The sequence below is a fragment of the Coloeus monedula genome (genome assembly GCF_965178545.1).
Source record: "Coloeus monedula genome assembly, chromosome: W".
Classification (NCBI taxonomy): Eukaryota; Metazoa; Chordata; class Aves; order Passeriformes; family Corvidae; genus Coloeus; species Coloeus monedula.
The window spans coordinates 24,907,838-25,196,195 of NC_138821.1; the positions used below are offsets into that span (position 1 = coordinate 24,907,838).

Here is a 288,358-nt window from a genome sequence, read left to right on the forward strand (position 1 = left end):
GGGGAATAGATTTGGCGTTTGACACTTCATGCAATGAGTGTCATTTTAGTGAACTACAATATTTTTTATAGTCTAGACATTTACATTTAACCCAGCTAGCATATCCAGTATTGGGATGAATCAGACAGGGTATATGGTATGACACTGTTGGAAGTGGAAATTCCTTCTCCTTTTTAAATAAGTCACAGGCTAAGGCCAGAATATGAGAACTCTCAGACCGAAATAGTCCTGATCCTCCTGTTTGGAGTGGAAGTATTCCTCCCCAGGGGAGGTATTGGAGGTGTCTCAGGACTTGTCCAGGCAACACTTGAAACCACTGATATAAACTTGGCTTTATTTCCCAATCAGGTGTGATTCTTGGTGTATCTCTTGGATCATTTGGGTCTTCCCAGTGCATTACCACCCAGTTCCCACTTAAGAGTTAACTTGGTATCATCAGGCTTAGATGTTATAGTTCACTCCTTAGGTTCTTCCACGGGTCCTTTGATTCTGCTGGCATGGATCCACCCTCGCTCCTTGGTCCGGATCACTGCCTCAGTCATCAGTAGCACCTGAAAAGGACCTTCCCCTTGTGGAGTTCAGATTCCTTTGAAAGTTACTTTCTCTCATAGTGGCTACCATAATTTTTGCTTCTACTTTGGCTTTTTCTTCATCTCTCCTGATATAAACTTTTTGAGCCTCTTTTAATAAATCATTTAATGATCTTTCGTGCCAGTCTTCCAATTTTTCTAGTTTCTTCCTAATATCTGGCCAAGCATGAGTTGAATCACGCTGCAACCGGGCCAGGAGACACTTCAGAGACAGAGTCAGAGAAGTGGGTATTTGCTTTATTCGGCGCGCCGGGTGTGTGGGGATCGCTCCTCCAAGCACACACACCTGGTGCTCTCTACAACACAGTATTAAGGGTTAAATTATGAATATTCATCACATTCCTTGGGACAGGTGTGGTTATACAAATTATTTCTCGGAAGTCATTAGCATATGGGTCATGCACGCGCTGTGTGTCCTGGTGGTCGTGCTGAGGAAGACCTCTCCTCTTCCTCGGGGGTCTTTTCTGATGAAGACCAGTAGTCATCCTCTCAGTGAACTTTTCACCTTTCTCCCTGGGCATGCGTAGTCCTTTGAGGAATGATTCAGCAGTCTCTGAGATGATCCTTGTCCCCTCTATCTTGACAAGATTAGGATGAATTCGGCTTCTCAGGCTTTGTAATTAACATCTTCTGTCTGAACTAACATTTGCTGTCTCCGAATAGTTAACTTGTGCTTACATGAGTTAGTTATTGACTGCCCCTTCTTCAATCCCCCCTTTTCTTTGGTTATTTGTAATTCTTTACAAATCTTGCATGTCTTTAATTAAGAACCCTTCTCTATTTTATTTCTAAGTTTATGCTTGTGTCATTGAGCATAAGCATCATGATTCCAAGTACATAATATCATACAACAGTAACTACTAATATAAACAGTAAGTAAGAATGCGATAACACAAATAGCTATTACAAACAATTGTTTAAGCCAGGATAAGTTGGGTAACCATGATGTAAGTTTGTCTCATACCTCTTTAAACTCCCAAGAAGTGTCATCTAAGGTGATTTGATGCAATGTTCACTTTGGATGAATAATTTTAGCAGTTTTCTGGGTATCACAATGAGATCTTTTATTTTAGCCCACCCATCAGATCCTATTTGTCCCTTTTCTTCTTGTATCCAATTTAAATCATCAGTGTCGTATGGTGGGGGTTTTTCACCCATAAGGATGTTAGAAGGGATTAGAGCTAGGGCTCGAATTTGATCCCCGCCAACCACTGCCTTTGCTGTTTTGTCTGCCATAGCATTTCCCAGTTCAGGGATAGTGTTGCCCTGGGAGTGTCCCTTACAATGCATTATAGCCACTTGTGAAGGTTTTACCACTGCTTCCAGTAACTGCATGATTTCAGTAGCATGCTTGATTTCTTTCTTCTGTGAGGTTAATAAACCTCTTTCTTTCCAGATAGCCCCGTGAGCGTGTACCACCCCAAAAGCATACCTTGAATCAGTCTAAATGTTGATAGGTTTTCCTTCGGCCAACGCCAAGGCTCAAGTTAGGGCTATTATTTCAGCCTTATGAGCTGATGTCCCCACAGGTAACAGTTTTGCCTCAATGACAGCATCTGTGGTTGTAACTGCATACCCAGCGAGCCACTTACCATCCTTGACATAACTGCTCCCATTGGTGAACCAGTTTTCTACATTTTCTAGTGGAGAGTCCTTTAGGTCCGGGCGATTGGAGTAAAAACTGCCTCCATGGTTTCAATGCAGTCATGCTGTACAGGCTCCTCAGCGGCCTTGCCCTGGAGGTAAGCTGCTGGGTTTAAAATGTTAGTTACTTGGATACTCACATCCTCTGATTCTGCTAGGACAGCCTGGTGTTTGAGAAAGCGAGATGGGGTTAACCAGTGATTTCCTTTCTGTGTGAGCACTGCTGACACTGTGTGAGAGACAAAAACAGTTATCTGCTGGCCCAGTGTGAACTTGCGAGCTTCTTCTATATTCAGGATCACAGCTGCCACTGCACACAGGCAGGTGGGCCATCCTTGGCTAACCATGTCCAGTTGCTTGGAGAAATAAGCCACTGGCCTTTTGTACGGTCCTAGCTTCTGTGCCAAAAGTCCCAGTGCCAGTCCTTGTCTCTCATGTGAGAACAACAGAAAAGGTTTAGTGACATCCGGTATGCCCAATGCTGGAGCTCGCATCAACTCACGTTTCAGAGTTATAAATGCATTATTAGTCTCTGGTGTCCAGCATAGGTGAGTTCCCCCAATCTCTTTTAGGACTTGGTATAAAGGTTTCACAATGAGTCCATAGTTGTAGATCCATAATCTACACCATCCTGTCATTCCCAGAAAGGTTTTCAGTTCTTTGGTTGTGGTTGGCCTGGGCATTTGACAAATTGCCTCTTTCCTGTTGTCTCCCAAGGCTCTCTCCCCTCTTGCCAGTTCACACCTTAGATATGTAACTTTCTGGAGGACTAGCTAGCCTTTTCAGGGGAGACTCTATGTTGGGGTCCCTCCCCTGCCATGTAGCCCTGGGAGAGGGGCCCTGAGGGGACAGACACGGGGTTTCCCTGCCCCTGCTCAGCCTCGTTCCCCATTGGTTGGTTTGTGTTCCCTGTGCGGACAGAAGGACCCTTGGTCCCGTGACTGTAACAGTTCCTCGGCAGAGCCCCGGCCATGCGGCTGGAGAAATAAACATCTCTGAAACAGCCATCAAGAATCTGTCTGTCCGTATATATTTCCTTTCCACGGGACTCCTGGTTTGATATATGCATGTTGCAGTATCCCCACTGCGACAATCCACCAGGTGCAACCTGGTCCCTGAGCAAAGACAACCCAATGGAGGGGTTTGTCTTTGCTTGAGGCAGAATTAACCAAAACAGTTGTTCCAAGCATACCTCTCATGTGTACCACTGGAACCTTATCCCCGTCTGTTGTTTGTAGGGGTACAGATTGGGCAGGGCCTGCACAGCTGGTGGAGCCTCGGGTGTTAACTATCCAGGTGCTTCTACCATTGTGAGCACATAACGCTTACCTTGGCGGGTTTGAGGCAGTGTGATGTAATCAATCTGCCAGTCCTCTCCATACTTCTATTTGGACCATCGCCCACCATACCACAGGGGCTTCACCCACTTGGCCTGCTTGATCGCAGCGCATGTCTCATAATCATGGATCACCTGGGAGATACTGTCCATGGTTAGATCCATCCCTCGGTCTCATGCCCACTTACAGGTGGCATCTCTGCCCTGATGGCCTGAGGCATCATGGGCCCATCAAGCTAGGAACAACTCTCCTTTATGTTGCCAAACCAAGTCTACCTGTGACACCTCTATTTTCGCAGCCTGATCTACCTGTTTGTTGTTACGATGTTGTTCTGGTTTGGCCAAATTTAGAAATATATCCCCTGAGAGAAGGCACAACCACCTCTCCCCCACCAGGTTCGGGAAAAAATAAATTTTTCTCGAAGTAAAGTGAAGGAGATAAAACTATTTATTTACCAAACACACGGGAAAAGGAAAATAATGCTAAATAATAAAATCTCTCGCTGTGGAGACAAAACCTGGGAAAAAGTGTTAGAGTCCTCCCTTTGGTCTCCTCGGAGCTGGGACTTGGCCCAGGGCCAGGCCCTCTGTGCTCGGTGGAAAGTCCTCCTGCTGTGCTCTGAGGTTGAAAGCAGTCCAGTAGAAAAGGGAGAAAATCCAAAATTCCAGGGAAGGAAAAGCAAAGTTCAACTCTCAGTCTCTCTCCGGAGAAAAGGAAACTGAAAAAAACTGGCCAAAAGCTGACTGGAAAGCAGCAAACTGGGTGCCTCCTCGCTCCCCTGCGGCAGCTGGGAAAAACTGCTATCTCTGTGTGACCTTGAACAAGCTGCAAACTGCTTTGAAAAAGTTTTGCTCAGTTTTTCCTTCCCCCTCTCAGGCTCAGTTTAGAGGCATAGAAAGGCACAAAGCTAATTTCTGGGCATAGAGCAGCGACATGGGATACACATCATAAAGTCACCCCAGGACAGATGTTCTTCATTAGCCCTACTCCTGGGGACATGAGCATCTAAGTGACGGACTTTCACAGGTAGCTTCTCTACCCGAGTGGCAATGGCTTTCCACTCAGCAGCAGCCCTGATTGGTTTTCCTCTACGCTGCCCGTTGGCCTTCTTCCACCTTTCCAGACAACCCCACAGAGCATTGGCAACAATCCATGAATCAGTGTAGAGGAAGAGCTTTGGCCACTTCTCTCTTTCAGCTATGTCCATAGCTAATTGGATAGCTTTGAGTTCAGCAAGTTGGCTTGATCCGCCTTCTCCTTTGGTAGCTTGTGCAACTTGTCATGTGGGACTCCATACAGCGGCTTTCCATTTCCAGCTAGTGCCTACAATTTGGCAGGAACCATCAGTGAAGAGGGCGTATCGTCTTTCACTCTCCGATAGCTCGTTATATGGTGGAGCTTCTTCGACACGTGTCACCTCCTCCTCTTCTTCTTCAGAAGATAACCCAAAAGTCTCACCTTCCAGCCAATTCTTAATTATTTCCAAGATCCCAGGGCGACTTAGGTTTACAATTTGGGCACACTACGTGATGAGGGCGATCCATTTGCTCCAAGTAGCGTCGGTGGCGTGATGCGTGGAAGGAACCTTTCCCTTGAACATCCACTGCAGCACCGGTAGTCGGGGTGCCAGGAGGAGTTGTGCCGCTGTGCCGATTACTTCTGAGGCAGCTTGGATTCCTTCATAAGCTGCCAAGATTTCTTTCTCTGTGGGAGTGTAGTTGGCTTTGGACTCTCTGTAGCTTCGGCTCCAGAATCCCAGTGGTCAGCCTCGAGTCTCACCAGACACCTTCTGCCAAAGGCTCCAGGACAGACCATTGTTCCCGGCTGCAGAGTAGAGCATGTTCTTCACTTCTGGTCCTGTCCTGACTGTGCCCAGGGCTACGGCATGAGTGATTTCCTGCTTGATCTGGGCGAAGGCTTGTTGCTGTTCAGAGCCCCAGTGGAAATCGTTCTTGCAGGTAACTAGGTAGAGAGGGCTCACGATCTGGCTGTACTCGGGAACGTGCATTCTCCAGAAACCTATGGCGCCTAGGAAAGCTTGTGTTTCCTTCTTGTTGGTCGGTGGAGACATCGCAGTGATCTTGTTGATGACCTCAGTGGGAATCTGACGCCGTCCATCTTGCCACTTTACTCCCAGGAACTGGATCTCCTGGGCAGGTCCCTTGACTTTGCTCTTTTTGATGGCAAAACCAGCTTCCAGGAGAATTTGGATGATTTTCTCTCCTTTCTCAAATACCTCTGTTGCCGTGTTCCCCCACACAATGATGTCATCAATGTACTGCAGATGTTCTGGAGCCTCACCCTTTTCCAGTGCAGCCTGGATCAGTCCATGGCAGATGGTGGGACTATGCTTCCACCCCTGGGGCAGTCGGTTCCAGGTGTACTGCACGCCCCTCCAGGTGAAGGCAAACTGAGGCTTGCACTCTGGTGCCAGAGGAATGGAGAAAAATGCATTGGCAATGTCAATAGTGGCATACCACTTTGCTGCTTTGGACTCCAGCTCATACTGGAGCGCCAACATGTCTGGCACAGCAGCGCTCAGCGGTGGAGTCACTTCATTCAAGCCACAGTAGTCCATAGTCAATCTCCATTCCCCGTCAGACTTGTGCACAGGCCAAATGGGGCTGTTGAAGGGTGAGTTGGCGTTGCTGACCATCCCTTGGCTCTCTAGCTCGCGGATCATCTTGTGGATGGGGATCACAGCATCTCGATTTGTCCAATACTGCCGGCGGTGCACTGTCGAGGTGGCAATTGGCACTTGTTGCTCTTCCACTTTCAGGAGCCCAACTGCAGAAGGATTCTCTGATAGTCCAGGCAGAGTGCTCAATTGCCTAATGCCTTCTGCCTCCACAGCAGAGATGTTGGGGTTCCTCCCCCCTGCCATGGAGTCCTGAGAGAGGGGACCCCGGGGTAGGGGCATGATCTACAGGGTCTCCCTGCTCCCTGGTCACATGTGTCCTAATCCTGTTCCCCATTGGTTGTTTTGTGTTCCCCTGCCTGGCAAAGATCCGGGTGGTCCCGTGATTGCTGAGTTCTTCGGGAGTCCCCCGGCCATGCAGCTGGAGAATTGTAGTGGTTTGGTCTAAAATACTCATTACTGTTTATCTTCTGTGAGATAAGAATTAGGAGAAATGCAAAGCAGGCACCAAACTTGAAAGAATATAAAGAAGTTTATTAACAGACCTAAAAGAGGGAAAAAAAAAAATTATACCACCTTCAGAACTCTCCTCCTCCCCCCACTTTCCTCCCTTCTCCCACTGACAATGTAAAAAGACAACCCTTAAGATGTTCGGTCTGTTTACCACTTCCATAATAACCTTGTTCAGTCCACTTAGAAAGAGAAGTCTCTTCTTGCTCATGCTATGAACACATTATCACAACGAGACAGCCGCCCACTTCCAAATATTGTTCAGTCCATTTAGGAAGAGGTCTCTCTGCCTGCATGTGAGTCCCATCCCCCGACTTGTAGCTTTTCCCGCGACTGCTTTCGAGGGTCCACTCTTGAAGTTTTTGGGGTACAATTTTAAGGTTGAGCCGTTCAGAAACAAAAACAGAGGCCCTTCTCCTTCCCTGGGAGCAAAGGATCTTCCTCATTTTCATCATTAGGACTATCTCTGGGAGCATCTCTAGGAACTGAGGTTTTCTCCTTTCCCATTTGGAGCAAAAGTCCTCATCTGGTCCATCTCTCCCTGTCCAAACTTCTCATGAAATTACAGCTGCATCAGCATCTGCCTATCTCAGCACAGGTGCTTTTGCTCACGAGTTGAACGCTCCACCCCCCATATCTTCATGAAATTACAACGGGATACTCTGATATATCATAGCTTCACAACAGAATTTCAGCTTTAAGCATCTCCTCTCTCTCTTCCCTCAGGTTTTTAGCTCTTCACAGCAATAAAAGGGTTAATCTCACCTCGGCCTTTCAGCTTTGCAGCTGGAATGTTGAATTTTTCTTATCGCAGTGGAGAGGGGGGAGAGCTGAGCCGCTCCGGCTGCCCACGGCAAGGCAGTGGGGGGGGTTCCACGGCTGGGACAGGTCCATCGACTCCAGGATGGCCGTGGCCCGGCCCGGCCTGGCCCAAGCAGGGCCTGGCTGGGCCCGCTGGCCCCTACACGGGGCCCGCAGCCACCTGTCCCAGCGCCGGAAATGAGAGAGAGCTTGGAGGGGGAGTTTGCCTCTTCTTAAATGTGGATCACAGAGGCGGTCACAACTTTAAGTGGCTTAGAGAATTGTCCATATTCAAACTGGCCAGCTGATAGGTTCTATCAGGTCCCAGAGGAAGCTGTAAGCACCCCTTAGCAAGGACATCCCTTCCGGGACTATGCTTGCTAATCTATGACAGGAATAAAGATCTCTGAAACATCTATCAAGAATCGGTCCCTATTTCTTTCCATGGGCCTCGCTGTCTATACATGTTGCAGAAATCCCCGCTGCAACACAGCAGCTATTCCAAACGCCCATCTGAGTCATTTTGGGTCTTTGTAATAGCTGCTTCGGAGGAAGTCTATGCCCAGAATACATGGGGCCTCTGGGCCGGTCACAATCGGATGCTTTTGTCACTCATTTCCAGTCAGGCTCACCTCAGCTTCCAAAAAGGTCAACTGCTGTGATCCCCCGGTCACCCCAGCGATAGAAACAGGTTCTGCCCCCACATGTCCTGATGGCATTAAAGTACACTGTGCACCAGTATCAACCAACGCATCATATTTTTGTGGCTCTGATGTGCCAGGCCATCGAATCCACACCATCCAGAAAACCCGGTTCTCCCGTGGGTCTTCCTGGCTAGAGACAGGGCCCCTCTAGCCCTGGTTATCATTCCTTCCCTGGGCGTACATGCTAGAGGTCCCTTCAAGGGGATCCGACATATCATCCTCCCTTCTGTAATACCTGGCAGCTCGATCACGGGAGGCTGAGGCTACTTTCACCTTAGCAGAACCCCTCGGTTAGTGTCTTTCCCTTTGAGTTCACGCACCTGTGCTGCCAGGACAGAAGTGGGTTTCCCATCCCACCTTCTCATGTCTTCCCCATGCTCGCACAGGAAAAACCACAGCTCAGCTCATGGGGTGTACCCTCTCTCTCTATCCGGGGGACGATGGGCTCTGACTTGGGGGCCTGTGACTCGCACTGGTGAAACACTGATCTTCCTCATCTCCTCCCTCATCCCCCTAATCTCTTCTTTAAATTCCTCTTTGAGGTCCTTAACCACGGCAGAGACATGAGCTTTCAACGGGCCCTTGATCATACTCTCATATTTTCTGAGCTTGTTGGCAACGGAACCCACTGTTTCTCGGTTGTCCTGGGCATTAATTGTTGCAATGAAGGTGGTGTATTGCTGTGGCCCTAGCTTTGCCAGGTTCCACAACATCTGCCCTGTGCACTTGACCTTGTCGGGGTCATTATCATGCTGTCCATCCCTCCCAAAAAGTGCCTCTAATACCACCACTTCTCTTAGCTGCTGGATCCCTTCAAGTGTCTTCCATTGCATTCTATGATGGTACTCCTGCATTCTCTCTTTGTGAACAAACCTCTCTCTCACACTCATTAAAAGCCACTCCCAGAGAGAAAGGGGCCATGGCTCCCTCACAAATATCTGATCCATACCTGGGTCCTGGGTCAACGATCCCAGATACCTTGCCTCGCCACTATCCAGTTGCACGCCTGTACCCATACAGTCCCAAACCCAAAGTAACCAGGTTGTATAAGCCTCACGCCCCCACCATACAATGTCTTTTCGCATATTATGGAGACTGTCGTATGACAGGGACTCAGTGATGATTTCAGGTTCTGACTCCCCTGCTGGTTGCAAGGGCCCTGGTTCCCCATCATTAACTGGTCGTACTGATTTGGTCTTATACTTCCTCCTCTGCACAGGGGCGACTGCTGATGGCTGTGATTGCCCTTGTGGTTCAGCTGGAGCCTGGACGGTTGTAACAACCGTGGGTTCCGCTGCTGCACCATCAGACTCTCCTGCTTCGGGGCAGGGAGAAGGTTTCTCACTAGCTGGGGAGGTGTATTCCCGCAGCACCTGGCAAATCTTTAGCACCTCCTCCACCAGTGCCCCCACTAAATCTGGGTGGTTCATTTCTGAGGTGGGCTGTTGGACAGTATCATGCTGTGGAGCAGGGTCAGGCTGTGGGGCAGGATCTCTAGTCTCTGGGGCCGTGTCAGTCTCTGGGGCTGGATCTCTAGTCTCTGGGGCCGGTGTCTGGGTAGTTATCCAAGTCAATCTCAACTTATCTCTGAGTGCTAAATAGAGTAGGCCTATCAGCACCCCTTGGTTAGTATCCAGAGGAAATCTAAACCCTTCGAAAGTTGGTGGGGTGGGCCCAAAGAACTGGTTGAGGGGTTGGGAGAAAACTTCTCCTAGTGTCATTTCCTCACAGAAGGCACCATTTTTAACATAACCCCAAAAACATGCACTTAGTGTGTGATAGCCGTTTATCCATGTGCCCGCATTCCGGAAGAAGTTAAAAGCCCATGAATTCCTCACCTTCTCGACCCATAGCACAAACTGGATAACAGCAATGGTAGTCATAGTCAGAGGACCAATGTTTAGGTAAGGAGCTGCAAATTGGAAGAATATAGCCACGACCACGTGCCACCTGAACCAGGGTAAACTAAACCACATAGTGCTGCCTAACAAGGTTCCTATATCCAGCACACAAAATTAAGTTACCCAGGAACTGTTATTCCTTTTTCACCCCTTTCTCTTAATGCCCTCAGGTCCCACATTGGGCACCAAGATCTGTCTTGGTTTGAAAGACAGGTGTCTGCTAAGGAAGGCAGGAGTCTCCCTTGAAATGGAAGAAAAAAAAATGCAACCCCCTTCCCTCCAAGTTATTATAATTTTGAAATTAAGGGGCTTTCAGGAAAAGATATGAGGAACAGGAATAACAGTTATTTGCTATTATAGATCTATATGTGTATAACAAGGCAAACAAACAACAATAACTATGGCAGTAACAACAAACAGAACCACAAACCCAGTGCCAGCCTTCTCAGCTGTCAGGCCCTTTCCCCTTTGGTGCAGTTATGGTCGCAGCCAGCAGGGGCGCTAGCAGCTCCCGGTGAGCAGGGCAGGTGTGATGGCTCCCCCGCGGCTGCTCTGGAGCAAGCTTGGGGAGCACGCGGTAATGGCGGCTTGAGATCCCGGGAAGGGATGGAACAAAGGCTTCACAAACCCCCTGGGCAGCTGATCCCAGTGTCTGGCCAGACCCTCGGGAACAGCAGGCTGGAACAGCAGGGATGAGCACAAATCCCGGGTGGCAGACGAGATGTATCAAACTCCGGAGCTGCAGTGGGAACCCCCAGAGGTCTCGGCAGGCAGGACGTGCAGGGCTACAAAGTAGCGAAGTTTCGAAGCAATGGCGGGGGCAGGGCAGCCACAGCCCAGCTCCCAGCGGGGCAGGGAAAGGCAGGCTTGGGAATCCCGGGGTTTCTCCGGTAGAAGGAAGGCAGCCGAAAAAGCAGAAATCTCCAGTGCTGACGAATTCCTTCCAGCCTCTCTCTCCATCCAAATGCCAGGAACTAACAGCCCACAAGCCCAGGTGAAAGAGAGTAGCCTGATGTGTGGGATATGCCCAGCCCCTGCCCTGGAGAGAGGCCTGCTGATAAGGAGGTTGCATAACCTCCCAGCAAAATCGCCCTGGAAAAGGCAGCACCTTTTCAGTTACGGCGAGAGAGGACACAGAACCATGATCCTCTGGGAGACCCTATGTAGAGCCTTTGTAACCCATTGGCTTTTACCCTCTCACACCCACCTCCATATCCCCATAAAAGAAGCCCGGCTAGCTCAGTAGAGAGAGTGAGCCTGTCACTGGTCCCCTTTCGCGGGTGCATTACAATAAAGCCACCTATGCGGGAATGCCACACGGGCCTCTCATCTCTCTTTCCTGGTCTGGCCTGGACATTGCCTTGCAGAGCAGGAGCTGAAATCACTAGCTGAAAACCACTAAAAGAGCTGTTAGCTTGCTCTCTGCAAAGGCACTCCAGTGGCTGAGGGAAAGCTTCACAGGCCCCGGGAAGACGGTTCCTCGTAGGACCATCTCTCCGAACCGGTTACAGCTTCCTGGGTCTGAGCTACAGACCCCACACCAGCTGCCACACAGATGGACCCCTCTGCTGTGGACAGGTCTTTTGTTTTTCTTAAGCACCCAGTAATTTGTCCCCCTGGCAACATGTATGGGGAAAATTCTTTAAGAGAAAAAGAAAACAGAAGGAGAACTCCTAAAACCCCAACAAGAGTCCACCATAGTTTCTACCATCTCATACTGGTCAGGTTCTTCCAGTCAGTATGTGATTATCTTCTTTTTCCTCATATTCAATAGTGGGAATATTTCATAGCTGCTAGCTTCTGCTAAAGACACAAATTCTCTCAAAAACAGAGAATCATGGAATAGCTAAGATTGGAAAGGCCTTTGGTGATCATCTGATCCAACTCCCCTGCTCAGAGCCACCTAGAGACAGTTGTCCAAGGCCATGTCCAGATAGGTTTTAAATCTCTCCAAGGATGGAGGCTCCACAACCTCTCTGGGCAACCTGTTCCAGTCTTCAAACACCTTCACAGTCAAGAAGAGTTTGCTTATGTTCAGAGGGAGCCTCTTGTGTTTCCATTTGTGTCTGTTGCCTCTTGTCCTCTCACTGGGCATCACTGAAAAGAGCCTGTCTCCCTCTCCTCAGGTATTTGTAGATATTGATGAGATCCCCCTGAGCCTTCTTATTTCCAGACTAAACAGTCCCAGCTCTCTCAGCCTCTCCTTGTATCAAAGATGCTTCAGTCCCTGAATCATCTTTGTGGCCCCTTTCTGGACTCTTTCCATCATATTCATGTCTCTCTTGTACTGGGGAGCCCAGAACTGGACACAGGACTCCAGATGTGGACTCACCAGTGCTGAGTAGAGGGGAAGGACCACATTCCTCAACCTGCTGGCAACATTCTTCCTTATGGAACCCAGAATGCTGTTGGCATTCTTTAGCACAAGAAAGTTCAGCTTGGTATCCACCAACACCAAAATATGGTCTCACCACTTCTATTAAGTTGGTATTTTCACAGACGGTGAATATAATTGAAAAGTACTCTTCTAGCTCAACTTCTGGGAGGAGCGGGGGAAAGGCAGGGGGTTTGCTTTCCAAAAGGTTTTCATAGCACCATGTGTTCATGTGTGGAAATACACGTTCAAGACCTGGCACACTGGCAGTCTGGTTTTTCAAGAATTACTGCAAACTTTCATGATGATAAAATGCAAACATTGGAAAGGAAGACTGTCTTAACCCCATTCTTGAAAATATAATGCTTGAAATTCAAACCAGGTTAGTTCTTATTTGTGAAGAAGAAATAATGAATAATGAATTGTAAATGAGTTGTTCATCATTATTTATTGCTATTCATTAATAAGTTTTTCTTTACAGGGAATGACTGCATAAAAAAGCAGCAGAAGACAGACTTGCTAGTACAGGCTCAGGAAAGTTCTTCCTAGCTAGACAAAGGCAAGCTGCAAGCACAAGGAGATCTTACCCTGGTGTGCTAGTTTGAAAGCAAACCAGCGGGAAGAATTAACTCCACACAAATATCTTGCAAGAGATTCCAAGTCAGAACTACAATTTAATAGGAAAATTACAATAAAGGCAATAGTATAGAAACACTGGCTTAAACTGACAAAGTCAGAATACGACCTGACACCCTGTTGGTCAGGGTGGTGGTAGCAGTCTGATTAAATGGTGGTTGCAGGCCCATTGGAGTGATGGATGTAGTCTTGTCAAAGCGGTGATCCTGTAGAAAGGTCTGGTCCTTCTCTGGAGGTCCAGTGGTGGTTATTGAGAGCTCCTGTCCTCTGGGAATCCAGTGGTGGTATCGTGGTGTCCCAAGCCCCAGATTATATAAGGGTAGAAATGTTCGGTACCTCCCTCAGGGCAGGGCATTTCACATTAGGATGATGTAATTCTATGAGTCATTCTGGGGAGTCCTTTGTTGCTGCCTGCTCCAAGGTCGCCCTTCCCCCTCCCAGAGACTGGTCAAACGGCCATGTGCTCTGAATCTCCTTTGTTCTAAAGCGTGGGCAAAACCGAAAGTAACTCAGACTCTGGAGCAGTGTCTGATTGGCCAGTTACCCCAGGTCCGCCCCTAGCTCTCCCCTTCCCCCTCTCGTGAATAAAAGAGAGAGCTCAGAGTGGGCCCGCCCTCTTTGGCTCAGCTCCCTTCTGCGAACAACTCCTGTGTATCTCTGTCTCTGAAAGCATCTGATTGCAGGACTAAGGCATAAGCCAAGGGCTATATTTCTACCTCTTTGCTTCTACTAGTGGTATTAGCTTTGCAGCTACCATTTGCCACCTTTTAGAGCTACTGAAATGCTAGATCGCCTGTGCAACCTCTCTAGGCTGCTTGAGGCTTTCTAAGGCATTGAACTACGAGCCTAGCTGGTAAAAGCTGTGAGTATTTCCACAGTCCTTGATGGCCCATTAGCAGAGATGGCTCCCTCAGGGTGGCTGCTGCTTCCCCAGAAGGAGTGATCACAGCTGAGTCATGGCAAAGATTAAGAAATGCTGCTCCACCCATTTTAACAGCTCATGTAGATGTTAGTAGAATACATACTTTTGGTTACACCTTACAGTGTAACCCAAGACACCTGGTTATGTCCAGTCAGCAATAGCAAGGTAAAGAAGCCTTGCTTATAGAAAGAAAATTGCCCTGTGATCCAGGCCACTGTGGATGCTAAAAGGCAGGAGCAGAGGAATTTTCCAGCTGCTGAAGCATTTTGTGAACTTTTTCTTTCTCATGCTTTAGCTGAGAAACAGTGAAAGACGGTTTTGTAAACTAACTCTATATCTTGCACCTGGGTTTGTTTCCCAATCTTGTGTTTCTACTCTGGGAAAAAATATTTTGAATGGGTGTTAGAGAACCTCAGCCAATCCCTCTAGGGGGTGGCTGGTCAAGCAACCAATCATATCATGCTCTCTCACGTACAAAGATATAGAACCTAGCATGTAAATAATAAAATAATTCCTTTTCTCCTTGGATTTGGATTGTGTCATTTCTCGCCGGTTCCTGGTAAAACAGCGACATCTGGTGACCCGTGATGTGTACTACAACTGCAACCGAACTTAAAAGAGACGAACTGAGCTTTGCAGCGCTTCGAAGGTACGCAAAAACCCTCCCTTCCCCCCCGCCCCGGGGTACGGGGACAGAACTTTAAAATTGAAATGAGGACGCATAAAGATTTAATGGACAGCACGGTCCTTGCTGCCTGGAAAGCTGTTTTAGATGCACATAATGCTGAAATTTCGGATCAGAATATATGCAAGGTCTTGAGCTGGGCAGCAGAGCATGGTTTCTCGGCAGGACCTGATGTCATGTTTAGCTTGGAAACTTGGAGACAGTTGGGGGATAAATTACTTCATGAATTCACATACGGAGCTATTGAGGTGTCTGAACTGGTTCGTGCTTGGCGCTTCTTATTTGATGCCTTGAAAGGTTTTTATGCGAAATACGGCGGAAAGGAACAGCCCATGTTGGAGAACTCTGACGGGGAAACGGTTTCTGAAGGGTTAGACACTCAGAGCAGAGTGGGTACTGAGTCCACGGTCCCATCCCTGGAGCCATCGCCAGCCCCATCGCTGGGGCGGTCGCCCGCGCCATCCCCGGTGCCACAGCCGGAACCTGCGGTGGCTTCCGCAGCTCCGGTAGCAGAGAAACCGGATAACAGAGCGGAGGAAAGCGTGGAGACGGCACAGGGGTAGTACCTTTCACCCCGGAACTATGTTCCGCCTAAATATCCATCCCCGCGTGACTTTGTGAAGCCGAAATACCCCTCGCCTGCAGAACAGCTAGCAGAATTAACTGAGAAATGCAAAAAACCGGAGCATCCCCCACTTTTTGCCCCAGGAGTTGCTCCTCCCTCTTCCGCACCGCAGACAATCGCGCAGCCACCTATTTCAGCTGCTATAGAAAGATCTGTAATACCTACAGCTCCACCGTTGCCACAGCCAGGCACGGCGGCTGAGATTCCGCCACAGGCGGCGGCGGGAGGCGCACCGGCGACCGCCACGCATTCGGCTCCGGCACTGCCCTTTCTACCCCCGCTGCCAGCCCAGGCAGCGCTGCCCGGCATGCCCGCAACGTCTCTGCCACAGCCACTTTTAAGAACCACGACAGCAGCATGGCCGCCCACCACTGGCGCTTATGTGATATATTCCATAAGTGCGCCCCCAAGCGCCTGGATATTCTGCGCATGCGCCTGGGATGTCCTAGCACTGCGCAGGCATTAGCGGCGCCTGGCGTTTCTGCGCAGGCGCCGTTACCCGGGCAACCCCTTGCGCAGGCGCAGACGGGGCAGCTGCCGATGGCTGAACTTACCGCGGCTATAGAAAACATGTCGCAACAGCTGGCAGCGCTGCCGGCTCTGTTACGGGAGGCAGTTGCTGCCTGGCCTGCGCCAGGACGACCCGATCTGGCTACACAAACCAGCGCGGTGGCCGCGGCCCCGGCAGAGAAAACGGAGGCGGCGAACACGGAAGTGCCGAACCCGGAAGTGGCAAACGCGGAAGCCGCGGTGGCTCCAGCAGCGGCTCCGGCGGCGGCAGTGCCCCAACACACACCGGTACCGCTACAAACATGTGCCGGTTTGGCCAAAGGCAGGCTACAACCAGCCCTCCCCCACCACGTTCGGGAAAAAATAAATTTTCCTCGAAGGAAAGTGAAAGAGATAAAAACTATTTATTTAACAAACACGCGGGGAAAGGATAATAATGCTAAATAATAAAATCTCTCGCTGTGGAGACAAAACCTGGGAAAGTGTTAGAGTCCTCCCTTTCCTCCTCGGAGCTGGGGCTTGGCCCAGGGCCAGGCCCTCTGTGCTCAGTGGAAAGTCCTCCCGATGTGTTCTGATATTGAAGCAGTCCAGCAGAAAAGGGAGAAAATCCGAAATTCCAGGGTGTTACAGCGGGGATTCTGTAACACAATGTATCAAACCAGGAGGCCCGTAGAAAGAAGTATATAAGGACAGATTCTTGGTAGATGTTTCAGAGATATTTATTTCTCCAGCCGCATGGCCGGGCTCTGCCGAGGAACTCTCCCAGTCCCGGGACCGAGGGTCCTTGCCTGCGCAGGGAAACACAAAACAACCAATGGGGACGAGGCTGACCAGGGGCTAGGAAACCCCGTGCCTCCCCTCAGGGCCCCTCTCCCAGGGCTACATTGCAGGGGGGGGAGGGACCCCGACATTTCACCTGTTTATTTTTAACAAAAAGAGATTTAAAACTTAACATTGAAAACAACTGGATAAATGTAGGTACAAAAATGCTGCTAGCGAGGATTTTCTTGTTATTTTCTAAGTCCGTGAGAGATTTTTCTCTCTCACAGAAGAGGTAGCAGGGAATGTAAACAACCAAGCCACCTGCAACCTTGGAAAGTCTTGTTTATGGTATAGTAGAAAATATTTTGACAATGGATGTTTTAGGATTTTGGCCAATCACCCCCAAGGGGTGGCTGATCCTTTGTCCAATTAGACTATGAAGAAAAAAGTCTATAAAGAGTTTGTAAAATAATTAAATCAATCTTGCTGCACAATTCCTGCCTGTTGGATCTTCTCTCCTCCTCCTCCCTATGGCTGCGGGACACGGTGATATACCGTAGGAACCAGGCCTGCGGTAATATTTGGTGCTTCCCGACGTGATCTGCACTCTCTGACGTGTCCTGCACGCTGCGAGCCAAGCCGAATTTTTCTAGAGGTACACTGTTCCCCTTCCCCCCTGGGACCGGGAGGTCCAACAGGACTGAGAAATGGCAGACAGCGGCTCACAAACCGACGCTGTGGTAATGGTCTGGAAAGGTGTGTTTAGCATATTGCACACCTCCATTCCTGAAAACTCAGTTAGGGAATTATTAGACTGGGCTACCTTAAAAGGGATTTCCATGGACAGAGATACTGCCCTGGACTTTGCCTTATGGCAGGAACTCGGCTGTGCTGTCCGACACGAGTTCCCGACTGGGGACCCAGCAGCGTTAGAATTATACCGAACCTGGCGTTCGTTATTTATTCTGCTGACAGACCTTGACTGTAGCAGTAGAGCTGGCTCGACTATTTCGGTGATGAGTTACAGAGGAATGTCCGAGGGGGACCCCAGTGACTGGGCTTCTGGGGCAAATGATGGTGGATTCGGAAAACCCCCCCCGGCTCCACAGGCAGAGCCTGCGCCGGCTCACCCTGCACAATTGCAGGACTCCACAGCCCCCAGGAACCCCGTGCCGCCAGAGGTGGGGGGGTCGGGGCAGCGGGAGGGCGCACAGCCTGCCTTGCCGTTCGGCTGGGCGGCGGCCACGACTTATCCAGGGCCGCAAATCAGCGGCTTAGCCAACTGGACCTCCAGAGCGGCTCCTAGCTCGGTTCTGTATGCACCTGGATCTAACTTCTTAGCCGTTGTAGTGCCGGGCATGCCTGCCCCTAGACTGCCTGGGTGTGGTCCGCTGCCCTCCTTGGCGCTGGACTGTTCTGCGCAGTCGCAGAACCGAGCCATCGACCTTTTAATGCAGCATCTGCCTTTTCTGACAGAGTTACCGAACCTATCCCGAAGGATGGAGGACCTACTCAGCCTGCTAGAGCAGCGGATGCTCGAGGCACCCTGCCGTGCGGGGCGTGCCGAGCCCGCACCGCCCGCGCCACCCGCGGGAGACGCGGCTCTGAGCCAGGAAACAGTGCGGCCAGCGGCGAAACCGGAAGCAGCGCTGCCGCGGGAAAACCCGGAAGCAGCGGCGGCTGCGGAGACGCGGCCAGCGACGGCGGCGCCGGGCACGGCCAGGGAGCACGAAACAGCCGCGGGGACAGCGGCACCAAGCGCGGCCAGGGAGCGAGAAACAGCAGCGGAAGCGGCGACCGCGCCGAACGCAGCCACTGTGCAAGAGACAAGCGCGGCGCCGAGCACGGCCGTAGCCCCAGAGACGGCGGCAGCAGTTCCAGTACCGGTTCGGTCGGGACTGGCCGAGAGGGCCTCCCGTAAAGAAACTGCTGTCCAAACTGCAGCACAGTCAACTGCAGTCTGTGCTGTCTGTTCTGCCTCTAGCGAACTTAGTCAAAGTGCCCCTCTCCGTCCATTTCTGCTCACTCCCAGCGGCTCTGAGTTGCCTTTGCCTGATGATTCATCGTCAGGCAGTGAGGCAGATGAGGTTCTGGCCCCAGGTCATCAGACGGCTGTAGCCGCGCGGCGAAGAAAAAGGCTGAGCCGGTCTTGCCCCTGGACCTTTCAGGACTGCACGGTAACAGTGCGTCCGACCCACTACAATCGCTTCTTAGAGTCAGTTAAGATACGAGCATTGGAGGAGGGTGACTGGAGGTTATTAGAAACCCTTGGAATGCCAAATAGATCTGAGGATTCTGGGGGTAACCGGGGAGCTGTTACACTCCATCCTCAGGCTGTGCCAGAAGTTCAGGATGGTACTGGTTCCCCAAAAGAGATCCAAGCTTTCCCAGTGTATAAGGCTCTCCCAGATTCAGGGGAGCATGACAAGCATGAGGTAATTGCTTGGAAAGTTGCCCAGGACCTCCAATCCAAGGTGGCACAATATGGGCTAGGTTCTGCTGAGGTTATGCAGATAATAAGGGTGATAAATACAGATTTGCTTTCTCCATTTGATATCAGACACTTAGGTCAAATTCTATTTCAACCTGTACAATTTACAGTTTTGGAGAAAACCTGGAGAAAGCTGGCTGGCAAGGCTGCGTTAGGGAATATACAGCTCCCTGCTGCTGATCCTAGACAGACAGCAGGAGTGGATGCTTTGATGGGGACTGGTCCCTTCTCTGATCCCAGTCTACAGGGTACCTTGTCCTCTAGCATCCTGCAGCAAGCTCAACAGGTCGGCATGGCTGCCCTGTTGAAAACCATAGAGTTGTCAGCACCCAGAAAGCGATATACTGAAATAGTTCAAGGCAAATTAGAGTCATTCCTTTCTTTTGTAGAGAAAGTCGCTGCTTCTCTCGAGAAGCAGGTTGAGGATGACGGGTTAAGACAGTTGTTGTTAAGGCAGTTAGTGAGAGAAAACGCAAATGAAGAGTGCAGAAAAATCATAGATGCCTTACCAGGGGATCCTGAGGTAACAGACATGGTCGAAGCCTGCGCTCAGGTGGGATCTGGGAACCAGAAAAGGTCTGCTTTGGCTGCGTTCCTGCAGCCTGTTCACACATCTTCTGGTCGTGAACCAAAGCAACCAAAACAGGTGAAGAAACGGAAGCGGCCTAAGCCGAGACAAAAAAAGAACACACCGATCCCCCAGTGCAAGAGGTGTGGCAGGCCAGGGCATTGCACGGGCTACTGTAGATCCCGGACTCATGCCGATGGTCGGCCGTTGCCGGGAAACTTCTGCCGGGGTGCAAGGAGGGGGAATTGCTCTCCGATGCAGTCGCTCCTCCAGAGAGTGGCACAGGTACAGGCACAGGCCTACGCAGCCACCCTAGAGACAGCACCCAGGGATCAGACAGCACCCACGGATCAGACGGGTTTGACATCCACACCGCAGCCGCAGTCGTCTTAGACTCTAGCGGTATTTATAAGGTTCCCTTGGATGCATATGGACCCATAGCCCAGGGATCCAGTGCAATGTTGGTGGGAAAATCTGACGTTGCCCATCAAGGAATCTTAGTGCACTCAGGAGTTATTGATGCTGACTTTAAAGGTCAGATTTGCGCAATGGTCTCCATGCAAAAACCCCCTGTAACTATTCCTGAAAAGACCTGCCTTGCTAAATTAGTGCCTTTTAAGTCTTGTGTCCCCAGGATAGAGCAACAAACTCACAAAGATAGCGGCAGTGGATCTACGGGACTTCCGCAGGCCTTCTGGACTGCAGACATCTCTGACCAAAGGCCACAGATGACATGTACCCTGATCCTGCCAAACGCCCGTCCACCCCGGATTCAGCTTCGAGGTTTGATTGATACGGGTGCTGATGTAACTATCATCTCCTTCTCTGCATGGCCTCCCTCATGGCCTTTAGCCCCGGTGGGATCAGCCATCGCAGGATTAGGAGGAACCACACAGATCTATTTAAGTGAACGGCCTGTGATGGTGAAGGACTCAGAGGGGCACACAGCTGCAATTAGGCCTTATGTTGCTACCGCTCAACCTTTGGGGACGGGACGTGTTGGCAGCTTGGGGCGTACGGATTGGGACAAATTTTTAGCAGGGGTCACTGTGCGTGAGGGCGCACAGTATCCTACACTGCCTTTGTGGTGGTTCATTAACACACCAATCTGAGTGAGACTGCTCAGTTAGTTGAATTAAGGGCTGTTACCATGGCTTTTCAGCGATTCTCACGGGAACCTTTGAATTTGGTTACTGACTCTGCTTATGTAGCAGATATAACCCAATGCTTAGATTGTTCACTTCTGAAGGAGGTGAACAATGCGGCTCTGTTTTCGCTGTTGCAAACCTTGTGGTCTGCAATTCAGGCTCGAGTGCATCCGTATTACATTCTGCACATTCGAAGCCACACCAATTTACCAGGGTTTCTAACAGAAGGCAATGCCAGGGCTGACATGCTGGCCAACCCTGCGTGGGTAGGGCTTCAGCCTGAAAAAATTGCACAAGCCAAGGCATCGCACGGTTTCTTCCATCAAAGTGCACATACCCTGCAGAAGCAGTTTCATTTAACGCCAACTGAGGCGCGCGACATTGTCAGTGCTTGTGCTGACTGTCACAGACTCGCTGCACCTTTGCCAGTGGGGGTAAACCCCAGAGGGTTAAAAGCCTTGCAGATTTGGCAAACGGATGTAACTCACATCCCAGATATTGGTCAGCTGAAATATGTGCACGTGTCTATTGACACTTTCTCCTCGGCTATGTGGGCTACTGCTCACACTGGAGAGAAGGGCCGTGATGTCATTGCCCATTGGAAATTGGCTTTCTCAGTCCTGGGCGTGCCAGCTTCTGTGAAAACCGGTAATGGTCCTGCCTACGCCTCGGAGAAGACACGGCAGTTTTTGCACCTATGGGGTGTAGACCATACCTTTGGTATCCCACATTCTCCTACTGGCCAAGCCATTGTCGAACGCGCTCATGGTACCTTGAAGCGTGTTTTGGACAAAGAGAAAAGGGGAATGCATGGAGAAACCCCACAGAGCCGACTAGCAAAAGCTTTGTATACAATTAATCACCTTACAGTGCCACAAAATTCAAATAATCCTGTTATTCTGAATCATTTTCTCTCATTGCAGTCTGCAGGCGACACACAACTGCCCTGGGCAAAAGTCTGGGTACGGAATTTACTTACTAACCAGTGGGAAGGCCCTCATGAGCTTATTGTTTGGGGTCGTGGGTATGCTTGCGTTTCCACAGATACTGGGGTACGGTGGCTACCTTCAAAATGCATTCGCCCTGACCTACGGCACCAGAGGCAGAACAGGCAACCTCCAAATGATGACCAGAACGCCAACCATCCAAATGGCGACCAGAATGTAGATCATCAGCCTAATGACTCTTCTGAGGACGACCAGGATGTCAACCATCAGGCAGATGGTCCTTCTACAAGCAGAGACTGGGATGGTCCTTCTATAAGCAGAGACTGGGATGGTCCTTCCACAAGCAGAGACTGAACTTTGAATTTCTTGTTATGGAGTCAGATAGTTAAAGCCTTAAGGACATATTTAGAATTAATAACTGATGTAGATTTCTATTTATGATTAATAGTAGAGTTGTTATCTTATAAAACAAAAAGGGGGAATTGTAGGTACAAAAATGCTGCTAGAGAAGATTTTCTTGTTATTTTCTAAGTCTGTGAGAGATTTTTCTCTCTCACAGAAGAGGTAGCAGGGAATGTAAACAACCAAGCCACCTGCAACCTTGAAAAGTCTTGTTTATGGTATAGTAGAAAATATTTTGACAATGGATGTTTTAGGATTTTGGCCAATCACCCCCAAGGGGTGGCTGGTCCTTTGTCCAATTAGACTATGAAGAAAAAAGTCTATAAAGAGTTTGTAAAATAATTAAATCAATCTTGCTGCACAATTCCTGCCTGTTGGATCTTCTCTCCTCCTCCTCCCTATGGCTGTGGGACACGGTGATATACCGTAGGAACCAGGCCTGCGGTAATAGATAAACATAACAAGAACAGTTTTAAAACAATACAAGCCACCCTCCTGAGTCTTTAAATGTCCAAACAGATTCTCTGGAACATCTTAAGGCTGACAGAAGGGAGACAGAACTCTCTGAGCATGCTTTGTGGGGAAACTGGGGCAGGAGAGCGTTTAATTTCTTCCCTCCCCCTTTTCATCCCCCACTCGGCACTGGAAAGGGATTTTTGGGGAAACAATTGGCAAAAGGTATGGTTTTGTGAGGGAAACCATGGATGAAAAAATGGATTAGGAATACACTGGGGGTAATAGGACATAGGGTAAAAGGGAAAGGTGGGATTAGGAAAGGGAGACTGTAGGGGGGGCTTACAATGGAGATACTGTCTAACACGACTACGATTTTTTGCATATATACTGCCTTTTACAGGAACACCATCAGGCCCAGTGACCTGCGATGCTTGTAACCTTTTTCTACCTTGTATAATTTTGAATTCCACCACCTCTCCATCTCCCAAGCTTGGGATGCATTTTTCAGGGTTATTCTTTTTAATAGCAGTTCTATGCACGAATATGTCTTGCTGGTTGTCACACCTTGTTATAAAACCATAATTTTGTTTAACATTATACCATTTTACTATCCCTAAGATCTTAGTTACTATGATCTTTTCCTTTTTCCGAGTGGCTACTGTTTTCTGTCTCGCTGCGTTCTTGCTTTCTCTTTAGCTCGCTCCCGTGTTGGAATTGCTGGAGCTGCTGGGGCTGCCGGTGCCGATGGAGCTGCTCATGCCTGCGCGGTCTTCTAGGGGTCACGTTTGGGGCTGCGCGGGCCGGGCCGGGCCGTGCCGCTCAGTTCTCTGTGCGTCGCGTCCTCTGGTAGCAGCTTCGCTGCCAATGCCAGGCGCTGCATCTCGGCTGGGCCCCCGAGCGATGACCCCCCCGCGCCCTGTTTCAGCGTGTGTTTTGGCTGGGTGCGGCTCCGCTCCCCCGGCGCTAGCTGCCAGCTGCCGCCTGTGCGCTGCCCCTCTCGGTCAGGCGTTCACGGGGCTCACTCCACCACGCGCTGCGCGGGGCCAGGCAGGCACTGCTGGGTCGCACCGCTCCCGCCGCGCCTCGCTCCACCGCCAACACTGCGGCTCGCGTGGCTCTGCCCTCGCGCGGGAACTGCCTCGCTGCTGCTCTCAGAGCGCTCGGTCCACATGGCCTGGTTCGCACGGTCCCTGCGCCAGGCTTCCCTTCGCCAGGACACAGCTGACATTGCTCAACAGTCTCGGTAATTAAATAATATTCACAAAAATATTCTTCCATTGGCATATATTTTGACTCAAAAATTAATTGTGTCCAAACGGTGTTCCAAAAGTCTTTGGTAAGGATTAAATCCCAAGAAACATAGAAAAAGTTCTTAAACAACCATGAAAGGAAATGTTTCAGTTCCTTTTGAGCTTTAATTAAGCTAAAATTTACAAATCGTTTTTCAAGAATCATTTCAAGTTTAAGATAAATGTCCATATGCGGCTCTGACAGCCAAGAGTCTTCCCACGGTTCTTCCATAGTTTAGATATGGAATAGAAAAACAAAACCAAGAAGAGGAATCCACAGTTTCTAGGGTTTACTCACACAAATCAGTCGCTATGGGATCGGGGATCATTCTGCTCGCAATTCTGCTCGCAGCGGGGATTCTGTAACACAATGTATCAAACCAGGAGGCCCGTAGAAAGAAGTATATAAGGACAGATTCTTGGTAGATGTTTCAGAGATATTTATTTCTCCAGCCGCATGGCCGGGCTCTGCCGAGGAACTCTCCCAGTCCTGGGACCGAGGGTCCTTGCCCGCGCAGGGAAACACAAAACAACCAATGGGGACGAGGCTGACCAGGGGCTCAGGAAACCCCGTGCCTCCCCTCAGGGCCCCTCTCCCAGGGCTACATTGCAGGGGGAGGAGACCCCGACACCAGGGGAAAAAAAAGTTCAACTCTCAGTGTCTCTCCAGAGAAAAAGAAGCTGAAAAACTGGCCAAAAGCTGACTGGAAAGCATCAAGCCAGGTGCTTCCTTGCTCCCCTGACACAGCTGAAAAAAAAGTATCTCTGTGTTACCTTGAACAAGCTGCAAACTGCCTTGAAGAAGTTTTGCTTAGGGTTTCCTCCCCCCTCTCAGGGTCAGTTTAAAGGCATAGAAAGGCAGAAAATTAATTTCTGGGCATAGGGCAGCGATATGGGATACACTTCATAAAGTCACCCCAAGACAAAACAAGAACATCTCAAGCTGCAGGGCCGCAGCTAGCCACACCATTATGGTTCACACAATCGTCGACATCCTCCGCTGCTACGCCTGTGACTGGAAGCAGGCAATCAGGAATGTAGCTGTCACAAAGCCGTCCTTGGACACTCTTGGACTGCAAGGTAACTGTCCGGCTGAGAAATCCGAAGCACTTTTGGGAGGCGGTTAAACTGCCTGTCCTGGAGGAAGGATACTGGGATCTAATAGAGAAAGTAGGCATGCCTGGGGAAAACGAGGTGGTAGAGCCGATACCTCAGATGGAATCTGTGCAGGTTGCTGCAGCACCCCAGGAAGGTGCAACGGCAACACAAGATGATAATGCACCTTCAGAGGGAATTATTCAGGCATTTCCTCTACAGAAAACTGTCCCCAACTCAGGCCAGCCTGACAAACATTATATCATTGCTTGGAAAGTAGTCCAGGACCTGCAAGCCAAAGTAGCACAATACGGTCTTGGGTCTCCTGAAGTCATGCACGTTATTAGAGTGCTGAATACTGAGCTCCTTTCTCCGCTTGACATTAAGCATTTAGCTCAGGTGTTATTTCAACCTGTGCAATATACAGTTTTTGAAAACCACTGGAGAAGGCTGGCTGACGAGGCTGCAGCTCAGAATATGTTGCCTCCAAATCATCCCAGATTGGGAGTTGGAGTGGATGCTCTTATGGGACGGTGCCTTTTCTAATCCTGATCTCCAAGCTAGATGGGATCCTCTGGTCCTTGAACAGGCTCAAAGTATTGGCATGGGAGCTTTATTAAAAGGCATAGACATGGCTGCTCGTAAAACAAGATATGTAAAAATTTCTCAGGGACAGAAAGAACATTTCTTATCTTTCGTGGAAAAGATTGCTGCAGCCCTTGAGAAGAAAGTCGAAGATGAGACCTTGAGGCAGATGCTGTGCAGGCAACTGGCCAGAGATAATGCCAATGATGAGTGCAGAAGGATTATTGATGCTTTGCCAGGGGAGCCCTCACTAACAGCCATGGTTGAAGCCTGCTCTAAGGTGGGATCGGGAGAGCATAAATCTGCTCTGGCTGCAGTTCTACGGCCTCTTCAATTAAATTCTGGTAGATGGAACAGGCAACTTAAGGTTGAGAGCAAACAGAACCAGATTAGCAAAAAGCAGAGAAATAAGGAGAACAGGGGAGCTGTTCAATGCAGGAGATGCAGTAGGCCAGGTCATTCTGCAGAATACTGTGAATCTATGTACCATGCCAACGGTCGACTTCTGACACGCTTGGGAAACTTGAACAGGAGCGCAAAGGGGATGTGCACTCAGACACAAATGTTTCCCCAGGGCGTGCCTCCGCCGACACAGGCCTACTCAACCAGCTTAGAGCCAGCACCCAGGGATCAGCCGGGGTGGATGTGCACACCTCAGCAACAGTAGTCTTAGAATCCTGTCGTGTTTATAAGGTTCCCTTGGATGCATTTGGACCCCTAGGTCAAGGTTTCAGCGCATTGCTTGTGGGCAGATCTAGTGTCACCCTTCAAGGGATCTTTGTACACCCAGGAGTTATTGATGCTGATTTTACAGGCCAGATTTGTGCTATGGTTTCCACACCCACCTCCCCGTTACTATTCCTGAAAAGATGCGTATTGTTCAACTTGTGCCTTTTAAGTCATGTGTCCCCAGAACAGAACAACGAAGTTGTGGAGATGGTGGTTTTGGATCTACGGGACTTCCGCAGATCTTCTTGACCACAAACATCTCCAGCCAAAAGCCACAGATGACGTGTACCCTAATCCTGCCAGATGCCCATCCGCCCCAGATTCAGCTCCGAGGTTTGATCGACACGGGCTCTGATGTGACAATCATCTCCTTCTCTGCGTGGCCTCCTGCGTGGCCTTTAGCTCCTGTGGGATCAGCCATCGCAGGGTTGGGAGGAACCACAAAGAGCTATTTAAGTGAACGGCCTGTGGTGATAAAAAATGCAGAGGGACAAACAGCTACAGTTTGGCCCTATGTCACTGCAGCTCCTCTTAACCTCTGGGGGCGGGATGTGTTGGCAGCCTGGGAGGTACGGATTGGGACAAATTTTTGATGGGGGCCACTGTGCTGAAGAGAGCAGAGTATATACGCTGCCTTTGCGGTGGCTAGTGAACGGACCCATCTGGATACCCCAGTGGCCCCTACCAGAAGAGAAATTGGTCTCCCTTCACCAGTTATTTTGGGAACAATTGCAACAGGGACATCTTGAGCCTTCTACTAGTCCCTGGAACACTCCTGTTTTTGTAATTAAGAAAAAATCAGGGAAATGGAGATAGTGACAGGATCTCTGACAAATCAATGCAGTGATGGAAAGTATGGGGTCATTACATCCTGGTATGCCCTCACCCACCATGATCCCAGCAGGGTGGGAAACCCTGATCATTGATTTGAAGGATTGCTTTTTGACTATTCCTCTGCATCTGGATGACAATCCAAAATTTGCTTTTACTGTGCCTGCAGTTAACAATGCTGAACTTGTGCAGAGATATCAATGGAAGGTTCTACCTCAGGGCATGAAGAACAGCCCGACTATCTGCCAATGGTATGTTGCTCAGGCTTTGTCTGGAGTTTGTGAGCAGTTTCCTGAGGCATACTGCTACCATTACATGGATGATATCCTGGTGGCAGCATCCACTCGGGACGAGCTGCTGAGGATACAGCCTCTGCTGCTCGATGCTCTGCATTCTTATGGATTGCAAGTGGCTCTGGAGAAAGTTCAACATCATCCTCCTTGGAAATATTTAGGAGTCACAATTCTGGATCAAACCATACAACACCGAGGTGCAATTCTCCGATTCTATTAAGACCTTGAATGATGCTCAGAAATTGCTGGGTGTCATCAATTGGTTACGTCCTTATTTAGGGCTAATCACAGCACAACTTTCCCTGCTCTTTAATATTTTAAAGGGGGACCCCAAGTTGAATTCACCTCGAAAATTGACTCCTGAAGGGCGACAAGCGCTGGAGGAGCTACAACAGACTGTTTCTGCTCGCCAGGTTTATTGAGTGGATCCCTCCATTGTTATCACTGTTTTCATTACTGTTCCGGTTTGGCCAAATTTAGAAATATATATCCTCTGAGAGAAAGCACAACCACCCCTCCCCCACCAGGTTCAGGAAAAAAAAATTTTCCTCGAAGGAAAGTGAAGAAGATAAAACTATTTATTTAACAAACACACGGGAAAGGAAAGGTTAAATGGTAAAATCTTTCGCTGTAGAGGAAAAACCTGGGAAAGGGTTCGAGTCCTCCCTTTGGTCTCCTTGGAGCTGGGGCTTGGGCCAGGGCCAGGCCCTCTGTGCCCAGTGGAAAGTCCTCCCGATGTGCTCTGATGTTACAGCAATCAAGCAGTCCAGTAGAAAAGGGAGAAAATCCGAAATTCCAGAGAAGGAAAAGTTCAACTCTCAGCCTCTCTCCGGAGAACAAGAAACTGGAAAAACTGGCCAAAAGCTGACTGGAAAAGCCGCAAGCCGGGTGCTTCCTCGCTCCCCTGCCCCAGCTGAGAAAAAAAAACCTGCTATCTTTATGTGACCTTGAACAAGTTGCAAACTGCTTTGAGAAAGTTTTGCTCAGTTTTTTTCTTCCCCCTCTCAGGCTCAGTTCAGAGGCATAGAAAGGCCAATAATTAATTTCTGGGCATAGGCAGCGATATGGGATACACATCATAAGGTCACCCCAAGACAATTACCACTCCAGATCCTCATCCTACAGGTATCATTGGCCAATGGAATAAACAGTGACCCAACCCTTTGCATATTCTGGAATGGGTCTTTTTGCCACATCAGCCAAAAAAGACAGCGCCCACATTGTTTGAATTGATCGCTTGTCTGATAATCAAATGCCGCCAACGGTGTTTGCAATTAATGGCAGCGGATCCTGCAACAATTGGTCTTCCAGTACAGCAGGAACACTTTGAGTGGAGCTTTACTAACAGTGCTCCTTTGCAAAGTGCACTGTGGAATTTTTCGGGACAGATTGCTTATCATCTGCCCAGCCACAAATTACTGCAATTGGCAAAATCAACAAGCTTCACCTTGCGGCCAAAAAATAGTTGGGTGCCAGTGCAAGGACCCACTGTCTTCACAGATGGGTCCGGAAAAACCGGGAAAACTATTGTTACCTGGAAGGAGGAATCTGAGTAGCAGGTGCTGGAAGGCCACGAGTCAGGCTCAGCCCAACTGGTTGAACTGAGGGCTGTTGCCATGGCTTTTCAGCAGTTCTCTCAAGTACCTGTGAATTTGGTCACTGATTCTGCTTACATAGCAGATATAACTCAACACTTAGATTTTTCACTTCTGAAGGAAGTCAATAATGCGGCTCTGTTTTCATTATTGAAAACTTTGTGGTGTGCAATTCAAGCTCGAGTTCACCCATATTACATTCTGCATATTTGGAGTCACACCAATTTGCCAGGTTTCATACCAGAAGGTAATGCCAGGGGTGATATGCTAGCTAACCCTGCGTGGGTAGTGCCTTAGCCTGGCAAAATTGCACAAGCCAAGGCATCGCACAGTTTTTTCCATCAAAGTGCACATACCTTGCAAAAGCAGTTCCATTTGACGCCAACTGAGGCTCGAGGCATTGTCAGCGCTTGTGCTGACTGTCACGGGCTCGCTGCACCTCTGTCAGTGGGGGTAAACCCCAGAGGCCTAAAAGCCTTGCAGGTTTGGCAGACTGATGTAACACACATTTCTGAATTTGGCAGATTTAAGTATGTGCATGTGTCTATTGATACTTTCTCCTCAGCTATGTGGGCATCTGCTCATACTGGAGAGAATGGTCACAATGTCATTGCCCATTGGGAATTGGGTTTATCGATTTTGGGTGTGCCTTCTTCTGTGAGGACCGATAATGGCCCTGCCTATGTCTCTCAGAAGACGCAGCAGTTTTTGCACCTATGGGGTGAGAACCATACTTTGGGTATTCCGCATTCTCCTACTGGCCAAGCCATTGTTGAACACGTTCAAGGCACTTTGAAGAGTTTTTTAGAGAAACAAAAAGGGGGAATGCATGGAGAAACCCCACAGAGCCGATTAGAAAAAGCTTTTTATACAATTAATCATCTTACAGTGCCACCAAATTCAAATAATCCTGTTATTTTGAATCATTTTCTCTCATCACAGTCTTCAGGCAAGACGCACCTGCCTTGAGCAAAAGTCTGGGTATGGGGCCTGCTCACTAACAAGTGGGAAGGCCCGTATCAGCTTATTGCTTGGGGTATGCTTGCGTTTCCACAGATACCTGGGTACGATGGCTACCTGAAAGATGCATTCGCCCTGACCTGTGGCACCAGAAGCAGAACAGGCAACGTCCAAGGCAACCTCCAAATGATGACCAGAATGTAGATCATCAATCGAATGATCTTTCTGATGATGACCAGTGTCTTGGTTTGAAAAACAGGTGTCTGCTAAGGAAGGCAGAAGCCTCCCTTGGAACGGCAGATGTTACCCCTTTCCCTCCGAGTTATTATAATTTTGAAATCAAGGGCTTTTAGGCAAAGATGTGGGAAAATAGGAATAACAGTTCTTTACTATTATATATATTACCAGTCAAACAAAACAACAATAACTATGGCAGTAACAGCAAACAATCACAAACCCAGTCCCAGCCTTCTCGGCTGTCAGGCCCTTTCCCCTTGGGTGCAGTTCTACTTGCAGCCGGCAGGGGCGCTGGCGGCTCCCGGTGAGCAGGGCAGGTGCGATGGTTTCCCCGCGGCTGCAGGGGGCGCTCCGGAGCGAGCTCAGGGAGCACATGGCACCGGTGGCCTGGGATCCTGGGGAAGGATGGAACAAAGGCTTCACAAACCCCTGGGCAGCCGATCCCGGTGTCTGGCCGGACTCTCGGGAACAGCAGGCTGGAACGGCAGGCTGGAACGGCGGGCTGGAGCGGCAGGCTGGAGTGGCAGGGACGAGCACAGATCCCAGAGGACAGACAAGATGTATCCAAACGAGGAACCCCCCGGAGGTCGGGCAGGCAGGGCAAGCACGACTACAGCGTAGCGAAGGCTCGAAGCAGCAGCAGGGCAGGGCGGACACAGCCCAGCCTCCAGCAGGGCAGGGAAAACAGCTTTGGGATCCCAGCGTTGTTTCCAGCAGAAAAGAAAAACGGCCGAAGAAAAAGAACCAGCAGCTCCTTTCTCTGCAGCTTCTCTCTCCGAACGCCGAGAGCGAACTGACCCCACACCCAGGTGAAACAAAGGAGTAGCCAGGCCCACCCCACCCCCAATGGGCAGCTCTTTTTGTCTTTCTTAAGTACAGCCATTTGTCCCCGAGCAACATGCATATGGGAAAAAATTACTTTAACAGGAAAAAAACTAGGACTAAACTAAAACCCCAACAACCAGGATGTCGACCATCAGTCGGACGGTCCTTCTACTAGCAGAGACTGGGACGGTCCTTCTACTAGTAAAGACTGAACTTTCTTTGTTATGGAGTCAGAATGTTAGAGCCCTTAAGGATATCTGTCTAGAGTCAGTAACTGATGTAAAGCTCTTAAGGTTATGTAGAATTAAGCTGATGTAGTGAGGGGGTATACTTTCAGCTTTTTACCGGCTAGAGCTAGTAGTTCAATGCCTTAGAAAGCTTCGAGCAACCCAGTGAGGTAGCACAAGCAATCTAGTATTTTAGTAGCTCAAAAATCGGTACCTGTATCAGCTGCAAAGCAACTACTTCTAGCAGAAGCAAAGAGGGAGAAATATAGCTCTGGACTCGCTCAATTTCCCACAGTTAGAAGCTTTCAAAGAAACAGACGACAAGAGATGTTCGCAGAAAGGGTAGCAGAGCCAAAAGAGGGTGGGGCCTCCCTTGATCTTCTCTTTTATTCAGAGAAGGGGAAAGGGGAGGGCTGGGGGCGGACCCAGGGTGACCGGCCAATCAGACACTGCTAAAGAGTTTGAGTTACATTTGGTTTTGCCCACGCTTAGAACAAAGGGGTTCAGAGCACATGGCAGAGGCAAGTGTCTTTGGGAGGGGGAGGGGAAGCTCAGAACAGGCAGCAACAATGTAGAACTGTAATTGTTGATATAGAGTTGGGTTTGCTTGATGTATTTCCCTTGGCGCTACTGGAAAATCTCTCTGCCTGTTTTAAATTGGCATCTGATTTGAATTCTGTTTGGTAACTGGCGGCTACCAAATGGACCCCTTATGCTGTGTTTGTTCTCCTTGCTGCAAGGGATCCAGCAGAGGATTACAAATGTGACCTTTTTGGTCTTAAACAAAAAGGGGGAATTGTAGATGCTAAAAGGCAGGAGCAGAGGAATTTTCCAGCTGCTGAAGCATTTTGTGAAGTTTTTCTTTCTCATGCTTTAGCTGAGAAACAGTGAAAGACGGTTTTGTAAACTAACTCTATATCTTGCACCTGGGTTTGTTTTCCAGTCTTGTGTTTCTACTCTGGGAAAAAATATTTTGAATGGGTGTTAGAGAACCTCCGCCAGTTCCTCTAGGGGGTGGCTGGTCAAGCGACCATTCATACCATGCTCTCTCACATACAAAGATAGATAACCTAGCATGTAAATAATAAAATAATTCCTTTTCTCCTTGGATTTGGATTGTGTAGTTTCTTGACGGTTCTCGGCAAAACACTGTCAGGCCACTTCTGTTGCAGATGACATTTCTGGTAACTCAATCAGTGTCCTATCTTTTTGTCCCTTTGTGTTGGTTTTGCATGGCCTGGTTGTTGTTGGGGGGGGGGGGGGGCAGCGGCACAGAGGTGGCTTCTGTGAGAAGCTACTAGAAGCTTCCACCATGTCTGGCAGAGCCAATCCCTGATGGCTCTGAAGATGGACATGCTGCTGGCCAAGTCTGGGCCAATTTGAGAGGTTGGTAATGCCTCTGTGATAACATATTTAAGAAGAAAACAAAACAAAGTGGGCACAGGTTTTTTTCTAGTCAGAGAAGAGGAGGAGGTGAGAACATGTGAGGGAAACAACATGGAGACACCAAGGTCAGTGAAGAAGGAGGGGGAGAAGGTGCTCCAGGCACCAGAGCAGAGATTCCTCTGCAGGCCATGGTGATGACCATGGTGAAGCGGATTGTCCCCCTGCAGACCATGGGGATCCACAGGGGATGCAGAGATCCATCCGCAGCCTGTGGGGGAGGAGCCCACTCAGGAGCAGGTGGATGCCTGGAGGAGGCTGTGATCCAGTGGGAGACCCGGTGGAGAGGGGCCCCTGCTTCCAGGCTGGAGCAGCCTGTCCTTGGAGGACTGCACCCTGTGGAAGTGACCCACACTGCAGCAGCTTTGGGACAACTGTTTGCCCGTGGGAGGAATTCACGTTGCAGCAGTTTTGGGAGGACTGCTGCTCCTGAGAGTGGACCCATGTTGTAGAGGTTCACGGAGAACTGTCTCCCATGGGAGGGACCCCAGAGTCTCACGGGCAAGGACTTCTCTCCCTGAGCAGTGGAAGATGAACTGGCCAAAAGCCCCCAGTCCCGTCCCCCTGCACTGTCGGTGGGAAGAAGGGAGGGGTTGGGGGAAGAAAAGGTGTTTTAAGGACATTTTACTTCTCATTATCCTCCTCTGACTCTGTTAGCAATAAATTCACTTTGTACCTCTAAGCTGAGCCTGTTTTGCTCTTGGAGTGTTTTTTCCTGGTCCTTAACTCATGAACCCTTCATTAATTTTTTTCTCTCCTCTGCCCAGCTGTGGCAGGGAAGGGTGGGTGAGAGTATTTCATGGGTGCCTGGTGTTTGGCCAGTGTCAAACCACAACACCCTTGTAAACAGTTTTTTCTCAGTTCAAAAAGGGATTTTATCATGGTTTCTGATTGTGCTAGAGTACTTTGTTCATGTTTTTTTTTAGTATCTTTTATGTACTCTTTGCCTTTTTGATTGTGCAAATTTTTTAAAAAAAATCTGGGAAAATATATAATAACAGAGTCTTTAAAATTTCTATGAAGCCTTATCATATGAAAAGCCTGACAGGCTGTATATCAAATTTGTCACAGTTAATATATTTGCATCTACATGTACCATTATCCTATGATATCATTGTGAAATGTATTTGCAGCCAAAAAACTTAATATTGGTAATAAGAGTAGCCTAGCTTCATTCTTTGCTATCTCTTTTAGGATGTTGATGATTAAAAAAAAAAAAAAAAGTAGAAAACAAACAACACTCCCCCCCAACAAAACCCTAAAAGAAACAACAAAATCCTAACTCCAACCCCAACCCCCTATCCATCTTCTCCTACGTACAAAGACTGCTCCTATTCTTGATGCTTGGCATTCAGGAGGGAAATGGAATTTTTGCAGGCTTTCTTTTATTCTTTCTTAAAAATTATTCCTATCTGCTTTTTTTTTTATCAGCTGCTGTTATGTTTGCTGACTGGTGAGTGTTTTAAAATGGTTTGTTCCACTCATGTTGAAGTTTGTGTGTATGTGTATGCACATATAAATAAATAAATATAAAAGAAAGTGTTTTCCTGGGTTCTCTCCAAGAAAAAAAAATCCTATTCAGCTTTGCAAGACTGTATATGTAGAAGCAGAAAGGAGTTATTTTGAATCTATGCTTCACTGCTGTTCATAACAATTGTGAGGTAAGACCAAATAAATATTTTGTTCTCTGAGAACTTCCAAATTTGTAGAAATTCTGTATTCTCCTGAATTTGTGGTACATTTAAACCTCTAAAATTATGCTAAGACATTTAAGAAAATTCTCTAAATACATTCTGGTTTTATTTCCAGGAGTTCATTTATTCTATGTTGTAATGGTAACATATAGGATTTCGTTCTTTGTTCTTCACTCCTAATATTTGTTGCACCCATCAGTTACTGTATGTAGATGGTTCTCTTCAATGCAGGTGATGAGCATCAGGGAAGGAAGGAAGGAAGGAAGGAAGGAAGGAAGGAAGGAAGGAAGGAAGGAAGGAAGGAAGGAAGGAAGGAAGGAAGGAAGGGAGGGAAGGAAGGACGGACTATTCCTGGTTCCAGCATTGATCCAGCTGATGGGATGTCCAAGGTCTTGGGGATGCTGCCTATACTTTGTGGGGGTACCTTTTTATAGATAGGTTTTCCCCAGCCTGGAGATAAGCTTCTCACTTTCTATGCAAATTAGTTATCATGCACAGTCCGTTCTTTCAGACCTTTCAGAAAATGTGTTGGAGGGCTTTGGAGGTCTTGGGTGGTATTTATTCCCCCCCCTATGTTCCATGCCCACTTCTCAGCCTTATTCCTGTGCTTGCGCTGTGCTGTGTTGTGCCTATCTCCAGGAACTAGAACAAGTACATTTGTCCAGGAAAAGTGCTGCCCTACCTCCGTATGGCCCCTTCTCCAGCCACATCCTGTTCTTTCTCACAGTGTGTTATTACCAACAATCCTTGGTTGGCTCCACAGTCATCCAGCGATTGGTGTTTGAGACATACACATTAGCCCCTTGTCTTCTGGGCTTCTACAATTGGGATGGCTATTAGCTACCGGTCTTAGAGCTCTCAACCGTGAGGTTATAGCATTGCAGAGCAAAGTAAGAGAGTTGGAAAAAGAAAGTCGGGACTTTACAGGATTCAAAGACGATTGCACAAGAAGTAATTACTGCTCAATCAGAGCGGCACTATGAGCAGCAGTGCACTGCAGAACAGCTGGCAGCTTGTATTGCTAACAAATGAAGGCACAGAGATGGGAAAAGAAAGGTTTCAATTTCTCAAGTTCGTGTTCTCACTATGAAATCTTGATGGGATTGCAAGGAGTCAGATAGAAATATCTGGAGTAAGTCCTCCGACTCTGAGATTGAGTTCGAGCCAGATTTAGCAGATAGGGACATGGTAGAAGCATGACCCCTCATATAAGTGGAGGGGCAGAGGGATCTGCCAGACAAAGGGGTACAGATCACATGCACTTATAGTCCGAAAGAGTTAAGGGAATTTTTAGAGGTCTACCAGCAGAAGAGTGGGCAAGGCATACTGGCATGGATTTTGTGAGCTTTGGATAGTGGCACTGTGTCTTTCCACTTATTAATATGTGAAAAAGATCTATTAAGCCCTACATGCAGTCAGGACCAGATACAATGGGGATATGCTCAATTACAAAATATCAGGGGTCCTGATGGGCAGGATGCTGCTGGACCTACGCTATACAAAAGGTTGGATGCAGCAGTTTTAACAGCATATGCAGATGCTGCCGAATTAGTGCTGTTCTTTGGAAATTGGTGTACAATGGAAGGAGGTATTAGTTTCTTGTGGCAGATAGGGATGGATCATGTTCTTATTACAGGATCTAGTCTGGATGGGGTAGCAGTAATGAAAAGTATAAAAATGCAGCTTTTGAGAGGGACGCCTGTTTCAGAGAAACCCTTGATTCTAGCAGCAGTCATGAGTGATACTGGTAATATAGGTACCCTAGCAAATACCTTGAGGGAAATCTGGGCTCTAATTTTGGAACCAGCTGTGTGGGTGGTGAATGAAAATAAGTCAACAAAACCAAAGACTTACCTCACAGGTGACAAGTAAACAAATATGGAATGATCTTGTGCAAGCTGGTGTTCCATCATCAGAAATAAATGGGATCACAGCATCAGAAATATTTTGTCCTTGGCAAATTTAGAGCCTATGCAAAAAAATTCTTCCTCCTCCACCCCACCTGCCACCTCACATCAAGGCACTGCCTGGCAAATGCAAAACCACCAGAAATGGACTAGGAAGAAAGTTGTTTGGCAATGGACCAAGCAACAACAAGAAGCCTCCAATGCCTGCCAAAATGCTTTGATTGAACATGCTCAATTACACACTCGTAGGCAAGGATATTCTTTTGAATTAGAAGTAACAATTCTGGATGATATAGCCTTGTGGGGATTGCGGCAGATGACTGGGATGAAAAGTTGAAAAAAATCTGTAGTATTTTGGACCAAGGGAGTACAAGACTGCTATACATTATACTCTGATGGAAAAATGAATTTAAGCTGTAGTTTGGGCACTGCAAGAAAATGGAAGAATCACAGGCCAAAATAGCATGACTGTACACCACCAGTACAAAACACAGTGAAGACTGAAATTCTTTCAGATGGTGTCTCTCCCAAAATATTAGCCACAGGGAAAATGGAATTGTTTATACCAATGGATTCTGTGGTGGGACCGCAACCTATTAATCTAGATGTGAACATTCATGTAATAACCCCTGAAAATGCAGTGTGGTTCTGTACTCTGTCTTTTCCCTTTATTCTATATACTATGTCAATATCATATTGTTGAGTTATTGAAGAGACAATGAGCACAAGTTGTAACATAGGAGGTTCCATCTGAGAATCAGGAAACACTTTTTCACTGTGAGGGTGACTGAGCTCTGGAACAGGCTGCCCAGTGGAGTTGTGGAATCTCCCTCCTCGGAGATGTTCAAAAGCCTCCTGGACATGATCCTGGGTAACCAGCTCTAGGAGGCACTGCTTGATCAGGGAGGTTGGACCAGGGGACCTTCAGATGCCCCTTCCAACCTCAGCCATTCCACAATTCTGTGAACAGACAGGGGCCCCAAGACAGAAATGCATGCACATGTAGACACTTGGCTTTTGAGGGAAGCTACAGTGTCCATAAGTAATCTGTAACAGTCCATACCCTTAATATATCCAAGACAGGTTAAAAAAAGGCTCTCATTTCTTTTAAAGACAGAGGGAGATAGACAAGTTAGAGGTACTGTCAAAGCTCACAGTTCTTCCAGCCTCATTGCATGTCAAATGAGCAATCATGCTGGTACTTTCTCTGTAGAATCACTATTAAAATATTACCTTTGTGTGCTAAGGCCAGACTGCTGAGCCCATCCCATGCTTAGTTTGCAACCCATTGTGTTTCTATTCAAAACCCAAATCTCATCCAGACCAAGTGTCATGTTTCTTTCACCAAGGTTGATAGGCAGTTAGCATTAAGAATCCAAATTGTAATATATGGAGATATCTGGGAAGTCAAATCCTCAATCTCTCCTAATACTAAGGAGTCTCTGTAAACTATGAAGAAAATACATAACTCAAAATTATAAGGACTATGAAATCTTAAAACTAAAACAACATAATCCAGGTTAGCACACACCCCCCACCAGTGAATATATGAATAATTTATACCTAAATAAGGTATATTTAACACAAAAAGGAAAACTTTAAAGAAAATTGAACAAAATTTGGTGTTAGGGCACACAGAAGCCCTTTGTAGTAGATTCCAGTAGTGGCTCTTGTTTTTTGTCTCCTACAGATGACTACAAAGTTCAATTCCACTTGGATATGATGTCTTACAGGGCAACATGGTGGTCACAATACAGCAAAACGTTACACTATGTAAGCAAAAATATAGCCCATTGCAGAGTTTTCATTAATATGCAGGGAGAGCACATAAAATCATGTGTTACTCAAAGACTATTTCATGGCTGCAAACTGCTAGTGAGCATTAATCTTTTTTTTTTGGTCACATTACCTTTGAATAATGGGAAAGCTTTGGTGTTTTATAGTTTTACTCCTTGTACTTAGGCTTTTTAAAATGACAAGGTCACTAAAACTCATGCACACTGTAATAAAAATCATGCAGTAGTTAAGGTAAACCATCCAAGCAAGTTTTATTCATTAATATTCATAAATACACACAGCAGCTTCATTAGAGACTTTTTCATTTTTTCCTCTTCAGTTTGAATGTGGAGTATTAGGAGAGCTTTCTTGCACGTCAAGCTACAGGACACAGAGCTTTTTTTCTCTGCACTGCAACCTATATTTATCTGCTAAAAGTAAAAATTGGTTAAGTGGAAATGATTATCGTATATATCTTTTCTCTTTTCCTTTGAATGTACACAATGTAACAAGAGTGACAGACCTGAAATTACAATCACCAAAACAAACCCAAGATAGTTGTTGTCCACTTTCATTGGCAAATACAGCACAGAGGACATTGTCTGCAAAGTGGGATGCCATCAAAGAGGAGGCTCATTTCCTTTATTATTCTCTTTTAAATTTAGGTTTTCTAAAGCAACATCTAGAGGCATAATATCTACACAGCCCATAGCACCAAAATCAGCAATCTCTCCCCGTTCATCCTCATCTGAGGAGGAACTTTCTTCCTGCATCAAAGTGGACAATAGAAGCTCTTGAACAAACAAGCTGCGATCTGCCTGTTCGCTTTCTTTTGATTGACGCTCTGCTTCTGACATCTTAGGATCATTCAACCTGTAGAGAAACACAGAAAAATAAGACAGGCTTAGTAGTATCAGCAACAAAATGGGCTTTCACTAATTGCCTAAACAGTTGGACTGATGCATGTTGAATAACATCTGAAAGCCATTCCTTTGAGAAACAACCTAGGTACTGCTGCACTTCTTTTGACATGTACAAATCTGACAATATCTGGCACTCCTGATGTAAGAATACAAACATTTAACAAACTTGTTCCTAGATGCTTCCAAAAAATCCTTCATAGAAGTAGATTCTAAGGCTGAAGGAAAAAAAAAACATCTATTTCTGAAGTTTGTTTCCCCTCAGAGGGATTTTGTTTTAAGGGGCATTAAAATTTTCTAGTCATCTCTTAAGTGCTCATTTTGTCCCCAGGACAACTTCTAAATGCAAGCATGACACAAAATACATTACTACACACATAATGCCCAGAGATTCCAAAAGCACAGTGCATCATTCCCTTCACTTATCAGTCCATGCACCATCACCTATTAGAAGCAAGAGAATTGCTTGTTTCAGTTTTATCCTAGCTCACAAGATCAGTGACTGACATTTGCAGATACTTTCCTTAAAGTTATGATTTTCAAAAAGCTTTGGATTGAGATATTATCACAAGTTTTGATAGAAATCAGCATGACAGCAATAACTTGTCCCAAGCCCAGTTTCTAGACACAGAAACTGTTTAAATGCTTTTGTTCTTTCTCAACGTGCAACTGAAAAACATCCTCCCCCTTGAATCCAGAAAATCAATATTCTAAACCTCCAAAAAGAGCTGGAATGAGTGGGCAATTCTTCTATAGTAGAATGGACTAGATGATCATTATAGGTCTCTTCCAACTGAACTATTCTGTTCTATAGAACTGTAGGATCTAACTATACTTTCTGAAACAGATATGCATGCTGGTTATTAATAGCACAATCCTTGTTTTTTTCATCCAAAATAAACCTTTATTCAACCTTCAGCCTTCATTAAAGATTCATTTCCTATTACATAAAACTTTAAAGTTCTCTCCCCTCACATTATCAGCATAAAAGTTTGAAACATATTGTAAAGGCTCTTGTCTTATCAGAAGTAGTAGGGTAAACAAACACAGGTTAACAAGGCAATATCCCATATGTTTCTCTTCAAATTGAGAAACAACAAGTAATATTTATTCATTGCCTAGGAACAAACAGCAGGGTTGAAAAGATGATGTCACAAATGCAAACAAAAGCATAGTATCTCAACTACAAACTTCATTAGTGATCTGGCAGTAGTTTTACTGAACTCTATGTCCATAACAAGACCAAGGAAAACAGAAATGGAAGAAGAGTTAATACCATGAACCAAATTACCTCATAAGAAGAAACTGGGAATTCTGTATAGTCTGATGATTGTTTTCTGTGTTAGATGTATTGGTTGCTGCTATAGATTGTGTAAGAGTGGTGGGTATGCTGCTTGTGTTAGTGCGTCTAGTTGCATTGCGTGCAGTTTCCAGTTGTTGTCTTGCTGCCTGTGCATGCTGTCTTTCCAACTGCAGTTGCATCTGCAGCTGCTGTAACTGAGAAGCAGAAGGGCCAGAAGAATTGAGCTGCCCTGCAGAACGTCTCACGCCTGATAACTGAGATAAAAGCTCTGCCAGAAAAGAGAGAAGTTTCTACAGTGAAATCTGCTTAAATACATATCACACAACAGCATAATTATGTCCTGAATACCAGTATATCAATTCCTTTGCTTTCTAAAAGCTTTCATTGATGAAATTCATGAACAAATTGTATTGATTTGAAAAGCTTCATGAGCTATCCATTACAAGCACCCAGTGTCTCCAAACCCATGGGAAGATTATCTAAAGAACTATGTATAAAAAAAGAGTCAAAGCTTAAAGCTTTTTAAACTGATAAGAGTTAACCTATGGGGAATATCATATAAGCAATATCCTGTGCAAGAATTCTCTAAAATTTTATCTTCAAGTTAGTCAAAATAGTTATTAACCCCTTCAATTCTGACTTCAGTTGGTGGCTTTATGCACCTTCAATGCATATTCCAGAGGGAAGCTGTGCTGAAGAAAAGACAAATAACTATAGCATAATTTCAGACATTTTTAGAAAATATTTAATTCAGAAAGACTTTTTAAATGCTGTATTATATGAAAAATATTTGACTGCAGGAGGGTTTTTTTGGTGCAACTTTTGACCTCTGCTGAAAAAAGAGAAATTCTAATGATAAAAAAGTTAAATCGAGCCTGGATTCCTTTCTTTCAAAGTTCAAGACTGTGACAAATTATGTCCATGCTAAGCATTTCCCAAAATAAACATTAATATTAAGTTATTGCCCAGCAATTTACTACATATTATATTCCACACAAAGTTGTGAGTACTACTTTGTTGTGTATGATACAAGGAGGGCAGAAGTAGTAGATTACCTTTTTCCCTATCCATCCAATCCTCGTTAAAGCTGCAAGTCATTATTACAGGTCATGAAAATTTTCCTTCCATCTCACTTTCATTATATAATCCTTTGAAACTAGGCTTTTCTTAGGGAAATAAAGCACAATGCAGTAGTTCTTTGCATCTGGAACACTTGGAATGCCAACAGTAAATGCTCAAGTCACTTTTAATCAGCACAGCTAACCATATCACTATCAGCTACCAATAATATTTTATTTCACTAATTACTGATAACCACCACAAGGAGAAAAATAAATAAATAATGTGTACATGTCTGTTACAAGCACAAGTTCTAACTTCTGGTAGTATGTACTAATTATTACCCCAATACAAAGGAAGACTTATAACACTGCCAGGTAAGACATATTTTTCCTTGCTGTTTGTAAGATCACTTTGAGTACAGCTTAACAGAACCCTAGTAGCAGATGTGAATTTGTGAATTTGAGACACAGGCTTGGCATGACACAGACACCCAGCCAGGCTGCACTACATTCTCTGAATGGAAAAACATTGACCAAAAAAAAAAAAAAAAAAAAAAGAAAAAAAAGGAAAAAAGACAAGACTCAAAGGAGTACCATTTTATTACACATGCTCCTAAATGGGAAGGTCTTGTGAGGCTGAAATAAACCAAGGCAGCCACTTCATGTTTAACTCAGCTAAACTAATACCCATTGCATTGGTAAGAGGAAGTGTTGCACTCCAAGACTCCAGGACACACAAACATCCTCCCTTCTTGCACCAACTCTAGTGCTTTAAAGACCCACAACCTAACTTAAGTCATTAAGATGACAGAAAACTTTTCATCCTCTTTTGCTGGGATACTTTTAGTAGCAGGAATACAGCCTGCAGGTCTCAGGAAGTGATTTTTTTCCCTCTATTTGGCACTGGGGCAAAGCCACATCCAGAGTTCTGTGTTCAGTTTTAGCCTCCCCAGGACAAGAAACATATGGACATAACAGAGCAAATCCAGTGGAGGTCCACCCAGATGATCAGAAGGCTGGAACATATTACAGGAGGAAAGAGTGGGAGAACTTCTTTTGTTCAGACTGGAAAAGAATACTTTGTAAGATATCTTACTGCTGTCTGAATCTACTCAATTGGAAGATACAGAGAGAACTAAGATAGACACTTATAATTTTTCACTATATGAGTGTAAGATTGATATCTCTAAGATTTTACATTAGACTATCAAGTCCAACCCCCCTGCCATGGGCAGGGACATCTTTCACTAGATCAGGTTGTTCAAAGCCCCATCCAACCTGACCTCGAACACTTCCAATGATGGGGCATCCACAACTTCCCTAGGCAACCTGTCCCAGTTATGATGAGTTACCCACATCGTAAAAAAAAGTCTTCATTATGTCCAATCTAAACCTATCCTCCTTCAGTTCAAAACTGCTGCCCTTTGTCCTGTCACTACAGGCCCTCATAAAAAAACCCCAACAACTCTGTCTTTCTTATAAGCCCCCTTTATATCTTGAAAGGTTGCAATAAGGTCTCCCTGGAGCTTTCTCTTCTCCAGGATAAACAACCCAAACTCTCTCAGCCTTTCTTCATAGGAGAGGTATTCCAGCCCTCTGATCATTTTTGTGACCCTCATCTAGACCCACTTTAACAGGTCCATGAAGTCCGTCTTTTTTGTACTGCTGTCCCCAGAGCTGGACGCACACTGGATGCAGGACCTCGCACTTGGCCTTGTTGAACTTCATGAGGTTCCCATGGCCCCACTACTCAAGCCTCTCAAGGCCCCTCTGGATGGCATGCCTTCCCTCTAGGGAATCACCTGCACCACTCAGCTTGGTGTCATCTGCAAACTTGCTGAGGATGTACTCAATCCCTCTGCATCATTGATAAAGATATTAAATAGTACTAGTCCCAATACGGACCCTTGAGGAACACCACTTGTGACTGATTTCCACTTGGACATTGAGCCATTGACTGAAATTCTTTGGATGCAGCCATCCAGCCAGTCCCTTATCTAACAGACCACCTGTCAAACCCATCTCTCTCCAATTTATGGCAAGAATGTTGTGAGGGACAGCATCAAAGGCCTTACAAAAGTCCAGATAGATGACATCCGTAGCTCTTCCCCTGTTCACTAATGCAGTCCCTCCATGAGAGAAGGCCAGTAGATTAGTTAGGCATGATTTGCCCTTGCCTAGGGCATGTTGTCTGTGTCTAATCCCTGCCTTCCATATGCCTTGACATAGCTTCCAGTAGGATCTGTTCCATGACCTTACCAGGCACAGAGATGAGGATGAATGGTCAGGAGTTCCCAGGATTCTCTTTTTTAAAAAAAAATTAATTGGTTGCATATATTAACATGTGTTATAAGATTTTTCCTAAGGAAGCATTACATAATACATGGATACTGTAAAAAGATCTGATTAGTTAAAAGCAACAAGCATTAACAGAGATACAAAACTCAACCTAGTCAGACTGAGTGCTGAGCTTGCAATGAACTATGGGTAATCAGCCTTTCCAGTTGCAGCCTTCACAGTGGAAAACACGAGACAGTTAAAAATGTATGTAAATTGTTACACAGATTACCTGTAAACAGTTTCTCTCCATTGGACACCTGGAATTAAATTCAGTTCCAAACATATATGAGAGTTTCCATTCTAAACTAAGAGAAAGGTCTGTTACCATGAAGTGTGATGTGGATGATGTGGGGACATGAGCTCTGAAGTGTGGGACTCAGATGCTTATGGGAGATGGGTAGATTTTAGCAGCTGGAGATGGAAATTTTTTTTAAAATTTCATTTTAAACACAGAAGAGGGACTGTGTGTTTGAAGGCCTAAGTATGATATTCATTTGTGAAGGACTGTGCTCAACCCCTCCCTTTCCCCTCAGCAGCTGCAACTCTCCACAGAAGCCTTCATTCAGTCATTCTTGTCTAGTTTAATGGGTTTGAGGAATTCATCGTAAAGCTCCACTTCTGTTTCCTGTTTAAGTGCATTTCATGCAATCACCTGGAAAGTTTGTTCCACATTAACGGCCTCCTTGGCACTGATTTCAAAGTAAGGGATGTTGTTTTTACTGTAACACCAGGCTTGCACCTGTTTTGTGGTGACTTGTCTGTTTTCTAGGTCAATCTTGTTTCCCAGCACAAAAAAAGGAATCCTCAGGATCTCTTGGACTGGCCTGAATGAGGAATTCATCCCTTGGGCTGTCTAGGGTTTTAAATGTGTTGGGGGCCATGACATCAAACACCAGGATGCAGCAGTCTGCTCCCTTGTAGAAGGCAACTCCCAGAGACTGAAATTGTTCCTGGAGTGCTATATCCTATATCTGCATTGTCACGAGCCTGTCATCCACCATGACCTCTTTTGTCAGGAAGCCTGCACCTATTGTAACTTTGTACTGGTTACTGAATTGCTTGTTCACATACTGGTTCATGTGTGATGTCTTTCTCACCCCAGAGTCTCCAATGATGATGACTTTAAGTAACACTTTCTTCCTAGAAGTCATCTTTTACACTGGTGCATGTGCTGTGGCACCTGGCCTGAGACTTGCTGCCCTTTTACTCTTCTAAAAAATGGGTGTGATGTCTCCCTTTTTCCAATCACTGGGGACTTCACCTGACTGCCATGACTTTTCAAATATCATGGAGAGTGACTTGGCAACTACATCAGCCAATTTGCTCAGGACTCTAGGATGCATCTCATCAGGTCCCATACACTTATGTACGTTCAGGTTCCTCAGGTGGTCATGAACCTGATCTTTACTTACAGTGAGAGGGACTTTGCTCCCCTAGTCCCCATCCTGCTGTCCATCCACTCAAAAATTCAAAAATACATGCATACATGTCATATGAGGAGAGGCTAAGAGACCTAGGACTCTTCAGCCTGGAAAAGAAAAGGCTCAAGGGGAAGGAATCTTAACAGTGTATATAAATACTCGATGGGAGGAAATGAAGAAAAGGAAGCCAGACACTGTATTGCCCACTGACAGAACAAGATGCAATGGGCAGAAATTAAAAAAAAAAGAAATACATCTGAACACAAGAAAGCACTTTTTACTGTGAGGGTGACCAAACTATAAAAGGCTGTCCAGAGAGGTTGTGGAGTCCATTGGTAAGAATATTCAAAACCTGACTGGACATGGTCCTGAGCAACCTGCTCTAGGTGGCCTTGCTTGGGGGCAGGGGGGGAGGGAAAGTTGGATGGGGTTGTAGTAGGTGATCTTAAAAAGGTCCTTTCAAATGTCAACCGTTCTTTGATACCATCTGTGAACAGGTCAGTCATGGGAATGAGCCTGGAAGTCTCTAAAAGCACAAGCTAAAGGGGCAGTGTTTTTAATTTCAGAAGTTCCAGGTTTAGTCCCTGGAGACAATCCAATTAAGGATACTTTTCATCAGTAAATACCCATCAATTATGACATTGGGAAGCATTTAAAAAAAACCCCAAACCAACAGAAAAACAAGACAACCATTATCATCCTGGACTTTGTTTCAAAGTCTATTTAAGGACTCTGATCTAAAATCAGTGGTTACAGCTCTTACCAGCTATAGGATCCATGGTTTCTCTATTGCTTGGAGAATATGAACTCTGAGAAGATGAAAGCCCACCGCTGGAACTGCTAGTAAAGTGCATGTTTGATCTACGTGCACGGGGGCCTCCCAAACCTCGGCCTGGGTGAAACATTCTACGTACATGCCGAACACCACTAGATTCATCATAACCAAGCAGTTAAGAAAAGTCTATTGCTATCAATTATTAAACAGCAAGAACATTTACTAGATTGAATAACTGAGCAACACATTCCTCATTCATAAAACAATGATTCAACTTTATAAGCACAATGTAATCATAGCTATGGTACCAGTCAGATCTATAGATGTGAACTCAAGGCACCCAAGGCTCCTTGCACCAAATTCACCTTTCCCAGGCTTTTTATCATGTTTAAGAAATGTCAGGATGGATTTTCTGCCTTATGGATCAAAGTTTCTACTGGTAATGCTACAACTGATGATGCATATTCAGCAGAACACATTACTCAAAAGACATAAGAATTTTAACATCAAAATTGGGAAAGAAGGGTATTTAAATACTGAAAATAATCTACAAAATTTTATTGCTATTCTTACCACACAAATGTGTTCTCCCAAGACAGTCTAGGTAAAGTTTCCTTTTACCTTAAGAAGCACTAGTGCAATTAACTACTAAGCTAGGAAATAATGTACTTATACATATCATATTTTTCCAATTTCTAAACTAGTAGCTTTAGCTCACCTTATCTCCAATTTTCTTATTTTCAAAAATAGTATGCTTATCACTTGTATAAAATCTATTATCTGGAGCAGACTGGTGCCCAATGTCTTATCCCACAACACATAAATATGGTGTAGAATTAATTTCCTCATGATATTACTGAATTGAAAAATTTAAGACTGAAAAATTAAGACTTCTTTTGGCAAGTAAGAATGTCCAGTTTCTATAATAAATACTTCCAGGAATAATTGACTCTTTTAAATCTATTATACTATAGAGCATAAAAACATTTCACTTGCAGGATTTAGGATGGGGGGAAAATCTCCTTGGGACAAAATATAGTTCTCTAGCACAGATTGGTTTGTTCCTCCTTTGAATCTGTTGATACTGGATACTGGTAGTGACAGAACATTGTCACTAATATTTTACTGATTGACTACTGCTCTCAGGTAGTTTGGGAAGCTTTCCATAGCTATATCTGACAGAAAAATGCCCCGATTCTGGGCTTTTTAAAAAGTAAACTTGGAAAATAAGATAACTGGAACATCCTTAATATAAATCCTTTGAAAAAGTCCAGCCTTGGTCTCATTTACAAAAGTATCATAGTAGCTTGCTCACTGTACCTTTCAAAGTGTTTTCAAGAAAAACAATGTTATTTAAATATACTAGTCAAGAGTATATTGATGTCTCACCCAACTATGCTGGGGTTAAAAAAGCATTTGAAAATCTTAACTCATTGCAAACATATACTGAAAACAACCAAGCTAGAACCATTTACAAGGTCAGGACTAAAGTCATGTTTTAAACAGTAAAACAGTTGAAAATTGTTTAAGAAAGAAACTGGAATTTAAAGAGCTGTTCAGAGTCTCTAGGGATAAGGATGGTATCTTGCAGTGTTTGCACAGGATTCTTCACAAGAAATATGTGCAGCCATTTAAAACAGCTTTAAACACCCTTCTAACTGCTACACAGAAGACTATATCCTTTCCTAAACTGATAGCAACTGGGCAGGAGGAAATCTCTTCCCCATTTCTTCCTTTTAGTCTTAGCTGTCAGAAGATGTGAAATAGCACCCAACATGGAGCAATTAGTCCAGAAACTCTATAAATTTTTGTGATTAGCAACACTGGTTGCTAAAATAGTGTTGTACAGAGACTTACATATGCATTTCCTATAATTATTTATATAGACTCCTCCCATCAGTTTTGTGATGACTGACATTGTGGCCTTACTCAGTAACGGAAAAGATTATTCTGATTTTTCTAGCTCTTATGTAGCTAGTAATAAACATACATTTTCCAATTAAAAGTTATCTGACATCATCGATGTGGGAGGGGAAGTAAAAGCTCCAGAAGCATGAATTCTAATCCAACACCTCATCCACTTCAATAGGAAGTCAATTTCACTGTGTAATTGGGCTGACAATTTAAATGCTAAAAAATTTAAATACAGACAACAACCAAAGAGAAACCATTTCCTCTAATGTTGCTAGCAGTAGATATAACGAACTTGAGTTGTTAGGCCTTAATTTTATTTGTTTTAAGAAGCCCTGAACAAAAAAGGGCACTATCAAATTATACTAGGAGTGCATTTTTTAAAATGAGATACAGAAAGATCACTTAATGAGCTTTTTATGATGGCCTGTACTTCCATGAAGTAAGAGTATCTTCTGAAATTATGTTGTATTTGTACAGCAAGAAACAAGCCACATTACTATTCTTAAGACCAAGTAACAGAAAGAAAATTGTACTTAAAAGTGCAAAGAAACTGACAGTTTGAGCTCTTCAGTCATTGAGAGTAGTTATAGCACTACAATTTGCAGTTAACAAAGATAGCCCTAATCCCTAGGAAGTCTCCTGATAGGTCTTCTAGTTATATATTTCAAAAAGTCAATAAATAACAGGCCGAAACTACCCTATTGAAATACAGTTAATAAAACAAATCAAATATTTAAGATCCCTCGATTTCAAAGTCCAAAGCATTTTCTGACACATATGCTTTTGGTGAAATCTGCTTTCATCTTGGAATTATCTATAAAACACTATTGCATCTGGATTGCTGTTTTCCCAGACACAAAATGGCATCAGAACTAATGGCCGAGAAGGGTAAAAATTGCAGAAAGAAGCAACTGGGTGTCAGAAAGATCTTTAAAAGCTTTCGCTATCAAGAATAAAACAAAAACACACACCCACATTATCAAGCAACACCTAAAGCCTATTCACAGTCTGATGGATATAAATATATATATATATATATATAATTCAGACGTATAGTTCCCCTATAACTAAATGTGAATTCTAAAAAATAAGCTAAACCGATGTAGCCACTTGACTACAGAAGTCAGAACAACTAGTTACAGCTATCATAAGGAACAGTCTATCCCTTTTCCCTCAACTTAATAAAGGATATTAAATCTCTAGGAGCTCTGTGTTCCAGTGTAAGATGAGCTGCAAAGTCATCTGTGACATGATTAGGATCCCCTCCAGGTAATGCTGCACATATTGGACAGATCTGAAACAACAAAGTGAGAAAAAAAAACCAAACACAACCAACTTTACACAAATCACAAAACACAATTCAGAATTGATCACTTGACATGGATTCTTATACTTTAAATATCACATTCTAATCCTACACCTAAACAGACATAATTTAAAACAGTAAATGTGTTCAAACACAGCTGTTAATTGGAGCATCTTTTTAAGTCTCACTTTTCCTTGTAATTATGCTTTTAATAATACCATGGAAAGCAAAAAGTAAAATTTTTAAATCCTATCTGCAATGTTTCAGCTTTCAAAATTGTCTTTATATGTCAATTGCAGCAGACAGTAAGTCTAATTACACAGGATTACTGCTTGAATGTACCTATATATGACATTATCAAGTTCATTTACTGCTCTTTGAATCCCCAAGTGACTTCTCATTCATCTCACCAGTGAAGTGTAGGAAGGAGACTGAAACCAGATGTGAATATTCAATAAAGTATCACAACTGAGACCACCCACTGCAGTAACACAAGTAGAAATTTGGCAAACTCCTTATTCCTACCAAGTACTTTGGGAGATAGCATTATGGTTTTGTTTTTCTCTTAAGCGTAAACCTACATTTAAAAAAAGTCTTGGGACACTTACTGTCATAGCAACCTTCATTTATTATTTTGTTTTTTCCCCCAATGACTGCAACCATCTGAGAGAAGTGTGCCTTAAAAGTCCTTTGCAACAGTTTTGCAGGCCAGCCTCAAAGCTTGACAGATCACATGTTAATAAGCCAGAAGGGAGAAACTTGGACACAGTATATGCTAGGTCTTAACTATTCTTCCAAGGATATCCACCTGGACTTTGCAACCGATAAGACTGTAAATTAGGGGGAAGACCCCAACTGGGAGGGGTGAGGGAATCAATAGAACCATACAAACCTATGAAGAGAAATGCAGGGGGAAGGGAGAGCCAGGAGGAACAAAGGGGAGGGTAGACAGAAATGTGTATAAAGTGGACTGGTCACATGTAAAACAGAGGTGGTCAGTATGTTTGTCTGACTGAGCCTGATCACCACAGTCTGCCCTGTCTTCCTATATCTTCTTATTAAATTTTAACAATCTCTGCATAATCTCACTGTCTATCCCATGTGTATGTATGCTGCAAGGACTAAGTGCCAGCTACTGGTGAGATCTGTGTATGTATGAACAAAACTTGGTGCCAGATACTTGAGTCAGACTAGGGCTGTAGGTGTCCCTGTGGCTTGTGGTGTCAGCTACTGGAACAAGTATCAGTAGTTGGAGGGGCCATGGCTCTCTAGACCTAGGGTGGGTACTACAAACTTTGTGCCTGGAGTGCCCGCTACTGGGGGGGCTGTCATAAGTGTATTTGGTGCCAGCTACTCCAGTCAGACCAGGGGTGCCTGTGGGGTTGGCTACTGGACTGGGTGGGGTCTTAAGATCAGCTACCAGAGTGAGTCATGGTCTCTGCCTCCAGCCACTGGGGCAGGAACAGTATGTGTCTCAAAACACAGCTGACAGGGGGGAAATCAGCATGAGTGAGGGGTCCAGCACTGGTAGCTGAAGCAGGACAACCAGTCACAGCCCATGTGGTGCCTGGTACCAGCTGCTGGGGAAAAGGGAGTGGTTGTCTGCATCTTCCCCAAACCTGGTGTGTGTGTGTATTGGCTAGCTAACTTCAATCTGGACCTAGCAAATGAGTAGAGAGGAGCCTCAAGTCTAGGCAGTAGTATGAAGCAGGCAAGAGTCTGCTAGTATGCCCAGGGGGACTTGCGAATGTGGAGTGCTTGTGAGATGAGTGCGTGAGTGTTTGCTAGTGAGCATCAAGCTGTACTAGCTGGAAAATAAGAGACCTGTGAAACAGGTAAGAGTGCCTGGGATCCAGGCAGGGGTACTGGCCAAAGAGGGCCATGCCAGTACTCAAGGGATCACAGTGAACACGTGTGTGCTTGTGAATCTAGAGAGTATCGTGTACCTTCACTAGCAGCAACCTTTTATCTCTACCAGGTGAAGAGGAAGGAGAGAACTTGGCTGACTATACTTGTTTTATGCAAGTCCTACGTGTAGGTGCTGTTGAAGGCAGCACTGTGTCTGTGGTCATCTGTGTGATGGGCCATGTGTCAGTGTCCTCCGTGTGTGTACAGGTCTCCAAAATATGTGCTTGGCTTCAGTAGTGGTTGAACCTGCAAACGGGAAAGTGGCAGCTGCATCCCTCAGCCTGGACACGGGCCCTAGGTCCCCAGGCTGGGCTTCAGCAGTTAAGCAGAAGGGAGTCCTGAGCTGGATAAGGCAGACATGCTCTAAACATCCCTTAAAATTAACAAATCACCATATTACTTGGAATGAAATCCAGGATATTATTAAAAAGCCTTAAGCTAGTTAGGCTCCAAATGTTGCTGCCTGTTCTGAGCTTCCCCTCCCCCTCCCAAAGACACTTGCCTCTGCCATGTGCTTGGAGCTCCTTTGTTCTAAGCGCAGGCAAAACCAAATGTAACTCAAACTCTTTAGCAGTGTCTGATTGGCCGCTCACCCCGGGTCCGCCCCCAGTCCTCCCCTTTCCCCTTCTCCGAATAAAAGAGACGATCGAGGGAGGCCCCGCCCTCTCTTGGCTCTGCTACCTTCTTGTGAACATCTCTTGTTGTCTGTTTGTTTTGAAAGCTTCTAACTGCAGGGAATTGAGCGAGCAGGGAGCTATATTTCTCCCTCTTTGCTTCTGCTGACGGTATTTGCTTTGCAGCTGATACAGGTACCGATTTTAGAGCTACTAAAGTGATAGATTGCCTGTGCTACCTCTCTAGGCTGCTCGAGACTTTCTAAGGCATTAAACCACTAGCCTAGCCGGTAAAAAGCTAAAAAGATACCTTCCACATCCAAACATCACAGTTGACAGTTTCTGGATCTGTTCCCTAATTACCATCACCTCCCCATGTATACAAGTATACTGGTTTTGGCTGGGATAGAGTTAAATTTCTTCATAGTAGCCCATACAGTGCTATGCTTTGGTTTTGTGACCAAAGGAGTGTTGATAACACACTGATGTTTTAGCTATTGCTGAACAGTTATCAAACATCATCAAGTCCTTTTCTGTCTCTCACACTGCCCCAACAGCAGGTAGACTGGGGATGTACAAGTAGTTGGGAGGGGACACAGCTGAGACAGCTGATCCCAACTTACCAAAGGGATATTCCATACCATATGCCATCATGCTCAGCAATAAAAAATACAGGGAAGAAAGGAGAATGGTTCAGAGTTACAGTGTTTGTCTTCCCAAGAAATCATTACATGTGATGGAGCCCTGCTTTCTTGGAGATAGCTAAACATCTGCCTGCCAATGGGAAGGAATTAATTAATTCCTTATTTTGCTTTGCTTGCATAGGCAGATTTTGCTTTCCCTATTATCTCAACCCACAGGATTTTGCACTTTTACCCTTCTTATTCTCTCCCCCCCCTCCATCCCATCCCATCCCATCCCATCCCATCCCATCCCATCCCCCTAGGTGCAGGGGAGAAGTGAGCAAGCAGCTATGTGTGCCAGTTGCCAGCTGGGATTAAACCATGACCAGTATTTTTGGCATGCAAACTAGGACTCAAAGGGTTTGAGATAATGACACATTTGACCAGAGCATATTAGAGGGAACATATAATTATTATAGCTGTTTAACCACTGCTGACCATAATATTAACTTATCTGTTCTCAATATTAGTTTATCTGATCTGTGCCATGCTCCCTTTTTTGCTCTACACATTAAAGACTTTTTGGCTTGAGAAGACAACAGGAGCTGTCCCCATGGCCAACAGAGCCAGTTCCAATCAGCTCCAAGACAGACTTGCCCCTGGCTAAAGATGAGCCAATCAGTGATGGTGGTAGCATTTCTGTAATAATATATTTAAGAAAGTAAAAAAGCTGCACAGCAGCAGCTGTGAGGAGTGAGGAAATATGAGAAAAATAACCCTGCAGGCACCAAGGTCAGTGGAGAAGGAGGGGGAAGAGGTGCTATAGGCAGTAGAGCAAAGATTCCCCTGCAGCCCGTGAAGAAGACCATGGTGACACAGGTTGTCCCCTTGCAGCCCTTGAAGGACCCCACATCAGATCAGGTGGATGTGCTCTGAAGAAAGCTGCAGCCAATGTCGAGGAGCTGAGTAATGCCCCTCCTTATTCTGACCAATGATCATTTTGCCATATTTTCTACCCATCCTGTTGCTCGGGAGGGAGGTGAGAGAGAGCAGCTTGATGAGTACCTGACAGCCAGCCAAGGTTGACCCACCCCATCCCGGTCCTTTCACTTCAGTCTAGTTGCTGCCTTACTAAATACAAAATTAATCCGCTAAGTGTGACTGAGTAGCAAAAAAGGGATGTCTTCATTCTAAAACTTGATTCAAAGATGATATCTGATTGCATTTCTTACCATTTTCAGAGCTGTAATCCTAAAAAAAACCCCTGTTTTTGAAACCCAGTATCAACAGTAACAATCATCATAATTCCAGCCACATCCATCTGAACTTGTCCCACATTTCTGACCATTCTCCTTAATCACTTGATGGAGAAATAATAATTACTGCAGTTTTAAATCTAAAAATGAAAAACTATACACCAATAATTCATATGTTTTTAGGAAAGACCAATACACTTTTGAGTCTCAGAACAGGTTGACCAGTTGTGAGAGACTTGTACCGGTTTGGCCAAATTTAGAAATATATCCTCTGAGAGAAGGCAGGTCACCACCCCTCCCCCACCAGGTTCGGGGAAAATAAATTTTCCTCAAAGGAAAGTGAAAGAGATAAAACTATTTATTTAACAAACACACGGGAAAAGGAAAATAATGCTAAATAATAAAATCTCTCACTGTGGAGACAAAACCTGGGAAAGTGTTAGAGTCCTCCCTTTGGTCTCCTCGGAGCTGGGGCTTGGCCCAGGGCCAGGCCCTCTGTGCTCGGTGGAAAGTCCTCCCAATGTGTTCCAATATTGAAGCAGTCCAGCAGAAAAGGGAGAAAATCCGAAATTCCAGGGAAGGAAAAAAAAATTCAACTCTCAGTGTCTCTCCAGAGAAAAAGAAGCTGAACAACTGGCCAAAAAACTGACTTGGGGAGCAGCAAGCCGGGTGCTTCCTCCCTCCCCTGCCGCAGCTGGGAGAAAAAATGTTGCTATCTCTGTGTGACCTTGAACAAGCTGCAAACTGCTTTGAAAAAGTTTTGCTCAGTTTTTCCTTCCCCCTCTCAGGCTCAGTTTAGAGGCATAGAAAGGCACAAAGTTAATTTCTGGGCATAGGCAGCGATATGGGATACACATCATAAAGTCACCCCAAGACAGAGACTGGAGGACATCGCTGGCTCAAAACATTTTGGGTGCGTCTGTGAGGGGAAGGAGCAGGTCAGGCCTTGCCTTTGGTGTGGTGAGGCAATGCACTGCCCCATACACCCCAACCTCCCCTGGGCCTGTATCCCAGCCCCACAGTGGCTGCAAATCACTGGCACACTGGAGGCAATGCTCCACACCCCATCCCTGGAGCCTCAATCTAGCCCCAGAGTGGCCAGGTGACCAGAAGTCCCACCTGAGGGAAGGGCCCAGGAAAGCCAAAGGGTACTTAAACCGAAGCATGAGGCAAGCACACGTCTTGACCCTACCTCGTCTTGGAATTTCTATCAGCTGAACACTACTGGAACCAGGAGTGGCAGCTATGTGTGTTCTTTTCTATATTTCTTCTCTCTTTCTCTTTCTTCTTCTAATTCCCTCTTCTTGGAGTTTTGACTAACTTAAAATCAGATGGGCTTGGAGTTTACTAAGTTGAATGGGCTGAAGTTGATGCTTTGTGAAGTGCTTTATGTTGATTGAATGTTGCTCTAAACTTTTGCCAAAGTTCTCTGATTTTCTGAAGTTGCCAGTAAAGTTTTTTTTTGTTGTTTTGACCTCTTGAGAATATCTTGTTGGTATTTCTCCCATACGTCTAACTCAGAGTACATGAAAAACCGTAAGCCCGTTTAAGAGGTTCGTCAAGAGAGTTTTTGGGGGTCTTACACCAGTTTTAATTCTTCTACTACTCCTTGATATAAGGCCCTTAGCAGAGAGATTCTCCTTCTCCCACATAAGTTCTCAAAAAAATTTTCTTCAAGCATGCACATTTTTATAGGGATCTACAACAAAAATAACTAGACAACAGCTCCCTGAATGTCCTTCTGTAATCATACATTCCTCAGGCATAAACAGTGTTCACACACAAATATGAATATATTCCCTACTGCTGGAAAGATACTCAAACTTCTTGGTCAAGAATTTAACTTAGGATTGATAAGACACAAAACTGTTGAATTAGTGAAGTGGGTGTTAGAAAAAAATACAAAACATACACCTGCACCATAAAGGGAAATCTAAAAACAGGGCTATGGACTTTTTAGAAAAGAAAATTGTCTGAACACAAAGCAGTGCAAGCATGTAGTTTCTCAACACTCTAATGAGGGTTGAGAACAAACTATTTCTAATAGTATAAAAATCCAAGTTACTTATTATTTTATTGTTTCCATAGCAAAGAAGTGACCTCGTATTTCAGAAAAATTTCAGACCTTCTGGCGCAAGCAACGGTAACATCTAGATGTAAAGACTTGAGGAGAAAGCTTACTGAAAAAAACAGAAGCAGAACAGAAGTTGTAGTAGGCTATTATATGGTGTGTAATTGCTCTGCACCAATGGCCAGTTGAAATCAGAAAAATCAAGTGGAAGGGTTGAGGGAAAAAGCAAGGGCCACTTTATAAAAAAAACCCCAATATATTGAAAATCAATATATCAATATTTTAAAAAGTTTTTATTTTTACAAAGGTTTAACCTTTTCTGTAACACCAGGATTTAGTGGCCTGCGCACCAAGGATCTAGGGACTTGGCTGCATAACTTAGACTGATGAGAGAGTGCTGTGAGAAATTCTATAGAGAGGTAAAGGTAATGATGTAGGCACTGTTAATAGTTCAAGGAGTCAAAAGGGAAAACACCAGCATAGTGTGTATGTATGTATGGTACATACCTTCCTAGTCAGCATTTAAATTAACACATACGTCAAGAGAAAAACCACCTCATTTTCTGGAAATTTTCATATACTTTAATTGTCATTTAAAAACAACGCTGAAGCGGCTTACCACCTCTGTTGATGTTTCTGCGTGTTCAGAAGCAACATGTTCTTGAAGAGATGTTTCTGTATAACCCATCCTTCCACAATAAGGACAAGTAAAGGACTGTGGCTGCTCTACAGAGAAAGCTTCTCCACCATAATACAAATCTGGAAAAAGATGATATTTTAGGAAGGGTTATGTTCAAGCAGGATAGCTCATTACTTTATTTATAAAACTTCTTCATATATATACACTTATGTGTGTGTAATCATTGTCAATATCATTAATTATTAATCAAAATAAGCATTTTCCTTTTGCACAAAGTGTATATGACTACTATAAAGCTGTTCAATGACTCAACTGTTGGGGTCCCTCCCCCTGCCATGTAGCCCTGGGAGAGGGGCCATGCGGGGAGGCACGGGGTTTCCTAGCCCCTGGTCAGCCTCGTCCCCATTGGTTGGTTTGTGTTCCCTGCGCGGGCAAGGACCCTCGGTCCCGTGACTGTAAGAGTTCCTCGGCAGAGCCCGGCCATGCGGCTGGAGAAATAAACATCTCTGAAACAGCCATCAAGAATCTGTCTGTATATATTTCTTTCTACGGCCTCCTGGTTTGATACATCGTGTTACAGTATCCCCGCTGTAACAAATGGTGGTGAACTGCAAGCAGAACAATCCCCGATCCCTAAGCGACTGATTTGTGTGAGTAAACCCTGGAAACTTTGGATTCCTCTTCTTGGTTTTGTTTTGCTATTCCATATCTAAACTATGGAGGAACTGTGGGAAGACTCTTGGCTCTCAGAGCCGCATATGGACATTTATCTTAAACTTAAAATGATTCTTGAAAAACGATTTGTAAATTTTAGCTTAATTCAAGCTCAAAAAGAACTGAAACACTTCCTGGCATGGTTGTTTAAGAACTTTTTCTATGTTTCTTGGGATTTAATTCTTACCAAAGACTTTTGGAAGACCGTTTGGACACAATTAATTTTTGAGTCAAAATACATGCCAATGGAAGAATATTTTCATGAATATTATTTAATTTCTGAGGCTGTTGAGCAATGTCAGCTGTGTCCTGGCGAAGGGAAGCCTGGCTCAGGGACCGTGTGACCGCGGCCACGTGCACCGAGTGCTCTGCGAGCAGCAGTGAGGCAGTTCCCACGTGCGGACGGAGCCACATGAGCTGCAGTGTCGGCGGTGGAGTGAGGCGCGGCGGGAGTGGCGTGACCCAGCGGTGCCTGCCCGGCCCCGTGCAGCGTGTGGTGGAGCGAGTCCCGTGAATGCCCAACCGAGAGGGGTGGCACGTGGGCGGCAGCTGGTGGCTGGTGGCGGTGGAGCAGAGCTGCGCCCAGCCAAAACGCGTGCTGGAGCAGGGCGCGGGGGGGTCATCACTCAGGGGCCCGGCCGAGACGTGGGTGCAGCGCCTGGCATCGGCAGCGAAGCTGCTACCAGAGGAGGCGACGCACGGAGAACTGAGTGGCACGGCCCAGCCCGGCCCGCGCAGCCCCGAACTCAACCCCGGGAAGACCGCGCAGGCACGAGCAGCTCCGGCGGCCCCGGCAGCCCCAGCAGCTCCAGCAATTCCAACACGGGAGCGAGCGAAAGAGAAAGCAAAGACGCAGCGAGACAGAAAACAGTAGCCACTCGGAAAAAGGAAAAGATCATAGTAGTCAAGGTTTTAGGAATAGTAAAATGGTATAATGTTAAACAGAATTATGGTTTTATAACAAGATGTGACAACCAGCAAGACATATTCGTGCATAGAACTGCTATTAAAAAGAATAACCCTGAAAAATGCATCCCAAGCTTGGGAGATGGAGAGGTGGTAGAATTCAAAATTGTACTAGGTAGAAAAGGGTTACAAGCATCGCAGGTCACTGGGCCTGATGGTGTTCCTGTAAAAGGCAGTATATATGCTAAAAATCGTAATCATGTTAGACAATATCTCCATTGTAGGCCCCCCCTACAGTCTCCCTTTCCTAATCACACCTTTCCCTTTTACCCTATGTCCTATTACCCCCAGTGTATTCCCAATCCATTTTTTCATCCATGGTTTCCCTCACAAAACCATACCTTTGCCAACTGTTTCCCCAAAAATCCCTTTCCAGTGCCAAGTGGGGGATGAAAAGGGGGAGGGAAGAAATTAAACGCTCTCCTGCCTCAGTTTCCCCACAAAGCATGCTCAGAGTCCTGTCTCCCTTCTGTCAGCCTTAAGATGTTCCAGAGAATCTGTTTGGACATTTAAAGACTCAGGAGGGTGGCTTGTATTGTTTTAAAACTGTTCTTGTTATGTTTATCCAGTTGTTTTCAATGTTAAGTTTTAAATCTCTTTTTGTTAAAAATAAACGGGTGAAATGTTGGGGTCCCTCCCCCCGCTATGTAGCCCTGGGAGAGGGGCCCTGAGGGGAGGCACAGGGTTTCCTAGCCCCTGGTCAGCCTCGTCCCCATTGGTTGGTTTGTGTTCCCCTGCGTGGGCAAGGACCCTCAGGTCCCGTGACTAGAGAGTTCCTCGGCAGAGCCCGGCCACGCGGCTGGAGAAATAAACATCTCTGAAACATCTACCAAGAATCTGTCCGTATATATTTCTCTTCCATGGGACTCCTTGTTTGGTGCATCGTGTTGCAGTATCCCCGCTGCAACACTCAACTTCCAAAACAATAAACAGACTACATGATTTTTATACTAGCAAACAACATTGCTCTTCCTGAATGTTAGAAAACTAAGTCTGATGGTGCTGGTGAACCATCACTTTTCTCCCCATCCTTGTTTTTACCATAGGTGAGCTTGTATTACAGGTAAAATCACTGTAGATGCACTGTGCTCTCACAGCAAATCTGTGTTAAATACTGTAATTTAAAATGATTCGGTGACACCAGCACTTCATATGTTGATATTGGTGCCATAGCTGAACCAGTGTTTAACAATATGGGGAGCTAATCTCTGGCTAAATGAATCAACTTCTAATAGTAAAGCCTCAAGCTACAATATAGTCAATCTATCCAAACCTCAAACTTGGCATTTTAAAGCTTAACTTCATGTAAGCAGCTCACATTTTTGCAAAAGGTAGCTGGAGGGTTTTGATCTTGTGCCCTTATAAGCAGCTGAGATGAACTTACACCATGGGAACTTAAACAGAAGTAACATAAGTTCTTAATATGATTTTCCTGGGAAATTGTATTACCTTATTTGCCTAGTTAACTCCTTGAAAATGGCAGGAACAGTGAGAAAACCATATGCTTCCACATAATACAAATCATAAAGCATCCTCAGCTTAGTATGTAGAGTCTGGGGCTCGCTGCCAGCAGTTCTTTTTCAGAAACACCATGAAACATAGATTTAGAAGAAACATAAAGATTTTAGGTATAGGCTAGCTATGTTAAAATTAGTTAGAATAGGAAGGAATTTGGGCCCAGCAAGAATTAATTAAAATAGAGCTGGACCTGAAATGGGTTTTAAGATGTTAGTAACTGATTACCAAATAACTGATGATCTGTCATTTGCATGTTTGCTTAGCTGTGCTTAGAACGAGGAGTAGAAACATTGATAAAGTTGGTGTAGAGAGCAAGGACAATCACCAATTTCCTCCTTTTGTGGGAACCCGTCCAAAAGTCATGCAAGAAGAAACTTAAAGGTCACTAAAGTAATTAGGATTGTTAAAGTTCAGAAAGGCAAAAAGGTCAAAATGAGGAAGATTAGTTACTTCATCTTTTTTAGGACCACTGACCCAATTCAAGACCACCGACTCAATTCAGGACACACTACTCATGCTTAATGACATTTAAGCTCATTTCCATACGAAGCGGAGAATGGGAGGTGTTAATGTTATGAATATGCATTTGTATTTTGGATATTCATAATATTTGGAAATAAGAAGTGTCATGTTTGCTTGTATCAGGGCCCTGTGTCATAGGGAGCTATCCCACGCAGTGCCTGGCACCAAATAAAACATACACTTTCTAACTCTAAACTGTTAGAGAGTTTTTGTCCGTCTCAGTTGGATATCGATATTAGATCGATATTCATATTTTGGTAAATCAACCAAAACTGGGAAATCTGCTCTGAACTTCTTTGCTGTTCTGTCAAAAAGTATAATTTCTATAGAGAGTACTAGATATGTACATCCCTGTTCTTTAATAGACCTATTGCAATGCTTTCTGTCCTTTGCCAGGACAGCATACCGATGTTTGTGCCCATTCAGCATTTTAAAGTTTATGTCTGTAGTGGGTTGACCCTGGCTGGGTGCCAGGTGCCCACTAAGTTGCTCTATCACTCCCTTTCCCTTTGGGACAGGGGAGAGAGTAAGATGGAGAACAGGCAGCAGGGTGAGATAAAGCAGTTTTATTACAGTAAAAGAAAAAGAATAAGCAGAGATTTGCACATGCAAAAGCTAAAGGGGGAAAAAAAAAGAGGTCAATCTCTACTTCCCATTAGCAGCGATGTTCAGGCACTTCCCGGGAAGCAGGGCTTCAGCACGTGTAACGGTTGCTCCAGAAAGCAAACATTGGAAGCTCAGGAATGCCCCCCACCCCCTTCCTCCTCTCTCTCTCAGCTTATATATCTGAGCTGACGTCATATGGTATGGAATATCCCTTTGGTTGATTTGGGTCAGCTGGCCTGGTTGTGTTCCCTCCCAGGATCTTGCCCACTCCCATGCCCTTTGATGGGGGGAAGGAATGTCAGAGGGGCAGCGCTGCTCAGCAGTAGCCAAAACACTGCTCTGTTATCAGCACCCTTCCAGCTACTAATGCAAAGCACAGCACTGGGAGGGCTGCAAGCTTTACCTCAGTCAGACCCAATACAATGTGTAACAAGCATCTTTTCCCACAATCACTCTAGGAACTGAAAAACAATGCAACTGTCACCGTTCAGAATTTCACCTTCCTCACTCAGAAATAGTAGACTGTGCATTGACTTACAGAAGAAGTGAGACAACTAGGCTCATAAACACAAACACAGGTGAAGCTGAAAGTCACTAGTGCTTCTTATTAATTTCCAGCAGTCTCACATGAGTCCCTATACTGGTCCAAGTCTCTCAAAATTCAAGGCCATGACTAAAGCTCCTCCAGTAACCTCTCATTAGTATATATTTCACAGCATTTCAAGGCTGCTAAGCACCAAAATAATTGATCAGGTGTGGCAGGTTGACCTTGGCTGGACACCAAGTGCCCACCAGGTTCTCTCACTCTCCCCTTCCTCAACAGGACATGGAGAGGAAATAAAATGGAAAAGCTCATGGGCCAAGATAAAGACATGGAGATTGCTTACCAGTTATTGTCAGGGGCAAAACAGACTCTTACATGGGGAAAATTAATTTATTGCAAATAAAAATAGTGTAAGATAGTAAAGAACAAAGACAAAACTAAAACCACATTCCCCCTCCACCCTTCCCAGGCTCAATTTCACTCATGATTCTTGTACCTCCTTCCCCTGCAAGAAGTGCAGGCAGATGGGGAATAAGGGGTCGCAGTCAGTTCAAAACACTTCATCTCTGACACTAATTCTTCCTCACACTCTTCCCCTGCTCCAGAGTGGGGGGGTCCCTCACACAGGATTCAGTCCTTCACAAAACTGCTCCAACATGGGTCCTTTTCCACAGGGTACAGTCCTTCAGGAACAGACAGCTCTCTCATGGGTCACCCATTGGCCACAGATTCTGCCATAAAAACCTGCTCCCACATAGGCTATTTCTCCACAGGCTGCAGTTCCTGCCAGGAGCCTGTTCCGGTGCCTGGCCCTCCACAGGCTGCAGGGCTGCTCTGATGTGGTCCACCACAGGCTGCAGGGGAACATCTGCTCCAGAGCCTGGAGTAACTCATCTCCCTGCTTCTTCACTGACCTTGGTGTCTGCAAGGTTGTTCCTCTCGCATTTTTCTCACTCTTCCCTCACAGCTGCCGCACAGTGCTTTTTACCCTTTCTTAAATATTTTACCACAGAGGCTCCACCAGCACTGCTGATTGGCTCGACTTTGGCCAGTGGCAGGTCTGTCTTGGAGCCAGCTGTAATTGGCTCTGTCTGACATGGGAGCAGCTTCTGGTGCCTTGTCACAGAAGCCACCTCCGCAGCCCCCCTGCCCATCCCCTGAAGATCCTGGCAAGTATTCTTACAGACTTATACAATTGCACACTAATTTCACTAGATGTCCAAGCTATCCCTGACATCAATTTACTTGGTTCATTGCCCCATCACAACCCAGAACTCGAACAAGGTTTCAAGCACAGATTACCACAGAATCACAGAATGGTTTGGGTTGGAAGGGACCATAAAGATCATCTAGTTCCAACCCCCCTGCCATGGACAGGGATGTCAGTCACTCGATCAGATTACTCAGGGCCCCATCCAACCTGGCCTTGAACACTTCCAGGTATGGGGCATCCACAGCCTCTCTGGGCAACCTGTTCCAGTGCCTCACCACCCTCTGAGTAAAGAATTTCTTCCTAACATCTAATCTAAACCTGCCCTCTGTCAGTTTAAAACTGTTCCCCCTTGTCCTATCACTATCTACCCATGTAAAAACTTGCTCTCTCTTTTTTAGAAGCCCCCTTCAAGTACTGGAAGGCCTCAATGAGGTCTCCCCTGAGCCTTCTCTTCTCCATACTGAACAATCCCAGCACTCTCAGCCTGTCTTCATAGGAGAGGTGCTCCAGCCTTCGGATCATCTTCGTGGCCTCCTCTGGACCCGCTCTAATAGATTGTAGCAGGTTTGGTTTGTAACCGGACAGAAACACCAATTTAGTGTAGTGGTTTGGTCTAATATACTTATTACTGTTTATCTTCTGTGAGATAAGAATTAGGAGAAACGCAAAGCAAGCCCCAAACTTGAAGGAATATAAAGAAGTTTATTAACAGACCTAAAAGAAGAAAAAAAAATCATACCACACCTTCTGAACTCTTCTCCTCCCCCCACCTTCCTCCCTTCTCCCACTGACAATGTAAAAAGACAACCCTTGAGATGTTCAGTCTTTTTCTCACTTCCATAATAACCTTGTTCAGTCCATTTAGAAAGAGAAGTCTCTTCTTGCTCGTGCTATGAAAACATTATCACAACGAGACAGCCTCCCAGGTTGGTTCTGTGCTCGCATTCGCGTCCCTTCCCCCCGACTTGCAGCTTCTCCCACAACTGCTTTCGAGGGTCCACTCTTGAAGTTTTTGGGGTATAATTTTAAGGTTGAGCCGTTCAGAAATAAAAGTTCTCTTCACCCATCTCTGGGAGCATTTCATCTCTAAGAACAGAGGCCCTTCTCCTTCCCTGGGAGCAAAGGGTCTTCCTCATCTTCATCTTTAGGACTATCTCTGGAAGCATCTCTAGGAACTGAGGTTTTCTCCTTTCCCGTTTGGAGCAAAAGTCCTCATCTGGTCCATCTCTCCCTGTCCAAACTTCTCATGAAATTATAGCTGTGTCAGCATCTGCCTATCTCAGCGCAGGTGCTTTTGCTCATGAGTACAAGTTGAACGCTCCACCCCCCATGCCTTCATGAAATTACAATGGGTACTCTGATATATCATAGTTTTACAACAGAATTTCAGCTTTAAGCATCTCCTCTTTCTCTTCCCTCAGGTTTTCAGCTCTTCATAGCACTAAAAAGGGTTAATCTCACCTAGGCCTTGCAGCTGGAATGTTGCTTATCACTGTTGGTCACATGACCTCTGCAGGACAGCAGTGCAGCCTTAGCTGAATCTTGGCCAGACTGGAGAGGGGGAGCCGCCCGTCTGCACATAGCCAGGCTGTGGGGGGGTTCCGTGGGTGGAACAGGGCCCATCGACTCCAGGATGGCTGTGGCCTGGCCCAGCCTGGCCCGAGCAGGGCCTGAGCAGGGCCCACTTGCCTCTGCACGGGGCCTGCAGCCACCTGTCCCAGCACCGGAAACGAGAGAGAGCTTGGGGGGGAGTTTGTCTATTCTTAAGTGTGTATCACAGAGGCGGTCACAATTTTAAGTGGCTTAAAGAATTGTCCATATTCAAACTGGCCAGCTGATAGGTTCTATCAGGTCCCAGAGGAAGCTGTAAGCACCCCTTAGCAAGGACATCCTTTCCAGGACTATGCTTGCTAACCTATGACGTGTCCAAGTCTGAGGTCCTCAGCACAAGAAAGATGTGGACCTGTGTCATGGGTTAGCAAGCATAGTCCCGGAAAGGATGTCCTTGCTAAGGGGTGCTTACAGCTTCCTCTGGGACCTGATAGAACCTATCAGCTGGCCAGTTTGAATATGGACAATTCTTTAAGCCACTTAAAATTGTGACCACCTCTGTGATACACACTTAAGAATAGACAAACTCCCCCCCAAGCTCTCTCTCGTTTCCGGTGCTGGGACAGGTGGCTGCGGGCCCCGTGCAGAGGCAAGTGGGCCCTGCTCAGGCCCTGCTCGGGCCAGGCCACAGCCATCCTGGAGTCGATGGGCCCTGTTCCACCTGGGGAACCCCCCCCCCCCCCCCCCCCCCCCCCCCCACTGCCTTGCTGTGGGCAGCCGGAGTGGCTCAGCTCCCCCCCCCTCCACTTAGATAAGCCACATTCCAGCTGCAAGACCGAGGTGAGATTAACCCTTTTAGTGCTGTGAAGAGCTGAAAACCTGAGGGAAGAGAAAGAGGAGATGCTTAAAGCTGAAATTCTGTTGTGAAGCTATGATATATCAGAGTATCCCGTTGTAATTTCATGAAGATATGAGGGGTGGAGTGTTCAACTTGTAAGCAAAAGCACCTGCGCTGAGATAGGCAGATGCTGACACAGCTATAATTTCATGAGAAGTTTGGACAGGGAGAGATGGACCAGATGAGGACTTTTGCTCCAAACGGGAAAGGAGAAAACCTCAGTTCCTAGAGATGCTTCCAGAGATAGTCCTAAAGATGAAGATGAGGAAGACCCTTTGCTCCCAGGGAAGGAGAAGGGCCTCTGTTCTTAGAGATGAAATGCTCCCAGAGATGGATGAAGAGGACTTTTATTTCTGAACGGCTCAACCTTAAAATTATACCCCAAAAAACTTCAAGAGTGGACCCTCAAAAGCAGTTGTGGGAAAAGCTGCAAGTCGGGGGATGGGACTCACATGCAAGCAGAGAGACCTCTTCCTAAATGGACTGAACAGAGTTATTTGGAAGTGGGCAGGTGTCTCGTTGTGATAATGTTTTCATAGCACGAGCAAGAAGAGACTTCTCTTTCTAAATGGACTGAACAAGGTTATTATGGAAGTGGTAAACAGACTGAACATCTTAAGTGTTGTCTTTTTACATTGTCGGTGGGAGAAGGGAGGAAGGTGGGGGTAGGAGAAGAGTTCTGAAGGTGTGGTATAATTTTTTTTCTTCTTTTAGGTCTGTTAATAAACTTCTTTATATTCTTTCAAGTTTGGTGCCTGCTTTGCGTTTCTCCTAATTCTTATCTCACAGAAGATAAACAGTAATGAGTATCTTGGACCAAACCACTACAACACAGTACTCCAAGTGGGGTCTCATGAAGGCAGAGTATAGGGGGTAAATCCCCTCCCTCGACCTGCTGGCCACACCTCTCTTGATGCAGCCTGGGATGTCGTTGGCCTTCTGGGCTGTGAGTGCACACTGTTGGCTCATGTCCAGGTCTCCCTGGATGGCATCCCATCCTTCTGTTGGGTCAACTGCAGCACTCAGCTTCGTGTAATCTGCAAACTTGCTGAGCGTGAGCTCGATCTCACTGTCTGTGTCATTGATGAAGATATTGAAGAGCCCCGGTCCAAAGACAGAGCTGAGGGGCACCACTTGTCACCAGCCTCCACCTGGACATAGAGCCATTGACCACAACTCTCTGGCTGCATCCATCCAGCCAACCAATTCCTTATCTACCAAGTAGTTCACCCTTCAAATTCCTGTCTCTACAATTGGGAGATAAGGATGCCGTGTAGGACCGTGTCAAAGGTCTTACAGAATTCTAGGTAGATGACATTGCTTGGTCTTCCCTTGTCAACCATTGCAGTCACTCCATCATAGAAGGTCACCAGATTGGTCAGGTACGATTTGCCCTTAGTGAAGCCATGCTGGCTGTCTTGGATGCCCTCCTTGCCTTGCATGTGCCTTAACATTGCTTCCATGAGGATCTGCTCCATGATCTTCCCAGGCACACCCAGAGGTGAGGCTCGCAGGTCTGCAGTTCCCCAGATCTTCCTTTCTCCCCTCTTTAAAAATGGGAGCGATGGTTCCCTTTTTCCAGTCACTGGGGACTTTGCCTGACTGCCACGACTTTTCAAAAATGATGGAGAGTGGCTTGGCAAGAACATCAGCCAGGTCCCTCATGACCCTGCGATGCATCTCATCAGGCCCCATAAACTTGTGGCTATTCAGCTTCATCAAGTGGTCTCAAACCTGCTCTTTGCTTACAGTGGGAGGGCCTTTGCTACTCCAACCCCCACTTAGAGGTTCAGGGACTTGAGACACAGGAGAAACCTGGCTGCCAGTGAAGACTGAGGTGAAGAACTATCATTTGCAACCAGTTCTCCCTTCTCATTTATTGGGGGTGGTGTGTACACTCTCCTTGGCCTTTGTTTTCTGACCTATGTACTTTTAGAACCCCTTCTTGTTATTCTTCACCTCCCTTGCTAAGTTCCATTCCATTTTTGCCTTAGCTTTCCTGACCCCATTCCTACTCATCCAAACCCTGTCTCTTTCCTCTACCCAGGTCACCTGTCCTTGCTCCCACTGGCTGTGCATTTCCTTCTAACTCCTCAGTTTGAGGAACAGATCCTTGCCCAGCCATGCCCGTTTCCACCCTGCCTTGCTCAATTTCCTAAAGACTGGGATAGGGAGTTCTTGCACTCTTAAGTAAAGTAGCCTTAAAGAGTTGCGAGTTCTGGTCAGCCCCTCTGTCCTTAAGGACAGTTACCCAGGGTACCTCATTCACCAACTCCTTAAACAACTGGAAGCTCTGTCTTGCAAAGTTCAGGGCCTTGACTTTGGTCCTTGCCAGGCTCACGCTCCTTGAGATCACAAACTCAACCAGGGCGTGGTCGCTACAGCCCAGGCTGCCTCCAGTCTTAACCTCTTTAATGGGCTCATCTGCAGTGGTGAGCATCAGGTCCAGTAATGCCTCACCTCTGGTTGGTTTGTCTAATACCTGGACCAGGAAGTTGTCCGCTACACACTCCAGGAGTCTCCTGGATTGCTTACAGACAGCTGTATTGCTTTCCCAGTCTGGGTGGTTGAAATCTGAAATCCCCCATCAGGATGAGAGCTTGCGAGCGCGATGCTTCTTGTAGCTGAAATAAGAAGGCCTTGTCGACAGGATCCCCCTGATCAGTTGGCATCTAATAGACCCCCAATACCAGGTGTCCTTTGTTGGCCCGGTCCTTGATTTTTACCCACAGACTCTCAACCTTTTTATGCCCATCTTTGGCTTACCAACAGGACTGCAGTAGGTATCTCCTTCCCACATTGATTCTAGTTTAAAAATTCTCTCGATTAGTGCCAGCAGCTTAAGCTCACAGACCCATTTGTCCCATTTAGGACAGGTGGATCCCATCAGGCCCCAGCATACATTGTCTTCAATGGTTTAAAACCCCAAAGTTTTGGTACAGGCACCAGTCCTGGAGCCAGGTATTGATATCCTGGGCTTGCCTGCTCTTCCAAAGTCTCTTTCCATTACTGGAAGGATTGAGGAAAACACTACCTGTGCTCCTGAACTGTCCTGGGTTGCAGTGTATTCTATTACCATCCTCATGAGCTGTTGAAATCAGGTGGGGCAGTGTTTTCCTTGCCTCCTCCCCCCAGACTATCTTTCTGTTAATGGCCCATCATTGTCCTGATGAATGACTCAGAGATAACTCCCTCCGGACTATCTTCTGTTAATGAGCCTAATCAACACTTTGCCTCATGACTCATTACCCCATTGTGAGATGCTCCACCGAGGGAGGAACCAAGCATTCCATCCTGGATATAATCTGAGATGCTGAACACCAGAGACAACCCTTCCACTGGATTTCCAGAAGACAGGAGCTACACAGCCACCACTGGACCTGAGGAAGAGCAGACCCTTTTTCTACAGGATCACCACTTCAGAGGACTGCAGCCACCATTCTACCAGACTGCTACCACCACCCTGACTAACAGGATGTCAGGTTGTATCTTGACTCTGTCAATTTGAACCAGTATTTTCTTTTAGTTTTTCCTTTTCTTTAATTTCCCCATTAAATTGTTATTCTGACTTGGTGCCTCCCACTGGTTTGTTTTCAAACTAGTACATGAACTTTTTAGCATTCTTCCCTGGGCTCTAAAGTCTCTTTTGATTTACTTTACTTTTTTTTTTGTGACATTGTTTGTACATTGTTGAAAGAGCAGGAATGGATAGTAGTCTGAAGGTTGAATTACTCTTCAATCTTTTGGCAACATCCCTAATTCAGGTCTCAGGGAGGCAGCAAGCTTCCCTGGAAAGAGCGTCTGGTCTGCGAACAAGTGCTTCTGCTCCACACAGGAGGGAATCACTGACCATAATTTGATGTTGTTTCTTCTTGGCGCTGGTCTTAATACAGGTTTTGTTGCGAGGGCTTGGTCTCTCTGACCTTGACAAAACTGCTTGCACAGGTTCCTCCTCTTTCTCATTATGAGCTTCATTTACCATACCCATGGCTTTGTACCTGTTCTATACCGGTATGTGAGAGAGTAACTTAGAGTGTAAGGAGGTTACTTTCTCTTACTGCTCCGTGCTGTAACTTTCTTCTACCTTTCCTTATCCCTTGTGATACTGCCTTCCTTCTGGCACAAAGCAGATCCTGGACCTGCCCCCATAGTGGCCATGTTGAGTTGGCTTCTGTACATCCTAGTTGGCAGAGTACAGCTCCATTGATGAATCTCCCTCAGACTCTTGAATACTCAGTCTGCTGCTCAACTCCTCCTGAAGCTCAGCCACGAAGCAGAGCAGTTCATCAATCTGGTCACAGCTCCTACAGTCTTGCTTGCAATCACTTTCCATCTCTAGGAATATCCCTTCAGACATCCCACAGCCAGAAACCTGCATGGTTGCATCCTTGAATAGGAGCTCTGTCTGTATGTCTCCATTGGTTTTCCAGATGCTAGAAGATCAGGAGAAGCAGAGGACACTGCTTTTTGCCAGGTGACCACCATGCTGCTGCTGCTGTGTGCCTGCCTACTAGGAATATATATGCTCATTCATTGCAGTCAGCTGGACTGATTATTTTTGCCTGCTTAAATCTCTTGTGCTTCCTGCTGCAGGCTCTGCCTCTTGCTGTCTCTTTCAGTGGGTCTGTGTGGAAACCGACAAGCTGCTCTGAAAGTTTCACAGAGCTTGACTTGGATGCAATCACTTTGTACCCTTGAGAATTCAGTTTGTATCTGTGAGAATTATAGCATCAACAGAAGCGAGAAACCATAAACAACAGATATAGAAAGCACAGCTGGTCTAGGGAGGCTGATATTTGCTTTAGATTGTTTTAGATGGGTGTTAGTTGCAAGTAACTAGTAGTTTTGTAGGGTGTTAACGTAGAAGCCAATGGGGACACAGCACGAGTACCAAGAAACTGCATAAAAGAGGCTTTGTAGAACTAAAGATGCTTTTTACCTTCTGAACAGAGTTGGTGTGTGTGATCTGTGAGTGTTGCGTCTGTCTCAACTGTGACATCTGGTGACTATGACGTGATACGCCAACTCTACAGCTGTATCACGCAGCCAAGCCACAGTCTAGTGGCTGGAGACGGACACCTCAGCAGATGAAAACGGCGGTAAAGCTGTGATAAGCCCGGGCTGCTACTACTTATTCAACCTGTTTGAAAGGTGAGCTGCTGAGAGGATAAAAATGGGATCCCAAGTATCTAAGGAAGAGAGATCTATTGTAAATATTTAGACATCATTGCTAGCTAAACAGGGTATTAAATAAGACAGGCACCTGTTGAAGGCTCTGCTCCTATGGTGCAAGAGATAAAGTATAGAAGCTACCTCTGCAAATGCATTTAGTGTGAATGAGACTGCCAAAAATTTGATGATTACTCGGAGGGTGGTGCTGGAAACCTTGAAAGCTGTAAAAAAAAGTGGGACTCGCAACGGCAGAACTCTGCAGATGCGGAGGGTCTGAGCAGGGTGAAAGAGCAGAAAGGAGGGGCAAATGGCTCCACGGCAACAGACACAGCTGAAACTGGCAGTGAACTGTGTAGCGGGGTGCGAGCCGAAGTGAGTCGTGAGTCCTGTGCAGGCTGCCTTTCCCCCTTTGCTCCCACAGATCCACTTTGTCCACCTTTGTCTGCAGATGAGTGGAGCGATGTCGCGGTCCCTCGGTTGCTGCCTGCTGTACTACTGCGACCGAAACGGCCCAGGGAGCCTCCCCCACAGCAGCTGCTCTGCAGAATGCCTCTCCTGCCACAGCTTCATTGGCGGCAGCTCCTACACAAGAGGCTTTTCCGCTGCCAGCTCCCTCCTCGGTTCAGGAACATTTTTAGCTTTTGTTAAAAGTAACTTTTATTTTCAGTAAGCTGTTGTTGGGGTGGCTCAGCCTGCTCTCGGGCTGAAACCATCAAATGTCAGTCACCAGAAGAGATCACTGCGGTCTAGGTTACCTCCCCCTGGGTGGCTCCCAATCCTAAATTACCTCCCTCTGTTCCAGAAAGTTCTCCCTTTTGTAGTTATTAATTGGTTCCCTGTTATGACTCCTGCCTCCCTGTTTTCCCCATTTGTTCTGAAAAATTGTATCCTCCCCTCTGCTTGTACCCCATTGGTTGTTTTCCCTTTCCCTGCCTTACTCTACTCCCCCCCCCCCCCCCCCCATAAAGGGGACTAGCCTGCGTCTCCTCGGCGCTTTTTGCTGGTCCCTGGTCCCTCCTGCAAATAAACCTGTTGGAACTCACACCAGAAGCCCCTCCCACCTTCTTTGCCTCCGGGCTAACGCGAGCCTGATCATCGGCTGCCCGACGTGCTTCCTCTGAGGAGGAGCCAGTGCACGCACCCATCTCATGCTGATTCCACTGAGCCGTCCAGCGAGGATGCTGTGGAGGCTAACGCTGCGTCCCCTCTGCCCGAGGGCACGCCGGGGCTTGTGGTGACAAGCCCCCGGTTGCGTTAGGTTGGCGCACCGAACAGAGACGACACACACGTGCGTTCCTGCATCGTCCTCGCTGCCAGGAGGCTGCGAGTGTCAGCAATTCGGAGACGCCGACGCCTCTCACGGCAGCGCGCTCTGTTTTAAAAGCCGCGCTCCGAGAGGAGGCTGCCAACTCCTGCCAGGAGAGCAGCCTGTACCGGAGGACCCCACCGTGCCTTTTTGTTTCCAGGACTGGAAGCCTGTGTCTTCTTGTGAGTATTCTTGTGATTCCTGGCCCCTGGAAAATTATTTTCAATTTCTCCTTTTTGCCGGTGGTGGGTGAAGTAGAGGCTGAGGTTTAAGATGGGAGCTAAGCTTTCTCAGCCTCAGCAGGAGGTCTATGTCCAAGTTGGGGAATCCCTGAAGAATTGTGGATTAAAGTTATCAAAAGGGTTTTTGAAAAGGTTTGTTAAGTGGCTGTTCTTTTATTTTCCTCAGATGTCCCCTGCTAATTTGAAGTCAGCCACGTTTTGGCAATTTGTGGGGGACAAAATAATAGAATTAAACCAAAGGGGAGATTCCTCCGGAGAGAGGTTTCTCTGCATGCTCTGGGCTTTGAGAGATATACACAAAGCTAATCGAAAAATTAAAGAAAAGCCCCGAATTCTCCCCAGTTCTTCCCAAGTCCTTCTTTCCCCCCCTCACATTCCTCATCCCACTACCCCGTTGCTGAAAAGACCGGGAGTTGTAAAATGCCCAGAGGCACAGGGCTGCCACCGTCTCCCTGACTCCTCGATCCTCTCAGCCGCCCTGCCGAAGTAGCTCTGGCCAGGCTGTTTCGGCTTCTACCCAAACCCGCTCTCCTATGCCCTCTTCCCCGGTTGTTTTCCCAAAAAGCGGTTCCCAGTTTTATTGCCCTGAAAATGACGGTGAAGGCTTTTCTTCGTCCACTGTTTTGTCCCCTTTCCCTGCTGTTCCTGCACTCCCCCAAAATGGAGGAGACCGCATGGCACAGCCCGCCTTTTCTCCTTCTTCTTCCCAAAATCCTCTTGCCCCTCCTCCTCCTCGCCCTGTCCTGGCCCCGCCCCCTCCTAACGTGATGTCTGTGAGCTCCTCCTTCGCGCCGGGTCCCACCCCCTGCGTCGGGAGTCCCCGCCCTTCCTGTGACCACTCCTCTTTGTCCTCAGCCCCCGCCTACCGGGGGGAGCCTTCTGGTTCCCACGCCTCGTCTTCCGGTTCCCACGCTGTGGAAACCGGAACCGACGCCATATTGAACCCGGAACCGGGAGCCTCCTCTGGTCCCTTCGCCACTCCGGTTACTTATAACTGAGCTGGTGGCAACCCCACCTGGAAACCCTTTGACCCTGCTGGGCTCAAAGAACTTCGTAAAGCCCAGAAGGAGTTTGGGAGGGAGAGTCCATATTTCTGGAAGCTCCTGCAGGCCACCCTCACTAATACAATGTTGGTCCCAGCAGACCTCCAAAGCATTTTTTCCTGCTTGCTTTCTCCAGCCGAATTCGAGTTGTGGGATGATGGGTGGAGAAAGCAACTAAGAGAGGTCCTCCCAATCCTGTTGCAAGACCCTAATAACGCAGGGGTTTCCATGGACCACCTTACCGGTGAGGGGTTGCTTGCCAAGCCACAAGACCGGCCCGAAACACCCCAGAGCCGATCTTAAGTGCTGTTAAACATGCGGCGGAGCAAGCATTTTTAATGATGCCCCCTAAATCGGCGCCTCTACTAAATTTTACTGAAATTCGGCAACTCCCAAATGAACCATTTATTGACTTTATTGACAAATTAAAATTAGTGGTGGAGAAGCAAGTGGAAGATACAAGAATTAGAGAAAGCGTAATCACTCAAATAGCTAAAGCTAATGCAAATGAACCTTGTAAGAGAGTGATTATGACCCTTCCACTTGATCCTCCACCAACGTTAAAGCAGATGATTCGACACTGCACAACCTTAGTTCCAATTGGCCAACCAAATTTAAAAACGAGGGGGAATGTGGTAGGAGTTGCAGGTGCCGCTGAGGCAACGGCACCTCAGGACAAGAGGATGACAAACAGAACCTGGACTTGTCACAGATGTGGCAAGCCAGGACATGTGGCCTGGAACTGCAGAGCTCCAGCCCCAATTAATCAAAGTTCCCGAGCTGTTTCCCCAGGGCAAGTACCATCGCCCACTCCCATGGAGGTACAGCCGGGAAACTGAGGACCCAGCACGGATCTGCGACCCCGCGTGATGACATAAATAAAGAAGCCGCAACCAGAAAAACTGTGACTGCAGCCACTGCAACCAGGATGGACTCCATCACACCTCAACGGGTCCTCGTGAGCTGCAAAGGACTGAAAGACTGCTGCTTGTTTATAATAGGAGACACCACGCGTACACCACCAGAGATCTCAATAACACCAGAGATCGTCCAAGTAGGATCACAAGGACTCTTTACAATTAACATCCAATGTATTCACCCGCCTTTCTTCCTTGCAGCTGGCCAGGTTCTCGCCCAGGCCATCCTCATGCCCAGAAGTTCACCAGAAAACTACAACCCATCTGTCTTCTGGGCTGAGGTGGTAGGGGAGGACAAGCCGATGCTAAGCTGCAAGATTTCATGCCAGGGCTTGGACATCAGCCTAGCAGGGATGATGGACACGGGGGCAGACGTGATGGTCATTGCCTCCAACAACTGGCCGTCACATTGGGGGTTACAACCAGCGGAAGGTATTGTTATGGGTGTGGGAGGATCCGTGGCTGCCCAGAGAAGCAGGACGCTTGTCCAGATTGAGGGTCCAGAGGGGCGGATTGCAACAGTCCGTCCATTTGTCATTGACTCTGGGTTTACATTGTGGGGCAGGGATCTCATGTCCCAGTGGGGAGCCCGGGTTGAGATCCCATCTCAACCCCGGGATTTTTAGTAGGGGCCACTGCGGAGCGCCCCACCCAGAAATTGAATTGGCTCACTAATAAAAGGGTCTGGGTGGATCAGTGGCCTTTAAAAACACACCAATTGAGAGCGCTCACTGCACTCGTGGAGGAGCAGCTGGGGAAGGGGAACATTGAGCCTTCCAACAGCGCTTGGAACTCCCCGGTCTTTGTGATCCGGAAGCCGGGGACAGACAAGTGGAGACTCCTTCACGACCTGCAGAAAATTAACGAGGTCATTGAGGACGTGGGACCCCTGCAGCCTGGAATGCCATCACCCTCTATGCTCCCTAGGCAGTGGAAGGTAGCAGTCATAGACATCAAGGACTGCTTCTTCCATATCCCCCTGCATCCGGACGATGCACCCCGGTTTGCCTTCTCGGTGCCTTCCCTCAACCGAGAGGCTCCCATGCAGCGCTACCACTGGCAAGTTCTGCCGCAAGGCATGAAAAACTCGCCCACCATCTGCCAGTGGTATGCCGCTCGCATTCTGTCCCCTGTCCGGAAAAAGGCAGCTAGAGCTGTGATCCTACACAACATGGACGATGTTTTGGTGTGTGCGCCCACACAGCAGTACCTGGACTGGACTCTGGGGGAGGTAATCAAGGGCTTTAGAGGCTGATGGATTCGAAATCCATCCCGAAAAGGTCCAGAAGACCTCACCTTTTAAATACCTAGGACTCAAAATTGAGGAGCAGACAGTGGTGCCCTAACCGTTAAAGATCAGTGATAACCCCAGGACTCTGCAGGAACTCCATCAACTCTGCGGGTCCATCAACTGGGTGAGGCAGCTCCTGGGACTGACGACTGAGGACCTTGCCCCTCTGTTCAACCTGCTTTGTGGGAACGAGGATCTCAAATCCCCGAGGCAGTTGACAGAAGAGGCAAGAAACTCCCTCATCAAAGTCCAGGAGGCGCTGTCATCTCGCCAAGCCCATCGTTATGCCCCAGGTCTGCCCTTTCAGTTTATAGTGTTGGGGAAAATGCCATACCTCCATGGGCTGGTTTTCCAGTGGGACAAGGTGCAGAGGGATCCCCTTCTGATTATTGAGTGGGTTTTCCTCTTGTACCAGCCGTCCAAAAGTATTACCACGCCACAGGAGCTCATGGCTCAGTTGGTGATAAAGGCTAGGTCTCGCCTCCGTACCCTTGCGGGGTGTGATTTCACATGTGTTTACTTGCCACTGACAACCAATGCACTGGACCATCTCCTTCAAAACAACAATCATCTCCAATTTGCCTTTGATAGTTATTCGGGACAAATATCGGCTCACAACCCGAAACACAAATTGTTCAATTCGGCCTTTAAACTAATTCCAAAAGAAATTCAGAGTCGTGAACCCCTCAATGCCCTGACAATCTTTACGGATGGTTCTGGGGCATCTTACAAGTCTGTCATCGTTTGGAGGAATCCTTGCACTCAGAAGTGGGAGTCTGATGTGCAGGTGGTCGAAGGATCACTGCAGGTTGCAGAGCTTGCCGCAGTGGTCAGGGCATTTGAGCGGTTCAACGAACTTTTTAATTTGGTAACAGATTCTGCATATGTAGCAGGAGTGGTGTCCAGAGCAGAAAGAGCATCACTCAGAGAGGTGGCAAATCCAAAAACCTATAAATTGCTTTCGAAGCTAATCCAAATTGTCTCCCACCGAAAGCAACCCTTTTACGTAATGCATGTGAGGTCACACACTAACCTGCCAGGATTTATTGCCGAAGGGAACAGGAGAGCAGATGCCCTAGCTATGCCCATTGAGCTAGCGAATCTGCCTAACAGATTCCAGCAAGCCCAGCTGAGCCATGCAATGTTCCATCAAAATGCTCCAGCTCTCATCCGAATGTTCCACCTCACTAGAGACCAGGCAAAAGCCATTGTGGTGACGTGCCCCAACTGCCAAAAACATCAGCTTCCATCACTAGGTCAGGGGGTTAACCCCCGAGGCCTAGGCAGTTGTGAGGTATGGCAAACAGATGTCACCCACTTCCCCCAATTTGGCTGCCAGAAATATATTCACGTTTCTGTGGATACTTTTTCTGGTGCAACCTTTGCCTCAGCTCACCGTGGGGAGAGGGCCAAAGATGTCATCAACCACCTGGTACAGGCCTTTGCTGTGTTGGGGACACCAAATAAATTAAAAACTGACAATGGCCCTGCGTACACCTCTGCAGAGTTGAACAGATTCATGAGTGAGTGGGGTGTGGATCACATCACTGGCATCCCTCACTCGCCCACAGGCCAAGCCATCGTGGAGAGGAAACATCAGACACTAAAAAGACTGCTTGAACAACAAAAGGGTGGCAATGAGATCGCTGCCCCCACCATAAGACTGTCCAAAGCATTGTTCACATTGAACTTTTTAAACTGTTCCTATGAGGAACCTGATCCTCCCATCCTGAGACACTTCACAAACTCTGCTAAACATAAACTGACTGAGAGACCTGAGGTCCTAATAAAGGACCCTGACACTTTACAGATACATGGCCCGTACCCCCTGGTCACCCAGGGTAGAGGCTACAGGTGTGTTTCCACCCCAGAAGGACCTAAATGGATCCCTGGAAAGTGGATCAAACCTTTCTTAACAAAGACATCAAAACCAAAGCAGCCTGAAAACGCAGTAGCAACAGCCTGGAAAAGGAGGAGAAACAAGACCTCCTGAATAAACAAGAAATTCTCCTCCCAGGCTGCAAAGACAAACATTCCCCTTCCCACCTTCTCTGTGTTTCTCTCCCCTAAGTGGCCCTTTGTTTTGAAAGAGGGGGAGTCCAAGGGAGCCATTGTTATTTAAGTTAATTGTATTTGTATTAATTTTATTTATGTTACACTGTTCCTAAAGTTATCTCCCATAACTGCATGATGACATCCTACATGCTGCTGTCCCACCTGCTGCTGCAGCTCCTCCTGTACACTGGGAGCTCCAGTAGCCGGATTCCTTCAATTATCAAGGACATTGTATGGGGGTTTCTTTATGGAGTTGTTAATTTTATTAGCCCTTCCCATTTTTAAGTGTTTGGTTTTGAAATCCCTTAAGCCTTTCCCCTCATTTCAATGTAATAAAGAAGGGGGAGATGTTGGGGTGGCTCAGCCTGCTCTCGGGCTGAAACCATCAAATGTCAGTCACCAGAAGAGATCACTGCGGTCTAGGTTACCTCCCCCTGGGTGGCTCCCAATCCTAAATTACCTCCCTCTGTTCCAGAAAGTTCTCCCTTTTGTAGTTATTAATTGGTTCCCTGTTATGACTCCTGCCTCCCTGTTTTCCCCATTTGTTCTGAAAAATTGTATCCTCCCCTCTGCTTGTACCCCATTGGTTGTTTTCCCTTTCCCTGCCTTACTCCACCCCTTCCATAAAGGGGGCTAGCCCGCATTTCCTCAACGCTTTTTGCTGGTCCCTGGTCCCTCCTGCAAATAAACCTGTTGGAACTCACACCAGAAGCCCCTCCCACCTTCTTTGCCTCCGGGCTAACGCCAGCCTGATCATCGGCTGCCGGATGTGCTTCCTCTGAGGAGGAGCCAGTGCACGCACCCATCTCATGCTGATTCCACTGAGCCGTCCAGCGAGGATGCTGTGGAGGCTAACGCTGCGTCCCCTCTGCCTGAGGCCACGCAGGGGCTTGTGCTGACAAGCCCCCGGTTGCGTTAAGCTGTAAATTCTGACAGGATTGTTTATTGGAGAGATTCAAGGTTAAGTGGTGTGGATGTACTGTCTACACTGATGCTTTAGGTTTTAACTTTTATATTTTTCAAATCCTGCACTGCTTAGTGTGTAACTCTGAAGTTTCTTGTAGCCTGTTAATTTCTGCTCTCTTGTGCTAGGTAGACATAACAAAGCCTCTCCAGGCCTGCTCTCCAAGGACACTCAGACTGTCCTAGGCCCAAAATGTGTAAACCAAAAGCCTCTGAAAGGGGGGCAAGCTGAGGGGAATTACATAATTAAACTGAAGCTTTAATTGGAGAATTAACCCTGATATGCAAATGAACCAAACCTATAAAAGTGTGAAGAACTCTTGACCTGTCGCCCATCTTGGGGTCCATCTTGGCAATAGCCTCTGGCTCCCCAGGGGGTACCTTTGAAGGCCTTTCAAATAAACACCTACATTTATTCCTTTACTCCTGTCTAGTCTTTGTTTTTAGGTGGCCCCTTAAGGCATCAACACTGCCTTGTATAATTCACCAGAAGTTGATTGTGTCCTGACATCAGGTGAAATTGTCCAAATAATGGAACAGAAAAATGTGTCTATGAAAGATGTGACTGAAGTAGCTGTACATAGTTTGTTTGATGACCTAAAGAAAAGAGATGTAGTAAGGCATGATGGGAGGAGATCTGATGGTTACCTGGAGCACATTTTTAAACATGCTGCAAAGGAGCTTTTTGGCATGGATGTCAAGGAGATAACCTACAAAGCATTAAAGAACAAGGACTTTGAAGAAGTTACCCTTGAAAAGGATGGGGAGACAGTGCTGCATTTTGCAGCAGCTTATGGCTTTAGAAATATCCAAAACATGGCCCTGAAGTTGAAAAAAGGAAAGTTTTTATACCATTTTGTAGAAGTCCTTGCTTGCCCAGGAGGGTGCCTAAATGGAAAGGGCCAGGCACAGACTGAGGATGGCAAACCAGACAGAGCCCTGCTTGCCCAGATGGAAGAGGTGTACACTGTGATTCCCCTCAGGCTGCCAGAAACCAACCTGCACATACAGAAGATGTACCAGGACTGGCTGGAGGGCATGGACTCCAAGAAGGTCCAAGACACTTTGCACACGACGTACAGTGCAGTAAATCAAAGCACGAACAGTTTGGATATCAAATGGTAACAACTCAAGGTGCAGAGCTGTGCTGAGGTCACAGGGCAGCACTGGAATCCTCTATGCAACCGCAGCCGCTGGGCACCAGCGAGGGTGTGAGTGAGGCTCTGCCCAGCTCGGGATTGTTCTTGGGAAGAACCATTGCTTTGCAAAACCAGAGAAGTCTCCAAAAGCCCTGGTTCCTGCCGCTGTCATTTAACTTTTACTGTTTGTCATTTCCTGCGTACAATGGATTTCTTCATTCAAAAACCTGATCTTGCAAGGTACATAAGCCCTTTCTGCCAGGGACAGGGAGTCTAATTCCTGATGAAGTTACTCTCTAAAGTGAAAGGTTCACTGCATGAAATGGGGTCCTTCAAGAGGGTGAGATGATTTTACTTCTAGGTCTGCAATCCCTGTCATCACAAGAAAAGAGTCAACAGGAATTTCAGTATTGATGCAGTTGGTGTGAAGCAACTTGGGATTTACTTGTCTTGTTAAGGAAAAGGCCCTTTAAAAGGACAAGTGAGTATATGGAGAGATGTAATGAATTTCTATAAGCCTTGTATCCATAATTCAGCAAAAAATAGTTCCAAACTAGCCACCATTTCTTACTGATGTAATGTCACAGAATGCTTCATAGAAACTGAACCTGGGAAGCTAATGCTAAATGGTTCATTTAAAATAGTTCCAAATAGTTTGGTTGGTACAAAAAGAGAACTTTCTTTCCTTGTAAGTTTTCTGCCAAGCTTGCAGCCAGGAGGAGTGGTGCTGCTTGCTTTGGCTTCTCTCTGAGAGTGAAACATGCCCAGATTGTTCTTTCATTTGTCTCCACGTTGAAAGACTTCTGCAAAAAATAACTTCCTGAGGTGCCTCTGAGAAAAAATACTGAACAATGCTTGTGAACTCATCAGAGTTACGATACGTCAGCATCATGAATTTTGATGCACTTATTTTTATAAATATGCTATAGAGGTTCATTTAACAGACATTGTGAAGTGGTACTGCCATGCAGCTTGTCTGCAACTTCCTCAGTTGTCAGAGAGTTATTCAAGAATGTGATGGACAAAAGAAATTAGACTCCTGCCAGACTTCTTTAAATTTTCCTGGTAGCATCAGATCTGTTCATGATTAATGGCTGTTTGAAGCTAGCAAAGTTCTAGCATTCCTTATGCAGCCTGAAAGTGTGGATGGGCTTTTTTAACCATGCAGTTTGAATGAATCTTCTTGCAAATTTCTTTAATATTACAACTGCTTGTGTGAGTAAGAAATCCTGCAAAATTGTGCTTATACCAAAAAGGTCCTGACTGTGAATGGATGTTTCCAATAATGTTTCTTGCTACCATGAGCTATTCTCACAGCTGAATTATGTCAAATCACAACGTATTTGCCACACCATTATGATCTCTATAGTAAATCCATGTTACTATTATTCCATTTACAAATCAGTTGTCTGCTTGCTTATTGTTTTTTAGCTGATATGTGACAAAATTTTTGGTAGCTTTCTTGCACTGATGAAGTCAAGATGAGTTACATTCTGCTGTATTTGACACCTTTAAAGGAACACTCTCCACTCTGACTTTAGTTTTGTTAAATTTAAGTGCTGCTAATATTAAGTTTTGCTAAGTGTAAGTTTGTACAGTTTAAATGATGCTAAGGCTAAGTTCTACTAAGTTTACCTGTTGTTAAATTTAAGTCATGTCAAGTTTAAGTTCTGTTAATTTGATATTCTGTTACATTTAAGGTTCTGTTAGTTTAAAGTGTTGTTAAGTTTAAGCAAAGTCAAGTCTAAGTATGTTCAGTTTAAGTTTTGTTATTTTAAAAGTCTTGTAAGTTTGAGTTATATTAAAGTTAATTTCTGTTCAGCTTCAGTGATGTTAACTAAGTTCTGTTCAGTTTACTTTCTGTTACTTTTGAGTAACATTTATTTTAAGTGAAGTTTAGCTTCTGCTGAAATATGCTCATTTAAATTGAATGATAGTTCTTTTGCTACAGAGATAAGAATGAACAGATTGAAACAATTATGATAAAGGATTGGTGACTTTATGAATATAAGATAATAAGTTGTAAAAATATGTGAGGATTCAGCTTGTTAAATCCTTAAATTAATTGCAAATTCTATGGGTATGAATGTTCTGCATTGCTTAATTAAGATGATTATTCATGACAATCTTTGCTGTTTTATCTTTCATAAGTTGCAGAGAAGGATGAGTAACAATTGCAAGTTATGGATATTATTGATTGTAAGCTGTTCAGTGCTTTGCCTTATTATCTTATATGCATAGATGTGTAGAGAAGTATACTCTCGATTTCTTAGAATAAGTTACTGTAGATGTCTTATGCTCTTAATATAATAGCGTGAATTCACTGACTTTTCATAAAGGGCATTATCCAGAAGATATAATTTGATGTTACACATGTGGTTTCTTTAGTAGTTTGCAGTTGGTTTATGGTACCATTGACTACTTAGCTAAGGATAAATGACAAAATCGACTGTTTTACAAACTTTCACATACTGTTGTATAGCTATCTGTAAGATATGTATCTTTTTAAGAAACTTTCCCAGCTGCCATTACTACAGGTCTGTTTATAGGATATGTTAGGGAAACCCTTCCAGTTAAGGCCTTGGCTCTGGCCAAGCCCTGGCCCTACCTGGTCTGGAGGCATACCTACAGACCCAGGTGTTTCTGCACTAAAAACGTAATTGAGTCACTTTGACTTGCTGATTTGGGCTTCTAAAAGCTGGACTCCTGTGGGAAACAGAAGAGTAGAAACTTCCACAGGCATTAATGAGTTTAATTTACAGCCTTAGAAAGAGCTTGGGTTGATGTAATGATAAAGGTATACAGACCTTAAGCAGAAGAATCATAAACCTGTGTTTCTATAGTTATAAGTAAAAATATGTATTGGGTGATATGGTGAAGGGCTTTTAAGTATAGTAATGTGATTTTATAGTTTAAGTTAAGAATTCAAATGTTATAATAGAAGTATATGTGTGTACATTAGTTAGCAAGTTATTGGTTGAGAAACAGACGCAATGCAGTAAAAAATACCAAAGGTGATAGGTTATAAAGTCAAAACAAAGCTTCGTGTTAATTGCTTATTGGACCAAAAAGTTATAAATTGCCATGTAACTTTGAAACTTGCGACTGTCTTCCATTATGGCGTCTTGTTACTAAATCTACAGCCTCTGAGACTGATGCCTTGTTTGATTTTTCAAGTAATAAATCATGATAGCCGTGATGGTCCCATCTCTTTGGATCAGGCTCTGAAAATTGGTGCCTCTGTGAGGAGAATTTATGGAAGAAAGGTCAGAAGATGCCCCGGTTGACATAAGAAAAGTATTAATTGTACCCTGAAAGGAAGGGTGATCCAGGACCTAATTAAAGCTGAAAGGAAGCTTAAAAGATATCGCTGGTTTGACATCTCACTGAGGACTGGTAGAAGGATTCACCTTGCGAAGAGAGGCAGGTGAGGACCGAGGGAATGTGAGATGGGTCAAAATATCTCAAAAGAACAAAGAGATGTTTATACTAAGCTAAAGACTTTAATAAGGTTACATTCCAGGTCAGTTCCGAAGCAGGAACTAAAAGATTTATTACTTTGGGTGCTTAAAAACTTTTCAGAAGATGACTTGATAGCTCCTCTTCATAAATCGGTGTGGGACTCAGTTGGAATTCGGCTTTTTGACCTGGCTACTAAAAGAGATAAAATTGCAGCTTCTCTGCTCCCTACATGTCGAGTGCTAATAGAGATATTTAACAATCCTTCTACTGATGCCTCTATCTTTGGAATTTTAACTGCGCAACAGGCACAGTCATCTTTTACGCCACCTTTGGCTGCTTGTAATATTGCACCCGAGGGGGGGGGGGGAAGTCTGCCCACAAGCAGGAGGGGGGGGAGACTCCGGAAATGACAGAAAAAAAAATGGATGCTGTGGAATTAAACCCTGAAAATCTTAATCCGAGGGCAGATATGCAAATTTAGGATAAATTTTCTACATCAGAAGGTGGATTTGATTTAGACCTTCAAGATATAAATTGGCTTTCTTCTGCCAAAATGCGGAATTCCTTTTCTTCTTACAAAGAAAGGAATCCTGGAAAGAAGCCCTCTCTGGCAGATTGGAATACTATGCATCATAAAGTAATTAAGGAGGGTGATCTCACTTGTAAACCGCTTTTAGCAATGCCGGCGAGATATGGAAGAGCAGGAGCTAACCCCAGATGGGAGGCTATCTCACATGATGACATTAAGGACTTAAGGAAGGCTATAAAGGAGTGTGGTTTAGGTTCTCCCTATTTCAAACAGTTGTTAAAGGGGATTTTCGACCATTTGGACTTGACACCTTTTGACTATAAAAATATTTCTTCAATGATTCTGACTGATTCACAGTACATATTGTGGGACTTAAGATGGTGCAGACTCCTCGAAAAACTCATAGAGAGTTATGCAGGAGGTCCCAACGCAGGCCTTATGCTTGCACACCTGGCAGGGGACCCACCTCATAATAGGGCAGAAGATCAAGCAAACCTGGTGAGAGGGGTCCTTGGTGATATCAAAGATGCGGCCAGAAAGGCACTTTTGCAGGTTGAACCTGTGGGTAGTCCACAAGGTGCCTATACACAAATAAAGCAAGGTCCGACTGAGTCTTACTCTTCTTTTATAGATAGACTGACTCAGGCTTTAGAGCGCCAGTGTGACAATGATGTGGCATGCCCAATATTATTACAGAATCTTGTTTATATAAATGCCAATGAAGAATGTCAGCGAACTATTAGAGCCCTGGCAGGGTTACAGCCAAACCTTTCAGACATGATCAAAGCTTGCAGTAAAATTGGTACTGCACAGCATATAGCCACGGTTCAAACTGATACATTAGGAGAAAGGCTTGAAAGAGCTATTATCACTCAAGCTGAAGTGATGGACAAAAGACTTACAAAAACACTTAATGCTCTTACTGTAAGCAATTTCAGAGCAGCACCACAAGCTGATACAGATGACATGATCTCAGAAAGATTAACGAAGTGATTGAAGATATGGGACCTCTCCAGCCTGGACTTCCTTCTCTCTCTATGATCCCAAGAGACTGGCCTTTAGTTATCATTGATTTAAAAGACTGTTTTTTCAATATTCTACTCCACCCAGATGATGCCCCACATTTTGCATTCTCTGTCCCAAGTATTAATAGACAAGAACCACTGTTAAGGTATCATTGGGTTGTGCTTCCTCAGGGAATGAAAAATTCACCTACTATATGTCAATGGTTTGTGGCAAAAGTTTTATCTCCAGCTAGAGAAAAACATCCCCAAGCAAAGATTCTACACTACATGGATGATCTATTGATTTCAGCACCAACACAAAAGGAGATGGAGGAAGCTCGTGACAGTGTTGTTACAGAGATTAAAAATGCTGGCCTTAAGATTTCTACATCAAAAATACAGGAAACTCCACCGTGGAAATATTTGGGATGGAAAATGACAGAAGAAGCAATAATGCCACAGAAAATACAGCTTCGAATTAAAATTAATACCTTACAGGATTTGCAACAGCTTTTGGGAGAAATAAATTGGATCAGATCTACGTTAGGGATCACCAATGATGAACTTGCTCCAGCTTTTGACTTGCTAAGAGGAGACTGTGACATTACGTCTCCAAGGACTCTCACACCTGAGGCTCAAAAAGCTCTTGACAGAGTAGCAGAAGCATTTCAGAAAAGACAAGCACACCGTTGTATTGCTTCACAACCATTTTTTCTTGCAGTATTAGGCGAAAAAATGCAGTTGTATGGTCTTATATTTCAATGGGATGCCTCTGCAAAAGATTCTTTGCTAACAATAGAATGGGTCTTTTTGCCTTACAGGTCTCCAAAAACAATCTTCACGACAATGGAGATGTTAGCACAAATTATAATCAGAGGTAGAACAAGGCTGTTAGCTATGACAGGCAAAGATTTTGCAATAATTTATTTACCTTTGAAGAAGCAGTATTTTGACTGGGCATTACAAAAATCAGAAGATCCGCAAATTGCATTGTTGAATTATTCAGGTACCTGTTCTATTTATTTTCCTAGCCATATGTTATTACAGGCAAAGTTAAGCTTTAGAGAAAAACCTCTATTAAGTGAAGTGCCTTTAAATGCGGTGATGATATTTACTGATGGGTCAGGAAAAACACAGAAGTCAGTAGTAGTATGGCAAGACCCAGAAACTAAAGAATGGAAATCAGATACCCAAACAATAGAAGGTTCAACACAAGTGGTTGAACTTGCAGCAGTAGTCAGAGCATTTCAGCTTTTTCAGGAACCTTTTAATTTGATTACAGACTCTGCTTATGTTGCTAATATAGTTAAAAGAATAGAAGGATCAGTTTTGAAAGATGTTAGTAATGATGCTCTGTGTCGTTATCTTACATGTCTTTATACAATTGTGCAAAGCAGAACTAATCAATATTTTGTCTCCCATATTAGAGCTCACCCATCGCTTCCAGGATTTCTGACAGAAGGCAACTCCAGAGCTGAGAAATTAACAGTAGCCATAGTAAACACCCTACCAAATATTTTTGAACAGGTGAAACTGAGTCACGCCTTTTTTCATCAGAATGCACAAGCACTTATGCGAATGTTTCATCTTTCTAGAGATCAGGCTAGAGCAATCATAAATACCTGCCCAGACTGTCAACTGGTGGAGCCCCCTGTTTCCACAGGAGAGGTTAACCCTTGAGGACTGCAGAGCTTGCAATTGTGGCAAGCAGATATCGCCAAATACCCATCTTTTGGAAAATATAAAAATATCCATCTGTCAGTAGATACATTTTCCAATGCAGTTTTTGCTTTGGTACACACAGGAGAAACAGCAAGTCATGCATGTCAGCATTTTTTGCAGGCTTTTGCTTCACTAGGGGTACCTCAAGAAATAAAACCAGAAAATAATCCTGCTTATACAGCTCAAAAAATAGCCACATTTTTAATTAATTGGGGTGTTCGCCACAATTTTGGTATTCCTTATTCTCCCACGAGTCAGGCAATTGTTGAAAGGACACATCATTCTTTAAAATGTATTTTAGATCAGCAAAAAGGAGATGTAGCACAGGCAACACCACAGATGCGATTGAGTAAAGCCTTGTATGTTTATAATTTTTTGAATAGTTCTTCTGCAGGGCCTGATTCTCCAATATTTAGGCATTTTTCTAACAGCACACATGCAAAATTAAAGGAAAGTCCTTTAGTTCTAATTAGAAATCCAGAAACAGGACAAATCGAAGGTCCATTTCCTCTAATAACCTGGGGCAAAGGATTTGCTTGTGTTTCTACAGGTACGGGACCCAGGTGGCTTCCTGCGAAGAACGTGAAGCCATACCACGTGCAGAAACATGTTGACAACCCCACAAGTAAAGAAGAAAGTACACAGACATGAACTACGCAGAGACTACAACTCATGCCTGAAATCTCTTGTTTTTATTGCTAAAACTGTGAACTTTGGGTTTTATGTCAATATAGAGTGTGAAAAATGAGAATATCGTAAAGTTCTTTGTGCCTCATCATTAGGTGATGTTCAAACAAGACTGAGAAAATATAAAAGAATATTCTTAGAAATTCATTTGAAAATTAAAATTTAAGAAAAAAAGTCTTTTGCCAAAAGATAGCTTTACAGAAACATGGAGTTTAATCAGATGTTAAGTTTGTTTTTTGCTTTGTTTGTTTTGTTTGCTTTTAGTAGTGTAGCTTTGCCAGTTAATCAACCTAGAACCAATGTTTGGGTGACTTTAGCTAATGTTTCAGGTTTGGATACTCTGTGCTTGTCTACTACAACTCCAGAAAATCCATTTTCAACTTGCTTAGTCAGTATACCAGTAGAAAATTGGCCAATACCAAAAAGAGTTGATAAAGATATACAAGGCACCTTCACTGGGTCAAAAGTATGGGAATACTATACTCCAGTAAATACATGCAGTTGGTGGACACCCTATCTTCCTAAAACCTCTGTTGAACCTCAAGAATTAGAACTCCTTGGTTCTGTAAAATTCTGTGTCAAATTCAGTTCTACAGAGAGCAATCAGTCAGTGGTGAGAGATGTCTCTCCACATCACCCTGTGTATAAGAATCACACCTTTTGGTGTAATGATACTTCTGTAGTTCCATCTACACTTAGTTCTGTTCCTCTTCAATTACCAAGAGGAATGTTTTTTGTTTGTGGAGCCTGCTATCCCTTCAAACATCAAGGGTGGTCCGTGTACTTTAGGGAAGCTTACATTGTTAACTCCTAATATGAAGACAATTGCCAGCATGAGACACAGAGGAAAAAGATCTTTTACCCATCAATATGGACCAGAGTGTAAAGATGATTTCAATCCATGGGGTTTTGGAAAAAGGTTTACAGCATCTCTTCTTTTGCCGCCACTTGCTTCAGCAGTTGCATTAAAGCAGTTAGATCAGTTGGGATGTTGGCTGAGTAAACAATCTAATGCTACGTCCCTTGCGTTGAGTGGCTTCTTAGCAGATGTCAAAGGTGTGAGGCATGCAACTTTGCAAAATAGAGCAGCAATTGATTTTCTTTTGTTAGCCCATGGACATGGATGTGAGGACTTTGAAGGGATGTGTTGTATGAATCTGACCATTCAGAGTCTATTTATAAGAGCATACAACAACTTAAAGAGGGTGTGTCAAAAATAAGAGTTGATGATGGAACTTGGCTGGGATGATTTGTTTAGTGGATGGGATTTAACACCATGGTTAAAGAAATGTCTTACAACAAATCTATACATTTTAGTAGTCATAATAATAATACTAATAATGGTGCCTTGTTTGTTCCAATGTGTACAATGAATGACTGATAAATCTATTAATAGAGTATTTTTAGTGCAGAGAGGAGGGGGAGAGACCCCCTTTTGAGGTAAACTTGAGAACCTTGCCCGGGAAAGTTCTCCAGGTCCTCATTGTGAAATGGAGCTCGCCAGCTACTGCAGACTCTGGGTGATGGTACAGTATTTAGGCAATTGAAAGTGTATTGTTCTAAGTTACTATCCTTTTGCCATGTGCTGTAGATTATATGTATTATCCTGTTTGTTCTTGCTCAGTGTGACTTTACTGTCTCATTACATGTATTCGCTTGCTTTTATGTTGCCTTCACATTTACAGTGAGAGACGCGCAGGTTATCACAAAACAAAAAGGGGGAATATGTCTCCCCAGGAGCATTTGGATAATGCAATATTTACGCTAAAAGTTTTTGCAGGCAGATCATCAATTTGATCCCCAGCAGAGCGATGCCAGTCTGAAGATTTGCATGTGTGATACAAATTTCTAAAAAGGCTTTACTTAAGAATCCACAATTGGGTGTGTAATGACAAGGCCTAGCTGATTTACTAACCTACGAGAGAAGGTACGCATGTGTTTTATTGCCAACAGGTCTAACGTGGTTACCTGCCTGACCTGACAAACATCAGTCGCCTTCAAGAAAATGAGGCCCAGCGAGAGGAAAGATGACCTATTCACCATCCAGCCCCCGTGGCTAAAGCAGGAGCAGAGGTAGGACTGCCAGGAACATGGCTAGGCCTGGGAGCTTATGGAGGCAGCCTGCCAACAGAAGCCTTGTGTCCTACTTCATCTACCATCACGTTACTGTTTTCCTGCTGACCTTCTTCAGCTATTCCCTGTTCCATTCTTCCAAAAAGACATTCAGTAATGTCAAAGTCAGCATTTCCAGCTAATGGACTCTCTCCTGTCTAAACAGCACAGCCCCTGAGCTCCAGCCATATGAGCTTTGGAACAGTAGCCATTTACTGCCAAGTCCAGAAGAAGAAGCAGCTCTCTCTCTGGGAACATTGGACACTATCTTTTATTTTCCTATGCTGCCAATCTCTTTGTCAGTGACATGATTGTTCTTGATGGGTTTTATTGATTGTGATCTGTATTCCATGTATCTTATCCTGTGACCTGCAGATAACCAGTAACAGTCTTAATAGGATAATGGCTTCACAGGTGCAAAGGTGATTCATTTTCTAATGCTATTCAAAATGTGTCACCTGAAAACCCCGTATTTCAGAATGTCTCAGCATGATACAATTGGACAGTTTTAAATCATGACAACGTTATATATTGTCAAGCCCCTTCAGACAAATGTTCACGCAAATTGCCTCGAGGAGTATTCTTCATTTGTGGAAATCACGCGTGGCCTGCATTACCTTCACATGCTATTGGTGGTCCATGCACCATTGGCTGCCTTACTATGCTTGTGCCAAATTTAACTATGCCTTTAAATCAAACGCATACAACTCGTGACAAACAGTCCTTTCACTCCTTTGCAAGAGACTACGATAGCACCTTAGATTTTTGGCAATTAGAAAAACGTGTTTTAGCTTCTCTTTAATCCCAGGAGTAGCTTCCTAAACAGACTAGTGCCACCTCGCTTGCTTTATCAGAATTGTTAAAATGGGATTTCTGGTCGAAAACAAAAAGGGGGGAACTGTGGAAACCGACAAGCTGCTCTGAAAGTTTCACAGAGCTCGACTTGGATGCAATCACTTTGTACCCTTGAGAATTTGGTTTGTACCCATGAGAATTATAGCATCAACAGAAGCAAGAAACCATAGACAACAGATGTAGAAAGCACAGCTGGTCTAGGGAAGCTGATATTTGCTTTAGATTGTTTTAGATGGGTGTTAGTTGCAAGTAACCAGTAGTTTTGTAGGGTGTTAGCGTAGAAGCCAATGGGAACACAGCACAAGTGCCAAGAAACTGTATAAAAGAGGCTTTGTAGAATTAAAGATGCTTTTTGCCTTCTGAATGGAGTTGGTGTGTGTGATCCGTGAGTGTCGTGTCCATCTCAACTGCGACAGGTCTGGGGTCAGTTGCTTGGGGAACACTCCCTGTTCAAGACAAGCCTCTACTTGTCCACATGTATCTCTCGTGGAATTAAAAAAATTATATGAGTAACACACTCTAATCCAAAGGTGTATTTACTTAGAGACTTTCAAAGAAAAATATTGTGGTTTCCTAGATGTTTTCTAGATGCACAGAACATTCACAAGATGGTTGGAAGAACTTAAAAGTTAACATTGAATGTTAACTTATAGCTCCATAAGCAAGTATATATCAGCCCTCTTTTCCCTATGAATCATGTACACAATGTTTATGATGATGCTGTCATTTAACCCTATATGTAATATACAAGAATAACTGTCATCAGGGAACAAATACATTTAAACCATATATCTCAAATAGTGACCAGAACATTGAAATAATATATAGTGTTACACAAATATTTTAACCTTGTGAATAAGCAGAAAAGTAAAGTTTAAGAAGGAATATCTAGAAACTTCAATTATATGTTTTTCAAAACTAGATTTGTATATTTAAATTTGTCTTTTGTATTGGGTTGACCCTGAGTTGATGGACAGTCTTTAAGACCAATTACGCTTCTCACAATTTACATATTTAAACCGCACAGAAAGGCGGGACTTCCCCTTTTGTCGGAGCTCGCCTGCTGGAAGGTGGGGGGGCTCCGAGCCTCCTGGCCCCGCCGGGCCGGGCCGGGGCCACTGCCCCTTTCCCCCTTTCCCAACGCTGCGGCATGGACCCTGGGTCGCTGGGGGGAACTGTCCCAGAGCCGCAGGCAGCTAAAACCAGCCATGGACTGCTCACAGCTAAACCCATCTAGCACGGCTTCTGGGGACAGGCGGGTCCCTCTCCTCTCCATGCGGAGCCGGCGGAGTCAACGGGAGCCGGCAGAGCCTCCTGTCTGCAGCCAGCACACTTCGTGCTGAACTGAAGAAGACACCATGCAGCCAGCAGCACAGAGGGAGCGAGGTTTTCTCCACCGTAAAGCCTGAACAAGAACACTCTTCAACATGGCGACTTCAGAGTCAGAGAGAAAGAGAAAGTGAGTCACATGAGATGAAGCTGAGCATGGCGACGGGAGAAAAGAGGGCGGTGCTGCGATTCTCGCGCGCAGCTTAAAAGAAACCTTCTTGCATGCCATGGTAAGAAACTCTAATACCACAAACTGTTTGTCTCTTTAATCCATTTGAAGAACATGGGGGGATGGAGAATCCTCGTGTGGCCTGTGAAGATTGTGAAGAGTGCCTATGCCAGGCTATATAGAAGTAGTAAGAGGCTGTTAGAGACTTGTGGCGAAGAAAAGCCTTTGTGTGCAGGCCAAAATAACTTATCCTTAAAAAGATTAATAACCCCATGTGATGGCCCATGTTTGGCAGTGTGAAGGAACTGTGAGATTTTTCATGGGAGAGATGTTCTACACCCAGCAGATTGATTGTTTCCGGGCGGGTCTGCTGTTAGTAGAAGTTTGGGAACCACGTGCAACTGAAGGAAAACCCTTTTTTCCTTAAGCATAAGAGAGAGACTATTTCAAGAACTGGAACACTGACTAACATCCCATGTTCTGTCATCCTTGTGTGAGCTGGGTAAAAGGAGAGAAGTGCTGGGGGGGGGGGTGGGATTTGCTTTAATTTTGTTTTGTTATTTTCTCTTTACTTTTAATTCTATTAGTAATAAAGCTCTTTCATTGTACTGCAACTGTTTAAGGTTTGTGCCTGCTTTGCTTTTCTCCTAATTCTTATCTCACAGAAGGAAAATAAGTAAGTAATGAATATTTTGAACCAAAACCACTACATTTAATTGGTGTTTCTGCCTGGTTTCGAACTCAACCCGCTACATCTTTCCAAACTCTGGATTCTCAGAGCACAGATTTCAAAGTCATTACAAGGCAGGCTTAGGGCAAGCAGCTACTGGAGAATTAGACATGAACGAGATACTTCTCTGCTCAGAGAGACCTGAGAAAGAAGCTATATATTGGTATATTCAGCTGTTTTGAGTTTTAAATGCATATAGGAAATAGCATAATGTGTATATTCAATACTTTTTTTAAATCAAAAAGCTAAAAAATTACTAAAAAATTTAAAACTTCAACAACAATGTCTACACTACAATCACAGAATTGTTAGGTTTGGAAGGGATCTCTGGAGGTCATCTAGTCCAAACCTGCCAAGTCAGGGTCACCTAGAGCAGGTTACACAGGAACACATTTGGGCGGGTTTTCAATGTCTCCAGAGAGGTAGACTCCATGCCCTTCTTGGGCAGTCTGTTCCAGTGCTCTGCCATTCTCAATGGAAAGACTTTCTTCCTCATGTGGAGGTGGAACTTCTTCTGTTTTAGTTTATGGCCATTGCTCTTTGTCCTGTCACTGGGCACCACTGATCAGTCTGGCACCATCCTCTTGGCACCTGCCTTTGAGGTATTTATATGCATTAATGAGATCCCCTCAGTTTTCTCCATACTAACCAGGTCCAGCTCCTGCAGTATCTCCTCATAAGAGAGATGCTCCAGATTCCTAATCATCTTTGTGGCCTCTGCTGAACCTTCTTCAGTAGCTCTTTGTCTTTTTTGTACTGAGAAGCCCAGAACTGGACACAGCACTCCAGACGTGGCCTCACTAGGGCTGAGTAGAGGAGCAGGATCACCTCCCTCGACCTGCTGGCCACACTCTTCCTAATGCACCCCAGAATCCCATTGGCCCTTCTGGTCCCAGGGCACACTGCTGGCTCATGGTTAACTTGGCATCCACCAAGATTCCCAGGTCCTTCTCTGCAGTGCTGCTCTTTAGTAGGTCAGCCCCCAACCTGTACTGGTACTTGGGGTTATTCCTCCCCAGGTGCAGGACCCTACACTTGCCCTTGTTGAACCTCATTAGGTTTCTCTCCACCCAACTCTCCAGCCTATCAAGAATCAAGAATCACTACAAACAGTTTTTATTAAAACGTGAGCCTTGTAGGCTTAAAACAGGTATGTGAAGAAATAAACATTCAATGTTTTAAATGCAAAGATTTGCTATGAAAGTATCTCCTGAATCACAACACTTGTGTTATAAATATGATGTGATAGAAATGACTCAGGGAAAAAACCCAGTAATTTAGAGGACTACTTCCTAGCCCTTGCCACTAGCCTTCCACATTCAGTACAGCTTACCATCCTTGACTGCATTAACATCCCCTGATGTAACTACAAAACAACATTTTCCCTAAACTCTCACTATTATTTCTCTTCTTCACCATGGTACTTTCTGGTACAACATATTGGGGAAAGGAGGGGTGGGTGCATGTAGTTTTGTTGCACCTTTCGAATTGAAAGTTAATTTAGGAGCAATTCGTTTTATCAGATATATATATTTAATAGTCTGATAATTTGCTGTGTGCCAAAACACTTAACCCAAAAGAATAAAACATATTTCATATGCTAGAACCAAAGACAGAACAAGCTTTGTATCAGGATACAGGAATTTGCTATGATTTTCAGCATGCTATTTGGAGGGACAAAAGTTCCCAAGTAGTGAAATAAAATACAAGTTTTTAACTACTGCAAACAGCTTTAATATAAATTAAATTATTACTTACCAAAATCTACTCTTGTTAGTATGCACTGCATTGGATGGTCAGTTGTATGCCTCGTTGTTGTTGCACCACTCTCATAACAAGTTGCACACAAATCGTAATCGTAGCAAATTAAACACTTGTATCTGCGACCTCGAAAATTTCCTTTTAAACATGCATCACAGCTGACACCTGTGAACAAAGAAAATTGCTTGAAAACAACAATAATTTCACAATGGTTTAATGACACAGATTGTTGCTATAGCCCCCAACAATGAAAGGAATTTAACCAAGAAGCTTTTATGGAGCTGATGCACAATAACACTCAATTTTAAGCATATTTATATCTTTAAAAAGGCAGTAATCATCCAAAGTGAAAGTTAAAGTAAAATAAAAACCAGTCAAGCACTCAAAATGATAATTTGTTAGGATATAAATTCTTTTTAATCACTTTTTTCCACTGTTTGAAAGCTTGGTTCAAAACATTCTCAAGGTTAAATAGTATACTTTGTGAAAACAACAAAACAAAGTCCACAGCAGACCATCCCGCAAGTCACACAAAACCACACACCACCACCACCACATAATACCACCCCTCCCTGGCTTTTGTGTTTATTTTTATACTTTCTAATAATTAAATTATGAAGAACGCCACAACCATTTTTCACAATATAAACATATCCGAGAGCAAAAATTTAGGTCTTCTATTTCGAAGTACAGAATAACTTTGAATACATCTTAATTTTATGTTGTATCATCTCTTCAGCTTCTACCTTTCGAAAGTTCAAACTTTGTACTGTAAATCAATCAGTCACACTGCCTGGGTCAGGAAAAACTTAATTATCTTCTAAAGGTTTTTGCAATTTTGTCTGTGTCATTTCAGTTCTCTGCTGTTAATTTAGATAAGGGCAAAGGAAACATCATCATCTTTTCATCTGTCAAGGCCCACAAAAACTTCCATCATTGCAGTAGTAAATTAAAGGCCTTCATGATAATAACTAGTGTGTACAACACATGCGATATTTTGATCGAAGTCCTCCTTTAGGATCAATTTAAACAAGCTTTTCATAGCTCAGTGCAAATGCAGAAAATGTTATAGAAACAATGTTCTTGGAAGAAAGCACCAACATTGACTCCAAGAGGACTAGTAGAGGAAGATCATCAAGATCTCAAAACTGCAAATATCCCAATGGTCATTTCCTAATTATAAACTCCATTATCAGATAAAAATCTAGTATTAACACAAGTCACCACTACTACTTGTGATGTCAGGTCCAGGGAGCAAAGTTAAATTACATATAGACAATTCTCACAACATCTCTCCCAGCTAGTATTTCTTCATATCATTCTAAAATACCACATTTTCATTTTGATAACCTGACAGCAGGTGGCATAACACACTACTTTCATACCCTTTTATGTAACAGGAGAGAAAAGCATCAAGAAAAAAAAAAGCCTCAGAAATTCAGCTGTGGTTTTTTAACCCATACACTGCATTAATTAAAATTTTAGGAGTTTGCCTCTCTACACCTTAAAAAATAAAAAAAAAAAAAACACAAAAAAACCCCCAGAACACTGAAAGATAACAATGCCAAAGTGAATTGAATGCATCCTAATCAATCTCAGGTTTTGAGGAAAAACACACACTCAGGAGGGGTCCAATTATAAGCAGGGAACAGAAAGGGCAAACGAATAAACAAGTTGTGAAAAGGATTCAAGCTTATTCATTAAGTTCTGATTTACATGATGCAACAATAACTTTTTAAAAGCTTTTAAAATTATTTCCTATTCAATGGAAAGTTTTCCTGTACCTTCTTCAGAATGGCCTCATGGAAGTGATCACAAAAGAAAAATAATCTGACTTATTTTTAAATAAAGTTTTTGATGCATTTTACCTTAGAAAATAGCAAGACTTTTTCAGTTTTTCTACTGTTAATTACCAATACACAAGTACACATGTGGACTGATAAACAGTTTTATCTAGTAGGTTTCCTCTATATGGTTTGCAGCTTGTCTAGAATCAGGGCTGAGATTTCCAGAGAGGCTGTCCAGACACCTGCCCCAGTCATGGAAAATTCTGAGTGGTATGATGTGTGGGAGGACATAGGCCAAACCCTGAAGGAATTCTCTGACGCGATAGCTTGGAACTTCCCCCCTGAACAAATTCAGAATCCAGCTGAGGTGGGGAAATATCTAAAAGAAAATTGCAATGACAACTCTAATGAGAAGAAAAAGCTCATTGCAATGTGCTGGGTCCTGGCTAATGCTTACCACACACTGCTAGATACTGTAAGGCAGCAGACACAGCCAGATGGGCAGGAGGATGAATCAGCAGACATCCCAGTCACTCAGGCTGCAGCTAAACCAGATGGGGAGCCTAAGCCAATAGCAATTGCCCCTGTCCAGAGAAGGAAACACAAAGCCAAATCCATTCGCCCAGTGAATGATGATGGGGAGCCAGGATCCTCACAGACAGCAGAGGAATCCAAACCAGAAATTATTACAGAGTCTCTGTCCATAGAGAGCCTTCATAGCCTAAGAAAAGATTAAACCAGACAGCCTGATGAATCTACATTAAGTTGGTTAGTCCAAATATGGGACGCCACAGGCGATAATACAATTTTGGACGGCACTGAAGTGAGGCATTTGGGATCTCTGTCACATGATGTGGGTATTGACCAAGGGATGACAAGGGGGCCCAAAGCTCTCAGCCTCTGAACATGTCTCTTAAGAAGTGTGTAGGAAAGATACCTGTGCCGAGATCTCCAGTTGCAGCAAACCTCATGGAAGACCATAGAACAAGGGATTCAATGCTTGAGAGAACTGTTGGTGATAGTTTTCTTAGATGACCAAACAATTAGGAGTCCAGACATGGTAAAATGCACACCAGTGATGTGGCTAAAACTTGCACGACTCGGGCCACAAGATTACGCCTCTGCTTTAGCAACGATGAAGTGGAATGAGTGGGACAAGACAGTGAATACTATGGTGAGTAGGCTCTGGGCATATGCAGACACTGTGCAAGGCCCAACTCAAGCAAGAATCTCAGCTGAGGAAACAAGTCTGTCAGAGCACATACAAAAAATGGAAGACAGGATTGAGGAGACTCATCAGAAATTTAGGAAGGGGATTAAAGAGGACCTCCAAATCTTGTCAGTTCCAACCACAGGTCCTGTAACCAGAAGCAGATGTCCCCCAGCTAGAGAGGAAGGGTGCACCCCATGAACTGACCTGTGATTCTTCCTGTGTGACCATTGGGAAAATATGAAAAGGTGGGATGGAAAACTGTTGGGGTTTTAGGAGTTCTCCTTTTGTTTTTCTTTTTCTCTTAAATAATTTTCCCCATAGGTGTTGCCAGGAGACAGTAAGGACTGGATACTTAAGAGAGACAAAAGACCTGGCCACAGAGGGAGGGGTCCAGCTGGCTACTCTCTTTTACCTGAGGTTTTCTCGTGTAGGGCAGAGATGCCTCGAGATTTGGACTGGGAAAAAGGGGTTGAGTGGAGCTCCTAGCTCTCTTGCTCTCAAGGTGTTTGGAGAGGGGACAAGCTGCGGTCGCTGTGGGGAGAATTCATCACCACTGCAGGGTTCTGCCCTCTGCTGCCTTCCTTCTATGGTTGAGTGGAGCTCTGCTTACTCGAGCAGACGTTGCATTGGGACCCTAGTTTGTTGCTGCCTGCTCTGAGCTTCCCCTTCCCCTCCCCCTCCCAAAGACACGTGCTCCTGCCCATGTGCTCCGAGCTCCTTTGTTCTAAGTGCAGGCAAAACCAAATGTAACTCAAACTCTTTAGCAGTGTCTGATTGGCCGGTCACCCTGGGTCCGACCCCAGTCCGCCCCTTTCCCCTTCTCCGAATAAAAGAGATGGTCGAGGGGAGGCTCCGCCCTCTCTCTCAGCTCAGCTATCTTCCTGTGAACATCTCTTGTCGTCTGTCTCATTTGAAAGCTTCTAACTGCAGGAAACTGAGCGAGCAGGGAGCTATATTTCTCCCTCTTTGCTTCTGCTGATGGTATTTGCTTTGCAGCTGATACAGGTACTGATTTTAGAGCTACTAAAGTGCTACATCGCCCATGCTACCTCTCTAGGCTGCTCGAGGCTTTCTAAGGCATTGGAATACAAGTGCTAGCCGGTATAAAGCTGAAAAGATACCTTCCACACTATTTAACACCCTACCTTACTAAAAGAGGAACTTCTTCACCATCTGCTCGGGTGCCTCAGGGGAAAACCCCGGGACCATGAGCCCGCCTTTCCCTGCCCTGCTGGGAGCCGGGCCGTGGCTGCCCTCCCCTGCCATTCCTTTGCCACTGCTCCGAGTCTTCGCTACACTGTAGCTTCGCACGCCCTGCCTGCCGAGACATTCCAGGGTTCCTGCTGCAGCTCAGGAGTTTTGATACATCTTGTCTACCACCTGGGATTTTGTGCTCATTCCTGCCGTTCCAGTTTGCTGCTCCTGAGGGTCCTGCTGGGGCACCGGGATCGGCTGCCCCTGGGGGTTTGTGAAGCCTTTCTTCCATCCCTTACCAGCTCGGCCAAGCCACCATTAGTGCATGCTCCCCGAGCTTGCGCCAGAGCGCCCCCTGCAGCCGCGGGGGAATCATCGCACCTGCCCTACTCACCAGGAGCCGCCAGCGCCCCTGCCGGCTGTGACCGTAACTGCACCAAAAGGGGAAAGTGCCTGACAGCCAAGAAGGTTGTCACTAGGTTACTGGTTCTGTTTGTTGCTGCTGCCATAGTTATTGTTGTTTGTTTGCCTTGTTTTATATATATATAAGTAAAGAACTGTTATTCCTATTCCTCATATCTTTACCTGAAAGCCCCTTAATTTCAAAATTATAATAATTTGGAGGGAAGGGGGTTGGATTTTCCATTTCAAGGGAGGCTCCTGCCTTCCTTGGCAGACACCTGTCTTTCAAACCAAGACAAAAACCCACTTCTGCCCTGGCAGCATGGGTGTGTGAACTGAAGGAGGACAATACTAAGAGAGGGAGTTCCATCAGACGGAAAGTAGCTCCAGTTTCCCATAGCCAAGCTGCCAGGCAAAACGGAAGGGAGGATGACATGTCCAATCCCCTTGAAGAAACCTCTAGAATGTATGCCCAGGGAGGGAATGATAACCAGGGCTAGAGGAGCCCTGCCTCTAGCCAGGTAGAAGCACAGGAGAATCGTGTCTTTTGGACTGTGTGGATCCGATGGCCTGGCACATCAGAACCACAAAAATACAAGGTCTTGGACGACACTGGTGTGCAGTGCACGTTAATCCCATCGGGACATGCAGGGACAGAACCTGTTTCTATTGCTGGGGTGACAGGGGGACCGCAGCACAGAATCACACAGAATGAACTAGGTTGGAAAAGACCTTTAAGATCATCTAGTACAACCTATGGCCTAACACCTCCTCGTCAACTAAACCATGGCACTGAGTGCCATGTCCAGTCTTTTTTTAAACACGTCCAGGGACTGTGGGTCCACCACCTCCCTGGGCAGACGATTCTGGTACACAATCACTCTTTCAGTGAAGAATTTTTTTCTAACGTCTAACCTAAACTTCCCATGGCTCAGCTTAAGACTGTGTCCTCTCGTTCTGTCAGTTGTTGCCTGGGAGAAGAGACCGACCTCCACCTGACTACGACCACCTTTCATGTAGTTGTAGAGAGTGATATGGTCACCTCTGAGTCCCCTTTTTTCCAGGCTAAACAACCCCAGCTCCCTCAGCCGTTCTTCATAGGGCTTATGTTCCAAGTCCTTCACCAGCCTTGTTGCCCTCCTCTGGACACGTTCAAGCATCTCAACATCCTTCCTAAATTGAGGAGCCCAGAACTGGACACAGTACTCAAGGCCTCACCACTGCCAAGCACAGGGGAAGAATGATTTCCCTGGTCCTGCTGGCCACACTATTCCTGATACAGGCCAGGATGCCATTGGCCTTCTTGGCCACCTGGGCACACTGCTGGCTCATGTTCAGTCAGCTGTCGACCAGTATCCCCAGGTCCCTTTCTACCTGGGCACTGTCCAGCCACACTGTCCCCAGCCTATAGCGCTGCAGGGGGTTGTTGTGGCCAAAGTGCACGACTCAGCACTTGGACTTGTTAAACTTCATCTTATTGGACTCGGCCCATCTATCCAGACTGTCCAGGTCCCTTTGCAGAGTCCTCCTACCCTCCAACAGATCGATACATGCTCCCAGCTTGGTGTCACCTGCAAATTTACTGATGGTAGACTCAGTCCCCTCATCCAGCTCATCAGTGAAGATATTAAACAGGACTGGCCCCAGCACTGATCCCTGGGGGACCCCACTAGTGACTGGCTGCCAACTGGATGCAGCACCGTTCATCACCACTCTCTGGGCCTGGCCACCCAGCCAGTTCTTAACCCAGCAAAGAGTGCTCCTGTCCAAGCTGTGGGCTGCCAGCTTTTCCAGGAGTATGCTGTGGAAGACAATGTCAAAGGCTTTGCTGAAGTCCAGATAGACAACATCCACAGCCTTTCCTGCATCCACCAGGCAGGTAACCTGGTCATAAAAGGAGATGAGGCTGGTCAAGCACGACCTACCCCTCCTAAACCCATGCTGGCTGGGTCTGATACTGTGCCATCCTGTAGGTGCCGTGTGATGGCACTCGATGATCTGTTCCATAACCTTGCCAGGTACCGAGGTCAGGCTGACTGGTCTGTAGTTTCCCAGATCCTCCTTCCAGCCCTTCTTGTGGGTGGGCATCACATTGGCCAGCTTCCAGTCATCTGGGACCTCCCCAGTGAGCCAGGACTGATGGTAAATGATGGAGAGTGGCTTCGTAAGCTCATCTGCCAGCTCCCTCATCACCCTAGGATGGATCCCATCTGGTCCCATAGATTTATGAGCATCTAAGTGGCTCAGCAGGTCTCTGACTGCTTCCTCCTGGATAACCAGGGAGCTATTCTGCTTCCTGACACCATCTACAAGCCCGGGAGGACAGTTGTCCTAAGGACAACCAGTCTTTCTGTTGAAAACTGAGGCAAAGAAGGTGCTAAGTACCTCTGCCTTTTCCTCATCTTTAGTTACTAAATTCCCTCCTGCATCTAATAGAGAATGGAGGTTGTCCTTGCCCTTCCTTCTGCCATTAATGTATTTATAAAAATATTTTTTATTGTCCTTCACAGAAGTTGCCAGATTGAGTTCTAACTGGGCTTCTGCCTCTCTAATTTTTTTTCTACATGCCCTAGGCAACCCCCTTAAACATTTCCTGAGATACCTGACCCTCCTTCCAAAGGTGATACACCCTCTTTTCTTTCCTTAGTTCCTTCAAAAGCTCCTTGCCCATCCAGGCCAGTAATTTTCCTCGTCAACTCATCTTTTGGCACATTGGGACAGTCTGTTCCTGTGCCTTAAAGATTTCTGTTTTGAAGCATGCCCATCCTTCCTGGACTCCTTTGTTCTTAAGGGCTGCTTCCCAAGGAACTGTCTGAATAAGTCTCTTGAATAGGCCAAAGTCTGCCCTCCAGAAGTCCAGTGTGGAAGTTTTATTGATGCCCCTGCTTGTTTCACCAAATATTGAAAACTCTATAATTTCATGATCGCTGTGTCCCAGACGGCCTCCAACCACCACATCTCCCACCAGCCCATCTCTGTTTGCAAACAGCAGGTCTAGTGTAGTCCCTCCCCTGGTAGGCTCACTCACCAGCTGTGACAGGAAGTTGTCCTCCACAAACTCTAAGAACCTCCTAGACTGCCTCTTCTCTGCTGTGTTAAGTTCCCAGCAGATGTCTGGCAGCTTAAAGTCACCTACAAGAACAAGGGCTGGTGATCTTGAAACATCCTCCATCTGCTTGTAGAATAAGTTATCCACCTCTTCTTCCTGGTTGGGTGGTCTATAACAGACTCCCACCAGGATGTCAGCCTTGTTGGCCTTCCCCCTGATTCTTACCCATAGGCACTCGACTTTATCACCATTAGTCTCAATTTTCATGGTGTCAAGAGCCTCCCTAATATAAAGAGCCACCTCTTCTCCCTCTCCTGTCTCTTCTGAAGAGCTTGTAGCCATCCATTGCAGCACTCCAGTTATGCAAGTCATCCCACCACGTTTCCGTGATGGCGACTACATCATAGCTTTCCTGCTGTACCATGGCTTCCAGCTCCTCTTGTTTGTTACCCATGCTGCGTGCATTAGTGTACATGCACTTCAGCTGGGCTGCTGATTTTACCCCTGACTCTGGCTTACCCCCCTTGGGCTTGTTTCTGGAGGGCCCAGCTGCATCCCCTTCCCTCTTCAAACCTAGTTTAAAGCCCTCTCAATGAGTTCTGCCAATTCATGGGCTAAAATCCTTTTGCCCTTAACAGATAGATGGACCCCATCTGGCTCCAGCAGGCCAGGTGCCATGAAAGTTGCCCCCTGATCAAAGAACCAAAAATTCTGCCGATGACACCAGCTTTTAAGACACTTGTTGATAATGTGGGTTCTCCTGTTCCTTTCATCATTTGTCCCTGCCACTGAAGGGACTGAGCAGAACACCACCTGTGCTTCTGCCCCATCAACCACTTGACCCAGAGCCCTGAAGTCCCTTTTAATTGCCCTGGTGCTCTTCTTTTCAGTCTCATCACTGCCAGCCTGGAGTATCAGCAGTGGGTAATAATCAGAGGGCTGAATCTGCCCAGGGAATCTCCTGGTGATATCCTATACCCAGGCCCCAGGCAGGTAGCAGACCTCCCTGTGGGATGGGTCTGGGTGACACACAGGGCCCTCTATTCCCCTCAGAAGGGAGTCACCTACTACGACTACCCTTCTTTTCTTTTTAATGCTACAGGTAGTGATCCATCTGACAGATGAAGTGTAATTGGGAGGCTCTCCAGGCAGATTATTTTCTTCGATGTCACCTGGCTGACCCCCTGGATCCAGGGCCTCATACCTATTCTGAAGTGGCACCTGGGTAGGTGATGGGGGTCGGGAGGAATTTTTATTACCTCCCTGAGGAGGGACCCATTTCCATTCCCCTTCATCAACTAGGTCTCCTCCTTCTTCCTGATGGTAGGAGGCATGGGAGTCCTCTGACTCCTCGTGGGCTTCTCTCAGGGATGGAAGGGTGAAACTCCACCAGTCTATTTTCCTTTTACTTTCCCTAATACTCCTTAGTCTTTCTACTTCCTCCTTAAGCTCAGCCACCAGACAGAGGAGATCATTCACCTGTTTGCACTGCAGGCAGGCATCTTTTGCACCATCCCCTGGTACTACTGACAGGCTCAAACACTCCATACAGAAAGGGGTCTGGACAGATGCATCCTTCTTGGAGGGTTCTGTTTGGCTTTGTACACTTTTACTAGCTATAGCTTTTGATCATTTAGAGACCATTGCTGAAAAGAAAAAAACAAACACAAAAAACCCCCCCAAAACACCCAACCAAAAATCTAGCAAAATAAAACGCCACTATAGCAGGAGAATGCCTGCAACCCTGCTTGCTTGCCCTGCCTTCCCAAACTGCTGCACAAACTGCCGTGCCACGCCCTCAGAGATGTGCCACAGCCCTGTTTGCCCCCTCCGGGTCAGCACGCTCTGGGTCACCACACTCCCTAGAGCCTTCTTTTAATCGCACCTCCTATGGCCGGAGGAAGCCCTGCCATGCACCTGAATAGCTAGCAAGAACCTGATGGAAGGTGAGGTGAGCCGGACAGGAAAAGAGTGGAAGAAACATCCTATTGTGACTGGTCCAGAGGCCCCATGTATTCTGAGCATAGATTTCCTCTGGAGTGGGTATTTCAAAGACCCAAAGGGACTCAGGTGGGCTTTTGGAATAGCTGCTGTGGAGAGGGAGGGCATTAGGCAATTGAACACCCTGCCTGGACTGTCAGAAAATCCTTCTGCAGCAGGACTCCTGAAGGTGGAGGAATGAATACCAATTGCCACCTCGACAGTGCATCGCCAGCAGTATCGGACAAATTGAGATGCCATGATTCCCATCCACAAGATGATTTGTGAGCTGGAGAGCCAAGGGGTGGTCAGCAAGACCTACTCACCCTTCAACAGCCCCATCTGGCCTGTGCGCAAATCGGAAGGAGAATGGAGATTGACTGTGGATTATCGTGACTTGAATGAGGTGACCCATCGCTGAGCGCTGCTGTGCCGGACGTTGGAGCTCCAATATAAGCTGGAGTCCAAGGCAGCTAAGTAGTATGCCACTACTGACATTACAAATACATTTTTCTCTATTCCTCTAGCAGCAGAGTGCAGGCCTCAGTTTGCCTTCACCTGGAGGGGTGTGCAGTACACCTGGAACTGACTGCCCCAGGGGTGGAAGCACAGTCCCACAATTGCCATGGACTGATCCAGACTGCACTGGAAAAGGGTGAGGCTCCAGAACACCTGCAGTACATCGATGACATCATTGTGTGGGGGAACACAGAAATGGAATTACTTGAGAAAGGAGAGAAAATCATCCAGATTCTCCTGGAAACTGTCTTTGCCATCAAGAAGAGCAAAGTCAAGGGACCTGCCTAAAAAAGACCCAGTTCCTAGGAGTGAAGTGGCAAGATGGATGCTGTCAGATACCCACCAAGGTCATCAATAAGATCACAGCAATGTCTCCACCAACCAGCGAGAAAGAAACACAAGCTTTCCTAGGCACCATAGGTTTTTGGAGAATGCACATTCCTGAGTACAGCCAGATTGTGAGCCCTCTCTACCTGGTTACTTGCAAGAAGAACGATTTCCACTGGGACCCTGAACAGCAGCAAGCCTTTGCCCAGATCAAACAGGAAATTGCTCATGCGGTAGCCCTTGGCCCAGTCAGGATGGGACCAGAGGTGAAGAATGTGTTTTACTCTACATCTAGGAACAATGGTCTGTCCTGGAGCTGTTGAAAAACACACCAGTTTAAAAATTTTTTATGTATAACTTTAGCCAGGTTTGTTCACCTTTGCCCCAGGGGAAGGGAACTGAAGCTTCTTTCCAGGGCATTGTTTTTCTAGGTGAGGCCTGATGGGCTTAGCATTTCAACAGACTGGGAGTAGCCCCAAAGAGATAAGGCCATAGATATAACATCAACTGAACATCAGCAGCCAACTACAAACATCTACCCCAGACTCTGCCTCTGGCAGAATTGGAGACATCTCCTCTGGAAAAGACTGATAGGAAAATCAAGGAATGAAGATCTAATTAACATCAGAAGTGAAGAAATCCGGATCCAATAGGAGACCAAATACTAAGAATTACACAACTTGAGACCAATGAACACTGTGCAAATTAGTTTATATGAGTTTTGACTGTATAAAACGTGAAAAATCTAGTAAAGGTCATGTGTCATGGAATGATTCTCTCTGCACACCCGGGCTATGTGTGGATGAGATTATTTCTGTGGTACGTCCTGGCCAGATAATAAAGTAATGCCTTGACTCTCAAACATTAAAGATGTTGTTGGAGGGTTTTTGTTTTCCCGCAGTTTCGGTGACAGAGCCTTTGGCAGAAGGTGCCTGGTGAGACTCAAGGTTGACCACTCGGATTCTGGAGCCGGTTACAGATGGTCAGAAGCCAACTACACTCCAACAGAGAAGGAAATCTTGGCAGCCTATGAAGGAGTCCAAGCCACCTCAGAGGTAATCAGCACTGAAGCACAACTCCTCCTGGCACCCCGACTACCGGTGCTGGGTGGATGTTCAAAGCAAAGGTTCCCTCTACCCACCACGCCACCGATGCCACATGGAGTAAATGGATTGCCCTCATCACACAGCATGTATGCCCATATTGGAAACTCAAATCACCCTGAGATTTTGAAAATAATTACAAATTGGCCTGAAGGTGAAAACTTTGGTCTTACTGACAAAGAGGAGCAGGAACAAGTGACATGTGCTGAGGAAGCTCCACTGTAAACCAACTGCCAGCAGAAGAAACACGCTATGCTCATTTCACTGACAGTTCCTGTCACATAATAGGGATGAACTGAAAGTGGAAAGCAGCCATATGGAGCCCCACACAACAGGTCACAGAAGCTACTGAAGAAGGTGGATCGAGCCAGCTTGCTGAACTCAAAGCCATCCAATTGGACGTGGACATTGCCGAAAGAGAGAAGTGGCCAAAGCTCTACCTTTACAACAATTTGTAGACGGTAGCCAATGCTCTGTGGGTATGGTTAGAAAAGTGAGAAAAAGCTAATTGGCAGCGCAGAGGAAGACCAATCTGGGCTACTGAAGAATGGCAAGACATTGCCACTCAGGTAGAAAAGCTACCTGTGAAAGTCCACCATGTAAATGCCCATGCCCCCAAGAGTCAGGCTAATGAGGAGCACCGAAACAACAAACAGGTAGATCAGGCTGCAAAAATAGAGGTGTCACAGATAGACTTGGATTGGCAACACAAGGGAGAGTTGTTCCTAGCTCGATGGGCCCATGATGCCTAAGGCCATCAGGGCAGAGATGCCACCTATAAGTGGACACGAGACCGAGGGGTGGATCTAACCATGGACCATATCTCCCAGGTTATCCATAATTGTGAAACGTGCCCTGGGATCAAGCAGGCCAAGCGGGAGAAACCCCTGTGGTATGGAGCGGGATGATCCAAATATAAGTATGGGGAGGCCTGGCAGGTTGACTACATCACTACCTCAAACCCGCCAAGGCAAGTCTGATGTACTCACAGTGGTAGAAGCCACCATGGGATGGTTGGAGACCTACCCTGTGCCTCATGCTACTGCCCACAACACCATTCTGGGCCTCGAAAATCAAGGCCTTTGGAGGCATGGTACCCCTGAGAGAACTGGGTCCAACAATGGGACTCATTTCAAAAACAGCCTTATAAACACCTGGGCTAGAGAACATGGCATTGAATGGGTGTACCATATTCCTTATCATGCACCAGCTGCTGGGAAAGTTGAGCGGTGCAACGGACTGCTAAAAACCACCTTGGAGGCACTGGGTGGGAGGACTTTCAAAAATTGGGAGCAAAGGCCACCTGGTTAGTTAACACCAGAGGTTCCACCAACTGATCTGGCCCTACCTAATCTAAACCCCTGCATACAACAGATGGAGAAAAGGTTCTGGTGGTGCATTGGAAAGGTATGCTAGGAAAAATGTTGGTGTGACCCAGCCCACTGCGGGGCTGGGGCTGCGTAATGCCAGTCAATCCCAGCTTCAGCGACGCGTGGAAGTAACGCAGCTGGACTGCCTCTGACCTGGGGCATGCCAGAGCTCATGCCTTGAGCACCAAACACAGAAAAACTGGATTAATTCTGCCTTGAGCAAAGACAAACCCATCTGTGGGGTTGTCTTTTCTTAGAGACCAGGTTGCACCTGGTGGGTGATACAGAAAGATGGAGAGACACGATATATACCTCAAGGAGACCTTGTTTTAGGGTGAACTGCCTGTCACACTGTGCCCCTATCTAGATCTAGATGCATATATGTATATAATTAGAGTAATGCATGTATGTATATAGTTTAAAAGTTTAAGTTTGATGTAACGTTGGTATGGGAAAAAGTTTGAGGTAGATAATGTTGGAGGTTAAGATTTTTTTTCTTTTTTTTTTCTTTTTCTCAGGGAATTTTCTCCCATCTGTTGCCTAAGAGATGATAACAGCGGTACTTAAGAGAGACAATATATGTAGCCAAGGAGGAGAGAGCGGGATGCACCTGGCTGCACTAATAGCTGAGGGGGTTTCTCTTGGGAAGGGCAGAGATACCACGAGATTTTGGCTGGGGGGTGAGGGGCTGGACTTGGCTACTCTCTCTCAATCTTGGATCAGAGGGAGAGACGGCAAGTTTGCAGTTGCTGTGAGAAGAATTCGCTACCACCATGGAGTTCCGTCTTTTACTGCTTCTACCGTGAGTGACGCTTTCCTCGTAAGAGTGGCCATTGAACTAGGACCTTATTGAACACCCAATGTCACTAGAAAAGGACCCTCACCATCTACTTGGGTGTCCCAGGGGAAAACCTGGGACCCTGAGACCCTCCCCCCTTCGAGGGAGCCTCTCCCAGCTGCTTGAGGGAGCCCAGCTGCCGCAGCCCAGCCCCACTGTCTTCTGCCGCTGCTTCGGGTTTTTCGCTACACTTTAACCTGATACTCCATGTCTGCCCGAACCCCTGCAGCTCCTGCTATGGCTGTGGAATTTCTACTACATTTTGTTTGCCACCCTGGGGTCTGCCCACCTCTGCCATTCCAGCCACTGCTCCAGAGTTCCTGCTACAGTCCATTTTGCCATCCGAAGGGGCACGGGATCGGATGACCCTGTGGGTTTGTAATGAAAGTCCTTTTTCTATCTCTTCTGCCAGCTTTCCGCCATTATCCACATGCAGAGAGGCGGCTGAGATCGTGCTACAGAGTCTGCTGCAGCCGCGGGGGAATCATCACACCTGCCCTGTGTGGCCAGGAGCCAACAGCGCCCCTGCTGGCTGTGACCATAACTACATGGGAAGGGAAATTGCTTGACAGCCGAGAGAAGGCTGTTGTTGGGTTTCTGTTTTCGTTTGTTGTTCCTGCTGTTGTTGTTGCTTGTTTGCCAAGTGATATATATATATGTATTCTGAAAAAGAACTGGTATTCCTTTTCCCATATCTTTGCCTGAAAGCCCCATAATTTCAAAGTTATAATAATTTGGAGGGAAGGGGGTCACATTTTCCATTCCAGGGGAGGTTCCTTGGCAGACACCTCTCCTTCAAACCAGGATGAAGGTAAAGCATAACAAGAAGGGGTTCTAAAAGTACATAGGTCAGAAAACAAAGGCCAAGGAGAGTGTACACACCACCCCCAATAAATGAGAAGGGAGAACTGGTTGCAAATGATAGTTCTTCACCTCAGTCTTCACTGGCAGCCAGGTTTCTCCTGTGTCTCAAGTCCCTGAACCTCTAAGTGGGGGTTGGAGTAGCAAAGGCCCTCCCACTGTAAGCAAAGAGCAGGTTTGAGACCACTTGATGAAGCTGAATAGCCACAAGTTTATGGGGCCTGATGAGATGCATCGCAGGGTCATGAGGGACCTGGCTGATGTTCTTGCCAAGCCACTCTCCATCATTTTTGAAAAGTCGTGGCAGTCAGGCAAAGTCCCCAGTGACTGGAAAAAGGGAACCATCGCTCCCATTTTTAAAGAGGGGAGAAAGGAAGATCTGGGGAACTGCAGACCTGCGAGCCTCACCTCTGGGTGTGCCTGGGAAGATCATGGAGCAGATCCTCATGGAAGCAATGTTAAGGCACATGCAAGGCAAGGAGGGCATCCAAGACAGCCAGCATGGCTTCACTAAGGGCAAATCGTACCTGACCAATCTGGTGACCTTCTATGATGGAGTGACTGCAATGGTTGACAAGGGAAGACCAAGCAATGTCATCTACCTAGAATTCTGTAAGACCTTTGACACGGTCCTACACGGCATCCTTATCTCCCAATTGTAGAGACAGGAATTTGAAGGGTGAACTACTTGGTAGATAAGGAATTGGTTGGCTGGATGGATGCAGCCAGAGAGTTGTGGTCAATGGCTCTATGTCCAGGTGGAGGCTGGTGACAAGTGGTGCCCCTCAGCTCTGTCTTTGGACCGGGGCTCTTCAATATCTTCATCAATGACACAGACAGTGAGATCGAGCTCACGCTCAGCAAGTTTGCAGATTACACGAAGCTGAGTGCTGCAGTTGACCCAACAGAAGGATGGGATGCCATCCAGGGAGACCTGGACATGAGCCAACAGTGTGCACTCACAGCCCAGAAGGCCAACGACATCCCAGGCTGCATCAAGAGAGGTGTGGCCAGCAGGTCGAGGGAGGGGATTTACCCCCTATACTCTGCCTTCATGAGACCCCACTTGGAGTACTGTGTTGTAGTGGTTTGGTCCAAGATACTCATTACTGTTTATCTTCTGTGAGATAAGAATTAGGAGAAACGCAAAGCAGGCACCAAACTTGAAAGAATATAAAGAAGTTTATTAACAGACCTAAAAGAAGAAAAAAAATTATACCACACCTTCAGAACTCTTCTCCTACCCCCACCTTCCTCCCTTCTCCCACTGACAATGTAAAAAGACAACACTTAAGATGTTCAGTCTGTTTACCACTTCCATAATAACCTTGTTCAGTCCATTTAGAAAGAGAAGTCTCTTCTTGCTCGTGCTATGAAAACATTATCACAACGAGACACCTGCCCACTTCCAAATAACTCTGTTCAGTCCATTTAGGAAGAGGTCTCTCTGCTTGCATGTGAGTCCCATCCCCCGACTTGCAGCTTTTCCCACAACTGCTTTTGAGGGTCCACTCTTGAAGTTTTTTGGGGTATAATTTTAAGGTTGAGCCGTTCAGAAACAAAAGTCCTCTTCATCCATCTCTGGGAGCATTTCATCTCTAAGAACAGAGGCCCTTCTCCTTCCCTGGGAGCAAAGGGTCTTCCTCATCTTCATCTTTAGGACTATCTCTGGAAGCATCTCTAGGAACTGAGGTTTTCTCCTTTCCCGTTTGGAGCAAAAGTCCTCATCTGGTCCATCTCTCCCTGTCCAAACTTCTCATGAAATTATAGCTGTGTCAGCATCTGCCTATCTCAGCGCAGGTGCTTTTGCTTACAAGTTGAACACTCCACCCCTCATATCTTCATGAAATTACAACGGGATACTCTGATATATCATAGCTTCACAACAGAATTTCAGCTTTAAGCATCTCCTCTTTCTCTTCCCTCAGGTTTTCAGCTCTTCACAGCACTAAAAGGGTTAATCTCACCTAGGCCTTGCAGCTGGAATGTGGATTATCGCAGTGGAGAGGGGGGAGAGCCAAGCCACTCTGGCTGCCCACAGCAAGGCAGTGGGGGAGTGGGGGGGGGGGGGGGTTCCCCAGGTGGAACAGGGCCCATCGACTCCAGGATGGCTGTGGCCTGGCCCAAGCAGGGCCTGAGCAGGGCCCACTTGCCTCTGCACGGGGCCCGCAGCCACCTGTCCCAGCGCCGGAAACGAGAGAGAGCTTGGGGGGGAGTTTGTCTATTCTTAAGTGTGTATCACAGAGGCGGTCACAATTTTAAGTGGCTTAAAGAATTGTCCATATTCAAACTGGCCAGCTGATAGGTTCTATCAGGTCCCAGAGGAAGCTGTAAGCACCCCTTAGCAAGGACATCCTTTCCGGGACTATGCTTGCTAACCTATGACACTCCTCCTCCCCCTCCACAAATCACAGCTGCTTTATTTCCTGCTTGTGATGCCTTGATTGCTCCTGCTTCTTTCCCCCGCCACTGCCATAAACTGCAGGGCTGTACCCCATATCCCTGCAAGCAGTGCCTAATTCCACTGTTATGCAACCCGCAGCTCTACCAAATACTACCCAAGTGTTAACATTTTACAACCATTATCACTGGTCCCCCAGAGACTTAGCTTGGGGAAGTAGCAAAGGTGTTTAGACTTGTTTCAAGTTTAAATGCATATATAGAGGCTCATATGCTTTATTCTCAGCTTTTGTGATCTACAAGTAAAAAGAACCTAGATGAAATCTAGGAAATCTAGTACAGTAAAAGTGTAAATGTTAAAAAATAGAGTGTGTCCATATTTGTATATGATAGAAGCAAATAAAGGAAAAAGGTGGAAGAATGGAAGGTGAAAAGGAAGAAGGAACAGAAAGTGAATTTATTGGCAACAGTGTTGACAAAAATTTTTCAGGATAGAAGCAGAGGATTTGGAAGTAAAAGTACATGGGGAAGATTTGTAATAGCTGAGGACTCAACTGTGTGTCTCCTGGGAAGAGATCTGTTGCAGGCTTTGGATGTAGAAATAAGGTTGGCACCAGAAGGAATAGATTTAGATGTTATGAGAATTAATGTGATAAAAGAAAAACTGAAAGAAGGTGTAACCAGAAATGCTTTTGGAATACCCTCAGAATTGAGAAAAGTCCCAAAGTTATTGTGGAGCCAGACAAGCACAGATATAGGACTATTGCAGTCAGCATAACCAGTGCAGATAAAAGCCAAGGGGGGTGTTCCACCTGCAGTAAAGCAGTATCCTATCCCCAGGAAAGCACGTCCAAGTATTCAAAACCTAATTGATGTGGTTTTAAGAAAGAGTATTCTAAGAGAATATGAATCCCCTTATAATACCCCATTATTACCAGTTACCACAACCAGAATCGATGAAGAGGGTAGTCCAGGATAGAGATTTATACAGGACCTAAGAAAAATTAATGAGCATGTGATAGTGTTACATCCAGGGGTACCAGATCCATCAACCATTTTCTTACAAATTCCACACTGGGAAAGGGTATTTGTGGTCATAGATTTAACTGCTGCATTTTTTAGTATTCCAATGGAAGAAAAAAGCCGGCTACTGGTTGCTTTCATTTTGGAAGGGAACCAGTTAACTTGGACAAGGTTGCCTCAAGGCTTTGGTGGAGCACCAACTATATTTTCACAAATATCGAAAACAGATTTGGAAGATGTACAACTACCCAGAGATTCAGTGTTAATACAGTATGTGGATGATTTATTGATAGTAATTCAAAAGATAAGTGTACAGTATTGTCAGACTGAAATATAGTTTATGACTTAAACATTTTCATGAAGGACTTTTAAAACTGTATTACAAAAGCTTCAGAGAAAGCTACCACACCCTGAATGGGGCTCTGAGAGGCCCTGGACCCGCTCGAAGATGAAGATAAGATAAAGTAACAACTCAGGGCTAGGGACATTCACAAAGCACAAGCTTAACACCTCCAAGGTGGAGACAACAGCCCCAGGGCTATCAGCTGCCAGGCTCGAACAGACCCTCCAACCAAAGGGTGGGGGGAGGAAAGACTTTGGGTATCTTGGAAAAGCCTCTGGTCAGAGGGGCAGTGACTGCCCATCCTCCACTGTGCAGAGGAGCACAGCTGAGGGGGCCTTCACATGGGAAAAAAGCTTATCCACAGCAGAGGGGGTGACATGGCCCATCAAAGGCCCCCCCCAAATGGGTCCCCAGACCCTGCACCAGAGCACCAGAAATGATGCAACAGACCCTCAGTGTTGCAAGGGACAGTGTCAAGCTAGCCCCTGCAAGGGGAGGCACATGGGCGTTCCCACCTGCCCAAAGCATATATTAATCCACGGGATTCTGTACTCTGGCGTGTGGCGGCGTGGCCGTGGCCACAGCAGCGATGGGGCACCCTCACCACCAAGAAGACCAGATGGAGGGGAGCAACAAGATGTCGTTGGGACCCCTGGATGGGTGATATGCTTCCACCTAACCCCTGTCATTCTCTCCCTGTCCTCCCCACCCCCCCCAGGCACATTTCTTTTTCTATTTCTTTCTTTCTTTTTCTTTCTCTTTGCCTCTTTTACTATTAAATAAAACATATCAAATTTTTGGCACCAACATCTAACCTCGTTTGGTTTTAATCTCATTTTTGGGTATATTTTGAACCTTTAAAGTTTTTTCCGGTTTATACACGGAGACTTAGTTTTCTTTGCTCTTCTGGGTTTAAACTGGATCGTAACAAGTATATACCAGTTATGTAAAGAATTGTCTGAGAAAGGACACTGCATTCCTATCTAAATTACAGCTGTGCTAAACAGAAGTATTTGGGATTCATCCTAAGAGAAGGGCAGAGGTTAATAGATCCAGACAAAATTCAAGCGATCATAAATTTACCCCAGCCAGTGACAAAAAAGCAGGTAAGGATTTTATTTAGATCAAGTAGGATTCTGTAGACCACGGATTCTGGGGTGGGGAGAGTTAATTAAACCCTTAACTGAAGCCACAAAGTAGGAAGAATTGGAACCTTTGACATGGGGCCCAGAAAGAAAGCAAGCATTTGGAACTGTCCAGAAAGCTTTAATGACTGCACTGGCATTACATTTGCAAGACTATATTAAGCCTTTTTATTTGCATAGACATGAGAGAAAGGGAGTAGCTAGTGGTGTAAATACACAGCAACTCGGACATCATCAGAGGACTATAGCGTATTATTCAGCTAAGTTAGATCCTGTTGTATCTGGTACTCCTCAATGTACTAGGGCTATAGTCACAGCAGCTGAGATGGTAGAAAAGAGCCATTCTTGGATTTTAGGACATCAGCTGTATGTACTCGTGCCACAGGAGGTGGAAATATTGTTGAATTAATATGCAACTCAGGCCCTATCACCACAAAGAACTCACATGTATGAGCTTATTTTACTGATGGCAGACAATATAATTTTAAGGCACTGTAATCCCTTGAACCCTGCTACGCTCTTGCCATTGCCAGAAGATGGTACTCCAAACTAAGACTGTAGAAAAGTCATTATGATACCTAGCAAACCACGGGAGGATATAAAAGATGAACCTATGTTAAACCTTGATTTAACCCTGTATGTGGATGGATCCTCTTATTACCAGGATGGAAAGCGTGTGATGGAATACATAGTTGTGGATGATGAAGGTGTAAGAGAGTCCAAAGCCTTGCTAGCAGAAATAAGTGCACAAGGTGCAGAACTGATAGCCTTTATACAAGTAGCGAAACAAGGTAAAAACAGGTGAGTGAATATTTACACTGACTCACGATATGCTTTTGGAGTGTGTCATACCATAGGGATGCTACAGAAGGAGAGAGAATTTCTGACTACAGCAGGAAAAGAAGTGGCAAATGGAAAAGAGATAAGGAAACTGCTAGAGGCTTGTCTTGGGGTGATTTTATGACAATACTGTATTCCCTTATCATCTGCTTTATGCCCAGAAATGGGTCCCGCAGCTTTCAGCTGGATCCGAGGAAAGGGGGCAGGGAAGCCAGGCAAATTCTTCAGCACAGTTTGTGTTCAAGGACTCATACACACTCCCCTGCGTTGCTCGGCTCTGCTTGCAGTGGGAAAGAGTTACAATTCCTTCTTCTAGCCAGCTTGTGAGCTGAGGCAAAAAGTTTTCCCAGGACTGCATACAGAAATCCTCCAGTAACTTCTGTAGCTTCTCCTCCTGGAAATGTTTGGCTTAGCTGTGATCCGAGAACCAGATCATCCGACCCCGTGGACCGGCAGGGAGGCTGCGGGGATGCTGCATCCTGGCCTGGGACCTCAGAAGGGGCCGAGCCAGCTACAGAGGGAACTCTAAATCCACCAGCTTTCTCAGCATTGAGGAGGTTTAATATCCTAACAGTTATCAATTTTTGCTCCCCGTGCTCTGCGGGCACTCTGCTTGTTAAATAAATAGGGTTTTTTCACTTTCCTCTGTCCTGGGTTGCAGTGTATTCTATTACCATCCTCATGAGCTGTTGAAATCAGGTGGGGCAGTGTTTCCTTGCCTCCTTCCCCCAGACTATCTTTCTGTTAATGGCCCATCATTGTCCTGCCACATGACTCAGAGATAACTCCCTCCAGACTATCTTCTGTTAATGAGCCTAATCAACACTTGGCCTCATGACTCATTACCACATTGTGAGATGCTCCACCCAGAGGGAGGAACCAAGCATTCCATCGTGGATATAAGCTGAGATGCTGAACACCAGAGACAACCCTTCCACTGGATTTCCAGAGGACAGGAGCTACACAGCCACCACTGGACCTGAGGAAGAGCAGACCCTTTTTCTACAGGACCATCACTTCAGAGGACTGCAGCCACCATTCTACCAGACTGCTACCACCACCCTGCCTAACAGGATGTCAGGTTGTATCTTGACTCTGTCAGTCTGAACCAGTGTCTTCTTTTATTTTTTTCCTTTTCTTTAATTTCCCCATTAAATTGTTATTCTGACTTGATGCCTCCCACTGGTTTGTTTTCAAACTAGTACATAATTTGGCACCCAATGTGAGGCAGGCTCTGAGAAAAAGTCAGAATTACAATTTTGTATTAACAGAAACCTATTCACCATGGTGCTCAGCTTGTCTACATGGGTACTGTATCTTGCTCTCTATATTTTTCCTCACATGGGGAACTACCTGCCTGTTGTATTACTCCTGTTAAAACCAGGGAAGGGTATGAGAATTGCTTTAATGGTTTATTATGTCTACAGCATAATAACCTGCGAGGCGATGAATACCATTAGGAGTATATACTCAGTTTTGTTTGGCTGTCCTAGTCTGGGCTCCTATGTCTGGGATCTCCTTGACAATCGCACCCAGCCCCTGGTGGGAGGAGTACAGAGTGGTTTCTTCCAGCCTTTCAGGCCAGGCACAGCAGTTTTTGAAAATATTGAATTCCCTCTGGATGTCAAAGATGGCATAAACTTGCTGCCAGTTCTGCTTTGTCTTCTCTGTACAGCCTGCACCGTGGACACCATGCTCAGAATCAGAGCTATGGCACAGCATCCTCAGGATGAGGGAGGGAAAAAGAGCAGAACAACAAACACCATGTCTACACAGACTGTCACAGAGAAGAAAGAAACCAAATGCGAAACAACAGCGTCCATGTCTACGCAGACTGACACAGCGGAGAAAGGAACCAAACGCAAAGCAACAGTGTCCCTCTCTACGCAGACTGACACAGAGGAGAAAGAAACCAAAAGCACTGTCAGCGTCCCCAAGCAAACTGTCACTGAACCAGAACAGCCTAAACCAATTGCAGTTGCCCGCATTCAGAAGAAATCAAAAAGCAAATCAGTCCGCATAGTGACTGACGAGGATGCAGCAGGACCTTCGCACCCAGCAGAAGAGGCAGAGCCAGAGATCATCACTCGGTCGCTATCTCTGGGTGAGCTGCGAGACCTGCGGAGGGAATTCACCCACCAGACAAATGAGTCCATCCTGACCTGGCTGCTCCGCATTTGGGATGCTGCAGCCAATGACACCATTCTGGACGGAAGTGAGGCCAGGCAGCTGGGATCTCTGTCCCGGGATGTGGTCATTGACCAGGGGATTGGGAGAACCCAAGAAACTCTCAGCCTCTGGCGGTGACTGTTTACAAGTGTAAGGGACAGGTACCTTTGTAAAGAAGACCTCCAGGTGCACCAAGGAAAATGGAGCACAATGGAACAAGGTATCCGGTGCCTGAGGGAATTGGCTGTGCTGGAGATGGTTTTCTCAGAAGACGAGAGATTTACTAAGAGCCCAGATGGTGTCCAGTGCACGTCACAGATGTGGTTGAGGTTGGCACGCCTTGGACCACAGATGTACTCCCGTGACCTGGCAACGCTGCAATGGAGGGAAGGTGAGGACAGGGTGGGTGTCTTGGTGAACAAACTGAGGATTTACGAGGACACCATCACAGCCCCATTTCACACCCATGTCTCATCTGTGGAAACAAGGCTTCCTGAGCAAGTCCGAAGCTTGATCGAAGAAGGCAATCAGAAACTGAAAAAGGAACTTAAGGAAGAGATTTACCACATCCCGCCAGAACCAACAAGAGTCTCTGCCATTAGGAGCCAGCGTCCCCCAACCAGAGAGAGAGGATACACCCCACGCGGTAACCTCTGGTTTTTCCTTCAGGAACATGGAGAAGACATGAGTAAGTGGCATGGAAAACCCACCTCCTCCTTAGCAGCCAGGGTATGTGAGCTAAAAAGAGGGACAACTACCACAACAAGCGCATCTAGTGTCAACGCCGCTCCGGTCTCTCGTATACAGAACTCCAGACGGCATAGGAATGATAACGTGACCAATCCTCTTGAAGGGACCTCAGGAACGTATTCACCGGAAGAGAGCAACATGCAACATGACCAGGAATAGAGGGGCCCTGCCTCTAGCCAGGTAGACGCAAGGGATAATCGGGTCTTTTGGACTGTGTGGGTCCGATGGCCTGGCACATCTGACCCACAAAAATACACGGCTTTGGTTGACACCGGCGCTCAATGTACTCTGATGCCATCAAGGTATGTGGGAGCAGAACCCATTTCTATTTCTGGGGTGACAGGAGGATCCCAGCAGCTGACTGTAATGGAAGCTGAAGTGAGTTTAACTGGGAACGAGTGGCAGAAACACCCCATCGTGACTGGCCCAGAGGCCCCGTGCTTTCTTGGCATAGACTATCTCAGAAATGGATATTTCAAGGACCCAAAAGGACATCGTTGGGCTTTTGGGATAGCTGCTGTGGAGACAGAAGATATCAGACAACTGAGTACATTGCCTGGCCTCTCAGATGACCCCACTGCCATGGGACTGCTAAGAGTTGCAGAACAACAGGTGCCAATCGCCACAGCAACAGTGCACCGCCGGCAATACCGCACCGACCGAGACTCTGTGGTTCCCATCCATGAGATGATTCATGAGCTGGAGAGCCAAGGGGTGGTCAGCAAGGCCCATTCACCTTTCAACAGCCCTATATGGCCAGTGCATAAGTCCAGTGGAGAATGGAGACTGACGGTGGACTACCGTGGCTTGAATGAGGTCACGACACCATTGAGCGCTGCTGTGCCGGACATGTTGGAACTTCAGCACGAGCTGGAGTCCAAAGCAGCGAAGTGGTACGCCACTATTGACATTGCCAATGCCTTCTTCTCCATTCCTTTGGCAGCAGAATGCAGGCCCCAGTTTGCTTTTACCTGGAAGGGTGTGCAGTACACCTGGAACTGACTGCCCCAGGGGTGGAAGCACAGTCCCACCATTTGCCATGGACTGATCCAGACTGCATTGGAAAAGGGTGAGGCTCCAGAACATCTGCAGTACATTGATGACATCATTGTGTGGGGAAACACAGCAAAGGAAGTGTTTGAAAAAGGAGAGAAAATCATCCAGATTCTCCTGGAAGCCGGCTTTGCCATCAAAAGGAGCAAAGTCAAGGGACCTGCTCAAGAGATCCAGTTCCTGGGAGTAAAGTGGCAAGATGGACAACGTCAGATTCCCACCGAGGTCATCAATAAGATCACTGGGATGTCTCCACCGACCAGCAAGAAGGAAACACAAGCTTTCCTAGGCGCCATAGGTTTCTGGAGGATGCACATTCCCGAGTACAGCCAGATTGTGAGCCCTCTCTACCTGGTTACCCGCAAGAAGAATGATTTCCACTGGGGCCCTGAACAGCAGCAAGCCTTCGCCCAGATCAAGCAGGAAATCGCTCATGCGGTAGCCCTTGGCCCAGTCAGAACAGGACCTGAGATGAAAAATGTGCTCTACTCTGCAGCCGGGAACAATGGTCTGTCCTGGAGCCTCTGGCAGAAGGTGCCTGGTGAGACTCGTGGCCGACCACTGGGATTCTGGAGCCGAAGCTACAGAGGGTCTGAAGCCAACTACACTCCCACAGAGAAGGAAATCTCGGCAGCTTATGAAGGAGTCCAAGCTGCCTCAGAGGTAATTGGCACTGAAGCACAGTTGCTTCTGGCACCCCGACTACCGGTGCTGGGTTGGATGTTCAAAGGAAAGGTTCCTTCCACGCATCACGCCATCGACACCACATGGAGCAAATGGATCGCCCTCATCACACAGCGTGCCCGTATTGGAAACCCAAATCGCCCTGGGATTCTAGAAATTATAACAAACTGGCCTGAAGGTGAGACTTTTGGATTATCTTCTGAAGAAGAGGAAGAGCAAGTGACTCGTGCTGAGGAAGCCCCACCATATAATGAGCTACCGGAGACTGAAAGACCTTATGCCCTCTTCACTGATGGTTCCTGCCGAATTGTAGGCGCTAACCGAAAGTGGAAAGCTGCAGTATGGAGCCCCACACAACGAGTTGCACAAGCTACCGAGGGACAAGGTGGATCGAGTCAGGTTGCAGAGCTTAAAGCCGTCCAGCTGGCTTTGGATATTGCTGAACGAGAGAAGTGGCCGAGGCTCTATCTCTACACCGACTCATGGATGGTAGCTAATGCTCTGTGGGGATGGCTGGATCGCTGGAGAAAGGCCAACTGGCAGCGCAGAGGGAAACCCATCTGGGCCGCTGAGATTTGGCAGGACATCGCCGCCCGAGTAGAGAAGCTGACTGTGAAGGTTCGACACGTGGATGCGCACGTACCCAAGAGTCGGGCTAATGAAGAGCATCGCAACAACGAGCAGGTGGACCGAGCTGCCAAGGTGAAAGTATCACAGGTGGATCTGGACTGGCAGCACAAGGGAGAATTATTCCTAGCTCGTTGGGCCCATGATGCCTCTGGTCATCAGGGGAGAGATGCAACATACCGATGGGCCCGTGACCGAGGGGTGGACCTTTCCATGGACAGCATCTCACAGGTCATCCACAGTTGTGAGACCTGTGCTGCAATCAAACAGGCCAAGCGGGTGAAGCCTCTGTGGTACGGTGGACGATGGTCAAAGTACAGGTATGGGGAAGCCTGGCAGGTTGATTACATCACCCTTCCCCAAACCCGCCAAGGCAAGCGCTACGTGTTGACCATGGTTGAAGCGACAACTGGATGGCTGGAGACCTACCCTGTGCCCCATGCTACAGCCCGGAACACCATCCTGGGCCTGGAAAAGCAAGTCCTGTGGAGACATGGCACCCCTGACAGGATCGAGTCGGACAACGGGACTCATTTTAAGAACAGCCTCATCAACGCCTGGGCCAGAGAACACGGTATCGAATGGATATATCATATTCCTTATCATGCACCAACTGCCGGAAAAGTTGAACGCTGCAATGGACTACTTAAAACCACCCTGAAGGCACTTCGTGGGGGGACCTTCAAAAATTGGGAAGTGAACTTAGCAAAGGCCACCTGGATGGTCAATACCCGAGGGTCCATCAATCAAGCTGGTCCTGCCGAGCCTGAATCCTTGCACACAGTGGATGGAGATAGAGTCCCTGCGGTACACCTGAGGGGTATTTTAGGAAAGACTGTTTGGATTAATCCCACCTCAGGCAAAGGCAAACCCATCCATGGGATTGTCTTTGCTCAAGGACCTGGTTGCACTTGGTGGGTAATGCAAAAAGATGGGGAAACCCATTGTGTACCACAAGGAGACCTAATCTTAGGTGAGAACGGTGTGTAGGGTCTCATTGTATATATATATATATATGTATGTGTGTGTGTAGAGTTTAAAGAAGGTATTGATTTGGGATGATGTAGATGGTAATAGACTAAGGGGTGGATAATGTCCTGGGTTGCAGTGTATTCTATTACCATCCCCATCAGCCGTTGAAATCAGGTGGGGCAGTGTTTCCTTGCGTCCTCCCCCCAGACTATCTTTCTGTTAATTGCCCACCATTGTCCTGCCGCATGACTCAGAGATAACTCCCTCCGGACTATCTTCTGTTAATGAGCCTAATCAACACTTGGCCTCATGACTCATTACCCCATTGTGAGATGCTCCACCCAGAGGGAGGAACCAAGCATCCCATCGTGGATATAAACTGAGGCTGAACACCAGAGAGAAGGCCTTTCCACTGGATTTCCAGAGGACAGGAGCTACACAGCCACGACTGGACCTTCTGAGGAGGAGCAGACCCTTCTTTTTCTACAGGATCGCCACTTCGGGAGGACTGCAGCCAGCATTCTACCAGACTGCTACCACCACCCTGACTAACAGGGTGCCAGGTTGTATCCTAACTCTGTCAGTTTAACCCAGTGTTATCCGCTTTTATTGTTTTTTTTCTTTCCCCCTCCTTTTATTTCCCTATTAAATTGTTATTCTGACTTGGTGTCTCCCACTAGTTTGTTTTCAAACTAGAACAGAGGTGAAGCCTCTGTGGTATGGTTGAGGATGGTCAAAGTACAGGTATGGGGAAGCGTGGCAAGTTGACTACATCACCCTTCCCCAAACCCGCCAAGGCAAGCGCTACGTGTTGACCATGGTTGAAGCGACAACTGGATGGCTGGAGACCTACCCTGTGCCTCATGCTACAGCCCGGAACACCATCCTGGGCCTGGAAAAGCAAGTCCTGTGGAGACATGGCACCCCTGACAGGATCGAGTCGGACAACAGGACTCATTTTAAGAAAAGCCTCATCAACACCTGGGCCAGAGAACACGGTATCGAATGGATATATCATACTCCTTATCATGCACCAGCTGCTGGAAAAGTTGAACGCTGCAATGGACTACTTAAAACCACCCTAAAGGCACTTGGTGGGGGGACCTCCAAAAATTGGGAAGTGAACTTAGCAAAGGCCACCTGGATGGTCAATACCCGAGGGTCCATCAATCAAGCTGGTCCTGCCGAGCCTGAATCCTTGCACACAGTGGATGGAGATAGAGTCCCTGTGGTACACCTGAGAGGTATTGTAGGAAAGACTGGATTAATCCCACCTCTGGCAAAGGCAAACCCATCCATGGGATTGTCTTTGCTCAAGGACCTGGTTACACTTGGTGGGTATTGCAGAAAGATGGGGAAACCCGTTGTGTACCACAAGGAGACCTAATCTTAGGTGAGAACTGTGTGTAGAGTTTCATTGTATATATATGTATGTGTGTGTGTAGAGTTTAAGGAAGGTATTAATTTGGGATGATGTAGACGGTAATAGAATAAGGAGTGGATAATGTCCTGGGTTGCAGTGTATTCTATTACCATCCTCATGAGCTGTTGAAATCAGGTGGGGCAGTGTTTCCTTGCCTCCTTCCCCCAGACTATCTTTCTGTTAATTGCCCATCATTGTCCTGCCGAATGACTCAGAGATAACTCCCTCCGGACTATCTTCTGTTAATGAGCCTAATCAACACTTGGCCTCATGACTCATTACCCCATTGTGAGATGCTCCACCCAGAGGGAGGAACCAAGCATCCCATCGTGGATATAAGCTGAGATGCTGAACACCAGAGACAACCCTTCCACTGGATTTCCAGAGGACAGGAGCTACACAGCCACCACTGGACCTGAGGAAGAGCAGACCCTTTTTCTACAGGACCATCACTTCAGAGGACTGCAGCCACCATTCTACCAGACTGCTACCACCACCCTGCCTAACAGGGTGTCAGGTTGTATCTTGACTCTGTCAGTCTGAACCAGTGTTTTCTTTTATTTTTTCCCTTTTCTTTGATTTCTCCATTAAATTGTTATTCTGACTTGGTGCCTCGCACTTGTTTGTTTTCAAACTAGTACATCCTCCAAGAAATTTCTTTTGTATTGGTGGGGGAGGGAGTGCCGTATCCTATCTTCTAGAGGAAACTGTAGAGAAATGGCTGAGTGAACAGGGACATGTATACATGCACAATCCAAGCTATATTAGTGAACTGTCCTTGACTAGGGAAAAAAGAGAGGAGCAATGCTGATGTGGCAAGCAATAGGATGTTGGGGAGGGGGATGCTGACCATAGAAAGAGAAAAACTTAGTTAGTCACGTGCATATTAATCTGTAACCAATCGCTTGCTATTAAAGGCTGCGTGAACAGTAGTTGTAACCCAGTAGTATGGAGCTTGCTTACGCGTGCTTGAGGAATTAGAGTATAACTATGGGTCTGACAATAGAATAAACAGAGTTCCATCATATCTCTATGAGAAGCGTGGTTCATCCCGGCAGATCTCTGGCTATTTCTGGCACCCAAACAGGGACAGTTCCTTCGAGGAAGATACGCTCGCTGATCACCAAAAGGAGGCTGACGACGACGAGCGACAGAGATACTGCGGGTGGAGAGTGTCGACCATGAGTCAAAGGATGTTGGTCAGGCCGGTAAGAAGGGTCGCTACCTTCCCTCCGTGATACCCTGCTAGCATGGATTTAGAGTTTGCAGCAGGACGGAAATTACTCCTCAGTATCCTCGCTAAGCGAGGGGAGGAGGTCAAGGAAAAGGATCTAAATAAGCTCGTTTTATGGGCGCGGAAGCATGGACATTTGCGAGTCCCCCCCCTCCTCTTTGATGCAGCCGAGTGGAGGGAAGTAGGGGATCACCTCTGGGACTGTACTATCCAGGGAAAAGGGAAAGAAATTACAAACTTAGGGCCCACCTGGAGAACTGTTATAAATGCCTTGAAAAATATGCAAGCCGAGTCAAAAGTAGCTGCGGCTGCAGTGGAGGCAATTGCAACACCAGCTGGGGTTGTCGCTCCTGTCCGAACTACGCAGCACAGTGGGCTGAGTGGACTGTTTAAAAGCCCGAGCGCGATAAAAGGGCAGAAAGCAGAAAAGCACTTTGAGACTGTCAGTGAGCTCTTGTGGGAGCAGGAGAAAGAGCTCTTGCAATTGGAGCCAAAAGAGGAAGTTACCACCACCGTGCCTCAGAGCAAACTGCAGGCAAACGCGGAAGTTACAGTCAACCAGTCAGTGGGCGGAGCAACGGGCAGTCCTTCTTGTCAGCAGCGTCTCTACCCTGCTTGCCTGCCCCCTCCACCTCCACTGCCAGCAGAGGTCCATCCCAGACCACAGACTGTTTCTCTGCCGCAGCCTGTTTCTCAGCCGCAGCCTGTTTCTCAGCCACAGACTCTTTCCCTGCCGGAGCCACAGACTGCTTTTCGGCCGGAGCCACAGACTGTTCCTCTGCCAGATGATGACATACCAATGACAGAGGTGACAAATGAGCTACGTGCTCATCCCCCAGGATCTTGTGTGAACCCACAAGCGTTGGAAAGATGGGCTCGTCAAGTAGAAGAGGCAATGAATCAAATGAAACAACATTTTGACTGTGCTCTGTCTTCTATGGAAGAAAAGCTCCATCAGAAGCACGAGCCACAACAGGGTCCCACTGAGTCCCAAAAGGGTGTGGCCCAGACGGCCCTGCAACTACAGGAATGGGCTCAAGTTGAGCCCTCTGCTCCACCTCCCGACTTTGATTACTCACCACCTCCACCCTATGCCACAGGCGCTCCCACTACTTCTCGATTGGGACAGAGGTGGTCTGGAATTATAAAGGATGCTATCCTGGAGGGAGACTGGGAAGCAGCAGGGCAAATTGCATGCCCCATTATATTCCAGAATGGTGAACAACAATATGAGCAGCATTGCTGGAAAATTTTACAACAAGCCAAGAAGTCTGTAACAGATCATGGAATAAAATCTGAGGCTTCCCGCATGGCCTTGGATTGGATTTTTACAGCAGATACCAACTCTCCTATAGACAGCACTAACCTGGCAAGGCTCCTGTTGACACCCTCCCAGTTCCTTCACTGGGAGCGAGAGTGGAAAAGACTAGCACAGATGGAGGCCAATCGTCCGCGACAGCAGAATGAACCTCTATACGGTATCAACCCAGACATGTTGACCGGGTCTGGAGTATATGGACATTTGCAAGTGCAACTTCAATACCCGCTGCCCGTGCATCATCTGTCAGCGCAGCTTGCCTGCCGAGCCTTCAGCGCAGTACCTGATTCCCGGCCTCAACCCAGCTTCGCCACCATCCGACAAGGCCATTCCGAAGGATACTCGCATTTCATCGACAGGCTTTGGCAAGCTCTGGCCAGCCAATCAGACATGACAGAGGACGCAAAGCAGAGTATGTTTAAGTTGTTGGCATTTGAAGGAGCCAATCCAAATACGAAACGTGTCCTCGCCACCCTTCCAAAGGGCGCGGAAGTGAGTGATATGCTCGAGCTAGCCAATCGAGCGGTACAACAGCAACAAGGACAAGTTATGGCCAGTATGGCAGCAGAGGCCATAAAACCTGCTACGAAGCTCCTGGCCACTGCAGTTACAAAGATGGGAATTAAATCACAAGGAGAAGAGTCAGGAACTTGCTTTCGCTGTGGCCAAAAGGGACATTTTTGTCGCATTTGTAAGGTGCCTGTATGGTGTGACCAATGCCAAAAGGATACCCATTCCACAACCATATGCAAGAGGCCAAAAAACGGGAAATCCAGCGCGAGGCCTTACTGCGCTCTGACACAAGCAGTCAGCCAGGCATCAGCGTCCAAGACCTTCCCCCCCCCGCCACCAGGGGAAGCCTGGGAGTTGATTTGGCAGCAGCAGTGAATATCACCTTAAAGGACAGCACTGTCCACAAAATTCCCATGGGTGTTTTTGGCCCCGTGGTAGAAGTGGACAGTTCATTTGGAGCATTGCTATTAGGGAGATCATCGACAGGACTTGCTGGACTAATAGTCTTACCAGGGGTCATTGATGCTGATTACACCGGAGAAATTATGATTTGTGCTTATACCTTGTTTCCCCCTCTTACCATTAAAGCGGGACAATGGATTGCTCAGCTCATGTTTATAGACAAGCCCGCAGGAGAAGAAATTCATACTCGTCCTTATCGCAAAGACCGTGGCTTTGGGTCCACCGGGGAAACAGTGGTCAATCTTGTACAGCAAATGAAAGTTCGGCCCATGGTCACTATTACCATGTTAAATGACACCGAGGCACATCAAATTACTGCAATGATGGATACAGGAGCTGATGTTACAATCATCAGCAGAGACAAGTGGCCTCGACGGTGGCCTCTGTGCCCTGCAATTGGTGCAGTACAAGGCGTAGGGGGAGGAACCATCCCCATGCGCAGTCTGCAAGCAATAAAGATGAAGTTGCCAGAAGGGCAAGAAATTACTCTTTGCCCATATGCCATGACCCTTCCAGGGGGCTTGGGAGGTCTCATCGGACGAGACATCCTCAGCCAGATAAGGGCCACATTAAATGTGCCAACACCTTTTTAGGTGCGGCCACTGCAGATCAGCCGCCTACCCCAAGAATTCCATGGAAAACAGATAAATGTGTATGGGTAGAGCAGTGGCCTTTAAATGAAGAGCGGCTCCAGATCGCCAAGCACCTGATACATGAACAGTTGCAAACAGGCCACATAAAGCCCTCCATCAGTCCATGGAATACACCTATCTTTGTAATTCCCAAAAAATCCGGGAAATGGCGCCTTTTGCATGATCTACGAGCGGTAAATGAACAAATGTGGCCTATGGGTGCCCTCCAACCTGTCATGCCATCTCCTACTATGTTGCCTCGAGACTGGGAAATTTTGGTTATTGATCTTAAGGACTGTTTTTTCACTATTCCCTTGCGATCCGAAGATACTGTGCTCTTGGCTTTCACAGTGCCCTCTGTCAATAAAAGCGCCCCAACAGAAAGATATGAATGGATTGTCCTGCCTCAAGGCATGAAAAACTCTCCCACTATGTGCCAGTTATACGTGCATTGGGCATTGGAACCAGTTTGAGAGCACTTTTCTGCCACCATTATCTACCATTACGTGGACGATATTCTGTTTTGTCGGCAACGACCCTTTACTGATGAAGATGTTTCTTACATCACTTGATTGCTACAGAACAGAGATCTTGCAGTGGCACCAGAAAAAGTGCAACGATCAAGACTCTGGAAGTATTTGGGATGGGTGCTCACCTCTAGCTCCATACGCCCTCAAAAAGTGACTCTTGCCACTGATGTCACCAGCCTACATGATGCTCAGACCTTAATTGGTGACTTACAATGGGTACACAACATAACAGGGCTCTGGAATGATGAAATAGCTTCACTAATGCCCCTATTACGAGGTACTTCTCCTCAATGCCCTGTCCATCTTAGCGACGACCAGTGCCGCTGTTTGCAGCATCTTGGGAACAAGATAACAGGTGCCTTTGCTGATCGCTGCTTCCCAGATGAACCCATAGGGGTGCTTGTATTTAACCAAGAGGTTTCCCCTTTTGCAATGCTCTGTCAATGGCCAGCCTGGCAAAAAGAAAAGGGGGGAAACAACCCGGTTGATAACACAATCTGTAGTGCCAGGCTGCAGCGACAACAACAAGCACAAGCACCCGACAAAGCGACAACAAAGCGACCAAAAACTCCAGACGACAAATCTGCCCTATTGGAATGGGTGTTTACGTCACACACGCCTCCAATGAGCATTTGGGCCAGAACAGCTGCAATTGCCCACTTGATTTGCAAAGCCAGGACTAGGACTCTTGAAATTGGTGCTATGGAACCTGCATTCATAGCTTTACCTCTGAAAGCAGAGTCGAAAGAATGGATGTTACAACACTGAACCGCTACAAGTGGCATTACTGGCCTACCCCGGAGATGTTATTGATCGGTACCCAAAGGATGCACGACTCCAAATGTTAGGAAAACAACTGTGGCTTGAGACTGCAAAGGTGTCCAAGCGTCCTGTAGAGGGACGTACGGTATTTACTGATGCAGGCAAACAAAGAAAAGCTGCCTGCACGTGGCTAGAGGGGACCACATGGAAGCATCACCTGCTGTATGGAACTGATCAGGACTCGTTACAGACACTTGAATTAGCTGCAGTAGCGTGGGCACTAATACAGTGGAGAATAGAACCATTGAATGTAGTATCCGATTCACTATACGTGGTGGGTGTAGTGATGAGAATCGAGGACGCTTTGATTAAACCACCCAGCAACCCACAACTCGGACAGTTGTTCTTTAAAGTGCGGCAAGCGATCCATGATCGGACTGAGACATGCAGCATACTGCATATCAGAAGTCACCTCTCCGACCGAGGATTAGGCGAAGGCAATGCCCGAGCCGATGCCTTGGTTAGCCCGCTATTGAAGGCACCTCAGGACTCTTTTGCAGCAGCCCATAACAGTCATGCTATATTCCACCAATCCGCAAAGGCCTTGCAAAGACAGTTCCGCATTACTAACACTGATGCACACGGGATTGTGAGGGCCTGCCCACAGTGTAGCCAGCATGGCTCAAGCTTAGGCCTTGGAGTGCACCCAAGAGGGCTGCAGGCATGCGAACTGTGGCAGATGGATGTCACACATGTGCCTGAATTTGGGCATTTAAAATACGTGCATGTCACTGTAGATACCTTTTCTAAAATTATATGGGCTACTGCACAGGCAGGAGAGAAGGCAATTCATGTGATTCGCCACCTAACTGCATGTTTTGCCATCATGGGTGAACCAGACTCCTTGAAAACTGATAATGGGCCTGCTTACGTGGGGGGTCGAGTGCAGAAGTTTTTACAGCTATGGGGTGTTAAGCATAGTACCGGCATTCCTCATGTGTCTACAGGACAGGATATTGTAGAACGGGCCCATCGGACAATCAAGGAGTACTTAGCTAAACAGAAGGGTACCGAGCAAACAGATCCTGTAATTAGGTTGCAACAGGTACTGTTCATTCTAAATTTTTTGAGTTTGGCAGGAGATGCCGAACAGACCCCCATAGTCACACATAACAGCCATATTAAGTTACAAGCTACCCCAGGGGTACAAATTTGTTATAAAGACCCACGGATGGGACAATAGGAGGGGCCAGCTCCATTGTTATTTAACGGTCGAGGTTATAGCTGTGTTTCCACAGATACTGGACCAATATGGGTTCCTAGCAGATGGACCAAGCCTGCTCCCAGTCCTGTTGTCGACAAAAGCAGCTCCAGCGAGTGCGTGACCGACTGAGCCAGGACGTGGCACGTACAGCAGATGTTCCCAACCTTTGGGAAGTGAACCTTCGCTTGGTGGCTGACAACCTCACATTTGGACAATCACTCTGAGTCTGGGAACAGTCACCGAATGTGCATGCTAATCGCCGCAGAAATTGTTTACGCTGTTATAGTAGCTTGTGCTTGCGCTTGCCCTGTGGGGACTGTGGGGAAGAGCTTACTAGGGGAACTTGGAATGTAGATAAGCGAGGTAGTTTATGCCAAGAATGTTATCAAGTGCCTGAGACAAGAAGTTTTAGGCAGTGTGTGTCTATCGTGCTCGGAATTCCATCACAACAGATTAGAGTTAGCTCATTTAGGGATCCACACGAGTTTTTACTAAGCTTGGAAGTGTGGGCAGGGAAGAAAGCCATCAGACGTCTGCAAGTGAGTAAAAAGACCACTGTAACCCAGGCATGGTGCCCTATATGTGGCCCCTCCTCTCAAGTACTTTCACCCTGAGTAAAGCTGTGATAACTTCAGTGTCAGAAAGAGAAAACATGTGGGTAACATGGGCTCACCAGGCGAACCAGACGGACTTCTGTCTGGCCATGGGGTCGGCAGTGGATCCATTTCGCACATGTCTAATTGGCGTGCCATGGATCTCATTCGAAGACACGTTTCAAAAATGGGTGACAGATATAGGGAAAATCAATGAGGAAGTGGAGCAACAAATGCAAAGCAAAAGAAACCAGGGAGAGTGCTTAGGTTGTTGGTCTAGTTATCGGCACTCCTTGCAGCAAACCCGTATTGTTGCCAATGTAACAAAAAATGCAACCTTGCCTCTTCAAGAGCTACAGCTTTATGGGTCCCTCTTTCCCAGTACACTTGTTAATGTAATGCCATGGACCAACTGTTCCAATGTGGTGTCTCCAATGCAATATGAAAATGGGTCTGGGGTTTTCTTCTTTGGAGATCCTTGGGAGGACTACCAGGCACGACAGGGCATGGCCTCCTTTCCATTGAAACTGAACGTATCAGGACACTCCATCAGAGGCTGGAACGTGCCGGCCACGTTGGGAGGAGCTGAGTCTATTTTTTTGTTTTACCTCCTGGAGTGTTTTTGATATGCGGAGATAGAGCATGGAATGGGATTCCGCATAGTCCAATTGGGGGTCCTTGCTACCTGGGAAAGCTATGTTTGCCCCTTCTATATAAGCATGGAAAAACATTACGGCATCAGAAAGTTGGAAAAATGGAAATGCGAAATAGATACCAGGGTAGTGTTTCCACGTTTGATAAAGATTGTAATGATAAGGTAAACATTATGAGTTTGAGTGCATTTATACCATTGGCTATTTTTAACCCAGGGGGTGCTGCAGCTCATGGCTATAACAAGCTGAAAAAGTTGGCCTGTTGGTCAGAAAAGGAATTTAATAGGACTTCCCATATATTAAATGAGCTTTTAACTGATGTAGATAGCATTAGGCATGCTGTACTACAAAATCGAGCTGCAATTGATTTTTTATTGCTAGCTCACAGCCATGGTTGCAAAGAGTTTGAAGGTATGTGTTGTATGAACCTGTCAGACCATTCCCAGAGTATCCATCGACAGCTCTCAGAACTGCAAGATGCTTTTCAAAGGATACAGATCCATACAGACAGCTTCTCTGAGTGGCTGTCCTTGCTCGGTCTGACAGGATGGTTGGGAAACCTGCTTCAAGAAGGATTACGTCTGCTAGCTACACTAGTAATTGTAGCAATAATAATTTGTTGTGGTTTTGGGTGCATACAGAAAGGTTTAGAGAAAGTTGTTCATCGGGCTTGGCTTGTGCAAGAAGAAAAAGGGGGAATTGTAGAGAAATGGCTGAGTGAACAGGGACATGTGTACATCCACAATCCAAGCTATATTAGTGAACTGTCCTTGACTAGGGAAAAAAGAGAGGAGCAATGCTGATGTGGCAAGCCGACAGGATGTTGGGGAGGGGGATGCTGACCATAGAAAGAGAAAAACTTATGTTAGTTAGTCACGTGCATATTAATCTGTAACCAATCGCTTGCTATTAAAGGCTGCGTGAACAGTAGCTGTAACCCAATAGTATGGAGCTTGGTTACGTGTGCTTGAGGAATTAGGGTATAACTATGGGTCTAACAATAGAATAAATAGAGTTCCATCATATCTCTATGAGAAGCGTGGTTCATCCCGGCAGATCTCTGGCTATTGGAAACATTCATTCCAGAGCATCTTCCTCCTAAACTTGTCTCAAACCAAGACAAGGCTATACATTTGCCAGAGCAAATATTAGTGATACATTGTGCAGCCCATACCCTGAAAGACAATCCAGTCGCCCAAGGAAATGCCTTGGCCAATGCTACAGCAAAAGCAGCAGCCAGACAGTAGGTACTGCTTTTTATGCTTGTGACTCCAAATCTGGAAGGACTGAACTTACCAGGTATAACTGAATTATCTAAAGAGGTAAGACTGAAGGAGAAAAGAAACTGGGAGAAGTGAGAAGCTGTCCAAGAGAGATGAAGTGTGGACAATAGGAGGAAAGTCTGTTTTACTGAAAAAGGTATTTATTGGTCATTGTTAGATGGTTCCATGATGAATCTCACAGTGGCACTGAAAACATCACAGACCAAGTACCATGAATGTGGGCAGCACTGGGAATTTATGCTGCTGCAAAAAAGGATTGTGGGGGGATGCAAAATTTGTCCACAATTAATTGTTACCAAGACCCCTGAGCATACATAAGGGTGTATAATCCCCAGCATACTTTCCTTTTCAGTACATGATTATGCAGACATGCCATCATCATTAGCATATAAGCATTTGTTGGTGATAGCGGAGTAATTAATGGGGTGGGTGGAAGCTTTTCCTACCCAAAAGGAAGATTCAGGAACCATAGTAAAAATTTTACTGAAGGAAATCATTCCTAGGTATGGAGTTCCAGAAATAGTAGATTCAGATAGAGGCTGACATTTTGGAGCAGCTATATGCATTCAAATACTTAATGCATTGGGTATTTTACAACAATTATATACTCCTTACCAATCCCAATTGTCAGGGAAAGCAGAGAGGATGAATAAGTCAATGAAAGAAAACTTAGCCAAAGTATGCATGTGCACAGGATTAAAATGGACAGAGGATCTAAATCTAGTTTTATGGAACATAAGAATTGCACCCAAGCAACCCATAGGACTATGTCTGGCAGAAATATTGTTTGGAAGACATTTGGCAGTGCCTGGGACTTATATCCTGGGAAGGATCAGCCTATTAGATGGAGATGAATGAGTGACACAATAGATATTGTACACGCAACAAACCTTTGAAACTTACAGGTGACAAGCTTATTGGTATCAGGGAGTGCCACTTGAAATAAAAGTATATGATATTCAACATGGAGATCAAGTATGGGTAAAAAATTATCAGAGAAAGAATAAATTTGAACTGAAATGGGAAGGTCCTTACCTTGTATTACTGTGTCCTTATTATGAAATTAAAGTTGCATGAAAAGATTCCTGGATTCACCATTCACTTGTAAGAAGGCTGGTCACTGACAGCCACAGAAATTGCTAACTTTATGTTGCATCCCATGATAGTCTTGTTTGATTTTGTTATGTCTATCACTTACATTAAGATTATACATGAAAATATTGAAAATGAATAGGCACTTTGAGAAATTCTAGGAGCTCTGTCTAAAATATTAGCAGGCATGCTGGATAAAACCAAAGCGGGGATTGTTGGAGATTAAAATAAGTTTACTTATAGAATATTAGAAATTAATTCTGTAGGTTTAAGTTTAATTGTAACTTGCTGTCATAGGTTAGCAAGCATAGTCCCGGAAGGGATGTCCTTGCTAAGGGGTGCTTACAGTTTCATCTGGGACCTGATAGAACCTATCAGCTGGCCAGTTTGAATATGGACAATTCTTTAAGCCACTTAAAGTTGTGACCGCCTCTGTGATCCACACTTTAGAATAGACAAACTCCCCCCCCAAGCTCTCTCTCATCTCTGGCGCTGGGACAGGTGGCTGTGGGGCCCAAGCGGGGGCCAGTGGGCCCGGCCCAGACCCTGCTCGGGCCAGGCCAGGGCGGGCCACGGCTCCAGGATGACGCCCCCAGCAGGGCTGTGGGCAGCCAGAGCGGCTCGGAATCCCCCCCTCCACTGCGGCCAAGATTTCAGCAAAGAGGCACCTCTGTCCAGCAGAGGTCAGATGACCAACAGCGATAAACCACACAGCTGCAAGGCCGAGGTGAGATTAACCCTTTTATTGCTGTGAAGAGCTGAAAACCTGAGGGAAGAGAGAGAGGAGATGCTTAAAGCTGAAATTCTGTTGTGAAGCTATGATATATCAGAGTATCCCGTTGTAATTTCATGAAGATATGGGGGGTGGAGTGTTCAGCTTGTAAGCAAAAGCAGCTGCGCTGAGATAGGCAGATGCGGACGCAGCTGTAATTTCATGAGAAGTTTGGACAGGGAGAGATGAACCAGATGAGGACTTTTGCTCCAAACGGGAAAGGAGAAAACCTCAGTTCCTAGAGATGCTCCCAGAGATAGTCCTAACGATGAAGATGATGAAGACCCTTTGCTCCCAGGGAAGGAGAAGGGCCTCTGTTTTTTGTTTCTGAACGGCTCAACCTTAAAATTGTACCCCCCAAAAAACTTCAAGAGTGGACCCTCGAAAGCAGTTGCGGGAAAAGCTGCAAGTCGGGGGAAGGGACTCACATACGAACAGAGAGACCTCTTCCTAAATGGACTGAACAATATTTGGAAGTGGGCGGCTGTCTCGTTGTGATAATGTGTTCATAGCACGAGCAAGAAGAGACTTCTCTTTCTAAATGGACTGAACAAGGTTATTATGGAAGTGATAAACAGACTGAACATCTCAAGGGTTGTCTTTTTACATTGTCAGTGGGAGAAGGGAGGAAGGTGGGGGGAGGACAAGAGTTCTGAAGGTGGTATAATTTTTTTTCCCCTTCTTTTAGGTCTGTTAATAAACTTCTTTATATTCTTTCAAGTTTGGTGCCTGCTTTGCATTTCTCCTAATTCTTATCTCACAGCAGATAAACAGTAATGAGTATTTTGGACCAAACCACTACAACTAAATTGGTGTTTCTGCCCGGTTACAAACCCAACCCACGACACTTGCTCACAGCTTAGCACGAGTGGGCCCTGCTCAAAACTTGGCATAGGTGAATGTTCCGGTTTGGCCAAATTTAGAAATATATCCTCTGAGAGAAGGCACAACCACCCCTCCCCCACCAGGTTTGGGAAAAGATAGATTTCCCTCAAAGGAAAGTGAAGGAGATAAAACTTTATTTAACAAACACACGGGAAAGGAAAATAATGCTAAATAATAAAATCTCTCACTGTGGAGAAAAAACCTCGGAAAGTGTTAGAGTCCTCCCTTTGGTCTCCTCGGAGCTGGGGCTTGGGCCAGGGCCAGGCCCTCTGTGCCCAGTGGAAAGTCCTCCCGATGTGCTCTGATGTTAAAGCAATCAAGCAGTCCAGTAGAAAAGGGAGAATATCCGAAATTCCAGGAAGGAAAAATTCAACTCTCAGTCTCTCTCTGGAGAACAAAGCAGCTGAACCACTGGCCAAAAAAAAACTGTCCTGGGCGCAGCAAGCCGGGTGCTTCCTCCCTCTCCTGCCGCAGCTGGAAACAAATTGCTACGTGTGTGTGACCTTGAACAAGCTGCAAACTGCTTTGAAAAAGTTTTGCTCAGTTTTTTCCTTCCCCCCCTCAGGCTCAGTTTAGAGGCATAGAAAGGCACAGGAATTAATTTCTGGGCATAGGCAGCGATATGGGATACACATCATAAGGTCACCCCAAGACAGTGAACTTCAAATGAATTCCATTTGTTAGCATGAATGGCTAAACGGGGGAGGAAATAGAGAAAGACTGGATACCTTCATGTAAGGGGCTGAGACCCTGGTACTGAGAAGAGGGCCCAAAGGCTGGCCCAAACTGGAATATAAGAGCAGCTAATGGTCTGCCCACGTGGACATGGAGAAAGGATCCAATGAGGTGCTAGAAGATCCCAGACCATAAATCACCATTGGACCAAGGGGTGCACACAGTGCATGTGAAGATCAGGTGCACAGACTTTAAGGGTATAAAGGCCCAAGGATTTCTTTGTTCAGAGTCCCTCTCTGGAGGGACCCAGCTTGAGCTGAAATAAACTGACTCTGCCTCAGAATCCAGGGTCTGAACTCTTCTTTAACAAATAGTATAACTCATTTTTCCTTGTAAACTCTTACCTTTACACAAGGCTAGGTGGAAACTGGATATTTTATTTAAAAGGTACACTCTATTAGGAGGTGCTGAAGCTGGTAGCTCAGTACAGGCAAGGCTACCACAGTGCCAGGTCAAAAAAGTAGCAAAACTAAGTGAGCGTGTATTTCAAATAGGCACACTTGCACACAATACATGCATACAAAGCCAGCCACACAGAGCAATACAGAAAAATAAAGCAGCACTCTCACAAACAGCACTAATGGCCTGTTCCTCTCTCTGGCTCATCAGGATGAAAGTTCATTAATGGAAAATACATACATATGCACAATATGAATCCCTCCAGTAGCTAGCCCCATTCCTGGCAACTGGGCATGAGCGTAGATACAAAAATGCTGCTAGCGAGGATTTTCTTGCTATTTTCTAAGCCCGTGAGAGACTCTTCTCTCTCACAGAAGAGGTAGCAGAGAATGTAAACAACCAAGCCACCTGCAACCTTGAAAAGTCTTGTTTATGGTATAGTAGAAAAATATTTTGACAATGGATGTTTTAGGATTTTAGCCAATCACCCCCGAGGGGTGGCTGTTCCTTGTCCAATTAGACTATGAAGAAAAAAGTATATAAAAGAGTTTGTAAAATAATTAAATAAATCAATCTTGCTGCACAATTCCTGCCTGCTGGATCTTCTCTCCTCCTCCTCCCTATGGCTGCAGGACACGGTGATATACCCTAGGAACCAGGCCTGCGGTAATACATGAGAACTCTCAAGGCCTGCAGCCCCACTCCAGCTGTTGGTACTCAGACCTCATACATGTGCACATGCAAACACACACACACTGGGTTCCTCCAGTAACTGGCCTTAGACACTCAATCTATCCAGTAGCTGTCACCTGGATTCCCTGGTCTTCCAGTTGCCTCACACAGACACATGCACACACAAATAGGTCACTCCAGTGGCTCATCTGGACTTATGGCCTTTCCAATAGCTCTGTCTGAGACCCTCTGGTCTCTCCAGTAACTGCCACAGACTTACCACCTCTCCAATATCTGTCTCCCAAGCCTCTCATCCTATTTTCTGGCTAGTCCAGCTTGAATTTCACTAGCTATTACACACACCTACACAACTGGAAGACACTCCAGTTGCTGAGACCTCAGGCTCAGGAGCCCCTACAATTCCATGATCCCTTCTGTTGGCATTTAGACCACTATGCACGCATGCAAAATAGAGAACCTCCTCATCTAAGAAGACTAGTTGAGGCATTTGATAAGAGAAGACAGACTGAGTTGATCAGGCATAGGGCATGGCCAGACAAGTGTACTGATCAGCAACATGACTGGGCATTTTATCCCCTTATCCCTCTATTTTCCTATGCTTATTCCTCTCCAATCCATCTTGATACCACCCTTCCATTGCCTTTGGACCTTCCCTTAAGTACCATATACTAAGTCTTGTACAATCCCAAAATGCTCTTCCCCTGCAAACTATGAGTCCTATATCCCTGAAGGCAAAATGCACACACCCCCTCCCCATCCCCCAGAGTCTGCACAGTAATATAAGGGGAGCCTCTTCTGTTGATTCCTCTCAGCAGGTCTCACGTCCAGACAATGGTCTGACTTGCAAAACTAAGGGTTTGTCTGAACCCAAAATAATACAAGTGTTTTGGAAAAAGTAAAAATTTATAGTAGAACATAAAAACCCCTATGCCAGATCATTTAAATATTACCCACATTCTACCTTGAGGAATTCTCAAACATTTCCTTATGATGGAAACATAACAAAGAAAATGGCTTCACAACCACTCCCACTCATCATCACAGAGAATCTCTCTTTTCAGTCAGTTAACAAACCCACAGAAACTACAATTGTTTACAAGGAAAAGCAATACTAGGAACATACTATCTTTAATATAGGAATTGTACAGTCTTTATAATAAAAAGCTTCAAGAACTTTAATGCCTACTTCAGTCAAGCTTTAATCTTGTTCCGCTCATCTCCCCAACTTCTTTCTTTAACTCGCCGGTGCATGTGCTTCTTAGCTATCACCTTGTACTTTCTCCAAATACACAACCCAAACATCTGCCTGTCATACCACACATCCATCTTGCTTTCTCTTGGTCTCATAAGCAAGGGTCATCCCAATGGTTTCATGATTTAAAGTTTCTAATTTCTTTCCTGTTGGCATACACAGGAAGTATCCAAAATATATGATCCCCTTCCAGTCTTGCATAATTTTTACATGCCATAGTCAGTGAGATGACAGCGGCAGCATCAGCAACTGAGGTAAATCCAGGGGTAAGGGTTAGATCAGGCTGTACAGGGGGGTCGCCAGCTCAGGAACACATGAGCAGCAGCCTCGAGCCTCATGTGAACCTGGAAGCCCCCAGCAGCCAATCAGATGAAGAGGGGGCGCTGCCAGAAGCATCTGTCCTGGTTTGACCCTGGCCAAATGCCAGTCACCCACGAGAGCCGCTCACTCACCCTCCCCTGCTACAGCTGGACAAAGGAGAGAAAAAATTTAAACAAAGGGTTCACGAGTTGAGACAAGGACCAGGAGAAAACACTCCAAGGGCAAAACAGGCTCAACTTAGAGGTACAAAGTGAATTTATTACTAACAAAGTCAGAGGAGGATAATGAGAAGTAAAATAAGCCCTTAAAAACACCTTTTCTTCCCCCAGCCCCTCCCTTCTTCCCACTGACAGCGCAGGGAGACAGGGAGTGGGGGTTTTGGTCAGTTCATCACCTGAGTTCTTCTTCTGCTGTTCAGGGAGAGAAGTCCTTCCCCTGTGAGACCGTGGGGTCCCTCCCACGGGAGACAGTTCTCCATGAACCTGAACAATGTGGGTCCACTCTCATGAGCAGCAGTGCTCCCAAAACTGCTGCAACGTGAGTTCCTCCTATGGGCAAACAGTTGTCCCAAAGCTGCTGTGTCATGGGTCACTCTTCCACAGGGTGCAGTCCTCCAAGGAAAGGCTGCTCCAGCCTGGAAGCAGGGGCCCCCTCTCTTCACCGGGTCTCCCACTGGATCATAGCCTCCTCCAGGCATCCACCCGCTCCTGCATGGGCATCTCCCCCATGGGCTGCATCTCTGCATCCCCTGTGGATCCCCATGGGCTGCAGGAGGACAGACTGCTTCACCATGGTCATCACCACGGTCTGCAGAGGAATCTCTGCTCTGGTGCCTGGAGCACCTCCTCCCCCTCCTTCTTCACTGACCTTGGTGTCTCCATGTTGTTTCCCTCACATGTTCTCACCTCCTCTTCTTCCCTGGCTGGAAAATTACAACTGCGTGACAAATTTGTTTTGATTTTTTTCTTAAATATGTTATCACAGAGGCATTACCATCATGTGTAATTGGCCCAGCCTTGGCCAGCAGCATGTCCATCTTCAGAGCCATCAGGGATTGGCTCTGCCGGACATGGTGGAAGCTTCTAGCAGTTTCTCACAGAAGTCACCTCTGTGGCCTCCCCACTACCAAAAAACAGGCTGTGTAAAACCAACACAGCATCCAAGGGAGATTTAAATGCCTCTAGGGAATGCGAGCAATCCAGAGCATAGTGAACAGGAGTGGGAAAAAAGGGGCATGGCATGCAGTGAAGGCATTGCATGGCAGTTTGCACAGCACTTTGCGCAGGAAGGACGAGCAGGAAGGGCTCCTCTCTGACCATTTGGAAGCAGCCAAGAGGCAGCAAACAGATGTGGTAGCTGGTGGAGAAGAGCATAAAGAGATCCTTTCATCCCCAGCCTTATTAGTGTACTAGTGTAAGCTTCCTCAGTTATGGTGTTGACATGCCATAGAGCTCAATCCCTTGTAGCTGCTGGAGTCACTGACCCAGCCATGCCAAGAGGCCTACAGACAGACCTGCTGATGGTAGATGCAGCTCTCCAGGTCACAGGTTGCTGGGAGTGCTTGATGCCTCTCTGTGAGGCTGGGGCAGACAAGCAGTTCTTTTGCAGAAGGTGTGCTGTGGTTGAGCTGTGTCACCAGGTGAAGGAGCTACAGGAGGAAGCGAACAGGATACATAATATTCGAACGAACAAGCAAGAGATTGAACAGTTATTTTCAGAGGCGCTACAGTCTCAAGACTCTCAGGAGTCTGAAGCCTCCATCGTAGTGGAGAAGCAGGTGGACTCAAAACCCTGCAGAGTAATTAGTCAAGGTTCTGTTAAAGACAAAGGCTGGAAGCAGGTCGCATGTACCAGAAGGAAGGTTCCTCCTCAGAATTTGACAAGTAGGACTGGCACCTTCTACAACAGGTATGAGGCCCTGGAACTAGAAGGCCAGACAACTGATGAGGTGGGCGAAGGTCCTTCTGGGATAGAGGGCCCTCCTAAAGCAACCCTACCTGTACTCACATCACGATATCCTCTGTTAAGAGGAGTAGTTGTAATAAGAGACTCCCTTCTAAGGGGAACAGAGGGTCCAATATGCAGACCGGACCCAACTCACAGGGAAGTCTGCTGTCTCCCAGGGGCTCGGATAAGGGACATTACTGGAAAACTCTCCAGTCTAGTAAGGCCCTCTGATTACTATCCCCTATTGGCTGTTCAAGCTGGCATCAACAAAATAACAAAGGGAAGTCTGAGGGCAATCAAAAGAGACTTCAGGGCCCTGGGGCGATTGGTAGAAAGATCAGGAGCACAGATAGTGATTTCCTTGAATCTTCTGGTAACAAGGAATAATATTGATAGGAATAGGCAGATCCATCAGGTCACTGTGTAGCTCCGAGGTTGGTGTCAGCGAAAAAATTTTGGTGTTTTTGACCATGGGGTGATCTACTTAACACCTGGTCTACTGACACCTGGTGGGATACACCTTTCTCAGAGGGGAAAGAGAGCTAGCACAGGAGCTAGCGGGGCTCATTGATAGAGCTTTAAACTAGATTGGAAGGGGGAAAGGGACAAAACCAGGCTCACCAGTGCTGAGTGATGGGACAGTGTGCCAAAACTTGAGGAAACAAGCACTAATGGGATCCCTCAATCTGCTTCACGAGGTGTTGTCTACAATGTACCACACCTGAAATGTTTCTATACCAATGCACACGGCATGAGGAACAAACAAAAGGAGCTCGAAGCTTTGGCCCAGTCCCAGAGATTTGACATCATTGGCATAAGTGAAACCTGGTGGGATGAGTCCTGTGACTGAAGTGCCCTGTTGGACAGTTCCAGGTTCTTCAGGAGGAATAGGTAGGGAAGGTGAGGCTAGGGGTGCTACTCTATGTAATAGAAGGATTAGAATGTATGGAGCTCACAGTTGGCAATGGCACAGTTGAGAGCCTCTGGGTAAGAATCAAGGGGCAAACAAATAATGCAGATGTTATCATGGGAGTCTACTACAGACCTCCTAGCCACGACAATGACACCGATGAATTATTCTTTGAGCAACTAAGGGACACTTCCAAGTCAACTGCCCTTGTCCTTATGGGGGACTTCAACTTGACAGAAATTAACTGGGATCATCACACAACCCAGGCCAGAAGATTTCTTAAAAACCTGGATGACAACTTCATGGAACAGGTCCTAAGGAAGCTGCCTTAGAAAGATGCCCTCCTTGACCTACTGCTTGTCAACAGAGTGGATCTTGTGAGTGAAGAGGTGATTGGCAGCCATCTTGGCCACAGCAACTACAAAGCAGTCGATTTTAAAATCTCTAGTGACAGAAGGAAAAGTGCCAGCAAAACCTCAACCCCAGACACAAGGAGAGCAGACTTCAGGCTGCTCAGGGAACTAGTGAGTAAGATCCCTATGGAAAATGTTTTTGCAGGTGCTGGGGTCCATCAGTGCTGGTCACTTTTTAAACATCACATCCTAAGGGCACAGGAGCAGGCGATTCCCAAATGCTGGAAGTCAAGCAGGCAAGGCAGAAGGCCAGCTTGGCTGAACAGGAATCTTCTCTTGGAAATAAGGCAAAAGAAGAATGTGTATGGCCAGTGGAGGCAAGGTCAAATGACATGGGAAGAATACAGAGATGCTGCTCATTTGGATTGGAAGTGACCTTTAAAGATCATCTAGTCCAACCCCCCCTGCAATGAACAGGGACATCTTTAACTAGATCAGGTTGCTCAGAGTCCCATCCAATCTAACCTTGAACATTTCCAGGGATGGGGAAGCATTTAAATTTAGCCTTTTTTATTTAAAAACCATTACCCCTTGTCCTAGTGAAAAAGGCCCTGCTAAAAAGGCTTTCTCAGTCTTTCTTATAAGCCCCTCCTTGAGTATTGAAAGACCACAATAAGGTCTCCCCAGAGCCCAGCCTAACCAATCCAAACTGTCTCAGCCTTTGCTAATAGGAGAGGTGCTCCAGCCCTCTGATGACTTTTGTGGCCCTCCTCTGGACTTACTCTAAGAGGTCCATGTCTTGTACTGAGGACTCCAGAGCTGGATGCAGCACTCCAAGTGGGGTCTCACCAGAGCAGAACAGAGTAGAGGGGCACAATCACCTCCCTTGACCTGCTGGCCACGTTGCTTTGGATGCAGCCCAGGACATGGCTGGTTTCTGGGCTGCAAGTTCACATTGCCAGCTCATTTCCAACCTCTCATCCACCAGCACCTCCAAGTCCTTCTCAGCAAGGCTGCTCTCGATCTGTTCATCCTCCAGCCTGGATTGATACCAAGGGTTGCCCCAACCCAGGTGCAGAACCTTGCACTTGGCCTTGTTGAACCTCATGAGGTTCATATATGACCACTTCTCGAGCTTGTTCAGGTCCCTCTGGATGGAATCCAATCCCTCAGGCATGCCAACCACACCACATGTCCATGTCTGTCTTGTACTAGGGAGCCCAGAACTGGACATGAGATCACACCTGGAGTCCCAAATGCTGGTGCATTGGGTTTGCGTGGCCAGGTTTTGGTAGCAGAGGGCTAATAGGGGTGGCTTGTATGAAGATGCCAGAAGCTTCCATTATTTCCAAAAGAGCCAATGCCAGCCAGCTCCAAGATGGACCCGTCCCTGGCCAAGGCCAAGCCAATCCGAGATGGTAGTAACGCCTCTGTGATAACATATTTAAGAAAAAAAGAAAAAGTTATTGCACAGAATTGTGGCCAGAGAAGAGCAGATTGAGAATATGTGAGAGGAACAACCAAGGTCAGTGGAAAAGGAGGGGGAAGAGGTGCTCCAGGCACAGGAGTTGTGATTCCCCTGAAGCCCATGGTGAAAGCCATGATGAAGCAGCTGTGCCCCTGCAGCCCATGGAGATCCATGGGGATGCAGAGATCCATCTGCAGCCCCTGGAGAAGACCCATGCTGGAGCAGGTGGATGCCTGAGAAGAGGCTATGAATACATGGGGGGCCCATGCTGGAGCAGGGTCCTGGCAGGGACCTGCAGACCCATGGAGAGAGGAGCCCACACTAGAGCAGGTTTCCTGGTAGGACTTGGGACCACATGGGGCATTGGAGCAGGCTGTGCCTGAAGGACTGCCCCCCATGAAAAGGGACCCACACTGAAGCAGTTCATGAAGAACTGTAGCCCGTGGGAAGGACTCATGTTGGAAAAGTTTGTGGAGGACTGTCTCCCATGGAAAGGACCCTAAGCTGGAGAAGGGGAAGGGCTCCTCTCCCTGAAGAGGAAACAGCAGCAGAAACCACCTGTGATGAACTGACCATAACCCCCAGTCCCTGCCTCCCTGTGCCACTGGGGTAGGGGGGGGAAGGAGGTAGAGCCTGGGAAGGAGAGAGGGGTGGAGGGAAGGTGTTTTTAAGATTTGTTTTACTTCTCATTATCCTGCTCTGATTTTAACTGGTAATAAATTCAATTAATTTCCCCAAGACAAGTCTGTTTTGCCCATGATGGTAATTGGTGAGTGATTTTTCCCTGTCCTTATCTTAATTCATGAACTTTTTGTTATATTTTCTCTCCCCTGCCCAACTGAGGGGAATGATAGAGTGGCTTTGGTGGATTCCTGACATCCAGCCAGGGTCAAACCACCACAGCTTAATAGAAGGAAACAATCTCTTCCCTCGAGCTGCTACTACACTTGCTGAAACAGCCCAGTATTTGCTAGACCTTCACTAGAAGAGCATACTGCTGTCTCATATTCAGTTTATCCTCCAGGACCCTCATGTCCTTTTCTGCAAAGCTGCTTTCTAGCTAGTTGGTGCTCAGCCTGAACTGTTGTGGGATGTTTACCTCCCCAGATGCAGGATATGGCATTTGTCCTTGTTGAACTACATGAGATGTCTACCAGACCATTTCTCCAGCCTGTTGAGGTCCTTCTGAATAACAGCCCAGCCTTATAACATATTGACTACTTCCCACTATTTGGTCTTATCTGCAAACTTGTAGAGAGGGGACAAAGTTGCGTTATCCGGTTGTTCATAAACATTAAACAGAATTGGCCCCAATATCCATCTCTAAGAAATACCACTAGTAATTAGCCACCAGTTGGACTTTGCGTTGTTGATCACAACCCTCCAAATCTAGCAGTCTGTCCTAGTTACAGAGATAGGAGGCAGAGTCCAAATTGTGTGTTCTACACCCCCTCTACATCTTTAGTGGACTGTCTCCTTAAGACCTGCAGCTGAACCAGAAGGAAAGCCCAAGCCACTAGCAGTCACCCCCATTCAAAGAGGAAACCAAGACCAAATCAGTTCACATAGTGAGTGATGAAGGGGAGGAGGAACCTTCACAACCAGTGGAAGATACAATCATTCAATCCATGTCCCTGGGTGAGTGACGTGAGCTGCGTAAAGAGTTCACCTGTCAGACAGATGAATCTGACCTGGCTGCTCTGAATCTGGGATGCCACAGCCAATGATACAAACTGAGATGGTGGTGAAGCCAGGCAACTGGGATCCCTGTCCTGGAACGTGGTTATTGACCAGAGGATTGGAAAAAAGCAAGAAAATCTCAGCCTCTGAAGGCAACTCCTGTAAAATGAGGGAAATATACCTTTGCAGAGAAGACCTCTATGTGCAGCAAGGCCAGTGGAGCACTATGGAGCAAGGTATCCGGTGCCCAAGAGAAATAGCTGTGATGGAGATAATTTTTTCAGATTGTGGTGATGCGAAGTTTTTATTGTATTTTCATATGTTTTCTATACCCCAGTGGTTCATCCCTACCTTCCCCACTCCTACTCCCAGTTGGTTTGCCCCAGACCCAAGCCGCTCCCCCAGAGCTCCCTATATGGTTGTTCTCCTCCCCCTGTTCTGGCTCTCTCCCTATCAATCACCCAAACCCCTCCTGTTGTTCCTGAAGGTTCGGTGTCTATCACCTGAGCCCTCCCTAATTACCCTTATATGGCCCCCATCAGTCCCCTGAGATCCTGCCCCCTCGGATACCTCCCCTCTTGGAAATCCCCTAAACTTCGACGCCCCATTGGGGCATGTGACCCCTCTCCCTCCACCCACCAAGACCATTGGACCAGATGTGAGTTCATCCCTTCAGCATCCCTCCCTCCTAATCCACGTATCGGTCCCTAGTTGGTGTACTCCCCTTGTTCACCTCCCCTTTGTAAGGCATGGGCGCACTGCAGGCAGGGCTTGTCCTCAGAGGAGACCCTTCAATAAAGTTGGATTAGCCCCCGGGGCAAGCCTCCTTGCTACTTTTTCTCTCTCCCCTCGTCGGGGGCTGCTGGCTGCTACAGTGTCTGGAGCCGGTGCTCTGCAGGGTAGAGCAGAGGCTTCAGAGGAGCAGCTTTAAAGCTCTGTGCCTCCAGCTGCTCCCCACTCCTGTCACACATCACTGGAGCTAGCCCGGGCTGTAGACAGCAGCAGTCCATGTGACAGCCGACACCCAACGTGAGGTCTCCCTGAGGTCCGAGACCCCACGCCGAGGATTTTTTCTGCAAATCCATTGGTGCGCCAGCAGCCCCGTTTTTGCCGGGTGGCACCTCCGGGGCAGGAAGCGGCAACCCCTCAGCGCCAGAGGGATCGCTTCCCGGGGAGAGGACCTAACCTGCAGCACCCCATCCACGGAGCTTTGTGAGTGAGTGTCCCTATTGGCCAGGGGACAAAAGAGGGGCCTCAGCTGGTTGTGCGGGGGGGGGGGTTAGAGTGTGTACCCCTGAGAGTGTGAATCCCTGAGAGCTCCCGGACCTTTTTTTTTCTGTTCCTTTTCCTTGTTGTTTTGCTGTGGGTAAGGTATACTGTGCCGACAGTTTTGTTTTTAAGAGTGTTTGGCCCCCAGTTTTTTCAAATGGGCGCATGGTTGTCGGCACAGCAGCGGCGAATTTATCTCCAAGTTGTGGGACTCCGGGGGGGGGGGGAAGTTTAAAAAGGGGTTATTAAAGAAATTCGTTCGTTGGCTCTCTTTCCATCTCCCACGGGTGTCCCCAGGAGATGTGGCCTCGGTCCCCTTCTGGAACGTGGTGGGAGCAATGATCACTCAAAAGGTGAATGAGGGGGACACCCAGGCATCCGAATTAATACCATTATATGTTTTAATCCGGCTTACACTTAAAGCAGGGGAATGGAAAAAGAGCCCCTCAGTTCTTCCCCTGTTCTTCCCTATACCTCTACCCCTTCCCCTAATCCCTCTCTGGGTGGTTTTCAAGGAGCAACCTGGCAGGGTAGCCGCAGTAGTGCCAGTCTCCCTGGCTCCTCGCGAATCGCCCAGTCCCCTGGTCTTGGTTGGCAGGGCCAGCCGGCCAAGGCTTCTATCCTCAAGCCCTCTACCCCAGTTCCATCCCCCAAAGTTGTTAGATTCAATATCCCCAGTTCGGATCCCTCTACCCCCGATTCTAATTATTCCCCTTACCCATCCCCCTGTTCCTCCCGATCTCCCCGGTTCTCCCGAGAGTCTCCCTATCCTTCCCCTCGTCCTTCCCGTTGCTCCCGAACCCCATTACCGTCCCCCTACCCATCTCCTAGTCCCTCACTCCCATCCCTCCCGAACCCTCAAACTGGCCCCCAAAGGACACAAGATGGAGGGGACCGCATGGTCGGCCCCCCCCCTTGTGCTTCTTGTTCCCGAAACTCCTCCCCTACCTCCACCTCCCCGGAACCTCCCCCCTGCCCTTCACCACACCCCTTTTCCCAAGACCCTGAGCCCCTCCCTCCTCCCTCGTGGGAGGTGCTCCAGGACCGGTCCGCCTTTTCCGGGGCGGAAGCAAGCCCTGCCCCTGTTCCCTCCTCCTTCTCTGCTGACCCTGCCTCCTCGCTTCCGACTTCTGGTTCCCACACCCTGGCATCCGGTTCCCACGCTACCAGGACCAGATGCGGTAAGCCTGGGGCCCAGAACCCGGAACCGGGGGCAGTCTACCACGCCACGCCTGTTTCATTTGGTGGGATAGGGGGAGGCCTTCGGGAATGGAGGCCTTTCTCCTACCAAGATAAAAAAGAACTCTGCAAGGCCCAGAAGGAATTTGGGAGGAAAAGTGAGCATTTCAAAGGCCTTCTAAAGGCCACCTTTTCCTCCAATGACCTGGTCCCTTGGGACATCAAGGACCTGTTTGCATGCCTGCTCACCCCTACAGAGTACATGCTGTGGGAGCAGGCATGGAAGTGGTCCTTGCAGGCACTCATTCTGGACCTCTGGAGAGACCAAAGCATGGCTGTTGACGCCGACGAATTGACTCTTTCAATGGACCACCTGTGTGGCGAGGAGGACTACAGAGAGCCTAGGGAGCAGGCCCGGGTTTTACCCAAGGCCGTCCTAGAAAAGATCATGGCAGCAGCGGAGAAGGCTTTCCTTTCCCTTCCCACACCTACCTCAGAAGCCCCCAAAAGTTATTTAAATATCAGACAAGCCCCTAATCAGTCTTTTATTGAGTTTGTGGACCAGATAAGGGTGCAGGTAGAGCGGCAAGTAGAGAATCAGGCCATGCACCTGACGATCATCCTCAAGGTGGCCAAAGAGAACGCCAACGAAGCATGCAAGAGGGTGATCGCCGGGCTGCCAGTGTACCCCGAGCCAACGCTCCCTGCACTCGTGGAGGCCTGCATGAAGAAGGCCTCCACAATGGATGCCAGACCACCACCTCAACGGCCCATTCCAACAACGGCCATGGCAGTCCACCCACAAACTCCAGCACAATCACAAACACCACAAAGACTAAAGGGGGAAATTATATGTTTTTACTGTCAGGGGGTGGGGCACCTCACTAGGTTCCGCCCCAAAAGGGTGACAGATGCAGCAAGGGAAAGGGGAGGAAGAGCGCCAACACCATCGGCGCCCGGTGCTGTGCCAAAAAAAAAACTAGGCACGCAGCGCGGTCCTGCCTAGCGTGGAGACAAAAATGAGGCAGGACCTGCGGGGAATGGGGGGGAATCAGGAACAACTCCACTCACCAGATGTGACATAAAAATCGGATGTGACTCTTATACGGGTTTTCCCTCTACAGCGCAGAATCCCGGCAAAACCTGGCGCCCTCAACCACCGCTGTCTCTAGGGACGGCAACAGACCACTTGTTAAGATCAGATCAGTGGACGGTAGTTGCAGTGGAACCACTGGAAGGAGGATTGGTGCCTTCAGGGGGAAGCTGTAAGTACATGGCTATCGGAAACACTAAGCACACACCTCAAGAGCTAGAGGTGTGCCCGGCCATTCTCACGAATGACCTGGCATGACTTCTGCTGGTGGCACGGTGCATCAACCCACCCTTCTATCTAGCCAAGGGGCAAGTCATCGCCCAGGCTATCTCCATACCATTGGGAATCACAGTAGACAGCAAAACACCAGATGTCTACTGGGCAGAAGTGGTGGGGGAAAATAAACCCATTATTTACTGCAATGTCCGGCAAGGCAATGACGCAATCTGTTTGGAGGGCCTGCTGGACATGGGGGCAGATGTCACGATCATTCCCCGCAGGGAATGGCCATCACATTGGGAATTGCAACCCATGGCAGGAAGAATCCAGGGTATCAGAGGGACAAAATTGTCTCAGATTTCAAAGAGGATTGTACAAATTGAGGGACCGGACGGGAAATTGGCTACTCTATGCCCATTCGTGACTGATTACCAGGCGCCCTTGTGGGGACGGGACGCCATGTCCCAATGGGGGGTTAGATTAGAGATCCCGAAAACCCCTCAGGATTTTTAATTGCGGCCACTGTGGAGCGCCCCACTCAAAAGTTAGATTGGACAACTGATTCTCCGGTTTGGGTGAATCAGTGGCCGCTAGAAAGAAAGAAATTGAAGGCGCTCACCGAACTTGTGGAGGAGCAGTTGGCTCTTGGAAACATCGAGCCAACTTTTAGCCCTTGGAATTCTCCAGTTTTTGTCATCAAGAAGCTGGGGAAGGACAAGTGGAGACTCCTCCGCGACCTTCGGGAAATCAACAAGGTCATTGTGGACGTGGGGCCTCTTCAACCAGGAATGCCTTCCCCAGCAATGCTCCCCCAACATTGGAATTTGGTTGTTATTGACATCAAAGATTGTTTCTTTAAAATTCCTCTGGACCCTGCCGATGCTCCACGGTTTGCCTTCTCGGTTCCACCACCAACCGAGAAGCCCCAATGAAGTGGTACCACTGGCAAGTTCTTCCTCAGGGCATTAAGAACTCCCCTACCATCTGCCAGTGGTACATCGCTTCATTGCTGTCCCCGATTCGTGCCACCATGAGAGAAGCCATCATCCTGCATTATATGGATGATGTGCTAGTGTGCGCTCCCGATGACCAGATACTTCAAGACACCCTTGACCAAGTCGTCAATGTTTTGACATCTGCTGGATTCACTCTCCAGGAAGACAAAGTTCAAAAGATGCCCCCTTGGAAATATTTGGGGTTAGAGATCACTAAGAGGACCATTGTTCCTCAAAAATTGGCCATTAAAAGTGATCCCCAAACATTGGTGGACCTCCACTCACTGTGTGGCACTTTAGGATGGATCAGGCCCTGGCTAGGGATTACCACCAAAGACCTAGCCCCCCTTTCCAATTTGTTGAAAGGGAAGGAGGAGCTGAGTTCTCCTAGGACCTTGACCCCAGAGGCAAGGGCTGCCTTGGAAAAGGTAGAGGTTAAGATGCGTGAGAGGCAGGCGCATCGTTGCAAATTGGAACTGCCCTTCAAATTCATCGTCATGGGAAGGTTGCCCTACCTCAACAGGCTCATATTCCAGTGGGACCGGGGCCAGAAAGACCCTCTCCTTATCATCGAGTGGGTGTTTCTGAGCAATACCAGGTCCAAAACCATCACGAAGGCCCAGGAACTGATGGCCCAGTTGATCCGGAAGGCTCGGGCGAGGCTTCGGGAATTGGCTGGGTGTGACTTCTCATGAATCCACTTGCCAGTCCGTTTGGAGCAGGACAAATTGTCCTCCACCAAACTGACCAAAGAGATGTTCGAGCAGCTACTAGCTGAGAATGAGACCCTTCAAATAGCTTTAGATAGCTACACAGGACAGATTTCTGTCCACGCTCCTGCTCACAAATTATTCCAGGAACAGTTTATTCTGTTCCCAAAAAATATCAGAAGCAGGCATCCTCTAGAGGCTGTGACAGTTTTTACGGACGCGTCCGGGGGATCCCACAGGTCAGGGATGATGTAGAAGGACCCCCAAACTCAGCAGTGGGAGGCAGACATTGAGTACGTTGAGGGTTCCCCTCAAATTGCTGAGTTGGCTGCTGTCGTCAGAGCCTTTGAGAGGTTCCCTGAGCCATTCAATCTGGTAACAGATTTGGCCTATGTCGCAGGAGTGGTAGCAAGAGCAGAAAATGCTATTTTGAAAGAGGTCTCAAACAAATATCTCTTCCGGTTGCTCTCGAAGTTAGTGTATCTTATCTCCCACCGAGAGCACCCATTCTTTGTGATGCATGTGAGGTCGCACACAGACTTGCCAGGCCCGATAGCCGAGGGCAATGAGAGAGCAGATGCCCTCGCTGCCCCCGCAGAGATGGCCAGGATGCCAAAAGTTTTCGAGCAGGCGAAACTGAGCCATCAAATGTTCCACCAAAACGTGCCGGGGCTGGTCCGTCAGTTCCACCTGACGCGTAGTCAGGCAAACGCCATTGTGGATATGTGCCCACATTGTCAGCGGTCAGCCCTCCCCTCTTTAGGCACTGGGGTGAACCCCAGAGGGTTGGTGTTGGGGTTTTAGTTTAGTCTTAGGGTTTTTTTTCTGTTAAAGGAATTTTCTCCCATATGCATGTTGCTAGGGGACAAATAGCTGTACTTAAGAAAGACAATAAGGGAGTGGGGCGGGCCTGGCTACTTTCTTGTCTACACCTGGGTGTGGGGGCAGTTCGCTCTGAGCGTCCGGAGAGAGAAGCTGCAGAGAAAGGAGCTGCTGCTTCTTTCTTTTTTGGCCGTTCTTCTCTTCCTGCTGGAAACAACGCCGGGACCCCAAAAGCCGTTTTCCCTGCCCTGCTGGAGGCCGAGCTGTGGCTGCCCTGCCCCACTGCTGCTGCTTTCGAGCTTTTGCTACGCTGTAGCCCTGCTCGCCCTGCCTGCCTGGGCCTCCGTGGGGTTCTCCCATCTGGATACATCTCGCCTGCCACCCGGGATTTGCGTTCGTCCCTGCCGCTCTAGCCTGCCGCTCTAGCCTGCCGCTCCTGCCTGCCGTTCCCAGCCTGCTGCTCCTGAGAGTCCGGGATCGGCTGCCCAGGGGTTTGTGAAGCCTTTGTTCCTTCCCTTCCCGGGATCCCAGGCCGCCATTGCCCGCGTGTTTCCCGAGCTCGCTCCGGAGCGCCCCCTGCAGCCGCGGGGGAACCATCGCACCTGCCCTGCTCACCGGGAGCCGCCAGCGCCCCTGCCGGCTGCGAGCGGAACTGCACCCCAGGGGAAATAGCCTGACAGCCGAGAAGGCTGGGACTGGGTTTGTGTGTGCTGTTACTGTCATAGTTGTTGTTGTTTTGTTTGACTGGTTATATACATATACATATATATATATATATATATATATATATATATAGTAAAGAACTGTTATTCCTATTTCCCACATCTCTGCCTAAAGGCCCTTGATTTCAAAATATAATAACTTGGAGGGAAAAAGGGTTATATCTGCCACTTCAAGGGGGGCTTCTGCCTTCCTTAGCAGACACCTGTCTTTCAAAACCGAGACAGTTGGCTAGCTGTGAGGTGTGGCAAACGGATATCACGCACTTTCCCGAATTCGGCCGACTAAAGTATGTTCATGTTAGTATAGATACCTTTTCCGGAGCAGTCTACACCTCTTCCCATGCAGGAGAAAAGGCTGAACATGCCAGGAAACACCTCCTCCAGGCGTTTGCAGTCTTGGGGGTCCCCAAGGAAATCAAAACTGATAATGGCCCCACATATAGATCCGAGGCTTTCAAGGAGTTCCTGGACGAGTGGGGAGTAAGACATAAGAAGGGCATCCCTTACTCCCCGACTGGTCAAGCGGTGGTTGAGCGGGCTCACCAAATGCTCAAAACCACCTTGAAGCACCAATGGGCAAGCAGTAGAGAGCTTTCCCCACAGGATCGGCTAAGCAAAGCTCTCTTTGTGATCAATTTTTTGAATTGCTCGTTTAACAACATGAACCCGCCAGTGGCAAGACACTTCGGCCCACACAGCAACTACCCTCTGCGTGAGCATCCGCTGGTCCTCATAAAAGATCCAGAGAGCGGTAAGGTTGAGGGGCCATACAAGCTGGTCACATGGGGTCGTGGGTACGCTTGCGTATCCACACCCCTGGGAGTGAGGTGGATCCCACAAAAGTGGGTGAGACCCCCAGGTAGACGTGTGCACCGGGAGGAGGAAGCGGCATCACCATCCTAAAGACTTCCCTGAATCCCTATTTATCCCTGAGTTTTCATGCTTATGTTTTGATTTCCTTGCTAATGATTTTTAATCCTGTTTTTAGTTAAAAAGTCTCCAACCAGAAAGAAAATGCAAGACCTTCCCCACCTGCTCATCCTGTTCGTCCTGGCCTTCCCAGCGTCGCCGTGGGTCATCCCTCAACCAAAGACCAACGTCTGGGCGCTCCTAGCAAAGACCCTCAGGCAAGATCATATTTGCCTATGGCAGCCGCAGACAACCCTATGTCGACCTGCCTGGTGGGGATTCCCTTAAATATTTCTGAGTACCCTCCCCGTTTGCTTTCCATCCAAGAAAATTTGAACCAGCAGACTCATCGGGTAGCTCGATCCTCTATCATCAGGACCGTGCAGACCCCAGTGAAAAACCCCCTAGTCCTCTGGCGGGACTGGGTTGGGGATCTTCCAAAGCTACCCGAGAAGCCTGCTGGGTTCGAGATTGTCAGCTCTTCATCCGCCCCATTTTGTGTTCAGTTTATGTTTAACCACAAGACTCAGAAAGAGTCTTATATTTCTGTTGTCCAGCACGATCAGAAATACCAAGCCGCCCAGTGGTGTAGAGGCATTGCCCATGTTAAAATGGCCTCCACCCTGGATGGAGCACCCCGGCAGTTACCAAAGGGGGTGTTCCTTATCTGCAGTGATCGTGCTTGGGCAGGCATCCCCTCTCACCTTCTTGGAGGGCCATGCACATTCGGGCGACTGTCGCTGTTTACCCCCAACATGTTCCAAATTAAAAATTGGCAAAACAAAACAAGATTGGCTCGCAAAAAGAGAGATAATAAAAAATTTGGACGAAAATTGCGACTCCGAAATTTTTCATTGGTCACACCTAAAAAGATCCGCCGTGTCCCTCTTTTTACCTTGGGTAGCTGCGGCAAAAGCTCTAGGGGAATTGGGCACCCTAGAGTGCTGGGTGGCTAAACAAGCCAATTTGACTTCAGCCGCCATCAGTGACCTCCTCGAAGATGAAGAAATAACCAGGAAGGCGACATTGCAAAATCGGGCTGCCATAGACTATCTGCTGCTACTCCACCACCATGAATGCGCAGAGTTTGAGGGTCTTTGCTGCATGAACTTGTCATCACAAGCCCCAGACATACGTGCGATGCTGAGGAAAATGCAGGACATGGTCAAACAAATCAGACAGGAATCAAAAGGATGGTTTGAGAGCTGGCTGGACCAGTGGGGACTTTCTGGTTGGGCCTCTTCAATTATCAAAGACTTCTTTTGGGTTATTTTTGTCGTTTTATTAGTCTTCTTTCTATTCAGTTTATTGAAAAGATTTTGCCTTTCTGTTAACGCCACCGCACTCCCCCAAGTCAACCATACAGAAGTCACAGAAGAGACAGCAGCAACTCCACCAGACTGGTTGTGTGAACAAGAAAATAATTTTAAATTTTAAAAACAAAAAAAGGGGGAGATGTGGTGATGCGAGGTTTTTATTGTATTTTCATATGTTTTCTGTACCCCAGTGGTTCATCCCTACCTTCCCCACTCCTACTCCCAGTTGGTTTGCCCCAGACCCAAGCCGCTCCCCCAGAGCTCCCTATATGGTTGTTCTCCTCCCCCTGTTCTGGCTCTCTCCCTATCAATCACCCAAACCCCTCCTGTTGTTCCTGAAGGTTCGGTGTCTATCACCTGAGCCCTCCCTAATTACCCTTATATGGCCCCCATCAGTCCCCTGAGATCCTGCCCCCTCGGATACCTCCCCTCTTGGAAATCCCCTAAACTTCGACATCCCATTGGGGCATGTGACCCCTCTTCCTCCACCCACCAAGACCATTGGACCAGATGTGAGTTCATCCCTTCAGCATCCCTCCCTCCTAATCCACGTATCGGTCCCTAGTTGGTGTACTCCCCTTGTTCACCCCCCCTTTGTAAGGCATGGGCGCACTGCAGGCAGGGCTTGTCCTCAGAGGAGACCCTTCAATAAAGTTGGATTAGCCCCCGGGGCAAGCCTCCTTGCTACTTTTTCTCTCTCCCCTCGTCGGGGGCTGCTGGCTGCTACAGTGTCTGGAGCCGGTGCTCTGCAGGGTAGAGCAGAGGCTTCAGAGGAGCAGCTTTAAAGCTCTGTGCCTCCAGCTGCTCCCCACTCCTGTCACACACCGCTGGAGCTAGCCCGGGCTGTAGACAGCAGCAGTCCATGTGACATCAGATGATGAGCAATTCCCTAAAAGTCTGGACTGCATCCAGCATACATCACACATGTGGCGGAAATTTTTATGGCTCGGGCCAAAGATATAATCCCTCTACTTGGCATCGCTGCAATGAAAGGAGGGAGAAGACAGAGTGGGTGCTTTGGCTATCAAACTCTGGATATATGAAGACACTATTGCCACCCCATTACAGGCCCATGTCTCAGCCATGGAAACAGAACTGGCCGAGCATGTCCAGAACTGGGAAGAGAAAATTGAAGAGGGCCACCAGAAACTCAGAGAGGAGCTTAGGGAAGAAACTTTCCATGTTTCGCCAATACAGACCAGAGTCTCTGCTATTAGGAGCAGGCACCCCCAGGCCAGGGAGAGAGGCAATCTGTGGTTTTACCTGCATGAACATGGAGGAGACATGAGGAGATGGGATGGAAAACCCACCTCTGCCCTAACAGCAAGGGTACCTGAGTTGAAAGGAGGAACAACTACCATAGGAAACTCATCAAGGATAAATGTTGCTCCAGTGTCCCATGGACATGCCCCTAGGCAGAATAGAAGGGATGATGTCATGTCCAATCCTCTGGAAGTGACCTCCAGGTCATATTTACAGGGAGGGAGCAATGAGTACCATAACTAGAACTGGAGGGGCCTTGCCTCTTGCCAGGTAAAGTGACAATTGGATCTATTGGGCTGTGTGGATCCGATGGCCTGGCACATCAGACCCACAAGAGTATAAGGCTCTAGTTAACGCCAGCGCACAATGTACCCTGATGCCATCAAGATATGTGGGAACAGAATTTAACTCCATCTCTGGAGTGACAGGGGATTCCAGCAGCTGACTGTACTGGAAGCTGAAATGAGCTTGACTGGAAAGGAGTAGCAAAAACACCCTATTGTGACTGGTCCAGAGACCCCATGCATCCTTGGCATAGATTACCTCAGAAGTGGGTATTTCAAAGACCCAAAAAGATACTGTTGGGCTTTTGGGATAGCTGCTGTGCAGACAGAAGAAACTAGACAGCTGAATACCTTGCCTGGTCTCTCAGAAGACCTTTCCGCTGTGGGACTGCTGAGGATTGAAGAACAACGGGCTCCAATTGCTACTGCAACAGTGCATCGTCAGCAATACTGCACCGAGATTCCATGATTCCTATCCATAAGATGATTTGTGAACTGGAGAGCCAGGGAGTGGTCAGCAAGACTCACTCACCCTTTAACAGTCCTATATGTCCAGTGCATAAGTCCAATGGAGAGTGGAGACTGACAGTAAACTATTGTGGCCTGAACAAAGTCGTACCACCGCTAAGTGCTGCTGTGCTGGACATGCTCAAACTTCAGTATGAAGTAGAGTCCAAGGCAGCTAAGTGGTACCACCATCGACATTGCTAATGCGTTTTTCTCCATTCCTTTAGCAGCAGAGTGCAGGCCACAGTTTGCTTTCACCTGGAGGGACGTGCAGTATACCTGGAATCGACTGCCCCAGGTGTAGTAACATAGTCCCACTATTTGCCATGGACTAATCCAGGCTGCACTGGAAAAGGGTGAGACTCCAGAACACTTGCAGTACATCCATGACATCATCATATGGGGGAACACAGCAGAGGAAGTATTTGAGAAAGGGGAGAAGATAATCCAAATCCTCCTCAAAGACAGTTTTGCCATAAAACAAAGTAAAGTCAAGGGACCTGCCCAGGAAACTCAGTGCCTAGGAGTAAAATGGCAAGACATCATCAGATTCCAATGGATGTGATTAATAAGATAGCTGCTATGTTCCCACCAACCAACAAGAAGGAAACACAGGCTTTCCTAGGTGCCGTGGGGTTTTGGAGGATGCATATCCCAGACTACAGTACGACTGTAAGCCCTCTCTATCTTGTGACACAGAAGAAAAATTATTTCAAATGGGGCCCTGAACAACAACAACCTTTTGAACAAATTAAACAGGAGATTATCCATGTAGTAGCCCTTGGGCCAGTCAGGACAGGACAGGATGTGAAGAATGTGCTCTATACCACAGCCAGGGATAATGGTCCTTCCTGGAGCCTCTGGCAGAAAGTACTGGAGGAGAATCAAGGACAACCCCTGGGGTTCTGGAGTTGGGGATACAAAGGATCCGAGGCCTGTTACACCCCAACTGCATTTAGTGAAGGCCACCAGGTTAGTTAATGCTAGAGGCTCTACCAGTTGAACTGGCTCTGCCCAATCAGAACCCCCGCATATAGCAGATGCAGATAAAGTCCCTGTGGTGTGTATGAGAAATATGTTAGGAAAGAGTTTGGATTAGTCTTGCCTCAAGCAAAGGCAAACCCATCCACGGCATTCTTTTTGCTCAAGGACCAGAATGCACTTGGTGGGTAATGCAGAAGGAGGGGGAAACACGATGTGTACCTCAAAGGGATTTGATTTTGTGTGAGAACCCTCTGTAATGTTGACTTGCCTATCAACTGGTTGTTGATACTGCCACTGTATACCATAAACACCAGTCGAGGACAAAATGAACTCGACCCAAATCTTGGGGGATGGTCAGTGACTACCGAAATAATACTTGTGCTAGTGTATAGTTCATATATATATATATATGCATATATTTTTATAGGTATTAATTTGAGCATGATATAGATGGTATAGAATAAGGGGTGGAATGTGTTCTAGTTACAGGGAAAGGAGGCAGAGTCCAAATTGTGTATGCTACACCCCCTCTACGTCATCTTTAGTGGACTGTCTCTAAGACCCACAGACAGAAACGGAAGGTCGGCCATTTTTGCTGCTGCAGAGGCAGGAGAGTGCATGTGGGACCGGGGGTTAGGACCACACGGCTGATTAGCACCAGGAGAGGTGTCGTACACCACCACTGCTGGGGCTGCCACAGCTGCCGTTGGGGGCTGCTTGCAGCTTTTGCCAGCCACTGCCACGCGAGAACCCAAGTCATCATCTTTGCAGAGTAAGTCCTTTCATACCTTCCAGGTTTTGTTCTGCCCCTGTTCCCCGTTGTTTTGTCTGTCTGGAGGTGTTAAACGGTAGAAATTTGTTTGGCACAGTACTTTTTTTGTTCTCCAGAGCCGCACGGCATTTTTGTTTTTGCTGGGGGGGGGGGGGGGGCAGGTGGCATTTTGCCTTTGCAGGTTCTGTAGGTAAACCATTTTCCTCTGTATTGTTCTGTTGTTTGCAAGTTTCACCTAAGTAAAATTCTGACTTGTTTTAAACTTCTCGCGGTCTTGTTTTCTTTGTTTTCCCCTCCACTGTCATGGGGGAGGGAAGGAGGGTCTCAAGCAGTTTGTTGGGTTTTGGGGGTTTTTTTAAACCATTACACAGTCCAGCTAGTTTTCCACCCACCTTATCATCCACTTCACCAAATTTGTGAGGCATGCAGACCACGTCAAGTGTTTCTAAAGTCAACATATACCAGTTTTCCCCTTGTCCACACAGACAGTCATGCAGGGAGAGCAATCAGGCACAACTTACCCTTGATAAACCCGTGCTGGCTGCTCGCAATCACCTTCTTGCACTTTATATTCTCAGACATGACTTCCAGGAGGATTTGTTCCTTAACTTTTCCAAAGACTGAAGCAAGGCTAACCAGCCTGTAGTTTCCCAGATCCTACTTCTTGGAAATTGAAGTAATGTTTGGTTTTTTTCCTCCCCAAGTCATCCGCCAATCACCATGGCCTTTCAGAGAAGATGGAGTGGGTTCACAGTAACATGAGCCAGTTTCCTCAGCACCCTCAGGGGCATTTCATCTGGTCCCACAGACTTGTAACTCTGCAATTGGCTTAAGTGGTCCCTAACTTAATCCTTGTCTACTGTGGGTAATATTTCACTCCTGCAGACTGTCACTAGGCTCTGGTACCTGAGAGGCCAGAAGGCAGATCTTACCAGTGAAAACCAAGAGTCCTGGTTTCAGCTGGAAAAGAGTTCACTTTCTTCTTAGTAGCTGGTACAGTGCTGGGTTTTGGATTCAGTATGAGAATAATGTTGATAACACACAGATGTTTTGGCTGTTGCTCAGCAGTGCTAACCCTTAGTCAAGGACTTTGCAGTGTCTCATGCTCTGCCAGTGAGCAGGTGCACAAAAAGCTGGGAGGGAGTACAGCCAAGACAGATGACCTAAACTGGCCAAAGGGATGTTCCGTAACATAGAGCTGGGAGTGGCTAATCACTGCTCGAGGACTGGCTGGGCATCGGTCAGCAGGTGGTGAGCAATGGTATTGTGCATCACTTGTGTTTCTTGGGTTTTATTCCCCTCCCCCTCCTTTTCATTACAGTTAATTATTATATTTTATTTCAATTATTAACCTGTTCTTATTTCAACCCACAAGTTTTACCTTTTTTTACCCCCAGTTCTCCTTCCCACCCCGCTGCAGGGGGAGAGTGAGCAAGCTGCTGTGTGGTACTTAGTTGCCAGCTGGAGTTTCCCCTTTCTCTTAATTTAAGGCTAATCTTATAGAACATTGATGATTCTTCACAGAATCACACAATATTCTAAGTTGGAAGGGACCCACAAGGATCATCAAGTCCAACTCTCAAGTGAATGGCCCATAGTTAAACCATAACACTAAGGCAGAGTGGCATCTAGTACCCAGTTACCTCAGCCTTTTACATGTTCATTGAGAAGAAAACTGGGCCTTTTGCTGTCCATGTAACCCTTCCTGCTGTCCCCCACATCCCTCTCTAGTTGCAACTCCAGCTGATCTCAGGCTTTCCTAACTCCATCCCTGCATGCTCAGACAGTGTTCTGGGCTCCCCGCATCTCTATAAAGACTCTTGATACACTCAAGATCACCCTAGCATTATCATTGGCATCAACATGTATGAGCAAAAATGGATAGATGAGTCTTTGCTCTTTCTGCCACTGTCCAAATCCAGGTCCCTGATAGGCAACAAGCCTCCCAAGACTGCAAGTCAGGCTAGCAGATGAGTGCCTCACTCTCCCACAAGAGGTTTCCAACTACCATCACCCTCCACTTACTTTGGTGAGGAACCTTTCATAATTCATTTTTTTCACTATAAATTAACATTTAAGTGAAACTATTATGCTTTTTTAAATTAGAGTATGTGTGAAAACCCATCCTCTGAAAATAAAAATCTGATCCACAACAAAAACATTATGCAGCTTCATTTTTAGTCTAATGCAGTTAGAAGATACATCACTACCTACAGTTGGGGAAAAGCAAATTCCTAATTCTGTCAACACCAGACAGCAGCAAATCAACATACTGTAGAGAACAAATAAGAAATACAATTTCATTAGCCTCCAAATCATATTAGGAAATTGCATTACAAGAAGAGAGAATTCACTTTCATTTCTAAAAAACAGAAGAATCACATAAAAACCAACAAACATCTATTTCTGCATGTCTAGAAACTGAAAACACATTAAGACCACTACTTAAAGCATTTTTATTTGGGGGATAATGACTCCAAAGTAGTTCCCATAAAATAGTCACTGTGGTTTTATTCTCAACATAAATCCCTTTCATAAAGCTTAGTACAGGATCCCAAATTTAGTAATTGACTAACTGAACAAAACATACATACTCAGTTTTAAAAATTAAAACATTAAACTCAAAATAAAAAAAGCCTTTTTCCTAAATTTAAGTGATTCTATGCTACAGAGATATTCCTTTATATGCTTGTCTTGGAGTGACTTTATGATGTGTATCCCCTATCGCCGCTCTATGCCCAGACATGATTCCTGTGCCTTTCTGTGTCTTTAAAATTGGGTGTGAGGAAAAAAAAAAAAAAGCCAGAGGAGCTTTTCAAAGCATTTTGTGCTCCAAGGACACAGAGATAGCTGCTACTTTCTGCAGCAGCAAGAGCGGAGGCAAGCACCTTCCTGCTTTTCCCGGCTCTTGGCTCCTTTTCTCGGAAGAGAGAGACAGAGAGTTAAGCTCCTTTGTTTTCCTGGGACTTTGGTTTCTTCTTCTTCTCTTCTGGACTGTTCAACAATACCAGAACACACTGGGAGACCCTAAACCGTTGGCCCGGATGGGGGCCCACACCAAACTCCAGCTCCAAAGAGGACAGAGAGAGAGACCACAGAAAGGACTCTGAAATCTTCCCAGGTTTCTCTCCACAGTGAGAGGTTTTATTATTCAGCATTATTATTCTTTTCACGTGTGTTTGTTAAATAAATAGGGTTTTTTTCCTTCACTTTCCTCTGAGGAAATTTTTTCTTCCCAAACCTGGTGGGGGAATGATGGTTGTAACCTGCCTTCTATCAGAGGACGTTCAAATTTGGATGTTCCTCCGAATTTGTCTCAAACCGGGACAATGCTGAACTAGCTTTCTGAAAATACAAACTTTATTATACCATTACATTGAAATATATGATGCAACATTGTAGTTAATAAATCATTGCATCAATGCACATGTATCCCACTCCATAGATTGAGACACAAGCAAAGAGAGCATCAAAATCCAGGTCTCATGATTCCTAACTATATACTCAGACCCCAAGGTACAACTACTAAAAGAAAAGGCACAAAATAGTATAATATTATTTAATATTATTTTAACAGGTTGAGGGGTCAACAATAGTAACAGAAGTTTGACAAATCTTCACCAAGACAATTAAGACTTCAGTGACCTGTCTATTAGAAAAGCTTACAAAATTATTGATAATTAGGAAATTTAAAATATAGCTAGAAATCAAGAAACAGCTACTCTGTCAATTATGCCTTTTATATGATGACCACATTAAAAAAAAAAAAAATCACAATTATCTAAGATTCCCCTTGATCTTTAAGTCACTATATTTTAGTCTTGTTCAGTTATTCATAGAAGCAAGATTTTTTAAATCTAATATTTAGCTAAAGAAATTGGATAACAACTGAGATACAAGTTATCACTTTAGGCTTAAAAATCTGCTAGGTAGCAAAATAAGACCAAGTAGTTCTGATAAATAACAGGAGAGAATATAGATTTGATTGAGGTTCAAAACTGGGCAACATGGTAAAAACTGCCTATAGAAGCTAGGATATGAAAATAACAGTCCAGAAATCACAATAATGTCACAAAACAGTAAAAGCATGTGTCTCTGATCTGCATATAAAAGCTAAGAGGAAAAACAATGCTGTAAGTTAGTTCAAACGAAAGGTCCAGTATTCTCTTGCTGCAAGCATAGTATGTTTGTACATGTACTGACCACTAGGAAGTAGAAAGGAAATCAGAGGCTCGGGAAGTAAACCTAGATAATAAACGGAGGGGACACACTAAAAATACAGAAAAAAACCATGAGGTAACAGTAGAGAAGTATCTCAGGGAAAGAGATATGACAGCTGAAACACTGAAGAGCAAACACTTCCAACTTTAAATTTAGAAAACTTAGTCTATAAGCTCTATCTTGTTTTCTATTGAGCTTAATTCAAATGCCATTGTCCTGGTTTTGGCCAGGACAGGGTTAATTGTTTTTTTCAGTAGCTGGGAGGGGGTGTGGCCAGGACCCTGAGCCTTCCAAAGAGAAAGGGTTCCTTCCTTCCAGTCAAAAAAACTGTGTTGGTGGGTGTCTTGGGGTGACCTTATGATGTGTATCCCGTATTGCTGCCTATGCCCAGAAATTAATTCCTGTGCCTTTCTATGCCTCTAAACTGAGCCTGAGAGGAGGAAGGAAAACTGAGAAAAACTTTTTCAAAGCAGTTTGCAGCTTGTTCAAGGTCACATACAGATATCAATTTGTTTCCCAGCTGTGGCAAGGGGGGGGGACGAAGCACCCGGCTTGCTGCTCCTAGGACAGGTTTTTTTTGTCCAGTGGTTCAGCTGCTTTTTCTCCGGAGAGAGACTGAGAGTCGAATTTTTCCTTCCCTGGAATTTCAGATTTTCTCCCTTTTCTACTGGACTGCTTGACTGCTTTAACATCAGAGCACATCGGGAGGACTTTCCACCGGGCACAAAGGGCCTGGCCCTGGGCCAAGCCCCAGCTCCGAGGAGACCAAAGGGAGGACTCTAACACTTTCCCAGGTTTTTTCTCCACAGCGAGAGATTTTATTATTTAGCATTATTATCCTTTTCCCGTGTGTTTGTTAAATAAATAGCTTTTATCTCTTTCACTTTCCTTTGAGGAAAATTTATTTTTCCCGAACCTGATGGGGTAGGGGTGGTTGTACCTTCTCTCAGAGGATAGATTTCTAAATTTGGCCAATCCGGAACAGTGGGGAAAGCTGTCAGACATTGTTTATTGTTTTGAGCTCCATGGTAAGCTCTTTTTTTTATTTTTGCATGTGAATCACTCTCTCTTCTGTATACTTTTGTTATTAGTATTGTTACTGTTCCTTTCTTATCTCATTGCTGTTTCCAGTAAATTGTTCTTATTTCAACCCATGATCTTTGCCTTTTGTACTGCCAATTCTCCCCTCCAGCCACCTCCAGGAGGCAGGGGAAAAGGGGGGGGGGGGGGGGTAGCGAGCAGCAGTGTGGTTTTAGTGGGAGTACTAAATTGGGGAGTACCATTCCTAAACCACAACGGCCATTCAAAAGACTCATTTTTGCTCAGTAGATTTATGAGCAATCTGAAATCATCAAATGCCTGTGAGGAAATGCTCACCCTCACAAGAAATGGACCTCCAGTAGTTAGCACCTTCTTTAAAAACATGAGATGCACATAAAATGTGACTCAATGTCCAAGTGGAAAACAGTAACAAGTGGCTTCTCTCAGGGATCTTTATTGGGACCAATATTGTTTAATATCTTCATTAATAACATTGATACTGAGACTGAGTTCACCCTCAGGAAGTTTACAGATGACACCAAGCTGAGTGGTGCAGTTGATTCCCTAGAGGGAAGGGATGCCATCCAGAGGGACCTTGAGAGGCTTGAGGAGTTGGCCTATGGAATCCTCATGAAGTCCAACAAGGCCAAATGCAAGGTCCTGTACCTGGGTCAGGGCAATCCCCAGGATCAATACAGGCTGGGAAATAAATGGATTGAGAGCAGTACTACAGAGGAGTTGAGGGTACTAGTGGATAAAAAATTGGACATGAGCTAGTAGCATGTGCTTACAGCTCAAAAAGCCAGTTAACTGTATCCTGGGCTGCATTAAAAGAAGCCTGGCCAGTGGGTTAAGGGAAATGATTCTCCCCCTCTGCTCTTGTGAGACCCCACCTGGAGTACTGTGTCCAGCTCTGGGGTCCCCAGTAAAAGATAGACACACAACTGTTAGAGCAGGTCCAAGAGGGCCACAAAAGTGTTCAGAGGGCTGAAACACCTCTCCTATGAAGAAAGGCTGAGAGTTGGGATAGACTTTATCATGGTCTTTCAATAGTTAAAGGGGACTTAAAGAGACTTTTACCAAGGCCTGTAGTGACACAACAAGGAGCAACAGTTTTGAACTGAAAGCAGGTGGTGAGACACTGGAACAGGTTGCCCAGAGAAGTTGGAAGGTTGCTCCATCCTTGGAAGCATTCAGGGTCAGACTGGATGAAGCTTTGAGCAGCCTGATCTAGTGAAAGATGTCCCTGCCCATGGCAGGGGAGTTGGGCTACGTGATCTTTAAGTTTAAAATCCTTTCCAACCCAAAGTATTCTTTGATTTGATGCTGCATGTAAGATAGTCTCACCCATGTGCCGTATTCTCATGTTTCCTTTTAAGAATACATGACAGAAACATACCACTCTATCACCCTACTGTTTTACCACATCAAGACAACACAGTTCTCTAGCCTAAGAAATTATGTATACACATACACAATGTTGATATTCCATAAATTCATTTCAGAGCAATTTTTAAGAAGGTAGCATTTGGAAAGGCGCTCTAGCCTATAGAGTAAGTCTACCTGTAACACAGAACTTGCATATACCTAGTACTACTTTAAAGAAACTTTTTAACATCTTAGCCCATGCTGGCTCCTGCAGGAGATCCTAAGCATGAATTGTTTTCCTCCTATGTACTGCCACACATGCCATAGCAGTAACCACCTTACAGCATTGGTAATGTTGCTTTGCAGAACACTCATTCAGAAATAGCTCAGCACCTCATACCTGTGAATACAATATGCTGCTAGCAAGAATTTCTCTTGCTTCTTTCCAGTACCATGAGATATTTTTCTCTCTCAAGGAAGATATTAGTAGAGTTCTATAAGCTATGAACACCTGCAACCTTAAAAAGCTTTGTTTATAGCACAGTAGAAAAATATTTGGACAATGGATGTTTTAGGATTTTAGCCAATCACCCCAAGGGGTGGCTGATCCTTTGACCAATTAGACTATGAAGAAAAGTCTATAAAAGAGTTTATAAAATAATTAAATAAAGGAATCTGGCTGGACAATTCCTGCCTGTTGGATCTCTCTTCTCCTCCCTACCACTGTGGGACACCGTGATACATACCAGCCTCCTGACAATACCAACAGATGTCCAAAACTTTTTTAATCCTGCATTAGCCTGTCAAAGAGTGGTATGGTAAAGCAAAGGCCCTAGTGTAGCAGTTGTAATATTGACCACAGAATGTATTTTACAAAAATAGTTCAAGCTTCTTCAAGTTAGAGCCTACGAACAGGTCTGCTTTTCTTCACCATTTGCAGAGGCCTTAGCATAACCACAGGTAGAAAACAAAAGGATTCCCAACCCTACTATTTATATGCAACTTCTCTAACCTCCTGAACTTTTAATTTATTTTTTATTGAACTATACAAATCTAATGATTCAAAGGTATTGCCTCATTTGAGCCAAAAGAAACAAAAGCAGTATAGACTACTATAACTGCATGAAACAGCTGAGACTCAAGTCCTTACTGTCACAAAAAAGAATGCAGGCAGCTTCTTGAAGTTTATAGAGGTTTAACTCATTATTCTACAGAGTTTAAAAAAATCCATTGTTTTCAAAAGCATTAATTAGCAAAGAACATTTGAGGAAAGGGAATGTGTTTTGAGCAAGTTTAACATGAAATTCAATACAAGCATCACAAACAGAAGCCATTAGCTGCTCATCTGATACAGTTACTCAGAAAACATTCATCATAGCACCCCCCAACGAATTATTGGGTTCTGTACCCCCAACCAATTATTATTTCAAACTGCTGTGTTGGGACTTTTTAATTCCTGAATAGACTGTCATATTTTTACATATGATTCTCAACAATCCTATCAGAGATGAGCTCCTTATTCAGGTTTCTGGTCACACTGCTTAAATCATTCCTGCTTCCAGGATACAAAAAACAAAAAGAGTAACTCTCACACCATTACATAGTATAAAGCCCACCCATATATGTGAAAACACCATTTAAATAAAATTTCTTCAATATGATGCCATGTGCTATGCCTAATAATTTGTGCTCTGAAGATCCCATTCCTTCAGGCAGCTATCTGAAATGTCTATAGCAACACCTACCAATACTAGTTTGACCCATGAGGGTCACAGAACTACTTTAAGAATAGCCTTTACTTATAAGGCACCTATGATAAAGTCAAGTCAGTTTGCAGAAGTGAAAACCATCCAAATTGCCCTAGAGATTGCTGAGAGAGAAAAGTGGCCTGAGTCCTGGATGGTGGCTAATGCTCTACGGGGGTGGCTACAGAAATGGAAGAATACCAATTGGCAACACAGGCAAACCCATCTGGGCTCCTGCATTGTGGCAGGACATCACTGCATGGGTAGAAAACGTGACTCCAAAGGTACGTCATGTAGATACTCACATGCCCAAAAGTCATGCCACTGAAGAACATCAAAACAATGAACAGATAGATAAGGCTGCCAAGACTGAAATAGCTCAGGTAGACTTGGACTGGGAGCGGAAGGGTGAGCTATTTATAGCCCGATGGGCCCATGAAACATCAGGACATCTAGGAAGGGATGCAACATACAGATGGGCTCGTGATCAAGGGGTGGACCTGACCATGGAAGCCATCACGCAGGTTATTCATGAATATAAAAAGTGCTGCAATCAAGCAAGCCACGAAGAAAGAACAAACCTAATCACTTGAATAAAACCCTCAAGGTACTTTGACATCTTCAAAAAGGGCTCCAACCTTGAACCAAAGACTGTAAAAGGTATGAGTCAAGCAACTGTTTGTACTCACTTCTGAACTCTCAGAAATACTTTCTTTCTATGTCTCATCTGGTCCTCCCCTACATACAACAGCCTCCTTCCCTTTACACTCTTGACAAGGCAGAGTAGAACAAAGATAATATGTGGCTATTTAATTTCACAGTGCATGTGCTCAAAGAGGGCTGAATTAGGCAATCTCTGTGCAATCTAGTTCTGGCACATCCCAAATCCTGAGTACTCAACTTGACAACCTTGCTGTTCTGAACAGCTTCTTGAATGCAGTAACATTTTTCATATCTCACTATCAAACACAGTAGCAGTAAAAACAAGCATGATTATCTACACTGATACCCCACAACCTTTCCCAAGTTGATACCAGTGAAGTAAACACAAAGGTACACAAAAAGTTAGTTTTTCCATATTGCTTTTCCTCTCAACACAAGTTAATTTCGTTCACCTTGTGTCACTCATTATTGAGCATTAGATCTTTCTAAAGTTGCTTGGAAGACCTTCTAATCACTCCAGCTCAAATAACTGTCCTATTTGCAAACATTTCTATCCTACTATTCTCCTCCCTCACATCCTCCACTCTGGATAACTTCTCCAGTTCTATACCCATTTCACTTTGGAAGGTATGTAGCAGTCAATGGCAAAAGGTCAACAGTTAAATTTACTTTCTCTTTTCCTGTCTCCCAACCAACTTCTTATCACAACAGGACTTAATTTCTCTCCACAAAGTAAAGAAAGCACCAAGAGACCCTGATTAAAAGTAAGCTTATACCTCCATCAGATACTTATTTAAGAGGCCTGAGACATTGGAATTCCAAGTTCTCCAGCATTTATCTTTTCAAATACACCCTTCCCCATCACAAAACTGATTCTGGCAAAACCAAGCCATTTTGACAAAAAAAAAAAAAAAAAAAAAAACAACACAGAGCAGTGATACAATTTATTAACACATCCGAAGCTCACTTTTCTCCTATACCTTATCCTTGCAAGAACAACTTCCATCATCTTATGGATTGAGAACTTTCAGCCAACCACAGACCCTATACCAAGGCAACTTATCCTAACCTTATAACGAATATAAAATTAACGTGTTAAATGAAGAATAAAGAAAAGCATTAAGAAAACTCAAGACAAACCAGGTTCCTATAAAATCTATCACAAAAGTACAACTGTTGCTGCAGCTTTATCTTTTCAGCTTTGAAGTTTTTCCTTCCTAATATAGAAGGATACTTATGTCAACAATGTAACATTACCATCAACAGTTTATCAGAAGATAACTATTTTCATTTTTAAAAATCTGCAACTTCAAAGGACACCGATATACCCATTTCCAGTTTTTAACAAAACCATGCTTAACATTATTTCCATATTTAAATTTCTGCTGATAAGACTAAGGAAAACATTATTCCCCTCACTACAAACAAAACATACACCAGAAAAAAATCAAAGCATAACCTCTATCAATCAGGAACACGTTTTTTAAAATTCTCTTTTAATAAAACATTGCAACACATCATACTACTTTTGTGGCTTTAACCAGTGTAATCTAACAAGTCTGCATCCTACTACCCTGCTTTAAATCACATACCATGGATATCTATCACAGAAGCAGTTTACAGAGTACTTTTTCCAACAAAGCCACAAAACCTTTTCACTAACCCTTATTTTACTTCTTGCTGTTCACATTTGCCTCATTATCTGCATTATCTCCAACAACCCCCTCACACACTCTTTGGAAAAAAAACCCCCAAAAACAACAAACAGCAGCAAAAAACAAAAACACAAAACAAAACAAAACAAAAAACCAAAAACAAAAAAAAAACTAACAAAACCACCAAAAACAAACAACAAACACACACAATACACCACATCTTAATCAGAAAAGAAACAAGAGGATTTGGTACCTTTACTAGAAAAAAGGGTTAGTAGATTTGGGCAAGTCTGGTCTTAGGCAAGCAGGCACACTAACAAAATGCTCTAGCTATACACCAAATAGCCATCATACCAATCCTCCATCTAGAAGTCAGTGTTACTCCCAAAAATTGGAGTCTTCCAGCACATTGCTTTCAAAACATCAAGATTAAATAAAGATATCTCAATTCCTTTTAAAAAGATTATTCTCACAGCTCTAGGAGAATCAAAATTATGTATGGAGACAGGTGCTAAATTTAGTTCCTAACAAAGGCAAAAATTATCCTTTCAAGATATAAGGTAGAACTTCTACATAATATTTTTTATTAGTGCAACTACCAGTAAAAAAGGGTAGAAAACCAAGCAGGTTTATTTACAAATACCTCCTCCCTACATAAATTCCCTTCTTTCCTTTTTCTCTCCATTCTCCTCACTTTTTTTATTAATCCTTAACTATACCCTTCATATACCCAAAGCAAAAAAAAACCCAACCAAACAAAAATCCACCAAAAAAAAAAAGAACAAGGACAAACACACAAAATACATAGATTATGACCTCTACAAAAGATGCTATTAGATTGGCATGTTTCCTCCTTTTAAATATAAAACTTGAAAAGAATATATTACTCCTCAACCTGCCAAAGCTACCAAAATACAAACAACACCTGAACAAGACAAACTCTCCCAATCCCAACACCACAGCAAATTACCTGCATAAATTCCTTCTACACCTGCCATGCAACCCCCTTCCCCATCTTCATTATACCCAAGTAGACCACACCCCAATCCACTTCTCCTAGATGCCAGGCCACCCTTCTTGCGTCGCCTCCCGCCAAGCACTGCTCTCCCCGAGCCTTATACCCCGCAATCCCTTTTCCCCCTCCTCCATACCCTAAGAAACGTGAGGGTACTTCCCCTCACAGGGAGCATATCATGCCAAGCCCACCTCCTCTTCTTATGCACTCCTTCTCCCTTCACATCATGCCATTCAGAACTCCCAGGGCACATCAGCAAGCCACTCTGATGCCCATCCCCCACACAGCTTCCTCCTTTCCCCCAAAACAGACTCCTTCAGGCCCACCTCTCAGGCTCATCTTTTAAACAGTGAGGTAAAAGTAAGAGAAGTGAAAATAAACAGCTCTCCTGTGTCCTACCCTCTATTATCTGCCTCGGACACACTCCTTGTCCGGGGCGAGGCAAGGCCTGAGTCGCGGGCTAGTGAGCAGTGGTAGAGACCAGGCCCGCTTCAAGCTGCAGTAGGCCCTTCAACCTCAGCAAGCACAGGCCTGGCATGTGTGCTTAGTGGCGACAGAAAAAGGACTCAGAGCCTACCCATAAAGTACACGACCACGGCATCCCCTCCCGCAACATTACAAAGCCATGCTTGGCCGCCGCCTTCCTCCTCCCACCATGGCCACTTTTCGCGACCGACTCCACAGGCCTCGCTCTCAGCGACGGTGCCGCCATGTTGACCCACCTCACACAGCGGCAAGCGAGGCCGTACAGGGCTCAAGGACATCCCTCCCTCCTCCCCACCGCGGTTTTGGGTCTCTCACCTTCATGTCGGGACATCCTAATCTTGAGGCTGCTGCCCAGGCCTGTCCCTAGGCTCCCGCTGGGCTGCTCAGGCGTTGCTTTAGGCCAGGTCTCTTCCGCCTTAGGCACTGACCCCCAAACGCAAAGCGAACAAGCAGCAAAAAAGGGAAAGAAATGGTGGGTGGGGGTGGGGGGGGGGGCGGGAAGCCAAAAGGTATTTGTTTCAACGGCCTCAGCCAGCCAGCCGGCCGGCCGGCCTGTCTGTGTCTCTCCACCTCCCTCTCTCTCTTCCTCCCTCCCTCCGGGGGGGCGGATCCACCAGCAGTGACTTCCCAGACGCCACGATACAGTGAATCGTAGGCCCCTCTTCCTCTTCCGCCGCTTTAATCCACACCCCGTTTCCTGAGTTCCCGCCTCTATTCCCTCTTCTGTTGTTACTGTAAAAACACTGCTCGCACCCCTCAGCTCTTTCCCGCCCTAAGATCAAGGTCTCTCAGTTTCTTTCCTTCTCTACCTGTTTGTTTGGGTTTTTCAATTCTTTCTCTCTTTTTTCTTTATTCCTTCTCTGTCCGATAGCCACTGCTACTGCAAACAGGAAGGAAGAGTAAGTACGCAGCCAATAGAAAGGAGGATCGGCACCACCCAGCACAGAGAAAGCCGCGGAGTTGAGCGTAGCTTACGTGTAACTGGATGGGTCTCTCCCCTTCTTCCTCTAAATTAGGAGAGACTTCTTTCTCCTGGTATTCACCAGAGACACAGCCTCCTTCACCATTTTGGCCTCTTACAATTGCCCATGTGCCGCGGGAGGCAGACAGAAGAGCCCCCCTGCTTGACCCTGTCATAGAACACACCGCTGTAGTGGTGGGGCTGCGCCTCTGCGGGTGCACGGAGATCTCCCTCGTCCCCTAGTAAAGACGCCAGAGAGCGAGAAATGGCAGCAACCCGACGGCAGCCTTGAGGAAGGGGATAAGCTCAGCGAGGTGGTTCATACTACTTCCCATTCCCTCTCCTTTCCAGTGTGGCTTGCAAAGCACTCTCTGTCATTTGGGGAGGTGCAGCGAGCAGTGACACATGCCCTGATGCTTCCTGCCCCGTCCTGGCTGCCCGACTCCTGAAACTGAGGGTGCTCGGGTAACTTCTCAATCAGCTGAAAAAGGTAAATGCCGGCCTGCCTGCAACAGGTACCGTATTGCACATGTGTGGGTCTTACCTAGTCTTGATAATTTTCAGTATTTCTGCTTAGGCTGCAAAGTGCTGAGAGGTGAAAAGTGGGCGACCTTGTGGCCACAGTAACATACTGATTTGTCATAAGTGAACTAAGTAATTTTAGTGGGATATTCCCATACTTTTCTGTGCATTTTTTTCCACTCTGCCTCTTACTAGTGTTAGGCTACAAAGGATAGGGATGTGTGTTTCAGAATGGGGAGGGGGAGCTCCAAACCTTGCACAGCTCCTGACTGCTGCAGGAGCTTTCCCATAAGAGGTTTAAGGTAACAGCAGCATGCCTGATTACTGTGACAGTGAAGTGAGAGCCTCATAGTTGGGAAGGGAGGAGGCAGAACCTTATAAAGAATGATGAAAAAGAAAAAGTTTGTGACTTTCAGAATTCTATTTGCTTTCTCCACAACTTTTTTTCTTTTGCAAAAAGATATTAGTCTAGAAAAGAAATTGTAAAAGTAAAATGGGATGAGTGGCTGGAAAACTGTCTGGCTGCAAAGGACCTAGAGGTGCTGGTTGACAGCCAACTGAACACGAGCCAGGGTGTGCCCAGGTGGCCAAGAAGGCCAATGGCATCCTGGCTTGTATCAGAAATAGTGTGGCCGGCAGGACCAGGGAAGTGATTGTCCATTTGTACTCCACACTGGTGAGGCCACACCTCAAGTACTGTGTTCAGTTTTGGGCCTCTCACTACAAGAAAGACATTGAGGTGTTGGACCATGTCCAGAGAAGGACAATGAAGCTGGTGAAGGGTCTGGACCACAAGTCTTATGAGGACTGGCTGAGGAAGCTGGAGTTGTTCAGCCTGGAGAAAAGGAGGCTTGAGGGAAACCTTATTGCTCTTCAACTACCTGAAAGGAGGTTGTAGCCAGGTGGAGGGTTGGTCTCTTCTCCCAGGTAACAAGTGACAAAATGAGAGGAAATGGCCCCAAGTTGCACCAGGGGAGGTTTAGATTAGATATTAGGGAAAAAAAATTCACAGAAAGGATTGTAAAGCATTGGAACAGGCTGCCCAGGGAAGTGGTGGAGTCACCATCCCTGGAAGCATTCAAAAAACATGTGGATATGGCATTTAAGGACATGGGTTTAGTGGTGAACATGGTGGTGGTGCTGGGTTGACAGTTGGACCTGATGATCTTAAAGGCTTTTTCCAATCTTAATGATTCTATGATTCTAAACCACCTATCATGGGAGGGTGAAGAATCGATCAGATGGGGGAGGGGTGATTGGGGGAAGGAAAAGGGGATGGGGAGAGGGCTAAGAGGAAGAGGGAAATGGGGAAAATGGGGAGAAATTGGAAGGTGGACAGGAAGTGAGAGGGGGGAAGAATGGAGAGAAGGTAAGAGGGGAGGGAGAGGGGAAGAAGCACAGGGTGTGGGGTTGAAGAGAAGGGCAAGAGGGGGTAGTAGAGAGAGGGGGTTGTGGTGAAGAGGGGAGGGGTAAAGGAAAAGGAGTGTTGGGGATAAAGGGGAGAGAATATGGTGAGGTGCAAAGAGGGAGGGGTGGGGGAGAGGGCAGAAGGGGATTGGGGGGATAGGGATTTGGAAGTAGAGAGGGAAGAGGGTGTTTTGCACCAGGAGGTGCCGGTTCATGATGATGCTGGCAAGAAAAGCACTTAGACTCTGTAATGTATCATTTAAAATGCTATTTATTAGAGCTAAAACTATAAAGAGGGAGAAGATAGTATAGATAATGTTATGTCCCTTCATACAGTGGGAACCCTGAGTTGTGCAGCATTGAATGGGCCTCTGATCAGGGAGCAGCACACTGTGCAAACCCTGTCTGTAGAAAGTTGTCTTGGGTGATTTTATGATGATACTCTATTCCCGATCGTCTGCTTTTTGCCCATAAATGGTAGCTGTAGCTTTAAGGTAGGTCCGGGAGAGGGGGAAGCCTTGGGGCTTCTTGCGCGGGTTTTGTTCAAAGCCTCACTCCCGGGTGTGCTCAGTGCAGGGTGGATGGTTTGTTGCTTAGCTAGCTTGGTTTTTTGTTAGCTTAAGCAAGAAGTTTCTTTTTCCTCTTTCCCTGGCCTGGAGAGACTGCAGCAGCAATCCTTCAGTGGCTTTTGGTTTTTTTATTGAACTGTTCAGCTTGCTTTTGGTCCAAGATCAGACAATCGCTGGGAGACGGTTGACCAGGACCTGCGAGGAGCACTCCGCCCAGCCCCAGACCTCGGGAAAAGCTGAACCAACTAGAGAAAGGACACCAAAATACACCAGCTTCATCTGCTGTGAGGAGAAAACCAATGCCAGAGGTTCAACAGGTTCCCATCTGTTTTGCCCAAGCTGCTGCGTGAACCTTTTTTCCTTCCCTGAGACAAAAGCCGAGTGCCATTTTGTTCCCCCTGCCATGTGGCCAATCGGTTTGTTTCTTCCCCTGGCATTTTGGGGTCTTTTTGTTCTGCTGTGGGTGTGTGTGTGTGGGGGGGGGGGGGGGGGGTAAGGTTCTGAAGGTTCAGTATCTAGCATTTACTGATGTTTTTCCTGTTACATGCAGGCATTTTGTTTGTCAATAAACAGTTGGGGGTTTTTTTTCCACTTTCATCCACTGGTATTCATATTCTCATTGGCAGAAAGGGGTTCCTGAAGCCCTTTTTTTTCAAAGGAAACACTCATTCTAGAGTTTTCTCCTAAATTTGTCTCTAAACCAAAACAAGGGTTACCCCATTTTGGTCATTAGAGCTCTTCATAGGGTTTTCTTACAAGAAAACAAGTCTGTTCATTTCTACTGTCAAACAGAAAAGATGTTTACATGAGAACTCACTGCTTTACCTTTGTCATACATGAAATCCCTATTTGTGCTTGGTCTTTGCATATTAAGTGCTTTAATTAATTAATTTTGAGTTAATTATTTTTAAATTGAATGTTACAATTAACCCATCAGGCCAGGTACAAAAATCCAGTTCCATTATCAGTGTTTTCAATTGTTCAAAGTAGTTTATTAGGAGAGTTGCACCCTTCCCAGTTAAAATTTTCCCAGTTAAAAATCACTAACTTGCCCTTTTCAAACTTCAAACCACTGGTACACCATAAGAGCTACCTTTCCTGTGTTTACTGTATACTTTTACAAGTGTTTTGAGGTGTGTTGGAAGTATTTTAATACTTTTTTGTAGGTGTTTCACTTGCATTTTGATTCCAAGGCCAAAACCCCACCCAGTCTTAATAGCCAGCAGCTATTTTTAGCTACAGAGCCATTACTCTGCAGGCAAGCTCCATGGCAACCTGAATACCTGAATTTTAATGAAGGCATTGTATTCCCTTATCTCGACCAATACCACCCCCCCTGACAACGATGAGCCATTGGTGGACGGAAATGATCCATCAAAGGGAAAGCACCAATCGCTTTGGACCGAAGGGGCGGGCTGTGGGCGGACTGGGGGCGGAGCAAAAACTATAAAAAGGACAAAGCGGAGAGGCGGGGTCTCTTTTCCCCTCTTGCTCTCTCCAGACTAGCTGTGGGAGATGTCGGTGCTGGGCATTAAAAGCCTTACCCCTTTTAAGGGGCTTTTAGTAATTTTTTTTAAAGTCAGCCCAGCACTGCAAGTTCTTTTTCTCTACCTGAGGTCTAGTGCTGTCTCAGCCAGAAGATCTCAAATCCCTGCACTCCTAGGGCATACCATCTACTGAGCCATAGGATCCCAAATTTTTATATTTTTCTAATTTCTGTAATTTTTCAATTTTTCTGTTTTCAATAAATTAATCTTTTTAAGAGTTGTCTCATTTCTCACACCTTTATGTCATGATGCCCAAAACTAGGCAAGAAAATGAAACTCTATAGTCAGATGGCTATAGAGCAGGTATTTGTTTATTCAGCGCTGGGAGTGAAGGGGATCACTCCACCACAAATTCACTCGCTCTTCTTTAGCCTACGGTTACATTTTAAAGGTCGTTCCACCCAACGTCACAATTGCAACATATCATTAGTGTTATGAATGTATTGTGATGTTGGCTTTTCGCATGTTACATAATGTTAGAAAAACTTTACCTAGGTTCTGTAATGTAATACATGATATACAATGTCTATTGTTTATGTAGTCAATTTAGAAAAGATAGGCAGAGAAAGTCTTCACATGCCTGGAGTATCTTATCAGAGAAGAAGAAAAACCAGAAACCAGAGAGAAGAATTTATGGAGGGAGCAGAGACAGAATGGAGCCAAGGAGGAAGATAAGGCTGATAGGATGATACATAGAAACTCTAAAGAATTTATGAATCATGCATGATTGTGATGAATATGCAATAAGAGATGTACTTTTAAAGACCCTCTTTTGGATGCAGAGATGGGCCTTTGGCTCTCTGCCAAAGCACCCAGCCATAGTACCCTTTTTGCTATTGTCTCCTAATTGTCCCTTTTATTAAACTTTTTTTAAAATTTTATAAAGAGTGAACCTTGTTTTTTACAATTGGTGGCCCGTACGGGGAAAAAGACCTCGCCTCTGAGATCTCCCAGGGAGCCCAGAGCGGGGGGGGGCGCCCCTGCCCGCTTTGTGTTTCCTGGCGTGGGTCGGGGGGTTTGCAGGTCAAACACCCAGAGGATGAAAGAGGAGACAATAAAGCAAAAAGAAAGGAAAGAAAAGGCTCCCTAAGATACTGCGGTAGTTAAGCACGTAAAAATCTTGTGCACGAAGACTCAGAGAAAGGTATTTTTTTTTTCTCTTTTTCTTGGGGGGGGAGCAGATATGGGGGATGAAAATGTGTGTATGAGACGCGGGCTGGTTACCCCCCAGACCTGCAAAGCGAGTGAGGAGCTTCTGAGGCTGCAGTTCTGCTCTCCCGTGAAGGAAGCAGTCAGTAAAAAGGCAAAGTGAAAGATAAAAGGAGTGAAAGAACCCCCAGTTTAACTGGGACTGGGTTTCAGGGGAGGGATTGGATCCCTTGAAGAAAGGGAGTCAAGAGTTTCCTAGTACAAACCACGTGGAAACGAGACAAATAGTAAGAGAGCCCCTAAAGATTTGCCAGGTTGAGGATTGAATCCAAGAGATTTGGGTTTTGAGACTGCCGGATTGAGGATTAAAATCCAAGAAATCCGGGTTTAATTCTGCCAAATTGAGGATTGAATCCAAGAAATTTGGGTTTTAAGACTGCTGAATTGAGGGTTGAATCCAAGAGATTCGGGCTCAATTCTGCCAAGTTGAGGATGGGATCCAAGAGATTTGGGTTTTGAGACTGCCGGATTGAGGATTAAAATCCAAGAAATCCGGGCTTAATTCTGCTAAATTGAGGATTATTCCAAGAGATTTGGGTTTTGAGACTGTCGAATTGAGGATTAGATCCAAGAAATTTGGGCTTAATTCTGCTAAATTGAGAATTAATCCAAGAAACCTGGAACATTGGGCCCATGGGTGAATATTAGCCAACAATTTGAAATTAAAAGGTACCTTAATCTTGTGTGGTTGTGACTGATAGTGCTTGAGAAAGAGATATTGGAACAATAAAAAGGAGTGACTGAGAATGAATGAAAATGTATGTGATAGAAATGTTAAACCCTGAAATATAACTTTATTTTCTGGAGGGAGGCATATTGTATTAAGAGGAGGGAACTTCTGTGTTCTAGGAGAGGAAAGGGGAAAGAGGGGGTGGGGTCCGAATTGTTTAAAAAAAAAAAAAAAAGTGGGAAACAAAGGCTTGGGAAGGGTAGATAAGATTCTGAGAAAATGGGACATAAAACCAGCAAGCAAGAATCAGGAAATAAAAAAAGGAATAGAGGCATACCAGCAGAGATACCCCAGGAAAGCCCTCTGGGAGTTATGCTAGCTAACTGGAATACTGACCCAAATACAAGAAAAAAGAGCAAAGTCAAAATGATACAGTTTTGTATGTTAGATTGGGCCGAGAAGGAAATAAGATCTGACCATGTTTTCTGGCCCAGGTATGGCTCTTTTGAAGTTTGAATCTGTCAGGCTTTAGAAGTATTAGCAAATTCAAAAGAATCCTTTAACACAGAAGAAGGCAAGTATGCTTCATTCTGGGTGGGAAACATAGAACCTAAGGAGATAAGAATTTTTAAGTTGTCAGAGACCCCAGAAAAGAAGCAAAGGGAAAACAAGAAAGAGAAGGTCTGGGACCCCCTGGAAGCATTTCCCCCTCTATTACCGCAGGCCTGGTTCCTACGGTATATCACCGTGTCCTGCAGCCATAGGGAGGAGGAGGAGAAGATCCAGCAGGCAGGAATTGTGCAGCAAGATTGATTTATTTATTTTACAAACCTTTTATAGACTATTTTCTTCATAGCGTAATTGGACAAAGGACCAGCCACCGCTTGGGGGTGATTGGCCAAATTCCTAAAACATCCATTATCAAAATATTTTCTACTATACCATAAACAAGACTTTCCAAGGGTGCAGGTGGCTTGGTTGTTTACATTCCCTGCTACCTCTTCTGTGAGAGAGAAAAATCTCTCACGGACTTAGAAAAATAACAAGAAGATCCTCACTAACAGCATTTTTGTACCTACAATTCCCCCTTTTTGTTTTATAAGATAACAACCCTACTATTAATCCTAAATAGAAATCTACATCAGTTATTAATTCTAAATATGTCCTTAAGGCTTTAACTATCTGACTCCATAACAAGAAATTTAAAGTTCAGTCTCTGCTTGTAGAAGGACCATCCCAGTCTCTGCTTGTAGAAGGACCATCTGCCTGATGGTTGACATCCTGGTCATCATCAGAAGAGTCATTAGGCTGATGATCTACATTCTGGTCGCCTTTGGATGGTTTGCGTTCTGGCCATCATTTGGAGGTTGCCTGTTCTGCCTCTGGTGCCATAGGTCAGGGAGAGCGCATTTTGAAGGTAGCCACCGTACCCCAGTATCTGTGGAAACGCAAGCATACCCACGACCCCAAACGATAAGCTCATGAGGGCCTTCCCACTGGTTAGTGAGTAAATTCCGTACCCAGACTTTTGCCTGGGGCAGTTGTATGTCGCCTGCAGACTGCAATGAGAGAAAATGATTCAGAATAACAGGATTATTTGAATTTTGTGGTACTGTAAGGTGATTAATTGTATACAAAGCTTTTGCTAGTCGGCTCTGTGGGGTTTCTCCATGCATTCCCCTTTTCTGTTTGTCCAAAACACACTTCAAGGTACCATGAGCACGTTCGACAATGGCTTGGCCAGTAGGAGAATGTGGGATAGCAAAGGTATGGTCTACACCCCATAGGTGTAAAATCTGCCGCGTCTTCTCCGAGGCGTAGGCAGGACCATTATCAGTTTTCACAGAAGCTGGCACGCCCAGGACTGAGAAAGCCAATTTCCAATGGGCAATGACATCACGGCCCTTCTCTCCAGTGTGAGCAGTAGCCCACATAGCCGAGGAGAAAGTGTCAATAGACACGTGCACAGATTTCAGCCGACCAAATTCAGGGATGTGAGTTACATCCGTTTGCCAAATCTGCAAGGCTTTTAGCCCTCTGGGGTTTACCCCCGCTGGCAAAGGCGCAGCGAGTCCGTGACAGTCAGCACAAGCACTGACAATGTTGCGCGCCTCGGTTGGTGTTAAATGAAACTGATTCTGCAGGGTATGTGCACTTTGATGGAAGAAACTGTGCGACGCCTTGGCTTGTGCAATTTTGTCAGGCTGAGGCCCTACCCACGCAGGGTTGGCCAGCATGTCAGCCCTGGCATTGCCTTCTGTTAGAAACCCTGGTAAATTGGTGTGGCTTCGAATGTGCAGAATGTAATACGGATGCACTCGAGCCTGAATTGCAGACCACAAGGTTTGCAACAGCGAAAACAGAGCCGCATTGTTCACCTCCTTCAGAAGTGAACAATCTAAGCGTTGGGTGATATCTGCTACATAAGCAGAGTCAGTAACCAAATTCAAAGGTTCCTGTGAGAATCGCTGAAAAGCCATGGTAACAGCCCTTAACTAACTGAGCAGAGTCTGACTCGGATTGGTGTGTTAATCAACCACTGCAAAGGCAGTGTAGGATACTGTGCGCCCTTACGCACAGTGACCCCTGCTAAAAATTTGTCCCAATCCGTACGCCCCAAGCTGCCAACACATCCCGTCCCCAAAGGTTATGGGAAGTGGTAGCAACATAAGGCCTAATTGTAGCTGTGTGGCCCTCTGAGTCCTTCACCACCACAGGCCGTTCGCTTAAATAGCTCTGTGTGGTTCCTCCTAATCCTGCGATGGCCGATCCCACCGGGGCTAAAGGTCATGCGGGAGGCCATGCAGAGAAGGAGATGATAGTTACATCAGCACCCATATCAATCAAACCTTGAAGCTGAGTCCGGGGTGGACGGGCGTTCGGCAGGATCAGGGTACGTGTCATCTGTGGCCTTTGGTCAGAAATGTCTGCAGTCCAGAAGGCCTGCGGAAGTCCCGTAGATCCACTGCCGTTATCTTTGTGAGTTTGTTGTTCTATCCTGGGGACACAAGACTTAATAAGCACTAATTTAGCAAGGCAGGTCTTTTCAGGAATAGTTACAGTGGGTTTTTGCATGGAGACCATAGCGCAAATCTGACCTTTAAAGTCAGCATCAATAACTCCTGAGTGCACTAAGATTCCTTGATGGGCAACGTCAGGTTTTCCCACCAGCATTGCACTGGATCCCTGGGCTATGGGTCCATATGCATCCAAGGGAACCTTATAAATACCGCTAGAGTCTAAGACGACTGCGGCTGTGGTGTGGACGTCAAAACCGTCTGATCCCTGGGTGCCGTCTGATCCCTGGGTGCCGTCTCCAGGGTGGCTGAGTAGGCCTGTGCCTGTACCTGTGCCACTCTCTGGGGGAGCGACTGCATCGGAGAGCAATTCCCCCTCCTTGCACCCCGGCGGAAGTTTCCCGGCAACGGCCGACCATCGGCATGAGTCCGTGATCTACAGTAGCCCAAGCAATGCCCTGGCCTGCCACACCTCTTGCACTGGGGGATCGGTGTGTTTTCTTTTTGGCTCGGCTAAGGCCGCTTCCGTTTCTTCACCTGTTTTGGTTGCTTTGGTTCACGACCAGAATATGCGTGAACAGGCTGCAGGAACGCAGCCAAAGCAGACCTTCTCTGGTTCCCAGATCCCACCTGAGCGCAGGCTTCGACCATGTCTGTTACCTCAGGATCCCCTGGAAAGGCATCTATGATTTTTCTGCACTCCTCGTTTGCGTTATCTCTCACTAACTGCCTTAACAACAACTGTCTTAACCCGTCATCCTCAACCTGCTTCTCAAGAGAAGCAGCGACTTTCTCTACAAAAGAGAGGAATGACTCTGATTTCCCTTGAACTATTTCAGTATATCGCTTTCTGGGTGCTGACAACTCTATGGTTTTCAACAGGGCAGCCATGCCGACCTGTTGAGCTTGCTGCAGGACGCTAGAGGACAAGGTACCCTGTAGACTGGGATCAGAGAAGGGACCAGTCCCCATCAAAGCATCCACTCCTGCTGTCTGTCTAGGATCAGCAGCAGGGAGCTGCAAATTTGCTAATGCAGTCTTGTCGGCCAGCTTTCTCCAGGTTTTCTCAAAAACTGTAAATTGTACAGGTTGAAATAGAATTTGACCTAAGTGTCTGATATCAAATGGAGAAAGCAAATCTCTATTTATCACCCTTATTATCTGCATAACCTCAGCAGAACCTAGCCCATATTGTGCCACCTTGGATTGGAGGTCCTGGGCAACTTTCCAAGCAATTACCTCATGCTTGTCATGCTCCCCTGAATCTGGGAGAGCCTTATACACTGGGAAAGCTTGGATCTCTTTTGGGGAACCAGTACCATCCTGAACTTCTGGCACAGCCTGCGGATGGAGTGTAACAGCTCCCCGGTTACTCCCAGAATCCTCAGATCTATTTGGCATTCCAAGGATTTCTAATAACCTCCAGTCACCCTCCTCCAATGCTTGCATCTTAATAGACTCTAGGAAGCGATTATAATGCGTTGGGCGTACTGTTACCGTGCAGTCCTGAAAGGTCCAGGGGCGAGACCGGCGCAGCCTTTTCCTTCGCCACGCAGCCACAGACGCCTGATGACCTGGGGCCAGAACCTCATCTGCCTCACTGCCTGACGAGGAATCATCAGGCAAAGGCAACTTTGGGGTGCTGGGAATGAACAGAAATGAACGGGGAGGAGGGGCACTTTGGCTAAGTTCGCTAGAGCCAGAACAGACAGCACAGACTTCAGCTGGCTGCGCGGCAGTTTTTACAGCAGTTTCTTTATGGGAGGCCGTCTCGGCCAGTCCCGACCGAGCCGGTACTGAAGCTGCAGCCGACTCTGGGGCTATGGCTGCGCTCGGTGCTGCGGCCGGTGCCGCGCTCAGCACCACACTCGGCGCCGCGCTCGTCTCTCGCACAGCAGCCGCGTTCGGCGTGGTCGCCGCTTCTGCTGCTGTTTCGTGCTTCCCAGGCGCGCTCAGCCCCGCTGTCTCTGGCCCGCGCTCTGCGGACGCGCCTGGCTCCGCCGCTCCTGCCCGCCGCTCCGCAGCCACCGCCGCTTCTGTCTATCTCAGCACGGGTGCTTTTGCTTAGGAGTTGAAAACTCCACCCTGTTGCTGCCTGTTCTGAGCTTCCCCTCCCCCTCCCCAAGACACTTGCCTCTGCCACGTGCTCTGAGCTCCTTTGTTCTAAGCGCGAGCAAAACCAAATGTAACTCAAACTCTTCAGCAGTGTCTGATTGGCCGATCACCCCGGGTCCACCCCCAGTCCACCCCTTTCCCCTACTCCGAATAAAAGAGACGATTGAGGTAGGCCCCGCCCTCTCTCTCAGCTCAGCTACCTTTCTGTGAACATCTCTTGTCTGTCTCATTTGAAAGCTTCTAACTGCAGGAAATTGAGTGAGCAGGGAGCTCTATTTCTCCCTCTTTGCTTCTGCTGATGGTATTTGCTTTGCAGCTGATACAGGTACCGATTTTAGAGCTACTAAAGTGCTAGATCGCCTGTGCTACCTCTCTAGGCTGCTCGAGGCTTTCTAAGGCATTGAAATACAAGCGCTAGCCGGTATAAAGCTGAAAAGATACCTTCCACATTTGGCACCCAATGTGCTATCTCTGAACTCTGGTTCTGAGAGACTTCCAGGGTGTCCCGGCAGCTGTTTGTCTGCTGGAGTTAGCTCTGCACGTCCTGCTGTGCCAGCTCTGTGTAGCGAGCTGTTACTTTTTGTGTAACATCGAGCCCAGAGCCTCAGCCTGTACCCTCCCCCACACCACGTGGTGAGGGAACGGCTGGTAAGCAGAAGACCCTTCTCGCATGCTTTTTTTCTCCGGACCTGCTTTCCTGTGGTAAATCCAGAATTCTGGTGAGTATTTCCCTGCTGGTTTAGGGGCTCCCGTCTTAAGCTGGTTCCGGTGCAAACTTTCTCTTTTTTTTCTCCTTTTTGTGATTACGGGTTGAGGTTTGTGGTGCTGCATTCGTAATGGGATCTAAGGTTTCTGCACACCATAGAGAAATATACCACCAAGTTCAAAGCTACCTTTCTTTAACTGGGCATAAATACCCTAAAAATCTAGTTCCATCTTTTGTACAATGGCTTTTTCAGTACTTTCCTAATCTGACCTCCGAAGACATAAGATCTGCTGAATTTTGGGATAAGGTGGGGAGAAAACTCTCCTCTCTGAGGCGTGCAGGAGACGCAACAGTTTCAAAATTCTTTCCTCTCCTAAGTTATACTTTGCTGGAGAAAAAAGTAGTACATGAAAAGCCTCTGCAAAAGCCCCCTGTTAATTCCCTTATACCCTCTTCCAACCCCTGTGTCCCAGCCCCCTTTTCCCCTACACTGGAAAACACAGCTAGAGCAGACTGCTTTTTAGCACAGGAGAGCTATCGTCCTCCTGGCTCACCCGTGTTTCCTCAGCACCCTGCCTTGGATGGGAATCTGGAGCCCGTCCCAGGATCTTTCCAACCCCTTTTCTCCACTCCCTTTTCCCCAGTTTCTAGCCCTCATGTTTCAAGCTCGCGTAAAAACCCCTTCTCCCCTGATCTCTTTGTTCCCAGGGACAGCCATTGCCATGTGCATGCAGCCCGGGAAAAACCCCCTCGCCCCAACCCCTTTTCTCCGAGTTTGTTTGTCTCCAATAATGGCGGATGCAATGTTTCTTCATCACCAAACTACACCTCCCACAATCCCTTTCTCCCCCACCCCACAAATCCCTTCTTGTCCCCATCCCTTCCCACTCCCGTTTCACAACCTGACCCCGCCCCCACAGCGTCGTGTTTCACCCCTCCCTCTGTGCCCGCCCATGGCTCAAGTACCGCCCCTGCCTCCCACAACCCCGCCCCCAACCCCTCCCCCCTCCGGCCGTGTCCCCGCCTCCACTCCCCATCCCTGCCCCTCCACTCCCCGCCCCTGCTTCCCATTGTCCTGTCCCAGGTTCCCACAATCCTGTGACTGCCCCTCTGAATCCGGGAACCCATGGCTACCAGGAAGTAACTCCAAATGCTTCTACTACACTCTCTTGTACTAGCAATGTAGCAAACCCTGACTGGAAACCCCTTCCTTATTCTGATATTAAGGATTTGTGCAAGGCAATTAAGGAGTTTGGAATGCAGAGTAATTATTTTGAGAGCCTTTTAAGTGCTACTTTTGCAACTCACTTACTTGTACCTCATGATTTACTTACATTAATGCAAACTCTTCTCACACCTGGTGATTTTATGATGTGGAAAAAGCAATGGAAAATAATTTTATCTGATTTATTAAAAATTTTGTGGCAAACTCCAGATAATTACCTGGGCTTTGAAAACAATTACATCACATTAGACTTTTTATCTGGTGACAATAATATGGCAAATCCTCAAAAACAAGCGATGCTTATCCCTCGTCCCGTTCTTACTGAAATCACACGTGCTGCTGAAAAGGCCTTAACGTTATTACCATCTCAAACTCCTAATTCTCATTTTACCACCATCAAGCAATTGCCAAATGAAAATATTATTCACTTTTATAACCGTTTGTGTGAAGCTGTCTCTTCCCAGGTCCCTAATCCTGACCTCCAACAAGCGCTCCTACTCGAACTGCTCCAAGTGAATACGAATGATGCTTGCAAACAAGTCATTCTCACTCTCCCGCTGTATCCTCCTCCTACTGTTGAATCCATCCTCGAAGTCTGTACAAAGAAGGTGCAGCTGAACACAGCTGCTCCCTTTTTGAAAAAAGTGGGGATGGTTGGGGAAGTTGTAGAGCATGTTACGGGTACAGGAGAAACTCAATCGCGTGGTAACTTTATCTGCTATCGTTGTCAGAAAAAGGGACATGTAACTCGCAATTGCAGAGTGATTATAACTGCTGATAAAAACTCTTCAAAGACTGTTTCCCCAGGTCAACATCAGGGAAACTAGCGACTCAACGTGTCCTAACAGCTCCGCGTTCAGACATAAATAGGGCTGCAGACAAAGCAACTTGGACTTCTGGACTCAGGTTTAAGGTAACCTGTGGTAAAGCACACCATTTCAACAACAACAAACAGACTGTAATACCCATCTCATTCCAGAATGTGGACCACATGCAAGAATTTACATACCTTTTTGTTACTGGAGACACTCGGGAAACACCTGCTGGGATAGAGGTTACACCTACACTCATGAAAATGGATCAGAACGGGTGTTCTAACCTAATAGTACAATGTATATATCCACCGTACTTTATGCCAAAGGGTCAAGTCATTGCACAGGCCTTTCCACTGCCCAAATACCTGCCCACAGATGGTCATATCCCAGCCATCTGTTGGACTGAGGTTTTGGGAAACGACAAACCTGTAATAGAATGTAAGCTCCATCACAAATCACATAAAATCAGTATAATGGGAATGTTAGACACAGGTGCTGATGTGTCTGTCATTCCATTTGATAAGTGGCCTACGCAATGGGAGTTGCAATCTCAGGTCATCATACAAGGGATTGGAGGTATCCAAATTGCAAAGCAGTCCAAACACACCATCCAAATTGAAGGTCCTGAAGGACAAATAGCGACACTTCGTCCGTATGTCCTAGACACCAAATTCACCCTGTGGGGAAGGGATGCCATGTCTCAGTGGGGAACAAAAATTGATATCACCCCTAGACATCAAAATTTTCCCTTGCAGGCCACTGAAGCAGAGTGCCATCCACAGAAATTAACTTGGAAAACAGATGAACCCGTGTGGGTTAACCAGTGGTCGCTAAAAAAAGAAAACTTAGAGGGTCTCAGAACATTAGTAGCTGAACAATTGGCTAAAGGAAATATAGTTCCAACTAACAGCCCATGGAACACACCCGTGTTTGTAATACAAAAACCGGGAAAGAAGAAATATAGGCTACTCCAAGATCATAGGGAAGTTAATAAGTTTATTGAAGACATGGGACCCCTTCAACCAGGTATGCCATCACCTTCAATGCTCCCACAACATTGGCATTTAGCTGTTCTTGACATTAAAGATTGCTTCTTTCATATTCCACTCCACCCTGCAGATGCCCCCCGATTTGCATTTTCTGTACCATCTCTTAATCGTGAAACTCCCATGGAATGTTATCATTGGCTTGTGCTTCCCCAAGGTATGAAAAATTCCCCAACTCTCTGCCAAGAGTGTATTGCTAAAATTCTATCTCCCATCCGTGCCAAAGCAGAGAAAGCCATCATCCTACATTACATGGATGATGTGCTGGTGTGTGCTCCCAATAATCAGTATCTCGAGCAGACACTTAACATGGTGATTGAGGCCCTAGAGGCCAAGGGCTTTGAATTACAACCTGAAAAAATGCAGAGAACAAGCCCTTGGAAATACCTTGGACTCAAAATCACAGAAACCTCTATCACCCCAACACCTGTCACCATTAATAATAACCCAAAAACACTAGAGGAAGTGCAACAGATCTGTGGGACACTGAAGTATTTAAGGTCCTGGTTAGGACTCACCACAAAGGATGTAGCTCCTATTGCAAACCTAGTAAAAGGGGAAGGTGGTCCAGCATCCCCTAGGTCCCTGACAGAAGAGGCAAGGCAGTCTCTCAAAAAGATACAAGAGCTCATTTCCACCAGACAAGCACACAGGTATCAGCCCTCCCTACCCTTTAAGCTTGTCATTCTAGGGAAGGTACCACGCTTTCATGGCCTCATATTTCAGGGGGACAAAGAGCAAAAGGAACCCCTCATCATAATTGAATGGGTATTCCTTCCACTCCAACCTCCTAAAACCATCACACAGCCACAAGAACTAATGGCAAAAATTATCATGAAGGGTAGAGCAAGGCTCCACACCCTGGCAGGATGTGACTTTGCATGCATCTACTTACCTGTAACAACTGACGCATTAGATCACCTACTCCAAAATAATATAAATTTACAATTTGCATTGGATAGTTACTCAGGCCAAATCTCCAATCATTACCCAAAACATGACATGTTTAATCTGCCATTCTCTTTCATCCCTCGAGAGATTCAAAGTAGAAAACCCCTCGATGCGATTACCGTTTTTACTGATGCTTCAGGGAAAAGTAAAAAGTCCGTGGTCACATGGAAAAATCCAAAGATGCAAAAGTGGGAATCTGACATCAAGGTAATCCAGGGATCACCACAAGTAGCTGAACTAGCAGCTGTCGTTAGAGCATTTGAGAGGTTCAAAGAACCCTTTAATTTGGTCACAGACTCAGCATATGTAGCTGGAGTAACTGTTAGAGCTGAGCATGCTCTCCTAAAAGAAATCTCAAACAAGAAAATTTATGATTTGCTCTCAAAATTAATTTATCTGGTTTCCCACAGAGAGCATCCCTATTTTGTCATGCATGTGAGATCACATACAAACCTGCCAGGATTTATTGCAGAGGGTAATCGTAGAGCTGATGCTCTGGCTATGCCAGTAGACATAGTTCTATCAGCCGACTTACCAAAGCTCCCCAAAGTTTTTGAACAAGCAAAATTGAGCCATGCCATGTACCATCAAAATATTCCTGCTCTTATCCCCATGTTCCATCTGTCGCGGACACAGGCAAAAGCAATAGTGGCAACATGTCCCAACTGCCAGAGGCTACAGCTTCCATCACTGGGCATGGGGGTCAATCCCAGAGGCATTAATAGCGGTGAAGTGTGGCAAATGGACGTCACACATTTCCCTGAATTTGGGAGATTAAAATACGTTCATGTTTCTATTGATACCTTCTCTGGTGCTATGTATGCCTCTGCACATGCAGGTGAAAAGGCTAAGGATGTTGAAAAACATCTTGTCCAAGCTTTTGCTGTGCTCGGTATACCTGAGGAGATAAAAACTGATAATCGACCTGCCTACACCTCTCAGGAGTTTAAAAACTTTCGTCAGCAGTGGGGATATCGACATGTTACAGGTATTCCTCACTCCCCAGCTGGACAAGGCATTGTTGAACATGCCCATCAAACCCTCAAGCAAATGCTGCTACAACAATCAGGGACCACCAAACTCAACTCACCTGTCCTCAGACTCAGCAAAGCACTGTTTACCATAAACTTCCTGAATGGCACCTTTGAGGATCCAAACCCTCCCATCTATTGTCATTTCCAGAACACCGGGAGACAGAAACTGAAGGAGAATCCAGAAGTCCTGATCCGGGACCCAGAGACTCAAAAAATCCAAGGATCATACAAACTTGTAACTTGGGGACGTGGGTATGCCAGTGTATCTACCCCTCAAGGACTGAGATGGATCCCAGGGAAATGGGTAAAACCTTATGTCACTTCCTCAAAAGTTAAGGAGGTTAAAACTGCCTCCTGGAAGAGACGCCGTAAAAAGAATCCCGATTTTGCACCTTCATGTAAACCCCCTACTGCAGATTTTGATGTTAATCCCTTAAATTAAGTTGCACTGGTTTGCACTCAGGTTTTGCACTGTATTTTGTAAATCTTCGTCCTGATACTCCATACCATAGATGTCCTGACTAAACCCCTGAGTTTTGACTGGGGAACTAGTTTAAAGGCATCCTAGGTACTGTCGAGTTGTAGGGACGATAGATTACAATTATATTTCGCACTGTTGTTTTGTTACTGTTCTATGCACTTTTAAGTTACTAAGAGTTACAACCCAGCTTTAAATCAAAAAAAATAGGGAATTGTTGCTGCCTGTTCTGAGCTTCCCCTCCCTCCCAAAGACATGTGCTCCTGCCCATGTGCTCCGAGCTCCTTTGTTCCAAGCGCGGGCAAAGCCAAATGTAACTCAGACTCTTTAGCAGTGTCTGATTGGCCGGTCACTCCGGGTCCACCCCCAGTCCTCCCCTTTCCCCTTCTCCTAATAAAAGATGGTTGAGGGGAGGCTCCGCCTCTCTCTCAGCTCAGCTGCTTTCCTGTGAACATCTCTGGTTGTCTGTCTCATTTGAAAGCTTCTAACTGCAGGGAATTGAGCGAGCAGGGAGCTATATTTCTCCCTCTTTGCTTCTGCTGATGGTATTTGCTTTGCAGCTGATACAGGTACCGATTTTAGAGCTACTAAAGTGCTAGATCGCCTGTGCTACCTCTCTAGGCTGCTCGAGGCTTTCTAAGGCATTGAAATACAAGCGCTAGCCGGTATAAAGCTGAAAAGATACCTTCCACAGGGGGCGCTCCGGAGCACGCTCAGGGAGCACACGGCAATAGCAGCTTGGGATCCCAGGAAGGGGTGGAACAAAGGCTCCACAAACCCCCTGGGCAGCTGATCCCGGTGTCCGGCTGGACCCTTGGGAACAGCAGGCTGGAACAGCAGGGATGAGCACAGATTCCAGGTGGCAGATGAGATGTATATGACTCTGGAGCTGCAGTGGGAACCTCGGTACGTCCCAGCAGGCAGGGCGTGCAGAGCTACAGTGTAGTGAAGGCTCAAAACAATGGCAAAGGAACGGCGGGAGCAGGGCAGCCGTGGCCTGGCTCCCAGTGGGGCAGGGAAAGGCAGGCTTGGGATCCCGGGGTTTTCCCTGAGGCACCCAAGCAGATGGTGGAAAGGTCCCTCTTTTAATGAGGTAGGGTGTTAAGGTCCCAGTGTAACAGCCACTCCAGCGAGCAAGCTCCACTCATGGTAGAAGGAAGGCAGCAGAAAGCGGAAACCTGCAGCAGTGACGAATTCTCTCCAAAACGACGGCAGCATTTTTTTCCCTCCAAACGCTGGGAGATCAAGAGCCCTAGGGACTGTATCCAATCCCTTTTTTCCCAGTTCAAATCTCACAGCATCCCTCCCCTACCGGAGAAAACCTCAGGTGAAAGAGAGTAGCCAGTTGGACCCCTCCCTCTGTGGCCAGGTCTTTTTGTCTCTCAAGTACTCAGTAATTTGTCTCCTAACAACAGTATGGGAAAATTATTTAAGAGAAAAAGAAAAAACAAAAGAAGAACTCCTAAAACACTGTTACTGCAGGCCTGGGCCCTAGGGTATATCACCGTGTCCTGCAGCCATAGGGAGGAGGAGGAGAAGAAGATCCAGCAGGCAGGAATTGTGCAGCAAGATTGATTTATTTAATTATTTTACAAACTCTTTTATAGACTTTTTTCTTCATAGTCTAATTGGACAAAGGATCAGCCACCCCTTGGGGTGATTGGCTAAAATCCTAAAACATCCATTGTCAAAATATTTTTCTACTATACCATAAACGAGACTTTTCAAGGTTGCAGGTGGCTTGGTTGTTTACATTCTTTGGTACCTCTTCTGTGAGAGAGAAAAGTCTCTCACGGACTTAGAAAATAGCAAGAAAATCCTTGCTAGCAGCATTTTTGTATCTACAATTCCCCAACATAGGGGCACATCCTTCAGGTCTGGTCTGGTGGAATAGACCTCCTCGACTGTCTGCAAACAGTCATGCTCAGGCACACCGTCAATTAAGGTGGAGGACAGAAACATGGCAGGGTTAACAACAGAAGTTGTTTTCAGGGTAACATCACCCTGTTCCAACAGCAGTGACTGATATCTAAGCATCTGGTTGCCAGACAGACAATGTCCTCCTTTCTGTTCCAGTACTGTTGCTACTGCATGTGGCACATACACTACAATGTGTTGTCCAAGGGTGAGTTTCCGGGCCTCTTGAATCAGGATGACAGTAGCCGCCATGGCCTTCAAACACCCAGGCCACTCTTGGCTAACATTGTCTAGCTGTTTGGAAAAGTAGGCCACAGCCCTGCATTGGCTTTCGAGGCGCTGTGCTAATACGCCCAGTGCCACATTAAGTCTCTCGTGTGTAAAAAGTTCAAAAGCTTTAGTCAAGTCTGGTAAACCCAATGCTGGAGCTGACATTAGAGAGTGTTTCAGCTGTTTAAATGCAGCTCTTGTGCTCTCAGTCCATGTAATGATTCCCTTTTCGGCTGCTTTTAATGCTCTACGCAGGGGTCTTACGAGTAATCCGTAGTTCGGTATCCAAAGTCGGCACCATCCGACCATTCCCAGGAAAGCTTGCATCTCTCTCACGGCATGGGGCTCTGGAAGTCAGCAGATGGCTTCTTTCCATTCTTTGCTGAGCTGTCAGTGTCCACGGAAGATCTCAAGTCCCAAGTAAACTACTGCTTCCTTGGTGATCTGTGCCTTGTCTTTGGAAACTCTGTACCCACTCTGTCCCAAAAAGTTTAACAAGCTTACAGTGAGTTGGATGCAGTCATCTTGCGTTTTAGCTGCAATCAAGATGTCATCAACGTATTGAAGAATAACCCCTCCTGGCTTTTGTCTCCTCCAATCTTCCAATTCCTTTGCTAGCTGGTTCCCAAATATTGTTGGGCTATTCTTGAAACCCTGGGGTAGGACTGTCCAAGTAAGCTGGACTTTTCTCCCTGTTTCAGGATTTTCCCTCAAAAGCAAAGAGCTCCTGGCTGTTTTCATGCACAAGAATGCAGAAAAAGGCATCCTTCAGGTCTACAACAGTAAACCACCCTAATTTCTCTGTCAGTGTGGTCAAAAGGTTATAGGGATTTTGCTACCACTGGATGTATGTCCTCTGTAATTCTGTTAATTGCTCTTAAATCTTGCACTAATCGATAGCTCTTACCATCAGCTTTTTTTACTGAAACAATGGGCGTGTTATACCTGGACTCACATTGCACTAATAACCCATGTTGGAGGAATTTTTCGATTATAGGTGCCAATTCTCTACGACTTTCCAATTTCAAAGAGTATTGTTTTTGCCTTACTGGTGTGGCTCCTGGTTTGAGTGCAATACTCACTGGTTCTGCTCGTTTGGATCTTCCTGGGACATCACTGGCTCACACTATTGGATTGACAGCATTTTCAGCTTCAATGGGGATTTCACCATATCTGTCCTGTATAAAAAGTGTGGCAACTTCAACAAATTTAGATTCAGGAATTATAACTCCTTCCCTTTTTAAATTTAATTTCCGCATCCAATTTCTCCAGTAAATCCTTCCCTAGCAATGGTTTAGGGGAGTTAGGTATAAAAAGGAATTGATGAGTTACCCAGTGCTTCCCCAGTTTGAATTTTAAAGGTTGGAAGAAAGGCCGTGTTTCACTTACCCCTGTTGCCCCAATGACATGAACAGTATCTTGACTCAAGTTTCCCTTCTACAGTATTTTCATGGGTTGGCAAAGAATAGTCCCGGAAGTGCAATGGGTGCTTACAGCTTCCTCTGTGACCTGATAGAACCTATCAGCTGTCCAGTTTGAATATGGACAATTCTTTAAGCCACTTAAAGTTGTGACCTCCTCTGTGATCCACACTTAAGAATAGAAACCCTGAGGCAGACTCTCTCGTTTCCAGTGCTGGGACAGTTGGCTGTGGGTCCCGTGCGGGGGCAAGTGGGCCCGGCCCAGGTCCCGCTCCGGCCAGGCCGGGCTGAGCCACGGCCATCCAGGAGCCGATGGGCCCTGATCCACCCGCGGAACCCCCCCCCCCCCCCCCCCCCCAGCGCTGCTGTGGGCAGCCAGAGCGGCTTGGAACCCCCCTCTCCACTGCGATAAACCACATTCCAGCTGCAAGGCCTAGATGAGATTAACCCTTTTAGTGCTGTGAAGAGCTGAAAACGTGAGGGAAGAGAAAGAGGAGATGCTTAAAGCTGAAAGTCTGTTGTGAAGCTATGATATACCAGAGTACCCATTGTATTTTCATGAAGATATGGGGGGTGGAGTGTTCAACTTGTGCTTGTTAGCAAAAGCACCTGCGCTGAGATAGAAAGATGCTGATGCAGCTGTAATTTCATGAGAAGTTTGGACAGGGAGAGATTAACCAGATGAGGACTTTTGCTCCAAATGGGAAAGGAGAAAACCTCAGTTCCTAGAGATGCTCCCAGAGATAGTCCTAAAGATGAAGATGAGGAAGACCCTTTGCTCCCAGGGAAGGAGAAGGGCCTCTGTTCTTAGAGATAAAATGCTCCCAGAGATGGGTGAAGAGAACTTTTGTTTCTGAATGCCTCAACCTTAAAATTGTACCCCAAAATCATCAAGAGTGGACCCTCTAAAGCAGTTGTGGGAAAAGCTGCAAGTTGGGGGAAGGGACTCACATGCAAGCAGAGAGACTCCTCTTTATAAATGGACTGCACAAAGTTATTTGGAAGTGGGCAGCTGTCTCGTTGTGATAATGTGTTCATGGCATGAGCAAGAGAGACTCCTCTTCCTAAATGGACTGAACAAGGTTATTATGGAAGTGATAAACAGACTGAACATCTCAAGGGTTGTCTTTTTACATTGTCAGTGGGAGAAGGGAGGAAGGTGGGGGGAGGAGAAGAGTTCTGAAGGTGTGGTATTTTTTTTTTTTTCTCTTCTTTTAGGTCTGTTAATAAACTTCTTTATATTCTTTCATGTTTGGTGCCTGCTTTGTGTTTCTTCTAATTCTTATCTCACAGAAGATAAACAGTAATGAGTATTTTGGGCCAAACCACTACACAAAATTGGTGTTTCTGCCTGGTTACAAACCCAACCCGCTACAAGTATTTAACACAGAATACGCTGCTCCAATCTCTACCACAAATTCAATATTGTCTTTCCCCAGCTTAGCTATAACCAAAGGCTCTGCTGGGGGAGAGGCCTTCGGTCCCCGTCACTCTGAGCCTTTTCCCACAATTAGTTGGGGAACTGGGGATTTCTTCTTCAACATTGGACAGTCGACTTTCCAATGTCCCTTCTTCTTACAAAAGGCACACTGATCTTTGTCCATAGGGGAAAAAGTTTTCTTAGATGGCTTCTCCTGACTAACCCTCTTGCTAGGATGGTGTCAAACTTTGTCACTTGGGTCTATGTCCTGATACATCTTCCAGGCTACCTCTAACATTTTACTCATGTCCTGAACCCTGTTTAACTTTTGCAGCTTTCTTCTTATATCATTTGCAGCTTGACCTATAAACAGGAGAGTTAGATGTGCTTTCCCTTCAGTCAAATCAGGATCTAGGTTTGTATATTTGATTGCAGCTTCTCTCAGCCTATTTAAAAAATCAGTGGGAGAATCATCTTGATTTTGCTTTACTTTGTAAAGCTTAGACCAATTTAGAGCCTTAGGGACACCATGTCTTAACCCATACACTCTGAGATTCTGGTATTGTTTTAGTCTTGCCATTTGTTCTGGTACATTAGGGTCCCACCCTGGATCAGTCAAAGGGAAAACCTCAGCAACTGTGCCCTGGATAGATCTGCTTGCAATATGTGACTCTACAGAAGTTATAATAGCTTTGTTAACCATCTCTCTCTCAGTGTGATCAAGCAATGTGTCCATCATAGATTTCAAATCATTCCAGTCAGGGTTCTGTGTGTCAATTGCCCTTGCTACCAAATTGGCTACTTTATCTGGATTTTCTTTATGTTTTCCAACAGTGACCTTCCACTGTTCTAACTCTACAAGAGAGTACGGGGTTTTTATATATATGGGGCCTTGGTTACCGACTACCTGTCTCAGAGCAGCCTGTAAAACCTTTTAGATCTGGTCCTTTTGGCTATAGGACTTCGTTCTCTTATGGCTCTTCTTGCTATCCTTCCCCTCTTTCGTCTGATCTAAATAGCTCTTCTCTCATCCTCCTCTCTGGAGGAGCTACCCGAGCCGATACTGCTGTCCGTTGGACAGAATCTGCTGCGCCTTGGAACTTCAGCTCGGCTCACTCTGATGATGTCATCCCCTGAGCCGGTCTCCAGGTGAGCAGTGTTGCCGTGGAAACTCAAGCGCATGTTGTTACCTCAGAGAGTGGCAGAGGTGCCACCCCCTTGATTCGAGGTGCCCTCTCTGCCTTCTTTGTGGGAGGCTCTGTCCCCATCCTCTCTATGGGAGGGTCTGCCCTCCGGCTCCACCTCTAGGGGCAGTACCGTGGGCTGCACAAACTGGCTGTCTCCTCCCCTTGCTCCCCAAACCCAGGAGGGGGGGGAGCGGAAACAGGAAGTGCATCCAAAAGGGGGCCAGCGGGTACACCCCCGCCGGCACCATCCCTGGCCGCCAGAGCCACTCCCCCTCCTCTTTTACAGGTGGGGCGTTTATCAAAGCCATGTCCCCCCCCCCCCCCCCCCTCCTCCAACGGCCGGGGTGGGGGAGGGGCCAGAACGGTAGGCGGCCCCGGTCTCAGCGCGGCAGCCAATAGGTCTGCTTCCACCTCCTCCCTACCCCTCCCACACGGTGGACTGTGGATACAATATTGCTGCTAGCAAGAATTTTTCTTGCTTCCTTCCAGTCCCATGAGATACTTTTCTCTCTCATGGAAGATATTAGCAGAGTTCTATAAACTATGAACACCTGCGACCTTGCAGAGCTTTGTTTATGGTACAGTAGAAAAATATTTGGACAATGGATGTTTTAGGATTTTAGTCAATCACCCTAAGGGGTGGCTGATCCTTTGACCAATTAGACTATGAAGAAAAAAGTCTATAAAAGAGTTTGTAAAATAACTAAATAGATCAATCTTGCTGCACAATTCTTGCCTGTTGGATCTCTCTTCTCCTCCCTACCACTGTGGGATACCATAATATTTGGTGAACTCCGACGTGCCCCGCACACTGCGAGCCAAGCTGCATTTTTCTAGAGGTACGCTGTTGTTCCCCCCCCCGGACCGGGATGTCCGATGGGACTGAGAAAATGGCGAACAGCAGTTTAAAAACCGACTCTGTGTTATCAACCTGGAGAGGTGTTTTCAGTTCAAAAGACACCTCTGTTTCTGAGAACTCACTCTGTGAGGTATTAGACTGGGCTATCAGGCATGGATTCTTACCGAACTCGGAGACCGCCCTGGACTTTGGGTGGTGGCAGGAGCTCAGGTCTGCTCTATTTCGTGAATTTCCTTCTGGGGATTTGTCAGTGCCAGAATTACTACGCGCTTGGCAGGGTTTGGTCAAGCTGGTGATAGAGTTTGTTATAAATAAAGTATGTAATCCGTGCTATTATATATAAAACTGGAATGTAATTAGACCCTACAGAGACCGAGTTTCTAAATCCCTGCACCAGCCTGGCTGAGAGAAAAATTTCACAACACTAAAAGTATTTCTTTCACAATAAGTGAGGATTTCACCTAGGTGGGGTTGGATCTTATCACCGGGACATTTGCACCATGACGACTTGATCACCACACTCTGATATCTACATCGCATCTGATAAGGAATCGGACATTCCGGGAACTAAGAATAACTATTCCAGGAACCAGAGATGGCCCATCCATCAGCAGAAATAGCCCACTCATCACCCAGGATGGACAATTCATCAGACCCAGGAAAGGCTTTGTGCAGCCCAACTCCGGGACAAGAAAACTTCGTGAATACGAGAAGAATAGAATTAATTCGGACTCTACCCAAAAACTGTATAAGAAGGGACCAGCCAAAGCAGCATTTGTGAACTTGGGAGGTCTGGTGCGATAGAGATCAGATCTATGCCTGTTCACCCAGCTCCGACCCCGGGCTCGGGGCTGCTTTTCTCGATAGTGGCTTTTGAAACCGATATTTCGGTCGCATAATAAATGTCATTTCTTTATAAATTTTGATTGGGCAATTTTGTTTATATTGTTTAAATGTCGCAGCACAGCGGGCTCGTCCATTTCGGAGGCATGTGATGGAGAGATATCTGAAAAAACCCCCCTGGCTCCACAGGCGGGGGATGCCGCGGAGCCTGCACAGGGTCATGATGCGCTGCCGCGGAACCCCTCACCCCCCGAGGACTCCACGCTGGCAGAGCAACTGGCAGGGGTGTCAGGGCAGCAGGATAGCGCACAGCCCGCCCTGCCTTTCGCCTCCGCAGCGGCCACCGCATTTGCAGCACCACGGTTTAGTGGGCTCGCATCTTGGGCCCCCATGGCGGCTCCTAGGCCATCTGCGCAGGTGCCTGCCACGCCGAGGCTGCCCTGATGGACGCCTTTGGCTGGCGTAGCGCTGGACAATGCTGTGGAAAAGCAGAACCAAGAAGTCAACCTTTTAATACGGCATCTGCCTTTGATGACAGAGCTGCCGAACATATCACAGCAGCTGGCGGAGCTGCTCAGCTTGCAGAAGCAGCTGTTGCAGCCGCTGCCCACACCGCCCGCACTGTCTGCACCACCCGTGAGAGACGCGGTGAACTCGGAAGTGGCGCGGCCAGCTGCTCCCAACCCGGAACCAGTGGCAGCGGCAGTCGTGGTGTCAGTGACTGGCACGGTGCCAGCTCCCCAGCCGCCAGCGGAGCCAAGAGCAGCGAAAGAAGCAGCAGTCGCGGAGGCTGTGCCCCGGCCGGCAGCGGCTCTGGGTGCGACAGCAGCACCAGAGATGGCCACAGTAGCCCCAGCGCCGGATAGGTCGAAACCACCTGGGATTGCATCCCCGACGACGGCTGCGGATCAAACCCCTGCACAGCCGACTGCAGCCTTTGCTATCAGTTCCTCTTCCGATAGGTCGATTCTTCCCCGCCCACCTCTGTTCGTTCACGGCTCCTCAAAGCTGCTCATACCCGATGATTTGTCATCAGGCAGTGAGGCAGAGGAGGCATAAGGCCCAGGGCGTAAAGCTGCGGTAGCTGGGCGACGAAAAAAAGGCTGCTCCAGTCTTGCCCCAGGAACTTCCCAGACTGCACTGTGATAGTGCGTCCGACCCACTAGAACCGTTTCTGGGAATCACTTAAGATGCGGGCTCTGGAGGAGGGCGATTGGGATCTATTGGAAACACTGGGGATGCCAAGCAGATTTGAGGATTCTGAGAGTACTTGGGAAGCTGTTACACTGCATCCACAGGCTGTGTCAGTAGTTCAGGATGGCAGTGACTCCCTCAAAGGGGAGATCCAAGCTTTCCCAGGGTATAAGGCTCTCCCAAATTCAGGCCAGCGTGATAAGCATGAGATAATTGCTTGGAAAGTCGCCCAGGACCTGCAATCCAAGGTGGCACAACATGAGCTCGGTTCTGCTGAGGTTATGCAAATAATAAGGGTGATAAACACGGATTTGCTTGCTCCATTTGATATCAGACACTTAGGTCAAATCCTATTTCAACCTGTGCAATGTGCAGTTTTTGAAAATACCTGGAGACAGCTGTCCGACAAGGCTGCATTAGGAAATATGCAGCTCCCTGTTGACGATCCTAGACGTGCAGTGGAGACGGATGGTCTTATGGGCACTGGTCCCTTCTCTGATCCCAATCTCCAGGGTACCTTTCCCTCTAGCGTCCTGCAGCAAGCTCAACAGGTCAGCATGGCTGCCCTGTTGAAAACCATAGAGTTGTCTGCTCCTAGATAGCAATATACTGAAATAATTCAAGGGAGGTCAGAGTCATTCCTCTGTTTTGTGGAAAAAGTCGCTGCTTCTCTCGAGAAGCAGGTTGAGGATGATGGGTTAAGACAGTTGTTAAGGCAGTTAGTGAGAGAGAATGCAAAAGAGGAGTGCAGAAAAATCATAGATACCTTTCCAGGAGAACCTGAGCTCACAGACATGGTTGAGGCCTGCTCTAAGGTGGGATCTGGGAGCCAGAAAAGGTCTGCTTTGGCTGCGCTTCTGCAGCCGGTTCATGCATCTTCTGGACGTGAACCAAAGAAACCCAAACGCAAGAAAACAGAAGCGGCCTAAGCCGAGCCAAAAAGAGAACACACCGATCCCCCAGTGCAAGAGGTGTGGCAGACCAGGGCATTGCTCGAATTATTGTAGATCTCTGACTCATGCTGACAGTCTGCCTTTGTCGGGAAACTTCCGCTGGGGTGCAAGGAGGGGGAATTGCTCTCCGATGCAGTCGCTCCCCCAGAGGGTGACACAGGTACAGGCACAGGCCTACTCAGCCACCCTAGAGACGGCACCCAGGGATCAGATGGTTTTGACGTCCACACCTCAGCAGCAGTCCTATTAGACTCTAGCGGTATTTATAAGGCTCCCTTGGATGCATATGGACCCTTAGCCCAGGGATCCAGTGCGATGCTGGTGGGAAAACCTCACATTACCCATCAAGGAATCCAAGTGCACTCAGGACTTATTGATGCTGACTTTACAGGTAGGATTCATGCTATGGTCTCCATACAAAAACCCCCTGTCACTATTCCTGAAAAGACCTGCCTTGCTAAATTAGTGCCTTTTAAGTCTTGTGTCCCCAGGATAGAACAACAAACTCACAAAGATAACGGCAGTGGATCTACGGGACTTCCGCAGGCCTTCTGGACTGCAGACATCTCTGACCAAAGGCCACAGATGACATGTACCCTGATCCTGCCGAACGCCCGTCCACCCCGGACTCAGCTTCAAGGTTTGTTTGATACAGGTGCGGATGTAACTATCATCTCCTTCTCTGCGTGGCCTCCATCATGACCTTTAGCCCCTGTGGGATCGGCCATCGCAGGAGTAGGAGGAACCACACAGAGCTATTTCAGCGAACAGCCTGTGGTGATGAGGGGCCCAGAGGGACGCACAGCTACAATTAGGCCTTATGTTACTACCACTTCCCTTAACCTTTGGGGACGGGACATGTTGGCAGCTTGGGGGGGTATGGATTGGGACAAATTTTTGAACAGGGAAAGCCATTGTTTCCTGGAAGGAGGGATCTGAATGGCCGGTGCTGAAAGGCCACGAGTCAGGCTCATCTCAGTTTGTCGTTTTAAGGACTGTTACCATGGCTTTTCAGCAATTCTCACAGGAACCTTTGAATTTGCTTACTGACTCTGCTTACGTAGCAGATATAACCCAATGCTTAGATTGTTTTCTTCTGAAGGAGGTGAACAATGCCGCTCTGTTTTCACTATTGCAAACCTTGTGGTCTGCAATTCAGGCTCGAGCGCACCCGTATTACATTATGCACATTCGAAGCGACACCGATTTACCAGGTTTTCTAACAGAAGGCAATGCCAGGGCTGATATGCTGGCCAACCCTGCATGGGTAGGGCCTCAGCCTGACAAAATTGCACAAGCCAAGGCATCACACGGTTTCTTCCATCAAAGTGCACATACCCTGCAGAAGTAGTTTCATTTAACGCCAACCAAAGCGGGTGACATTGTCCATGCTTGTGCTGACTGTCATGGACTTGCTGCGCCTTTGCCAGCGGGGGTAAACCCCAGAGGGCTAAAAGCCTTGCAGATTTGGCTAATGGATGTAACTCACATCCCTGAATTTGGTCGGCTGAAATATGTGCACGTGTCTATTGACACTTTCTCCTCAGTTATGTGGGCTACTGCTCATACTGGAGAGAAGGGCTGTGATGTCATTGCCCATTGGAAATTGACTTTCTCAGTCCTGGGCGTGCTGGCTATTGTGAAGACCGATAATGGTCCTTCCTGTGCCTCAGAGAAGACGCGGCAGTTCTTGCAACTTTGGGGTGTGGACCATACCTTTGGTATCCCACATTCTCCTCCTGGCAAAGCCATTGTCGAACACTTTCATAGTACTTTGAAGCATGTTCTGGAAAAACAAAAAGGGGAATGCATGGAGAAACCCCACTGAGCCAACTAGAAAAAGCTTTGTATACAATTAATCAACTTACAGTACCAGAAAATTCAAATAATCCTGTTATTCTGAATCATTTCCTCTCATTGCAGTCTGCAGGCGAGACGCAACTGCCCCGGGCAAAAGTCTGGGTATGGAATTTACTCACCAACCAGTGGGAAGGCCTGCATGAGCTTATCGTTTGGGGTCATGGGTATGCTTGCGTTTCCACAGATACTGGGGTACGGTGGTGTCACGATCCGCTAATGCAAGCGGGGGTCGTGATGGTTCGTTTATCAATCTCAGAGTGTAAAAGGACACAAGAGATTTCAGTTTTAATCAAAACAGTGCACCTTTATTAAGTGCCCACAACACAGTAATGCAATAGAAGAGAGTAAGAGAGAGAGAGAGAGAAAAAAACAAAGTAGGGAGGGGGAAAAAGAGGGGGCAATAGCTACCAACGGATGAGACGAAGTCCTCGTGGTCTTCTGCCAATAGATTCCTCTTCTTTCCGTGGGGAGATCTCCTACTTGGTTATTTCAGAAAGTCCCTTTATAGTCCTTTTCAGAAGCGAGGGGCAACTGGCCAAGAGGTTGGGAAATTTACAGCCATTGTTATGGGGTCTATTGCTTTGGGAAGCAGGTACAGGACAGACGTACAAGACAGGTGTACCGGAGAGGTATACAGGACAGGTCATTCCTTTCCGCTTCAGCGCAGTCCTTCCCGCCTGGGCAGCAAGAACGGCGCAGTCCATTGTGACCCGCACTAATTTTCCTCAGGAATGCGTACCAGTTCCCAGTGGGCACACCCATAGGCAACACTTGACAGACAATCCCACCTCAGCCAGGCCAGGACTGCTGTGTTCAGTCTCTGTCTTCGGCGATGATCGTGAGGCAGATGAGGGATTTTCGGACCGTCTCTTACAGGTGGCTACCTGCAAAATGCGTTCGCCCTGACCTACAGCACCAGAGGCAGAACAGGCAACCTCCAAATGATGACCAGAATGCCAACCATCCAAATGGCGACCAGAATGTAGATCATCAGCCTAATGACTCTTCTGATGATGGCCAGGATGTCAACCGTCAGGCGGATGGCCCTTCAACAAGCAGAGACTGAACTTTAAATTTTTTGTTATGGAGTCAGATAGTTAAAGCCCTTAAGGCTATATCTAGAATTAATAACTGATGTAAATTTCTATTTAAGATTGATACCTAGTAGAATTGTTATATTATAAAACAAAAAGGGGGAATTGTGGATTCAAAAATGCTGCTAGCAAGAATTTTTCTTGCTTCCTTCCTGTCCCGTGAGATACTTTTCTCTCTCATGGAAGATATTAGCAGAGTTCTATAAACTGTGAACACCTGCGACCTTGCAGAACTTTGTTTATGGAACAGTAGAAAAATATTTGGACAATGGATGTTTTAGGATTTTAGCCAATCACCCCAAGGGGTGACTGATCCTTTGTCCAATTAGACTATGAAGAAAAAAGTCTATAAAAGAGTTTGTGAAATAATTAAATAGATCAATCAATCTTGCTGCACAATTCCTGCCTGTTGGATCTCTCTTCTCCTCCCTACCACTGCGGGATACCGTAATAGTGGACTGAGTGTGGGCTCTTTCTTTTTATCTTTTTTCTCCTTCTTTCTTAAAAGCATTGCATCCTGTTCCTTCTTAGGTCCCTGTAGCTTTTCATTACATGATAAAAGCATAAAAAGCCTTGCATACTCAAACTCGGTGAAATACCAGTCCTGGCGTATGTGAGATATCAAATTTGATATTAATTCCTCATCTAAACTTCCAAATTTGGGCCACGCCTCATTCTTTTTTAATTCATAAGTGGGCCAAATTATTTCAGACAGTCTGATCAACTCAGGTTTTGAAAGCAATGGATTTTTCCTGGTTAACTTTTGCCAGTTTTTCAATATCAAGCCCAGGAGGGAATCTCTGTGTATTTGAGTCATGTCTTCACGTGAGAAGATACACCCCATGTCTGCACTTATATACAGGAAAAATCACAGGAATAAAGCAAAGCAACCTAATCAGACGCTAATAAGCAGAAAGAGAGAGAGCAAGAACGAGGAACTCACAGGACTCGAACTCACAGCCCCTGGATCCACAGTGCCAGCAGTTTAACCCATTGCGCTACTGTCGGCTTCACGTCAACACTTGTCACTGCAGTGCTAAAGCTCCGTTTTTGGAAAGCATCCTTCCCTACTTCTCACAAGCAAACAGCGAATGGAGGAGAAACAACAAACGGACTAAAACCCCCCCTTGGATCCTCGTAGATCCTTGTACACACTGAACAAAACTATAAGAGATCTCTTAACACCAAACCCAGGTGCTAACGACAAAATACCAGTTTTACTCACTCACTCCCGTGCCTCTGTGTTGAATTTGGAGGATTCTTGGACTCTGACGCCTCCTGGACTGTTGCAACTGCCCCCCCAAAGTGCTGGCAGCGGGTGGGTAGCTGTGATGGGTCTTTCTCTCAGTCCAGAGGATTTTCCAGAAGCCTCCTTGTCCCTTTCTGGGGTGCCAGAACTGATGCCTTGAAATGGCTACCTGAAAATAGAGGCTACACAAGATTAAGAAAATAAAAGCAGGTATTTATTTGAAGGGCCTTCAATGGTACACCTTGGGCAGTCAAGAGGCTACACCCAAGATGAACTCCAGGTCACGAGTTATTCACACTTTTATAAGTTTGGTCCATTTGCATATCAGGGTTAATTCTCTAATTACAATCTCAGGCAATGAAGTAATTAGTCCAAGTTTGCCCCCCCTGTTCAAAGCCTTTAGTTTACATATTTTGGGGCCTGGAAACACAGGGTGTCCTTGAAGTGCAAACCTAGAGAGGGTTTGTTACGTCTAACCAGAATGAGGGAACAGTAGCTAACAGGCTATATGAAGTTTAAGTGTTACAAACTAGGCAGTACAGGATCTGAAAAATATAAAGGTTAAAACCTAAGGCATCAGAAACATCATAAACGTAGAGACTGAGTAGAAAGAGGGATATATTTTCAAAATCCGAACAAATTATAAAATGTGAAGGGATTCAGAAAAGTAAAAAGAAAGGGGGGATTTGAAACCTAGATGATAAGCCAGTGTATATGTAACAAAAGGTTAACCAAAAATAATATTGTAACAAGATATTGTAAATGTACAAGAAAAGCAAGCAAGATAGCAAGTTTTAACGGAAGTTGCAAATTGCAAAGTTAGCTAAAAACAGTTAGACTGAAAAATAAGAGCACAGAGCATGTGTTGAAGACAGGTAAAAAGTTCAAATGCAAGGAAGACTACAGAAGTCTTCATCAAAGACCACCAGAAGACTGACGACCACACCAGAAGGAACTGACGCATGCATGGAAGCAACAAATTGTTACATAACCATGACAAAGCTTTATGCAAATATGAGTATGCTAATTGTGAAAAACGAGGTACACTCTTTATAAAATTTTTTAAAAAGTTTAATAAAAGGGGAGAATTAGGAGACAATAGCAAAAAGGGTATTATGGCTGGGTGCTTTGGCAGAGAGCCAAAGGCACACCTCTACATCCAAAAGATCGTCTTTAAAAGTACATCTCTTATTGCATATTCATCACAATCATGCATGATTCATACATTCTTTGGAGTTTCTATGTATCATCCTATCAGCCTTATCTTCCTCCTTGGCTCCATTCTGTCTCTGCTCCCTCCATAAATTCTTCTCTCTGGTTTCTGGTTTTCTTCTTCTCTGATAAGATACTCCAGGAATGTGAAGACTTTCTCTGCCTATCTTTTCTAAATTGACTACATAAACAATAGACATTGTATATCATGTATTACATTACAGAACCTAGGTAAAGTTTTTCTAACATTATGTAACATTAGAAAAGCCAACATCACAATACATTCATAGCAATTATGTAACATGCTGTCCTGGGTTGCAGTGTATTCTATTACCATCCTCATGAGCGGTTGAAACCAGGAGAGGCAGTGTTTCCTTGCCTCCTCCCTCCGGACTATCTTCTGATTAATGGGCCATCAATGCCTTGCCGCCTGACTTAGAGATAACTCCCTCTGGACCATCTTCTGTTAATGAGCCTAATCAACACCTGGCCTCATGACTCATCATCTCATTGTGAGATGCTCCAGCCAGAGGGAGGAACCAAGCATTCCACCCTGGATGTAATCTGAGATTCTGAACACCAGAGACATCCTTTCCACTGGATTCCCAGAGGACAGGAGCTACATAGCCACCACTGGACTTTCTGAGGAAGAGCAGACCTTTTTCTACAGGATCACTGCTTCAGGAGGACTGCAGCCACCATTTTACCAGACTGCTACCGCCACCCGGATTAACAGGGTGTCAGGATGTATCCTGACTCTGTCAGTTTAACCCAGTGTTTTCTGCCTTTATTTTTTCTTTCCTTTTATTTCACTATTAAATTGTGATTCTGACTTGGTGTCTCCCACTAGTTTGTTTTCAAACTTGTACACATGCGAAAAGCCAACATCACAATGAGGTAAAGAAATTCAGCCAAATTAAATTTAATAAAGAAATAGATTTTATCCTGCGACCGAAAGATTGGTCACACAGAAAGCCACGATCGAGAAAAGCAGCTCCGAGCCCAGGGTCGGAGCTGGGTGAACACGCATAGATCTGATGTCTATCGCACCAGACCTCCCAAGTTCACGACTGCTGCTTCGGCTGGTCCCTTCTTATACAGCTTTTGGTCAGAGTCCGAATTAATTCTATTCTTCTTGTAATTTTAGCATATTCATGAAGTTTTCTTGTCCCAGAGTTGGGCTGCACAAAGCCTTTCCTGGGTCTGATGAATTGTCCATCCTGGGTGATGAGTGGGCCATTTCTGGTGATGGATGGGCCATCTCTGGTTCCTGGAACAGTTATTTTTAGTACCCAGAATGTTCAATTCCTTATCAGATGAGATGTAGATATCAGAGTGTGGTGATCAAGTCGTCATGGTGCAAATGTCTCGGTGATAAGATCCAACCCCACCTAGGTGAAATCCTCACTTATTGTGAAAGAACTACTTTTGGTGTTGTGAAATTTTTCTCTCAGCCAGGATTTTGAAACTGGGTCTCTACATAGTCTGATTACATTCCAGATTTATACATAATAGCACGAATTACATACTTTATTTATAACAACAATATATTCATAACAATACCTTCGTTTTCCTTTTTTTACAGATCATTTGGCTTGAGCAGTATCCCTTGTTTTCTAGCCTTTATTATTTGCTCATTTTTTTCACAAATCAATCTTGCTTCTTCAAAGGGGTCTTTGATATCATTTTGCTTCTTCAACACCATGATCTTTTGTGCCGTTCCAGATGTAGCCAATTTTGGATCCACAGGCATTGGTACTATTTTCATGCCTTGGACCACGGTAGATATTAATCGAATAAAACAGGGGACCAAGCAAGGGAGAAATATCAAGCCTGCGGTGGCACATAAAAGGAAGAAACCTAGCTTCTTCCACCATTCTATTCCCGATACATTATCCCACCAGCTAAGTTTTAGTGCGGATTCCCACTTTTGGACCAGTACATGGGCTATTTTTCTGATATTTTTGGCTATATCTAGGATGGCATCCCCATGGTCATCTATCTTCAAACAACAATCTGATGTATTAAATTTTCCACAAACACCTCCTTCTTCAGCCAATAGATAGTCTAAAGCCAACCTATTCTGATACACTGCAGCTCTTGTTTGGCTTTGTTGGCTAGCTAGTAATTCCAATGCCTGACCAGTTTGGTTTGTTATTATTTTTATAACTGCTTGGAGTCTTATAATCTTATTCAGCATGTAAATTGGGGTTCAATATCCCCAACTCCCATCTTGTGCCCAGGTGGCTGGCCCATATGTTTCAATTATGCACTCAGCAGGCCATTCCTCATCTCTCCATTTTTGAGATCCTCCAATCAATTCTCTTTTATTTCTTTTTAGATCCTCATACACTGGTATTCCTAGCTGATCTCCATCTGGCTCTGGTAAAAGAAAGAATCCTGGGTGTATGATTCCCAGGGTACAACTCCCTTTCCACCGAGAGGGGAGCTTTGCATATGCCCTTTTTCCACATATCCAAAATAGGCCATCTGGTGCCTTCCAGTAGTCAAATTTTTGTTGATTTATATTTTCTCAAAATTTTGAAATGTCTGGGATCCCAGAATAAGGATTTTTGTTTGTATCATTGCATTGAAAGAGTTTGACCTTATTATTGTACTTGCAATTCTTTTCCTTTGTTTTTCTCTGAGTCCAATACAGAGCTGGTTTCTCAGGGACCCACCATGTAAAAGTCCCATTACTGACTTTATATCTCTTACAGGGAATATTTCCTACTTCATTAAGGAAATTGTTCCTGGTATGCCAGAGACACTCCTATCACTGTTGAACCTAGTACCCACCCTTCTGGTCTGTTTCTTCCCCTTATCTTTGTCCGATTCCACTTAAGGAGTTCTATTGGGCTTAAGCTACTGCCTTTCCATGGCTATTCTTCTGTCATCAGAGGCCCTCCACAGACCCAACAGTTGGTTACGTTAAGCTCTTTACCTATCCTTTCCCCTAATTCCACAAACAGGTTTTTTTCCAAATTTTGAGATATCCTTTTCATTTTCTAATTGTTGTTTGAGTTTCACATACGTGTCTTGAATTGGGGTTGATATAGAGTTAGATTGCTGTGCTAGCTTTGCCTTTTTGTTTACCAGTTGTTCTTTTACTAAGCCTGAAACTTTACTCCCAACAATATATGTGAATCAAATCCATTTGGACATTTACTTCTGTCATGGGTTAGCAAGCATAGTCCAGGAAGTGATGTTCTTGCAAAGAGGTACTTACAGTTTCCTCTATGACCTGACAGAACCTATCAACTGGCTAGTTTGAATATAGACAATTTTTTAAGCCACTTAGAATTTTGACTGCCTCTGTGGTCTGTTGGGGTCTCCTCCCCCGCCGTGTAGCCCTGGGAGAGGGGCCCTGAGGGGACAGACACGGGGTTTCCCTGCCCCTGCTCAGCCTCGTTCCCCATTGGTTGGTTTGTGTTCCCCTGAGCGGGCAAAAGGACCCTTGGTCCTGTGACTGTAACAGTTCCTCGGCAGAGCTCCAGCCATGCGGCTGGAGAAATAAACATCTCTCTGAAACAGCTATCAAGAATTTGTCTGTCCATATATATTTCCTTTCCATGGGACTCCTGGTTTGGTATATGTATGTTGCAGGATCCCCACTGCAACATAATGGTGGTGAATTGAGAGCAGAACGATCCCCGATCCCTAAGCGACTGATTTGTGTGAGTAAACCCTGGAAACTTTGGATTCCTCTTCTTGGTTTTGCTTTGCTATTCCATATCTAAACTATGGAGGAACCGTGGGAAGACTCTTGGCTTTCAGAGCCGCATATGGACATTTATCTTAAACTTGAAAAGATTCTTGAAAAACGATTTGTAAATTTTAGCTTGATTCAAGCTCAAAAAGAACTGAAACACTTCCTGGCATGGTTGTTTAAGAACTTTTTCTATGTTTCTTGGGATTTAATTCTTACCAAGGGCTTTTGGAAAACCGTTTGGACACAGTTAATATTGGAGTCAAAATATATGCCGATGGAAGAATATTTTCGTGAATATTATTTAATTACCGAGACTGTTGAGCAATGTCAGCTGTGTCCTGGTGAAGGGAAGACTGGCGCAGGGACCGTGCGACCCAGGCCACGTGCACCGAGTGCTCTGTGAGCAGCAGCGAGGCAGTTCCCGCGTGCGGGCGGAGCCACGCGAGCTGCAGTGTCGGCAGCAGAGCGAGGCGCGGCAGGACCCGGTGGTGCCCGCCCGGCCGCGCGCAGCGTGTGGTGGAGCGAGCTCCGGGAACGCCCGACCGAGAGGGGCAGCGCGCGGGCGGCGGTGGCGGTAGAACGGAGCAGCGCCCAGCCGAAACGCGCGCTGGAGCAGGGCGCGTGGGGGTCGTCGCTCGGGGGCCCGGCCGAGACGTGGGTACAGTGCCTGGCATCAGCAGCGAAGCTGCGACCAGAGGAGGCGACGCACGGAGAACTGAGCAGCGTGGCCCAGCCCGGCCCGCGCAGCCCCGAACGCGACCCCAGGAAGAGCGCGCAAGCCCCAGCAGCTCCAATTCCAACACGGGAGCCACCGAAAGAGAGAGCAAAGACGCAGCGAGACAGAAAACAGCAGCCACTCGAGAAAAGGAAAAAATCATAGTAGCTAAGATCTTAGGGATAGTAAAATGGTATAATGTTAAGCAAAATTATGGTTTTATAACAAGATGTGACAACCAGCAAGACATATTCCTGCATAGAACTGCTATTAAAAAGAATAACCCTGAAAAATGCATCCCAAGCTTGGGAGATGGAGAGGTGGTGGAATTCAAAATTATACAAGGTAGAAAAGGGTTACAAGCATGGCAGGTCACTGGGCCTGATGGTGTTCCTGTAAAAGGCAGTATATATGCAAAAAACCATAATCATGTTAGACAATATCTCCATTGTAAGCCCTCCCTACAGTCTCCCTTTCCTAATCCCACCTTTCCCTTTTACCCTATGTCCTATTACCCCCAGTGTATTCCCAATCCGTTTTTTCATCCATGGTTTCCCTCACAAAACCATGCTTTTGCCAATTGTTTCCCCAAAAATCCCTTTCCAATGCCGAGTGGGGGATGAAAAGGGGGAGGGAAGAAGTTAAACCCTCTCCTGCCTCAGTTTCCCCACAAAGCATGCTCAGAGAGTTCTGTCTCCCTTCTGTCAGCCCTAAGATGTTCCACAGAATCTGTTTGGACATTTAAAGACTCAGGAGGGTGGCTTGTTTTGTCTTGAAACTGTTCTTGTTATGTTTATCCAGTTGTTTTCATTCTCCTTTTTATTAAAATAAAACGGGTGAGGTGTTGGGGTCTCCTCCCCTGCCGTGTAGCCCTGGGAGAGGGGCCCTGAGGGGACAGACACGGGGTTTCCCTGCCCCTGCTCAGCCTCGTTCCCCATTGGTTGGTTTGTGTTCCCCTGCGCGGGCAAAAGGACCCTTGGTCCTGTGACTGTAACAGTTCCTCAGCAGAGCTCCAGCCATGCGGCTGGAGAAATAAACATCTCTCTGAAACAGCTATCAAGAATTTGTCTGTCCATATATATTTCCTTTCCACGGGACTCCTGGTTTGGTATATGCATGTTGCAGTATCCCCACTGCAACAGTGGTCCACATTTAAGAATGGACAAACCCCGGGAAGCTACCTCTCTTGCTTCCGGCCAGGGGACAGGTAACTGGGCTGGGCCCGTACAGGGCCGAGCGGGCCTGCTGGGACCTGCTCGGGCCGGGCCCGGGTTGGGACATAGCCATCCTGGAGCCGATGGGCCCTGTTCCACCCACGCCCCCCCCCAGTCTTGCTATGTGCAGATGGAACGGCCTGCCGCCGCCCCCCCTCCAGTGCGGCCAATTATTCAGGTGAAGCTGCCCTGCTGTCCGAGAAAAGATCATGTGACCAACAGTGATAATCGAAGTTCCAGCTGCAAGGCCCAGGTGTGATTAACCCTTTTAGTGCTGTAAGTGCTGCAGACATTAAGTAAAGAAAGAAGAGCTGAAATCCTGAGGGAGGAGAAAGAGGAGATGCTTAAAGCTGAAATCCTGTTGTAAAGCAATGGTGGTGATGGACTATGATATATCAGAGTACCCGTTGTGTTGCCTCTAGGGAGGTGTAGCGACCTGGTTCAGGAACGGTACGACAACCACCTCAGGTCATTCGGGCCATCAGCTCACAGACACCAATGTGGTGGATGGCAAATGGCATTTATTCATGGGTTACACAGGGTTAAATAACCTGGGTTTACCGCGTCACTTCCTTCTGGTCAGGTATTACCTGTAGAGGGGAGGGGCTTTACCTGTCCCGCACAACGCGATATCTTCCGAACGCCTGTCCCTAATCTCCTACATTTCCCCCCCCATCCTAAATTATCCACATTTCCCCCCCGCCATGATTGATTAAAAAACATGCAAAGTATAAATGGTATAAAATTTCAAGAACTAGTAAAAACCTACATAACAAGTTATAAAAGGTGATATAACATTCAGAAAATAAATGCACTCTAGAGCAATTGCTGGCGGTCAACAAACAGAATGTTAACCTTTTCTAGCCGGCTTTTAACAAATGACACCAATTTGTTTAGTATGCAAGGCCCGAAAATCAGCGTTAGGAGTAACATAGTGAGGGGGCCTATTAGAGTGGAAACAAGGGTGGCCAGCCATGGAGACTGGTTAAACCATGACTCGAACCATCCTTGTTGGGCTTCTCTTTCTCTTTTTCTCTGGGCTAGTCTTTCTCTTAGTTCAGTCATTGAGTCCCGTACAACTCCAGTGTGGTCTGCATAAAAGCAGCATTCCTCTTTCAAGGCGGCACACAGGCCTCCTTGTTGCATGAGCAAGAGGTCCAGTCCTCGCCTGTTCTGCAGGATGACTTCTGAGAGCGAGGAGACGGATTTCTCTAGAAAGGAGATGGATTTTTCAATCCTTTGTAAGTCCTCATCAATAGTCATCTGCAGCTGAGAAAGTCCCTGGTGTTGGGTCACGAGGGCTGAAACACCTGTGGCCGCGCCGGTGGCTCCAAGGCCGAGCAGCATTGCAATGGTTATGCCTGTTATTATTTCTCTCTTGTGGAGCCGGCTAGGTTCTTCAAAAAGGTGGTACATTTCTTCTTCTTGGTGATACAGGACTCTAGGAACAATTAGAACTTGGACACAAAAATCAGCAGAGTTATTGAATTTATCAAGGAGCACACAGGGGCTTATTCCAGATTGCTGGCAAACAAACATTCCTGACGCGGATGGGACCACCCACTTATTAGTCGTTTTGTCAAGTTTGACAAATTCAGTACAGACATTGCCCATTCGTTTTCCTAAGGCTGCATTGCCAAGGCACTTGCCTTGGCCTGTGATCTGACTCAGAGTGACTCCTCTGCGGGGGGTGTTCCACCTGCACTGGTGTGGATTTTGTGCTGCTGAGTAGCCAAAAGGAACATTAAGTGCAATGCCCTCATAAAAAGGGGGTTGTGCGTCATAACACAGCCAGCATGATTCTGTAAAGTTCGGGTTTGATTGATTCAGAGACAAAAAGGTAGCGTTTAGTACGCTGAGAAACGGATCGTAAGGAGCTGACTTGGGCATCTGATAGGTACCTAATGGGCCAGGTGGGGTGAGGATAGGATTTCTATTTACCGTAAGAATCTGATTAGGCCCGACTGGTCGGGATTCTGACGGTAGGAGCTTGACAATTTGTATGTTCACCTAATAGTTGTGAGGGGCACGAACATACACTGTCCACGCTCTACCTGAGGCCCAGCTCTTATGGGCCGGCTGTAGAATTGTCATTCTGTAGTGTGTGCAAGTGTGTCTCGTTCCGTCTTGGGGCAGGTATATTCGCTTGTCAAGTGAGAATTTTGGCTCGCGACAGCCTTGGGGTGCATACTTGACTTGGAGGAACTCATCAGGTTGCTGCGGTCACCATCTATAGCTTGTCACGATAGTCTCACACCCCCAATACCCATAGTAACCGTACCCAGGATAGTTACAGTAGCTTTTACCTGAGTTTGAAGTAGGACACCAATAGGTTTGGTACAGTGAAAAATCACCGAAATTAGGAAATTGCAGATGCGAGGGAAAAATGTCTTTTAGCTTAAACTCGAAAGATGGGCTGTCTGGTGTGACGGTTTCTTTGATTGCTTTGTCGCCCGAAAGGTGGCGTAGGACCCACCTGAATGGCTGGTGAGGGTGATGTTCTGCATCGGCTTGCCCTCTGCCAAGGAGCTGTAAAAGCAAAATTATGCAAAGATACCGTTGTTGCTTGGATTTCACTGGTGTAGGATTCTTGGGTGCTGCTGGGCTGCTCGATGACTTGTCGCTTCCCTCAGGCACAGGGATGTATGGGTCACGGGGGCGTCCAAAGATCCAGTCCTGCAAACAAAACCTCGCAGATTTCATTAGTCTTATTCTGAAGGTCAGGTTTGATAGACTTAAGTGGACACCATTTGACTCTACCATCTTTTTTAACAGCCGCATACCCTCGCCCCGTGAGCACTAGTCTCCAGCCTTGTTCCCATTCCCCCAACTCATTTTTGATTACAACTTGCGGGCCTTCGTCTAGTGCTCGAGTGGCCCAGTGTTTTTGAGCGGGACTATTTGTCTCATCCCCCCTAGGGAATTGGTTCAGTGCTAGCAGGGCAGTTGCCAATATGCGCGCCTGGTCTCCTGGGGGAATAGAATTGGTAAAGCCCTCTGTTTTTGCTAACACTTCCAATTTGGTTTTCAGGGTTTGATTTGCCCGCTCAACAATGGCTTGCCCGGTACTATTGTACGGGATGCCATGTACCAGAGTGATACCCCACTTTGAAACAAATGTTTGGCTCAATTTTGAGATAAAGTTCGGACCGTTGTCTGTCTTGATCTGCTTCGGAAGGCCGAGCCACGCCATAGCTGTTAGCCAGTGTTGGATGGTTGCTTTAGAATCAGTTCTTAGGTGTTGTGTGGCCACGATCATTCCACTATATGTGTCCACAGTCACTGCAAGCCACGCTCAGGGTTTTAGCAGATGGCATAGTGTAAAGTCCGTTTGCCATATTTCTGAGGCTTTAAGGCCTCTGGGGTTAACTCCACTGGACCACAGCGGTGATTTTTGACAGTGGGGGCATGTGGCTACGATGTGTTTCGCATCAGCAGTCGAAATCCCGCACCTTTTTGCTAGTGCTCTAGCTCCGATGTGGAGAGACTCGTGTAGCTGATGGGCATCTCTCAGTGTCCACAGTCCTTTTGCGGCGGCGTCTGCCTTGTCGTTTCCGATTTGAAAGAATCCTTTAACCGGATTGTGGCTGTTAACGTGGATGACAGATATGGTGCCCTTCCGCAAAGAGAGTGCTTCTTCAAGCATCACAGCCACCGTGGACACTGACACGCCAGGCCCTGACATGGCTAGGCAAAGCTTAGCCACAAACATAGAGTCAGTCACAATGTTGAGGTGCTCTTCCGGGAACAGTCCACACGCCAACACCATGGCAGCTGCTTCGAGTTGTTGGACTGAAAACGTAGGGTCGGTTGCTTTGATGCACTGCCACTGCCCTCCCGACTGCCACACCGCTGCTGCAGTTGAGGTTAGCGAAGACGCGTCTGTGAAGACCGTCGGTCCCGGTTGTGGTCGGTCGATGACTTTCGGCAGGACATCGATGTCAATGATCGCAAGCAGCTGGGTCCATGGGGGTTTTGCGGCATAGCGAACCTCTCCTCCAAAACCAGCAAGGGCTATGGCTAAAAGCTCTGACATTGTCGTTGATTGCGCGGAGAGCTGTTTGCGGAAGGGTAGGTATATCTCGGCAGGTTCCATGCCCAAGTGCCTTAGGGCAAGCCTTCTCCCTTTCATGATAAGGTTGCCAAGACACTCAACTCCCGGGGAAAATGCACGTGACGGCTTTCCCAAGACCACCCACTGTATCGGTTGGGCTTTGTCAGGGGGCCCCTGGGCTAGCGCTCCTACCCCTCCTTTCTTTGTAAAGTGGACATACAAATCAAGAGGTGCTCCTGGGTCCCACCTGGTAAGCGTACTCATAGACATTTGCTGCTCGATAAAGTCGAGCGAGCTTGTCGCTTCTGGTGTCAGAGCTTTCTGTTCCCATGAGTTTTTTCCTCTCAGGAGGTCATTTAAAGGGTCCATGACCTCGGGAGGAATCAGGATGATGTTGCGGAGCCATTGTACAGATCCCACCAGCTGCTGCATATCATGGAGCGTCTTGATATCCCTGGGGATTTTTATCTGGAGCGGGGTTATGTAGGAGCTTGTAATTCCCACTCCGAGAAAGGTTACACATGGTCCCTTTTTTATCTTTGCGCTCGCGATTTCAAAGCCATTTGCTTTCAAAGTCTCTGAGACTGTCGACACCAGTCGGTCTACCTGGCTTGTTGATGGCGCGGCGATCAGGATGTCATCCATGTACTGAATGATGGTCGCGGCTGGGTCGCTGCACCAGACTGGCGCTAGTGCTCGGTCCACCGTGATCTGGCAGATGGTGGGGGAGTTGACCATCCCTTGGGGTAACACCTTCCACTGGAAGAGCAGGTTAGGCCGTTGGCTGTTCGGGAAGACGATGGAAAAGGCAAACCACTCTTTGTCTTCATCATGCAGGGGTATGGAAAAGAAACAGTCTTTAATGTCAAGCACCGCTCAGGGCTGCCCTTTTGGTATCATCGAGTTCATGGGCAGCAAGGTTTGGACTGGACCCATTGGTCGGATTTTTTTGTTCACCTCCCGCAGGTCCTGCAGGAGGCGAAAGCCCTCGCCAGATCGTTTGGGTATTACGAAAACCGGGGTGTTCCATGGGCTTGTGGAGGGCTCTATGTGGTTCCGCTGTAGCTCACGGCTAACTAGCTTGAGGAGGGCGGTCATTCGAGGCTTTGACAAGGGCCACTGCTCGGTCCACACGGGGTCAACCGATTTCCATACCAGTTTGATGGGCAGCGGTGAGTACGCGGCAGTGGCCCTTAGAATAAATTTGTCACCCTGACTTTCAGTAGGGCAAGGGCATCCCTCCCCAACAAGGGTGGACACTTTGGCATAACATATGGGAAAAGGGTGATAGTTTTCTCCAGTCCTCTTTCAGTGCGGAGCGTTATCGCTATCAATTGGGTGCTTTTTTGGGCCCGAGATAGTCCCCCAACTCTGCCCACCATGGGGGCCTCCTCCAGTTCCCAATGTATAGGCCAGTACGTTTCTGGGACAACGGTAACATCTGATCCCGTGTCAATCAAAAAAGGGAGACGAATAGCAGAGTCACCTGGGTTGTTATGGAGACAGCAAACTCCCCACACGATCGGCGGGTGGCTGCCCACCTTCATGGCCAAAGCCACCCAGGGGTCTCGCTCCCAGGAGTTTGTTCCTGCTGTGCCTGGAGCGCGGACAGGTTCAACTGAGCCATTGGTTGAGCTGTGGAATTGGTCATTTCCCGGGGGGGCTGTGGGTGCGGGAGCTCCATGGCCCATTGGGGATTGACATAGCTGGGCCGCTTCATGTCCCGAGTGGGAGGGAGCTGTGTGCGGCCCGGATGCCCCCTCCCCCTCCCATTTCCCTGGAGCTTGGATCTGCATTCTCTGGCAAAATGTCCCTTTTTCCCACATGCCCAGCATGGCCCCCTAGGTCGGGTCTGGCGTGGGGGAACTGCTGTTGTTGGAGGCTCTAATTGAGGACAATTCATTACAACGTGGCCTGCCTGGCCACACTTAAAGCATGCCATTACACTGGTTATTGCAGTGCGGACGGCTGCCTGGATTGGGGCTAGATGTTCTTCTTTTGCGACATGCTTAATCATATCTGCAATACTGGACCCGGCTGGTAATGACCGTAAAATGTCCTTGGTGGCAGAATTGCACTGTTGCCGCAAGCATTCTGCCACCACAGGGCCCTTTGCTTCTGAGGGCAAAGCAGAGGAATCGACTGCTGCTTGGAGGCGGTCTACAAATTGTGTGAAGCTTTCGCTCTCGCTCTGCTTTATTGTGGACCATGGCGATGGTCTCGCAATAACTCTAGAAGCAGAGCGGATAGCTTCTCTGGCAGCGCGGGTAGTTGCCATGACTTCGTGGGCCCGTAGGCCCTTGGCCTGCGCCTGGGGTGTGATCATGGTTGGGTCTGTGCCCATTAGCTGCTGTAGGCTGGAGCCGTGGAGGGGATGGTCTGCCCCAGTTACTAGGGCTAGTTGCTTTGCGCAATTGTCTTCCCACTCCTGTTTGAAAACAATCATCCCTGCCCCATCAAAAATTAATCTGCAGGTTTGTTTGATGTCAAATGGGAGCATGTCATCCCCTCCAAAAAGGCTGTCGATGAGGGTGGAAACCATAGCCGAATTAATCCCTCTATCTGCAATTGCTTTAACAATTGCTTGTATATCTTTAGGATTTATCAGTGAGTAAGTCCTCTGGTTTCCGCCTTGCCCTCCTACCCGGACCGGGAAAGCTAGCGTGGCTGAAGGGGCCCATTCAGCACAGGCTGTTTTTATCTTTCTCCAGTCTGTAAGCGGGGCACGTTCTTTTTCAAATTTCCCCTTGGCCCAAGTAGGAGCGCGGTGGTTATAGCATTTATCTATTCTTAAATAATCTTGGTAGGAGTCGGAGTCGGTTACGAACCATTCGTCAGGCCACCCGCTCCAGCTGTGGTCCGATTCGGAGCCGGAAGTCGACTGACTGGATACTTCCGGGCTCCGGAGCTTTTTCACCGGGCTCCTACCCCGCCCCCTTCTCTTAGGATTGGGCTGTTCCTTCCCCCTGGGCTCGCCCCGCCTGCTGCTGAGGGAGGCTCTTGCTATATATGGGCATGTTTCCGGGCGAGCGCTCTGGTTGGCCCTGGTTCCCCCTCCGGGATTCCCCCCCTTTTCTATTCACGCGCGTCTGCAGTATCTGGCGGCCCTTCTTTAATCCCGCCGGCCGCGTCTGCGTTACCTGGCGCACCACCCCCGCTGCCGCTGGCCGCGTGTGTGTCTCACTGCGCACCTCCCCCGTTTGTGCCGGCCGCGTGTGTGTCTCCCGGCGCACCACCCCCGCTGCCGCTGGCCGCGTGTGTATCTCCCTGCGCACCTCCCCCGCTCCCGCCGGCCGCGTGTGCGCCCCCCCCATACCCTTCGGGGTCGGCGCCATTCTGCGGGGCATAGGGTGGGGGTCTGGCCCACGCCGTTTCGGACTCCGCTTTAACGGCAGCCCCCCGTGCCTCCTCCACCAGCCCGCCCCAGAATGACTGCGCCCGCACCTTTCCCTCTGTAGGTAGGGTTGGGCTGGGGAGCTGTGGAGAGGGTCCCTGCTCCTGCGAGCCTCTATGCTCTGCAGGGGTACTTTCATCTGCCGTTTGCGTAGCTGCACCAACTCCCAGCCGAGGTGTGGCTAGCAAACAGTTCCGTGCGGCTTTCCAGGTCTCCTGCTCTTGCAGAGCCTTACGCAAAGCCTGCACGACTTTTCCCCATAATTTAAGGTATTTCCCCGAACCCGAGGACATTGTTTGGTCGGCTAGAGCCTTGGTACATTTGTCCCATACTTCTGGGTGGAGTATATCCACCGGTCGGTCTATGACCCCAATTTCCAAAAGCCTCGCAACAGCGGGGGTAAAATCTTTTGGCTTGCAATCAATGTCCCATTGCTTATGAAGCTGAGATACGACCTTCGCGGGAGCTTCCATCCTCCACGCTGGTCCGGGAGCGTCCTTCCCGCCGGGCTGGTCCAGCCACGCCGGCCACCATTCACCCGTCCAGGCGAATTCCCGATTCCGATTCCGGATCCCGGGTTTTCGGCACCACTTGTTGCCTCTAGGGAGGCGTAGCGACCTGGTTCAGGAACGGTACGACGACCACCTCAGGTCGTTCGGGCCATCAGCTCGCATACACCAATTTGGTAGACGGCAAATGGCGTTTATTCATGGGTTACACAGGGTTAAATAACCTGGGTTTACCGCGTCACTTCCTTCTGGTCAGGTATTACCTGTAGAAGGGAGGGGCTTTACCTGTCCCGCACAACGCGATATCTTCTGAACGCCTGTCCCTAATCTCCTACACCGTTGTAATTTCATGAAAGCATGGGGGGTGGAGTGTTCAAACTGTACTTGTGAGCAAAAGCACCTGTGCTGGAATAAGCAAATGCTGAAGCAGCTGTAATTTGATGAGAAGTTTGAACAGGGAGAGATGGAAGTGATGAGGACTCTTGTTCCAATCAGAAGGAGAAGACCTCTGTTCCTAGAGATATTCCCAGAGATAGTGCTAGAGATGAAGATGATGAGGACCCTTGTCTCCCAGGAAAAGGGGAGGGCCTCTATTCTTAGAGATGAAAATGCTCCCAGAGATGGGTGAAGAGAACTTGTGTTTTTGAACAGCTCAACCTTAAAATGGTACCCCAGTAGCTTAAGGTTGGACCCTCAAAAGCAGTTGTGGGGAAAGTTGCAAGTCGGGGGAAGGGACTCTAACATGCGAGCAGAGAACCAACATGGGCGGCTGTCCTGTGATACTGAAGCCATGAGAGAATTTTTTGTGGAGATGTCTCCATAGCATGAGCAAGAGAGACTCGTCTCCCTAAGTGAACTGAACAAGGTTATTATGGAAGTGGTAAACAGACTGAACATCTCAAGGGCTGTCTTTTTACATTGTCAGTGGGAGAAGGGAGGAAGGTGGGGGGAGGAGGAGAGTTCTGAAGGTGGTATTATTACAGCTGGTGGTGGGGTCCGTGGCTGCGACCCAGGAAGAGATGACCGGTCCGGGGAGATGGTCCCGAAAGGAATCGCCTGCCCGAGGTCTGGTATCTTCCTCTCAGCTGCTGGCAGAGGAGCCCTTGCAGAAGCTATCAGCTCTTTATCAGCTCGTGATTTCAGCTCAGCTCTGCAGGGCTGCCTCTAGGCCAAACCAGACCGGAGAGAGAGATGAGAAGACCCGTATGGCTGGTTCCGCACGAAGGTAGCTTTATTGGGGTTCCCTCCAGCGAAGGGAAGGCCAGTGACGAGCTCTCTCCCACAGAGGCGAACTTGTCTTCTTTTATAGGGATACAGGGGATCAGCAAGGGGACCAATGGGTTACAGAGGGTCTGGGATAGACCAATGGGTTACAGAAAGATCTGCATAGGGTCTCCCAAAGGATTGTGGGTCTACTTTTCCTCACCATGACTCAAAAGTCCTTTCCAGGAAGTCCTGCTGGGCGATTGCGAAATCTCTTATCTCAGCAGACATCCCTCCAGGGCAGTGGCTGGGCATATCCCACAACTCCCCCTTCTGTATTTATTAAAAGGGCATTCCCAGTAGCCTTTTTGCAGCAACGTAGGAGGCAAAAGAACATAAGTAACACAATAATAATTACAATGAATACCCACAAAGCTCCCTTAATCAAAGATGCAATCCATCCCGTTATTCCCCATCGTCCAAAAAGTCATTGTCTACTTTTAGGTCATCAAGGCTGTGGTGAGGACAGCATCAATGTAGATACATTTCATCTTTGGGCAGGGATGGGGCTTCTGAGAGGGAATACAAGCAAGATTTTGTTAGCTTTGTGGTGAGAGGGGAGGTTTTGGGGTTTAGGGAAGTTTGACAAGGGTTGAGGGAAGGGGATATTTTGGGGTAGCAAGGGGTGATAACATATAAACTAGGGATCAGTTTTTCCAGGCTGTGTCTGGCCTACGGCTTGACTGTTTGCTGTAGCTTCTTGTTCAGCTTTCTGTTTTTTCTGCTGCCGTGTGGTGGGACGATCTTTTTCCTGGTTGGTGGGCATCCGGCGACGTCTTCGTCTCCATGCCGAGCTGGTCTGGTTTTGTGGAGGTCCTGTATTTGTCTCAGGAGAGTTCTTGGTGTTTGTAGTAGCAGTGTTTGTAGGGCCTAAGTATGGTTTAATGCTTTTTCCTGGGAACCACTTCGGGCCAGATGGTAGCTGGACACAGGCGTAGCCTCTCCCCCAGGTAATCAATTGGAAAGGCCCAGATACCTGGTGTGTTTCAGGGTCCATCACCAGCACTGGTGGCTTCTCCGTGAGCTTAGCTTGGGTTGAATTTGAGAAGTGGCGGAGTACTGGGGGGTCAGGCTCTGATGAGGTGCCATTTAGGAAGTTAATGACATAGAGAGCCTTACAGAGTCTTTCAACAGGAGACAAGATTTCTGTTTCTCTCCGTTGCTGGTTGAGGACTCTTTTGAGGTTTTGGTGGGTCCTTTCTACGATGGATTGTCCTGTGGGATTGCTAGGTATGCCTGTCTTGTGTTTTATTCCCCATTGGTTGAAGAAATCTTTTAACTTGTGAGAGGTATAGGCAGGCCCATTATCTGTTTTGATTTCTTCAGGGACTCCCAGGGTGGCGAAGGCAAGGAGAAAATGCTTGATGACGTGGATGGCACTTTCTCCTGCATGGGCTGACGCAAACACTGCCCCAGAAAATGTGTCAACTGACACGTGCACGTATTTGGATCTCCCAAAGGATGGGAAGTGGGTTACATCAGTTTGCCACAATTGGCAGCTGTTCAGACCACGGGGGTTGACTCCGGTACCCATAGATGGTATTTGGTAGTTCTGGCAGTTCGGGCACGTTGCAATGATAGCTTTTGCTTGATCTTTTGAAAGCTTGAACATTCTGATGAGTGCAGGAATGTTTTGGTGAAAAAAATGCATGTGACAACTTTGCCTGGGCAAAGATGTCAGGGACGTTTGCAGTCTCTGCTGGCATGGCCAGTGCATCTGCTCTCCTGTTCCCTTCAGCAATGGGGCCAGGGAGGTCAGTGTGTGACCTCACATGCATAATGTAGTAAGGCTGTTTTCTGTGCGAGATTAAATGAATTAATGTAGAAACCAATTGGTATAATTTTTTGTTGGAGACCTCCTTTAGAAAAGCATGTTCAGCCCTCATAGCTATACCAGCGACATAAGCCGAATCTGTGACCAGATTAAAAGGTTCATCTTTAAACTTCTCAAAGGCTCTGACAACAGCTGCTAATTCAGCAATCTGTGGAGATCCCTCTACTATTTGGATATCAGACTCCCATTTCTGGGTATTGGGTTGTCTCCATGTCATGACAGACCGATGTGATGAACCATCAGTAAAGACGGTCAGAGCTTTAAGAGGTTTTCTACTTTGGATTAATTTTGGAATCAATTTAAAAGCTGCTTCACGGTAGAAAAGTCTGTGTTTTGGCATGTGAACGGAAATTTGGCCTGTGCAGCTATCTAGGGCTAACTAGAGGCTCTCATTGGTCCGAAGCAACAGCTTCAGATCTTCGGTGGTCAATGGCAAGTATATGCATGTGAACTCACACCCTGCAAGAGAGCGGAGACGGGTTCTGGCCTTTTTTATTAAATGTGCCATTACTTCTTGGAAGGTGGTTAATCTCTTTGTAGGTTGATGGCTTGTGAAGACCCATTCAAGTATCAGCAAAGGGTCTCTGAGTTGAGGGTCCCATTGGAAGATCAGTCCATGGAAACAGGGAGCTTTACCCAAAACTGCAAACTGAAGAGGCAGGCTGGGTTCAATGCGATGGGCTTGGCGTGAAGACAGGGCTTCTTGAACTTTAGTGATGATATCTCGGGCTTCAGGTGTGAGGATGCATGGAGAGTCCAAGTCTTTGCTGCCGTGGAGGAGGTTGAAGAGGGGATCAAGGTCTTCATTTGTAACTCCCAGTAGGGGGCGTATCCAATTTATGGATCCACACAGGCTGTGTAAGTCCCTTAGGGTTTTAGGGTCCTTTTTGATGGAGAGTTGCTGGGGTACGATGGTTCTCTCACGGATCTGGAGGCCAAGGTAAGTCCATGGGCTGGAGTGCTGCACTTTGTCCTCACGAATCTCGAACCCTGCTTCTTCTATGGTTTCAATTGTCTTTTTAAGAGTTCTGTCCAAGTAAGTTTTTTCTGATGCACAGATTAGTATGTCATCCATATAGTGGTAAATGATTGCTTCTGGAAACAGGCTTTTGATGGGGGATAGAATGTGGGCGACATACCACTGGCAGATGGTCGGGCTGTTCTTCATGCCTTGTGGGAGGACGAGCCAATGGTACCTTCTGAGTGGGGCTTTATTGTTAAGAGAGGGGATTGAGAAGGCGAACCGTGGTGCATCCTGGGGATGGAGCGGGATGTTAAAGAAACAGTCTTTAATGTCTATGATGGCCAGCAGCCAGTCTCGGGGCAGCATGGATGGTGATGGCAGGCTGGGTTGGAGGGGGCCCATGTCTTCAATGACCTCATTGATCTTTCGTAGGTCATGGAGTAGTCTCCATTTGTTTGTGCCGGGCTTTTTCAGTACAAAGACAGGTGAATTCCAAGGACTTGTAGTCTCAGTGATATGACCTTTGGCAAGTTGCTCTTCCACCAGGGCTTCCAGCGCGCTGAGTTTTTCTTTATCAAGGGGCCACTGCCTTGTCCATTTTGGGTTGTCAGTCTTCCAGGTGAGCGGGGGGGGTAGATGGCAGCGCGCGTTTCTCAGTGGCCCCAGTCAGAAATCCTGGCTGGGAATGGTAAGAGTGGCACCCCACTGGGATAGAAGGTCTCTGCCCCATAAGGTGATGGGGGCTCTCACCACGAATGGTCGGGTGGTCGCTATCTTGCCCTCAGGTCCTTCAATGACAACATTTCGTTTGCTCCTCATGGATACTGCAACTCCACCAATCCCGGAGATCATACCTGCCACTGGCTCCAGTTCCCAATTCCCTGGCCACTCGGAGCGGGCGATGATGGTCACGTCTGCTCCAGTGTCCAGCATCCCTGGGCGGTAGACCCTCTCTCCTTTACAGAACAAGCTGCACTCAATGGTCGGTTTGTTTGAGCCCACAATCTCTATCCACATTGCCGTCGGATTGAGGGGAAGCTGTTCTGGGCGGTTCTGTGGAAGTAAAAAAGCTTGAGCAATCGGTGTTCCCTGTGGGAGAAAGAAAGGTGTGTCCGTGTAGCAAAGCTGGACAAGAATCTCTTGTCCAGGGTGCACTGTTTGTATCTCAGGTAATACAAAGAGTTGTTCTGGACCATGGATGGTATCACTTAGGATAAGAATGTCCCATGGGCCGTCATGCCGTCCATACTTTCCTGTGGGAATACGATAAAAACGCTTGTCAACAAAGTTAAATGGCAGTGATGTTACCAGTTGGCGTCTGGTTCCGATCGGTAGCGCTCCGTGTGTTGGATCCTTCTCATGTGTTCTGGGATCGCCTGGGATGATGGTGCCGGGCGAGGTCCAGCTGTCTGCTCTCGTTGGTCCGATGTGGAGTTCACCGCTGCGGCAGGGTAGTATGGCCTTTGATTTGTTGTCTGGGCACGGGGCCTTGACACCGCGCTCCGATAGAAGTTTTTTGGACGCTGCTGGTGCTGTTGCTGTCTCTGGTGCCTTTGGTAGGCGGCGCGATGGTCCTGGGTGAGTGACCTTTGTGGGCAGTCCTTTATAAAGTGTCCAAGTTCGCCACAATAGAAACAGCGGGCATTCTCCTTAGAGACTGCTGCAGCAAATGCACTGGAAACTCCCTCTGTGATGCCCTTTACAACTGCTTGGGTCATTGTGTTCTCTGTGGATGTGTGTCTAGTACAGGTCTCTATCATTTGTTCTATTGTGGGTTCTGTGTCCATGGGTAGGGCCCTCAAGATGTTCTTACATTGTTCGTTAGCATTTACCATGGCAAGTTTGCTCAAGAGTTCTTTTCGTCCATCCGGACTTTCTATCTGTTTTTCTAAGCTAGCTTTCAAACGATCAACAAACTGAATGAAGCTTTCATTTGCTGATTGTTTGATGTTAGAGAAATATTGTGTAGGAACAGAATCATCAGGGGTGAGAAACAGCGATGTCTTAGCTGCAATAGCTATGTCTTGTAATGCTACTTCAGGTAAGGTTGTAGCTTGATCTAAAGGTTTTTGGAGGTCACCTTCTCCAGCCAGTTGTTCTATTGTCCAATCTGTCTGATTTGCATCTTTAGCATAAGTGTCAGACAGTGTTTTTAAGTGTCTTTTCCAATGCCTTTCCCATAACATATATTCGGCAGGGGAAAGGATGCAGTTAATAATGTTTTTAATATCATGTGGTACTAATGTATAGGCAGAGAAAGTGGCTTCCAATAAGTTTCTAAAGAAAAGTGATCCTCTCCCATGGTCTTTTGCTGCCTTGCTAAGCTCTTTGATTTCTCTGTATGGGAAAGGCTCCCATGTTTTTGTAGATAGGCCACCCCTCCTCCCTCTCCCTATAATGACTGGAAAAGCTGAAATTTTCTGAGCCAACTCCCAATCCCCCTCCCGGTTTGTTTCCCTGCGTGTCTGTGCCCACCGGTCTTCAGATTCAGAGTCAGAGCTGCTGCTACTGTCATCTGAACAGAAGGGATAGGCCGTGGCAGGGCGGGGCTGGGATACAGGGGGCGTAGCGCGGCGTTTTTGAAATGCCGGCTCTGCTTTACCCAGGGCGGGATTGGCGGGGGGTCGGGGGTGCTTTGAGGGGTGGGAAGGGGTCTTGTTATGGCAGCAAGTGGGTGAAGAGGTTGTACAGCAGGAGGTCATTTGGGGGGGCAGATTACAGGTAGTGCCGGTTTCGCAATTCCATGTGGAGTCGGGGTGGGCGATAGGAGGGTGGGGGGGGGGGCAGTAGGCTCTAGCGCAGCAGCGGGGGGAATGGGGATTGCGCAAGAACCCGTAGTAGGGGGAGGGGGGGGTGCAGGGAGAGGGGGAACATCAGCAGGGATTGCGCAAGATGCAGCTGGGAGGGGGGAGAGCGGGTGTGCCGGCGCCTGCCAGGGTGGCAGGGCCATTTGCGGTGGGGGAAGGGGGGAGGGGGATTCCATTCTATGGGCGATAGCCTGAGGCGGTGCCGCGGATAGCTGCGTTCCGCCAGCGCCGAGAGGGGCAGACGCTGGCGGGGGGCGTGACGCTTGTTCCGTGTCCCACAGGGTGTGCACGGAGCTCTGCGGGACCGGTCCCGTGTTGTACCATGCTTGCTCCGTGGGTGCGGGGGGAGGCAGGGTCGCGTGGAGCAGGGACGCGGGGGCGTGGGACGCGGTGGGGTGGGGGGGGGTCGGAGGCACCGCGGGCCGGTGCGAGAGGGGGAAGGGTGGTGTCGCGCGGGGAGGGTTGCGGGATACCAGGGGCACAGGGAGACGGGGCTGGGGGGGGTTCAGAGTCATCCACGCTGGGGAGGGGGGATGAGTCTGGGGTGGGTACCGCGTGCGCTGCCTGGGGGGTGACATCGGAACCGAGGGGGCGAGCGGTGGGGGCCGGGTACGGGGGGACCGCCGGGAACAGGGGATCGGGGAAGGGAAGTGGGGGGGCCGGCGCCCGAGCCGGGCCAGGGCCGGGGCAGCTGGCGGGGTCCGAGTTCTGGATGGCCATTACCAGAGGCGGAGAGGGGGGGTGGGAGGGGGGAAGGGCAGAGGAGGGGTTTGGCTGAGGGGGGGTTTTCGCACGACACGTTTTAACCAGTAAATGAAATAAAGGAACGAATTTGGAAACTGACAGGTTTCCCGAGGCTTGAGAGGAATACAGTTTGTTCCCCACACTGTCCCAGAACGAATCAGAAAGAACAGAATCGATGGTAGCTTCAGGGAAATTTAGAGATAGCCAATTACTGAAAGATTTGAGATTTTTCTTAGAAAGAACACCTTTACAGAATTTAAAGTCAGATTTTAAAAGAGTCAGAAGAAAGGGGTATAGGTCTCTCTCAGATTGGGAAAGGCTGTGTTTAGCTTGCCTTTGTCCCATCTTAGTTCCTCCCTCAGCAGAAAAAGAGAAAAAAACCCAAAATAACTTAAAATGCGCACAAGAGGAGAGCAGAGCCCCAAGTTTAAACTTACAAATCCCGTTTCTGGTGGGGCTGGCTCCTGGAAAGGTCTGCTGGGGGGATGGTCTGGCAGTTTGATCCTCAGGGACTTTGTCCTAGGTGGGAGATGAGGGACACGAACTGTCCCCGTCCGAAAGGCCTGCTAAAACGTAGGTCTATCTTCAGAGGAGCAGCACACGAACGGCTGGTTCTGTCTTGGTGATCAAGACGCAGCTCGGGCCAGGTCCGGAGTCCAATGGCTGTTCGGGCGCCAGCTATTACAGCTGGTGGTGGGGTCCGTGGCTGCGACCCAGGAAGAGATGACCGGTCCGGGGAGATGGTCCCGAAAGGAATCGCCTGCCCGAGGTCTGGTATCTTCCTCTCAGCTGCTGGCAGAGGAGCCCTTGCAGAAGCTATCAGCTCTTTAGTGATTATCAGCTCGTGATTTCAGCTCAGCTCTGCAGGGCTGCCTCTAGGCCAAACCAGACCGGAGAGAGAGATGAGAAGACCCGTATGGCTGGTTCCGCACGAAGGTAGCTTTATTGGGGTTCCCTCCAGCGAAGGGAAGGCCAGTGACGAGCTCTCTCCTCTACAGAGGCAAACTGGTCTTTTATAGGGATACAGGGGATCAGCAAGGGGACCAATGGGTTACAGAGGGTCTGGGATAGACCAATGGGTTACAGAAAGATCTGCATAGGGTCTCCCAAAGGATTGTGGGTCTACTTTTCCTCACCATGACTCAAAAGTCCTTTCCAGGAAGTCCTGCTGGGCGATTGCGAAATCTCTTATCTCAGCAGACATCCCTCCAGGGCAGTGGCTGGGCATATCCCACATGGTATAATTTTTTTCCTTCTTTTAGGTCTGTTAATAAACTTTATATTCTTTCAGGTTTTGTGCCTGCTTTGCGTTTCTCCTAATTCTTATCTCACAGAAGGTAAAGAGTAATGAGTATTTTGGACCAAACCACTACACTAAATTGGTGTTTTCACCCAGTTTCTGAACTAAACCTGCTACAACTTCCCAACCTGCTACCACTTGTTCCTAAATTTTCTACAATCCAGTACTTTTTCCCATTTTGTATACAGTTTCCTAATTTGGATGGGTTCTAACAGTGACTGTTGACATGGGTATGCGCAATGAAAAAGGAACTTCGGTGTTTTTCCATATACAGCTTTCGGTAACACCTATGGCATGGCTTTGTCGGTATCCCCAGACGGAAGAGACAAAAAAGGAGTGACAGATAAAGGAATAACAGAGGTCCAATATGGCTTATACCTCCACCTCCCATGCCTATGGAGTTGCTACCCACAGCAGGGGTATATGATCTTCTTGGTGGCAAGTACAGCGGTCAATTCGGTCTTGCCCTCTATTTCCTCGTCACTTTCTTTTCGCTAATTTCCAGGCAAATTGCTTTTGACACTTCTTAATTGTAGCTTCCCACCATTCCTCAGGTATGTCCCATTCACCAGGCACTAGTAATTCCCATCCACAAAGCAAGGTTACTATTTCAGCTGTTCTTTCCTCTACCTGGATGGGGAATAGATTTGGCGTTCAACACTTCATGCAATGAGAGTGTTGTTTTAGTGAACTACAATACCAATATTTTTTACAGCCTAGACATTTACATTTAACCCAGCTAGCATGTCCAGTATTGGGATAAATCAGACAGGGTATATGGTATGGCACTGTTGGAAGTGACAATTCTTCCTCCTTTTTAAATAAGTCACAGGCTAAGGCCAGAATATGAGAACTCTCAGACTGAAATAGTCCTGATCCTCCTGTTTGGAGTGGAAGTATTCCTCCCCAAGGGGGGTATCGGAGGTGTCTCAGGACTTGTCCAGGCAACACTTGAAACCACTGATATAAGCTTGGCCTTATTTCCCAATCAGGTATGATTCTTGGTGTATGTCTTGGATCATTTGGGTCTTCCCAGTGCATTACCACTCAGTTCCCACTTAAGAGTGAGCTTGGTGTCACCAGGCTTAGATGTTATAGTCCACTCCTTAGGTTCTTCCACGGGTCCTTTGATTCTGCTGGCATGGATCCACCCTTGCTCCTTGGTCCGGATCGCTGCCTCAGTCGTCAGTAGCACCTGAAAAGGACCTTCCCATTGTGGAGTTAAAGATTGCTCTTTCCATGTTTTTACTACTGGCCACTCCCGCGGATGGATATTATGGATTTTAAAGTCCAAAGGTGTGGTTTGAGGGATTATCTCTTTAAACCACAAATCTTCAAGAGTCCTTGCAATTGTGTTGACATATCCTTTAACACTCATTTCCCCTACTTCATAGGTAGCAGTTTCATGTTGGGTGGTCCAAAAGGGTAACCCAAACATCATTTCGTAAGGTGACACTCCCAGGTCTGACCTGGGTTGTGCCTGAACCCTCAATAAAATCAGACGTAGGCATTTTACCCACGACATTTAAGTTTCAATTATTAATTTAGTTAAGGTTCTCTTTAAAGTTTGGTTCATCCTCTCTACCCGTCCTGAACTTTGTGGGTGCCATGGGGTATGTTGTTGGGTGGAGTCGCGGGAGACAAGCACTCAAGGCATGATGTTCAGCAAGTCTCGATTTATTTTTCAAAACTACACTTACTTATAGTACCTTTAATTAGCTCATACATATTGCAAAAGTTGAGCTCCTCATTGGTGGGAGCTATTCCGTGGGATCTGCAAACACGGTGGTCTTATCTTTCTCTTCCATATGGTTTCTGTCTTCTTTCTTATCTGAATGCACACTGTTATTTATGCAACCTCTTGCTCAAGGACTCAGTGTCTGCATCTTTTCTAAGCCTCCTGTGTTATCATGACCTTTGCTCTTTAGCCATTCTTCAGAAAGACTCTCAACACTTCCCCTGTTTTCTTTTTGCATGATCATAGTCATATTGACTGACTTCAAAATTAAATTTTTTATACATGACATTATACAGCTAAGCATAAGTAAACCAAGCAAAACAATTATTAGCAACAGCATTAAAGATTTAATCACACTTTTCATCCATCCTTCTAAGCCCATCCACTCTGTAAGTCCTTCTAATCCGAAAAATCCGGAGTCTTTTTTTATTTTTTGGGAGTGTTCAATCAAATTCTTAATTTCGGCGTGGATGGACTTAGAATGATCCTCAAGATCCATACAGCACATTCCTTCAAAGTCTTCACAGCCATGGCCGTGGGCTAAGAGTAGAAAATCTATAGCTGCTCTATTCTGAAGCAGGGCGTGTTGGACTGAACTCAGATCTTCTGCAAGTTCAGACAACACTCGGCTGGTACCGTTTGCCTGTTTAACTACCCAACATGCCAGTTTTTCTAAGTGACGATGGGCTCGTGCCGCAGCTGCACCAGGAACAAAAAGGGAGGTAAAAAGCACTTCTGATTTGCTCCATAGCGTGAGGTCATCCTGACATTCAGGTGTTATAGTTTCTGTTAAAGACCTCTGCCATCGTGTTCGGTGTGTAGCATTAGGATGGTGCTGTGGAAGTGCAAGACTCAGTTGGCCAAAGGTACAGGGCCCACCTACAGGCCTGGATGGAATACCTGACCAGGCACGATTCCCACAAATTAGGAAAAACCCTCTGGGTAACTTTCGAGGGAAAAACGTTCCAGGGGCTGCAAGAGATCGATTTCTCACGGTAATGTTGCACCATTCTAAATCCCACTGTGAAGCATTGCCAATAGGATAAATCAAGGTGGGGTTGGATTCATTCAGTCGACAGCCATTAAGGCTGCCCTCTTGGCATAAATTACGTGAACTATTAATATAAATACAGGCTGTAGCGTTAAGAGAATCAACTAGTTCTATCTCTTGTGGCTCAGGGCCCACCGGGAGTTTATCATCCCAGCTATCATACTCTTGTAGGCCAGTGGTAATATTCATTGTGGATTTTAATGGTCTAATAATTTTGAACTGGTTCTGGGTCTCGATTACGAAGTTACGCCATGTATTATCTGTTAGTGGTACTCCAACTAAGCATGTCAAAAATGGGGTACTGGGTGTGGCTAGGGAGGCACAGAATGTTGTGGTGTTCAATTCACGTGCCAAGGAGACCCAGATATTATCTCTAGGGTCAAACACCTTAGGAGGGTAGGAAAGGGGGTGACCCATTACTGAGCCTGCGATTAGCAGCACGATGCTTAAACCGCCGGCGAACATGATCCCACTTTCTTGGGTCAACTTGCCACTGAATGGGGACCCCGATATTTGGTTGGCACGAGGATTGCAAAACTACAGAGTAGCTATCGGCTAAGATCTTTTTTGCTAAATGCTGTACTGACCACGCTAATTCTCTTAGCCGCAGATCTTCAAGATTTTCAACTAATTGCAAACTGTCAATGATATTTTTGCCTGTGAGTTGTACTAATGCTCCTTGAGCCGTCTCACGGTGCCAGTGAAAACTGCAAGACTGACACCAAAACCCTTCTGATAGATGTTGCTGGTGGACCCACCACTGTAAATTACAGCCTCCGCAAAGCAATCTTACCCACGCCTTATGATTATTACAATTACATGCAAGGCAACTAGACTGGCAAAAGCGCAAAAAGTGTCTCTGCAAATGTGGGAGGAGATAACCCTCTATCTCCTGTTCAGAGTCCACAAGGAAGGTAATGCAAAACCGCTGCTCAACTTCCTGCAGGATCTGTGAGATCTTCCTCTGTACCCTTCTTTTCTTCCTCTGTTGTGGGTTGCTCATCAGTGACAACAGGCTTAGTCCATTTGGCCGGAACCCATAGGGGACCTGTCGGAGTGGACACACATAAGTAACCTCTTCCCCAGTACAAGGTTTTTACAGGATTCTGCCAAAGTCCCGTCTTGGGGTCTTTGTAGCGCACCCAAGGCATGGGCGTCGGGGGTTGAGGATAGGTTCCAAGGTGATGGACTCTGCCTGATGCAGCAGGAGACAACGCTTCCGTGGGCGGGAGGTGAGATCAATAGTGAGTAAGGTCAGAGATCCAGTAGAGCCAGGACTTGGCTGACACCTAGGTGCATCACAAACAGGCGGAATGCTTGAAGCCAGATGTGGTAATGGTACTAGTTGTGCTAACTTTTGTCCTGCCGGGATCTTAACGGGAGGATAATCGGTATGTGCTAAAATAAAAATTTCTTTAGCGGAGTCAGCATCAACAAGACCAGTCTCTACTAGGAGTCCTATTGTAATTGCAGATGAACGACTTACAATAAGTCCTTCCATAGCTTGGCCATTAATGTACACAGGTCCGATGACACCAGTGGGAATGCGATGGATTTCTGATGTTAGCAACTCGGTATCTACTGAGGCTGCCAGGTCCAGGCCGAGACTTCCGCTTGTCGCTGGGCGGGGACAGGTAGAGGTGCTGGAGCGGTTACTTGTGTCGTTGCGCGGCCGCTGTTCGCGCTGGGTCACTAAATTCTTGCGGCTGTACATTCGCGACGAATATGACTGGGTGTCCCACAGCGATAACACTTCATGGGGCCACCTGGAGCTGGGCGGGGACGTGCTGCTGCCGCTTGGAGAGGAGCAAGGGCTGCCATAACCTGATTTTGAGAGCTAATAGCCTGTTCTTTAAGCCCTTCATCTAATTTTGCTAAGGCTTGTGCTAAGAATAGTTGCGAGCCAGTGGGCATGGTCGCAGCTTTCTCTAAAAGTTGCTGGACAGTCCAATCCCCTGGGGTGGAAGTAATGAGGGCACGGGTGGCTTGATTGCCATTTTGTAAAAGGCATTGCTTAAGTAACGGGTCATGCATATGCTCTTGAACCCCAGCTTTTGAGATGGCTTCCATAACTTTGTCAACAAAAGAGCCTAAAGATTCCTCTCTGCCTTGCTTAATGTTCATATACATAGGGATCCCACCCGGGGCTCGGACTTTATCCATAGCTTTCTTAGCAACTGCCATAGCTTCCCGCAATTTAGCAGGGCCTAGTGCAGCCTGAGCCTCAACCCTCATATGTTGACCTTGTCCTAGTAGTTCATCTACAGTGATATTTGCTAACGGATCTCCCTGGGGTCTAGCGAGATCTGCACTAACAGCTGCCTCCTCCCTCCAGCGAGCCTCAAAAAGCAGTCGCTGATGCGGGGTATACATGAGCTTAGTAATGCCTTTAATGTCAGCAGGAAGAAGGGTAAAAGCGTTAAAAATATAATCAAGCATCTGTTTAACTGGTTCACTGGTGACACCGTAATTCCCCACCGTTGCTCGTAGCTGAGCTAACAGCTTCCAGTCGAGGTTAGTAACTTGCGCAATATTGCTTCCCTGTGGATTAGGAACAAACAGAACAGGGAAAGCCAAGCTTTCCTGGGCAGCCGCTAGCATCTCTGCATCGCCTTTATGCAAACCGTCACGAGCGAGAGCTGCCCACAGCTCTCTATGACCCTTGGCCATGGCCTCCGCGAGGTCAGAATCCGCCCCAGGGACAGGCTCATGGCTTAGGAAAGGGTTTTGCGAACGAGAGCGATCCGGAGGAACAGACGGCTGCGGCGGCGGCGGCTGCTGCGGCTGCCGCGGCTGCTGCGAGGGGGACGGGGGCGGGGACTGCAGGGGAGGATCAGGGGGCGCAGAGGGTGAGTGTGAAGCCGGGCCGGAGGCAAATGCCTCAGGCGGAACCTCGACTGTAGCAAAGGTGGGGGGGTTAGGGGCAGCGGAGTAAAGGGAAGCAGCAGAATCGTAATTACGGTTTTTATTATGGACTGCCTTAATTTTTTTCTGCTGCCCTTTACTCTGCTTGTACTATTAAAAGTTCATTATAAACAACTCTCCATAGTTTAGCTATCTTTTTAGCTGGCTTATCGTCATCTAAGACAAGATCCCAAAGTTTATCACTATACGCGCGCCACTGACTTAATTCATGAATGGAGTGGGGGTCAGCGAAAAAACCGTAAGAGCGCGCATGCGTTAAAAGAGCGGGGAGGTCTTTATCAAGATCAATCCCTTTAAAATTACGCTTAAGCAAAAAAGCCTTGAAAAGTTCCTGTGCTGCTTGCCTTTCCATACTTACGTCGGTACCGTTGCTAGCCCCTCCAGGCTTCGGCAGCACGTATCGGCGAGCCCGCCTGTGCGGTCGCTCGGGCGCGGAGGAAATCGCTGCAGTATACGAGACCTCTTTCGCCGTCCGTCTAGCTGCGGGACCCGACCCCAACGCAACTCCCCCATCGCATAAGGCTAGGGCAACTTCTCCTGTTCGGGTGCCAGATGTTGGGTGGAGTCGCGGGAGACAAGCACTCAAGGCATGATGTTCAGCAAGTCTCGATTTATTTTTCAAAACTACACTTACTTATAGTACCTTTAATTAGCTCATACATATTGCAAAAGTTGAGCTCCTCATTGGTGGGAGCTATTCCGTGGGATCTGCAAACACGGTGGTCTTATCTTTCTCTTCCATATGGTTTCTGTCTTCTTTCTTATCTGAATGCACACTGTTATTTATGCAACCTCTTGCTCAAGGACTCAGTGTCTGCATCTTTTCTAAGCCTCCTGTGTTATCATGACCTTTGCTCTTTAGCCATTCTTCAGAAAGACTCTCAACAGTATGTAGTTCCCACTTTATCCCCAAGGCTTGAGTTAGTTGCTGTAGAACTTTTGATGCAAAGTGTGTCCCTCTATCTGAGTTTATCCTATTAATCATTCCATAACTAGGAATAATTTGTTCTAAGAGGGTTTTACATACTACATTGGCTGTGGCTCTGACAGTGGGAACAGCTTCCACCCAATGGGTAAGATGGTCTGTTATTACTAACATGAATTTCCACCTCTGTACTTGGGGAAGTTCGGTAAAGTCCACTTGGATACTTTGAAATGGTCGGAGAGCTAACTCAAGACCTCCTGAGGTTGTTTTTCTCATCACCTTTTTATTTACTTTTTGGCAAACCATACATCTTTCAGTTATTTGTTTAGCCAACCCATAAATTCCAATGCACCCATAATTCCTTAGAAAGTGATCACACAAAGCCTTGGTACCCCAATGAGTTTTTTGATGCATGTCTTCTAGTATTTTTCTGGTGAGTGATTTATTAAGTAACTGCCTTCCGCCAGGAAGTTTCCATTTCCCACATTCATCTGGCTTTCCCCTTACTTAATTCTTTTTCAGCTGTTTCACTAAATTTTGGAGTCTCCAATTTTTCGTTCTTTGAGGTCAAAATTAGCATAACCCTTTTTATCCTGTTTTCTGCAGCATCCTTAGCTTCTTGATCTGCCAAATTATTTCTTCTTATTTCTGAGGTCATTCCTTTTTGGTGTCCTTTAATATGTACTACAGCTATCTCTTCAGGTAATTCTAATGCCTCTAAAAGTTCTAAAATAAGTCCTTTATGTATCAATCCCTTTCCCTTTGAATTAAGTAATCCCCTTTCTTCCCAAATTTTTCCAAAGGTATGTACTACTCCAAAAGCTTACCTTGAATCAGTATATATAGTTCCCTTCTTACGTGCTAAATATTCCAGTGCCCTTTTTAGGGCATATAATTCACAAGTTTGAGCTGACCAGTTTGAGGGTAATTTTCCTTTTTCAATGGTTTGCATAGTCCCCCTGTCAACTAATGTAGAGGAATTCCTTGTGGAACGGGGGCATATGATACCCCAGGAGAGCTTGGGCACCCCAGGGTTGTTGCAGAAATACCCCTGACGGGGCCTCAGGCTGAAGATAGGCTTGCAAGGCACCTGCTAGCCGGCAGCCTTGAACAGCCTTGGGAAAAGATATACACTAGTCAGCTCCCCCGCTGCTTAGAGGCTTTCTCGTGGGAAAGGGGCGTGAACTTTGCAAAGTATAACTTGGTGTAAGTAAACAATAAAACTGGAGCACGTACACATCTGGAAGAACCATCTACATATATTATTTCTCCTTCTGAAAGGGCTTGTTCCTCGAGATCTTCTCGAACTTTGGTTTGGTATTGGATAATTTCTAAGCAGTTATGTGTCAGGTTATCTTTTGGCTTTCCATATAAAAATTGAGCTGGATTCAGACTCTTGTTCACTTCTAGTGTCAAATCATCACTATCTATCAGAATTGCTTCATATTTTAGCATCCTAGAGTCTGTTAACCATTTTTCAGCTTTCTGATTTAGCACATTTCAAACTGCATGAGGTGTGCACACTATTAGCTTGCTCCCAAAAGTAAACTTACAACTTTCTTCTACCAAGATTGCAGTAGCTGCTATAGCTTGAATACATATTGGCCAGCCATGGCTTACTAGATCTAACATCTTTGACAAGTAAGCTATTGGTCTCTTCACTCCTCCCCACTCCTGAACCAGAACTCCATGAGCTACTCTACTTTCCACGTTCACATACAGATGAAAGGGCTTTTCTAATGAGGGTAAGCTTAAAGCTGGCACTGAGGCGAGTTTTAATTTCAATTCCTCTAATTTACTATTATCCTCTTTGGTCCATTTTATATCATCTCCTTCTGTCAACTTTTCATACAGAAATTTTACAGCTTGTGTATATCCTTCGATCCACAGTCTACAATATCCCAATAATCCAAGTAGGTTTCTAATTTCTCTCTTTGAAGAGGGAGGGGGAAGGGAGAGAATCCCTTTGATTCTCTCAGGGTTTAATTTTAGACTTCCCTTGTTTATTAAGTGACCAAGATATTTTACTTCTGATTCTACAAATTGCAGTTTCCCTTTTGATACTCTTAACCCCTTTTCTCCAAGAAAATTCAGAAGTTTTATCATTGCTTCCCTGACTTCACTTTCAGCTTCCCCAGATAATAAGAGGTCATCCACATACTGGATGATTTGTATTTCTGGTGGAGTAGGGAAAGCTTGTAATATTGTTTCTAAAGCTTGTCCAAATAGGTTTGGAGATTCTGTTAACCCCTGTCGTAATCTTGTCCATCTTAGTTGCTGCTTTCTCCCAGTATTTGGATCTTCCCATTCAAAGGTGAAAATATCTCGGCTTTCGTCAGCAAGTGGCAGGTCCAGAAAGCATCTTTTAAATCCACTAAACCACTGATGCTGTTGTGGGACTTAGGAGAGTATAGGGATTGGGTACCACAGGATAATGAGCTCGAGTCCTCTTATTAACTTCCCGTAAGTCTTCCACTAATCTATAAGTCCCATCTGGATTTTTTACTGGTAGAATAGGGGTGTTATGAGGAGATATAAAAGGTTCTAATGTCTCATCCTTTATTAGTCCTTCTATTACTGTTTTCAAGCTTTCTCGTCCTTCTAAGGATAGAGGGTACTGATGTACATGTATGGGACATTCTTCTTTCTCAATCGTGACCTATTACCGCAGGCCTAGGCCCTAGGGTATATCACCGTGTCCCGCAGCCATAGGGAGGAGGAGGAGAGAAGATCCAGCAGGCAGGAATTGTGCAGCAAAATTGATTTATTTAATTATTTTGCAAACTCTTTTATAGACTTTTTTCTTCATAGTCTAATTGGACAAAGGATCAGCCACCCCTTGGAGTGATTGGCTAAAATCCTAAAACATCCATTGTCAAAATATTTTTCTACTGTACCGTAAACAAGACTTTTCAAGGTTGCAGGTGGCTTGGTTGTTTACATAACTGCTACCTCTTCTGTGAGAGAAAGGTCTCTCACGGACTTAGAAAATAGCAAGAAAATCCTTGCCAGCAGCATTTTTGTATCTACAATTCTCCCTTTTTGTTTTATAAGATAGCAACCCTACTATTAATCCTAAATAGAAATCTACATCAGTTATTAATTCTAAATATGTCCTGAAGGCTTTAAAAATCTGACTCCATAACAAGAAATTTAAAGTTCAGTCTCTGGTTTTGGAAGGACCATCCCAGTCTCTGCTTGTAGAAGGATGCTCTGCCTGATGGTTGACATCCTGGTCATCATCAGAAGAGTCATTAGGCTGATGATCTACATTCTGGTCACCATTTGGATGGTTGGCGTTTTGGTCATCATTTGGAGGTTGCCTGTTCTGCCTCTGGTGCCGTAGGTCAGGGCAAACGCATTTTGAAGGTAGCCACCGTACCCCAGTATCTGTGGAAACACAAGCATACCCACGACCCCAAACGATAAGCTCATGCGGGCCTTCCTACTGGTTAGTAAGTAAATTCTGTACCCAGACTTTTGCCTGGGGCAGTTGTCTCCCTCCTGCGGACTGCAATGAGAGAAAATGATTCAGAATAACAGGATTATTTGAATTTTGTCGTACTTTAAGGTGACTGATTGTATACAAAGCTTTTTCTAGTTGGCTCAGTGGGGTTTCTCCATGCATTCCCCTTTTCTGTTTGTCCAAAACACGCTTCAAGGTACCATGAGCACGTTCGACAATGGCTTTGCCAGGAGGAGAATGTGGGATACCAAAGGTATGGTCCACACCCCAAAGTTGCAAGAACTGCCGCGTCTTCTCTGAGGCACAGGAAGGACCATTATCGGTCTTCACAATAGCCAGCACGCCCAGGACTGAGAAAGTCAATTTCCAATGGGCAATGACATCACAGCCCTTCTCTCCAGTATGAGCAGTAGCCCACATAACTGAGGAGAAAGTGTCAATAGACACGTGCACATATTTCAGCCGACCAAATTCAGGGATGTGAGTTACATCCATTAGCCAAATCTGCAAGGCTTTTAGCCCTCTGGGGTTTACCCCCGCTGGCAAAGGCGCAGCAAGTCCATGACAGTCAGCACAAGCATGGACAATGTCACCCGCTTTGGTTGGCGTTAAATGAAACTACTTCTGCAGGGTATGTGCACTTTGATGGAAGAAACCGTGTGATGCCTTGGCTTGTGCAATTTTGTCAGGCTGAGGCCCTACCCACACAGGGTTGGCCAGCATGTCAGCCCTGGCATTGCCTTCTGTTAGAAAACTTGGTAAACTGGTGTGGCTTCGAATGTGCAGAATGTAATACAGATGCACTCGAGCCTGAATTGCAGACCACAAGGTTTGCAACAGTGAAAACAGAGCCGCATTGTTCACCTCCTTCAGAAGTGAACAATCTAAGCGTTGGGTTATATCTGCTACGTAAGCAGAGTCAGTAAGCAAATTCAAAGGTTCCTGTGAGAATTGCTGAAAAGCCCTGATAACAGCCCTTAGTTCAACTAACTCAGCAGAGTCTGACTCGGATTGGTGTGTTAATCAACCACTGCAAAGGCAGTGTAGGATACTGTGCACCCTTACACACAGTGACCCCTGCTAAAAATTTGTCCCAATCCGTACCCCCCAAGCTGCCAACACGTCCCGTCCCCAAAGGTTAAGGGAAGTGGTAGCAACATAAGGCCTAATTATAGCTGCGTGCCCCTCTGAGTCCTTCACCACCACAGGCCGTTCGCTTAAATAGCTCTGTGTGGTTCCTCCTACTCCTGCGATGGCAGATCCCACAGGGGCTAAAGGCCATGAGGGAGGCCACTCAGAGAAGGAGATGATAGTTACATCAGCACCCGTATCAATCAAACCTCGAAGCTGAGTCCGGGGCGGATGGGCGTTCGGCAGGATCAGGGTACATGTCATCTGTGGCCTTTGGTCAGAGATGTCTGCAGTCCAGAAGGCCTGCAGAAGTCCCGTAGATCCACTGCTGCTATCTCCGTGAATTTGTTGTTCTATCCTGGGGACACAAGACTTAAAAGGCACTAATTTAGCAAGGCAGGTCTTTTCAGGAATAGTTACAGGGGGTTTTTGCGTGGAGACCATAGCGCAAATCTGACCTTTAAAGTCAGCGTCAATAACTCCTGAGTGCACTAAGATTCCTTGATGGGCTACATCAGGTTTTCCCACCAGCATCGCACTGGATCCCTGGGCTAAGGGTCCATATGCATCCAAGGGAGCCTTATAAATACCGCTAGACTCTACGACGACTGCGGCTGAGGTGTGGACGTCAAAACCATCTGATCCCTGGGTGCCGTCTCTAGGGTGGTGTCATAGGTTAGCAAGCATAGTCCCGGAAGGGATGTCCTTGCTAAGGGGTGCTTACAGTTTCCTCTGGGAACTGATAGAACCTAGCAGCGGCCAGTTTGAATATGGACAATTCTCTAAGACACTTAAAGTTGTGAACACCTCTGTGATCCACATTTAAGAATAGGCAAACTCCCCCTCCAAGCTCTCTTTCGTTTCCGGTGCTGGGACAGGTGGCCGCGGGGCCCGAGTGGGGCCCAGTGGGCCCAGCCCAGGCCCTGCTTGGGCCGGGCCGGGCCGGGCCACGGCCATCCTGGAGTCGATGGACCTTTTTCCAGCCGTGGAATTCCCCCCACTGCCTTGCCGTGGGCAGCCGGAGCGGCTCGGCCCTCCCCCCTCTCCACTGCGGTAAGAAAAATTCAACATTCCAGCTGCAAAGCTGCAAGGCCGAGGTGAGATTAACCCTTTTACTGCTGTGAAGAGCTGAAAACCTCAGGGAAGAGAGAGAGGAGATGCTTAAAGCTGAAATTCTGTTGTGAAGCTATGATATATCAGAGTATCCTGTTGTAATTTCATGAAGATATGGGGGGTGGAGTGTTCAACTCGTAAGCAAAAGCACCTGCGCTGAGATAGGCAGATGCTGACGCAGCTGTAATTTCATGAGAAGTTTGGACAGGGAGAGATGAACCAGATGAGGACTTTTGCTCCAAACGGGAAAGGAGAAAACCTCAGTCCCTAGAGATGTTCCCAGAGATAGTCCTAACGATGAAGATGATGAAGACCCTTTGCTCCCAGGGAAGGAGAAGGGCCTCTGTTTTTGTTTCTGAACGGCTCAACCTTAAAATTGTACCCCAAAAAACTTCAAGAGTGGACCCTCGAAAGCAGTTGCGGGAAAAGCTGCAAGTCGGGGGAAAGGACTCACACGCAGGCAGAGAGACTCCTCTTCCTAAATGGACTGAACAATATTTGGAAGTGGACAGCTGTCTCATTGTGATAATGTTTTCATAGCATGAGCAAGAAGAGACTTCTCTTTCTAAATGCACTGAACAAGGTTATTATGGAAGTGGTAAACAGACTGAACATCTTAAGGATTGTCTTTTTACATTGTCAGTGGGAGAAGGGAGGAAGGTGGGGGGAGGAGGAGAGTTCTGAAGGTGGTATAATTTTTTTTCCCTCTTTTAGGTTTGTTAATAAACTTCTTTATATTCTTTCAAGTTTGGTGCCTGCTTTGCATTTCTCCTGGTTCTTGTCTCGCAGCGGATGAACAGTGGTGAGTGTTTTGGACCAGACCACTACAGGTGGCTGAGTAGGCTTGTGCCTGTACCTGTGCCACCCTCTGGGGGAGCGACTGCATCGGAGAGCAATTCCCCCTTCTTGCACCCCGGTGGAAGTTTCCCGACAAAGGCCGACCATCGTCATGAGTCTGGGATCTACAATAGTCTGAGCAATGCCCTGGTCTGCCACACCTCTTGCACTGGGGGATCGGTGTGTTTTCTTTTTGGCTTGGCTTAGGCTGCTTCTGTTTTTTCGCCTGTTTTGGTTGCTTTGGTTCCCTATCAGAAGATGTGTTAACAGGCTGCAGGAACGCAGCCAAAGCAGACCTTTTCTGGTTCCCAGATCCCACCTTAGCGCAGGCTTCGACCATGTCTGTTACCTCAGGATCCCCTGGAAAGGCATCTATGATTTTTCTGCACTCCTCGTTTGCGTTATTTCTCACTAACTGCCTTAACAACAACTGCCTTAACCCGTCATCCTCAACCTGCTTCTCGAGAGAAGCAGCGACTTTCTCTACAAAAGAGAGGAATGACTCTGATTTCCCTTGAACTATTTCAGTATATCGCTTTCTGGGTGCTGACAACTCTATGGTTTTCAACAGGGCAGCCATGCCGACCTGCTGAGCTTGCTGCAGGATGCTAGAGGACAAAGTACCCTGTAGGCTGGGATCAGAGAAGGGACCAGTCCCCATCAAAGCATCCATTCCTGCTGTCCGTCTAGGATAGGCAGCAGGGAGCTGCATATTCCTTAATGCAGCCTTGTTGGCCATCTTTCTCCAAGTTTTCTCAAAAACTGTAAATTGTACAGGTTGAAATAGAATTTGACCTAAGTGTCTGATATCAAATGGAGCTAGCAGCATTTTGTATCTACACCGCTCCTAGAAATTCGGGCTTTAGAAAAGGGGAAAAGGGGAAAAACAGGAACACAGTACAAACAAAAACCCAGGAGCATTCTAAAACTGCTTGCTATTACTGTGGAGAGGAAGGGTATTTTAGACGATAATGCCCTCACTTAAGGACGGATGTGAAAACTTTCCGAGAAATAGGCCCAGACGAGGAATAGGGATGTCACCAGCTCTCTTTTCTGGGGGACAAATACCATCTAGAGCCTGTGATAACTTCAAAAGTCGGTCCCCAGGAGGAGGAGTTAGAATTTGTGGTTGATACAGGGGCCAAAAGAACCTGCCTAGTGAATACTCCAAAAGGTTGTAGTATAAGTAAAGATATTGCAAAAGTAACAGGGGCAAAATGAGAAAGTTTGACAGTTCCTGTCATAAAAGATGTGGTAATCGAAGGGGAAACTAGAATTTGGATGGGGGATGTTTTATTAGTCCCTGGGGCAGGTATCACTTTATTAGGGAGGGATTTGCAGGTGGAGTTGAGCATAGGAGTTATACCAGAAGAAGGGAAAATGACGGTTAAAATTTTAAAACTTGGTCAAGAAGATGAAAAAAAAATTAACAAGGAGGTTTGAGCTGGAGGAGGGAATAGAGGAGGACTGAACATTGACCCCATAAGGGTCACTGTAGATACAAAAATGCTGCTAGCAAGGATTTTCTTGCTATTTTCTAAGTCGGTGACAGACTTTTCTCTCTCACAGAAGAGGTAGCAGAGTTATGTAAACAACCAAGCCACCTGCAACCTTGAAAAGTCTTGTTTATGGTATAGTAGAAAAATATTTTGACAATGGATGTTTTAGGATTTTAGCCAATCACCCCAAGGGGTGGCTGATCCTTTGTCCAATTAGACTATGAAGAAAAAAGTCTATAAAAGGTTTGTAAAATAATTAAATAAATCAATCTTGTTGCACAATTCCTGCCTGCTGGATCTTTTCTCCTCCTACTCTCTATGGCTGTGGGACACGGTGATATACCCTAGGGCCTAGGCCTGCGGTAATATTTGGTGCTGCCTGACGTGATCTGCACTCTCTGACGTGTCCTGCTGCTGCGAGTCAAGCCAAATTTTTCTAGAGGTATGCTGTTCCCCTTCCCCCCCCGGGACCGGGAGGTCTGACAGGACTGAGAAATGGCAAAGAGCAGCTCACAAACGGACGCTGTGGTAATGGTCTGGAAAGGTGTGTTTAGCATATTGCACACATCCATTTCTGAAAACTCAGTTCGGGAATTATTAGATTGGGCTACCTTAAAAGGGATTTCCATGGACAGAGATACTGCCCTGGACTTTGCCTTATGGCAGGAACTTAGCTGTGCTGTCTGGCACGAACTCCCGTTTGGGGACCCTGCAGTCTTAGAATTATACCAAACCCGGCGTTCGTTATTTATTCTGCTGACGGACCTCGACTGTAGCAGCAGGGCTGGCTTGCCTATTTCGGTGATGAGTGACGGAGGAATGTCCGAGGGGGCAAATGATGGTGAATCCAAAAAAACACCCTCGGCTCCACAGGCATAGCCTGCGCCGCCTCACCCTGCACAATTGCAGGGCTACGCAGCCCCCAGGGACCCCGCACCGACAGAGGCGGGGATATCGGGGCAGCAGGAGGTCGAGCAGTATGCCTTGCCGCTCAGCTCGGCGGCAGCCACGGCTTATCCAGGGCCGCGAATTGGCGGCTTAGCGAATTGGACCCCCAGAGCGCCTCCTAGCCCGTTTGCCTATGCACCAACAGAGCCAAAATCGCCCAGATGTCCCTTCTTAGCCGGCGTAGCGCCGGGCATGACTGCACCGAGACTGCCTGGGTGTGGTCCACTGCCCTCCTCGGCGCTGGACTATTCCGCATCGCTGCAGAACCGAGCCATCGACCTTTTAATACAGCATCTGCCTTTGCTGACAGAGTTACAGAACATATCCCGGCACCTGGGAGAATTGCTCAGCCTGCAAAAACAGCTGCTGCAGATAACAGAGGCACCCTGCCGTGTGGGGTGCACCGGGCTGGCGCCGCCAGCACCGCCCCCGCCGCCCGCGAGAGACGCGGCGCGACGAGCGGTGAACCCAGAAGCAGCGCTGCCGTGGGAAAAACCAGAAGCGGCCGCAGCTGGACAGCGGAGGCCGAGGGCGGTGGCGCTGAACGTGGCCGGGGAGCGAGAAACAGCAGCGGTTTCGGCAGCGGCGCCGAGTGCCGGCGCGGAGCAAGCGACGAGCAGGGCACCGGGCGCAGCTGCAGCGCAAGGGCCAGAGACGGCGCCGAGGGCTGCTGCGGAGCAAGAGGCGAGTGCAGCGCCGGGCGCGGCTGTAGCCCCAGAGAGGGGGGCAGCAGCTCCAGTACCAGTTCGGTCGGGACTGGCCGAGATGGCATCCCGTAAAGAAGCCGCTGTTCAAACTGCAGCGCAGCCAACTGCAGTCTGTGCTGTTTGTTCTGGCTCTAGCGAACTTAGCCAAAGTGCGCCTCTCCATCCACCTCTGTTTGCTCCCAGCGTCTCAGAGTTACCTTTGCCTGATGATTCATCATCGGGAAGTGAGGCAGATGAGGTTCTGGCTCCAGGTCGTAAGGCGGCTGCAGCCGCACGGCGAAGGAAAAGGCTGCGCCGGTCTCGCCCCTGGACCTTTCAGGACTGCACGGTAACAGTGCGTCCGACCCACTACAATCGCTTCTTAGAGTCAGTTAAGATGCGAGCATTGGAGGAGGGTCACTGGAGGTTATTGGAAACACTTGGAATGCTAAATAGAATTGAGGATTCTGGGGGTAATCGGGGAGCTGTTACACTGCATCCACAGGCTGTGCCAGAAGTTCAGGATGGTAGTGACTCCCCAAAAGGAGAGATCCAAGCTTTCCCAGTGTATAAGGCTTGCCCAAATTCAGGGGAGCATGACAAGCATGAGGTGATTGCTTGGAAAGTCGCCCAGGACCTGCAATCCAAGGTGGCACAACATGGGCTAGGTTCTGCTGAGGTTATGCAAATAATAAGGGTGATAAACACGGATTTGCTTGCTCCATTTGATATCAGACACTTAGGTCAAATTCTATTTCAACCTGTACAATTTACAGTTTTTGAGAAAACTTGGAGAAAGATGGCCGACAAGGCTGCATTAGGGAATATGCAGCTCCCTGCTGCCTATCCTAGACGGACAGCGGGAATGGATGCTTTGATGGGGACTGGTCCCTTCTCTGATCCCAGCCTACAGGGTACTTTGTCCTCTAGCATCCTGCAGCAAGCTCAGCAGGTCGGCATGGCTGCCCTGTTGAAAACCATAGAGTTGTCTGCGCCTAGAAAGCGATATACTGAAATAGTTCAAGGGAAATCAGAGTCATTCCTCTCTTTTGTAGAGAAAGTCGCTGCTTCTCTCGAGAAGCAGGTTGAAGATGACGGGTTAAGGCAGTTGTTGTTAAGGCAGTTAGTGAGAGATAACGCAAATGAGGAGTGCAGAAAAATCATAGATGCCTTTCCAGGGGATCCTGAGGTAACAGACACGGTTGAAGCCTGTGCTAAGGTGGGATCTGGGAACCAGAAAAGGTCTGCTTTGGCTGCGTTCCTGCAGCCTGTTAACACATCTTCTGATAGTGAGCCAAAGCAACCAAGACAGGCGAAAAAATGGAAGCAGCCTAAGCCGAGCCAAAAAGAAAACACACCGATCCCCCAGTGCAAGAGGTGTGGCAGACCAGGGCATTGCTCAGACTATTGTAGATCCCAGACTCATGACGATGGTCAGCCTTTGTCGGGAAACTTCCACCGGGGTGCAAGAAGGGGGAATTGCTCTCCGATGCAGTCGCTCCCCCAGAGGGTGGCACAGGTACAGGCACAAGCCTACTCAGCCACCCTAGAGACGGCACCCAGGGATCAGACGGTTTTGACGTCCACACCGCAGCCACAGTCGTCGTAGAGTCTAGCGGTATTTATAAGGCTCCCTTGGATGCATATGGACCCTTAGCCCAGGGATCCAGTGCGATGCTGGTGGGAAAACCTGATGTAGCCCATCAAGGAATCTTAGTGCACTCAGGAGTTATTGACGCTGACTTTAAAGGTCAGATTTGCGCTATGGTCTCCACGCAAAAACCCCCTGTAACTATTCCTGAAAAGACCTGCCTTGCTAAATTAGTGCCTTTTAAGTCTTGTGTCCCCAGGATAGAACAACAAATTCACGGAGATAGCAGCAGTGGATCTACGGGACTTCTGCAGGCCTTCTGGACTGCAGACATCTCTGACCAAAGGCCACAGATGACATGTACCCTGATCCTGCCGAACGCCCATCCGCCCCGGACTCAGCTTCGAGGTTTGATTGATACGGGTGCTGATGTAACTATCATCTCCTTCTCTGAGTGGCCTCCCTCATGGCCTTTAGCCCCTGTGGGATCTGCCATCGCAGGAGTAGGAGGAACCACACAGAGCTATTTAAGCGAACGGCCTGTGGTGGTGAAGGACTCAGAGGGGCACGCAGCTATAATTAGGCCTTATGTTGCTACCACTTCCCTTAACCTTTGGGGACGGGACGTGTTGGCAGTTTGGGGGTACAGATTGGGACAAATTTTTAGCAGGGGTCACTGTGTGTAAGGGTGCACAGTATCCTACACTGCCTTTGCAGTGGTTGATTAACACACCAATCCGAGTCAGACTCTGCTGAGTTAGTTGAACTAAGGGCTGTTATCAGGGCTTTTCAGCAATTCTCACAGGAACCTTTGAATTTGCTTACTGAAGCCGACTAGAAAAAGCTTTGTATACAGTTAATCACCTGATGCTACCACAAAATTCAAATAATCCTGTTATTCTGATTCATTTTTTCTCATTGCAGTCTGCAGGCGAGAAACAGCTGCCCCGGGCAAAAGTCTGGTTATGGAATTTACTCACTAACCAGTGGAAAGGCCTGCATGAGCTTATCGTTTGGGGTCGTGGGTATGCTTGTGTTTCCACAGATAGTGAGGTACGGTGGCTACCTTCAAAATGCGTTTGCCCTGACCTACGGCGCCAGAGGCAGAACAGGCAACCTCCAAATGATGACCAGAACGCCAACCATCCAAATGGTGACCAGAATGTAGATCATCAGCCTAATGACTATTCTGATGATGACCAAGTTGTCGACCATCAGGCAGACGGTCCTTCTACAAGCAAAGACTGGGACGGTCCGTCCACAAGCAGAGACTGAACTTTAAATTTCTTGTTATGGAGTCAGATAGATGAAGTCTTAAGGACATATTTAGAATTAATAACTGATGTAAATTTCTAATTAGCATTAATAGTAGAGTTGTTCTCTTATAAAACAAAAAGGGGGAATTGTAGATACAAAAATGCTGCGAGCGAGGATTTTCTTGCTATTTTCTAAGTCCGTGAGAGACTTTTCTCTCTCACGGAAGAGGTAGCAGAGTTATGTAAACAACCAAGCCACCTGCAACCTTGAAAAGTCTTGTTTATGGTATAGTAGAAAAATATTTTGACAATGGATGTTTTAGGATTTTAGCCAATCACCCCAAGGGGTGGCTGATCCTTTGTCCAATTATACTATGAAGAAAAACGTCTATAAAAGAGGTTGTAAAATAATTAAATAAATCAATCTTGCTGCACAATTCCTGCCTGCTGGATCTTCATTCCTCCTCCTCCCTATGGCTGTGGGACACGGTGATATACCCTAGGGCCCAGGCCTGTGGTAATAGAGTGGTATCTGGAGACTTCAGATTCCTTTGCATGTTTCTTTCTCTCATAGTGGCTACCATAATTTTTGCTTCTACTTTGGCTATTTCTTCATCTCTCTTGACATAAACTTTTGGAGCCTCTTTTAATAAATCATTTAATGATATTTCGTGCCAGTCTTCCAATTTTTCTAGTTTCTTCCTAATATCTGGCCAAGCATGAGTGATAAAACTGACTCTTAGTAGAGCCTGCCCTGCTACTGTCTCGGGATCTATCCCAGAAAATTGTTTCATATTTCTCCTAAGTGTCTCTAACCATTCAGTTGGAGACTCTTCCTTTTCCTGTTGCCCTTCAAAAGCCCTTTTTAAATTTTTCCCTCGAGGTGCTGCCTCTTTTATTCCTTTGATTACTAAATTACGGTAATCATTCATATTCCTTTGCCCAGCCTCTTCATTGTGATTCCAAGCAGGGGGTGTCAATGGCATCTTCTGGTCTCCTGTTGGTCCCTGCTGGTTTTCTCTTTCCCAAATTCTCATACCCGCAACTCTAATAATCTCTCGTTCCTCTTGAGAAAATAATATTTTCATTATTGCTTGCATCTCTTCCCAAGTGAAAATGTTTGGGCCTAAAAATTTATCTAATTGTTCAGCTGTACCCATAGGATCGTCCAATAGTCCTTTGATCTCTTTTTTGAAATTTCTAACCTCTGAAGAAGTGAGGGGGACGTTTACAAAGCCTGCTCCCCTAGCTCCCATTTGTTGGGGTTTTAGTTTAGTCTTAGGTTTTTTTTTTTTCTGTTAAAAGAATTTTCTCCCATATGCATGTTGCTAGGGGACAAATAGCTGTACTTAAGAAAGACAAAAAAGGGAGTGGGGCGGGCCTGGCTACTGCTTTTGTCTACACCTGGGTGTGGGGTCAGTTCGCTCTGAGCGTCCGGAGAGAGAAGCTGCAGAGAAAGGAGCTGCTGCTTCTTTCTTTTTGGCCGTTCTTCTCTTCCTGCTGGAAACAACGCTGGGACCCCAAAAGCCGCTTTTCCTGCCCTGCTGGAGGCCGAGCTGTGGCTGCCCTGCCCCGCCGCTGCTGCTGCTTCGAGTTTTCGCTACGCTGTAGCCCTGCTCGCCCTGCCTGCCTGGGCATCCGTGGGGGTTCTCCCATCTGGATACATCTCGCCTGCCACCCGGGATTTGCGTTCGTCCCTGCCGCTCCAGCCTGCCGCTCTAGCCTGCCGCTCTATCCTGCCGTTTCCAGCCTGCTGTTCCTGAGAGTCCGGGATCGGCTGCCCAGGGGTTTGTGAAGCCTTTGTTCCTTCCCTTCCCGGGATCCCAGGCCGCCATTGCCGCGTGTTTCCCGAGCTCGCTCCGGAGCGCCCCCTGCAGCCGCGGGGTAACCATCGCACCTGCCCTGCTCACCGGGAGCCGCCAGCGCCCCTGCCGGCTGCGAGCGGAACTGCACCCGAGGGGAAAGGGCCCGACAGCCGAGAAGGCTGGGACTGGGTTTGTGTGTGCTGTTACTGCCATAGTTGTTGTTGTTTTGTTCGACTGGTTATATACATATACATATATATATATATATATATATATATAGTAAAGAACTGTTATTCCTATTTCCCACATCTTTGCCAAAAGGCCCTTGATTTCAAAATATAATAACTTGGAGGGAAAAAGGGGTTATATCTGCCACTTCAAGGGGGGGCTTCTGCCTTCCTTAGCAGACACCTGTCTTTCAAAACCCAGACACCATTGGAACTTCCCTTTTAAGGGAACAAACAGACCTCCCCATCCCAATTCTTGTGTCCTTTTTCTCTTATGATACTTCTTTCCTTTCTTGGGGGGTGTTGGGAGACGGCTGTTCTGTAACTGAGCTCCCCGTACTTTGGTATGTTGTTTCCTCCTTAAGAGGAACAGCAGAAGCGGTCGTTTCCAGGGGAACGGTGCAAGTGAGGGAGTGGGGGTAGGACATGGGAGTCCTCTCCGAAAGTGATTCCTCTAGGAGTGGGGGGGCGTAGGCAGGGACTGCCACTCGAACCACCAAGGAGACAAGTTCTTCTGGTGGATACCAGATTTTAGTGTGGACTCTCTGCACGGGGTCCACAGCAGTCATAGCAGCAGGACTCTGTGCTGCTGGCGGACTCAGCGTGGCCCGCGGGGCCGAAGCTGGGTTCAATGAAGCCATGGCAGAAAACGCAGTGGGGGCAGGGGCTGGTGGAACGGCTGCGGACATCAGAACTGGAGCCAGAGCCGGGACCGGGGCCGCCACCGGGGCCGGGGCAGGGGCAAGGGTGGGGGGAACCCCAAAAGCGGCGGGCTGGGCTGCCACAGGACCCGCAGGGGCTGAAGGGGGCGGCGGGAACACCGGGGCTACCGGCGGAGCAGCCGCCGCTGGGACAAGTGGTAGAGCCGAGGGTGGTGCCATAAGAGCCAGGACAGGCGGGACCTTGGGCCCCAAGACTGGCGGTGCAGCTGCGAGTGGTGCAACAGGAGCCTGGGCTTGGGGGGGAGGCAAGCGGGAATGGAGGGGGAAATGCTTCCAGGGGGCCCCAGCCCTTCTCTTTCTTTTTTTCCCTTTGCTTCTTTTCTGGGGTCTCTGACAACTTAAAAATTCTTATCCCCTTAGGCTCTATGTTTCCCACCCAGCATGAAGCATACTTGCTTTCTTCTGTGTTAAAGGGTTCTTTTGAATTTGCAAATACTTCTAAAGCCTGACAAATCCAAACTTCAAAAGAGCCATACCTGGGCCAGAAAACATGGTCAGATCTTATTTCCTTCTCGGCCCAATCAAACATACAAAACTGCATCATTTTGACTTTGCTCTTTTTTCTTGTACTTGGGTTAGTATTCCAGTTAGCTAACATAACTCCCAGAGGGCTTTCCTGGGGTATCTCTGCTGGCACGCCTCTATTCCTTTTTTTATTTCCTGATTTTTGCTTACTGGTTTTATGTCCCATTTTCTCAGAATCTTATTGAAGAGCGGACAGAACTCCACCACTAAAGAAGTAGTAAAGTAGGTATGTTTATTTCCAGCTGGGACGCACGGGGGCTCACTCCTCCAAAGCCATGCGTGCCGACAGCTGCATTCAGCTCGGTATTTATCGGGTTACAAGTTCCATATTCATTAAGTTTCGCAACACGCCTATACATATTCATCACTTAGCTCCGCCCGGCCTCGCTTCGTATTATAATGAACCCAAAAGTCATTTACATCCGCGTTGCGCTTGCGCAGTGTGGTTTGGTGGCTTTGGTAGGGGTCTTCCGAGGGTCTTTTTGATGAAGTCAGGAGTCTTCCTCATCCTGAACTTTTCACCTTTCTTCCCTACGCATGCTCTTTTGTACCCCTGGCCTGGGTTTCAGCTTCGAGACTGGTTTGAGCTAGTTTTGGGTTGAGCGCAGGATGTCTGTCTGAGACTCCCTCTGCCCTTATCAATGGTCTCTTATCTTTTCTTCCTGCCCTGGTATGCTGACCAAGCTGGATGCATTGTTCCTAACAAACTAATTCTCCTGCTTCCCATCCCCCTGATTCATTATCTATCCTTCCCAGGCCATTGTTTTCCACTTCTTTTTTTTTTTTTTTTTAACCAATCCAGACCCCACCTTCCCTTTCCCCTTTTCCTCAGAATACAGAAGTTCCCACCTCTTAACACAATATGCCTCCCTTCAAAAAAATAAAGTTATACCTCAGGGTTTAACATTTCTATCACATACATTTTCATTCATTCTCACTCACTTCTTTTTTATTGTTCCAATATATCTTTCTCAAGCACTATCAGTCACAACCACACAAGATTAACGTACCTTTTAATTTCAAATTGTTGGCTAATATTCACCCATGGGCCCAATATTCCAGGTTTCTTGGATTAATCCTCAATTTAGCAGAATAAAGCCCAAATTTCTTGGATCCAATCCTCAATTCAACAGTCTCAAAACCCAAATTTTTTGGAATAATCCTCAATTTAGCAGAATTAAACCCGGATTTCTTGAATTTTAATCCTCAATCCGGCAGTCTCAAAACCTAAATTTCTTGGATTTAATCCTCAACTTGGCAAATTTTTAGGGGCTTTCTTACTTTTTGTCTCATTTCCTCGTGGTTTGTATTAGGAAACTCTTGGCCCCCTTTCTTCACGGGATCCAATCCCTCCCCTGAAACCCAGTCCCAGTTAAACTGGGGGTTCTTTCACTCTTTTTATCTTTCGCTTTGCCTCTTTACTGACTGCTTCCCTCACGGGAGAGCAGAGATGCAGCCTCAGAAGCTCCTCACTCACTTCGCAGGTCTGGGGGTAACCAGCCCGCGTCTCATACACACATTTTCATCCCCTGTATCTGCTCCCCCCCCAAGAAAAAGAGGAAAGAAAAAAATACTCACCTTTCTCTGAGTCTTTGTGCACAAGATTTTTACGTGCCTAACTACCGCGGTATCTTGGGGACCTTTTCTTTCCTTTCTTTTTGCTTTATTGTCTCCTCTTTCGTCCTCCGGGTGTTTGACCTGCAAACCCCCAGACCCACACCGGAAACACAAAGCGAGGCCATCAAAAGTGGGTGGGGGTGCCCCCCCGCTCTGGGTTCCCCGGGAGATCTCAGAGGCAAGGCCTTTTTCCCCGTATGGGCCACCAATTGTGAAAAGCGAGGTTCACTCTTTGTAAAATTTTTAAAAAAGTTTAATAAAAGGGACAATTAGGAGACAATAGCAAAAAGGGTATTATGGCTGGGTGCTTTGGCAGAGAGCCAAAAGCACACCTCTACATCCAAAAGATCGTCTTTAAAAGTACATCTCTTATTGCATATTCATCACAATCATGCATGATTCATAAATTCTTTGGAGTTTCTATGTATCATCCCATCAGCCTTATCTTCCTCCTTGGCTCCATTCTGTCTCTGCTCCCTCCATAAATTCTTCTCTCTGGTTTCTGGTTTTCTTCTTCTCTGATAAGATACTCCAGGAATGTGAAGACTTTCTCTGCCTATCTTTTCTAAATTGACTACATAAACAATAGACATTGTATATCATGTATTACATTACAGAACCTAGGTAAAGTTTTTCTAACATTAAGTAACATGAGAAAAGCCAACATTACAATACATTCATAACAGGGAAGAACCATAAATTCCATAAGAATTAAAATAAAGAGGGGGTTTATACATTAAAAGGGAGTCTTAGGTATTAGGCATTTCAGGAAGTCTGTACCTCTCAAGTACCTCAGCCAATGGGGAAAGAGAGAGGGAAATGCGGTCGGGAAATTAGGATAAATAGGAGGCTGCGCTCTCCAAAAATTTGAGAGACCCCAGGGTAAATGCCCCATGGCCTATCCCTTTATTCAAATAAAGTAACAGGACTCCTCTTTCTCCTTTTTGGACATAAACCTCTGGTGTTTGTGGATTAATTTTCCTGACACCCATAATGGGCAAAAAGTCCTTCAAAACAATGTTTAAGCCTGTGATAAATGAGTGAATGATAAATGTTGTCTTTCGCATATAGGATTTTAACATTTATAAGTGATAATGTGCCATGTAGAAATAGTGTTAAGGTAAAATGTAGTTAAGTAAATACGAGATTTAGGTAAATTGTAATTGGTAAGTTGTAATATGTTCGGAAATGTAGTTATAAACACATGGTAATAAATGTCTTTTGAGTTGAGAAACTACAGTCAGAAACCAAGACTTCTTAAAGAAACAAAGAAGATAAACCGCATGCATCCCAGGAAGACTGTTATCTCATCAAAACTCACACCTCCCAAGGAAACTGTCAGCTACAAATTAGGTTGGAAACTTAGGAGGCACTGGAGAGAGAATGCCTGTCTTCAATTCTGAAGCTATGCAGAGGACCGGGCCAGCGGCAGTGCTGGCGGAAGGGGGCAGGGATCAGAGAGGGGGGAAAGTTGAGTGAAGTGTAAATTACTTTCTGGGCTTAATGAATATGTAACAGTTTAAGAGAGTACTTAAGTCCACAGTAAAATGAATGGAGGGTGCCTCTGGCAATATTGCCAAGCACCCCAGAGCTGTGATATGCCTTTGCTCTACTAATAAATGTTCAATATTATAGTGCTAAAAATTCAGCTCCTGAATTCATTTTTCTCGAGCCATTAACCATAACATTTCACTCTCACAAAACCACAGCAACTACACTAAATACTCCAGTAGTGAAAAAGAAGAAATGGAAAAGGCGAGTTACAGGTCCATATTATCGATTAGTAAGGGATGGAGGAGGAGGAGGAGGAGGGGTTAGATCAAGAGGCAGGCCCTTCAACAAAGATATAGAAAGGACTGAGGCAAATCAAACAGGAAACCGAAGTTACCCGGTCCCTGACCTCATGAGAACTTTGAGACTTGCAAAAAGATTACAGCCACCAGCCAGGTGAGCAGATTTCTGCCTGGCTGCTTTGATGCTGGGATAAGGGGGCCAACAGTCAGCAGTCAGAAGGTCATGAAGTCAAACAGCTGGGATCCCTTGCTAAAGATTGGGAAATTGAAAGAGGAATTGGAAAAGAAAGAGCAATTTGCAGCCTTTGGAGGCGGCTTCTCTGAAGCATGAGGGCAAGATATCCATTTAAGGAAGATCTTGTGAACTCCCCAGGAAAGTGGACCACTGCATATGAAGGTATCCTGTACTTGAGAGAATTAGCAGTGCTGGAAGTCGTCTATAGTGATCTAAAAAATGACAGAATCTCTAAAGATCCAGAGGAAGACCCTTGCACACTGGTCATGTGGAGGAAGGTGCTTCAAAGCGCCCCTGCATCATATTCCAGCAGCTTGGCAGCACTGTTTTACTCGCAAATGGATACACCAACTGTAGAGATGGCATCATCCTGGCTCAAAAATGTAGAGAAAACTCTGGGTACTTCCTCATCCCTACAAGCCGGCACCCCAGCTTTTAGGGGCAGCCCAAGAGATCACTCCTCTCCTACCCCGGTCAGAGGGAAGGGAAGCCCCAAGCGCAGGCCACATAATGAACTCTGGTTCTTTCTGCATGACCAGGGGAGGACATGAGGAAGTGGGATAGTGAACCCACCTCTAAGATGGAAGCCAGTGTCCATGAACTGAGAGGGAAGAGAGCTGTTAAGGAGGGGTCACCCAAGACTGTCAGTGTAGTTGCCACAGAGAGACAAGAAGACAATCAGCGATCTCCCAGACATAAAACAACTAAAATAATTTCCTTCAACCCCGGAGAGGGAACTTCTGATCTGGCATCACAAAGATCAGATAGTGAATAGTCTGACCAGGAAAAGGAATAGAGGGTCCCTGCCTTTAGCCAGGAGGAGGAAAGGAATGACCAGGTATATTGGACTATGTGGATTCGATGGCCTAGTATTACAGCTGGTGAAGGGGTCAGTGGCTCTGACCCAGGAAGAGGTGACTGGTCCAGGGAGATGGTCCCAAAAGGAAACGCCTTCCTGAGGCCCGGTGTCTTCCCTCAGCTGCTGGCTAGGAGGGCCCTTGCAGAGACTGTCAGCTCTTTAGTGATTATCAGCTTGTGATTCCAGCTCAGCTCTGCAGGGCAGCCTCCAGGCCAAGCCAGACCAGAGAGAGAGATGAGAGGTTCGTGTGGCTGGTTCCACACGGAAGGTAGCTTTATTGTTGGTCCGTACTCCGGCGAAGGGGAAAGCCAGGGACGACAGCTCTCTCTCTCACAGGGGCAGAGGGCTAGCTTTTATAGGGATACAGGGGATGGGTAAAGGCCAATGGGTTACAAAGGATCTGCATAGGGTCTCCTAAAGGATTCTGGGTCTGACTTTTCTCGAAGTGACTAAAGAAGTGGTTGCTTTTCCAGGGAGTCCTGCTGGGGATTACACAATCTCAGCAGACATCCCTCCAGGGCAGGGGCTGGGCATACCCCACAACTCCCCCTTCTGTATTTATTAAAAAGGCATTCTCAGCAGCCTTTCTGCAGCAACGTAGGAGGCAAGAGAACATAAGTAACACAGTAATAATTACAATGAATACCCACAAAGCTCCCTTAAGCAAAGATGGAATCCATCCCATTATTCCCCATCGTCCAAAAAGGTCATTGACCCAGTCTATACTCTTATCTACTTTTAGGTCATCGAGGAAGCGGTGAGGACAGCATCAACGTAGATAAATTTCATCTTTGGACAGGGATGGGGCTTCTGAGAGGGAATATAAGTGAGATTTGTTAGCTTTGTGGTGAGAGGGGAAGTTTTGGGGTTTAGGGAGGTTTGACAAGGGTTGAGGGAAGGGGATATTTTGGGGTAAAAGGGGTGATAACATATAAACTAAGGATCAGTTTTCTAGGCTGTGTCTGGCCTACGGCTTGACTTTTGCCATAGCTTCTTGTTCAGCTTTCTGTTTCGTCTGCTGCCATGTGGTGGGACGATCTTTTTCTTGGTTGGTGGGCATTCGGCAACATCTTCGTCTCCATGCAGAGCTGGTCTCGTTTTGGGGAGGTCCTGTGTAGGAACCCAGAGTGCCGAGAATATTTCTCTGCCTGTTTTTAAGGGTTCTAACCCCTCTGAACAACACTGTTTTAGCTTCAAACCTTGGAAAAAATTACCAACAGTCAGACAACAACTAGAAAATACAGTGGTGTGAATTAGGTGATAGACTACTATGTAAGATTGTCATAGGGTGAAAAATTTAGAGGTTTTAGGCTTCTCTTTATAGTAAATGGATAAGAGTAAAAAATATCAAAATGGAGGATTGTTGTTGTTCTCTAGACCTTCTTCTCCTTCTTCTACTACTCCATATTCTGCAGTAAAAGTAGTTTGGATTGATTGGATAGAAAATTCTGCAGTTCCTAGTTGTGTTACTGAATAATTGGTAAGAAAGTAAAAATAATGTATGTTTTTAGTAACTATTGGTTAAAATATCTTTAAAAGGCCGTGTAAATCTTGATAATTGCTCTCACTCCTACATTTCCTCCTTCTGTGCTGTACCTGGGTCACGCTAGTGGCTCAGTTCCTCTGATAAGACTTAATAAACAACTATCTAGAAGCATTGAAACTACAGAAGACGTCTCGGTTTATCTTTTAAACACCTTGCAAGGACTTTCAGAAAATTCTCTCCCATCAGGAGAGACTCGATTTATGGCACGGTAAAGTGTGAAATGGTGCCCCGTGTTCGGCCTCGTCGGAACGGAACGACCCAGACCCTTTTGGACACCAGCGTGCAACCAAGACCAGACGAAAAGAAAACCCCGCGGGGTCGGCCTTGAAATTCCAGGATCTCCGAACCTCGGTGCACAGGGGGGAGGAGGAGCCGTGAACTGCTGGACGGAACTCGGACTGGGATTTCCCAAGCCCATAACATCTATCAAAAACAAGGTAAGCTGTCCAAAACTAGACCACGAAACAAAATATGGGTGCAGTTCCTTCCCAACTGGAGGCAAACTTAGTTCGAAACCACCCCTTACCAGCATTTCTACAAGAAATACGATGCTTGGTATCCTGGATAAAGAGAGAGTTTCCTGATACAGTGATTGGAGATTTCTATTTACCATCCTTTTGGGAGAATATTAGTTCTATTCTATCTCATTACACCAGTCTCAGAGATGAAACGGCTCAGAAATTAATACCATTAGCTACAATAGTTTCTGAAACGCTTTTGGAGGTGGCACCTCCTGCTTCTGACGAAGAGGGGATGTTTAACACTCCCGCGGAAACTTTGCTGACACCCGTAAGTGCAGCGGGAGATTTTAAACCCCCGCTCGAACTCTCCCCACCCTCAGAGACGGGCGAAAAACGCGATGTTCGTGCAGAAGTCCCCGAGGCTCTTGGCACAAGCGGTTATGACTCCCTTCAGGCACCGCAGGCGGCGGGGGGGGGGGGGGGGGGGGGGGGAGCGCGGCCATTCCAAAGGCGGAACGGGAATTTTTGCCGGAACCGAAGTTAAACCTTCTGATCGGTCCGACGGAGGAGCATGATACTGCAATTTTAGAGTTCCCTTCGCGCGCGCATGCCCGGGGGGGAGAGGGGGGGTCCCCGACCATCTCCCTAAAAATGGAGCCTGCCTCGGAGGGCGTGGTTTCCATCTCGCCCGAACCACCCGTTACGGCGCAACGCAGGGACAGGTCCGTACCTCCCGGGTTTGGGGTCCTCCCATCAGATGAACCATGCGCGCGGCCAGGGGCGGTCCCGGAGCTTGCATCTGTCCCTCCCGCTACCCCCACGCGGCCCGGATTCGCGGCCGCTTCCGCGTTTGAACTGCCTGCCGCGGCGGCAGCGCCTGCTTCTGACGTCATCACTCCCGCCGCTGCAGACACAGCTTTACTTCCGCGTTAGGGAGACCTCGCTTTCACGCCTGCGCCGCGCGGCATTGGCCACCCATCTACAGACACCGCGGTTACCCCGGCAACGCCGCTTGTGACTCGAGCCGCTCCAGGCCCCAGCCCCAGCCCTGGCCAGGCCGTCAGCCACGTCTCCGGCTCCAGCCAAGCCACGCCCCCACTGACCGGCACCAGCGCTTCCCGGACCAGCCCCGCCCCATTCCCGGTCCCGGCCGCCCGCCTCGCACGCCAGCCAGGCACGGACGCAGCAGCTGCTACGCCGATACAACCGGTACGCACAGTACCTCCAGCCAGCACTGCAATTCTTTCGGCTACTGCAGTTCCATCCTACAAGCTTTCGGCAGCTACACCTCCTACCAGCTCTGTGTCAACACAGCCCCCGTCTGCACCGCAGCCACAGCCGTGGACACACAGCAGAGACATTTCAACAACTACCGTGTCACCATCACATGTGCCCCCTATCGTCACTCTGACAACACCCACTCACAGGATTATCACAACAATCACACGATGTTGAATCACATCTCCCATACAATTTCAATGAAACAAAGACGATTTTATCTCCAGAAGGGACATTGGACTTTCTCAACTATATGTGGACACCTCTTCCATCACAACAGGACCAAGCACGTGTTATTCAAAAGCTGCAAGAACTTGGAAAACTGTTTAGAGAGCAAATAGCAATGCTTCACTCAGATCTGCAATGAAATAACTCCACAGAAGTAATGGCAGCTTCCAAATAAGTATGTTTTATGAATGAAAATCATGCAATGATACCCTCAGGGATCACTGGAACATCTTGGAAGAGACAAGATTTTTTAATAGTAGGCAAGGAAAGATCTAGCATCATAGGGCTCATTGCTTTTTTATCAATTGTTTCAGCAGATCACAATGAAGAGCTAACAGTTTTGATTCAGCCTTTACGTCCTCCACTAGTTATTCCAGAAAATACTCCAATAGCCAAAGCTATTGCGTTACCATCTCATGCCACAGAACAGATCATGCCAGTGACTGATCAACAAGCTTCAGTTGACATTGAAGACGTGGACATTCATGCCAGTTGAATGAAGCAGATAGGCCGTGATCGACCTGTGCTCGTTTGCAGCTTAACATGTGGAGACAAGACAATTTCAATCAAGGGAATATTGGACACTGGTGCAGATGTTACAGTCATCTCTTTTCTCTTTTGGCCCAAAGAATGGCGCTTGAAAGCACCTCTGAACTTGCTTTCAGGTATAGGAGGAAATACCCTATGCTTGCAGAGTGAGTATGCAATTGTTGCTATAGGACCCGGAGGAAAAACAGCAATCATTCGTCCTTTCATTGTGCAGAAGCCCATCACAGTATGGAGAAGAGACATCACAATGGGGAACAAAGATAGAAGTGAATTTTTAATAGAGGTCACTGCAGCGCTCCATCTCTCTCGATGATTCCGAGAGATTGGCCACTTGTAATCACTGATCTCAAAGATTGTTTCTTCAACATCCCACTTCATCCAGAGGATGCTCCTTGATTTGCATTTTCTGCTCCAAGCATCAACAGACAAGAACCTCTGCAAAGATATCTTTGGGTTGTTCTTCCACAAGGTCTCAAAAATTCTCCAACCATTTGTCAATGGTTTGTGGCACGAGCCTTATATCCAGCACGGAAGAAACATCCAAAAGCAATGATCATTCATTATATGGATGATCTGCTCATTGCAGCCTCTACACAACAAGAGCTACAAGAAGCTCATGAGAGTGTGATTACAGAAGTCCAAAATACCGGATTAGGAATCTCTACTTCAAAAATTCAAGAAAATTCACCGTGGAGATATTTAGGATGGAGACTTACAGAGCAAGCAATAAGACCACAGAAGATACAAGTCAGAACTCAAGTTAAAAATCTGCGAGATCTAAAACGACTTTTAGAAGAAATCAACTGGATCAGACCAATTTTGGGAATCACAAATTATGAACTTGCACCACTTTTCAACCTCTTGAGGGGAGACTGTAATATCAATTCGTCTAGAACCCTCTCATCTGAAGCTCAAGAAGCTCTTAGAAAGATTACTGAAGCTCTTCAACAGAGACAAGCACATTGTTTTATACTGAGCCAACCGTTTTTCCTTGCAGTGTTAGGTGAAAAGATGCAATTGTATGGTCTCATATTTCAATGGAACTCATCACAGCAAGATCCTCTATTGATATTAGAGTGGATTTTTCTGCCTTACAGATCCCCTAAAACGATTTTCTCAATTTTAGAAATGGCAGCTCAAATTATAATCAGAGCTAGAGCGAGGTTGCTAACAATGGCAGGCAAGGATTTCACGACAATCTATCTGCCTTTGAAAAAGAAATATTTTGATTGGGCAATGCAAAAATCAGATGATTTGCAGGTTGCATTGTTAGATTACTCAGGCATTTGCTGATTTCATTTTCCAAGCCACAAACTGCTACAAGCAAAAATAAGTTTCAGAGGAAAACCTATGATAAGTGAAATACCATTAGACGCAATAACGTTAATTACATTGTGGTTCAGGGAAAACACATAGGTTAGTGATAGCATGGCAGAATGCAACTACAAAAGAATGGGAATCAGATATTCAGATAGTACAAGGCTCACCTCAGATAGTGGAATTAGCAGCAGTTGTTCGCGCATTTCATTTGTTTCGAGAACCATTTAATATAATTACAGATTCAGCTTATGTAGTAAATATAATTAAATGAATAGAAGGATCATTTTTGAAAGAAGTTGATAATAAGAATCTGTGTTCTTATCTTTTATGTTTGAAAAAATTAGTAGAACAGAGAGAACACAAATATTTTATCTCTCACACCAGAGCACACTCTTCTCTCCCGGGATTTTTAGTAGAGGGAAATGCGCAAGCAGACAAATTGACCATGGCCATTTCAAACACTTTGCCAAACATTTTTGAACAAGCAAAACTGAGTCATGCATTTTTTCATCAGGACGCACAAGCACTAATGTGGACATTTCGCATTTCTAAAGATCAAGCCAAGTCCATTATAAGTGCCTGTCTGGACTGTCAGCTTGTGCAACCCCCTGTATCCACAGGAGCGGTCAATCCAAGAGGATTGCAGAGCCTGCAATTATGGCCGACAGATGTTACAAAATACCCCTCTTTTTGGAGATTTAAAAATATTCATATATCTGTGGACACCTTCTCAGGTGCAGTCTTTGCTCCCCTACATATAGCCGAAATGGCGAAACATGCATGTTGACATTTTTTGCAAGCATTTGTAACATTGGGTGTTCCTCAGGAAATTAAAACAGACAATGATCCAGATTACAGAGGACGAACCCTTGAAACATTTTTGAAAAATTGGGGTGTTCGTTATACATTTGGCATTCCTAATTCTTCTACAGGCCAAGCCATCATTGAGACAACACACCATATCTTAAAATCCCTTTTAGATAAACAGAGAAGGGGGGAGGCAGAGGCTACGCCTCAGATGCGATCGAACAAAGCTTTGTATGTTTTAAACTTCTTGAATACCTCCTTTTCAGAACCTACTCCACCAATTATCAGGCATTTTTCAAATAGTACTCAGGCAAAATTGAGAGAAAATCCTTTACTCTTGATCAAAGATTTAGAGATGGGAAAGATCAAGGGTTCATTTCAACTAATAACTTGGGGCAAAGGGTATGCTTGTGTCTCAACAGGTGCAGGACCGAAGTGGATTCCAGCAAAAAATGTGAAACCTTATCAAGTCCAGAAACAAGCAGGAATCGACTCCGGGAACAAGGAGGCGAGCACGCAGATGTGAATCTGTGTCAACACTACTGTCGATGCCGCAGACATCAGATGTCTTTCTGTACAAGAACTGTGGACTGAGTCTTATGAAAAAAGTGGGAAAGTTAATGGTGTAAATTTTGTATGTAAGAGTGTGTTAGAAGTTGTGTTACAGATCAGAGATTCCTATGTGGGATAAAGCTGTTGAGAATGAAGCTCAATCAGGTATTACATTTGTGCCTTATCATCTCACTGATTGCCTTAAGCAATGCAGCTTTCCCAGTAAAACAACCAAAAGAAAATGTCTGGGAGACTCTGGCCAATGCATCGGGCCTAGATACCATCTGTCTAACTCACTTAAGGCCAAAGAAGCCATTTTCAACATGTTTAGTCGGGCTACCAGCAGACAAATGGCCGCCTTCCAAACATGCTAATCTAAAACTTTCACGATTCGGTTCAAATTCAGTGGAAAGTTGGGATGTTTGGACCAAATCCCTTCCGGAGGCTCCTTATGAACCTCAGGAATTGGAAATTCTTGGTTCAATAAATATCGAGTTTTGTGTAGTATTCAGTTCTCCAGGGTTGAAACAAAATGAAGACAAGATAACAGATGTCACTCCAAATTACGAAATATATAGAAATGCAACATCTTGGTGCAATTCAACAGTAAAGATGAGCATATCGTTCAACCAGGATCCATTACAATTGCCACAAGGGATGTTTCTCATTTGTGGAGACAGAATTTGGCCTGCAATTCCCTCAAATGTCAAGGGCGGTCCATGCAGCTTTGGAAAGCTTTCTTTGCTAACGCCTAACGCAAAAATGATAAAAGAACATAAGACAAGGGAGAAAAGATTTGTTGAGCAATATAAATCTGATTGTAATGACAAATTTGTAGCTTGGAATTTTGGACAAAGATTTTCTGCATCTCTCCTTTTACCTGATGCTGCTGCAGGAGCAGCCTTGAGACAACTGGATCAATTTGGCTGTTGGCTAAGTAAGAACACTCATGCTGTCTCTCTCGCACTGAGCGATACGTTAACTGATGTTCAGAGTGTGAGACAAGCGACTCTGCAAAATAGAGCAGCAATTGATTATCTTCTATTAGTGCATGGACATGGATGTGAAGAATTTGAAGGTATGTTTTTGTACTAGTTTGAAAACAAACCAGTGGGAGGCACCAAGTCAGAATAACAATTTAATGGGGAAAATTAAAGAAAAGGGAAAAAAGTAAAAGAAAATACTGGTTCAAACTGACAGAGTCAAGATACAACCTGAGTCCCTGTTAGGCAGGGTGGTGGTAGCAGTCTGGTAGAATGGTGGCTGCAGTCCTCTGAAGCGGTGATCCTGCAGTAAAAGGGTCTGCTCTTCCTCAGAAAGTCCAGTGGTGACTATGTAGCTCCTGTCCTCTGGAAATCCAGTGGAAAGGGGTGTCTCTGGTGTTCAGAGTCCCAGATTATATCCACAATGGGATGCTTGGTTACTCCCTCTGGGTGGAGCATCTCACAATGGGGTAATGAGTCATGAGGTCAAGTGTTGATTAGGCTCATTAAGAGAAGATAGTCCGGAGGGAGTTATCCCTGAGTCATGCAGCAGGACAATGATGGGCCATTAACAAAAAGATAGTCTGGGGGCAGGAGGCAAGGAAACACTGCCCCTCCTGATTTCGACAGCTCATGAGGATGGTAATAGAATACACTGCAACCCAGGACAGTGTTGTATGAATTTGTTGGATCATTCAAAATCCATCCATGAAAGTATATGGCAATTAGAGGATGGAATAGCCAAACTTGGAGAAGAAAGCTGATCATTGTTGAATGATTTGTTCAATTGGTTTTACCTTACACCCTTATAGAGAAAAAATTTGTAGACAGGTTTGTATGTTTTAATTATTGTTGTAATTCTTTTAGTGTTTGTACCTTGTATACTCCACGGTGCTAGACGAGCCACTGTCAAAGCTGCCAAGGAAGTGTTTTTGGTTCAAACAGGAGGGGGAGATGTAGGAACCCAGAGTGCCGAGAATATTTCTCTGCCTGTTTTTAAGGGTTCTTACCCCCCTGAACAACACTGTTTTAGCTTCAAACCTTGGAAAAAATTACCAACAGTCAGACAACAACTAGAAAATACAGTGGCGTGAATTAGGTGATAGACTACTATGTAAGATTGTCATAGGGTGAAAAATTTAGAGGTTTTAGGCTTCTCTTTATAGTAAATGGATAAGAGTAAAAAATATCAAAATGGAGGATTGTTGTTGTTCTCTAGACCTTCTTCTCCTTCTTCTACTACTCCATATTCTGCAGTAAAAGTAGTTTGGATTGATTGGATAGAAAATTCTGCAGTTCCTAGTTGTGTTACTGAATAATTGGTAAGAAAGTGAAAATAATGTATGTTTTTAGTAACTATTGGTTAAAATATCTTTAAAAGGCTGTGTAAATCTTGATAATTGGTCTCACTCCTATTTTCCTCCTTCTATGCTGTACCTGGGTCAAGCTAGTGGCTCTGTTCCTCTGATAAGACTTAATAAACAACTATCTGGAAGCATTGAAACTAAAAGAGACGTCTCGGTTTAGCTCTCAAACTCCTTGCAAGGACTTTCAGAAAATTCTCTCCCATCAGGAGAGACTCGATTTATGGCACGGTGAAGTGTCAGTCCTGTATTTGACTCAGGAGAGTTCTTGTTGGTGTTTGTGGAAGCAGTGTTTGCAGGGCCTAGGTATGGTTTTATACTTTTTCCTGGGAACCACTTCGGGCTAGATGGTAGCTGGACACAGGCGTAGTCTCTCCCCTAGGTAATCAATTGGAAAGGCCCAGAGACCTGGTGTGATTCTGGGTCCTTCACCAGCACTGGTGGCTTCTCTGTGAGCTTAGCTTGAGTTGAATTTGAGAAGTGGCAGAGTACTGGGGGGTCAGGCTCTGATGATGTGCCATTTAGTAAGTTAATAACATAGAGAGCCTTACAGAGTCTTTCAACAGGAGACAAAATTTCTGTTTCTCTCCGTTGCTGGTTGAGGACTCTTTTGAGGGTTTGGTGGGTCCTTTCTATGATGGATTGTCCTGTGGGATTACTAGGTATGCCTGTCTTGTGTTTTATTCCCCATTGGTTGAAGAAATCTTTAAACTTACGAGAGGTGTAGGCAGGCCCATTATCTGTTTTGATTTCTTCAGGGACTCCCAGGGTGGCGAAGGCAAGGAGAAAATGCTTGATGACGTGGATGGCACTTTCTCCTGCATGGGCTGATGCAAACACTGCCCCAGAAAATGTGTCAACTGACACGTGCACGTATTTGGATCTCCCAAAGGATGGGAAGTGGGTTACATCAGTTTGCCACAATTGGCAGCTGTTCAGACCACGGGGGTTGACTCCAGTGCCCATAGATGGTGTTTGGTAGTTCTGGCAGTTCGGGCATGTTGTGATGATAGCTTTTGCTTGATCTTTTGAAAGCTTGAACATTCTGATGAGGGCAGGAATGTTTTGGTGAAAAAATGCATGTGACAACTTTGCCTGGGCAAAGATGTCAGGGACGTTTGCAGTCTCTGCTGGCATGGGCAGTGCGTCTGCTCTTCTGTTCCCTTCGGCAATGGGACCAGGGAGGTCAGTGTGTGACCTCACATGCATAATATAGGAAGGCTGTTTTCTGTGGGAGATTAAATGAATTAATGTAGAAACCAATTGGTATAACTTTTGGCTGGAGACCTCCTTTAGAAAAGCATGTTCAGGCCTCATAGCTATGCCAGCGACATAAGCCGAATCTGTGACCAGATTAAAAGGTTCATCTTTAAGCTTCTCAAAGGCTCTGACAACAGCTGCTAACTCAGCAATCTGTGGTGATCCCTCTACTATTTGGATAACAGATTCCTATTTTTGGGTATTGGGTTGCCTCCATGTCATGACAGACCAATGGGACGAGCCAGACCCATCGGTATAGACAGTCAGAGCTTTGAGAGGTGTGGGAGTGTGTCTTGTTTGGTTCAGTCCGGGTCTCCCCTTTGGGTTTTGTATTACTGTACCATCCCAGTTTATACCCTCCTGGTTTCGTGTTCATAACCCTGCTTTCTCTATTTGTCTCCTCCCAGACCCCTGCCAATCTCTTCGGCACCCCTCCCAAGCTTCTAGGAAGTTCTGGCAGGGGCGTCGAGTGATTGGTCTTGGGGGGAGGATCCCTCCCTTCCTTTCCCAAGATAGGTTCCCTTGTGTGTCCCTCATCCTGCAGACCCATCCTTCTCCTTCCGTGATTCGATGCCTTTGTCATCCCTCCCCTGTCGCCATCCCCCCATAAAACCCCTGGCAGGCGCGTTCAGGGTTGCTCATTGCTGGACACCCCTGGGGGGCGAGGTCCCCTGTTCGGAGACACAATAAACCTTCCGGATTTCATCCACAATTGAGCCTGCCTCCTTCTTCCACCACCTGCCTCTATTGCCGCAGTCCTGTGGAAGGACCCACGAGCCAGACCTCTGGTCTCCTGGATTCCGGAGGCTGGTCCCCGCAGCCTGCTGCATCCAGAGCTGACCGGGCAAAGTGGGAACTGCTCCAAAAAGGACGCAGAGGCAGCTTGGCGCCCGTCACGGGGCCCCTGCTTCCACCGGACCCCACGGAAGGGACTGATTGGACTTCCAAGTGCGTCCTTGGGATGTCAAGCTACCCCAGTTGCAGCAGGCTCCATTTTAGTGAGCTGTGCTCCTGGGGAGGAGGACAGTAGCTCCGCCCGCGCCAGCAGAGTCGTCCTCGGTGGAAATCGGGACGCTTGGAGCTCGCCTGGACACCAGCAGGTAAGTATTTCCCCGGGGGGGGGAACTTACCGTAAAGCCTTTCGAGTCAGTTCCCGCGTGCGGGCGGAGCCACGTGAGCCGCAGTGTCGGCGGCGGAGCGAGGCGCGGCGGGACCCGGCGGGAGCCGGCGGTGCCCGCCCGGCCGCGCACAGGGCGTGGTGAATGGCTTCGCACGGTCCGCGGCTTGTAGGAGCCCAGGGTAGGCTGCGCAGCCCCGGGGCGACTGTGGTCCGGTCGCCTCTGGTTTCTGGTGGGAGCTAGTGTCCAAGGGTTGGTTTATTTTTAAAGCTCCAGACGTTGTGCTGTGGATTATGGGCGCAAAATTGTCCACAGCACAAAAGGGAGTATTTTTCCAAGTTGTGGGACTCCTGGGGGGGGGGGGGGGGGGGGGGGGGGGAAACGTTTTTCTAAAGGGTGCTTAAAACGGTTTGTGCGGTGGCTGTTCCAGCACTTCCCTCAGTGCTCCCACAGTTCGGTTTTAAGCGATCCCTTTTGGAACGCCGTGGGAGCAACATTGGCGCAATCTCAATTGGCAAAAGAAAAGGATTTAGATAAGTTTTCTTTGTTATACCTACAAATTCGGTCTGCTTTAAATCAAAAAAGGGAGAGGGAAGCACAGCCTGCCCCCGGTTCCCCAGTTGCTACCCCTAAGCCTTCTCCTAAACCCGTGTCCCCTAAACCGGGCGTCCTGAAGGAAGCAAACCGCGATGCTGCGCAGGGTTGCCACCGACTCCCTGGCTTTCCTCGGGATTCTCGGCCCCCCCGCCCAGACAGTCCTGGCCAGACTGCCCGGGGCTTATCCCGTTCCCCGACTTCCCCAGTTGCTCGACCCCGTGTTCGCTTTAGTTATATTGAGAATTTAGAAAATGGATTCCCTGCCCGACGAGGACAAGATGGCGGGTGCCACATGGCAGAAACCCCCTCTTGCCCTCCCCCCGTTTCTTCATCCCAAAACCCCTTTCTCTCAAGTTCCAACCCCTTTCGTCATGACCCCTCCCAGTACCCTAACTCCTCCCACACCCAAGCTGGGTCCACCCCTGTTGCCCCTCCCACCTGTCATCAGTGCACGCCCCCGTGCTCCGCCCCTAGAAGTTGTTGTAGGTCCGTGTCTGGTTGCCACCCGCTTCCTGCTTCCGGTTCCCACGCTTGGCCTTCCGGTTCCCACGGTGAGTGGCCGGAAGGGGAGGGGCCTGAGGACCGGAACCCGGAACTGGACCCCATTCCTTCAGCCTCTCCGGTTCTTTATCAGAGGTCCCGGAGAGGGGGAATGACCCATGCCAGTCGGGAACCCCTCTCCCATCAAACAATAAAGGAGCTTTGCAAGGCGCAGAAGGAGTTCGGGAGAGAAAGCGAATATTTTCGCAGTCTTTTAAGGGCAAATCTCTCCGGAGCAGTAATGATGCCTTTTGATTTGCGTCAGCTTTTCTCGTGCTTGCTTTCCTCAGTAGAGTTTCTGCTCTGGAAATCAGCATGGGAAAAGGAGCTCCGTCGACTCCTTCCGATGCTTCTGCAAAGTTCGGATATGGCCGTTGATGCTGACAATCAGGAAATAACGATGGACCATCTGAGTGGCAAGGGAGAATGGGCGTTGGTGCCGAAGCAGGCCCAGAGTCTGCCCCTAGAGGTGCTGCAGCAGGTCAAGGAACTGGCCGGTAAGGCATTCCTTGGCCTGAGGCCGGACGCACCTGTGCTAACGTACTCGCAGGTCCGTCAGCAACCCACTGAATCGTTCCTAAGGTTTGTGGAGCGATTAACCCGAGCCGTAGAGTTGCAGGTTAAGCAGCCGGCGGCCAGAGAGGAGTTCATCACAGAGATGGCAATGGTCAACGCCAACCCGCAGTGCAAGGCGGCCATCCTGAGTCTCCCCCTGGACCCTCCGCTGACGATACAGGCCATGTTAGAGGTTTGCGCTGCGAAGGCGCCACCCCTACAACCTGCCGGCTCGGATAAGCAGCAATCCCGGGGAACGATTTCGGTGGGAACAGCAACACACCATACTGCTGCGGACCAGAAGAGGACCGCGGGCCGAAGCAACAGACCACCTCCGGCAAAGAACAGCCAGAAGCGGCCTCAACAGCAGACCAAGAACACCTGCTTCCTCTGCGACCAGCCCGGGCATTGGAGAAAGATTGTCCACTCAAGAGACAGTTCTATCAAAGAGAACAAGAGTCGGGGGGGCTTGAGGGCCGGGAACAAAAAAACTGAATGAGGAGCGTGCCCGCCCCGCGTGAAGACAAAAAAGGGACGGGACGCAAGGAGGAGGAGGGACAGGGGAGGGCAGATAGCAATGACACAAAATCACCGGATATGACACTTCAGCCAAACTTGACTTCCTTTTCCGACGGTTCTTTCAGGTTGCAGCTGTTGACACCGCTCCTCCTGAGGAATAGCGAGTGGCACGCCGCACCGGTGAGCACCGGTGGTGAGCTGGGGGCGGGAGATCAGAGCCCTGACAGGTATGTCAGAGATGTTAACTGCACACGACCCGAGATCGAAGTCGCTCCGGGGCTAATGACATCTAGTCCCGAACGACCCGTTCTCTGTCTGCGCTGTGTCCGTCCACCTCTGTTTCTGCCCAGAGGGCAGATGGTCGCCCAGGCTATCCCTGCAGGAGGGCCACACCCAATGGTGTGTGCCACTCATGTAATAGGGACAGGGAAGCTGAAGGTAGACTGTAAAATCAGCAGAGGGGAAGAAGTCCTTCACCTCAAGGGACTTCTGGACACAGGGGCAGATGTGACGATCATTCCCACACAGGAATGGCCGACACATTGGGAACTGCAAAACGTGGCAGGGCACGTACAAGGTGTTGGGGGCATCCAATTGGCTAAACAGTCTAAAAGCGTCGTACAATTAAGGGGCCGAGCGGACAATTGGCCAATATACGTCCATTCGTATTGGATTACAAGGAACCTCTCTTGGGGAGAGACCTCATGCAGCAGTGGGGAGTCACCATTGACATTCCTGACCCCCCGCAGAATTTTTGCGCAGCGGTCACTGAGGAGCGCCCTACCCAGAAATTGACATGGAAAACGGACCGGCCAGTATGGGTAGAACAGTGGCCGCTCTACAGTGAGAAATTAGAGGCGCTCGAGAAGCTCATGGAGGAGCAGCTCAGGAAGGGGAATATCGTGGAAACCAACAGCCCCTGGAATTCCCCTGTCTTTGTAATTAAAAAACCCAACAAAGACAAATGGCGGCTCCTCCAGGACCTTCGCCAAATTAATGATGAAATTGAGGACATGGGCTCTCTCCAACCAGGGATGCCGTCCCCAACAATGCTTCCCCAAAATTGGAATTTGGCTGTGATTGACATTAAAGATTGTTTTTTCCAAATTCCTCTACACCCTGACGATGCCCCACGTTTCGCCTTCTCGGTTCCGGTCATCAACCGAGGAGCCCCAAGAAAGAGATATCATTGGAAGGTGTTGCCACAGGGCACGAAGAACAGCCCGACCATCTGCCAATGGTATGTCTCTTCCTTGCTTGCCCCAGTTCGCGCAGCCTCAAAGGAGGCCATCATCCTTCATTATATGGATGATGTCCTCGTGTGTGCCCCCGATGATGACATGCTTGCAAGTGTGCTTGACCTGACAGTCGGAGCATTGGTTGCTGCAAGGTTCGAGCTCCAAAGTGAAAAAATTCAAAGGATGCCACCTTAGAAATACCTGGGCCTTGAAATTACAAAGCGGACCATTGTGCCACAAAAATTGGCAATTCAAACAGATATTAAGACATTGGCGGATGTCCACAAACTGTGTGGGTCCTTAAACTGGGTAAGGCCGTGGCTGGGTCTGTCCACTGAAGACCTAGCCGCCCTTTTCGATTTGTTGAAAGGGGGAGAGGAGCTTAGTTCTCCCCGGACGCTTACCCCAGAGGCACGGACAGCCTTGGAGAAGGTGCAACACCTGATGTCCACCAGGCAGGCAAGCAGGTACAGGCCTGACTTGCCATTCAGGTTTATCATCCTGGGTAATCTGCCACACCTGCATGGGGTTGTCTTCGAATGGGAGGACAAGAGGAAGAGTAAGGAAGACCAGGACCAGAGGGACCCCCTCTTGATAATAGAGTGGGTCTTTCTCAGTCATCATAGGTCCAAAAGAATGACACGGCCACAAGAGCTGATGGCTGAACTGATCCGGAAGGCTAGAGTCTGGATCAGGGAGTTATCAGGATGTGACTTCGACTGCATTCACGTACCAATCAGGACACAAAGGGGCCAAATTACCAAGGCAATGTTGGAGAGCTTGCTTCATGATTGTGAAGCTTTGCAGTTCACTCTGGAGGGCTACACAGGCCAAATTTTCTTACACAGGCCAGCCCACAAAAGTTTTAATTTGGAAATCCAATTTGAATTAAATACAAAGAGTGTTGGGAGCAAGGAACCTTTAAAGGCCTTGACCGTTTTCACTGATGCGTCTGGGGCGTCCCACAAGTCAGTCATGACTTGGAAAGACCCCCAAACTCAGCGGTGGGAGGCTGATATTAAGGAGGTGGAAGGATCACCTCAAGTTGCTGAGTTAGATGCAGTCGTCAGGGCTTTTGAAAGATTCCCCGAACCCTTTAATTTGATAACTGACTCTGCATATGTAGCAGGGGTAGTCTCCAGAGCTGAACATGCCATATTGCGAGAGGTCTCCAACACAGCCTTGTATGAATTGCTCTCAAAATTGGTTAGCCTAGTCTCCCACCGAGAGCAACCATTTTACGTGATGCACGTCAGGTCACACATGGACCTGCCCGGGTTCATCGCGGAAGGCAACAGGAAGTCAGACGCCTTCGCTGCGCCAGCTGTGATGGCCCCGATTCCAAATGTATTTGAGCAGGCCAAAATCAGCCATCAGTTGTTCCATCAGAATGCGCCTGCCCTTGTTCAGCAGTTCAATTTGAAGCACGACCAGGCCAGAGCGATCGTGGCAGCGTGTCCTGAATGTCACCAATTAGCTCTTCCCGCCACTGGCACCGGCGCAAACCCCCGTGGCCTTAATAGTTGTGAGGTGTGGCAGATAGATGTGACACATGTCGCTTCTTTCAGCAGAATGAAGTATGTACATGTGTCAGTAGATACCTTCTCTGGAGCTGTCTTTGCCTCTGCCCACACAGGGGAAAGGGCTAGCGATGTCATAAGGCACCTAGTGCAGGCATTTGCTACCCTGGGCATCCCCAAAGTTATTAAAACCGATAACGGCCCAGCCTACACCTCCAAGGAGTTCAGGAGCTTCCTACAGCAATGGGGAATAGAGCACAAGACAGGCATCCCCTATTCCCCGACAGGTCAAGCGATAGTCGAGAGGGCTCACCAAAATATCAAGAGGATGCTACAAAGGCAAAGGTCCTCAAAGAAATTAGAATCCCCAGCTGTCAGGCTCTCAAGGGCACTGTTTACACTAAACTTCCTCAACTGTGCCTTTGAGAACCTGAATCCACCGATCGTGCGGCACTTCAGGCGGTCTCAGCAGCTGCAAATGAAAGAAAGGCCTCCGGTGTTGGTTAAAGACCCGGAGACTCGGGAAATACAGGGCCGTCATGAACTACTTACATGGGGGAAGGGATATGCATGCATATCCACCCCCGAGGGCCCCAGGTGGATCCCATCAAAATGGGTGAAACCGTGTATTTCCCAGCCCACCGGAGGAAGGAGTCAAGCACCCCCTAAAACTGGGGTGGGTTAATCCTACGCCCCTTTGGACCCTAAGTTCACCCCCAGGTATTCTTCCCAATTTTGATATTCTTCCTTTTGAGTTTCTTTCTAGTTTAGAGACTACAGAAATGGATCCTGCACCGTCCATCCGAGCCATCGCCAGAAGCCTGCAGCTTGTTGTCATCCTGCAGCTGCTCCCATGGCCTGCGTCGCCGTGGATAGTTCCCCAACCGGCAGCAAACGTGCAGTCAGTCCTGGCGCAAACCATGGGCCAAGACCACATATGTTTACATCAAGGGCAGAGAACATCCACAGACAAGATGCAGGCCATGGTGATGCAAATTCGGAAAGAAACTGGTGACTGGCTCGGCGACATCTTCAGCAAATGGGGACTATCTGGATGGGCAGGATCTGTTTTCCGATCTGGACTGATTTTTCTTTTTGTTTTGTTGGTTGCCCTAATTTTGTTTGAACTCCTCAAAAGAATGTTAGTAAAGTTGATTACAAGCTCCCCCTCCCCTACGGATATTGACCGAGCCGAGGTACTCCCGGATGCAGAGACCCTGCAAGAACCGGAGCTCGAACCTACGGCTCCTGAGTGGCAAGAGTTCGAGGTCTTTTATCCTGACTCTGAATATTATCCCCAGCCGAACTTTAAACCATCTTAAAAAACAAAAAAGGGGGAGATGTGGGAGTGTGTTTTGTTTGGTTCAGTCCGGGTCTCCCCTTTGGGTTTTGTATTACTGTACCATCCCAGTTTATACCCTCCTGGTTTCGTGTTCATAACCCTGCTTTCTCTATTTGTCTCCTCCCAGACCCCTGCCAATCTCTTCGGCACCCCTCCCAAGCTTCTAGAAAGTTCTGGCAGGGGCGTCGAGTGATTGGTCTTGGGGGGAGGATCCCTCCCTTCCTTTCCCAAGATAGGTTCCCTTGTGTGTCCTTCATCCCGCAGACCCATCCTTCTCCTTCCCTGATTCGATGCCTTTGTCATCCCTCCCCTGTTGCCATCCCCCCATAAAACCCCTGGCAGGTGCGTTCAGGGTGGCTCATTGCTGGACACCCCTGGGGGGCGAGGTCCCCTGTTCGGAGACACAATAAACCTTCCGGATTTCATCCACAATTGAGCCTGCCTCCTTCTTCCACCACCTGCCTCTATTGCCGCAGTCCTGTGGAAGGACCCACGAGCCAGACCTCTGGTCTCCTGGATTCCGGAGGCTGGTCCCCGCAGCCTGCTGCATCCAGAGCTGACCGGGCAAAGTGGGAACTGCTCCAAAAAGGACGCAGAGGCAGAGAGGTTTTCTACTATGGATTAATTTTGGAATCAATTTAAAGGCTGCATCACGGTAGAAAAATCTATGTTTTGGCATATGAATGGAAATTTGCCCTATGTAGCTATCTAGGGCTAACTGGAGGCTCTCATTGGTCCGGAGCAACTGCTTCAGATCTTCAGTGGTCAGTGGAAGTATATGCATGTGAACTCCCACCCTGCAAGAGAACGGAGACGAGTTCTGGCCTTTTTTATTAAATGTGCCATTACTTCTTGGAAGGTGGTTAATGTCTCTGTAGGTTGATGGCTTGTGAAAACCCATTCAAGAATCAGCAAAGGGTCTCTGAGTTGAGGGTCCCATTGGAAGATCAGTTCATGCAAACGGGGAGCCTTACCCAGGACTGCAAACTGGAGAGGCAGGCTGGGTTCAACACGATGGGCTTGGCGTGGAGACAGGGCTTCCTGGACTTTGGTGATGGTATCTCGGGCTTCTGGCGTGAGGGCATGTGGAGAGTCCAAGTCTCCGCTGCCGCGGAGGAGGATGAAGAGGGGAGTGAGGTCTTCTGTTGTGACTCCCAGTAGGGGGCGTATCCAGTTTATGGATCCGCACAGGCTGTGTAAGTCCCTTAGGGTTTTGGGATCTTCTTTGATGGTGAATTGCTGGGGTACGATGGTTCTCTCACAGATCTGGAGGCCGAGGTAAGTCCATGGGCTGGAGTGCTGCACTTTGTCCTCACAAATCTCGAACCCTGCTTCTTCTATGGCTTCAATTGTCTTTTTAAGAGTTCTGTCCAAGTAAGTTTTTTCTGATGCACAGATTAATATGTCATCCATATAGTGGTAAATGATTGCTTCCGGGAACAGGCTCCTGATGTGGGACAGTATTGGGTTGACCCTGAGTTGATGGACAGTCTTTAAGACCAATTACGCTTCTCACAATTTACATATTTAAACTGCACAGAAAGGCGGGACTTCCCCTTTTGTTGGAGCTCGCTTGCTGGGAGGTGGGGGGGCTCCGAGCCTCCCCGCCCCGCCGGGCCGGGCAGGGCCACTGCCCCTTTCCCCCTTTCCCAACGCTGCGGCACGGTCCCTGGGTGGCTGGGGGGGACTGCCTCAGAGCCACAGGCAGCTAAAACCAGCCATGGACTGCTCACAGCTGGACCCATCTAGCACGGCTTCTGGGGGCCGGCGGGTCCCTCTCCTCTCCATGCGGAGCCGGCAGAGCCTCCTGTCTGCAGCCAGCACACTTCGTGCTGAACTGAAGAAGACACCACGCAGCCAGCAGCACAAAGGGAGCGAGGCTTTCCCCACCGTAAAGCCCGAACAAGAACACTCTTCAGCATGGCGGCTTCAGAGTCAGAGAGAAAGAGAAGTGAGTCACGTGGGACGGAGCTGAGCATGGCGACGGGAGAAAAGAGGGCGGTGCCGCGATTCTGGCGCGCAGCTTAAAAGAAACCTTCTTGCATGCCGTGGTAAGAAACTGTAATACCACAAACTGTTTGTCTCTTTAATCCATTTGAAGAACATGGGGGGATGGAGTATCTTCGTGTGCCTGTGAAGATTGTGAAGAATGCCTATGCCAGGCTATATAGAAGTAGTAAGAGGCTGCTAGAGACTTGTGGCGAAGAAAAAGCTTTTGTGTGCAGGCCAAAAGAACTTATCCTTAAAAAGATGAATAACCCCATGTGATGGCCCATGTTTTGTAGTGTGAAGGAACTGTGAGATTTTTCATGGGAGAGATGTTCTACACCCAGCAGATTGTTTGTTTCCGGGCGGATCTGCTGTTAGTGGCAGTTTGGGAACCACGTGCAACTGAAGGAAAAACCCTTTTTTCCCTTAAGCATAAGAGAGAGACTTTTCAAGAACTGGAACACTGACTAACATCCCATGTTCTGTTATCCCTTGTGTGAGCTAGGTAAAAGGAGAGAAGTGCTGGAGGGGGGGGGATTTGCTTTAATTTTGTTTTGTTATTGTCTCTTTACTTTTAATTCTATTAGTAATAAAACTCTTTCATTGTACTGCAACTGTTTAAGGTTTGTGCCTGCTTTGCTTTTCTCCTAATTCTTATCTCACAGAAGGAAAATAAGTAAGTAATGAATATTTTGAACCAAAACCACTACATTTAATTGGTGTTTCTGCCCGGTTTCGAACTCAACCCGCTACAGGGACAGAATGTGGGCGACATACCACTGGCAGATGGTCGGGCTGTTCTTCATGCCTTGTGGGAGGACAAGCCAGTGGTATCTTCTGAGTGGGGCTTGTTCGTTAAGAGAGGGGATGGAAAAGGCAAACCGTGGTGCATCCTGAGGATGGAGCGGGATGTTAAAGAAACAGTCTTTTATGTCGATGATGGCAAGCAACCAGTCTCGGGGCAGCATCGATGGTGATGGCAGGCCAGGTTGGAGAGGGCCCATGTCTTCAATGACCTCATTGATCTTTCGTAGGTCATGGAGTAGTCTCTATTTGTCCTTGCCGGGCTTTTTCAGCACAAAGACAGGGGAATTCCAAGGGCTTGTGGTCTCGGTGATGTGACCTTGGGCGAGTTGCTCTTCCACCAGGGCTTCCAGGGTGCTTTTTTCTTCTTCAAGGAGCCACTGCCTTGTCCATTTTGGGTATCAGTCTTCCAGGTGAGCGGGGGAGTAGATGGCAGCGCGCGTTTCTCCGTGGCCCTAGTCAGAAATCCTGGCTGGGAATGGTGAGGGTGGCACTCCACTGGGATAGAAGGTCTCTGCCCTATAGGGTGATGGGGGCTCTTACCACGAATGCTTGGGTGGTGGCTGTCTTGCCCTTGGGTCCTTCGATGATGACATTTTGTTTGCTTCTCATGGATACTGCAACTCCATCAATCCCGGAGATCATACCTGCCACTAGCTCCAGTTCCCAATTCCCTGGTGTCTTGGTTTTGAAAGACAGGTGTCTGCTAAGGAAGGCAGAAGCCTCCCTTGAAGTGGCAGATGTAACCCCTTTCCCTCCGAGTTATTATAATTTTGAAATCAAGGGCTTTTAGGCAAAGATGTGGGAAATAGGAATAACAGTTCTTTACTATTATATATATAACCAATCAAACAAACAACAATAACTATGGCAGTAACAGGAAACAATCACAAACCCAGTCCCAGCCTTCTCGGCTGTCAGGCCCTTTCCCCTTTGGTGCAGTTCTGCTCACAGCCGGCAGGGGCGCTGGCAGCTCCCAGTGAGCAGGGCAGGTGCAATGGTTTCCCCGCGGCTGCAGGGGGCGCTCCGGAGCGAGCTCGGGGAGCACGCGGCACCAGTGGCCTGGGGTTTCGGGGAAGGTTGGAACAAAGGCTTCACAAACGCCCGGACAGCCGGCCCCAGCATCCGGCTGGACCCTCGGGAACAGCAGGCTGGAACGGCAGGCCGGAGCAGCAGGCCGGAGTGGCAGGGATGAGCACAAATCCCGGAGGACAGACGATATGTATCCAAACGGAGAACCCCCCGGAGGTCTAGGCAGGGCGAGCACGGCCACAACGCAGCGAAGGCTCGAAGCAGCGGCAGGGCAGGGCAGCCACAGCCCAGCCTCCAGCGGGGCAGGGAAGGTGGGCCGGGGATCCCGGGACCTTTCTCCGCAGAAAGAAAAGCGGCCGAAAAAGAAGCTGCAGCGTCTCTCTCCGAATGCTGAGAGCGTACTGCCAACACCCCCAGGTGAAACAAAAAGAGCAGCCAGGTCCTTTGTCTTCCTTAAGCACAGCAATTTGTCGCCTAGCAACATGCATATGGGAAAAAATTCCTTTAACAGGAAAAAAAACTAGGACTAAACTAAAACCCCAACACCTGGCCACTCGGAGCAGGCGATGATGGTCACGTCTGCTCCGGTGTCCAGCATCCCTGGGCGGTAGATCCTCTCTCCTTTACAGAAGAAGCTGCACTCGATGGTCAGTTTGTTTGAGCCCACAATCTCTATCCACATTGCTGTTGGATTGAGAGGAAGCTCTTCTGGGCAGTTCTGTGGAAGTAAAAAAGCTTGTGCAATTGGTGTTCCCTGTGGGAGAAAGAAAGGTGTGTCCGTGAAGCAAAACTGGAAAAGAATCTCTTGTCCAGGGTGCACTGTTTGTATCTCAGGTAATACAAAGAGTTGTTCTGGACCATGGATGGTGTCACTTAGGGTAAGAATGTCCCATGGGCCGTTCTGCGGTCCATATTTTCCTGTGGGGATACGATAAAAACACTTGTCAGCAAAGTTAAATGGCAGTGATGTTACCAGTTGGCGTCTGGTTCCCATCGGTAGCGCTCCGTGTGTTGGATCCTTCTCATGTGTTCTGGGATCGCCTGGGATGATGGTGCTGGGTGAGGTCCAGTTGTCTGCTCTCAGTGGTCTGATGTGGAGTTTGCAGCCAGGGCGGGGTAGTATGGCCTTTGATTTGTTGTCTGAGCGCGGGGCCTTGACACCTTTGACACTGCGCTCCGATAGAAGTTTTTTGGATGCTGCTGGTGCTGTTGCTGTCTCTGGTGCCTTTAGTAGGTGGCACGACGGTCCTGGGTGGGTGACTTTTGTGGGCAGTCCTTTATAAAGTGTCCAAGTTCGCCACAGTAGAAAAAGCGGGCATTCTCCTTGGAGACTGCTGCAGCGAATGCACCGGAAACTCCCTCTGTGATGCCTTTTACAACTGCTTGGGTCCCACCAGTTATGACTTGCATCTTGTTTTACTCTTTGAAAGATTCTGCTTATTTCTTGTGTGTCATAATGGATGGTGACTAAGGTCTTTTTCCCGTTTTTTCGAATTTCTTCTAGAATCTCAATTAGGTCCTGATGTTTTGCCAATTGCTTTACTAATGTGAGGTCCATCCCAATAGGTGTGGGTAGCAATTTATGGTATATGGTGTAGTTAGACCTTATCAATTGATGAGACACAGCCAGTGCTAAATACGAAAAGTCACACCCAACAATCTTGGTAAAATTACAAATACAAAAATTAGAGTGATTCCTGGCAGCTACATTTATATTACTGTCATCTATCATCATAAAAGTGCAGATAGTTCTTAACCACACACAGCCTTGACCAATATATACAAGTACAGTTTTTGGTGAAGTGGCTGGGTGGACCTCAAAGTGACACATGCCTTGTTCTGGATCAAGACATATGTCTCTGGCATCAAGTGTATTACTTTCACAGATAAATCCTTGTTGTTCCCGTGTGATGCAAGATTCTAAATTCACCGTTTGCCATTTTTCTCCTACCATCCGAGCCCATACTCTATGTTCAGAGGGGTAAAAAACTGTCCCTTTATGGTTTAATCCCAATGCAACAATAGGATGAATTACATAAACTGTGGTATTCCGTATAGTAAGCACAAAGGCAGTAGCTATGTTAGTCATTGGGTCATAGGTGAAATTTACCAAGGTCCACCAGGATTGGAGCTTTCTTTCTAACTTAGTAGCATTATTCCAAACAGCTTCTCGGATTTCAATAAGGAAAACGCCTTCATTTCCTTCTCTTATAATTATGGAAGCTATTGACTGCATCCATAATTGGGCTTGTATGCAGCTAAGGGCTAATGATACATTGTCTTGAGCTACACCAAGTGTGTTTAATATCAGTTCGTGGTCCAGGTTGCTGGTCTTTGCGAAGTCTGGGAGTATTTTTGAGACTTGCCACTGGCTGTTTCCTAATGCTAATAGGGAGGATTGTAGGGGCTGTCTTAATTTGGTCAGGTCACTGGTTGCTGTGGCAAATTTATTCATCAGTATCTCTGAATCAATTCTGTTTAGGACACCCAGTCCTGTTCCCAGCATGCCAGTCAGGTCTCTCTGCATTCTGCCTTAGAGGGGTGTTTGCTTCTGCAGCCAGGCTGTCCACCCTTCAAAGGATGTTTGTATTAAAGGGGAGCAGGCTGGTTGGATGTCAGAAATATTAATTTGCATTAGTAGTTCTACACGCTTAAGAGACCACTCTGGATTAAACAGCAGTAATTGCTGGCCTGTATTCCTCACTACATAGGAGCCAATCTCATAAATCTTTGGTTCAGGCTTAAGTGGTGTGACTTGGGTTTGGATTCGATTCCTAGCAGTGGCTGTAGCAGGCCTAGCCATGGTATTTATCTGGAATTTGAATGAGAGCCCATTACTGTTCTGGGCCCAAAGACAAACTACTTCAATGGTCTGTACTAATGTAAAATTATACCAACAGTCTACTTCACTTGAATGACTACAGATTTAATTATGTTTGTCTGTAGGAGTAGTTGAAACACTAATTTGGGTTGCTTTTTTATGAGTAGTTCCATTAATCATTCAGCATCCTATTTTGATTTCTTCTCTTACAGTTCCCTGAAGTTGCCAAGTTTTTTGGTTTTCCCGTTCTTGCTTTGTATACACTTGGTTTCCGTGCATGACCACAGTCAGCAGGTTTAAATCCTTTAAATCAGAATATTTCCTCATGAGTCCAGTGAACTGCATAAAGGCTTGGGACCATATGTCTTCTCTCCTATGAATAACTTCCCAACTTAAGGCTACAATTATGACTGAAAAAACCTAATTTTCTGGGTTATACTTGCGTGCCTCCATAAAATTTTCATTTTGTTCGGGTAAACTTCAATTTCAGTTCATCATCACCAGGGGTCACTTTCCAAGGGGCCTCTGGAGCCTTCTTTACCCGAGTATGGTGAATCCAGGCACTCTGTTCTTGGATCTTAATTGTGGTCTAAGCGGTGAGAAGTATCTGGAATGGTCCTTCCCACTGTGGTTCCAGAATTCTTTCTGTAAGAGACTTAACATATACATAATGTCCAGACTGAATGTGTCTTGGGATGACCTTATGATGTGTATCCCATATTGCTGCCTATGCCCAGAAATTAATTTCTGTTCCTTTCTATGCCTCTAAACTGAGCCTGAGAGGGGGAAGGAAAAAACTGAGCAAAACTTTTTCAAAGCAGTTTGCAGCTTGTTCAAGGTCACACACAGATAGCAATTTGTTTCCCAGCTGCGGCAGGGGAAGGAGGAAGCACCCGGCTGGCTGCGCCCAGGACTGGTTTTCTTTTGGGCCAGTGGTTCAGCTGCTTGGTTCTCCGGAGTGTTGCTGCCTGTTCTGAGTTTCCCCTCCCCCTCCCAAAGACACTTCCTTCTGCCACGTGCTCTGAGCTCCTTTGTTCTAAGCGCGGGCAAAACCAAATGTAACTCAAACTCTTTAGCAGTGTCTGATTGGCCGCTCACCCCGGTTCCGCCCCCAGTCCTCCCCTTTCCCCTTCTCCTAATAAAAGAGACGATCGAGGGAGGCCCCGCCCTCTCTTGGCTCAGCTACCTTCCTGTGAACATCTCTTGTTGTCTGTCTCATTTGAAAGCTTCTAACTGTGGGAAATTGAGCGAGCAGGGAGCTATATTTCTCCCTCTTTGCTTCTGCTGATGGTATTTGCTTTGCAGCTGATACAGGTACCGATTTTAGAGCTACTAAAATACTAGTTCGCCCGTGCTACCTCTCTAGGCTGCTCGAGGCTTTCTAAGGCATTAAACCACTAGCCTAGCCGGTAAAAAGCTGAAAAGATACCTTCCACACCGGAGAGAGACTGAGAGTTGAATTTTTCCTTCCATGGAATTTCAGATTTTCCCCCTTTTCTATTGGACTGCTTGATTGCTTTAACATCAGAGCACATCGGGAGGACTTTCCACTGCGCACAGAGGGCCCGGCCCTGGGCCAAGCCCCAGCTCTGAGGACACCAAAGGGAGGACTCTAACGCTTTCCCAGGTTTTTCCTCCACAGCGAAAGATTTTATTATTTAGCATTATTTTCCTTTCCCGTGTGTTTGTTAAATAAATAGTTTTATCTCCTTCACTTTCCTTCGAGGAAAATTTATTTTTCCCGAACCTGGTGGAGGAGGGGTGGTTGTGCCTTCTCTCAGAGGATATATTTCTAAATTTGGCCAAACTGGAACAGAATGTCATGTACAGGACCATCCAAGCCTTGACTTCAGGTTCCAGCCATGTTTTACAATTTCTCTAAGCTGTTTGTCTAAAGCAATCATATAGGTGGTTAACATCTCCTCCCCAATTTGGGTAGATATTCCTTTCTGTACCCCATATGGTCTCCCATAGAGTATTTCGAAGGGACTTAGCTTTTCTTTAATTCTGGGCTTGGTCCGAATTCATAACAATGCAAGTGGAAGAGATTGGGGCCATGGTAGGTTAGCTTCTTGCCCTAGTCTCACAATTTGCTGTTTAATCAAATGATTCATTGACCACTCGACTGGGGATGGTATGGAGTGTGGAGTTCCCGATCTATGCCTAAATGTCGGCCAATTTGTTGTACTACCCTTGAAATAAAATGTGGTCCCCTGTCTGAAGATATTGTGGCTGGAACTCCGAAGTGTGGTATTATTTCTTGTAGTAATGCTTTGGTTACTTCTCGAGCTTTAGCGGTTCTAGTAGGAAAAGCTTCCGGCCATCCTGAAAAAGTATCTTTCAACAGTAGAAAATATCGATACCCCCCTTTTCTTGGAAGTTCTGTAAAATCAATTTGCCACTGCTGTCCAGGCCCATGGCTCCTTCCAATTTGACCCATTTTTGGTTTGAGGGTATTTTTGGGATTAGTTTGGAGGCAAAGGTTGCACTGTCAGGTTACCTGCACAATGGTTTTGTATAAATTTTTTGCGATAATTTTCCCAATTAAGTAGTTATATAAGGCATTTGTTCTTCAATGTGTTTTCTGGTGCTCCTCTCTTACTGGTGACCATAGCGAATGGGAGGGAATAACCAATTTTCCTTCTGCAGTGATAGCCCATCCCTCTTGGTTAAATGTTCCCCCTTCATCTTTAATCAATTTCTTGTCTTTTTTGTTATATGTTGGCTTACTCTCTAGGGAAAGTTGTCCATCTGGGATCAAGGCTCCAGTTGTTGTTACCTCACTTTTTGCTGCTTCTTTTGCCTCTCTGTCTGCCAGTTAATTTCCTTCTTCCCATTCTGAGCTCACTTTTTGATGTGCCCTTATGTGCATGATTGCTACCTTCTCAGGTAGCTGGACTGCTTCCGACACTCGTGTTATTTCTTGTGCATGTTTGATGTTCTTTCCCTGTGAATTTAACAGTCCTCTTTCTTTCCAAATGGCCCCGTCTGGTGTACAACCCCAAATGCATACCTTGAGTCTGTATAGATGTTTATTTTCTTTCGTTTTGCTATCTCTAAGTCACGGGTTAGGGCGATTATTTCAGCTTTTTGTGCAGAGGTATTTGTTGGTAGGGGTCCGGATTCTATCACCTCCCGGCAGGTGGTAACTGCATACCCAGCATGCCGCTTTCCACTGATGACATAACTGCTCCCATCAGTAAACCAGGTCTGCATCTTCTAAAGGAGTATCCTTCAGGTCCGGGTGGCTGGAGTAGGTGGCTTTGATAGACTCCAGGCAATCATGGCATACCGGTTCCCCTTGATTTCCACTGAGAAAGGAAGCTGGGTTGACAATGTTAGTTACCACTATTTCTACATCATCTTCTTCCACCATGATGGCTTGATATTTCAGGAACCTTTGTGGGGAGAGCCAGTGCCCGCCTTTCACTTCCAGCACCACGGACACTGTGTGGGACACCAGCACAATCATTTTCTGACCCAAGGTGAATTTGTGTGCTTCTTGGATGTTTAGCACGACTGCTGCAATGGCTCTGAGGCACCCAGGCCATCCTTTGGCTGCTACATCTAGCTGCTTAGAGAAATAAGCAACTTCCCATCGGTATTGTAGGAACCCAGAGTCCCGACAATATTTCTTTGCCTGTTTTGAAGGGTGCTTTACCCCCCTGAACAACACTGTTTTAACTTCCAACCTTGGAAAAAACTGCCTACAATCAGAAAAGAGCTAGAAAATACAGCGGTGTGAATTAGGTGATAGACTACTATGTAAGATTGTCACAGGGTGAAAAATTTAGAGGTTTTGGGCTTCTCTTTGTAGTACATAGATAAGAGTAAAAAATATCAAAATGGAGGATTGTTGTTGTTCTCTAAACCTTCTTCTCCTTCTTCTACTACTCCATATTCTGCAGTAAAAGTAATTTGGGATGATTGGACAAAAAATTCCGCAGTTCCTGGCCGTGTTACTGAATAATTGGTAAGAAAGTAAAAATAATATGCTTTTCTAGTAACCATTGGTTAAAATATCTTTTAAAGGGTGTGTAAATCTTGATAAACACACACTTCTTTCTTTCTTTCGCTGCTCTATGTTATGCCTGGGTCACGCTAGTGGCTCTGTTCCTCTGATAAGACTTAATAAACAACTATCTGGCAGCAGTGAAAATCGAGGAAGAGTCTCTGTTTGTTTTTGCGAACTCCTTGCAAGGACTTTTAAAACTCCCTCTCCCATCAGAAGAGATTTGATTTATGGCACGGTTCCATGTCAGGTATGGGCCCAGGTCCTGTGCTGTAGGTGCAGGGGGGTTCGGCAATCACGATGGGCGCCAGACTGTAGGTTCTTGGGGAGCTTGGGGTTCAGTCTGGACCAGGCGTAGACGGATGGAGACGAGAGATCTCTGTAGTCAGATCTTGGAACATGCGGTTTATTGCAAAGAGCGTGGGTACAGGGGCACTGCTTAGAGCTGCAGCTGGCAGCTCTGAGCAGGCCCAAGAGAGCAAGAGAGTAAACGGGTAAGTAAAGAGAGAGAGAGTGGAAGTAGTAGTAAGAGTGAATAGTAAGAGAGTGTAGAGTAAGAGAGTCTAGTAAGAGTCCATAGTAAGAGTCTGTATTAAGAGAGTGTATAGTAAGAGAGTCTGAAGTCCTGGTTACAATACAATAAATCATCTTCTGTACTGAATATTCTAATTGTCACTAACCAATCTAATACAAGATACAAATCCTATAGCATTTACATACAGCCTATAAGAGTTCTTATATTACCATAGAGTGTTACATCTTAACTTCTAAAAACTACTCTTTGGACCCCTTCTGCTGAGCTAGTAGGGTCTGCTCTGACCCTTGGACCTGCCTGCAAGCAGAGGGTATTGTTCAATCAAGAGGGGATTACCTTCAGTCGGCCATACCATTGTTTTCCAGTTGTTCAGTAACTAAGATTTGGTATCTCAAAGGTGGCTTTTATTTCGATGTCGCTTATAGTTTTCATATTCCCAAAATCTTTTGTCAGGCAATCATATTTATAAGGCTTTCCTGTTTCATCTTCCCCAACACTGTGCTAGTATTCCCAAGGCAATCCCTTGTTTCTCATGGGAAAATAGAAAGAATGGTTTACTCATGTCTGGAAGTCCTAGAGCTGGAGCTGACATGAGGGCATTCTTCAGCTGGCTGAAGGCCCGCATGGCCTCCTTTGTCCACTGGAGATCTCTGCTTTCCTTTGTAATGAGCTCGTATAGCGGTTTCACGAGCAGCCCGTAATTGTAAATCCACAATCTGCACCATCCTTTCATCCCCAGAAAAGTCCGTAACTCTTTCACTGTCTGGGGTTTCGGGGTTTGGCATATCGCTTCTTTGTGATCTTGCCCCAAAGTTCATTGCCCGGCACTGACTTCATAGCCCAGGTCGATCACTTTCTGTTTCACTACCTGAGCCATTTTCTTAGATACCCTGTACCCTTGGACCCTCAGAAAGTTTAAGAGGCTTACCGTCCAAGCTACGCAAGCTTCCTCTGTTTGGGTAGCTATTAAAAGGTCATCTGCGTACTGCAATAGCTTCCCTTCTCCTGGTGGGCCTTCCCAGGACTCTACGTCTTTTGCAAGTTGTTCTCCAAACAGGGTGGGACTGTTCTTAAATCCTTGAGGCAACACCGTCCATGTGAGCTGAGTTTTGCGCCCACTCTTAGGGCTTTCCCATTCGAATGCAAAAATTTTCTGGCTGACTTCATGGAGAGGGAGGCAAAAGAAGGCATCCTTTAGATCTAAAACAGTAAACCAAGTCAGCTCTGGTGTTAAGCATGTTAACAGAGTGTAAGGGTTTGCCACCACAGGATAGAGATGTTCAGTTATCTTGTTAACAGCCCGTAAATCCTGTACCACCTGATATGACCCATCAGGTTTATGGACAGGCAGATAGGAGTGTTTAAATCAGACTGGCACTCTTTTAACAGTCCTAACTGTAAGAATGTTTCAATTATTGGGCTAATTCCTTCTCTGTCTTCCTTTTTGAGGGGGTATTGTTTAATTCTAACTGGTTGTTTTCCCTCTTTGAGTTTGATCTGTATTGGGGTTGCATTTTTGGCTCTGCCAGGTACATCTGTGGCCCAGACTCCTGGGAACACTTGACTTGTTATGTCTTCTCTAGTTTCCTCTGCAGAGCCTTTAGTTGTTAATATTAGGCTTGGTATTTCCGCATACTGTTGGTCATTTACCTCCAGAATAACTTCTCCATTCCTAAAAATAATGGTTGCTTGTAATTGTTCCAATAGATCTCTTCCTAAAAGTGCTTTTGGAGAATTGGATAAATATAAAAATTTGTGAATACCCCCTTGTTTCCCAAATTTATATTTCAGTGGCTTGCAAAAATATGCTTTTTTAGATTGACCAGGTGCTCCTTGTATCACAATGTAGTCACCTCCCACAAGCATTAAAGCTTTATTTAAAACCTAATATGCTGCCCCTGTATCAACCAAAAATTCTATTTCTTTTTCCTTTTCCCCTAGCTTCATTATAACCAGTGGATCTGCTAGGGTAGAATCCCCTGGGGCTCTTCAATCTTCTTTCACATGTGCAACCACCCTCCCTCTTTCTTGGTCTCCTCTGTTCTGGCGGTCTTCTTGTCTTCTTTCTGGGCACTGGTTCTTCCAATGACTGAACTTTCTACAAATCACTCATTAGTCTTTACCTAGCTGGGGTGAGCCCTGTCTGAGAGGTCCTTGTCTGGGGGGGTCCCTGTCTAGGTTTTTCTCTATTTCCTTCCCTTACTACTGCTACTAATTTCTTCATCCCTTGCTTGTAACTTTCTTCTCGATTACTGAATACCCTCCAAGCTACATCTAATAGAGTTTCCAGGTTCCTCCCCTCTGGTCCCTGAAGTTTTTGCAATTTACCTCTGACATCTCCTGTGGATTGTCCTGGAAACAATGATACTAGCTGTTGTACCCCTACCTCGGTCTCAGGATCCAGCGATGTGTTGCGGCGCATTGCGTCCCTCAGACGATCCAGGAATTCAGAAGGTGACTCGGAAGGACCCTGTCTCACTGCATACAAAGCTGACCAATTTAGGATTTTGGGAATGGCCTTTTCCACCCCTTTTGCTATCCATTCTTGATAACTTTTTAATTTCTCTAATTCGGCTGTTCTATTTGGACTCCAGTGTGGTTCCTTGAGTGGGAAGTAATCTTTTACATCTAATTGTTGCGTTTTGTAATAAGCCTCTGCCAAATCTCTTGCTGTTTTCAAAACTAACTGCTTCTCCATGTCTGTTAGTCCACCCAATAGTAATTGTATATCATCCCAATCTGGATTATGCTGTTTTATTATGCGTCGCAAGCGTTCAGCGGTACCCACTGGATCACTTCAGTAATTTTTGGCAACTTTATACCATGCATCCAGGTCAGCAGTAGAGAAAGGTACTCTAATCAACACTGTATTCCCATCAAGTGCCACTGCCTCTCGCAGGGGCGCCATCAATACCTGCTTCCTGGTTTGGGATGAGACAGGACTGCCCGGGGGAGAGGGGGTTGGCGTTGGTGTTCCTTCTGAGTCCGCATCCTCTTCCTGTCTCCTAAGGAGAGGCTTAAGCAAATCGGTTAATTCATCATCATCTTGTCCCTGAGCTGCTGCTTGATAGACTTTGTCTGACCTTGTATATCTCTGACCTATACTGCATGACAAACAACACCGCTTAATTCTTCCTCGGCCTTTTTTATTTTCTTTTTCCAGAGCTAACACCATAGGATCACTGGGGGGTTTAATTCCACAATCTCTCTGCCGTTCAGGATGATTTCAGAGAGAGAAAAATGTGTCCGTGTAGGAAACTTCTTCTCACTTGCCTTCCCATCTCAAAAACAGCATTAACTGTAGCAAGGTATTATAATCTAAAGTTCCATTAGGTGGCCACTTTGCTCCACCTTCTAATTTATACAGTGGCCACCATTGGGTGCAATATTTTACAAGTGTTCTTTTATTTTCTGTGCCTCCAGTTCCTACTATCTCTTTCCAATGTGCCAAAACACAGCCAAGTGGGCTCACTCTAGAGATTTCCTTACTCTGTCCGGTTCCCATCCTGTTCAGAGTTTGAGTTCACTCAAATACTGTGCCATCCACTCCAGGTCACCCATATAGTGTATAAGCCACTCTTTATAAATTCTCTTATGCTTTCTGCCAGGCCTGCTTCACTGTCACTTAAAATCTTCTTCGAAAGCCTTTACTACTTCCTCCCAATCCTTTTCTAGCACACTACTATTTTCAGGAACGTGATGCTCTTTGCCACACAAAAGTTTTAAAAAAAAATGGTCCTTGCTTTCCCAGCACTCCTGGCACGGATCTCTGTCTGCTAAATAAATAGAATCGTAATATCTCCCACTTCCACAAAATCCGCACTGAGCTAAAAACCACAGCTGGTGTGGGGCTGAAGTCTTCTTATACCCACACACAAAGCAAGGAATTCCTTCTATCACTCATGCAGGTAGGACAAATGAACGGAAAGAGGCGGGGACTATACTCCTACCATATAACTGTTGAGGGATAGAGGAGGGCAATGACCTCCCTCCCTGCTTAGCCACTGTTGTTTCTATCTCCTTCTCCTAGTTTTATCTCTCTTCCACCCAAACCTTTCTTCACACTCTCTCATAGTTCTTTCCCAGTTTTCTTCCCGAACCTCCCAAACTTCAGGTACCAAATGCGACTTCCTACGCACAAACTTTAAAATCTCAGTCTCAAAATCAACTTTGTAGCAGAATGATTAGAGGATCAGGGACATGGATTATTGATAAAGGGAGCAAATTAATAACAGAACTGTACAAAGCAAAGGCCTGCAAGCAAAGGCCTGCATGAGAAAAAGCCTCCATGAGAAATGCCTGCGTGAGAAACAGGCCTGGGAACAAAAAGGGAGTTTTAAGGAGGTACAGTCCTGTGCTGATAAGATATACTGACCATGAGAAGGGAGGAAGATTTTTGATCTCTCAAGACAAAACATAAATAATAGAAGCTTGCCAAATGTAGTCTTTTATCTAACCCAATTATGTAGAAGTAAGAATGCGCTTTTGTAAGTTTAAACTAATTAAAGAACTGATAAGCTTGTATTCAATACTATATAAGTGCCTCTGTATTGCTAATAAACGAAGCTTGCTTACCAATCACATTGATTGTCTGCATGGCTTCCCCCACCCGAAAGTCGGCACAACTTCACTAGAGTCCCTCCGATAACACTGAGAGCATAAGCTCTGCCGCCTGGCAGAAGAGCAGTACCACCTCTTCTTACAAATTTTACCCTGTATTAGTACCCACGCAACATGCCACCCTCTCACTGAACGAAAAGTTTTAAGGAATCCACAAAAACAAGTTATTCCATGTATTCTTTCAAAACCTAAACCTCTGCCGCTGGTTGTTCCCAATCTAAAGCTACTAATCTTCCTGCAGAGGTTCTATATATTCCCTCTTGTAGCGGGTTGGGCTTGTAACCGGGTGGAAACACCAATTTAGTGTAGTGGTTTGGTCCAAGATACTCATTACTGTTTATCTTCTGTGAGATAAGAATTAGGAGAAATGCAAAGCAGGTACCAAACTTGAAAGAATATAAAGAAGTTTATTAACAGACCTAAAAGAGGAAAAAAAAATTATACCACACCTTCAGAACTCTCCTCCTCCCCCCACCGTCCTCCCTTCTCCCACTGACAATGTAAAAAGACAACCCTTGAGATGTTCAGTCTGTTTATCACTTCCATAACAACCTTGTTTAGTCCATTTAGGAAGAGGAGTCTCTCTGCTCATGCTATGAACACATTATCACAAGGAGACAGTTGCTGTGAGAAATGAGGCAACTCTTAATTAAATAAAAATTAAAATAATTTATTGAAAGCAGAAAAATTGAAAAATTACAGAAATTAGAAAAATATAAAAATTTGGGATCCTACAGCTCGATAGATGGTATGCCCCAGGAGCGCAGGGATTTGAGATCTTCTGGCTGAGACAGCACTGGACCTCAGGTAGAGAAAAAAAGGACTTGCAGTGCTGGGCTGGCTTTTGGCTGGTCCAAAAGTAAAAAAGTTACTAAAGGCTCCTTAATAGGAGTAAGGCTTTTAATGCCCAGCACTGATGCCCACCACAGCTAGCCTGCAGGGGACACTCTCTCTGTCTGATTCTTTGAAGCCTGTCTCATTGTTTTATAGTGCCTTTGCTCCGCCCCAGTCCGCCCACAGCCCGCCCCTTCGGTTTAAAGTGATTGGTGCCTTCCCTTTGACAGATCATCTCCGTCCACCAATGGCTCATCGTTGTCAGAGGGGTGGTATTAGTTGAGATAAGGGTGCTAAAATGCCTTCATTAAAATTCAGGTTGCCATTCAGGTTGCCTGCAGTGTAACGGCTATGGGGCTAAAAATAGCTACTGGCTGTTAGAACTGGGGTTTTTGGAGTTAGCCTTGGAACCAAAGTGCAAGTAAAAACACCTAAAAAAGTATTAAAATACATCCAACATATCTTAAAACACTTGTAAAAGTATACAGTAAACACAGGAAAGATAACTCTTATGGTGTACAGGTGGTTTGAAGTTTGAAAAGGGAGCATAAGTTGGGGATTTTTAACTGGGGAATTTTTAACTGGGAAGGGTGCAACTCTCTTAATAAACTACTTTGAACAGTTGAAAACACTGATAATGGAACTTGATTTTTGTACCTGGGCTGATGGGTTAATTTTAACATTTAAAATATTTAACTCAGAATTAATTAATTAAAGCACTTAATATGCAAAGACCAAGCACAATTAGGGATTTCATGTATGACAGCCGGCCACTTCCAAATAACTTTGTTCAGTCCATTTAGAAAGAGGAATATCTCTGCTCGCATGTGAGTCCCTTCCCCTGACTTGCAGCTTCTCCCACAACTGCTTTCGAGGGTCCACTCTTGATGTTTTTGGGGTACAATTTTAAGGTTGAGCTGTTCAGAAACAAAAGTTGTCTTCACCCATCTCTGGGAGCATTTCATCTCTAAGAACAGAGGCCCTTCTCCTTCCCTGGGAGCAAAGGGTCTTCCTCATCTTCATCTTTAGGACTATCTCTGGAAGCATCTCTAGGAACTAAGGTTTTCTCCTTTCCCATTTGGAGCAAAAGTCCTCATCTGGCCCATCTCTCCCTGTCCCAACTTCTCATGAAATTACAGCTGAGTCAGCATCTGCCTATCTCAGCACAGGTGCTTTTGCTTACAAGTTGAACACTCCACCCCCCATATCTTCATGAAATTACAATGGGATACTCTGATATATCATAGCTTCACAACAGAATTTCAGCTTTAAGCATCTCCTCTTTCTCTTCCCTCAGGTTTTCAGCTCTTCACAGCACTAAAAGGGTTAATCTCACCTTGGCCTTGTGGCTGGAATGTGGCTTATCACAGTGGGGGGGGGGAGCTGAGCCGCTCTGGCTGCCCACAGCAGCGCTGTGGGGGGTTTCCGCGGGTGGAACAGGGCCCATCGACTCCAGGATGGCCATGGTGCGGCCCGGGCCAGGCCCACTGGCCCCCACACGGGGCCCGCAGCCACCTGTCCCAGCACTGCAAACCAGAGAGAGAGAGCTGTGGGGGGGGGGTTTCTCTATTCTTAAGTGTGTATCACAGAGGCGGTCACAATTTTAAGTGGCTTAAAGAATTGTCCATATTCAAACTGGCCAGCTGATAGGTTCTGTCAGGTGATGGGGAAGCTGTAAGTACTCCTTTGCAAGAACATCACTTCCGAGACTATGCTAGCTAACCCATGACACCTCTAAAGGAACTCGTTCGCCTCTTCTCTCTATCCAATATTCTATCGGGTTTACAAATTCCCAAGAATCAAGACCAAACCACTGAGGGGGAGGAGTTCTTCTAACCTCTTGCCTAGCCACAGTTCTAATTCTATTAGCACAAAAATCAATAATCTAGCATCACTCCAAACAAATGCTTCAATACAAAACACTCAAACAACACACGGCAACATACACATCTCTGATCTACAAACAAACAGGCGAGTTAATATACAGGCAGATACACATAAAAGCAGTCCAACAACAACCAATACCCACACAGACATATAAGCAGCACAACAACACTCAAACCAGCTACTAGTAGCCAAAATATTCATAACACTCACTTTTAATAACTTCAGGGTCCCTCTTCTATATTTTCCCCAATACAGTCATGAACAAGTTCTGGCAGAAATCCCCCCAGAATCACTCAATCCACTCTTAGGATTGCTAGCAGCTTCTCTATTGGTCGGCGATTCCCCTTGCTGGCTCCCATACCCGGCTGCCCTTCCCGGCTCCTGTAGCTGGCTGCTCTGCTTGCAAGCTCCAATTTTACCCACACAGGGACTATGCTGTGCACCCGACATCTCCGCGTGTCTTACCA

The 288,358-nt window shown here is 46.7% G+C and overlaps 2 protein-coding genes and 1 pseudogene across 4 annotated transcripts; 1 reads left to right on the top strand and 2 right to left on the bottom strand.

Moving 5' to 3' along the window:
* Window positions 1–38,390: 38,390 nt before the first annotated feature.
* Window positions 38,391–168,902, bottom strand: LOC309584596 (E3 ubiquitin-protein ligase KCMF1-like). Of its 2 annotated transcripts, none has more exons than XM_082300691.1 (7): window positions 168,686–168,902; window positions 93,307–93,474; window positions 56,272–56,408; window positions 49,064–49,165; window positions 45,946–46,120; window positions 40,349–40,628; window positions 38,391–39,010 (listed from the first exon to the last, which is right to left on the bottom strand). In XM_082300691.1, the coding sequence occupies exons 1-7, from the start codon at window positions 168,699–168,701 to the stop codon at window positions 38,758–38,760; spliced, it is 1,131 nt and encodes a 376-aa protein (XP_082156817.1). In that variant the 5' UTR covers window positions 168,702–168,902; the 3' UTR covers window positions 38,391–38,757. The 2 variants fall into 2 exon arrangements, with proteins under 2 accessions (XP_082156817.1, XP_082156816.1); XM_082300690.1 differs by having other exon boundaries at window positions 56,269–56,408.
* LOC309584604 (ras-related protein Rab-7a-like) lies at window positions 42,493–45,068 on the bottom strand (annotated as a pseudogene). The gene has a single exon. The product of its transcript is annotated as a ras-related protein Rab-7a-like (transcript).
* Window positions 78,331–78,935, top strand: LOC309584664 (nuclear prelamin A recognition factor-like; the record flags this gene model as incomplete). The annotated part of the gene is made up of 1 exon (XM_082300826.1): window positions 78,331–78,935. The coding sequence occupies exon 1, from the start codon at window positions 78,342–78,344 to the stop codon at window positions 78,933–78,935; it is 594 nt and encodes a 197-aa protein (XP_082156952.1). The 5' UTR covers window positions 78,331–78,341.
* Window positions 168,903–288,358: the final 119,456 nt, after the last annotated feature.

Bases quoted from the DNA above. Each gene is read 5' to 3' on its own strand.
- LOC309584596 (XM_082300690.1), bottom strand. The intron at 49,166-56,268 runs GTAAGCCGCTTC...TTGTTGTTTCAG, and splicing joins CAGAAACATCAACAGAGGTG to ATCTGTCCAATATGTGCAGC. The intron at 46,121-49,063 runs ATATCCTTTATT...CTGCTTGGTTAT, and splicing joins ACAGAGCTCCTAGAGATTTA to GATGAATCTAGTGGTGTTCG.